The sequence below is a fragment of the Taudactylus pleione genome, unplaced genomic scaffold (genome assembly GCF_031769625.1).
Source record: "Taudactylus pleione unplaced genomic scaffold, aTauple2 ptg000032l, whole genome shotgun sequence".
Taxonomy (NCBI): Eukaryota; Metazoa; Chordata; class Amphibia; order Anura; family Myobatrachidae; genus Taudactylus; species Taudactylus pleione.
The window spans coordinates 45,923,386-46,211,743 of record NW_028284434.1 but is presented as its reverse complement, the minus strand read 5'-3'; positions in this window follow the sequence as shown (position 1 = coordinate 46,211,743).

Here is a 288,358-nt window from a genome sequence, read left to right as displayed (position 1 = left end):
AGTTTTTACCTGCGTTAAAGTATCGGGCGTGCTCCCGCTTATCCCTGTATTCAATATAAAATTAACGAAAATGAGAAACTCCGAAGTTGGATTTGGGTAAAGTTACGAATTTTTCCTTAAAAAAATTGTAAGTCCCCCCTAAAGTTGTAAAAACATGGGGGATTACTATGGGTACCCCCGTTTTAGCCTTTAATTGAAGGTCGGGGATTTAAATAGCCGCAGCAGGTGTTTTTTTCCCGACATTGAAGAAGTGATGCAGAAGAGCACTTAGGTTATTTTTTTCGTTTTTTTAAGTGGTCCCATCAAATTTGGGGTACATGAAAATGGGTACTAGCATATTTTTATGCCCCTAAAGTAAGTTTTAAAAAATTCTGCATTTGTGCACCTGCCGCTATAATTCTATTCTTCAAAACACCTGCCGCATACTTGCAGGATAGCCCTGAACCTATTTCCCTATTCTTGAACAATTTTTTCCCATTTTTTTTTTTTCACATCAATTTTTAAATACATTTTTTGGGGTGTCCCTATTTTTTTTTAAAACTTTTTTTGACACAGTTCTTTTTTAAATGTCATTCCCAGGGGTGCAGGCTATTTATTTTAAGCCTGCACCCCTAAACCCCAATTCTGCACTTTTTTTCGACACCTATTCAATGGTGAAAACTTATCCCCGTTTTTTATCAAAGACTTTTCAAAACTGCGATAAGTCTTTGAAATTGAATATGGTGTAAAAGTAAAACCTGCGATAATGATGTCATACCTCCGATATTAACGCAAAAACGATGTTATCGCACCCATATTGAATACCCCTGTAAATACGCACTTCCTGGAGATGATGTGTGCAGCGAGCAGGGCCGGCCCTAGGCCAAATTTTTTGGTAAGCGAGTAGTTTTTTTGGCGCCCCCCTATGCAGTGCCCGCGATAGCGGTCCCCCCTGTGCAGTGCCCCTTGTGCCCCCATTAGTAAGCTTATATAGTGCCCCCAGTAGTAGTCCCCCTATGCAGTGCCCCCAGTAGTAGTCCCCCCCATGCAGTGCCCCCTTTAGTGGTCCCCCCTTGTAGTGCCCCTAGTAGTAATCCCCCCTCTTATAGTGCCCCTAGTAGTCCCCCCTTGTAGTGCCCCCAGTGGAGGTTCCCCCCCATGTAGTGCCCCCAGTAGTAGTCCCCCCCAGTAGTAATCCTCCCTTCAAGTGCCCCCAGTAGTAGCCCCCCTTCAAGTGCCCCCAGTAGTAGCCCCCTTCTAGTGCCCCCAGTAGTAGCCCTCCTTCTAGTGCCCCCAGTAGTAGCCCCCCTTCTAGTGCCCCCAGTAGTAGTCCCCTTCTAGTGCCCCCAGTAGTAATCCCCCCTTCAAGTGCCCCAGTAGTAATCCTCCCTTCAAGTGCCCCCAGTAGTAATCCTCCCTTCAAGTCCCCCCAGTAGTAATCCTCCCTTCTAGTGCCACCAGTAGTAATCCCCCCTTCTAGTGCCCCCAGTAGTAATCCTCCCTTCTAGTGCCCCCATTAGTAATCCCCCCTTCAAGTGCCCCAGTAGTAATCCTCCCTTCTAGTGCCCCCAGTAGTAATCCCCCCTTGTAGCACCCCCAGTAGAGACACACGGAATAAAACAAAAAAAAGCACTTACCTGAACCCCCCGCTCCTGCTCCCGTCGCCGCTATCAGCTACTCCCGACCATTCTCCAGGGCCGCTTTGTGGGAGCAGCAGCAGCCGATGAGAGTCTGACAGACTCTCATCAGCTGCTGAAACAAACACATAGCTGCCGGCACCGGCGGCTGTGTGTTTAGCACTGTGTAGCGCTGACCGAACTCCGTCCGGTCAGCGCTACACGCGCGGTGCAGCTGTGTCACAGAGACACAGTCTGCACCGCGGTAAGCCTCTGATAAATCTGCATGGTTGCGGCCGCGGCGCCCTTCACTATGTAGCGCCTTATGCGGCCGCGTACCACGCGTAACTGTAGAACCGGCCCTGGCAGCGAGTGACAGGTGGGAGGTTTTATAGTCCTGCGTACGCTCACTGCCATCACTCTCTAGGACATAGAGGGCATCCTTACACTGCAAAGTGCGAACGCTTGATTCGCATACCTGGCCCCTTTTGCAAGCGAGCGGCCGCTGCGTAACGATCAGATCTGAATGAGCTCCCCAGTCTTAAGGCTCAGCTGTGTTAGAAAGCAGTGCACTCCTACACTGTCTCTTCACTGTGCATACAAGCTGAGAACTAGAACCCAGAGTCTGCAGGACGGTCCGACCTCCAACCTGATGTGCTCTTGCCTCTTGCACATGCAGCCATCTATTCTGTGTAGAGTGACATGGTGAGAGACAGAAGTCTCCTACTTTGCTATGAGAGATCCAGTTACAGTAATTACATGCTATATCGCTGTTCCAGCATCCTGCGCTGCTACTCGTTTGCAGCATACACTCACCGGCTGATGAGCTGTATAGAAGAACCTCGCTCTGCTCAAGCTTTGCCGCATAAGTCACCCATTCGTTTTACTATTCCCTTTTGTTAACTTAACTTAAGCCTAAACCTAGAAATAACACACTGACACATGTATATGGAATTAAAGAGGTCACAGCCAGTATTTATTAATCAAATTGAAATTTAGAAATGGGTGGCAGGAAGAAAGCAGTGCTCCGAGGCCACAGACCGATGGAAACCGATGATAAATAATAGGAGCGGATCCCCACCCCGCGCAGACTGACCTGAGGCAGTGCCATCCCCCCTTAATTGGTACAGCCTCGGCCCTTCCCTTGGACAGGGACCAGGTCCCCCTTTAGGGCGGTGACCAATTTGCCGCTCTCAAAGGAAAGATGCTACCACAGGCACTCCTGCGCTAACAATAGGCCGCCCAGGAGCACTGCTCCCCGCCAGGCTGCACCTCTAACTGTTAGGAGAAATCAAAGAGAAAATGCACAATCCAACAAAAACAAAAAAGCAATAAAAATATGGAAACAATTTAGCCCTAATCTAAGCTATGGTTTAACATTTACAATGTAATAACAATAGACTAATAAAACTAAAGTAAAAATATATGTCCATGATAACCAAGGTTTCACCGCTCCTGTCCTACGCTAGTGCCAAAGTGGTGTTTCCACATTTCCGTTCCTGAAAGCTGGCTAAAGCATAAAACGGAGTATAAAAATGTTATGAAATCAGACTGTTACAATAGGTGAGGCTAGAGTTAGGCACTGGGGGAGGGTCAGGTTTAGGCTGCTGGAGGGGATGGTTAGGGTTAGTCACTAAAAGGAGGATTATGGTTAGGCTACAGGATGGGAAAGTTAGGTTTAGACACTAGGGTGAGGGTTAGGGTTAATCTACTGGAGAGGAGGTTAGAGTCAAGCACTAGGGTTAGGGTTAAGGTTAGGGGTTAGCAATACTCACCTCCAGAAGCTCCGCTGGATCCTCCTAAAGTCCTCATCAACTGATCGCCATAAATGGAAGGCTCCGCTGGAGCCACCGAACCGGCTGTAGCGGGTAAGTCATCATTAGACCACCAGGGACGTTTTGGCAACATTCTAATCATGTTGACATTTCATCAGTGTTGACATGATGCATGTCAATGTCAACATGCCAAGCGTGTCGACCTGTTGCATGTTGATATTATGACCAAGTCGACAGTCTCATGAATGTCAACAAAATATGCCACACAATTACCACATTTATAAACCTAATGAAAGTACCACTCTGTAGCCATAAAAAATGCAAAGAGTGTTATTGCTTTTCTATATGCATCTAGGCTACCATAATGGTTGGTTTGTAAACATAATAGAGCAGGCTAGGTAGATGTAGCATTTTTAATGGCTGTAAGACTCCTTAGTCATGAAATATTACAAAGTTCAGTAGGTATGTAAGGCGCATATCCACTACACGATTCGCTCCATGAGTGATACCGTGTAGTCCTTAACGACATTGAGCATACACACTGAATTATATAATTCACAATATTGTTCAGTGCCGACACCCCCCCTCATCCCCGAAACTGCACAACCTGACGATATTGTCAGGTTGGACTGCAGGTTCGGGTGATGAGCGATGTTGTCTACGACCAGCGGAAGCGCATCGGTGGTCATTGACGGCATATCCAGGGTCTCCCCCGGTTACCGGCCTCCTGCCCTGCTCTAACGGGGAGAGCAGAGCTGGGAGTCGGTCCCTGTAATCAGCTGTGTGGTCTAAACAGACCGCTAGCTGATTACTGTAAAAAAAAAGGAAAAAAAAGAGTAAAAAAAAAATTTACTTACCTGACTCCAGGGACCGGTGATCGGGCCTCCGGTGATGACTCCCCTCCGCTCAGCTGGTCTCCCACAGTGCACTGCTGCCCGGTCATCAGGTGATCGGGCAGCAGTGCAGTATGGGAGATCACCTGACCGGAGGAATGGAGATCATCACCGGAGGCCTGGAGCATGCATGTAAGTGTAAGTAAGGGAGAGGGGGGGGAGGGGGGGTCGCGATCGCGGGGGGCGGGGCGTAGCAGCGGTCGGTGCATACCGGTCGGCGCATACGCGGGCACTTAATCACGGTATTTTTTGAGAAAATACCGTGATAAGGCTCCGAAGGGGATTAGCAGGGACAGAGCTTTATCGCAAGCTCTGTCCCTGCAAGGGATTTGTAGTAAATCCCTGTGATATTGCCTGAATTCGCAATGTGAATTCACTCTGTAATATCACACTACAATTTGCATTACCAATGCAGATTGTAGTAAATAGAGCCCATTATCTGGTTGGAAATTAGTGCTAAAAAAGATGGTTTCCAATGTTCAGGTGCTCAAAACACAATATCTATACTTATAATAAAGTTGTAATGGTTGTGTCTGTACATAGAATTTTTTTTTGAGAGACTGTATATGAACTACTGTATGGAGGAAAAAAAAAGAAAGAAACTGAGTTATGTATTATCTCAATGTGACATAAGGGAGAGGAGCAATAAAGGAAAAACCAGACGCTTGACACCCGGCGCGTGCAGTGTGCAGGTTCCTCAAGCCAAAAATGACTATTTGTAATTTTTTTTTGTGACAAATATACTTTTAGGGGCTGCTTATGAACTATGGAAACAAAAAAAAATATATTCGAATTTTCACAGGCTCCTCAAGTCCAAAATGACTATATGTATATAAATATACAGTATATACAATATATACATACACTACCGTTCAAAAGTTTAGGGTCACCCAGACAATTTCGTGTTTTACATGAAAACTGATTGTTATTTATCAAATGAGTTGCAAAATGAATAGAACATATAGTCAAGACATTGGCAAGGTTAGAAATAATGATTTTTATTTTAAATAATAATTTTGTCCTTCAAACTTTGCTTTCGTCAAAGAATGCTCCTTTTGCAGCAATTACAGCATTGCAGATCTTTGGCATTCTAGCTGTTAATTTGTTGAGGTAATCTGAAGAAATTTCACCCCATGCTTCCTGAAGAACCTTCCACAAGTTGGATTGGCTTGATGGGCACTTCTTGCGTACCATACGGTCAAGCTGCTCCCACAACAGCTCAATGGGGTTGAGATCTGGTGACTGCGCTGGCCACTCCATTACAGACAGAATTCCAGCTGCCTGCTTCTTCTCTAAATAGTTTTTGCATTATTTTGAGGTGTGCTTTAGGTCATTGTCCTGTTGGAGGAAATTGGCTCCAATCAAGTGCTGTCCACAGGGTACGGCATGGCGTTGCAAAATGGAGCAGTATCCTTCCTTATTCAAAATCCCTTTTACCTTGTACACATCTCCCACTTTACCAGCATCAAAGCAGCCCCAGACCATCACATTACCTCCACCATGCTTGACAGATGGCGTCAGGCACTCTTCCAGCATCTTTTCACTTGTTCTGCATCTCATAAATGTTATGTGTGATCCAAACACCTCAAACTTCGATTTGTCTGTCCATAACACTTTTTTCCAATCTTCCTCTGTCCAATGTCTGTGTTCTTTTGCCCATATTAATATTTTCCTTTTATTGGCCAGCCTAAGATTTGGCTTTTTCTTTGCCACTCTGCCTAGAAGGCCAGCATCCCGGAGTCGCCTCTTCACTGTAGATGCTGACACTGGCATTTTCGAAGTACCATTTAATGAAGCTGCCAGTTGAGGACTTGGGAGGCGTCTATTTCTCAAACTAGAGACTCTAATGTACTTGTTTTCTTGCACAGTTGTGCACCGGGGCCTCCCATTTCTCTTTCTACTCTGGTTAGAGGCTGTTTGTGCTGTTCTGTAAAGCGAGTAGTACACACCGTTGTAGGAAATGTTCAGATTCTTGACAATTTCTCACATGGAATAGCCTTCATTTCTAATAACAAGAATAGACTGTCGAGTTTTTCTGGCCATTTGGAGAGTATAATCGAACCCAGAAATGTGATGCTCCAAATACTCAACTAGCTCAAAGGAAGGCCAGTTTTATAGCCTCTCTAACGAGCAAACCCGTTTTCAGCTGTGCTAATATAATTGCACAAGGGTTTTCAAGGGCTTTCTAATAATCCATTAGTCTTCTAACGCGCTTAGCAAAAATAATGTACCATTAGAACAATGGAGTGATGGTTGCTGGAAATGGGCCTCTATACACCTAGATATTCCTTTAAAAATGAGATGTTTACAGCTAGTATAGTCATTTACCACATTAACAATGTAGAGAGTGTATTTCTGATTAATTTAATGTTATCTTCATTGAAAAAAACAGTGATTTTCTTTAAAAAATAAGGACATTTCTAAGTGACCCCTAACTTTTGAATGGTAGTGTATATTGCACACCCCAAATGCAAACAGTTATATATGCATGCATATATAAATACATAGATATATACTGTAAATATTGAGATCTATTTCGCAAGAAAATCCAACTATATATTGAGCACTAATCAGGCAGCTTATCTTGACTCATGAAGTTGCAGTATACATGTAAATCCAGCAGATGGCACACCAAGACAAATACTGCATATCATAGAGTCGCTGCTCATGTTACTTGCAACCTTTCAGTGTTACTGTAGGTTAAGTGGCTTGCTCCCAAATTAGTAGTTCCAAGCATCATTTTTGTATTAATCATTGAAGGAAAAATTGCAAATATTGTTTACATAGACATTTTGTGATCAATGTCTACAATATAAAATATCACAATATTAGATGCCACTACTGTCTTTGAAAAATTAGTTCCTCTGAGCAATAACGGACATCCATGCCAGCGAAGCTGGGGGCAAATGCTAGTCACAAATACAATAAAGGGATGTTCTCCAGATGTAGTAAATGTCAATAAAATAAAAGACAAAAAAAATATATGTATGAATGGTAAGTATGCAAATATGTCACTACTTCATATGTACTCGTATATCCACGTGTTGGTACTCTGGGCCTGATTCAGAGATGCATGCTATTGCCGCAGTTGCGATAGTCACAGAGGCGGTAATATGTTAATACTAATTTCAGCCTATTCCTTCTGTACTAGCGTGTGCTGGACTGTACAAGCCCACTTTCAGTACTCATGTCCAGTACAACTCTGCGGGTGTTTATGAACATTCCACCATCAGCACACTATGGCAGATGTCTCCATCTGAACCCTGACAATACTGTACATGGCCTCTGTGGCTGCGGCTCTGTGTTTGGCCTTGAGACTGCCATTTTTTGTGTTCACTTTAGGCCACCACCCTCCAATGGTTTTGCCTCGCTGGTTCAATGCCAGAACCTTCGTATGCAACAGCGGACTCCGCAGACAGTTAGGGGAACGCATGTGTCACAGAGGTTTCCAGGTCTCTTTGTAGATGCGCATTAGCAAGAAAATCACTCAACCGCACAAACATTGGCATTGTTTCCACCTCTGAATCAGGCTCTTTGTGTTTTGAGCACCTGGACATTGAAAACTATCTTTTTTATTTTACGTCATATATTAATGTTGGGTGTCACTTTATGGAAGCTGTGGTTCATTTGTTGCTGTTATTGAGCGTGCAATGGTAGGGGAATCGGTATGGAATCCTGGCTGCTGCATGGCCGGCAGTTAGATTCCCGGCAGCGGAAGCCCGACAGATCAGCAGAGCCTGGCAGCGGAAGCCCGACAGCGCTGGAAATCCCGATCGTCCCTACGGTAAGTATAAACTAACCTAACCCCTAACCCTCCTTAGGGGTGCCTAACCCTAACCTCCCCCCCAAGTGCCTAACCCTAATCCCGCCTCTAAGTGCCTAACCCCCCCCTTTCCCGCTGCCTAAACCTGAGTCCCCCGGGGGGGTGCCTAACCCTAACCTCCCCCCGGGGGTGCCTAACCCTAACCACCCCTTCCCCTAGCCTAACCCTCCCGGGGGGGTGCCTAACCCTAAGTCCCCCCCCGGGTGCCCTAAACCTAACCCTCCCCCCTGCGGCTGTCCACTCGCAGCGCCCGGCATCCCTTCGATCGGGATGCCGGGCGCCGGTCTCCCGGCATCAGGTAAATGACAGACGCCGGTCATTTATCCCACGCCGGGATAAAGCAGCCGGGAAGCCGGCTGTCGGTATTAAGGCAGCCAGTTTCCCGACTGCATACCATGGTAGGTTATTCCCTAAGTTAGTGCTTTCTTTCCTTAGTGCATCCTTGTGCCTTCTCTACCACAGGTAAATGACGCACATGCACCCAACCATCCACATGTTGTTAAAAGAAACGTGATTCATCTAACCACCTTATTTCATTGCTCTGTCATCCTGTTCTGACACTCACATAACCATTGTATGCACTTTTGGTGGTGGACATGGGTCAGCATGGGCACTCTGACCGGTCTGCGGCTACCCAGCCCAATATGCAGCAAGCTGCAACGCCATTTTTTTTTTGACACCTGTCTATCATATGCAGAAATAAAAGGAAAAGGCAGGTGCACACTCTAAGCACTAAGGAACTCATTCAGACCCGCTCGCAAGATGCGGCCGCTCGCTGGCCAAAAGCGCACTGCGTCGCGTAAGGACGTCCTCTATGCCTTAGAGAGCTACGGCAATGAGCACTCGCTAGTGTATAAAGATGCCCCCTTGCCACTCGCAACACACGTCATCTCCGGGAATTGTAGGTTTAATCGGTAACATCAAGAGCCATCGGAGATGCTCACAAGCACTGCGATCAGTGCGGCCTGAAATACATGCAGGTGACGTGTACAATGATGCTACTTTGCTAATTATGCACGCCCTTTAAACAGCATTTTGGCGGCCTGACACGACTGCGTTCGCATATCCACTCTCCCGTTCACAAGCACCTTCCCTTGTTACCACCCAAAAACGGCACTCAAAGTAGCGACCTGATAATGGCTTACGAGCTACCAAAATCAGATCGCAAATACTGGCTTGTGCACGCGCACTGCGAATTATACGCATGCGCAGATGGTCAAAAATCTCTCACAGCGAGCGAGTGCAACTTAGCGAGCGGGTCTGATTCAGGTCCTAAGAAATCTGATGAACAAAATATTTATAATCAACTCCAACAATTAACATGTTTTTTTTAAGTAAGGTTCTTAGTACATGTTTGGCCACCTACCAGGTCACGGTGAACCTCCTAAGGTGGGTCCCTAACATCCCTAATACTGACTTTTTAAATAATTTTATCTAGGACTTACCTTTAATAGAGTCCATTTAAATGTGTCTACTGCAATCTAAAGGACCATTTAAAATCATCCGGGGGCAGGTGGGAGGAGTGCTAGTCTAAGAGAAGGGGTCTCACCTTTATGTGTAACTTAAATACACACATACACAGAGGAAAAATAGGGGAGTGGGTGGGATGTACATCCTAATCTTCAACATAAAAAGAGGTGCTACCATGCTGAGACCTGTAGTTATAATGCAGAAAAAAAGGAAAATGCACCTTCTAGAAGATAATAGATATAATTTGAATGGTTGCTATCAGGGCCGAATTAAGGGGGGGCGGCAGGGGAGGTCGTCTCGGGCCCCCACCTCTAGAGCACGCATGGGGGGGTTCTGAGTAGCTAGAAAACCCCCCTGACGGACCAATTCCCACTGCTGCCATGGTCGGAGGGGGCGGAGCCAACATGACAAGCCCCGCCCCCAAATGACCCGCGAATAGCGGCATTATGGCGTGAGGGGGTGGAGCCTAAGGATGTGAGCAGCAACTGCATAAAAAGTAAGTGTGTATATGTACTGTTTTATTGTGTATATATGTGTTAATGTGTATATAATATGTGTTAGTGTGTGTGTATACTGCTTTGTGTGTATGTGTTAGTGTGTATGTATGTGTTTGTGTGTGTGTATACTGTATATGTGTGTATACTGTATATGTGTTAGTGTGTATGTATATGTTTATATGTGTGTATACTGTATATGTGTTAGTGTGTATGTATATGTTTATATGTGTGTGTATACTGTATATGTGTGTATATGTGTATGTATGTATGTATGTGTTTATGTGTGTGTATACTGTATATGTGTGTATATGTGTGTGTATGTATGTGTTTATGTGTGTATACTGTATATGTGTGTAACTGTATATATGTGTTTATGTGTGTGTATACTGTATATGTGTGTATCTATGTGTTTGTGTGTGTATACTGTATATGTGTGTGTATATGTGTTAGTGTGTATGTATGTGTTTGTGTGTATACTGTATATGTATGTATTATATATATAATATACGTTTGCTACATATATTATATATGTGTGTGTTTAATACACACGTGTATAAATAAATAAAAAATACATAAATAAATAAATATATATATATTGTATGTAAACCCCCCCCAGAAAATCCTGTATTTGCCCCTGCCCACACAGAGGTCCAGTGTCCCCTGTTCCCGGATGGGGGCTTAGCTGCCACTGATCTGTGTTCTCAATGCAACAGAACAGTCATCACTGCTGCATACAGCGCAGAGCGGCTCCTGAGTCCCCTCATCAGCATTACGTGACACATCCTATCCGTGACACTGATCACTGATGTCGGGCCTCAGTAGCCACTCTGCTCTCTATGCAGCAGCGCTGACTGTGCTGTTGCGTTCACAACACAGAGCCAGGAGGTAAGTAATCAGGGAGGATGGGGGTAGGCTTCGTGTGGCTTGGTGGGGGCCCCCACAACTTAGTTGCCCCAGGGCCCCCACAAGCCTTAATCCGGCCCTGGTTGCTATGGGCATCATCTCCACTTTTGGGGGTGTATGCCGAAACTCCCAAGAAGCAGATCAGCATTGCGTATCCTGCCTACTTTCCTAAGGCAGTCTGCGGTCTAGGGTCTTGATGACACGACTTGCTTTGAATCGCATAACTCTGGCCTCGCCCCTGCTGCATGATGCTGCAAATGGTGCCATTGTAGAGCAGGGCGATGATGATGTCGTTCATAGTGCTATGGCTCCTGCACCTCCCTCCTGGTCCTGTGATCTCCCAGAAGGGACCAATGAAAAGTCAGCAAGTGTGACTAAAACGGAGGCTTATAGCAAACTGAAGACTTGACAGAAGACCTTGTAAATTGATTTTATTTGTACGAAATCACACTGCACACCAGGCTTTATCCTCTATCAAGTGCACAGCAAGTGCAAATCTCATGGTAATCCTGCAAGAGGTCGGGTCAGCCTGGCAGAGCTTGTGCTGGACCTGGTCAGTACCGAACGTCAAGCAGATGTTCCATCTGGACAGCATTAAGGAAGAGATGGAGGACATGTCCTTTCACATGTAATCTAATTTCCAGCAGCATGTATTCTCGGATCACTTTGCATTTAACGCAGTGACATCTTTCTAACGCTTAAGTCACATGATGCACAAGCTTTAAATAACTCAAACCTTGTCCTGTTCTTTTCTAAAATTAACTAGGATCTAACTGAGAAAAACAGAACAGCTGTCATTTGACTGATTATAATATTTAGTACATGTGGAAAGAATAACTGTCTTTAAAAAACCTCCCCGCACAAGAATCCTGACAGTGGGTGTATTGACTTGTTTCAATGGTTATAAACCTGCCATGTGTAGGAAGATTGTAAGGTGTAACACTATCCATATATAACATAGGTCATGTGTGACAAGCTGTCACAGTGTAGAAGCTGCCACGGCACTTCCATATGTGATCTTGTGATGGCTATGCTATGTGACACTAGCAATGTGCGGTCATTGTGACTGCACAGAGAACTCAGCTGTATAATGGGCAGGTCTCTGGTCAGTGTATTATCTGGCACATATTGCCTGTGGCACTATCAAATAAGCACAAGTTAGAAAATCATCATTGTGTAGCTGTAAATCTGATACTTAATTGAGTTAGTTGGGGTCTGAATTATTTTTCCACGTCAATAAGCAGGACTTTCACAGGATCAAAGGAAGGCTGCTCATATAATGTGAACCCATGGACAATTGCTGCATTGTGCACATTAAAAAGTAATATTAGTAAATAATCAAATCGGAAATATCTGAGATTTTCGAGGTAACCCGAACGCATTTAGGTCATGTTCCCCGAATGGAGCAAACAGCATTCCGGAAACATGATGCCACAGCCCAGTGGCGTCCCTTCTCGCGGTGACACCCAGTGCGGGGAGGGATGTCAAGTGCATAGCAACATTGCCGCGCACCGCCGACAAGGGAGTGTGGCCTCGTGGAAGGGGCCGTGGCCTCGCGGCCGAAACCTGGCTTGTGACTATCACTGGGGTGGCGGAGGTGCGGGCAGTGCCAGCTCCCTCACTGTGACAGGAGCCGAGTGCTGCACTTAATGCTACAGTGCAGCACCCGGATTCTGTCACTGAGGGGGAGCCTGCACCTTGGTGTCACCCCTCGGCAAGTGACACCCGGGTGCAGCCCGCACCCCCCTAGTGACGCCACTGCCAAAGCCCCACATTATGTGGCCACACCTAATTTACTACAAAACTGGCTATAAACTAGTGGCGGGATAACAACCCTGGAATAGCACCCAAACAGTGCTATCAGTGGAAAAGGCAGCAGAATAGTTTTGATTGTATAGGAAGAGGCCTTAGGGGTGATTCAGAGACGGACGCAATGGCGATTTTACGCAGATCGAGCGATTGTTTGACATAGCGCATGCATATAAGCTGCACTGCCCATACACTGTCTTGTAATTCAGCAGTGAGACTTTTTTTTTGGTCCAAATATTTTTGAAAACGGACAAAAGTACAGAGCTCACTTCCTGCTTCTTCACTGCTGGAGGCAGATAATGGCAGCCAGAGCAGGCGAAGTCGGAGCTAGAGAAGACTCCCAACGGAAAGTGACCTCTGCTCTTCGTAACACCTGAGACACTTAGAGCTGTCATAGGTGTCTTGTGGCCACTGTGTGCTAATATGCAGGACTTGTTCTGCACGTGCACAGATTGTCCTGCGCTTGCACAGACCTACAGACATTGCATATGTACATATGTACGTGCACCATATCTCAATCAGGCCCAAAGTCCCTTTGGTTGAAACTCCAGTTCCTGACACATAATGGCCACATTAGTGAATGGATGGTGTTGGAGGAAGATCGGAGCATCCCTCTCCCATTTTAATGACTCCATAGTGACAAAGTAGCCAACGAGGTCAAGCTCCAAAAAGCCTATCTTGATATATAAAGCCAGATCCGTCCCCATTATATATAATGGGAACTACAGTTGCTAATAACTCTGATATCTCATGCATTAGGCTCTTTTTTAAATAGCTTTTTAGGTAAAGGAGGCTTAATAAATAGGTCCTTATGATAGAGGAGTGAAAACTGGAATGCTGGAGCCCCCATGTTAGTACAATCTGCAGCATACCTTACTAACTAATTACTGAACATTTTCTCATAAAATCCATCTCATTTTAGAGTGTGGCCAACCCATGGAGGGGGCATAATTAGCACTTAACAAAGTATAATCTGGTCTGGTGTGCTAATAGTGTACTCGGGGCCTGATTCAGACCCGCTCACGAGCGCAGGACGCTCGCAAGCGGGTCGATGGTGCCCTACTGCACATGCGCACGATGGAGGGAGCTCCGTCGTGCGCATGCGCGAGACCCGGCTAGCGACGGGGTAGCCGTCGCTCCGGGTCTCGCACCAAAGGGGGCGTGCTGTCGATGTTGATTGACAGCATGCCCCCTTTGGTGGGTGTGCCGAGGGCGTTGCTGCCAGACGGAGGCGTTCCCATGGGAACGCCTACCGTCTGAAGCCGGCCCCACTGACATCAGTAGTGATGTCAGTGGGAGTGATTTTAGCTCTGATAGAGCCAAAATCACTCCAGGGCTTGTGGCAGCGAGACCCTACCGCAGGGTCTCCGTCGCAAGCCTAATGGACGCTCGCTATAGCTGTGGGTGGTTACCCACAGCTATGCGAGCGTCCAAGAGGCCGCTCCATTTTCTGGTCAGAGCGTCCGGCTCTGAATCAGGCCCTCAGTTCTACGCAGTTCCTTATACTGCATGCTGTGGCTGCAGCTCTACTATAATCATGTTATATTAACTATTGTGATTTGATCCACTGTCCTGGGGAAGGGGCTTCTGGGCAATTGGAAACCCCCTCTGAGTTTGCCTATGGTACTATACAACAACCAATGAAATGTATTGCATTTGTTATCCTGGCCATATCAGGAGCCCAACTTCAAGTGAAAATAGCAAAACAGGAATCCTGTATACTGGGAACATTGAGACACTCTGGAAACCTATGGATGGCATAATCAAACATTACACCCAAAGGAGCAGCCTTTTTTACGGAAACAGCAGTGTGCACTATACTAAGTATTGCTTATGGGAATTACATTCCAGCCAACATTAACTCAACAGCCTCTTTTGTGCATGCAATTTTTCATTCTGAATTTACTGCTGGATCAGACTGTTGCTCATCACCAACCTGTTTCAAAGGAAGGAACAGATGTAAGATACAATGCCTCTATGTAGTGTGAGAACAGCAGAACAAGAGATATGTGTGTGAAAAAATAAGAATTGCCGTTTATATTAATGACTGAGGGACAGCGAATGCTCCTTTAGGCAAGAAAACACCACATCGTTATAATACAAGAACAGTGGGAGATACAGGTAGCCGGAGACTGAGTACAAAGGACAGTCCTCGCCTCTACGAGACAGCAAAAGGCAGCTCAGCACATCACTGGGAAGAATGTTAGCATTTGATAAATAAAAGATAATATGCCAACAGCTATTAAATAATCATGAAAATAATAATAACAATGCAAAATTATGTCATTAAACAAAATATTTAAACTAGAACAGAGGTTCATATTTCCCTTTTTAAACAGCATCTGTCACCTAGTATGTAACCAATATTCTCTTCAGCTTATTTACCAAAACCTCTAAAGATGATAATCAATTTTGGTTTATTATGAATGGGCAATGACAGTTGTTATTACTGCGCACAAGCTACAGTAGGATATGAACCACAGAACAATAACAGCCAATGTATGCAAGCACTTATATTGGCGAGGACCAAGTAAGGGGTGACTGGTGAAGGTGACCTGCGAGGACTGTTGCTACAGTAGATAGTATATGGTTTTTAACTCCACCATTAGTAGCAATGTGTATCACAACTGCTAACTGTAAAGGGCAATTTGGCTTATGAGCCAAACTACCTTTAAAATAAAGGCAACCAATCTTTTTGACTTTATGGTAAAAAAAAATGAATCAAACCCCAATTATTGATTCGTTGCATGCCCATAACTTTCTTCCCTGGCTCATATCAGCCAAAACCATGCTGTCTCAGTCACAGAGGCCCTGTTTAACTTTATACGGAGTTGAGGAGGCACTGCACCTACCATAGGCTGGTGCAAGGGTCTATGGTGTTCGCCATGGTGTGCCAATGGTGGAGTGTTTGGAACCACCGGTAGAGTTGCACCATCCACGGGCACTGAACGTGGGCGTCTCAGGGATTGTATTCTCTGGCGCTCGCTAGTACACAAGTGGAAGGCTTAAAGTAGCATTTGCATATTACCGCCCCTGTAACTCTGCAAAAAGTCACAGTAGTGGCTTCAATAGCGTGCATCTCTGGAGTTCAGCAGTCAGCCATGATCAACATGCTCAGGCTGCTCCTGCAATCAGAATTACCGCATCTGTAGGCAGTGCTGTGCATGCGCTGGGTTTACGGATGTAACAGCGCATGCACAGCACAGATTACAGCTGCGGTAAGTTAGAGCAGGCAGGGAAAACGATCTATTTCCCGAAAAGCTGTAATCGCAAAAATGACAGCTTTTCGGAATAGATAGTTATGGAGAGGAGGAATGATGAATTCCTTCGGAAATTAGGTAGAACTCCATGCGAGTTCTAAACCTAATTACCTCCAGAGAAAGTTTAGGTATGATGAATAGGCCCCTTAATCACCTCTCTCTCTCTAACTAATCCCTATCTCTCACTCTTCTCTCTCTCTCTTTCTCGCTCTCTCTCACTCTTCTCTCACTCTCTCTCACTCACTTCTCTCTCACTCTCCCTTGCTTGTGACTACACAGTAATTAGATTTGATTTCTTTGATAGGCTTTTATGCTATACGTAAATGCATAAGAAATATGTATTTTCACTAAAATCTAAATAAAAGACAAAACACTAACCCTATATGCAGGAAAGGTGGGTGTTGACATGCAAATGCCTTATCATTTTTGCCTTTCTTCATATTGAGCATATTCCCAAGAGGCCTAGGCAATCTGCTTTGTATACAGTCTTTGAAGCATAGCCCCAGGTAAATTTGAAAAGCTAAAATCCAAACTCTTATGGGGCTGTTTCATTTTCCTCAGCTGTCATAAGCACAAGATGTGCTTTCTCCAATGACATATTCTTTGAGCTATATGATGAGAACTCAGGACATCGGATCCTGCAGGAAGTGAGCAAAACTCACTACATACAAATTATAAAGGTATTAAGACAAACCAAAACATATATCTAATCTATTTCGTTGGCAGCCCAAGCCCAGGTACTTTGTACACAATGCCAACCTTAATGCGCCCCTGAAAATCCAGGGTGTAATTGTAAACACAAAAAATCACTTGATGATTAGCATTTTTAAGTGCATATTCTTTTTATGTTTTTATCATTGAATTGAAAAAGCAGATTATCATCATGTATCTTTTCGCCAGCATTGGAACATAACAGATTGTACGCATGGAAATGCATTTGCGTGGCGTAAATTTCCAATGTGCTGAAAATCTGACGTTGTGCACATGGTCAGAAGCTTTTCTTTCACATGTACCTCTGATCACCACCTTTTCCCTCAAATAACTCTCTTCCCAACATCTTTTCCCTCATATACCCCTCTGCCCACCAGCTTTTCTCTCTCATACTTCTCTGCCCACCAGATTTTCACTCATATGGCCCTCTGCCCACTAGCTTTTCCATTACATGCCTCTCTGCCCACCAGCTCTTGGCTCATATGCACATCTGTCTGACAGCTTTTTCCTCATATGTCTCTGCCCATCAGCTTTTCCTTTATATGCCACTCTTCCCACCAGATTTTCCCACTTGATTGGTTGCTATAGGCAACAACTCCACTTCTAAAAACTCACACTTTAAAATATATCCCCGAGTGTTATGAAAAGGGAAATAAGATACATAAAGACAATAAGGACAAGACAGCCTGCATACAAGGTATTTATAATTGATGGTGCACTTTTTTTCTAGTTTGCAATTGACTTTCTTCAGGGTCTATTGCTAAAGGTTGTGTGACTCGCAATGCTGAACTTGTGACATATTTAACAAGAACGCCACAATATTTTTGCAACATTTTGAAGATTAAAAGAAGTTCTCAAATAACGTTAGTATGGCCGTGGTGTAGGGATGGTACAGGAGCCCTTTTAACATTAAAAGTAACAAATCAATACAAGCTGTTCAACATGTCTATGAACATCATGCAGAGAGAAGAACCACTTTAAAAAAGAAATCCATTGGTTTTGTGCCCCAGTTTTAGTGTGTCCCCCTGTGTTTTGTCAGACTCTACTAATAAATATTACATAAATGATTTTACCAAGTGAAAAGAAACATATCCCCTAGTAGTTGAGATGACATTTTCTTTACAAGTAAAAGATTTCAAAAGTAGTCAGCCCTCTGATGCTTAAAATTAACTTGTCAACATGAATTAACATTTCTGAATCAATATTACCTATGCATTTGCTATTTGCATTGCATACGTTATAACCATCTTTCCATTCGTGTTTTGTATGTACAGTATCTGTTACTTTATTGAACAATCGTGTATGTCTGTGACATAAAGGACGTGAGAAGGAAGGGAGCATTATAAATAAAAGGCCAAACCAATTACTAGGGAGGTTCCACTGGAACCCAGGGCTCGATTCAGACTCGCTCGCTAGTTGCGTTCGCACGCAGCCAGCATATGCAAATCTGTCCACACCACAGCAAGGTAGTCGATCACACGGCAAGACATTACCACGCCCACTATGTCTTGGCGTGCGATCGCACTGTGTATGCAGACGCCCACCAGCCTGTCTTAAGACGCCCACTAATGCACGTCATCTCCAGTATGTGTTTGCAACCATCGGTAACATTGAGTACCATTGGAAGCGAACACAGTGCTAGTGGTCAACCATACCCTACCGCTAGCACTGCGAGCACTTCAGTGTCAAATTCAGCCATGTGACGTGTACTACGAGTCTTAATTATGCACGCCTCTGAAACGGCATGAAGACGCTCAGACACACCTGCGTTCGCACACCCCAAATCCCCCGTTTTCATCGACCAACCCCTGTCACCACCCACAAACGGCTTGCCCTGTCACTCATTCAGCCGGGCTGTCTATGCGCAGCGAGCAAACGCTTCCCGATTGCACAGAATGGTTCGTGCACGCAGGATCTATAGCTGCACAGTTCCCCAGCCACTACAGTATGTTACATAAATCTTACTTGTTTTCACTCACACCTCCATAGGATGGCATCTGAAACAATGACGAGTCCTTGTTGGGATATCCAGATATTTTGCTGTCCATAGAAATCTGCATTTTTTTACTCTCTGTTACCTCTGTCTATCTACCTGTCTGTCTGTCTGTCTATCTAGCTATCTATCTAATGCTGAGTAGACACTGGAAGATATATTGGTTGATCAATTAATTGGCCAATATATTGTGCTAGCATCGGCCAGTGTGTGCCAGCGATATTTCTGTGAACTACATAATTCACAGACATATGGTGTCAGCTTTGCTGCACAGCAGATGGCAGATATATCTACTCATCTTGCTGTGTATGGGTGGTCAGGCGACCTCCCATACACTTGCTGCACGGGCCGGCGGCGATTGACAGCTGAACTAGAAGGGCGCATGTCGATGCCCTCCCAGTTGTGACATCAGTCACGACAAATCAGGCAATCTGCATGCAGAACATATGTTCTGCACAGTCTGCAGATACACTGTATATCAGTTATTCATGTACTTGCCATATCTCTCATGAATCTCATATAATCTATCTATCTATCTATCTATCTATCTATCTATCTATCTATCTATGGGCCTGATTCAGTAAGGTTCGCTATTGCGATCGCAGAAGAAATTATGCACGCAGTCTCACTGCGAAAATATGCTAATGATTGCAATCGCAATGCTGTCGCAGCCTAACATAAGGACGCCCACTTCGCCTTACACTCATCCGTAATGCTTAGCAAGTCTGCAAAACAATCTGTAACATCGAGTACAATCGGAGCCTCACGCACACTTGTTCAAGGTCTGACCCTACTCAGAAATTGCTAACCTCATCACACGCAGTGAAAGCTCAAGCTGCGTATTGCAGTGGCTAATTTATGCATGCCCCGTAACGGCGTTCAAACTAGGGGTGTGCACCGGCCACTTTTTCGTGTTTTGTGTTTTGGTTTTGGATCTGGATCTTTCTTCGTGTTTTGGATCTGGATTGGTTTTGCCAAAACCACCCTTCCGTGTTTTGGGTTCTGGGTTTTGTGTTTTGGATCTGTATTTTTTTTTTAAGAAGCATAAAAACAGCTAAAATCACAGAATTTGTTGGTTTCTCTGCTCCTATGCTATTATTAACCTCAATAACCTTAATTTCCACTCATTTCCAGTCTATTCTGAACACCTCACACCTCACAATAGTGTTTTCATTTCCAAAAGGTTGCACCGAGGTAGCTGAATGACTATGCTAAGCGACATGAGTGGGCGGAACAAACACGTGACCCATCTAGGAGTGACACTGCAGTGGCAGACAGGATGGCAGTTAGAAAAACTAGGCCCCAAACTGTACATAATGCAAAGAAAAAAAAGAAGTGCAAGATGGAATTGTCCTTGGGCCCTCCCACCCACCCTTATGTTGTATAAACAGGACATGCACACTTTAACAAATCAATCATTTCAGCGCCAGGGTCTGCCACACAACTGTGGCTGAAATGATTGGTTCGTTTGGGCCCCCACAAAACAAGCTGGCAATTAATGTGTCCCTGCACAAACTGGCTCTACGGAGGCAAGATGTCATCCTCATCCTCCTCATCCACCGATTCCTCACCCTCTTCAGTGTGTACATCCTCATCCTCACAAAGTATTAACTCGTCCCCACTTGAATCCACCACCACAGGTCCCTCTGTACCTTCTGGAGGCTGGTCTCCCTGGAAGAGCTGATAATTCATTTTGATGAACATCATCTTCTCCACATTCTGTGGAAGCAACCTCCTACGCCTTTCGCTGACAAGGTTCCCGGCTGCACTAAACACTCTTTCGGAGTACACACTGGAGGGGGGGCAACTCAGGTAAAATAGAGCCAGCTTGTACAGGAGCCTCCAAATTGCCTCTTTTTCCTGCCAGTACAGGTATGGACTGTCTGACATGCCTACTTGGATGCTGTCACCGATGTAATCCTCCACCATTCTGTCAATGGTGACAGTATCATATGCAGTGACAGTAGACATGTCAGAAATTGTTGCCAGGTCCTTCAGTCCGGACCAGATGTCCAAACTTGGTCCTGCCTGCCCTGCATCACCGCCAGCGGGTTGCTTAGGATACCTAAGTTTTTTCCTGGCAGCCCCAGTTGCGGGAGAAAATGAAGAAGGAGCCGTTGACGTGTCACGTTCCGCTTCAGCTGATAGTGTGTTCACCAGCAGGTCTTTGCACCTCTGCAGGCTTGTGTCGGCCGGAAAGAGAGACACCACATAGGCTTTAAACCTAGGATCAAGCACGGTGGCCAAAATGTAGTGGTCTGATTTCAACAGATTGACCACCCTGGAATCCTGGCAAAGCGAATGAAGGGCTTCATCCACAAGTCCCACATGCCGAGCGGAATCGCTCCGTCTTAGCTCCTCCTTCACTTTCTCCAGCTGCTTCTGCAAAAGCCTGATGAGGGGAATGACCTGACTCAAGCTGGCTGTGTCTGAACTGACTTCACGTGTGGCAAGTTCGAAGGGCTGGAGAACCTTGCACAACACGGAAATCATTCTCCACTGCTCTTGAGTCAGGTGCATACCCCCTCCTTTGCCTATGTCATAGGTGGATGTATAGGCTTGTATGGCCTTTTGCTGCTCCTCCATCCTCTGAAGCATATAGAGGGTTGAGTTCCACCGCGTCACAACCTCTTGCTTCAGGTGATGGCGGGGCAGGTTCAAGAGTGTTTGCTGGCGCTCCAGTCTTTGGCACGCAGTCGCTGAATGGCGAAAGTGGCCAGAAATTTTTCGGGCCACCCAAAGCGTCTCCTGCACGCCCCGTCGCTTTTCAGAAAATTCTGCACCACCAAGTTTATTGTGTGAGCAAAACATGGGACGTGCTGGAATTTGCCCAGATGTAATGCCCGCACAATATTGGTGGCGTTGTCAGATATCACAAATCCCCAGGAGAGTCTAAGTGGGGTAAGCCACTGGGCGATGATTTCCCTCAGTTTCTCTAAGAGGTTGTCGGCGGTGTGCCTCTTACTGAAACCGGTGATACACAGCGTAGCCTGCCTTGTAACGAGCTGGCGTTTCTGAGATGCTGCTACTGGTGACGCTGCTGCTGTTGCTGCGTAAGGTGATACATCTACCCAGTGGGCTGTCACAGTCATATAGTCCTTAGTCTGCCCTGTTCCACTTGTCCACATGTCCGTGGTTAAGTGGACATTGTGTACAACGGCATTTTTCAGGACACTGAGGACACTTTTTCTGACGTTTCTGTACAGTCTCGGTATCGCCTGCCTAGTGAAGTGGAATCTAGACGGGATTTGGAACCGGGGACACACTACCTCCATCAATTGTCTAAATCCCACTGCACTAATGGCGGATACCGGACGCACGTCTAACACCAACATAGCAGTCAAGGCCTCAGTTATACGTTTTGCTTCAGGATGACTGCTGTCGTACTTCATCCTCCTCGCTAAGGACTGTTGGAGGGTCAATTGTTTAGTAAAAGTAGTGGTGTTCCTACTTCCTCTCTGGGATGATGAACGACTCCCAGCAGCAGCAACAGCAGCAGCGGCAGCAGTAGGCGTAGCAATGCAGGATCCTCCAGAGGAATCCCGGATAGGAGAGTCAGTCATGCCAGTGACATGGCCTGCAGGACTACTTCCGATCCTGACTAAGGAGGAAATTGACGAGGAGGGAGTTGACGGTGTGGTTTGCAGGCGCTTGGATACAACAGGACAACGGGATTTAGGTGTCCCTGGACTGCTTACGGTCTTAGCCAAAGTTTCTGAACTTGACAGTAACTTTTTATGAACGCGCTGCAGGTGCCGTATAAGGGAGGATGTTCCTAGGTGGTTGACGTCCCTACCCCTACTTATTTCACCTTTACATATGGTACATATGGCAAGACAGTTGTTGTCCGGATTTGGATAGAAATATTGCCAGACCAAAGAGGTGGAATGTTTGGTCTTCTGCCCAGGCATGACCGTGATGGGCTTTTTCATCCCACGGACAACAACTGTCTCCCCCGGAGCCTGATTTAAACAAACCACATCACCATCAGAATCCTCCTCGCCAACTTCCTCCTCAGCGCCAGCTACACCAGTATCCTCATCCTGTTGTACTTCAACAGTGACATCTTCAATTTGCATATCAGCAAGTGGACTGTGGGTGCTCCTTTCAGCACTTGCAGGGGGCGTGCAAATGGTGGAAAGAGCCACCTCTTCCCGTCCAGTGCTGGGAAGGTCAGGCATCGCAACCACCACCACACTTGGACTCTCCTTGGGGATTTGTGATATCTTCTTAGAAAGCACAGTTCTTCACTGTGCTTTTGCCAGCTTAACTCTTTTGATTTTTTTAGTGGGAGGAGGGCTTCCATCGTCATGTGAAGCTGAACCACTAATCATGAACATACTAGGGATCGACCTTAGCCGTTCCTTGCCACTCCGTGTCGTAAATGGCATATTGGCAAGTTTACGTTTCTCTTCAGCTGATTTAAATGTCTTTTTCAAGGTCATTTTCCTGAACTTTGCCATTTGGGATTGTATGTGCCCTCTACTATGACATTGGGCATCGGCCTTGGCAGACGACGTTGATGGCATGTTATCGTCTATGTCATGACTAGTGGCAGCAACTTCAGCACTAGGAGGAAGTGGTTCTTGATCTTTCTCTATTTTATTTTAATCGGAGAAAGTTTGGTCCTCCATTTATGTTATATCGATTTGATATATACGTGCGGCTAAACACAGAAAATAATTTTTTTTTTGGTTTGGACTGGAGTGTACTTTGGGGGTTACAGCACCCTTTAACGGTCAAGCCAGCCGGCCCTTTACTTATGACACAGGCGCACGCTTGGCACTACTTTGTTGATGCACATGCGGCTACTGCGCACACAATTCACAAACACAGAAAATAATTTTTTTTTGGTTTGGACTGGAGTGTACTTTCGGGGGTTACAGCACCCTTTAACGGTCAAGCCAGCCGGCCCTTTACTTATGACACAGGCGCACGCTTGGCACTACTTTGTTGATGCACGTGCGGCTACTGCGCACACAATTCACAAACACAGAAAATAATTTTTTTTTTGGTTTGGACTGGAGTGTACTTTCGGGGGTTACAGCACCCTTAACGGTCAAGCCAGCCGGCCCTTTACTTATGACACAGGCGCACGCTTGGCACTACTTTGTTGATGCACGTGCGGCTACTGCGCACACAATTCACAAACACAGAAAATAATTTTTTTTTTGGTTTGGACTGGAGTGTACTTTCGGGGGTTACAGCACCCTTAACGGTCAAGCCAGCCGGCCCTTTACTTATGACACAGGCGCACGCTTGGCACTACTTTGTTGATGCACGTGCGGCTACTGCGCACACAATTCACAAACACAGAAAATAATTTTTTTTTGGTTTGGACTGGAGTGTACTTTCGGGGGTTACAGCACCCTTAACGGTCAAGCCAGCCGGCCCTTTACTTATGACACAGGCGCACGCTTGGCACTACTTTGTTGATGCACGTGCGGCTACTGCGCACACAATTCACAAACACAGAAAATAATTTTTTTTTGGTTTGGACTGGAGTGTACTTTCGGTGGTTACAGCACCCTTAACGGTCAAGCCAGCCGGCCCTTTACTTATGACACAGGCGCACGCTTGGCACTACTTTGTTGATGCACGTGCGGCTACTGCACACACAATTCACAAACACAGAAAATAATTTTTTTTTTGGTTTGGACTGGAGTGTACTTTCGGGGGTTACAGCACCCTTAACGGTCAAGCCAGCCGGCCCTTTACTTATGACACAGGCGCACGCTTGGCACTACTTTGTTGATGCACGTGCGGCTACTGCGCACACAATTCACAAACACAGAAAATAATTTTTTTTTGGTTTGGACTGGAGTGTACTTTCGGGGGTTACAGCACCCTTAACGGTCAAGCCAGCCGGCCCTTTACTTATGACACAGGCGCACGCTTGGCACTACTTTGTTGATGCACGTGCGGCTACTGCGCACACAATTCACAAACACAGAAAATAATTTTTTTTTTGGTTTGGACTGGAGTGTACTTTCGGGGGTTACAGCACCCTTAACGGTCAAGCCAGCCGGCCCTTTACTTATGACACAGGCGCACGCTTGGCACTACTTTGTTGATGCACGTGCGGCTACTGCGCACACAATTCACAAACACAGAAAATAATTTTTTTTTTGGTTTGGACTGGAGTGTACTTTCGGGGGTTACAGCACCCTTAACGGTCAAGCCAGCCGGCCCTTTACTTATGACACAGGCGCACGCTTGGCACTACTTTGTTGATGCACGTGCGGCTACTGCGCACACAATTCACAAACACAGAAAATAATTTTTTTTTTGGTTTGGACTGGAGTGTACTTTCGGGGGTTACAGCACCCTTAACGGTCAAGCCAGCCGGCCCTTTACTTATGACACAGGCGCACGTTTGGCACTACTTTGTTGATGCACGTGCGGCTACTGCGCACACAATTCACAAACACAGAAAATAATTTTTTTTTTGGTTTGGACTGGAGTGTACTTTGGGGGTTACAGCACCCTTTAACGGTCAAGCCAGCCGGCCCTTTACTTATGACACAGGCGCACGCTTGGCACTACTTTGTTGATGCACGTGCGGCTACTGCGCACACAATTCACAAACACAGAAAATAATTTTTTTTTTGGTTTGGACTGGAGTGTACTTTCGGGGGTTACAGCACCCTTAACGGTCAAGCCAGCCGGCCCTTTACTTATGACACAGGCGCACGCTTGGCACTACTTTGTTGATGCACGTGCGGCTACTGCGCACACAATTCACAAACACAGAAAATATATTATATTTTTAGCACTTGGGGGGAGCACCCCTGATGGACAGAGCACCCCCTGGACAACACTACAGCACTCCTTTAGGACTGGGACACTGCACAGGACTTTGGAGTGGACACAGCCCCTATGGAGAACTGACTGCACAACACAGTCCAGCCAGCCCCTATGGACTTTGAAGTAGTGGACACAGCCCCTATTAACAACAGCAGCACAGCACAACACAGCCAGCCCCTATGGACTTTGAAGTAGTGGACAACAGCAGCACTACACTACACTACACTACACAGCCCTAACTCCCACCCTCCCTCTTCACTGTCCACAGCCGAGTGAGAAAATGGCGCCGACGCGGGTACCTTATATAGGATCCAAAACCCGCGAGACTCGGAAGGCGGGATGATGACGTTTTGCCTCGATTTCAGATCCGAGTCAGGCGGGAAAAGTCGAGCCTGACTCGGATCGGACTCGGATCGGGGGGGCTCGGGGGGTTCAGATTTCAGAAATCCGAACCCGCTCACCCCTAGTTCAAACATACTGAAACGCCTGTGTTTCGCCAACCACCCCACGTCACCATCCCCAAATGGTCACTACCTGTCAATCACTCTGCGATGGGTCTGCATAGACACTGCAATCGCAGTACCGATCGCAGTGGAGTCTTCGAGCACTCGCACTATGATTTATTTTTATTATTTATTTATTTATTAACAGTTTCTTATATAGCGCAGCATATTCCGTTGCGCTTTACAATTTTTGCTATGATGCATATGCTTGTGCAGAACGCAACAATCGTCTGCGCGCGTAATCGCAGTTGTGATCGATAATGAATCAGGCTCTATCTATCTATCTATCTATCTATCTATCTATCTATCTATCTATCTGTCTGTCTGTCTGTCTGTCTGTTTGTCTGTCTATCATCTCTATCTCTCATATCCAAGAATCCATCCATCCATTGGCTAGGGATCCAGTTTGTTGGATGATGCGTTGTTATTTAGTCTAGTTGTGTCCAGTGTAGGCTACAGACTTGGGGCTGAAGCGCAGTCCAAAATTCAAATAGGGGAGCCACACCAACTGCCAGTGAGTTCTGGCCGGTGATGTTTGGTAGTGTTTGTGGTGGCACTTGGTGTGCCTCCCCACCCGGCGCCAGTATCCCGTAAAAAACCCGGACAGACAATAGGCTATTTTTTTTGCATTAATGTTCATTATTCCTTTTCTGTAACACAGCAAACTACATTTGTCTTGATGATGTTACCTGTAAATAATGTATTTATCCTTTGCATATTGACAGTTTCATGTCAATCTGGACCTCCAAAAATAAGTTTTGTAAACAGCTGAAAAAACGTTGAAGTTACAGTATCATGGTGGGCTCTCTGGGCCTGATTCAGAGCCGGATGCTCTTTTAGATGACCACCCACAGCTTTTGCAAGCGGCCAGGTGATGGTCGCGACCATCGGGCTTGCAACGAGACCCTTGTGGTAGGGTCTCGTTCCCGCAAGCCCCAGTGAGCTTCCTGCTCTAATAGAGCAGAAAGCTCAACTACTGACATCACGGGTGATGTCAGTACGGCCGCCTTCAATCGGCAGGCATTCCTTCGGGCGAGCTGTCAATCAACATCGACAGCCGCCCCCTTTTTTTGCGAACCCCGGAGCGAGTGATTTCTCGCTCGCTCCGGGGCTTGCGCACGCGCGTGCACTGCCTGGCCATCGATCCGCTTGCGAGCGCATAGCGCTTGCGAGCGGGTCTGAATCGGGCCCTCAGTGAGCGAGATAAGGAGGACATTAATATGGCCAGTTTCAGTTTCAAAGCTACTTTGGTCTATTGAAATACTTTCCCTTGGAAGCCTAAAAAGTAAATTTTTCCTGACAATTTAAACAAATGCATTTCCACCGGCTTTGGTTAGCACTAAACGCTTTCACATTGTGTTTAGGGGCGTGCGAATTGATACACCATATCATCGGAACAGACAAGTGAGAATCACTGCTTGTATATCGAACTCCTTCTCCACAGACGGCTCATTGCTTTAACGCTTTTCCCGGGCTGATCTAATAGAAGGTGACACAATGCCGTCTGTGAATTTTATCTCTTCCAGTAAATCCAACAGCATGAAGCTGAGGCCTAGTAGACAGGCCTAGTAGAAAGGCCTCAGTCTGATTGTGTGTTTGACCTGTGATCTTCGTGCTAGTTCACTTCCATTATCCCAACCAATGTGTTGTTACATTGATGTGATTCTCTGTGAAGAGAATGGCTTTGTAGCTCAGAAACCAGATGGAGCTAGAGATTCTCCTGCTATAATTGTCAGATCACAGAGTACTCCGAATATTCACTGCGCTGAGAATCAAACACTAACATCAATTCAATTCTACTCTCTTCAAGATGACAGTGCAGAGCCTGAGCTGAATTGTCGGGTGATGGGAGAATGCATTGCAAAATACTGCATTAATACAGATGCTATGTTAATATGGTTCAAACTGTAAATGATAGAAGTCATCAACATTACATGAAGCCACAAAGCCAGGGGTACGGTTGGACTTATATCTGTATGAATTTTCATATTGTGTATACACCCCAAAAATGTGTATGTATAATACACCCCTATGCAGATTTAGTGTAAGACGCAACGGGTTGGGTATATGTTGACATGCATAATGTCAGCATGTTCTGAATATCGATATTCCGGATGTCAACACGTTCATAATGTCAAAGGATAACATGTCCACAATGTCGACACTGGCATAATGTTGACATTTTCAAAATGTCAACATTGTGAATGTCAACAATCACTTTGTCGACACTGACATTTTGTCCTAAAATTAGTCCTAACCCTCATTGCAGCCTATCCCTAACCTTCATTGCAGCCTATCACTAACCCTAATTGCAGCCTTTCCCGAACCCTAATTGCAGCCTATCCCGAACCCTAATTGCAGCCTATCCCTAACCCTAATTGAAGCCTATCACTAACCCTCATTGCAGCCAATCCATAACCCTAATTGCAGCCTATCCCTAACCCTAATTGCAGCCTATCCCTAACCCTAATTGCGCCCTTTCCCTAACCCTAATTGCAGCCTATCCCTAACCCTAATTGCAGCCTATCCCTAACCCTAATTGCAGCTGATCACTAACCCTCATTGCAGCCAATCCATAACCCTAACTGCAGCCTATCCCTAACCCTAATTGCAGCCTTTCACTAACTCTAATTGCAGCCTTTCCCGAACCCTAATTGCAGCCTATCCCTAACCCTAATTGCAGCCTATCCCTAACCCTAATTGCAGCCTTTCCCTAACCCTAATTGCAGCCTATCACTAACCCTAATTGCAGCCTTACCCTAACCCTAATTGCAGCCTTTCCCGAACCCTAATTGCAGCCTATCCCTAACCCTAATTGCAGCCTATCCCTAACCCTAATTGCAGCCTTTCCCTAACCCTAATTGCAGCCTATCCCTAACCCTAATTGCAGCCTATCACTAACCCTAATTGCAGCCTTTCCCTAACCCTAATTGCAGCCTTTCCCTAACCCTAATTGCAGCCTTTCCCGAATCCTAATTGCAGCCTTTCCCTAACCCTAATTGCAACCTATCACTAACCCTAAATGCAGCCTATCCTTAACCCTAATTGCAGCCTATCACTAACCCTAATTGCAGCCTAACCCTAACTGCAGTCTTTCCCAAACCCTAATTGCAGCCTATTCCTAACCCTAATTGCAGCCTATCACTAACCCTAATTGCAGCCTTACCCTAATTGCAGCCTATCCCTAACCCTAATTGCAGCCTATCACTAACCCTAATGGCAGCCTATCACTAACCCTAAATGCAGCCTATCACTAACCCTAATTGCAGCCTAACCCTAACTGCAGTCTTTCCCGAACCCTAATTGCAGCCTATTCCTAACCCTAATTGCAGCCTATCACTAACCCTAATTGCAGCCTTACCCTAATTGCAGCCTATCCCTAACCCTAATTGCAGCCTATCACTAACCCTAATGGCAGCCTATCACTAACCCTAATTGCAGCCTATCACTAACCCTAATTGCAGCCTATCACTAACCCTAATTGCAACCTATCACTAACCCTGATTGCAGCCTATCACTAACCCTAATTGCAGCATATCACTAACCCTTATTGCAGCCTATTCCTAACCCTAATTGCAGCCTATCACTAACCCTGATTGCAACCTATCACTAACCCTAATTGCAGCCTATCACTAACCCTAATTGCAGCCTTACCCTAATTGCAGCCTATCCCTAACCCTAATTGCAGCCTATCACTAACCCTGATTGCAGCCTATCACTAACCCTAATTGCAGCCTATCACTAACCCTGATTGCAGCCTATCACTAACCCTAATTTCAGCCTATCACTAACCCTAATTACAGCCTAACCCTAACTCTAATTGCAACCTATCACTAACCCTGATTGCAACCTATTGCTAACCCTAATTGCACCCTAACTCTAATTGCAGCATATCCTTAACTTTAATTGCAGTCTAACCCTAACGCAAACCCTAATTGTAGCCTAACCCTAATTGCATATGTCAACATTGTGACTATCAACATTCAACTTGAAAATGTCGGCATTACAGTATTTTAGTGTCAACATTGAGGATGGCGATATGTCATCTCGGAAACCTGAATGTCAATATTTGTGGGGGGAGGGAAGCAGAGGGCAAGCATTCACCAAGTACAGTAACAATGTGTACAGTGTAAGTAGGCCTGTACCCACATACTTTACAGCTATCGAGTGCTGTATCTACTGTGGGTGCAACAAGACCCAATGATGACAGTGGGGAGCGCTATAATCACTTCTGATTGGATGTTTGCAGATTCACCTCTGTAGATGACAGTACTTCAATAATTAGTGGGGTCGCTATATTATACTAAGTTGCAGCATTACGTAATTTATTTTGGCTTCGACAGAAGAGCATTTTTAAAGGGGAAAATGACAGATTTTTGTATTTTATAAAAATGTTTAAATTTGTGTTATGTATTTGTGGGATCGGTATGAAATACCAAAGCCGGATCCCCGAAGACTGAAGACCCCAACAGGGGTGGTAAGTATACTATTCCTACCCTTATCCCCCCTAACCCTCCCTCACCGGTGCCTAACCCTAACCTCCCCACCTAGTGCCTAATCCCCCACTTAGTGCCTAACCCTAACTTCCCCCAGTGGTTAATAATCCTAACCCCCCCTTCTCGCACCCCAAACCAAACCGTCACGGTGGGTGCCTAACCCCCCTCCCTGTGCCCCCGATAGTAATGAGGCCTGGGCCGGCTCTCTACGACTTTGAACGTTTGGGGGCAGGTGCATAGAACTCTACATGAGACTCTGAATAATTACATAGTTTACTGAACAGGTACTCGATCTAGCAAGAAATGTCGAGGGTAGTGTCTTGAACATCCAGATCCATCACATATAATTGTTAGGAAACCCTGCTCTAACCTCTGCAATTTAATTTTATCACAGCAATGGCTGAATACGGTACATAGCTAAGGATGAAAACATTCTATAACAATAACAAACTGTAATGACTACGGGGAGGGAGAAAATTACTTTTTAATTGCACTTACCCTATGAATTGTTTAGCTATGCTCCTCATAATTACTGCAGGAGAAAGTGCTCAGTGATCTCAGTAAGAATGACATCACTATCGGCAACAGCAATTATGTACTTTTGGCTGTGTCAACTCTTTGGATAACAGATAATGGATCCTATACAGTACTTTTATGTTTACATTATTATTTTTTTTAATCGTTAAATTAGATTTTTTTTTTTTCAACATAGTTACTTACTGGTATGTGCCACGCACATGCTATTACATGCTATGTGACACACATGTTTTTTTTCGTTGTTGTTATATAAGTAACTGACTAGAGAGAGAGGCTTGTGACAGCGAAGCCAAGAATTGCGACAGCGGGGGCTATAGGGAGTGGGAATTGGTATACTGAGTCATCTGAATGATCTCCGGTGTTTCTCATATCTGGTCCTCAGAGCAGTGCAGGTTTTCCTAATCTACTAGCAGCAGCACAAGTGTATCCATTGCTGACTGACATGCTTTAGTAGTGACACTGAATTAATTATTTAACGTGCAATTCTGTGAGGAGACCTGGAAAACATGCACTGATAGGTCCCCCAGGACCGGATATGAGAAATACCAGAAGGGTCGTAGTGTGTAGAACCACCCAGAGTGTCTGGGAAGCTCTCCTTTTTTCTGCTGCTACCAGCCCCGCCCCCTTGTGTGATGTAATGGGTTCGGAGGCGGGGCTGGCATAAAGCTGCAGTGAGCCCTGCTCCACTGCTGTATTCCAGACCAGTATATATAAACACTGGTAAAAAGAATATCTGGAAAGACATCATGCCATAGTGACTGCTTTAAAATAAAAAATTGCAGCTTAATATAGCTTACCAGTTAAGAATAAATCACTTAAGGTGCCCATACACGGTGCGATATAGCAGCCGATCCAACAGATTGGTACCGTGTATGGGCATGATATGAGGCAGAGCGCACTCCCGTGGGGTCGTACATCGCACCTCCAGATCTTACTGTAGGTTCATTTGATCTGGGGATGCGATATACGATCCTATGCATCGCTATGCGGGTGGGGGAGGGGGGTGCCAGAATATTGGGTTGTCTGCCACCCGATTACACCGTGTGTGGGGACCACCCGATATGTCAGCCGTCGGATCCCCCGTCGTGTCGCAAGGTGCATATCGTACCGTGTATGGGCAACTTTAGACTCAAAGTCACCTACTATACAGCACCTATTATAGAAATTAAGTATAACAAATTCTACAAACATACATAAAAGCGGCTAAACTTTACCATATGCATTTAAACAATTATAACAACTTATTCAGTTAAATTACATCAGTTACTTTGTATTTTGTTTCTCTATGTTAAAAATATTGAGGGGCCCATTTATCAGTGAGTTTTATCATATGCAACAAATTTTAAAACTGCTTGCGTATGATTTGATGCTCCAGCCAATCAGCTCCCAATTGTCATTTTTCAAACAGATGACAGTTAGGAACTGATTGGCTGGAGCATTATTATCATATGCAACAAGTTTTAAAACTTATTTTCAGGGACGAATCTGTAAAGGGTGCAGGATGTGTGGGGAACACGGGCCCCAGGGTCCAGGGGGCCCTGCACTGCACACCCTGCACCCATAGAATTACTTACCTCTCCAGAGTCCCACGTCGGCACGGGGGTCCAGCGCTGTAAAAATGTCTGGAAAATGGCCGCTGTGGCCATTTTCCCATCGTTTGCGCATGCGCAGTACAGGGAAGATGGCCGCCGCAGCCATTTTCCCGGTGACCAACGCATCCTGTATAGACTCTGGGCACACTCTAGTGCCCAGAGTCTTTAACTCCGGCACTGGCCGTGCACAGCTCAGTGCGCTGCCGGCCACCAGACAGAGAGGAGGGGGCCCGTGTCGGAGACTGAACACGGGCTCCCTCCTCTCTAGAAATGCCCCTACTTCTTTTGTATGATAAAACTCATTGGGCCCCTTAGTAACCTGCAGTCTAGGTTAGGTCACAGAACACATTGAAATCTTCTGATATTATCATTATACTTATACTCACAGGTGATGTTAATATGTCCAAAATCTGCAGTAAAAATATCTGTACAAATGGAGAATCTGAGGCCATGGCTTTTAAGCTGATTTATGATATAATCATTTCAGTGTTCATTAGGGGAATATGTGCGTTATAAAGATTAATGTCACCTCGGATTTCTGCGAACTGTATAAAGACACTTAGCCTGTGTTCATATGTCTTTATATGGTCATGGAACACCTATGACTTATATTTTACAGCAGGATGTGTATTATATTATTATAAAATGTAACCTTGAAGTAAATCAGGCCATCATGCACATTTGTGTGATGAGCTAATTGCAGCTGTGACACATGCACATCACATCTAATGTACACGCCATGAGAACAGAGGACTGGGAACGGGACAGGGGAGTGTAGTAAGTATAACAGGATGGGAGGGTGTGGGGAAAAGAGGGGGCGGGGACAGGGGTAGCTGAGGTGACCCGGGTCCATTTACATGTATGTACTAGTCCCATACAGTGGTGGCACCAGAGGTGGGGCTGCAGCGTAGTCTAAAATTCAAATAGGGGAGCCACACCAACTGCCAGTGAGTCCCAGCCAGTGATGTTTGGCAGTGTTTGGGGTGGCAGTTGGTGTGGCTTCCCTATTTGAATTTTGGACTGCGCTGCAGCCTCACCTCTGGAGCCGCCACAGGTCCCATATATAATTTAGGGGTGTATGGGTGGGATGCAGTCAGGAAGCCGACAGTCAAAATGCCGACCGCCGATAGGGAACTAATGATAGGCGTTGAAATCCAGACGCCTATTATTATATCTATGCCAGGAGCAGTGGCGTAAATTCATCCCAGATGCCCAGAGGCAAGTTATAATTTGGTTCCTCTCCCCCTAAAAAATTAAATATGGTGCAAATCTATCTCATAGTATATGGTTATCAGGGCTGGCTCTAGGGGTGTTTCGACCTGAGCGGTCGCACAGGGGCGCCACCCATAGAGGGTGCACCCCTCCCCAACATCCCGATTTCAGCGTCACATTGTCACATTACTGGCCCGCTCTTCCACCCGTGGGCCGAAGTGGCCTGCGGGTGGTTAAATCGGGAGGTTGGGGACCAACCACTGCCGCAGACCCCGGAGACTCTGAATGGATGCTGCGCGCATGTGTGCGGCATCCATTCAGTGACGGGAGAGGGCTGGGGGAAGCCCAGCTAGTGAGGATCCCCCCAGCCTGATGTTATTTGGAGGCGGACACGCCTCCTAATAATGTCATGTAGGGGGCATGACCTATGGTAATTAGGCCACACACCCCTTCAGTGAGGGCGCGCTGGAGGGGGCGGGCACAGGGTGCTCCGACCCCTGGAGCCGGCCCTGATGGTTATGGTAGCTTCTCAGGTGCCGGGAAGAGGTGCCATGTATTAGGCGGCTGTGACGGTACACTCCGTGTACATATTTGCAGTCCTAAGTGGTATGAGTATATTGTGGGCAATGGAGGAGGTGCCCCTTCAGTGCTGGCGCCCGGCGGCAGGCGCCTCCATTGTCTCTCATAGTTCTGTCCCTGGCCAGGAGCCCGATGCCCGGCATACCAAACGAAGGTAAGCTGGGTGGCGGGTACAGACAGCCGCTGGGGGGGAGGGAGAGACTCCCGGGGGGACAGGGTTAGGCACCCCCCTGGAGGGTTAGGCTACGTAAAGGGGGGTTAGGCACCCACAGGGGGAGGTTAGGGTTAGGCACCCCCCCGGGAGACTTAGGTTTAGGTTGCGGGGACGGGGGGGATAGGTTTAGGCACTTACAGGGAGGGTTAGGGTTAGGCACTAGGGAGGGAGGTTAGGGTTAGGCACCGCTAAGGGATGGTTAGGATTAGGGGGGGGGGGAGGGTTAGTTAAACTTACCTTTTTTAGCTGTCGGACTCTTCACTGCTGCCGGTCTTCCGGCATCGCCGGGCATAGGTTCGGCGGTCATTCATACCGATCCAGTATTAATGAAACAGAGATAAACCCTAAATCCGCTTCACCCTATTTCTCTAATTTTATTAATGTGCAGAGGTGACCAGGACTGGCTAAGGAAGTGGTAAAATCCTCTGACCACTGCCAGCCAGTATATCTATGCAATGAGTATCACTCAGCTACCCCAGCATACTATTCTTCTTACTGTAATGTGCAGTAATAAATGATTTTCAGTCCTTGCTTATTATGAATTGGTAAATAGACCCCTTAGGTGCTGCCCAATTTTTGAATAAAAAGTAGAAGAGGCTGAGAAAATGCTCAGAGGTAGTTAAATGACCAATGGATTTATAGTGATATCTACTGTAACATGGCGCTAATAAGTATTGAACAACCCGAAAAACTGTAGAGCCACAGATCTCAATGTGCGGCTCAGCATTTAGCCTCTGTGTTATACAATGGCACAGTTTATGTTAATTTTAATGCTGGGATCTCTTACCAACCATAAGCTCTGGAGAAGCATCATGCCTTGTCATCAGCATCATTTGTTATAATTAAATGCTCTGGCAAAGCTGGACGATCTGGGCAGCCCAGGAATGTGCATGCTTTCTTTCCAACCAAGTCCTCCGGGCTTCCTACAATTTAGAGATCCTCCTGTTGGCCAATGAGCCGGCAACGAGCAGCTGGGTGACAGGAATGGATGCAAAATCATAATTATCTGATGCGTTCACTCAGCATGTCCTGGAAGAATGTGGCTGTAGTGTATACAGGTAGTGATGGCATCCCTTCTTTTTTTACTATACGGGCACTTCTATTACAGTAAGGGAATCATCTCTCCATAAGGCAATACTAAGAACGAGGCTTATAATGCACATTATTTGCTGTGTAAATAATAAGATGTTTCCGCCGTGGTATACTGTACTGTACAAAGGAGGAGTAGGAGGATGGAGTTAAAAAAAAATCCTAAACAAAACAGAAACAAATTGAATGAAAAGACAAATCACACATGGGACCTATCTATCAAGCTCTCCGGCAGTTTCCACATGATTAAATCTAAATGAAATAACATGGCTCTAATGCAGGAGGACTCTCATGCGTTAATGTCAGAATCGGAGCACAATCCGATTGCAGGTTGCAGTTGCGCTATTTATCAAGCTCCAAAATTAGCTTGACTGTGACAGTTAATGCCGTCTACTTACGGAAAGAGCTCCCAGAGCGTGAAGAGGGATCCATGTACAGTAGATCCTTCAATGTTTGTCAATCATTTGAAATAATATCAACTTCATTCATTAAATGTTGTTCTCTACTTCTATTAAAACCTGCAATGCCACTAACAGCATTATACAGCAGGACGTGGGTCCACAATGATTCAATCCATTTACCTCAAACCTCACATGTCTTACCATGCCCATCCCCTTTCCGACCTCCCAGAGGGCCCCAGGTAAAATTTGGTGAGTATGACATAGAATGGTAGGGAGAATCCTACTGTATACTACCCGTATGGTCTATACAAAGAAATTACATATACATTCTCAGTTTGCGCTTTTTTGATTAAAGCAAGTTGATGTATGTGTGATACAGTACACCTGTCTCTATAGGAGCCAATGGATGTTGCAGTTTAGGAGGCTGCCACTATGTGGAGCCACAAAATGATTGAAAGACACAAACCAGCAACAGAACAGGGAATTATGGTTGGACATGTGCAGTAGAGTTGTAGAGATGCAGAGGAAAAAAGTAGCAGAGCAGAGTGAGGTGCTGCAGGTCTGAAGAGAGAGACAGGGCAAGCGTCAATGCAGAAGTAGTACAGAGTGACAAGTGCCACTAAATACCTTCTGATGATGCACTGGGGACTGCTGCAGAATGCAGAGAGTGAAGCTGAGATCCAGAAATACTGAGAACTGTTAAGTGCTTCTGAGATACTAAGTATTATTGAGAGATACTAAGAACCATTGAGAGATACTGAAAAACATTGAAAACCATAGAGAGATACTGAAAAACATTGAAAACTATTGAGAGCTATTGGAATATATTGAAACTATATTAAGAAGCATATTGAAAGTACTGTGTGCTTTCAAAACACTGAGCTAAAGATCTATATGTGCTGAAAGCATGATATATGCCTTGTTTGAGCTGCTATCTATTGAATCATTGACTGAATTTAACAGTTGAAAGTGAGGAAGCCATTTTGAGAGAGACTCTTAAGAGACTTTTGGACTGAGCTATTGATACTGTGAAGGGCTGAAGATAATTGTTCTATTGAAAGTGGAACTGTGTTTATTGTGCCTTGCATTGGAAAAATCAAAGCTATTGTTTCTCTGGAATCACAAAGCATTAGATACTAATTCTACTACTTTTGCTTATTGTGGATTACAAGTACATGCATGTTATAGGAGAGTGACCATCCAGCAACAGAGTATTCCAATGACAGAATTTTGTGCCCATTTTAATGTAAATGACAGATCAGTTCGAGGTTTTTGATAATTCTGCTGAGTAATAACCTGTTTTGCTATTACCCTATATCTGTGTTTTGCAAAGGTTATTGTGTATTTAGAGTATATTATAGTAAAACCATTGAGAAACTATATTTTCCTAGTCATAGGCAAAGAGGTGCTGCAAGAGTTAAGATAAAGAACTATTTCACTATAAAAGTCAGTTATTGCCTATCGCCTAATTGTCACTCTATTGCAAACTACTTTGTTATATTTGCTATATCCCTTTTGTGCTGCAATTTACTGTCATGTATATGGTGATTATTATTTTCATTATACAGTGACCCTCCTTAGACTCACGTTCTCATATCCACGTTTAGTAAATCTACTTGATTATTCTATTTATCAAAGCTATATTGTTAGTGTGTATGAGGCTAGCCTCTCTGCTGCAGCTTGAGGTAGTCAAAGCTTGTGGAGTCATTGTCATAAGAAGGAAGATCCCCTGGAGCTGCTATCTCAGCTCTAAGGTATCATGTCACCTAACTTATCTGTACCACATACGAACCTTGTTTTGTGTAGCAGAATCTTTATCACCACAGTCTTCCTGCATCAGCTCGACTGCAGCTTCACATAATTACTCTGTGCTATTGGCTGACCATGCTCCTTCCTGTCATGTGTGCATTGCCCTTGCTTACAGGAAGCACTCGCCTACCTGCAGAACTTATCCACCTGTCTGGAACTCCACATTGATGCCACATTGGCGGAACTCCAGTGCCAATGTGTCATCATACCTTCAATATTGATGGCACACAAGGCAACTGGAGTCAGGAAGGCAACGCATCTCCCGCAATACAATACTATGTGACAGTTTGAGTATTCTGATTCTGATTTTGTTCCAGCCCAGCTCACTATTAAACATAGTGCACACAGGGACACAAGGGAAGGATAAGAAAAACAGGCTGTCACTTTAGTCAGATTATACGAACATAATAAATCTACCTGGAGTGAGGTCTATTGAGACATCCTAATTTATTTATGCTTGAACATAGGTCTATTTTATTCTTTGTTTTTAATCACATAAATGTCAGCAAATTGCTGCAATGTATTTGGGGTATCTGGGAAAGATTTCTGGACTGCACACCCTAAATATATATATATATATATATATATATATATATATATATATATATATATATTAGGGGTGTGCACCGGCCACTTTTCGTGTTTTGTGTTTTGGTTTTGGATCTGGATCTTTCTTCGTGTATTGGATCTGGATTGGTTTTGCCAAAACCACCCTTCCGTGTTTTAGGTTCTGGGTTTTGTGTTTTGGATCTGTATTTTTTTGAAAAAAAGCATAAACACAGCTAAAATCACAGAATTTGTAGGTTTTTCTGCTCCTATGCTATTATTAACCTCAATAACCTTAATTTCCACTCATTTCCAGTCTATTCTGAACACCTCACACCTCACAATAGTGTTTTTATGTCCAAAAGGTTGCACTGAGGTAGCTGGATGACTATGCTAAGCGACACGAGTGGGCGGCACAAACACGTGACCCATCTAGGCGTGATACTGCAGTGGCAGACAGGATGGCAGTTTGAAAAACTAGGCCCCAAACTGTACATAATGCAAAGAAAAAAAAGAGGTGCAAGATGGAATTGTCCTTGGGCCCTCCCACCCACCCTTATGTTGTATAAACAGGACATGCACACTTTAACAAACCAATCATTTCAGCGCCAGGGTCTGCCACATGACTGTGGCTGAAATTATTGGTTCGTTTGGGCCCCCACAAAACAAGCTGGCAATTAATCTGTCCCTGCACAAACTGGCTCTACGGAGGCAAGATGTCATCCTCATCCTCCTCATCCACCGATTCCTCACCCTCTTCAGTGTGTACATCCTCATCCTCACAAAGTATTAACTCGTCCCCACTTGAATCCACCACCACAGGTCCCTCTGTACGTTCTGGAGGCTGGTCTCCCTGGAAGAGCTGATAATTCATTTTGATGAACATCATCTTCTCCACATTCTGTGGAAGCAACCTCCTACGCCTTTCGCTGACAAGGTTCCCGGCTGCACTAAACACTCTTTCGGAGTACACACTGGAGGGGGGGGCAACTCAGGTAAAATAGAGCCAGTTTGTACAGGGGCCTCCAAATTGCCTCTTTTTCCTGCCAGTACAGGTATGGACTGTCTGACATGCCTACTTGGATGCTGTCACCGATGTAATCCTCCACCATTCTGTCAATGGTGACAGTATCATATGCAGTGACAGTAGACATGTCAGAAATTGTTGCCAGGTCCTTCAGTCCGGACCAGAAGTCCAAACTTGGTCCTGCCTGTCCTGCATCACCGCCAGCGGGTTGCATAGGATACCTAAGTTTTTTCCTGGCAGCCCCAGTTGCGGGAGAAAATGAAGAAGGAGCAGTTGACGTGTCACGTTCCGCTTCAGCTGACAGTGTGTTCACCAGCAGGTCTTTGCACCTCTGCAGGCTTGTGTCGGCCAGAAAGAGAGACACCACATAGGCTTTAAACCTAGGATCGAGCACGGTGGCCAAAATGTAGTGGTCTGATTTCAACAGATTGACCACCCTGGAATCCTGGCAAAGCGAATGAAGGGCTTCATCCACAAGTCCCACAAGCCGAGCGGAATCGCTCCATCTTAGCTCCTCCTTCACTTTCTCCAGCTGTTTCTGCAAAAGCCTGATGAGGAGAATGACCTGACTCAAGCTGGCAGTGTCTGAACTGACTTCACGTGTGGCAAGTTCGAAGGGCTGGAGAACCTTGCACAACACGGAAATCATTCTCCACTGCGCTTGAGTCAGGTGCATACCCCCTCCTTTGCCTATGTCATAGGTGGATGTATAGGCTTGAATGGCCTTTTGCTGCTCCTCCATCCTCTGAAGCATATAGAGGGTTGAGTTCCACCGCGTCACAACCTCTTGCTTCAGGTGATGGCGGGGCAGGTTCAAGAGTGTTTGCTGGCGCTCCAGTCTTCGGCACGCAGTCGCTGAATGGCGAAAGTGTCCAGAAATTTTTCGGGCCACCCAAAGCGTCTCCTGCACGCCCCCGTCGCTTTTCAGAAAATTCTGCACCACCAAGTTTATTGTGTGAGCAAAACATGGGACGTGCTGGAATTTGCCCAGATGTAATGCCCACACAATATTGGTGGCATTGTCAGATATCACAAATCCCCAGGAGAGTCTAAGTGGGGTAAGCCACTGGGTGATGATTTCCCTCAGTTTCTCTAAGAGGTTGTCGGCGGTGTGCCTCTTACTGAAACCGGTGATACACAGCGTAGCCTGCCTTGGAACGAGCTGGTGTTTCTGAGATGCTGCGACTGGTGACGCTGCTGCTGTTGCTGCGTAAGGTGATACATCTACCCAGTGGGCTGTCACAGTCATATAGTCCTTAGTCTGCCCTGTTCCACTTGTCCACATGTCCGTGGTTAAGTGGACATTGGGTACAATGGCATTTTTCAGGACCCTGAGGGCACTTTTTCTGACGTTTCTGTACAGTCTTGGTATCGCCTGCCTAGTGAAGTGGAATCTAGACGGGATTTGGAACCGGGGACACACTACCTCCAGCAATTGTCTAAATCCCACTGCACTAATGGCGGATACCGGACGCACGTCTAACACCAACATAGCAGTCAAGGCCTCAGTTATACGTTTTGCTTCAGGATGACTGCTGTCGTACTTCATCCTCCTCGCTAAGGACTGTTGGAGGGTCAATTGTTTAGTAAAAGTAGTGGTGTTCCTACTTCCTCTCTGGGATGATGAACGACTCCCAGCAGCAGCAACAGCAGCAGCAGCAGCAGGAGGCGTAGCAATGCAGGATCCTCCGGAGGAATCCGGGATAGGAGAGTCAGTCATGCCAGTGACATGGCCTGCAGGACTACTTCCGATCCTGACTAAGGAGGAAATTGACGAGGAGGGAGTTGACGGTGTGGTTTGCAGGCACTTGGATACAACAGGACAACGGGATTTAGGTGTCCCTGGACTGCTTACGGTCTTAGCCAAAGTTTCTGAACTTATAACTTATTATGAACGCGCTGCAGGTGCCGTATAAGGGAGGATGTTCCTAGGTGGTTAACGTCCCTACCCCTACTTATTCCACCTTTACATAAGGTACATATGGCAAGACAGTTGTTGTCCGGATTTGGATAGAAATATTGCCAGACCAAAGAGGTGGAATGTTTGGTCTTCTGCCCAGGCATGACCGTGATGGGCTTTTTCATCCCACGGACAACAACTGTCTCCCCCGGAGCCTGATTTAAACAAACCACATCACCATCAGAATCCTCCTCGCCAACTTCCTCCTCAGCGCCAGCTACACCAGTATCCTCATCCTGTTGTACTTCAACAGTGACATCTTCAATTTGCATATCAGCAAGTGGACTGTGGGTGCTCCTTTCAGCACTTGCAGGGGGCGTGCAAATGGTGGAAAGAGCCACCTCTTCCCGTCCAGTGCTTGGAAGGTCAGGCATCGCAACCACCACCACACTTGGACTCTCCTTGGGGATTTGTGATATCTTCTTAGAAAGCACAGTTCTTCGCTGTGCTTTTGCCAGCTTAACTCTTTAGATTTTTTAGTGGGAGGAGGGCTTCCATCGTCATGAGAAGCTGAACCACTAGTCATGAACATACTAGGGATCGACCTTAGCCGTTCCTTGCCACTCCGTGTCGTAAATGGCATATTGGCAAGTTTACGTTTCTCTTCAGCTGATTTAAATGTTTTTTTCAAGGTCATTTTCCTCAACTTTGTCATTTGGGATTGTATGTGCCCTCTATTATGACATTGGGCATCGGCCTTGGCAGACGACGTTGATGGCATGTTATCGTCTATGTCATGACTAGTGGCAGCAGCTTCAGCACTAGGAGGAAGTGGTTCTTGATCTTTCTCTATTTTATTTTTATCGTAGAAAGTTTGGTCCTCCATTTATGTTATATCGATTTGATATATACGTGCGGCTAAACACAGAAAATATTTTTTTATTTTTGCTGGAGAGTAGTGCACTTTGTGGGTCACACCAGCCTTTAAGAAATGAGCCAGCCGGCTCTTTACTTATGGGACACAGGCGCACGCTTGGCGCTGCTCCTTTGTTGATGCACGTGCGGCTACTGCGCACACAATTCACAAACACAGAAAATAATTTTTTTTTTGGTTTGGACTGGAGTGTACTTTGGGGGTTACAGCACCCTTTAACGGTCAAGCCAGCCAGCCCTTTACTTATGACACAGGCGCACGCTTGGCACTACTTTGTTGATGCACGTGCGGCTACTGCGCACACAATTCACAAACACACAAAAAATATTATTTTTTTGGTTTGAACTGGAGTGTACTTTGGGGGTTACAGCACCCTTTAACGGTCAAGCCAGTCGGCCCTTTACTTATGACACAGGCGCACGCTTGGCACTACTTTGTTGATGCACGTGCGGCTACTGTGCACACAATTCACAAACACAGAAAATAATTTTTTTTTTGGTTTGGACTGGAGTGTACTTTGGGGGTTACAGCACCCTTTAACGGTCATGCCAGTCAGCCCTTTACTTATGACACAGGCGCACTCTTGGCACTACTTTGTTGATGCACGTGCGGCTACTGCACACACAATTCACAAACACAGAAAATATATATTTTTTTGGTTTGGACTGGAGTGTACTTTGGGGGTTACAGCACCCTTTAACGGTCAAGCCAGCGGGCCCTTTACTTATGACACAGGCGCACGCTTGGCACTACTTTGTTGATGCACGTGCGGCTACTGCGCACACAATTCACAAACACAGAAAATAATTTTTTTTTGGTTTGGACTGGAGTGTACTTTGGGGGTTACAGCACCCTTTAACGGTCAAGCCAGCCGGCCCTTTACTTATGACACAGGCACACGCTTGGCACTACTTTGTAGATGCACGTGCGGCTACTGCGCACACAATTCACAAACACAGAAAATAATTTTTTTTTTGGTTTGGACTGGAGTGTACTTTGGGAGTTACAGCACCCTTTAACGGTCAAGCCAGCCGGTCCTTTACTTATGACACAGGCGCACGCTTGGCACTACTTTGTTGATGCACGTGCAGCTACTGCGCACACAATTCACAAACACAGAAAATATATATTTTTTTGGTTTGGACTGGAGTGTACTTTGGGGGTTACAGCACCCTTTAACGGTCAAGCCAGCTGGCCCTTTACTTATGACACAGGCGCACGCTTGGCACTACTTTGTTGATGCACGTGCGGCTACTGTGCACACAATTCACAAACACAGAAAATATATTATTTTTTTAGCACTTGGGGGGAGCACCCCTCATGGACAGAGCACCCCCTTGACAACACTACAGCACCCCTTTAGGACTGGGACACTGCACAGGACTTTGGAGTGGACACAGGCCCTATGGAGAACTGACTGCACAACACAGTCCAGCCAGCCCCTATGGACTTTGAAGTAGTGGACACAGCCCCTATTAACAACAGCAGCACAGCACAACACAGCCAGCCCCTATGGACTTTGAAGTAGTGGACAACAGCAGCACTACACTACACTACACAGCCCAGCCCGCCCTAACTCCCACCCTCCCTCTTCACTGTCCACAGTCGAGTGAGAAAATGGCGCCGACGCGGGTACCTTATATAGGATCCAAAACCCGCGAGACTCGGAAGGCGGGATGATGACGTTTTGCCTCGATTTCAGATCCGAGTCAGGCGGGAAAAGTCGAGCCTGACTCGGATCGGACTCGGATCGGGGGGGCTCGGGGGGGTTCGGATTTCAGAAATCCGAACCCTCTCACCCCTAATATATATATATATATATATATATATATATATATATATATTGTCTGTTCCTGTATTTGGGGTATCTCCCTTAGACTATGCGTAGCTTTACCACGTGGATAATTCTGCAAGGTCAATGCATTAGCATCTTGCTAAAATATCCTAACATGCGAGAAGTACATTAGGCTCTTGGTAAAAATGACTTATTGGAATGTTGTTAGGATATACAGTAATATTGTAATAGTGGGTAAAAACCTCTAGAATAATAGCTCAGTTGACAAAATAGAACTTCCGCACTAAAGACAGCAACTAATTTGTCTGTAGCAATCTATTAGTCAAAGCGTTTACTGTGAGTGGACCAGTGACACCAAAACGAAATAGTAGAGTGGTTAAAACATTTTCAATGAGTTATTAGTAATAATCCTCATGAGTTAGCAGATGGAGCAGAGCAGGGGGTCAACATTCCATCACCAGACGACAAAGGAATTTTTTTATTTAGTTTTGCCATCAGAGCTGGCCTGTTAGCTTAGCTTCTTTTTATGTGTGTCTGAGAAATAGACCCCCAAGAGCTTAGACAAGCACACAGAGTTGTGTGCCCAGACATCCTTGGGTGAACCCACTGACTGTAAGCACCAGGCAGACAAGGATCCCGGCTGGGTACCTAGGGGCTGGGCGGCAAACAAGGTATGCGGTCCAATCCAGTGACGCTCGTCATCAGCTACCCCTCAGGAACAGGTGAGCAGTCTGTATCGGGAGTGGGTGCATATGTCACGCATACCCCTTATCAGGCCCAGTGCTGCCTATGCATGACAGAACCTAGCAGATGAGACAAACAGTTAGGGTTGGACATCAGAAACAGTTGGTTAGCAACCATTGAGGTTCCCGATCAAATGGAAATACTTTTTCCATTGAAATGCGGATTTTCGATGTTTTCCAGCCATCAGATGCAGGTTTCCGATGCTCAGCCAAAGGCTAAGCCTTCTATGCAGCAGCGGACACCCGGAAGTGATGTCTGCAGCTCAGTTTATGTGCGCATATGCGAAGAGCCAACAGCTTTTGCGCATGCACACATAGTAATCATCGATGGTTATACCATCTAATGTTATTGATGGGATGGCTGGTAATCATCGCATCACTTGATTTGATGTTGGAAGTTCGGCAATCATTCGATGCCAGGCTTCCGATATCCATCCCTACAAGCAGTATATTAAAGTTAAATAAAACCCTGGATTTAATATATTAGTATATTGTAGTACATTCATCCAATACTAGATTTTAAGATTTAGGTGGAGCTGGGATGTAGTCGGCATCCCTGCGTACACAATGCCAGCAGTCAGAATCCCGGGCTCCAGAATCCCGAGGACTGCAATCCCTGACAGTGAGTATTAGGGTTAGGGATAGGGTTAGGCACTAGGAGAGGGTTAGGGTTATGATGCGGGAACGGAGGGTTAGCATTAGGATGCTGGAGGGGAGGGTCAGGCTGCCGAAGGGGAAGGTTAGGGCCAGGCTGCGGAAGGGGCTGGTTAGGGAAAGTTAGAATACTTACCTGCATGCATCAGGATTTCCATCGTCAGGATTCCGCCACCAAAGTTCTTACCGCCGGAATTATCAGCACCGGGATCGCGTACCCAACCTATGTAGCTCTTTATCAGGAGTTCCGTGCAGAAGAGCTAATTATTTTGCAAACTTTACTAACATTATTGCAACCCAGAAAAACAAGTACAGAAGTCTTAGCTTCCTGCCTTATGCCATTAGTGGGGAAGAGAGACTAATGTGGTGCCCCAGCTACTGACTTTCCAAACTCACTTAATACAAGTTGTCTGAAAACTAGAAGCCTACAGCAAAAATTATTATCAAATTAGGAGGGATATCAATGAAAATTAAATGTGTAGTTCATTTTTAATTGGCTGCACAATAGCAGTTAAGCAGGAAAATTAGACCTCTTTCTGTAAAGCAAAATTTTTCTGTTTTATCCTGGGGTTTGAGGTCGTCAAGCTCATTTGCAGTAGATTTGTATGTGCATAGTGCAGAAGATTGTTCATGACTAAATAAACTTATATTGTGGACAATAAACACATACTGTATGTATCATTGATTTTCAGAGCTACAGTAGTTTTCTTTTCCTTTTGAGTAGAAGGTAATTTTCACAATTATTGCAGTATATTTGGAGTTGATTTAATTTCTTATGTCTGAGGTGAGATCACGTTTTCAGAGCTGCTGCAATACTGAGCGCAGGAAGACAACTGCATAAATTAATTTATTTTGTAGCACCTGATTTTTGCATTTCAAGTGAGAGTTTTAAATCCATTTATGGCTGTTATAAAAGGACATGCACATGAATTAATTTGCTTAAGGGCACTTTGGAGTTTAAATGTTGCTTAATTAAATTTATAGAGATTTTTCTTTGTAATGGCACATGTTACGTTATACTCTAAGTGCTTGTAAAATTCTATTGTAATTTTGTAAAACTGTAATTTCTCTGAATGCCGCCACAATTGTTGCTAACGCTTTGTCCATTTACATCTATTTGTTGTGAGACCGAGATTGTGATCTAGAGATGGAAAGGTAGAAACCTTCTGAAACCCTAAACCGTACTGGTAATTACAATGATTCAGTAGAGACAATCTCAAATTTACTCCCAATGCAGGAAACTAAGGGTGTGTCATGACACTTCCACGCCAATTCTTAAAGTGCACCACCACATTTCACAGTAGAGGAAGCTATTTTGTTGGCCAGAATCAATATTTATGTAAATATAATCTGTTAATCTATTAGGAACCAGTGACTCACCACTCTGAAAGGAGTGAGCTGCATTCCTGGTCCAATACCACAGAGCTCTTGCAAACATCTTCACAGTTAAGGGAACCATATTGTGATAAACATGTTATACTTGTACTTCAGGGTTGAGGTCCCAAGGTAGATGTGAAGGAGTAGAGATAACGTCCTTGGAAAAGCAGTGCTGGGTGACTTATGTCTTTTTTTGCTAGGTAAAGGAAAATTTCTTCACATACTGTACATGTGTATGATGAGTCACATATATCTGAAAATATGTCCAAATCAAAACACAGCAGCAGTTCTGTGTCGGGCATACAAATGAGTATACTTCCACCCAGTCATAGTACAGAGATGCTGCTTGACAGTTCTTTAAGAATAGGAAAGTTAAATTACCCTATTTGTAAATAGTGTAGAATGTACCCAGAATAGAATAGTATCTTCATAGTGTTGTTAATAAATTGCAAAAGTCACATTTACAAATAAAATGTTACTAAATACGAGTAACACCCCCCCCCCCAAATAAAAATGTACAGCTTTATAAATACACTGGGAATCCGCTTTCCTGCAGTGATTCAAATGAGAAAGACAAATCAGTCATCAGAATAGGGCTGTGACTTGACATAAAATAACCATGAATATTGGATGAAGTACTGTCGGTTGGGTGGATCATTACACAAACAGCCAATCAGAAGTGGGAAGATCGTGCTGCTGGTATCATTAGCATGTTAACAGACACTAACACCAGGCCCCATATATCCACAACAGATACACCTTTATAAGAAGTGTATTTAGGAATGCAAACAAGTCTCATTAGATTGCATCCCCAGGGGGCATGTTATGCTTACTTGTACATTCCCTTACTGCACACAGTCTGCTCAAGGCCTTGCATGAGCTGCCTCCTCAGGTTTAAGGCTGGGTATACATTAGATGACCTCCAATCTTGCCGATGGTCGGAGCTATTACCCTTCACCCCGGATAATGCAAGATTGCCGGTAGACATTAGAAGAATTAATGAACGATGGAACAATGTGTCGTTCCGCCATTCATTAAACTACACATCCCAGCATGCGATATTGTGCGATTGGCAGTGCAGAATGGCTAATCATATGATATTGTATGCGACTCGCGGGAGTGTGTAATCGTGGGTACACATTAGACGATGTGTCCGATATATCGTTCTGATCTGGCTCAAAGCGATATATTGGACGATATAATGTGTACCCAGCCTAATGTTCTGCAAGTCTAAGATACACCCAAATGTGAATACCACAGAACTGTACATGTGCCCATCTATGTCCACTGTGCCCAAAAATATATGTTATTTTTGTAGTGGAAACATGTATGTGAGTTAAGCTTCAGAAGAGATTGTGCATTTAGGAGACATACCCAGTGTAGCTGCAGAGCTTTATTAGAAATCACCTGATTTTTACACATCCTTGGAGACCGTGCAGCGAGTACCTACAGTATGCATGCGCTTGATGACAGATAGGCGCAACTAGGGAAATGCACTTTGCATCCATGTTTTGTACTTTCAGAAATTACCCTCAGTCCTATCATGCTCAGAAGAGCAGTGGAAGGTTCTCAAAAATGGATGGTCACATCTTGCCAAACCCCACCCCCTTACATTGGGGCCCCATATCAGCCGTGGAGTTTACTATATTTTATTTTCTGCCTTGTGCCACTATACTCTATACTTTTCTACACTTAAGGTGTGTATCCACTTGCAGATCTTGGAACGACAGTACGATTGCAACAATATAATCATACAGTCGTTCCTCTTCTCCTGTAGTGCCTACACTGAACGATATGCCATTCAGTGCAAGCACCGTCCCTCATCCTCGAACATGGCCAATCTGTCATTATCGGCAGATTGACCGACATGTTCAGGCGATGATTGATGTCGAGAACGACCAGCGGGAGCGCACATCACTGGTCGGTTTTCGATATTTTAATGCCTGATTTGTGCACGATTAATGAGCGGTTGAACAATAACGATGTCGTTATCGTTCAATCGCTGTTTAATCGGCAAGTGGATACGCAGCTTTAGAACCATGCAGTGACTGAGAGATCAAATTGTTGCAATATTTTAGTCCATCATGCTGTAAACATAAGTATCTTTATACCTTGGCATGTCGAGGGCTTCTGAGGACTGATACTATAACTATTTATTTTGAGAATATAAAATGAATTGTGCATGGTTTCTCTGACAGGCAGCTGTGTCTGTACTGTAGGTAATATCATTTCATTATTTTTCTTGCTAGAAGAATGCATTTCATACAGTGGATGTTGGGAGATTTCAATAATATTCCAGTCCGTCAAAGAAAAAATATATACACATATATATATGAAGTATACATTATCTATTTGAAAACGTCCAAACAGATAGAATCTTCTCTTTAGTCTTGAGTCTGGTGCTGTAGAGGAATACGTAGAGTAACAAAAGGCTGCTGCTTCTGCAATCCATTCCATTACTGTGGATTTCACCATGGGAGAATGCAGGCGGAGAGCAGAACTCTGCAGTCATGGTATTGCTTTTCTGTCAAAGAGCAACAGATTAAGAAGCTTGTTAAAAATTCATATAATAGGGACGAGAAAGATGGGGCACATAGGAATGAATATTTATAAAGCTCACAGCTTTTCAGAGCCACTCATTAGAAAACAGAGGAGCAAAAATGCAAAGGTGTCAAAATAGGACAATGCAACTGGATTTAGGGGCATATATATTAATTACCAGGTCCTAGACCCAATGATTATAATTTCTTATCGGCGCTGTTCAAGGCAATAAGAAATTAATGTTCGACCAAATGTATTAAGATACACCCGCAGGACAGGGGCTGCAAAAGTAGCCTGTTCATGAAATAAGAAGTGATCGCATTAGCAGTCCCTTCACTTCTCCTTCGGGAACCGTGCACGCTACTAAGTATGCGTGATCTGTTGACCATGCTTGCGCGAGTATAGAGTGCTGGAGAGGGATCCTAGGGATCCCTCTCCCTTTGACTCTTGTGAAAAGTAGCCTGTTCATGAAATGTGTAAGAAGGGATCACATTAGCAGTCCCTTCACTTCTCCTTCGGGAACCGTGCGCGCTACTAAGTATGCGTGATCTGCTGTCCATGCTTGCGTGAGTATAGAGTGCTGGAGAGGGATTCTATGGATCCCTCTCCCTTTGACTCTTGTGAAAAGTAGCCCATAGACTACAATGGCTAAACCCATCTTCAAATGGCGTTAGCTACCGGAGCCAAGCTCTGGAATGCATCACATTCTGGAGGTTGGTAAATTTGTCCAGAAAACAGCCCTGTCCATAGATTTTCTATGAGGGCTGATTTTGCGATCGAAAATGGGAGACTGTAGCAGATATCTCCAATATCTGCTGCAGTCCAACGCACATACATTCGAGGGATACTTATCATTTGCAGGTACCGCAAATAATAACTGACAAATAGGTCCCTTTCAGCACAGAAGTACCAGTGATTTCTAATCAGAGGGTCAGCGCAGATAAGGGCAGAGTAAACTGCTGCAACTTTCACTTTCCATAGTTGTGTAAGTAGAGTGAGCCGCCAGGTCCATTCCGTAACTACCAACAGAGGAAGGACAAAAATCACTGCCTGCTGTCAGCATCACTGGGCAGAATAAGGACAATCCAACTGTATGGAAAGTCAGGAAGTGATTGACAAAGAGCCCAGCCTATGGTCATTTTCATCTGTATGCGTTTTTCACACTAAAAATAAGAGCAAAGCAGCAGATATTATTTTACTATACAAGCTTGGAAGACCTTAGAGTTGCCTGTATTTATGAATAATGGAAGCATTTTTTTAAAATCAAAGTGTCACGTGTATATAACTTTAGAATAGAGATGTGCGCCGTCCTCTGTGTTTTGGTTTTGGACCTGTATTTAAAAAAAAAAAAAAAACAGCTAAAATGATGTCATTTTTACTGTAAGCATGCAATCCAAAACCCAAGATCGTTTTTTAAATGTAGTTCTGAACTGCAGCAAGATCCGAACCGGGACTAGGTTCGACTTGTTACCCCAAGTGATTCCGAACTCGGACTCGGTTCGACTCAGAACCCCTAAATTCGATTATTATCGGTTCTCTGAGAACCGGACCAGCACACGGGCGTATTTATAGTGGGGGCAGGGTGTGCGGTGCACATAGGCCCCTGGGTGCACACCCTGCACCCATATGCTCTAATGCTTACCTCTCTGTAGTCCCACATCGGGTGCCTCAAGAAACGCCGGAAAATGCGCGCCATGGCCATTTACTCCGCGTTTTGCGCATGTGCAGTATGAAATCACTGGCACAATGTCCGCCGCGCCATTTCCCCGGTGTTCTGTGTATGCGCAGTAATCACCGGGCACACTCTAGTGCCCGAAGTCTACTGCTGCTGACAGCAGCCGAGTGAGGAGGGGGCCCCGGATGGGGACTGGACATGGTCCCCCTCCTCTCCTCTCTTGATACACCGCTGCCCACACATCTCTACTTTAGACACAGGTGAAACAAAGAACACTACTTTCTATGTTGAATCTACTTGTGAACTACAGATAGTAAACTCCTTGAAAAAATATACATTATGAGCTTGATTTATAGTTGGACACAAGACCATTTGTTGAGCTTAAAAAATAAGCTTTTTCGAACTGCAGATGGAACATTGTTGCTGTATATACAGGTGGTTATCACTTAGACTTGCAGCCCTTTCTGCCGGGTGAGGTGAATTGGGGGAGGGCAAGGATAAATACAGAAGGGACACGTAGATGCAAGGCCCCCTTACAAATAGACTGACACATCTCCCGCTTTATCAGTAGTAACAGACTTTTAGATGCATGCAACTCAGAATATGAATGTGGAACTGTTAGTTTGCAGATGCAATTTTGCTCCTACGCAAGCTTCAGGCTCCTTATCTTTTGTTATGCCCTCTCACAGCTATGAGCCCTCAGTTATCTCTTAAAATGCTGGCACCATTGACCTGGTAAACAGGTTGTGCCTGATTCAGAGTTGCCCGTAAAGTAGCCACAATTGCAACTATTTTTGTCTTGGAAATGAATGCTGATCTGTCAGTATTCACAGTCGACCACACCTACTTGACTGCACTTGGTTGGGTATGAAATCCCGGCTGTCCGGATGCCGCTGTGCAGAATACAGACAGCAGCTTCCCGACAGCCAGAATCCCGACACCCATAGGGAAGATAGGTAAAAAAAAATTTAACCCCTACCCAAACCCCTACCCTACCCCTAACCCTGCCTCCCCGGTGCCTAACCTTAACCTCCCCGCCTAGTGCCTAAACCTAACCTCCCCTCCTCGCAACCTAACCTAACACTCCCTCCCCGGTGCCTAAACCTAACCTACCCCTCCCCGCACCCTAAACCTAACACCCCCCCCCCGGTGCCTAACCCTCCCCCTAGTGCCTAACCCTAACCTCCCCCTAACACCCTGATACTTACCTTCGGGATGCCAGCAGTCAGGATACTGGTGTCGGGATTCCGACCTCTTGGGATTTCGGCGCCGGTATTCAGACCGTCGGCATCCCGCATGCTGGGATGCCGACTACATCCCGGCTGCACCACCACCATCCCTCCACAAATGAAAACAGGTGTCATTACTATCAGCATGCATTTGCACCAGCCCTATCAGTCAGACAGATCTCTGCATGCTCTCACCTCTAAACAGCCAGCAATTTTTTCGACACGCCTATTGCAAATATTTCCTACGTGCAAACGCCCCATCGCTGTCCACTGACATTCATGCAGTTTCAAGCAGAAACACGACTGAGCTCCCTATGACTCTGAAATGCCGTATAATTTTTCTAAGTTGTGTATGCAGGTCCCGACGCAAGTGCAGTTTGATCGAAATGGCGAGATCCATACGCAGCCGTAATTGCGTGTCCAAGGCAGCATCTGGCCTGTTGTGATAAGAAAAATGCTGCACAGTACAAATTTTTTTTTGTGACAATGGATTAAATGATAGCACATTACATTGGAACTGTATTGTAATGACTAAATATACAATATGTAGCAATTAACACAAATGTACTGTAGTCGGAGCACACTGGTAAAGATCTAAAGCTCCTGTAAGGCCGCACTTTACACTAAGTAGTGTCACATGGTCAGCAATACTAGTGTACTCACAGTACATCAATTTACCTTCTAGATGCCTTTGGCTGATTACTGGAGACTTGTGCTCTCTCATTTACAGCATATAGCAGGGAAGATACAAAAACCGAAGTACATAAGTCACTTGACTTCTAAGAAGTATTTCTGAGCAGTCATAAAGAACTGAAGACAGTGCTTATCATTTCTTGAGTTGCACCATATGGCTTTCAAAATACCATTGCCAACATAGAGAGTTCTAAATACATGGCCACTCTTTGTTCCTATCCCATATGGTGCTGTCAGCTACATTGCTGATGTCATTGTAAGAAGCAGTGAGCAGCTACTTAATATCTGTTAATATTATCCAGAAGGGCCATATGGTGCTGTCAGAAACAATGTTACCCCCAGGGCAGGAAGTGCTTTCATATCACACTAAGGGGCTATTAATATGTTAAACCAACCCACGAATATCCTTATGCAATGCAATAAATTATTATGATGAGATGACAAAACATCTCCATAGTAGTTGCATCCTTCCAGCGGAACGTGCCATTCTGTTTTGTGCAATTTGTTAGAAAAATAATTGCTGACAGGACAAACTTTTAAAGGGATTTGAAGCCAGTATCTTTCAGGGAAAAATACACTATCAGTATTCAAAAGTTGAGGGTTGCATGGTAATTTCTTATTTACGTACAGTATGTGGTTACATGTAGAGTGAGCAGTGTTCGTCATGTTAACATTAAGGGCTATATTTACGAAGCGGCGGCTTTTGTAAACCACCACTTCTCGGTTGGTTGAAGCTTGAAAGTTTAAGGCGGCACTCACATTCAGTGTAAAGCACACCAGGGCCTTACACTAAATGTGAGTGCTGCTTTAAGTTATCAGCTCCAACCTTTATAATACTTACTATATGCTAAGCACCATTCATTTAAAGTTGTATGTCAACTAAGCAGACATATACTGTAGTGCAAACATCATTTACAATCATTGTGGATAACCTGCAAAATTATTTGCATATATGCAAATTATTTTGCTGCTTAACAATTATGCTTGTAAATGCTCAAATGTTTTTACTATTTGATTTCTTAATTGATACAGAAGGTTTAAACCAGTAGTGATTAGCATATAAGTACTGTGATATAGTCTCCCTGATCCTAATGTGTATGATATGATGGCCATAATCAAATTCTGCCCCTAATGTTTAACTGGTGTAATGACTACACCTCAGATGGTAGAAGTGTTACATGAGTCTTTGAAATAACAGGTGGGTGGAACTTTCCTTTGATGCAGTTACTCGGTACAGGACATCTCTTTGTAGTAAGTAGTAAAGTACACGTACAGTACAGATACAGTACTTTATAGTATATTTAATTTGTTTATAAAATAGAATAAAAAGGTGTCTTTAGAGAGTTACATGTTCAACCCAGTTCATTGTCTTCAAGATGCAATTATAGCTTTTGTCTAAACCACCCCTAGAGATTCCCCTTGTCACCCATGTACAGAATCATGAACAAAAACGCAGCATTTCGTCTTTATGATGGAAATATATTGACAGCTGTTTATTTGAAATGCTGTAAGAATATGAAAAGGCTATACAAATCAACAAGCTATGTCTACTCAGTACAATCTGGAAGTTTATTACAAAAATAATGAAATCCAAGGATACTTTTGTACTAATTGAGGTGACGGATTTCTATATAAACAAAACATATTGGACCTGATTCAGACCCGCTCGCAAGATGCGATCGCTCGCTCGCTGAGAGCGATTTTCGCCCATCTGCGCATGCGTAGAATTTGCAGTGCCTGTGCGCAAGCCATTCGTTACAATCTGATTTTGGTAGCTCGTAAGCCACTATCAGGTTGCTGCTTTGAGTGACAGATAGTGCCGTTTGTGAGTGGTAACAGGGGAAGGTGCATGTGAATGGGGGAGTGGTGTTGCGAACGCAGGCGTGTCTGCCCACCAAAATGCTGTTTAAAGGGCATGCATAATTAGCAAAGCAGTGTCATTGTACACGTCTCCTAGCCTAACCCTAACCTCCTGGGGGGTTGCCTAACCCTAAGTCCCCCCCCGGGAGCCCCTAAACCCCCCCCGCGGCTGTCCGTGCCCGGCTCCCCAGCTTACCTCCGATCGGTAAGCCGGGTATCGGGCTACCGGCGTAGGTCTAATGACATTAGACACTTGCTGGGATTAGGTTGTCGGAAAGCCGGCGGTCCCGACTGCTTACCATTTTATCCATTGCTTAGGATGGAGATATTAATGTTATCAGCATGGTCACCTTTATCCTAATTCACAGTCAGATTGGAGGAGATGTATTATGCTTCCCCTTTATCTCATCGCTAAGAGACATCCTGTATCGTCACTTAGCGTATAAAACAGATAGTTGTCAGAGAGGTGTTACAATAATTAACCCCGCCAGCGACCTCTGTCTTGGCTATGTCACGTCAGCCTAGTCCTGGCTATGTCACGTCAGTGGACGAGCAGCACATATGCAAAATCTCATTCTGGACCAACATCACATGTGCGAAGATGTCGGAGAGCGGCGGTGGGATTGGTAAGTAATGTTGTCAGATGGCGTTATGTGTTAAGGGACAAGCCACAAAAAGCTCCACCTTTTCGTTGCTTAGTAAGTGCCCCAAAATGCTTTCCTGCCAGAGCGTGCTATGGCTGCGGAGTTAATTACACAAGCCGAAGGAGTCGCTGGAAATATCTCTGATTTGTCCATAGTCTGCCTTTAAATACATTTTAGAGAATTAGTAATAACTACACAGAAAACAAGGGTTTAACTTTATCACCCCTTGATACATGTTACATGTACCCCACTGTGCCTAAATATATCTGAGTGAGCGGTTGCTCAATCCTGCTAGTTTCATCCAAAGTTACATCATACTTGCCAACTCTCCTGGAAGGTCTTGGATAGCCCAGATTTTTTTTTTTTTTTAGAAAAATATGGGTATGTGCGCTCTAATCCTCAGAACTTGGTAATATGAATAGGAGCAGCTAAATGGTCGGGTCACCACTTAACCCAGAAATCAACGTATAAATAGGTAAGCATAAAGCTAAGACCAACAAGCGCTCACAAACAATCAGCTAATTGATAATGTATATAATGAAATTGTGCATGTTATAGTTCCCCACATCAATCAATGAAAAACCATTGGTGAAATGAAAAGGATGTATAAAATGAGAATCACTGGTCATACAAAAGCATGGATTGGTATTTTAATAAAATATAGACAAAACAATCCAACTCCACATGGATTATATGGCTAAATGTAATGAACTAAGCAAAATAAAATGGAATAAGCTGTATCCACATAGATTCAACAATAAATAGAAATCACCTAAAATAAATTAATATAATGCAATCCACTGTCTTAGTGAAAAATGGTCTTGATTAGCACTCAATGTGCAATCTAGTATTCAATCTAGGTTCAATGAACAAACATATGCATAGGACACATGAGGAGGGGAAAGGGGGGTGGACAAGTAGGGATGGTACAGTCACTATGTATCAGTAGTATGGATGTATAGGATAATCTATACAATAGACAGGCAATTTGTAGTGGTAATCATGAACGAATCTTTGGATAAAAAAGATGGTCGACCATATAACTTAAAATTCAATACTGTAATGGTGTATTCCAATCGCTTGGCAAATGATTGTGGTGGTGAAAAAATTGTAGCAGAGTCTTATGAAAATAGTGATTGACCAAACACTTGAGAGTAAAAATAATGGTGGTGCATTTATCCTGATGCACCATATATTTGCCTTGTCCTGTATGCTGGGGTGAATCAAACAGTATAATGCACAAAACAATGTCAGTTTTAAAAGATTTTTTTTATGGGGGGGAGGGGGGCTCTCTTGCCCTGCTGACAAAGTTGCTCTGTTTCCCAGTTCCGCCCACTTCCCAACTGAAGGAGGTTGAATGACTTGATTGACATTGAATCTTGTCATCCTAAACCCGCCTTAACTTGTGGCTTTGAATAGCAAGGAGCAAAGTCCTGATGATGTATTACCCTGCCCCACACTGCAAAATGCAGAAAATTGTGACTTTATACAGTGGGGGCGGGGCTGTGATGCTGCTAATGTGTGCCCCCATTGGAATGGGTTGCCCCCTCTGGGACTCTCCACTGTGATTTAAACATTCATTTCCCACAAGGCCACGCCCACTATTTAACCGGCATGCACTACTATCCTCTCCGGGGCCTGCACCAGGTGTCACCATGGTGAGTGACGCCACTGCTCAGGAAGTAGAGATGAGGTCCGGTTCTCTGAGAACCGGACCCACCCAAACTTCCAGGCTGGGATCCGAGTCCGGCTCAGGTTTTCCCGCCTAACTCGGATCCCAAAACGAGACAAAATTTCATCATCCTGCTGTCGGATTCTCGCGGGTTTTGAATTGTATATAAGTCCCTCCCCGCGGTGATCGGCGCCATTTGCTTGTTGAGTCCTAGGCTGTCAGGGCTGTGCTTCACCCAAGGGGGGCTGTGTTGTCCAATACAGGGGTGTGCAGTGCTGGGCTGTGTTGTCCAATACAGGAGTGTGCTGTGCTGAGCTGTGTTGTCCAATACAGGGGTGTGCTGTTCTGGGCTGTGTTGTCCTATACAGGGGTGTGCTGTGCTGGGCTGTGTTGTCCACTACAGGGGTGTGCTGTGCTCTGTCCAGGGGGCTGTGTTATTTATCACTGCTTTGCTAATCCAGGGGTGTGCTGTTCTGTCCATCAAGGGGTGTGCTGTCCAGGATTGTGGTTTCCATCTAGTGTGCTGTCCATCCATGGGCTGTGAAAAAAAAAAAAAAAAGTAAAAGTTTTTTAAAAATGTAAACAATAATACGCTGTTGGTCAGTAATACCACAGTGTAATATTAAAATGTTACTCATACAAGTATTGTGACACTGTTGGTCAGTAATTCCTCAGTGGAATATATTCATAAAACATATTGTGACACTGTAAGTGGTAGCGCAGTGTATTTATAAAAAATATTGTAACACTGTAAGTGGTAGTGCACTGTAATATTCAACACGTATTGTGACACTCTAAGTGGTAGCGCAGTGTATTCATAAAAAATATTGTGACACTGTAAGTGGAAATGCAGTGTAATGTTCAACAAGTATTGTGACGCTAAGTGGTAGCATAGTGTGTTCATAAAAAATAATGTGACACTGTAAGTGGTAGCGCAGTGTATTCATAAAAAATATTGTGACACTGTAAGTCATAGTGCAGTGTATTCATAAAAAATATTGTGACACTAAGTGGTAGCACAGTGTATTATTCATAAAAAATATTGTGACACTAAGGGCACGATTCAATTCTACGTGATGTAAATAGCGCCGGGAGATAGCTCCCGGAGCTATTCAATTCATCGCGATGTTAGGTCGGGGAAGGCTCGTTCTCGCGCCTTAAACAGGGTTTTTAGGCATGATAACGGGCATTCCCCGACCTAACTTCCCGACGCGAGGATGTTTTCCAGGCGCGAAGGGCAGAAAACAGCCTCGCGCCGGGACTTTTGTTGGATTTCTTCTCTCATCCCCGGAGGGATGAGAGAAGAAATCATTAGTCGGACTTGGCAGCGCGGTGTATTGAATAGCTCCGGGAGCTCACTCCCAGCACTATTTACATCGCGCTGAATAGAATCATGCCCTAAGTGGAAACAGTGTAATATTCAACACATATTGTGACACTGAAATGCAAAGAAAAAGAAACTCTCAATTAGGCGCTAAAAAATCAAGGTAGCAGCTTTGAGGAGAGGTGTCAGATCTCCTATTAATTCTCAAGAAAAGAAGCAGCTAAAAATAGGATGACACAGCGCTTGTAATGCCAACAATGAATAATAAATGATTAATTATAAATCCAAGTATTTAATAAAAATATATAGATAAAAATAACACCATACATGTAAAAAGAAACAATGAGAGCAGTCCGTCAAATAACAGCTGGATTCAACACACAGTAAAACATAATGAAATAATACAATAATCAGTATGAAACCTGAGCAAAAAGATGGTCATAACCTGGAGTCCAGAGAGTGAATCTCCAAATCAAAGTCTCCTAATAAGCTTGGTATATGGGAGATGAGGAACATTAGTCCCAGGTTCCTATGACTGATGTATAACAGTGATTTGGTGAAGATAATGACAGTTCCAATAAAAGTCTATGAATGACCTGTGAATAGCTCACCCTCTGAGAGGAGTCCCGCGGCACGGAAAGAGCTGGAAAATGAGTGATGCAGGCTAATGGAATTCCCGTGCAGGGGAGCCTGTCCGTATCCAATGAAGATGCTCAGCGTGCGGCAAAGAGACTCCGGCAAAACCTCCAACTCACACAGCAAGTGAGTGTGGTTCAGTAGATGAGCTCAGCATGCTGACACACATCTTCAGCAATTCATCTGACTCACACAGCAAGTGAGTGTGGTTCAGTAGATGAGTTCAGCGTGCTGACACAGATCTTCAGCAATTCGTCTGACTCACACGGCAAGGGAGTGGCAGAGCGGATGGGCAATGAAAGCTGGATGTGCCCTCACAGGAGTCACGGTTGGTGGAAATGAAGCTGGGTGGCTGAATCCATGCTGATGAGAGAAAACTCCGACACGTGCAACAAGAAAGCAGCTGAGACTGACGCGTTTCCCCGTGGCTCCACCCACGGCTTCGTCAGAGGCTGATGCCGCTCTCTCAAAAGAAGCATGTAGATATAGGGCTTCTCATAAGATCAAATATTTCAGCTGATACTCTTCAATTGACTGATAGAAACAATGTAACTTTAAAGTGCAAAGAGCCCCACATATCAATTAACAGCAAAAGGGAATACCATCAACATCTTAAATGAATAGCAGGCAATCTATTATGTTGAAAAATATATAAATATACATGACATATATATAAATATACAAAAATGCTACTAAGAACCTATAAATATAGTATAAATAAATCATAAAACATAAAAATGTCAAATCTAAAATCTAAATCATATTCATGAGCAGATGTAGAGGAAAACTGAAAAAGAAACAAAAAAGGAACAGGATGAAAAGGATATTGATGATAATAATTTAAATAATGGAATTGAGTTCTAGATTCTCATTTAATCCTTCTGGGTGTAGGGAGTCAAGTTTAAACATTCACATAATCTCAAGTTTACATAATTTCTGGAATCTCGTCCCACCACGTATATTGGGGGGGATGGATTCCAATCCAATGAGCTTGAGGCATTTGGGATCTGCCCCATGTGCTTCGCAGAAGTGTCTGGACAAACTGTGTTTCTGGAACTTGTTTAAGATGTTCCGACGGTGTTCCATGAAACGTAGTTTAAGAGATCTGGTAGTGCGTCCAACATAAATGAGATTGCAATCACATCTCAGCATGTAAATAACATATCTTGAGTCGCAATTAATAAATGATTCAATCTCATATGGTTTATGGTCATTGACACATTGAACAAACTTTGTTTTATTCAGAACAAATTGACAGGTTGTACATTTCTTTTTGCCACATTTAAAAAAGCCCCTTTGGTTTATTAGTTAACCAATTTGTATTATTAGAACCAGATTCTTGTACAGGTCTAGGGGGAGGGGGGCTAGAAGAGTTTTGAGTGATCTATTCTTTTTGTGTATGACCAAATGTTTTTTTGGAATGAGTTTTCTTAGAATACTATCATGTTTCAAAATTTTATATTTTTTAATAATGATCCTCTTGATATCCAAAGAACAGTTATTAAATTTAGAAATAAAGGCTAGATCATACTTGGTCAGCCCTGGAAAGCCCTGGAAAGGAGATCATCAGGGTAACCCCTTGTTCTAAATGAGTTTAGGAGCAATGAGGCTTGGGTCTCAAAGATGTGTAATTGTGAACAGTTGCGTTTGAGTCTTAGCAACTGTCCCTTGGGGATATTGTTCTTCCATGCGAGGTAATGTGCACTAGAGTAGTGCAGATAAGAATTGGTATTAACCTCTTTCTGATAATTAGAACAAATGATATGAGACCCATCCATCTGGAGGGTCAGATCCAGAAAGGAGATGGTGTTTTGGTGATAAGTGTGAGTAAAGGAAAGATTAAATGTGTTGGAATTGAGAGACTTGACAAAGGAAAGAGCAGTGTTATAGTCCCCATCCCAAATAATAAACAGGTCGTCGATGTAACAGCCATAGAAGACCAGGTTTGCACCATATGCCCCACACGTGGTGTTCCGCAAAGGTCCCCATGTTGGCATAGCTGGGCATAAACCTGGTCCCCATGGCCGTCCCCATCGACTGAAGCTAAAACATGTCTTGGAATAAAAAATAATTGTGAGAAAGAATAAACCGAATGGAAGAAAGAAGGAATTCATTCATACAAGAAGGAAAGGAATTCATACACAAAAGGAATAGATCACTCAGAACTCTTCTAGCCCCCAGTTTTCTGAGACCAGTACAAGAATCTGGTTCTAATAATACAAATTGGCTAACTAATAAACCAAAGTTTTTTTTAAATGTGGCAAAACGAGATGTATCACCTGTCAATTTGTTCTGAATAAAACAAAGTTCGTTCAATGTGTCAATGACCATAAACCGTATGAGATTGAATCATCTATTAATTGCGACTCAAGATATGTTATTTACATGCTGAGATGTGATTGCAATCTCATTTATGTTGGACGCACTACCAGATCTCTTAAACTATGTTTCATGGAACACCGTCGGAACATCTTAAACAAGTTCCAGAAACACAGTTTGTCCAGACACTTCTGCAAAGCACATGGGGCAGATCCAAAATGCCTCAAGCTCATTGGATTGGAATCCATCCCCCCAATATACGTGGTGGGACGAGATTCCAGAAATTATTCAAACTTGAGGTGGATGTTTAAACTTGACTCCCTACACCCAGAAGGATTAAATGAGAGTCTAGAACTCAATTCCATTATTTAAATTATTATCATCAATATCCTTTTCATCCTGTTCCTTTTTTTGTTTCTTTTTCAGTTTTCCTCTACATCTGCTCATGAATATGATTTATATTTTAGATTTGACATTTTTATATGTTTTATGATTTATTTAACCTATATTTATAGGTTCTTAGTAGCATTTATGTATATTTTTATATATGTCATGTATATTTATATATATTTCAACATAATATATTGCCTTCTATTCATTTAAGACAGGAATGGGGAACATCAGGCCCAGGGGCCGTATAAGGCCCACGGAATCATTTGGTGTGGCCCTCTGAGCTTTTCTCTGCTAGCCTCATCTGGCTATCATGGTGCCTAGAATGGCACCCTGCAGCCAGAATCTATGCAGCAGTGCCGTCTGGAGCATCCTTAGGATACTTCAGATGGTCACACCGCTGCCCTTACAGCTCCCCGGAGCATCCTCATGATGCTCTAGCCATTGGTGTAATCACCGGCGATTGTGGCCCCACCCCATGTGGCATCACACGGAGGGGGCATGGCCTGCACCAGGCCCGCGAATAATGTTATATATATTAAAATGGCCCTCGGCAGAAAAAAGGTTCCCCACCCCTGATTTAAGATGTTGATGGTATTCCCTTTTGCTGTTAATTGATATGTGGGGCTTTTTGCACTTTAAAGTTACATTGTTTCTATCAGTCAATTGAAGACTATCAGCTGAAATCTTTGATCTAATAGGAAGCCTTATATCTACATGCTTCTTTTGAGAGAGCGGCATCAGCCTCTGACGAAGATGTGGGTGGAGCCACTGGGAAACGCGTCAAGCTCAGCTGCTCTCTCGTTGCACCTGTCAGAGTTTTCTCTCATCAGCATGGATTCAGCCACCCGGCTTCATTTCCACCAACCGTGTCTCCTGCGAGGGCACATCCAGCCTTCATTGCCCATCCGCTCTGCCACTCAATTGCCATGTGAGTCGGATAACTTGCTGAAGATCTGTGGCAGCATGCTGAGCTCATCTATGGAATCACACTCACTTGCTGTGTGAGTTGGAGGTTTTGCCGGAGTCTCTTGGCTGCACGATGAGCATCTTCATTGGATACGGACAGGCTCCCCTGCACAGGAATTCCATTAGCCTGCATCACTCATTTTCCAGCTCTTTTCATGCCATGGGACTCCTCTCAGAGGGTGAGCTATTCACAGGGCATTCAAAGACTTTTATTGGAACTGTCATTATCTTCACCAAATCATAGGAACCTGGGACTAATGTTCCTCATCTCCCATATACCAAGCTTATTAGGAGACTTTGATTTGGAGATTCACTCTCTGGACTCCAGTTTATGACCATCTTTTTGCTCAGGTTTCATACTGATTATTGTATAATTTCATTATGTGTTACTGTGTTTTGAATCTAGCTGCTATTTGACGGATTTCTCTCATTGTTTCTTTTTGCATGTATGGTTTTATTTTTATCTATATATTTTTATTAAATACTTGGATTTATGATTAATCATTTATTATTCATTGTTGACATTACAAGTGCTGTGTCATCCTATTTTTACATATTGTGACACTGTAAGTGGCAGCGCAGTGTATTCATAAAAAATATTGTGACACTGTAAGTGGAAATGCAGTGTAATATTCAACACATATTCTGACACTGTAAGTGGTAGCGCAGTGTATTCATAAAAAATATTGTGACACTGTAAGTGGTAGCGCAGTATATTCATAAAAAATATTGTGACACTGTAGGTCATTGATACTGTAGTGTAATATTTAAATTGGTACAAATTGATGAGTGTGTTGTACCCCACTTTGTTAGTGTTTGTTGATATGGAGAATGATCAGTTGAGAGGAGAGCAGAAACCACATACTAGTGCTGGAGCTGCTGCCAGTGCCACCAGTCATGACCATATTAGTCCATCTCATCTACTAAAGCTGGTGCCCAAGGGCATACAGGGCTTAAGTCAGGGCTTCTAAAATCAAAGATACAATCTTTTACAGTGGTAAAGAAAAAAAACATCAAAGGGAAAGTTAACTGCATAAAGACATAAGATTGGCAATGTGCCTTTCACCACACAAAGTGGCAAGGAAAGGCTAAGGCCTTGGCCTTTATTTATGACTGGTGGTTCTGCCTCTTATGATGATGTAAGCACAAGTGAACATGCTGACATAGAAATCAAGTGGAACTGCACCAGGATGAGGAGGATATTTGTGTAGCCGACGCTAATAAGGATGTTGATGATGAGGATGTTGTTGATGAGAATGTTGTTGATGAGGATGTTGTTTGTGTAAATCAGGCACCAGTGGAAGAAACAGTTGTTGCCCATAATAAGGAAAAGCCCATTGTAATGCTGGGCATACGACAAAAAAATCCATTCCTTATGTTTGGAATTATATCTATCCAAATCCGGACAACAATTGTCATGCAATATGTACCCTTTGCAAAACCAGAGTAAGTAGAGGTAGGGACCTTAACTACAGTATCTAGGAACCTCATCCCTGTTACATCATCTGCAGCCCTTCCATCAAAAAAGTTTTTGCAAAATTCAGAAACTTTGTCTAAAAAAGTAACAACAAGCAGTCCAGCATCAGCTAGCTCTATTCTCTCTGCTAGACCAAGGCAAATGCCATCTTTACAACAAACATCTTCATCAACAATATCCTCAATCATGAAGCAATTGGTTTGTTTGGGCCCCCACAAGACAAGCTACCAATGAGCAGCTGACATTGCTGACAATGATCTATATGTGCACAAACTGGCTTTACAGAGGCAAGATGTCACCGTCATCATCCGATTCCTCACCATCATCAGTGTGTACAACATCTTCACACAATATTAATTAGTCCCTACTGGAATCCACCATTACAGGTGCCTCTGTAATATTTAGATGCAGCTGGCAGTAAAGGTCTTCCTCGTAGAATTCGTAGTTCATTTTGATGGACATCATCTTTTCCACATTTTGAGGAAGTAGCCTCCTATGCTGAACACTGACAAGGTTCCCGACTGTGCTGAAAACTCTTTCTGAGTACACACTGGAGGGTGGGCAGCTCAAGTAAAGCAAAGCCAGTTTGTGCAAGGGCATCTAAATTGCCTTTTTTTCCTGCCAGTAGTCAAACGGATTGTCTGACATGCCTATTTGGATGCTACTATTAAAACTTTTAAAATAGTCCTCAACCATTCTTTGAATGGTTACTGTATCAAATGCAGTCATGGTAGAGGTCTAATTAATTGTAGGAAATTCTTTTAGACCCGACCAGATGTCAAACTTGGTTATGTTGACTCATCTCCATCAGCAGTGGATCTTTTGGGAAAGTTTTTTTTTTCTTGGCAGGTGCACTTGCTGGAGAAACTGCAGGAGAAGCCATCGCTGCATCATGTGCCACTTGAGCTAGCAATTTGCTTAAAAACAGCTCTTTGCATCTCTGTGTCCATTGGGAAGAAAGATACAATATTTGACTTAAACCTATGATCCAGCATGGTCGCCAAAATGTATTGATCTGATTGTAAGATTCTGACAACCCTCAGATCCTGGCAAAGTGAATAAAGTACTTGATCTACAAGTCCAACATAATTAGTGGCATCGCTTTGTTTCAGCTCCTCCTTCAGTTTCTCAAGCTGCTTTTCCAACAGTCTAATTAGGGAAATTACCTGACTCAAGCTTGCAGTGTCTGAACTCACTTCACAGGTGACTACTTCGAAGGGTTTTAGCATTTTGTACAACATGGAAAGTATTTTCCACTGAGTTTGAGTAGGGTACATTCCCTCTCCTCTTCCTATGTCATAGTATGCTGTGTAGCTTTGTATCTCTTTTTGCTGTTCCTCTATCCACTGAAGAATATAAAGGGTGGAGTTTCACGTTGTAACTACCTCTTGCTTCAGCTGGTGGCAGGGCAAATTCAACATTTCTTGCAGGTGCTGCAATCTTCAACATGTGCCTGGTAAATGGCGAAAATGTCAAAAAAAAATTTCTGCCACAGAGAGCATCTCCTGCACTGCCCTGTCATTTTTAAAAAAATTTGCACCACCAAGTTTATTGTGTGAGCAAAACATGGTACGTGTTGGAATTCACCCAGCTAAAATGCTCTCACAATATTGGTGGCGTTGTCAGAAATCACAAATCCTGAGGAAAGTCCAAGCAGGGTAAGCCATTTTGCAAGAAGTTGTCAGTGGTATGCCTCTTAGTGAAACCAGTGATACAGAGAGTAGCCTGCCTATGAGCTGCTGTTTCTTTGATACTACTGTCGGCACCACTGAAGGAAATACACCTACCCAGTGGGCTGTTACAGTCATGTAATCTTGCGTTTGCTGTTCCACTTGTCCACCTATCTGTTGTTAAGTGGACAGTGGCTACAACAGCAATTTGGAGGATACTAATTAAGTTTTTTTTAACGTCCCTGTACAGGCTGGATATTGCTTTTCTACTGAAGTGGATCTAGATGGGATCTGGCAGTGGGGACACAGGACCTCAATTAACTGTCTAAGACCCACTGCATTATAGGCGGATATTGGACGCACATCTAATACCAGCATAGATGTCATGGTATCGGTGATTCGCTGTGCAAGTGGATGACAGCTTTCATACTTGCTCCCCCTTGCAAAAGATTGTATAACAGTTAATTGTTTTTTTAAACTACTACTAGTAGTCTTCCTGGTCCCCTTTTGGGATGAAGATCCATGCCCAGCAGCAGCAGGCAAAGTGCTCAAGGATTCTTCTGGGGCAAGGACTGATGTGAATCATTTAAATATTTTTTGTAAATGCCTTCCCTCCAATCCAAAAATGAAATTTAATTTGCTACTAATCAATCTTCCTTTCCCTGCCTTCAACTACATACATACTCAAACTCCCTTAGGCATGTTGGAAGTTGAACTGCCACAGCTTCTGCAATCTTTGATGACAATGTCCAGAAATGTTTATGGCCACAGACAGCATCTCCTGCATGCCCCTGTAATTTTAAAAATGTATTCTGAACCACCAAGTTGATTTTGTGGGCAAAACATAGGACGTATTGTTCACCTATGCTCTCCCCTCCTCTCTCATAAATTTGCTTCAGAATCAAAAAATTTACTTAAACTTACTACTAATCAACCCTTCCTTTTCCTGCCTTCAACTACATACATACTCCAACTCCCTCAGGCCTCAGTCTTGATTCATTAAAAAAATAATTTTTTTCCTGATATGCCTTGTTTGAATATGAACTGCCACAGCCGCTGAAATCTTCTACATGCGGTTGCTGAATGCCAAAAATTTTTAGATTTTTTATGGTCACAGACAGCATCCCCTGTATGTACCTTTCATTTTTTTTTTTAAATTCTGAACCACCTAGTTGATTGGGTGGGCAATATATGGTAGATTTTCAAATTTACCCAGTTTTTTATTGCTCCCAACCCCAACTGGTTGTCCCAGGACCCTGGTGAATTGATGGGCTGTTATAAATAATGGCTCAGCTGAATAAATGTCTTCCTCCTTTGTATGTAGGTGAGTCTAAGCAACATAACTGGGTAATGTAGATTGTAGATGGTGGATGTCATGAGAGAGACCAGAAATATGAGCAGCAGCACAGAGCATCTTTCTGCCAGGATGTGTGCAATAAAGAGCAAATATGTTGAATACAAAATTAGTTGTTTATATTGGTCACATTACATACATATTGACATGTTACATACAGTGCATAAAGCAGGCTGAGGTAACCTGGGGCATGCCACCCATTGTTGACAAACAACTTCCAGTAGGCCCAGAAAACAGCACGGGTGTTTGGAATTGTAGTTCAGCTGAAGAGCTACAGGCTGCTTTCTGTAAACAGTAAGTTTTGGTCCCATTGTCCCTAACAACCTCCCTGAGCACAAAGTAAACATCTGTTTACAGTGTGTACTATTTAGCAGCACCTCCACAAGCAAGGCTATCGCATTTCTATTAGATGTATAAAAAAGCTCCTCCAAATCAAAAATGTCTTTCAGGAACTGAATAACTTGATCTTACAATGATCTTCCCTCATAAATTTTCTTAAGAACCAAAACAATAAAATAATAAATAAATTAAAAACTAATCAATCCTTCCGTCCTTTCCTCGTCTTCAGTCCATAAACATATTCCAACTCCCTCGGGCCTTTGACCTAGTTTTTGATTACTGAAAACATTCTTGGTTTTTAAACTTCCTATGGGGTTGTATAGTTTATTTAAATGCCATCCTGTCAATCACTGCAGTTCCACTCTGTGCCATGTTGGAAGCTGAACTGCCACATGTTAGTGCTGCCCACTGCTCTCACTTAGCTTAGTCAGTCAGCTAGCTCAATGCAACCTTTTGGCCTAAACTTGATGAATACAATATTGTGAGCTGGTCAAAAGGAAATGACTGGAATAAATGTTATTGAGGTTAATAATACTGTAGGAACAAAAACAGGCCCAAATTATGTGATTTCAGCTGTTTTTATGATTTTTTAGAAAAAATACAGATCCAAAACTAAAACAAGCAAGGGTGGTTTTGTAAAACCAAATCCAGATCCAAAACCTTGAAGGAGATACAGATCCAAAACCAAAACCAAAACACGGGGTCGGCGCGCATCACTGTCAGGAAGGTCTATTATTTTGGTGATTTTTATTCGATTTTTGTTTGATTTTACTACCAACTGTTAGTAAATCTGGAGATTCTGTAATCGTGTAAGTAGCAATGTCTGGTTAATTTTTGGCTTTGGTCGGGATCTGTTTATATTAATAGAGCAAAACCATAAAATCTACCAAATTCGACCTTTAGTAAATATACCCCCTAGTCTCTTTAATTGTTCCATTAAAATACAGTAAAATTATAGTACATATACAGATATGTCTTCATACATCAAGCCTGAATACGCCATGTAGCTTGAGCCACCAGGTCCCATGTGACTTTGCTAGCATCGGCCGTCTTTATTGAATTTTATTTGCCCGAAAATGTATTTTAGTAACGATGCAATGTAATAGGATGCACCAGGTCTGTGCTGATTAATTTGATATGTGACACTTGTATATCTGTGACTAAGGGCCAAATGTAATACGTTGTCTGTTTTGGTAAATTGCGAGTTTTGTGGTAAACTCACACTTTTCCACAACTCTCCAATGTAATAGGGTGTCACTTCAATAGAACTCGCATTTTATCAGGGTTACTAAAATTCGCCATTTTAAAAATCGCATCCAGATGTTTTCCCATTTAAAACAATCAACTCGCCCAATGTAATAGGGTGTCAGTTTCAAAGTCGCAAAAAAAAGTTTACTAAAACACACCAAATAATAGACCAGCTTCAGGATAGCGAGTATATCCTGAGCAGGTCAGAGTAAGACAGAAACATGCACATATCAATAAGATATGTGGATGTTTCTGTGTATACTTATGCAAAACATTTTTTATAGAAAAAAAAATGACATGCAGCCCCTCCCCAAAAGCATAACCAGCCCTGGGCTTCACAAAGTCTTTTCTGGTTCTAAAAATACAGGGTCCAAAATGCATAGGGGGCCCATGTATATTAAGAACCAGCATCGGGCTTTGCTGAGCCGGTCCTGGTTGTGGAAAAACAGGGGACAAAATGAGTAGGGGTCACTGTAATCTCCATAACCAGCACCAGACTTTTTCTAGTGGGGGGTAATGTCACAGCCAGGGAAAACCTTTCACCGGTTTCTCTGGCCAAAGCAATCCCCCTGACCGTTAGTCATCCCAGGCTGGGGATCCCTGGGGAGGTGGGGATCCCCCCAATAAAGAGGACTCCCTCTCCAGGGCACCCCAGGCCTAGGCTGATAGCCCGGGGCTATCCCCGGCACCCATCAATAGTGTAGTGTTGTGTAAAAATTAGAAGTTAAAGTATTGTCTTTAGCTGTGGTACTATACGTCCCAGCAAGCCTCCCCGCGCATGCTGGTACTTGGAGAACAACAAGTACCAGCATACGGGACATTACGGGTAGGCTGGTAAATGTAGTTCCACATTCAAAGAAATACTTAAAAAAACACAACACATACACACCGTCAGTAAAAGTTTATTATAACATACATGCACACTCACACTCACTAACACACATACTCACCTAGTATCCCTGATGCCATCATGTCCCCTTGTCCAGTAGGATTCCATAGGGGTACCTATAATAAAAAATCCATACTCACCTCTCCTGTACGTAGTTCAGGTCCTCTTCGTTCCATGTAGGCATCCAGCGGGTTAAAAAAACAAACCGAAAATTCACAAAACCATGCCGGACAGGAGGAAAGGTATGTATCCAATGATGTAACCACAAGGTTAACCTCAAGTAACCTTGTGGTTACATCATTGGATACAATGTTACGGTATAAAAAAAGCCACGGCTGCTACATTGTAGCACTTCATATACAAATTCAGAGACTTAAGCTGTGTACTCATTTAACGATGTGCACCCAGCCGACCCATCGTGCGACGAGACCCGGCTGGTGATCCTGGCATCGGCAAGTGCATACGCACTTGCCGATGTCGGGAGTGACATTGCTGCATTGGAGGCCATGCTGCATTCTGGGAGTGCGCATCATCAGTGACATTGAGTGACACTAGACGATGTTGCCGACATGTCGGACGACATATTGTATTAGGCATTAGTCGCACATAGATATACAAGTGTCACATATCAAATCAATCAGCACAGCCTCCTGGTGTGTCTTCACATTCCTACTAAGACGCATCTTCAGAAGAAAAAGACGCCCGGCGCTAGCACGCCATGAGGGGCTGTTTGGCACAACTCCAGCAAGAATGTGTGAGGACACATCTGCATGGCTCTGCTTAGAAAAATAATTAATTTACCTCAAGGGGTAACATTCATAGTACTGGCAGCTGTTCTATGCTTCAGCGGGCATTTTGTCAAGTTACAGTATTATAGATACTGTGTATGAATTTACAAACCATAAAACCTTCATATACTGTAAATGCTTTAAGTTAAGAAGGGCATGATTTTCATTATCACCCCGCCCATTGCATATATTATTCATAGCAAAACTGACAAATAATTAATTTGTCAGTTATTTTGAAATTTGACCAACTTCCAATGGATTCATGAATAGTGTTATGTATCATTCCAGACACGCCCCCCGGATAATCAGGCCACTCACAGTGAATAGAGAGCAAAGCAGCCAGTCAGCAAGGACCAACAATGTTACGTGTTTAGTATGGGGCCTATTTATTAATCAATTCTGCCCTTGAAATGTGAGGGAACTGCTGTTTCCGCATGTATAAGGAATACTTGCCGATATTCTGGATGCCCCCTCTGGAAGGTAGCAGCCAGGTCTGGACAGTGGGGGGCGTAGTGCAGTATAAGGGGGTGTGGTGGGGACAAGATGTGGCATTGGGGGTACAGAGGGGTGTGTGACTGCGCAATTGTGCCATCGTGCCCTGCCCCTGCTACAGAATGCTGAGATTACCAGCACTGTGAAGCAGAGGTGAGGCCATGATGGCGCGAATCTGCGCAAATCACGTCATCGCCCCCACTGCAAGGGTGTGTGTGTTAGGGTTTGGGGGGGTAGGAGGCCCTGGGGTATGCCAGCAGGTGATTTTCTGGAGACTCCCGGCTATTCAGGGTGAGCAGAGTAGTATTGTTTTAGGGCAAAAATAAGTATTCTTAAAGTGCACTAATATGGAAAGCAGGAGATATCTCTTGCATCCCGGCCGCCAGCCCTCGCATCAGTTTTCTATGGGGGATGGTATTTAGCAGGATCCGCAAAGTGAAGCTTATAAAATCTTGCATGCATGAGCTAACGCCATGTTTAGAAAGCGGTAGCCCGTTACCCTCATTTCACATATCAACATTTTGAGAAAGTCAACATGTTGCCTCTTGACATTTTAACAGTGTCGACCTCATAACTGTCAACATTGATGTGTCGACATTGTGGTGCCGACACTGCAAATGTCTGCCTATTGACTGCATCCCATCCGGTGGGCGGCAGAATATCCTGATGCCAATTGCATTCGTTTTTGCACAGTAGCCTGCCCATTGTCCGGACACGGAAGTAAAGTGATCGCATAATATGCCATCACTTTACTTCTACTGATCGCTGGGATGGACTCTCATCGGAGCCTGTGTCCCGGCGATTTAAATTAGTACCTGTTAACGAAAAAGTAATGAACCTTTGTTGTTTCATTTATTGGTGCTAACTGCATATTACTATAATAATTATGACCCTATAGCTTTAAAACTATCTTTTAGCCTCTCTGGTACTCTTTTTGAATGGATATTTCTAAGGAAAAATGTGTAAATGTTGCTATTTGTATTTGGGACTTATCAGTGCCCCGGTCTCTGGCTTTTCTAATCTCCATCCTCACTTCTGTTCTTTTTCCCCTTCACACACTGACATCTTACTTATATCCCTATAGTGACAAAAATGATAGCTTTAGAAATGATGCCTTCCAAGTTTGTTGCCATTGTGCCCTTGCAGGAATTGATGGCTTGTGAAAAGCTGAAATGGAAAGTATCCAGTTGTTGCTACAGTATTTTCCAAACAAATTTGCAGATTGCAACGTTGAAGCATGGTCCTTAGTTGTCACTGGCTGTGCTGTGTTATCTGCTGCTCCCAGGGATGAGATCAATCGCATGCTGCAAACCAGCTTCTGCAGAGCACCTCCAAGTGCACCTACAGTAGAGTTCCACCAAAGCCCATAGGTTTGCAAAGGAAGATAGCCACAGTACTGTTTGAGCAGCAGTTTTTCACAGGTGGGAGGGTGAAGTTGTTGTAGCAAAGACATTCCTTGCAATGTACACATGTGTCCTCGCTCATCTTTGCCGGCGCTGCGACTCACCGCGGCACGTATGCCATACTTGTGTGTGGCAAATCGCATGCCGCGATGCATGCGCATGTTTGCCACATCAGTGGCAAAGATGAGCGAGGACACATCTGTATAGAGAGAGCGCACTGGTGCATCTCATTCAGTACACCATAGTTTCCCAAACATCGCTATTACAGTCCATGTTTTAAGGATATCCATGCTTGAGTCCAGATGGTTAAATCAAATTGACTAAGATGCTAATTAAGTCACCTATGCTTAAACATGGATATCCTTAAAACCTGAACCATAATGGCATAGTTTGGGAACCTCTGTTGTACTGTATAAAAGTAAATAAATTCATATTTAAAAAACTGTCCATTCCATTTCCCTAAACCCTTATTTAGCCTCCCCAGTACCCTTTTGTGTAGTTATGTCAATGTAGTTGGTTGGTTAATACTAAGGAGAAAAAATAATTTAAGTTAAATGAGGATATCACTAATGTATTAATACTGTACTTGCTGTGTTTGTAAAGGCGGGCACGCCGAAACACTTTGGAAGAAACACCGATCACCACTAACGGACCACGGAAATAATAATGGGTAGTTTCACGATTGATTAGTTCAAACTGAACTTATCTTCAAACTGAACTAGTTGATATAGTTCACAGCTCTGGTAAAGATTAGTCCATCAGAAACTAAAACAAGTGGGAGGAGTTAGACACAGTGAGAGAGAGCACAGCAGCTCCATTAGGCATGAGTCAGTACTGCTAAACCACCACAGGTGGCAATGCTGTGTTCAGACATTGTGAGGACTCTGTGGAGCTCATTGAACTAGACTGTCATGATGACTCATGAGTCATTCTCCTGGCATCTAGTTCAGTAGTTCGTTTAGGCCAGTGGATCATGTCGTTCAAAAGTCACATGATACATTCCCCATCAGCTCTCAAGTCACAGTGCTGAGTGTTGCATGCTATATATATATATATATATATATATATATATGTATATATATAAATATATATATATATATATATATATATATACTGTAGTTCTGTTTATTCATAGGGTGATATGTATCAAACCTTCTAGAGAGATCAAGTAGAAAAGTTGTGTATAGCAACCAATCAGCTTCTGTCATTTTACAGACTGTGCTAAATAAATGATAAAAATGGCATGTACAACCCCTACACTAGCAGACCCATTATCTTCCTATATACTTAAAAATTTAATTTTTTTATATTTTTGAGAGGAAAACAGAAATTACATTATAATACCAGCTGGGTATCATAATGTTGTAATGATGATGGGCCTATTTTTGTGTGGAGGCCTGTAGCTGTAGCCCCATCCATCCATTTTGAATCTAGCTCTGATGTACAGTTAATGACATTAATGGGTGCAATTGAAAAAAATAAGATTGGGGTAAAGGTAAAGGTTTTTTTTTCTAATTACTGTGTTTTAAAAGCAAAAAAAATGACATGTCACAAAATTCTGAATTTGGGTCTTTCTCAAAAAATAATTAACATTGCAGAGCTAAACATGTCACTACTAGTTTGTTGTATAAGTGATTTCTGTTTTAAAATATTAAAAGATTAGACATATTAAACATATCTGATCATTTGAACAAGACTCATCTCATTCAATGAGCTAGTAGTAGTAGAAATGCCTACTGCATGTGTAATAGACTAGTTCTGTTTCCAATCACTTCTCCCAGCAGTGTTTCAGAGCCAGTGATATAATGACCTAAATTAACTACATGAACTGATCATTTGAACTAATCTTTTGCGTGAACTAGATCATAATGTACTAATCACCAAAATGAACTAGATTTCCCATCACTACACGGAACGAAAACAATGACATGCGGCAATCTGCGCTTGAGTCACGAAACACATGACCGGGACTCGGAGAAAGTCTGCCGAGGGACACTGACAAGTGGCATTTATGTCACTTTACCTGTGACCGGCATTACAGACTATCAGAGAGACACAACAGAAGCTGAATCATATAGAGAACCACACTGAGTACAGAAATCGGGTACAGTGATAACAAAAGAAAGAGTAACATAGCACATCAATAAAGAGCTGGCTAAAGACAAATTTCACTGGATAGTGGGTTACATGTGAAGAACTGGAGAAGGAACAGTGGGCGGGACATTGCCACTGTATAACAACACAAGGATCCCTCTGGCTGGAATAAGATCCTACAGATACATAGTAATACACCTTTTACACCGACTGAAAAATCCCAGGTTGATGCAAGTGAATGCACATCAACCCAGGATTTTAGTCAGTGTAAACGGATCAACCCAGGGATCTGACCCAGCTAGCTTGCAGGGTTGAGCACGGGTCATTCCAGTCTCACCCTGCAATGTGAATGGCGTGGCCCAGGTCATGATGACCCGGGTTGCGCCACATGCTGCCTGATTGGCCAGCTTCAGTGGCACTTGGAGATGACATCATCTCCAAGTGTCCACTGCAGGGCCGACCAGAGTGGAGCAGCACACCCCACCCGCCATTCCTGCCTCCAGACCGCTGCGAAGTAAGGTAAGTAGGTCGCGGAGGGGGAGGGAGGGGAAGAAGCGCTGCTCACCTGTGCCGGAGTGCCGGGTCAGTGCTGACCCAGGTCCGGTGTGAACGGTGCCGACCCAGGCATAGCTTGGGTCGGCGCCACAGTGTAAAAGGAGGGCTGTCCCGGGTCTGGTCCGGGTTGGAAATGTGTTCCAAATCCCGGGTCAGACTCGGGACTTTGGTGTAAAAGTGGTATAACAAACCTAAGTACATCACAGGCACCCTATTAACATGCTCCAGAAAAACACTGACATTGACACACTGCACCTTTGTACTAATACGATACATAGAGTACAAATATTGACAGTCACAATACTATAAATACTCAATATTTTTTATGTTAACTACGAGAGCGCTGTGACTCTAAATGAGGTAGATAATAGTATGCTGCGCTGTGTATATCTAAGCAACTCAGTGTAGTTTGATTTAGAGAAGCTATTAGGATGACTAAGCACTAAGTATTATTGTTAGTTAATTCCTATTGATCTATGTTAAAAATAGTAAATAAAATAAAATAAGTAAAATAATTAAAAAAATGCTTTTTAAAAAAAAATAAACGCTTTTGAAAAAAAATCCAATTATATATATATATATATATATATATATATAATATTATATAATATAATATATGGATGGATGGGTGGTCTCTTTTTATATGAATTACTTGTATAGGTATATTGAATATGCTATGATAAACTTGAATAGAATGATGAATATTTTTTAACATTTTTAATATTTTTTGTATTTATCAATATTTAAAAAATTTCCACTATGCCGCAAATTTTTTTTTCCTATATGCGACTAAAGAATCTCCTCTATGCTGCTAAAGAATTTCCCTCATGTGGTTATATTATTCTTTATATGCTGCTAAATAATTTCTTATTTTGTTAAAGTACTTTTAATTCTTTATCTCTTATATATTTTCTATCTCGTATTTATTATTTTTTATTAATGATCTTTTATTGTCTAGTTCTTTGAACTACGTGTATAGTATATTTAATTATGTTTTATATAAAATGTGACATGCAGTCTGTATTATGAGAAAATAACTGTGCAGAACAAAGTTCCCCTATAAATATTATGAGTATATATTCTCTATGGCAAAATGGTGATTTTCTTAGTTGGGGACAGTTCCCTTTAAACAACAAAATGGAATTGGAATGAACTTTAAAAGAGACTACAAAAAAATGGTGTCTCACTGACTATTATTTAGATGGGAAGAGCGGATTGCATGGTCGTTTGCAAAACTTGAAAAAGGTATCATTTTATAAAAGAATATAATATATGATGCTAATATGCAAAGGCAAAGTGGATTATTACTAGTAGAAATGATTGACTGTATTATGTAAATTAGTATATGCAAAGTGTCTAGCGCTATAAAGAGGGCTTGAGGCCCAGCCTAGCCACAACCACTGACAAAGTCCTTGTTGATGAAATGCGTTAGGGGCGTGGCCTGGTGACATCACGATGCCATGACACCGCCGTGATCTGTATGAGGTCTGAGTGAGGGGACTGGAGCCGGGTCGCAAGCACTGCTAATCACTGACACACGCTAGTTAAATCCGGCTGTGAACATCTAAGCAGCCAGCGCTACTCTTGGGCTCTGTGGACTCCTATGATGATGTTATCTGTATGCTGATTACTGGAAACTTAGATGTAAGTCTTTTATGTGTGCTGTAATTAAAAATAATTTTATCATACTGACTGTGGTGCGTACCATTCTTCTCCTTCTTTTGACCATATATATATATATATATATATATATATATATATATTAATAAAAAATAAATAAATGAATTAATAAAAACAGTATGCACCAGCAAGACAAGCAGGGAGGGGGAGGGTATTAGGATAGGTAAAAAGAGAGGCTCCCATGTTTAAAACTTTTAAAAACATTGTTAGAGCAGGAGGTGAAATAATATTCAATATCCGGATGATTAGGAGGGATCGAGATATTTTAGCTACTGTCCCTGACTGCCCCTACCTGTGGGTTACTCTGGGACTCTTGCAGCATGCAAACTTCTCCTTCTTTGCTGTCCGGAATACTCCACAGGGATCTGACTGGAGCATGCCACAGCGGCTGGTGATGACGTCACTTGCCGGTGGCTTACTGTTCTCACGGTCCTGCTTGGTGTTGCACACTGCTCTGCTCTGTCTTCCAATGTTTCACATCCTTCAAGATGCTTTGTCAAGGATATTTTCTTAATTAATGGGTGTTGTTTAAATAGCAAGCTTCATTGAAATTAAAAATGGTGGCCAGAACAGGAAGTGACCTATATTTGGCGGTAACCATATGTTCCTATTAGACACATAATTAAGGTCTCTTAGAAATGGATAGGGTAAAATAGAAAAGTAGGCAATGAAGGAAAAAAAGGGGGTAGGGAAGGATAGGAATAAAAACTGGCTTGACTTTTAACATACACACATATATATATATATATATGTATATATATATAAAATTAAAAATTATAAAAATATAAAATAAATATAAAAATAAGTTTAATTTTTTTTTTTAAATAATAAAATAAAAGGTTTGAAAATTATAAGATTTGTTGTGTGTGTATTACATGATTATAAAAAAGCTTTGAGCTCAATATCAATATTTAGTCCTTGCAGTTCTAAGGTTTTCACTTGGTAGATCCATCTTGTTTCATTATGTTTTAAAGCTGTTACCAAATCTTCTCCTCTCCAATTAGGCGTGATTTTTTGGACTCCTATGAATTTCAGACCGGATTTCTTTACTATGCTTCTCTGCAAAATGGGCTGATACACTATGAGTTTGGAGTCCTCTTTTGATGTTGTAGAGATGCTCTGCCACACGAGTTCTGATTTTCCTTTTTGTTTCGCCTATATATTTTTTTCTGCAAGCGCATTCTAATAGGTAGACAGCACCTTCCGTGTTGCATGTTATATTGAATTCTTCATGTGTAATTTTTTTGATTTAAAGCATGGGATTGGTTGAGTATTTGCTTTCTGATTTTTACATCCAGGACAGTTAAGACAATAGTATAATCCTTTTCTTTCTCTTTGGACTTTTTCTTTTTGTGGGGGGATATAACTTTGTGTTAAACGTTATTTAAGATTTTTCGCTTTCCAATAAATCACTTTTGGTTTTGTGTGAATTCCCTTTTTTCATTCTTCATCTAGTAATAATACGTGCCAATGTGTATTCAGGATTTTCTCTATTTCTATAAAGTTGTTATTATATTGGGTAATGAATGAAACTTCATCCTCCATTCTTAATGGTTTAGGTGTTTTGTAGGTTATGAGGTCATTTATATCAAGTTTTATCACTTTGCTTAACTGATCTTGTAGGTATTCTTCTCTATAACATTTTTGTATGAATTTATTCTTCATTTATTCTTCATTTCATTGCTTTGTTCTTCAAAAATGGAATTTTCTGTGCATTTTCTTTTTAATCAATGGAATTGGCCTCTGGGTATAATTGTTATCCTCTGTTTGTGGTGATTGCTGTTGCATGCCAACATATTGTTCCCATTAACCTTTTTTATATGGGATCTTGTGTTGATTTTTCTATTTTTTATATATACCTCTAGATCCAAGAATACAACCATTTCTGCACTATTGTTAGTTGTGAATTCAAGATTCAAGTTGTTATTATTCATGCGTGTCATAAAATCTTTAAATTCTTCATTTGTACCCTTCCAAATAAAAAAGATGTCATCTATATAATGGTGCCAGCTGACGATTTTCGTGATATATTCATTATTGTTCCAGATTTTGCAGTCCTCCCACCATGCCACGAACAAATTTGCAAAACTTGGTGCAAAAGGTGTGCCCATAGCGGTGCCATGTTTCTTTAGATAAAATTCTCCTCCATACAAGAAATATTTATGTGTCAGGATAAAATCTATATTGGCCATAAAGAAAATTAATCTGACTGTTTGAAATGTCCACAAGAAAGATACCAAGCGCTTAAAAGAAGCAAGGGGATCAGACAGTAATGCAGCAGAAATTAAGGTAATTGTCAACCTTATTAAACAAATAAGCAAAGAGAAAACTGCACTTTAAAGTCTGTGCTGGGACACCTTAAGCATAAAGGTAATATAAAAATTAATTTATTAATAAATAAGCTGAGAATCAGCCCAAGGTAACACATAGATACATAAATAAGAGTTGACTCTCAATAAAAATGCCACAAAACGTAACATATACAAACATACAATCAATATTGAAATTAGTACCACAGGTTAAGGTAAGTATTTAGCCAATTAGGATATATAGTTGAACACTGACAAGTGATAGGATAGTATTCCCAGAGATCCTGTTAGAGTCAGTTTAAATAGTATTAATATTCAGTCAAAATAAAAATTCGACTGTCTAGAACAATCGCATAGGTAACAAAATGTCCCTATTAGGGAACTCAAAAAGACAGTCTTATAACTTATACCAGCTCCAGAGGGGAAATATATGGTCTGGAGTAATTCTGACTCCCCAAAATATATATGACAGTCTCGTAACTTGTACCAACTCTGGGGGGGAGATGTTTGGTCAGAGGTAATTCTGACTCCCACGAAAAAAAGCGATATATCGAAGGTGGTAAGTCTCTGTAAGTATATAGAGAAATCTTTTATGCACAGTCAATGTAATGATATAGATATTACCTTACACCAAGCCGGGTCACTGCGGGGAACAGGGAGCAGCCCCAGGTGGTTCTCACCCACTAAGCATCAGCTGGAGCCATACCCAGATCACAGCAACTATAGGTGAATAGGTGGTCTGCAGCTTTTATTGTAAGGCAGAGAGACAAATCCTTTTCCTAGCCCCTTCGCTCACCAGGGCACTGTATATGAAAACCAGTTGCAGTATGAATCAGCTGCAGCGATCCGGCTGCTGAGCGTCTCAGGGAACCAGCGTGGATATGAGATGGAGCAGTCAGCAGCTTGGAACACAGAGAGGCACTGAGGTGAGGTTGGCTCTCGTCTCAAGGTGATTAAGAGTGAGCGGGTAGGTACACGATCGGCTTTCCAAATGGCAAATGAATGGAGCAGACGCTGACTCCAGGTAAACTCCGGTAATTCCAAGGGAAACAGCAATGCATTTCGGCTACTGCTGTAGCCTTTTTCAAGCCAGGATGTTTCCCTATGTCCATTACAGGCTTAAATATCATCAAAGCAGGGTTGATTGGTCAGTCAATTAATCCTGATTTTAATTTAATCCACACTGGTATATTGGACACACCAAATAAACGTCTCACAGTTAGAGAGGCTAAATATAGTTGAAATCTGTTACCAACATTAAATCTATAAAAAATTCATATTAACACATAAATATAAATAATATAACTAATATAAAATAAACCAAAGCAATATATCAATGTATATAGCAAGAATAATAATGAATAGAAAAGTTAAAATGTAAAATGTAATGAATGCATTAATAAATATATAAATTAATAATCCAAAATGGATAGCACATGATCATTATTAAACCAACTAATTAGTCTAATGTCCCAGCACAAAATATGACCGCAATGTCAGGATATACATATTAATATTTACACATAATTAATAAATATTATTAATTAGCCACATAGATAGCAGTATTAATACCAATATTACTAATAGCACTAGAAAGTGCTTTCAATAGGAGTTAACAGTATAGGTATAGCAATAATAGGTACCGATGTCAACAATAATCTATGAGAACCATTTCTATATATTTCCAAATGCTAGAGTTCCCATAAAAGGCAATAAGTGGAGAACACCAATATGTTCTAACCCCATGACCCTCAAATACGCAGGATTGTTCTGATGGACCTCAGAAAAGTGTCTGGATACACTATTTGTCGCCAGACCTTTCTGGACATTGAGTCTGTGTTCACGAAAACGTTCTTTAAGTGTCCTAGTTGTACGGCTCACATACTGTGTGGGACAATTACAGCTAAGTACATAAACAACATAGGAAGTTTCACAGTTTATAAAACTATTAATCTTCCGTTTGGTTTGATAAAAAATGGTGGGCTGCTTCACATCCTGCCTCATGATCTATTGCCGTGTATAATGATTTTATATCACTTGTGCAGAGTGTAGTCATCTTGCCATTCTGTATTGTTCATCACCTGTAGTACACTCATCATGTTTTTTTAGATAGCTTTTCTGTTTTCCTACTAAGTCTTAGAAAATTATCAATATATTTTGACAAGTTCCCTGTTATTGATCCAATCCCTGATACTATCAGTTGTCCTGGTGTTTTTTTTTCATCTTTATGGACTTTAGGCAGGTGATAGAATGTCGGGATCCGTGGGTGTTCTATTTGAAAAAAATCATGTTCTCTCTTTGTGAGTATACCCATCTGTAAACCTTCTTTTAATTGTATAGTTAAGGTCTTCTTGAACTCTTCTGTCGGATCCTGTTTTAGTTTAATGTAGGTTTCTTTGTCACTCAATAATTTTAACACTTCCTCCTCATATTTTTCTTTATCTTATCAGAATTACAGCAGGTCTGACCTATCTCAGAAATGACAAGTCTTGTCGCACACAGTGAGTACTCAAGCTGCGTATGCCGTCTCAGTGGCTAATTTATGCATGCCCAGGAAACGGCATTCAAATGGACAGACACGCCTTTGTTTCTCTGACCACTCCCCTGTCACCACCTACAAACACTTATGTCCTGTCACTCACTCTGCAATGGCTTTGTATCTGTGTACGTGATTGCAGTGCGATTGCAATATTGGCCTGTGCACGCGCACTGTGTTGCATACATATGCGCAGTACACATCAATGGCCGATCTGCGTATGTTGTTGCAATTGCGATCTGTAATGAATCAGAATTGTTTTTTACATGAGTACATGGTATGTGGACATGGGGTCTGATTCAGCAGCGATCGCAGCTGCGATTTGCATGGAATGTATGAAAGTATGCTAATGCTTACCAAAGCTCAGCCATCCAATGTAAATCTTCTGCCTAAACATCGGTACCATCGATGTGCATCGGACTGTAACGCAGCATTTTACAACAGGTCTGACCAGCTGCAGACACTGCAAGTCTCCCCACACGCAGAGGGCTCTCATGCTGCGTATGCAATCGCAGTGTCTAATTTATAAACACCCATGAAAAGTCGTTCAAACAGACACGCCCGCGTCTTTCTGACCACTCCCAAACGCTGGCATCCTGTTACTCACTTTGTGATGGATTTCTCTGTGCATCTGTAATTGCAATGTGATCACAGTGCTCACACAGTGTGGCTTATACGCATGCGCAATGGCAAACAATCACTCGTTGTGCGTCCGTAATTGCATTTGCGTTCACTACTGAATCAGGCGCATGGCTTGTAAAGGATCGCATGCTGTACAAGAGAGTATATAGGGCTTCATTCAGAGGCGGCCATACGGTCTACGACCGCACGGCCGCCTCGATGTTTGTCCAGTGCGCATGCGCACGATGGAGCCGGCTCCTTCGTGCGCATGCGTGAGACCCGCTACGACCGACAGCGCCGGTCGTAGCGGGTCGCTTTCCAAAGGGGGCGAGCTGTCGATGTTGATTGACAGCTCGCCCCGTTTAGAAGGCGGGCCGGGGGGGTGGAAGCCCAAACGGAGGCGTTCCCATGGGAACGCCTACCGTTTGGGGGAGGCCCCACTGACATCACTAGTGATGTCAGTGGAGAGTTTCTGGCTCTGGCAGAGCCAGAAGCTCTCCGGGGCTTACGACAAGTGAGACCCTACCCTAGGGTCTCGACGTAAGCCCCGATGGTCGCGATGGTCTATGACCATCGCGACCATCACCCTAGCGGTCGTTAGAGCTGTGGGTTTAAACCCACAGCCTAACGACCGAAACACAGGCGGCCGGTCAGGATGCAAGCGGCGCCCAGTTTCTGAGCGACCGCTTGCATTGTCCGACCGTCTCTGAATGAGGGCCATAGAGTGTACAGCGTTACACAAAAGAAAATAAGATGTTTAAAATCAGTTCTGTTCTGATAAATAATTTCTTGAACAATATACTGTATAACTTAACTGAACCAATATATTATACAGTGTCAGCACTCTCTGAATCAATACATCGTTTATTATTTCAAGAATTTATAGACACATTTCTTTCTATTCCTTAAAGGAATAAGTTACAAACTCAGCACATTATCCATACAGCTTTAGTGCACATTTTACAGTTAGTAATTTGATGTAGTAAAAAGTAAAAACATCACCGTAGAGTGGTGTACTAGGCCTGTAGTAGTAATCCGTGCAATTGATTAATCGCGTAATTATTTTCATTTAAACATTTCCTCCTTTTTTAACTTTCCCAGTTCAACATTTTTGTAAATGGATTGCTAGCATGGTTCATATACTGTACTAGCTGTTGTTCGCTGCTTTAACCACAAAGAAATCGCTTCTGCCAAGAATTATTTATTTGCAGTGTTCTATTTGCATTGCTTTGCATAGGGGCCACGTCACAAAAGTGGCCCATGTGACCAGCAGCGTTATACAGACTGGTAGCATCAGCGCTATCACCCACCACTCACACCAATGTCACTATGTGCCCTGTGCACACACTGCTATGTACCCTATTACAGAGCCATAACTAGACTTTTTGGTGCCTGTGCCAGAAAGAGCATTGGCGCCCCCCATTCTTCAAATAGGGACATAACGCACCCAAAAAAGGGGAATGGGTAAGGGACAGGGAAGAGATAGGTGCGGCCAGGAGATGCTGGGGATGAAATAAGAGGAAGCTACAAGTTAGAATGATAATAAACAGGAAATTGACAGGCCCAAACAGCGCCCCCTGCCCTGCGGTGCCCTGTGCCATGGCACAGGCCGCACTACCCTAGTTACTGCCCTGCCCTATTGTGTTTGTCCTGTAGGTATATTAGTGAACGCGGGCCCAAAGCACCTCTTCCCCACCCCTTACTGGCTGCGTGCATGGTGCCACATCTATCTTTTACATTGATGATGTCAATAATGATTGCTTTTGTTATTGCTCAGTTTTAATTTAATGGATCTAGATGAAACAAAGTGCAGGTTATTTCTAGGAGCAAGGGTTGAAGTGGGCCGCAATGGGGTGGAACTGCGTTTCGTCACCTCTATTTGCTCCTCCGGCCCACCTGAACCCGGTGATGCAGGGAGGCTCCATTTGCCAGGCACCCACTGAGATTTTGTTACTAGCGGGTGCCCGGCTCCTTCCCCACAGCACCAGCTGCAGCTGGAGGCTGGGCTCACTCCTGAGTTCCTGTTTGCAGCTCCCACAGTGTGCACTATGGGAGAGACGTCATGATGTCTCTTCCGTAGTGCCGAGAAGCTACCTGACGGACCAACGCAGACGCAGGTGTGGGGCTTAAGGTAAGAATACGTTTTTTTTTTTGTGTGTGGGGCATTACTACAGGGGGCATTACTACAAGGGGAATTACTTCTAAAGGGTGCATTACCATTGGGGGCATTACTGCAGGGGCATTACTTCTAAAGGGGGCATTACTATTGGGGACATTGCCACAGGGGTACTACTACAGGGGCATTACTGCAGGGGACATTTTTATTGGGGGCATTACTACAGGTGTCTTTACTTCTACAGGGGGCATTACTTCTACAGAGGGCATTACTACTGGGGGCATTACAACTGGGGGTATTACTACAGGGGCATTACTACTGGGGACATTTCATAGGGGCACTGCATAAGGGGCACCACTCCTGGGCCACTGCATAAGGGGCACCACTCCTCGGGGCACGGCATAAGGTATGCTACCACGGTGGGAACTGCATAAGAAGCACTACTACTGGGGGCACTACATAAGGGATGCTACCACTGTGGGCACTGCATAAGAGGCACTACTACTGGGGGCACTGCATAAGGGACATCACTTCTGCGGCCACTGCATTAGGGGCACCACTACTGTGGGCTCTGCATAAGGGGTACCACTACTGCGGGCTCTGCATAAGGGGCACTACTACTGTGGGCACTGCATAAAAGGCACTACTACTGGGAGTACTGCATAAGGGGCACCACTACAGTGGGCATTGCATAAGGGGCACTACTGCTCTGGGCATTATTTGTAAGGGGTACTACTACTGTGGGCATTGTATAAGGGGCACTAATACTGTGGGCAATATGTGTATTAGGGGTACTGCTACTGTGGGCATTGTGTAAAAGGGACACTGCTGTGTGTCATAACATGAATAAGGGACACTACTATGTGATGGAATGTAAATCAGGGGCACTATGTGCAATGTAATGTGATTAAGATTGTGCTACTCTGTGGTGTAATTTGAATTGGCAATACTATTGTGTGACCACGCATCTTTCTTTCAAGACCACGCCCCTTTTTTCTATGTGCGCCTACGGTGTGCGCTGTCCCTTTGTTGAAAGAGTGCCGAAGGGAGGAGGGGGGTGAGTTCCACCACTTTTCTAGGACCACTTTAAGCACTGTTGGAGTTTGCACTACAAAATGATGCAGTTTTCATGAAAATTGGCTGAGTAATTTTTGCGCCAACTTGGAACAAACAGACAACGTTCTTATAATATTATTATAGATATGTAGATTTGATCCTCTCAGTTAGCCCCATGGTAAGCTCCACAAAGAAGGCTGCTATCTGATATTTTACTAACAGAGTATGTTGGAAGTTGTAGTAGGAAGTTGCTGTGAATATATACATCTTCCTTTACATTCTATATTTGTACCTTAATTGTATGTGGATATCAGGATGAATAGTGAGGACACTGTAACAGACTGGTAATGCTGTTTGTCGGATTCTGTCGTCTAATCAAAGTAAACATTTCATTTAGCTGGGGGTATTGTTGTACCCTTTTACTTAAGGAGATTTTCTATTATAACTTTTTGAAATGTTCCTTCAAAAGTAAACTGTAATGTAGGATCTAGCTTTATACAGTACTTTTAAATAGCTGCCGTTGCTTTTTCACTACATTTATGAGGCTGGTCATTCCGGCGACTGTAATTGCACAGTACTATATTATTCTTACACTGCCCATTATTTTCCCTATTATTAATTCCTACAAGTCAATTACACACAAGAAATGTTTTTCAAGGATTCTCACAAAAAGGGGACACTGAGATGTCATACCTGTCTGAGACTCGTGATTCAGTTTCCAGAGGGAAAATGGAGAGAATGGGAATTTACACTCTTCAGTATTAACTAGGGGTGAGCGGGTTCGGATTTCTGAAATCCGAACCCCCCCGAGCCCCCCCGATCCGAGGCCGATTCTGAGTCAGGCTCGAGTTTTCCCGCCTGACTCGGATCTGAAATCGAGGCAAAACTTCATCATCCCGCCTTCCGGGTCTCGCGGGTTTTGGATCCTATATAAGGTACCCGCGTCGGCGCCATTTTCTCACTCGGCTGTGGACAGTGAAGAGGGAGGGTGGGAGTTAGGGCTGGCTGGGCTGTGTAGTGTAGTGTAGTGTAGTGCAGAGTAGTGTTGTGCTGTGCTGTGCTGCGCTGTGCTGCTGTTGTCCATAGGGGCTGTGTCCACTCCAAAGTCCTGTGCAGTGTCCCAGTCCTAAAGGGGTGCTGTAGTGTTGTCCAGGCGGTGCTCTGTCCATCAGGGGTGCTCCCCCCAAGTGCTAAAAAAATATATATTTTTTCTGTGTTTGTGAATTGTGTGCACAGTAGCCGCACGTGCATCAACAAAGTAGTGCCAAGCGTGCGCCTGTAAATAAAATAGCTGATAAATGGTGCGCACTAAGGAAATAAAATCTGCTAGCAGCCAATATACAACGGGATGTACATCCACAACCCAAAAAGACATGCAAAAAAGAAAGTTATGTATATATGATTCTGCGCTTCTTATTTCTACATGTAAACCAATATTCCAAAGGAAGTCCTTCTTTACCAGTTAATCCACTTAATAGGTGAAGAGTTTCCACTGTTCTTTATATCCTAGGATCTGTAACAATAATAGTATCTCCCAATATTGGGTGGATACAAGAACAGAAAAAAGAAAATAGTGCAAAACCTTATGGTAAAGGTAAATTTAATAGAAAAATTTGCACTTACAGGAGCGTACGCCTGTGTCATAAGTAAAGGGCTGGCTGGCTTGACCGTTAAAGGGTGCTGTAACCCCCAAAGTACACTCCAAACCAAATAAAAAAATATTTTCTGTGTTTGTGAATTGTGTGCGCAGTAGCCGCACGTGCATCAACAAAGTAGTGCCAAGCGTGCGCCTGTGTCATAAGTAAAGGGCCGGCTGGCTTGACCGTTAAAGTGTGCTGTAACCCCCAAAGTACACTCCAAACCAAATAAAAAAATATTTTCTGTGTTTGTGAATTGTGTGCGCAGTAGCCGCACGTGCATCAACAAAGTAGTGCCAAGTAAAGGGCCGGCTGGCTTGACCGTTAAAGGGTGCTGTAACCCCCAAAGTACACTCCAAACCAAATAAAAAAATATTTTCTGTGTTTGTGAATTGTGTGCGCAGTAGCCGCACGTGCATCAACAAAGTAGTGCCAAGCGTGCGCCTGTGTCATAAGTAAAGGGCCAGCTGGCTTGACCGTTAAAGGGTGCTGTAACCCTCAAAGTACACTCCAAACAAAATAAAAAAATATTTTCTGTGTTTGTGAATTGTGTGCGCAGTAGCCGCACGTGCATCAACAAAGTAGTGCCAAGCGTGCGCCTGCGTCATTAGTAAAGGGCCAGCTGGCTTGACCGTTAAAGGATGCTGTAACCCCCAAAGTACACTCCAAACAAAATAAAAAAATATTTTCTGTGTTTGTGAATTGTGTGCGCAGTAGCCGCACGTGCATCAACAAAGTAGTGCCAAGCGTGCGCCTGTGTCATAAGTAAAGGGCCGGCTGGCTTGACCGTTAAAGGGTGCTGTAACCCCCAAAGTACACTCCAAACCAAATAAAAAAATATTTTCTGTGTTTGTGAATTGTGTGTGCAGTAGCCGCACGTGCATCAACAAAGTAGTGCCAAGTAAAGGGCCGGCTGGCTTGACCGTTAAAGGGTGCTGTAACCCCCAAAGTACACTCCAAACCAAATAAAAAAATATTTTCTGTGTTTGTGAATTGTGTGCGCAGTAGCCGCACGTGCATCAACAAAGTAGTGCCAAGCGTGCGCCTGTGTCATAAGTAAAGGGCCGGCTGGCTTGACCGTTAAAGGGTGCTGTAACCCTCAAAGTACACTCCAAACAAAATAAAAAAATATTTTCTGTGTTTGTGAATTGTGTGCGCAGTAGCCGCACGTGCATCAACAAAGTAGTGCCAAGCGTGCGCCTGTGTCATAAGTAAAGGGCCAGCTGGCTTGACCGTTAAAGGATGCTGTAACCCCCAAAGTACACTCCAAACAAAATAAAAAAATATTTTCTGTGTTTGTGAATTGTGTGCGCAGTAGCCGCACGTGCATCAACAAAGTAGTGCCAAGCGTGTGCCTGTGTCATAAGTAAAGGGCCGGCTGGCTTGACAGTTAAAGGGTGCTGTAACCCCCAAAGTACACTCCAAACAAAATAAAAAAATATTTTCTGTGTTTGTGAATTGTGTGCACAGTGGCTGCATGTGCATCAACAAAGGAGCAGCGCCAAGCGTGCGCCTGTGTCCCATAAGTAAAGAGCCGGCTGGCTCATTTCTTAAAGGATGGTGTAACCTACAAAGTGCACTACTCTCCAGCAAAAATAAAAAAATATTTTCTGTGTTTGTGTGCGCCTTAGCCGCACGTATATATCAATATAACATAAATGGAGGACCAAACTTTCTCCGATAAAAATAAAATAGGGAAAGATCAAGAACCACTTCCTCCTAGTGCTGTTGCTGCTGCTGGGAGTTGTTCATCATCCCAGAGAGGAAGTAGGAACACCACTACTTTTACTAAACAATTGACCCTCCAACAGTCCCTAGCAATGAGGATGAAGTACGACAGCAGTCATCCTGAAGCAAAACGTATAACTGAGGCCTTGACTTGTTATGTTGGTGTTAGACGTGCGTCCGGTATCCTCAATTAGTGCAGTGGGATTTAGACAATTGATGGAGGTAGTGTATCCCCGGTTCCAAATCCCGTCTAGATTCCACCTGCATCCTCAAAGCAGCAGCGACAAGCGTGCGTCTGTCTGTCTGTGGTGTAACCCTCAAAGTGCGCTCCACAAACAATAAAAAAATTCTTCTTTTTTTTTCTCTTTGTGAATTGTGTGGGCTGTAGCTGCACTTGCATCCTCAAAGCAGCAGCGACAAGCGTGCGTCTATCTGTTAAAGGGTGGTGTAACCCTCAAAGTGCGCTCCACAAGCAATAAAAAAATTCTTCTTTTTTTTCTGTCTTTGTGAATTGTGTGGGCTGTAGCCGCACTTGCATCCTCAAAGCAGCAGCGACAAGCGTGCGTCTGTCTGTTAAAGGGTGGTGTAACCCTCAAAGTGCTCCAAAAAATAAAAAACTATTTTTTTTATGTGTTTGTGACTTGTGTGCGATGTAGCCGCACGTGCATCAACACAGTAGCAGCGCCAAGTGTGCGCCTGTGTCATAAGTCAAGGGCTGGTTTGGACACCTGGTGCGGACTGAAGGACGTGCCAACAATTTCTGACAAGTCTACTGTCACTGCATATGATACTGTCCTCAAAGCAGCAGCGACAAGCGTGCATCTGTCTGTTAAAGGGTGGTGACACCATCAAAGTGTGCTCCACAAACAATAAAAATATTCTTCTTTTTTTTTCTGTCTTTGTGAAATGTGTGGGCTATAGCCGCACCTGCATCCTTAAAGCAGCAGCGACAAGCATGTGTCTGTCTGTTAAAGGGTGGTGTAACCCTCAAAGTGCGCTCCACAAACAATAAAAAAATTATTCTTTTTTTTCTGTCTTTGTGAAATGTGTGGGCTGTAACCACACCTGCATCCTTAAAGCAGCAGCGACAAGCGTGCGTCTGTCTGTTAAAGGGTGGTGACACCCTCATAGTGTGCTCCACAAACAATAAAAATATTCTTCTTTTTTTTTCTGTCTTTGTGAAATGTGTGGACTGTAGCCGCACCTGCATCCTTAAAGCAGCAGCGACAAGCATGCGTCTGTCTGTTAAAGGGTGGTGTAGGCCTCAAAGTGCGCTCCACAAACAATAAAAAAATTATTCTTTTTTTTTTCTGTCTTTGTGAATTGTGTGGGCTGTAGCCGCACCTGCATCCTCAAAGCAGCAGCGACAAGCGTGCGTCTGTCTGTTAAAGGGTGGTGTAACCCTCAAAGTGCGCTCCACAAACAGTAAAAAAATTCTTTTTTTTTCTGTCTTTGTGAATTGTGTGGGCTGTACCCGCACTTGCATCCTCAAAGCAGCAGCGACAAGCGTGCGTCTGTCTGTTAAAGGGTGGTGTAACCCTCAAAGTGCGCTCCACAAACTGTAAAAAAATTCTTCTTTTTTTTTCTGTCTTTGTGAAATGTGTGGGCTGTAGCCGCACCTGCATCCTTAAAGCAGCAGCGACAAGCGTGCGTCTGTCTGTTAAAGGGTGGTGAAACCCTCAAAGTGCGCTCCACAAACAATAAAAAAATTCTTCTTTTTTCTGTCTTTGTGAATTGTGTGGGCTGTAGCCGCACTTGCATCCTCAAAGCAGCAGTGACAAGCGTGCGTCTGTCTGTTAAAGGGTGGTGTAACCCTCAAAGTGCGCTCCACAAACAATAAAAAAATTCGTCTTTTTTTTTTGTCTTTGTGAATTGTGTGGGCTGTAGCCGCACCTGCATCCTTAAAGCAGCAGCGACAAGCGTGCGTCTGTCTGTTAAAGGGTGGTGTAACCCTCAAAGTGCGCTCCACAAACAATAAAAAAATTCTTCTTTTTTTTTCTGTCTTTGTGAAATGTGTGGGCTGTAGCCGCACCTGCATCCTTAAAGCAGCAGTGACAAGCGTGCGTCTGTCTGTTAAAGGGTGGTGTAACCCTCAAAGTGAGCTCCACAAACAATAAAAAAATTATTTTTTTTCCTGTCTTTGTGAATTGTGTGGGCTGTAGCCGCACCTGCATCCTCAAAGCAGCAGCGACAAGCGTGTGTCTGTCTGTTAAAGGATTACATCTGTGCCAGCACCCAAGTAGGCATGTCAGACAGTCCGTACATGTACTGGCAGGAAAAAGAGGCAATTTGGAGGCCCCTGTACAAAGTGGCTCTATTTTACCTGAGTTGCCCCCCCCTCCAGTGTGCACTCCGAAAGAGTGTTTAGTGCAGCCGGGAACCTTGTCAGCAAAAGGCGTAGGAGGTTGCTTCCACAAAATGTGGAGAAGATGATGTTCATAAAAAGGAATTATCAACTTTTCCAGGGAGACCAGCCTCCAGAACGTACAGAGGGATTCCAGCGGGGACGAATTAATACTCTGTGAGGATGAGGATGTGCACAACACTGAAGAGGGTGAGGAATCGGTGAATGAGGAGGATGAGGACGACATCTTGCCTCCGTAGAGCCAGTTTGTGCAGGGACAGATTAATTGCCAGCTTGTTTTGTGGGGGCCAAAACGAACCAATCATTTCAGCCACAGTCGTGTGGCAGACCCTGGCGCTGAAATGATTGGTTTGTTAAAGTGTGCATGTCCTGTTTATACAACATAAGGGTGGGTGGGAGGGCCCAAGGACAATTCCATCTTACACCTCTTTTTTTTCTTTGCATTATGTACTGTTTGGGGCCTAGTTTTTCAAACTGCCATCCTGTCTGCCACTGCAGTGCCACTCCTAGATGGGCCACGTGTTTGTGCCGCCCACTCGTGTCGCTTAGCATAGTCATCCATCTACCTCGGTGCAACCTTTTGGACATAAAAACACTTTTGTGAGGTGTGAGGTGTTCAGAATAGACTGGAAATGAGTGGAAATTAAGGTTTTTGAGGTTAATAATAGCATAGGAGCAGAAAAATCAACACATTCTGTGATTTTAGCTGTTTTTATGCTTTTTTTAAAAAAAAATACAGATCCAAAACACAAAACCCAGAACCCAAAACACCGAAGGGTGGTTTTGGCAAAACCAATCCAGATCCAAAACACGAAGAAAGATCCAGATACAAAACCAAAACACGAAAAGTGGCCGGTGCACACCCCTAGTATTAACAACACATTATCTAACTAGGTAGGGGTGTTACTCTTAATCTTGGAAAGTAAGGGGCATGAGTGGGAACCAATGAGAAGAAGAGTCAGACCCTAGTTGTTAATCCCAAATAAAGATCTCAAAAGGTTCTCTTACCTTGTAATACATGCTGAGGTTTTAAACATGGCACTGTCTCCAACTATAGTTCCCTCTTCTTCAGTCATCTGCATCCCTCTTCTTACATCATGAAATTGTTGTGAAAATTACTCCAAGAAGCTATTCGTGGTGTAACTTTTAGAAACACTTTAATTAGTAGGTGATCACATGGAGTGAATCTCCCTTTAGCAGTACAGAATATTCTGTGAATGATCCTAAAAAAATTGTACAGGTTATATAAGAGTTCCCGCTGGGTGCAATTTGCATGCTCAGATGGCCATCATGCATATGCATTACACAGCCTGAGGTGTAGCCCGGAGCAAGCAGGGGCACTGAGTGGGAATGGGGGTGGGCAGGGGCACCATGAGGGAAGTGATCGGTTACTAATTACCAGGACTTGTTGGAGAAGCCCAATGGGGGCCCAGGTTCGATGCTGCCACCCTCCCTCTTGCCTCTCAGCAGCCACTGAGCAGCAGCAATGTGCACTCTCCTATGCCTTTGCTGGGGTACACTGATTGCGCCCTTCCCTGGATTTGCCCCTGGCTGAGAAGCTCATAGTGCCCCTCTGTTCAGTGCTCAGAACTGCAAAATACTTTTTTTCTATTTTTTTCTAAGGGGGTGTGGCCACAACTCCCATGATTAGGCCACAGTCCATGAAAATACCAGGACCTGGCTCAGCTCTCTATGGGCCTGGGGGTGGGTACTGAGGGGCCTGGGTTAGCTGCTAACGGGAACATTGTTCCCCTTTGCAGTATTGCTAAGGAGGACAAATGCATAGTGTTTTCTCTTTTTTACTGGTAGGGGACATGTCCTGTGTCTGCCATATTTGGTCATTCCCTCCCCAGTACCTGGGCTCCATTCAGCTAACAATGGCCCCAGAAGCAAACACATACTATGGTGCCCCCTGAAGTGTGTCTGGGGAGAGAGCAGGTTCTAATGGGTGAAACAATACTCTGCAGGTGTTCAGTGTGTAGCCTGAGGGGCCAACCCAGGGGCAGTACTTGAGCATGAGGCTGTGCTTGGGCTGAAGAGTTAAATTGTGCAGTATGTGGAAGAGGGTGCAGTACTTGGAGGGGGTGCAGTGTTGTGGGAGCAGTGTTGAGGCATTATATAGAGTGGGGCAGTGTTGTGGCAATGGGGCATATTTATCACAAACTAGATATGGATGGGATGTGATAAATTTGCGGACAAAATCGCAATGCGATATTTGAAAACATCGTAAGGATGTATCGAATATTGAATGCAGGGACTGAGCTTGCAAAAAAGCTCTGTCCCTGCGAATCCTCTCCACACACTTCTCAGGGTATTTTTGTGAAAAATGTGACTGCCCCCCTCCCCTGTGATATCCCCATTAGCTAACACTTACCTGCACGATGATCAGTAATTTGGTGATCTCTGTGACTCTGCTCAGCTGAACGCCGGCCTCCTGCTCCATGACCTCGATCAGCTGCTCTGTGCTGTGACCCAGCATCTCAGTTTACAGCACATAGAAGCTGTCCGGGGGTCACGGAGCTGGAGCCCAGAGATCACCTGACTGGAGTCACAGAGGAGCTCACCGAAAACCAATCCCTGATGCAGGTAAGTGTTATTTATTTATTTTTTCAATTAAAATTTTTTTTGTTCTTTGTAATTAGCCTGTGATCTATCAGACACACATGGCTGACTACAGATGCTTGCTCCGGGCATGGGCGCCGAGAGGGGGGGGGGGGGGGCCCGGGTCCGATGCCACCCCCCCTTCACAGTAGCCCAGCACACAGTGGGCTTCATTCAGAGCCGCTCGTAAGCAGCCGCTCGTTCGTTCCGAGCGATGGTCGCACATCTGCGCATGCATACGGGTTGTAATACTCATGCGCGAACCAGTCAGTGCGGCCGAAAATCGTGTGCTCGCAAAATAGCGAATGCCTGCTAATTTGAGTGACAGAGTGAGGCGTTTGTGGGTGGTAAGCTGAAGGTGCATGAAAACGGGGAGTGGAAATCAGAACGCAGGCGTGCCTAAAGGTCAAAACGGGCGTTTTAAGGGTGTGCATAATTAACAAAGCAGCGTCATCGACCACGTGAGTTGGGTGTCTTTTAGCCAGAACTGCTCGCATGATTGCGGTATAAAAAACCAACCACAAGAATAGCGAGCAGTTCATACGCTGTTCGATGTACTCGATTAATCTAATAAATAGCGGACATAACGTATGATGCGAGCGGCCAGGGGGCGTATTTTTCAAAATAACGATCGCATGTTTTGTTCGCTCGTTCAGACATGGAGGTGTCAACAGACCGCAAAGAGCGAACGGTTAATTTAAATAGCCACCCCCTTTTTCTGAACGAGCGAGCGCAAATAGCGTCCGGCTCTGAATCAGACCCAGAGTGTGCTGAGCTGCAGCCACAGCAATCTCCTATGCCTGTGGGGGGGAGCGATCACACTGATCACGCCCCCCCTGGCTTTGTGCCGGGCTGAGGGGGTTCCGAGCGCTCCCCTCGTCAGCGCGCAGCGCCAAAAATCTTTTATATTTCCCTAAAGGGGGCGTGGCAATGCCTCCTGCGATTAGGCCACACCACCTGTTACCCAGGCCCGCTGCTGCTCTTGGCGGGCCTGGCTCCAGGCTCTGCAGGGAAGGCTGAGCTGGAGTATGTGAATATGGGGGGAACCCTGCACAATGCCATCTCCAGATAGCGTTATTATCTTCCCTTTCAGAACCCGATTCAAGGTTCTTACACTCACATACATAAGCCCTCACCCAATCCTCTCCCATTTACATCTCTGACCTCATCTCCCTTCACACTCCTGCTAAGCCCACATCGCTCAGCAAATTCATGTAGCCTCTCCTGTCAAGTTATTACTTCCTCCTACTCCGGCCTCCATGATTTTGCCCATGCTGCTCCCCACCTCTGGAACTCTCTCCCTAGCAGACTCTCCACAATTCTTCAAATGGGCTCTCAAGACCCTCTACTTCATAAAGGCCTTCCAGCTCTCATCCTAACCCGCTGCTCCATGCTCCTTCCTTACTGTCTACCCCATCTGTGTCACCCCTGTCTGGCTGCCCCTCCCCTTTAGATTGTTAGCTCACACGAGTAGAGCCCTCTTAACTCATATGCTTCTCCTTCCCTTACTCATACGATTGTCCACTGCTAACTACTTACAATGGCACTTAAAGTAACACCTGGTTGCTACAGTAACACCCTGCTGTTTATTTGAGTATTATGATCGGTAATGCAGCAATGTTTATAAACCATGTCTTTCTACTGGATTGTATTGTACTGTAAGTCACTGGTTTCTTATTAGCTCATTTGTTTATGTACTTTGTAAGGTGAAACCCTCGTGGTGCCATATAAACACAGGATAATAATAATTATTATTATCGCAGGGCTCCCTCCCGGTATTTTTTAACAATTTCTTTTAGTAAATCTGAAAAAGCTCACATCTGCCAATACAAGTAAGGGGCAGTGGCGTAACTAGGGCAGGGTGAGTGGAGCACGTGCCCTGGGTGCCATGGCAAGCCCTGCAGAGGGGGGCGCCACCGGCCAGGGCATTGTACCCGCGCGAACTCCCCCCCACCACCATTGTGTCCTGAGTCTGCTTTTTAACAAACAGGCAAGTGTGCCTGCTAGCTTGCTACTGGCTTGGCTGCCTGTAGGGGGAGCTGCAGCGGAGGCTCGCAGCCCCTCCTAGGCAGACTTCCTACCAAGTTCTATCTCCTTCTCCTGACTAGAGCTGCCGTCTGCGCCGGATGAGGAGTGATTCTTCCCTCCCCGGCGCTCTCCATCGCCGCTGCCCACTCACCACAGGTAAGTTCTCAGGGGTAGGAGGATGTATTGGATGGCTAAACTGCCGCAGGGGGGGAGATTGGATGGCTAAACTGCCGCGGGAGGGGAGGGTGGAGTTCATTTTTTATGTGGGGGGCTGCTGGCTGCATTAGTGTGTGTATGTGTAAGTGTGTCTCTCTGTATAGGCTTTCAGTGTGTGTGTAAGGGTGTCTGTATAGGCTTTGTGTGTGTGTAATTGTCTGTCTGTATAGGCTTTTAGTGTGTGTGTGTGTGTCTGTATAGGCTTACAGTGTGTGTGTGTGTGTGTGTCTGTATAGGTTTTCAGTGTGTGTGTAAGTGAGTGTCTGTATAGGCTTTGTGTGTGTGTATAAGTGTGTGTCTGTATAGGCTTTGTGTGTGTGTATAAGTGTGTGTCTGTATAGGCTTTCTCCAATCTTAAATTTGCCCTGGGCTCCGAAGACCCTAGTTAAGCCACTGGTAAGGGGCATCTGTCTACTAACTAAAATAATGCAAATTTAAGGGCTTGTATTAGTTTTTTTATGAGATCTGCTTCAAAAGTCCTTTACTAGATGTAAGTGATACTAAAATAACGTGAAAAAGGTGTGAAAAACACGTTTTCACATAATTTTAGTAAAAATCATATTGATAAATACTGTTTGCCGTGAGACTTTTCCTGACCCCTTTGGTTTGTGAGTCCTGGAGTGGCAACACTACCAGCCATGAAGTCCCATTATAACAGGCAGAACACCTAGAGGAAAATTTACTAAAATTGGAGTTCTATTAAGAAGTGATGTTGCCCATAGCAACCAATCAGATTCTACTTCTCATTTATCTAGCACCTTCTAGAAGATAATACCTGGAATCTGATTGGTTGCTATGGGCAATATCACTTCTTAATAGAACTCCCATCTTAGCAAATTTACCCCCTAAAATGCACACCTGCACGTTATACCAAGAAATCTGATAATAACCTTTAATTAATTGTAAAGACATCACAGATTATAATTTAAAACTGGACTTTTTCTTGATGCATCATCGTCCAAATGAGAAGTGAAATGCTCATAAAAAAATAATCCACCTCAAATATTGTTGGAAACCCCCTTCAACTCTCAGACCCAGGCTTAACTCTTGGCTGTGTTAGAAAGTAGTTCGCTCCTGCACTCTCTTTACTGTGCATACATGCTAGGCACTAGGACCCAGAGTCTGCAGGGAGGTCCAACCTCCAACCTGATGTGCACTTGCACATGTAACTGCAGCCATCTTTTCTGTGTAGAGTGGACATGGTGGGAGACAGAAGTCTCCTAATTAGCTCCTATGAGAGACCTGGTTAATTACATGCTATAACACTGTTCCAGCATCCTTCACTGTTACTTACAATACACTGTAAGTCACTGGTTTCTTGTTAGCTCATTTGTTAGTGTACTTTGTAAGGTGGAACCCTTGTGGCTCCATATGAATACAGGATAATAATAATAATAATAATAATAATAATAATAATAATAATAATAATAATAATAATAATAATAATCACGGGGCTCCTTCCCAGGATTTTTTCACAATTTCTTTTAGTAAATCTAAAACAGATCAAATTTCCTATTAGTATGGGAAATGCAATCTGCTTTCTAAAAAAAATGTAATTTAAGGGCCTGGAGGGGGGAATCCTGGATGCACTAAATATAATCCAATAAAACAGAACACAGGTAATAACATGAAGAGGAGAATAACAGGGCAAGACATCGCAGTGGCAAATGCAGGAATTCTAGCGGGGGGTTTCCAAATGCTTGATTTTAGAGCGAGTGTGGCCAGTCCATGAAGAGGACAGAATTAGTACTTAACCAGCTTTGATAAGCAACATACAAAGTGCATTGTGTATCATAATTCCAGCATATACAGGACCAGTGATCACAGTAATAAGCCATTAGATGCGCCAGTAAGCCATCCTGCCTGAGCTGAATGTATTTATTTTAGATATGGCACCATTCCAGACTACTGGAGCAAGTCCGGGAGCCTGGAGGAGCAGCAGAAGAACCTAGCATTGCCCTAGACATATATCTTCATATTGGGCTCTATAGCAGTGCATCCCTAACAGTGCATGTTTTCCAGATCTCCTAGTTGGTGAACAGGTTATTTATGACTGGATGATACATGTTAAAAGATGCACAGGTGGTGCTAATTATTTCATTTGAGATACCAAGAAGAACATGAAGCACTAGTCAAATTCTATTATATTACTATTTCTATTGTGGTCATGGTGTAGGCTAGGGAGGGGGGTTTCCAGGTAGACAGAAACCCCCCTGCGTTTGCCTATGCATCATGTCAATATGAAGGCAACAGGGGAGGAGAGGTGCTCACTACTCACCATGCCGCCAGTTCCAGTGCAGGAGGAGTAGAAGTCTGGGCTGGCCTGTGTGCAGAAAGAGCTGTCACCGTAAGGCAGCAAAGTGTGGCCAGTTGAGCACAGTACTGGTCATGCTCCCGCCAGCACCACACCATTTGTGTACCAATCCGCCTGGGAACAATCCCGGTGGTCTATTTCAAACTGGAAAAGAAAGCTGACATCTCTACCAATCAACCTAAAGTTGGCGCCCCGGCCGGTGCCTGGAGAAATAACTGCACTTGGTCCACCCAAGCTACACCTTTGTACAGTACACAGCAGACCGATGTCAGCAGACCGATGCTGCCAGCAACAGAGCAGAGGATGCCACGTTGTTGGACCTCGCCAGAGAGGTATATTATGTTAAATAATGGTGGTATATTCATTAGTATCACTGTTGATAAATGAAGCCCTGTATATCTGACAAATGCCGATTCACAGTACTTCAGACAAAACTTAAACAAGTGCTAAATATCATAAAACATTGAATGTAAGGCCAACTAAAACGTATTGCTTTTCCCACCAGGGCTTGCAAACATCGATCGCATGGCAATAAAGTGTTCTCAATTGCAAAATATAGAGAAGACCCATGAACAGAACTCTGGGATTCCTCATGGAAACAAGCGGTGGTAAATTACACCACGGAGGACGATGTGCACCTTTTCTATTGATTATGTCTCTCTCGGTAAAACAAAATATTAAGCTTCCATGCTTCCAATATAAAAATTGCTGCTTCTCAACCTAGTCAAACTGTGATCGTCCTCATGTGGAACTAATTGTAATTGTGGAATCCGCCTTTTCCATTTCACAATCTTCACTTTCACTTGTTTGTTTAGATTTTCTCAATTTTTTTTTTTTTAAGTTTGTTTAACAGTTCACCTTGTGCTAATATCCAGGCCAGCAAAATTCACTTAAAGAAACCCCAGAGGATACAGTAAGAACAAGCAGAGAGTACAGTTTATTATAACATTGCACTGTAGGGAAGCAGCAGACTGCAAAACTGGTTGGAATTATCTTTGGAACACGATTGGTCACTGAGGGTCATTTAGGAAGCTGAGCTACACAAGCCGTGGCTTCTTTTTGGAGCATTATCTCAGTTTATACTTTATACACGAGAGTCTATGACTCTAAGATGGTATCAGCTACAGATCTGCCAACTATTTCTTATTCCTCTGAAGATGAACTATACAGATCAGGGAATTCCTGTCTGAGGGCTGCTAGCAGGGTGTGCTACGGGGAGATTTTATGTTGTGGGGAGAATGTTTAAATGGGGTAGTGCATGAAAGGCATTCCTGACTTATTGGGTGACTTCAAAGGTAATTTCTCTTCACAAAACAACCTGGAACGGCAGCCTGCAGCCTATAGCTGCCCCCTGATGCCTACATTCACTTTAAAAAAAAAAAAGGCTTTATTGGATTCTGACAGGAATAAACCTAGTGTTATTTTGTTATGTTATGGAATTTAGACTGTAAGCTACAATGCTGTCCCTGAAAACAAGATGTGATATCATCATGCTGAGGGGCGGGTTCACCAGCACAAGGAAGTACAGCAATGCCCAGTATGTTTTTAGGACTGTCCGGGTGGTTGTAGAAGCTGCAGGGTGCATGCCCAGGTGGCATTGTAGCTTACAGTCTATATTCCCTAACATGCAAGAATGTGTGTGCACATGTACACATGAACGCACATACAAATGAACACGTTGTTTTTTGTTGGAATCCAATAAAGCCTTTTTTATAAGCATGCATATGGAGACATTTTAGGGCAATTAGCCAGTAGGCTTAATAGCAGGGTTCATGTCTGGCCAATGAGTCCATCACCTGGACGAAGGTGTCATGCAGCATGTGCAGCATTAAATACTGTAATGCGATTCAGCAAGGGGCATCCATCTCCTTAATTAACGGGGTGGTCAAAAGTGATAGTAGGTAATACTTGAGGTAAGGACAGTTTTATTATTGGAGGCATACACATTCTCATCTGGGTAAGGACTGATCTCACAAAGGGGGAAATCTACAAAGTATGGGGATAAATAAAGTGGAGAGTGATGAATGTAACCTCCCCCTCCCAGCACCCTAAACCTAACCCTGCTCCCTTAGGGGTCTATTTTTAAGCTTTGTTAGGAGATAAAGTGAACGGTGATAAAGTACCAGCCAATCAGCTCCTAACTGCAATTTCACAGGCTGTGTTTGAAAAATGGCAGTTAGGAGCTGATTGGCTGGTACCTTATCGCCGTTCACTTTATCTCCTAACACAGCTTAGTAAATAGACCCCTTAGTGCCTAACCCTAACCCTCCCCCTAGTGCCTAACCCTAACCCCGCACCCTATCCCTCCCCCTACCCCGCTATTTACCTTCTGTGTCCCGACTGTCGGGATGCCAGCGCTGGTATTGTGATAGGCGTTGGGATTCTGGCACCGGTAATATCAGCATCGGCATTGCGGCCGCCGGGATACTGACTGTATCCCTATATACTGTTTGGTATATATAACATTGTGTACTGTAAATAGAAGCCTATCAAGACAAGATCCACCTGGGCATGCATGACATAGGAGTGTTAAAGGGTTAATAATTTAAAAAACAATACCTGATTTGTATAGATATGACTAAAATCAAATTGAAAATATTTCTCACACTCACTATTAACCATCAAGTAGTGCCACCACTAAGGTATAGTTCAAGAGGATGTCTCCATCTCCTTGTCTTATCCAAAAATGCAAACTTTTTAAATCAGTTATTGTAAACAAAATAATAACTTAATTAAATGTAGTACTATAAAAACCAAGACAATCTGGTACATTAATTATTATAAATGCAAAGACAGAATGCTTTTACATTTTATTTAGTAATACAAAACATCACAATGGTGACTCTATGAGGTCTGAGAAAAAACTTGCAATGCTGGCAGGACGTGATGTGCTATTCTGGAATGGAAACTTGCATCGATATTTGGAATTTAATTCTCCCTTTTTTTTTGCATGTATACATATGAAACACGATTACTTTCTATTGAGAGATACATCATCCTCCTAAGTTCCTATTGGGGGGGGCATGGATATATCATTGACACATGTTACTGACTGTACATAGTTACATAAAGTAGTTGGCTACACAATTATAGGTCTTCTCAAACATTAATTATTGAATGCATTGCTTTTCATTAATGTTTCCCACAAATATTATATAACAAACTTGGTTTGACCCAAGTACAATTCTTTAAGTCTGAATTTCAAATGAGTTTTAGCCAATCTTTTGGGATCTGTGGGGTATTTACAGTAACTGGGCAATATAAAATGAGTACATAATCAGGGTAAGGCGATAGAAAGCAGTCCCATGAAGTATATCTGTTTATTTAATCAAACCACATTGTTTGCTTACACATAGTGATTATTGAAAATCATTTTTACTGAAGTAAATTCATTTATTATTATACAGTAGATCAGTATTATTTTCGGCTAAAATCATGACAGATTCTCAATTATTTCTATTCATTACGGCATACATATTCACTAAAGATAAATTAAATTATTCATTTAATTTCTTAATAAATTGAGCATTGCATGATTTGGAATTCTAAAATCAGTGCAAGAAGCAGAAACATGCCAAGCTCTGAAATGTGATATCCTAGCACCCTATCAGTCAAGGATATCCCTGGATACATCGCAAATTGCATTTTAGGACTTTCTCTATTGAATGATGAAATGTGCCACTGTTGGACTTGCTATGTTTACCTCACCACAACACTGGAGCCTGTGGCTGCCATTTTATAATGGATTTTTCTTCTTCACTACTATAGGGAATCACATTTAGGAGGCTAACGGGGAGATGTATCAAGCCTTTGAGAGAGATAAAATGGAGAAGTGGCCCAAAGCAACCAATCAGCTTCTGTCATTTATCTAGCAGAGTGTGCAAAATGACAGTTAGAATCTGATTGGTCGCTTTGGGCAACTACTCCACCTTATTTCTCTCTAAGGCTGGATACATTCCACCCTAGGAGAAAGTACTCTTTGTGTTGATTGTTTCAGTAGAATCTTCAGTCACAATTTAAATCAGTGGTGGAATGGGCTGTATCACGGAAATACAAAGATCAGCAAACACAATATTCCAGTTCTGCTTTTGAGGCACAAACCTGGTTTGTATTTGTGAATATATTTCTCGATTGCGTTGAACACTCAATGCTAAATTCCTCGAGAGGAATATGATAAATTTCACACCAAATACAGAATGAGGCAAATATATGCCAAGCATACAGCTTTATGAAAGTTCTTTCCAGAGGTATAACTAGGGTTTTTGGCACCCAGGGCAAATTGACAAAATGGCGCCCCATAAAAAAAATTGGTGTTCACATCGGACCTGGGACAGGGCAGGGCACTGAGGTGCGGGTAGGACTTCCCTGTGCGCGCTGAAGGCGCATGCAGTCCAGAAAAGGGTGTGTTGCTGCTTAGAGAGGAGGTGTGTCCTCGTGACACATCACTAATGTATTACTATTGGGGGCACTATATCTATATATAGATATTTATAGTAACTAGGGATGTGCGCCGGACCATTTTTGCCGGATTTGGATTTGGTTTTAACTCGTCGCCCGGCTTTGGATTTGGATTTGCCAAACTGCAATGACTGGCTTTGGATTCATATTTTTTACAAAAATTTACAAAAAAAGCTAAAATCACATAAATTGTTTTTTTTTCCTCCTAGAGTATTATTAACCTCGATAACATTAATTTCCAGTCAATTTAGACCACCTCACAGCTTATAATATTGTTTTCACTATTATTGGCCAAAGGTTGCAGTGAGCTGACTGGTTGCTAAGCGACAGAGCAGCGGCACAGACGCCACAGTTTAAAGCACATCTATGACACATTGCCACACAGCGGTGGCGGAAATGAAAAGTAGTGCACCCACCCAGTGGGGTACGGCCAGCAGAATCACAGTACTTGTTTACAAAGTGGGCTACCACCCTAGGACTCACAGTGCACAATCTTATTCACATTACGCTGCACATAGTGTACCTGATTTACATTACACCATAAAGTAGGGTCTATTATATATGTTACGGCACACAGTAGTGCCCCTTTTACACAATGACCACAATAGTACCCCTTTTACACAATGCCCACAGTAGTGACCCTTTTACACACTGACCACAGTAGTGACCCTTATACACAAAGCCCACAGTAGTAATGCCCCTTATACAATGCACACAGCAATAGTGTTCCTTACACGGTGCCCCCAGCAGTGGTGTCCCTTACACAATGCCCCCAGCAGTGGTGCCCCCTATGCAGTGCCCTTAGTAGTAGGGCCCCCTATGCAGTGCCCCCAGTAGTAATGCATCTTGTAGTAGTGCCCCCAATAGTTATGCCCCATGTAGTAATGTCCCCAGTGGTAGTGCCCTTAGTAGTATGCCCCCATTAGCAGTGCCCCCAGTAGCAGTGCCTCATTACTATGCCCCCAGTAGTACTTCCCCCAGTAGCATGCCCCCATTAGTAGTGCCCCTAGTATGCCCCCATCAGCAGTGCTCCAAGTAGTATGCCCCCATTAGCAGTGCACCCAGTAGTATGCCCCCATTAATAGTGTCCCCAGTAGTATGCCCCCCAGTAGCAGTGCTCCCAGTAGCAGTGCCCTCATTAGTAGTGCCCCCCAGTAGTATGCCCCCCCATTAGTAGTGCCCCTAGTATGCTCCCATTAGTATGCCCCCCATTAGCAGTGCCCCCATTAGCAGTGCCTCCAGTAGTGTGCCCCCATTAGCAGTGGTGCCCCAAGTAGTATGACCCCAGGAGCGCCCCCTCACACACACACAAATTAATTTTTTTTTTACCTGAATCCCCGCTCCTGCCGCCATCCGCTCTGCTCTGCTCTATTATGCGCTGCAGAGGGAGCCGAAAGACGGAGCTTATGAGTGAGCTCCAACCGGCTCCCTCCGTGCAGCAGCCAATGAGTGTCTGTGTGACTATCATTGGCTGCTATTACAAACACACAGCTGGCGCTGGCAGCTGTGTGTTTGTTTCTGTGTAGGGCAGACCGCTATCACTGCGTTCTGCCCTACACTAGTAACCCTGATGTCAGATTCTCTCGCGAGGATCCGACATCAGGAGGCCACCGTTCGGCCTCGAAGGGGGATCCGAGTGAGGCGGGGAACACCCGAACGCTGTTCGGGTGGACTTGGACCCCCAAAGTTCGGAGCGTAACGGATTGAACAGAATCCAAATCGCTCATCTCTAATAGTAAAGTTTACTTACAGTAGGTTATATTATGAGTTTTCATATGTTAGGGTAGTGTACCCAAAGAATCCACATAAAATACATTGAAAAAGCCAGTGCCACATAAAAAACATTGAAAAATCCAGATCCATTTTAAATTATATGTACTTCAATATAATGCCCCAATTCACATTATGCCACACAGTGCCCAAAATTCACATGCCACACAATAGTGCCCCCAATTCAAATTATGCCATACAGTAGCATAATCTTACTCACATTACACTGCACATATTGTGTACCTTATTCACATTACAACACACAGTAGTGCCCCTTATACACAATGCCAACAGTAGTGCACCTTATACACAATGCCTAGTATGGCCCCTTATACACATACTGCCGACAGTAGCAGTGCCCCATATGCAATGCCCACGCTAGTAGTTCCCCCTATATAATGCCCACAGCAGTAGTGCCCCCTCTACAATGCCCAAAGTAGTAGTGCCCATATACAATGCCCACAGTAGTAGTGCCCCCTATACAATGCCCACAGTAACAGTGCCCGCTATACAATGCCCACAGTAGTAATGCCCCTTACACATAAAAACACACAGACACACACAGCACTGTACTTACCTGAATCCCCACTCCCGCGTTCGCCACCGTCCGACAGCTCCGCGTGCTTGGCTCGGTGGATGAGACGTCATGACGTCTCTCCCGAGAGCAGCAGCCATCTCAATAATCCACATCCAGGCTGCTGCATGGTATGACGCGCCCGCCAGCCCTCCCTCTGGTCCCTTTAGACCCATGATTTGGCCTCCCATCCTGCAGCTGCTTGTGAGGCATCAAACTTACATGGCTCACCCGTGGCCCATCTCTTCCTGCCATTGGCCGTGCGACACCTACAACCCCACCTCCACCTCAAAGACCCTATATATTGGCCACTGCGGTCAAGGATAGACATGACACAGTGTGAGTGTGTGTGCCACCGCCGCTGACTACACTGCTCTGGCCAGCTCTTTTGGACTGCTGCGGAGCTCAGGGAATGTGCCCTGCTTTCCCCGCCCTGGAGACGCCTTTGGTTCTCTCCAGCATTCAATCTGATACCAGAATTCAGCAAGTAATCCTTTCTACTGGCACCAGATAAGACTGATGAATGAGATGTGCCTGATAACTTTCCCTTTATTATAATGTTAATGATATTTACATGCTTTTGGGTGATTTAAACGCTAAAAGGTTCTAATGCATCCGCAGGGCTATTTTAACAGAGACATGAATTCAAATAATGTCTTGTTTTAATGGGCCTGATTCAGAGATGATGGTTTTGGTGTTGAGCGATTATTTTTGTACTGCACATTCGTTTGAGTTGCACTTTACACTGCACCAAGTTTAATTACCAATGGCATTCGCAGTGAGGACTTGGACGCAGAGGTAACAGGGGGGAGTGGCTTCTCAAACAAAAAATGGCAGCTGCTCAATCAATCTAGCAGCACTAATCAGGTGCATGAAAGGGGGGGTCATACTAAGTAGAAAAAGGAGGGGTGTTTAACCCCCTGTTGTTCCTCAGCACACTGAATAGTACCTGCAACAATATATGAAAACTATATGGTCATAGAAATCAGAGATAATAGTTGCATGCATTTGCAAATACATGGGAAGCTGCTAGGCCATGTCACGGCTTCTCTGTCACTAGCAGTCCCTAACACTAAGGGGTTCACATCCGGGGCGCAGCGCACCCCGAAAAATGTCCAGCCTAGGACCCCCCCAGGGCATCACACGAAAAATGGAAAAAGAGTGGTAATAAATTACCAACCAATCAGCTCCTGTCATTTTTTAAACACTGTAAACTGACAGATAGGAGCTGAGTGGCTGGTAGTTTATCACTCTCCACTTTATCCCTATCTAAGGCATAGTGCATCCACCCTTTCAAGTGTAACCTCACCACGTCAGAGTAAGCTGTATCTTATGTCTTGTTTGTGGTCATACCAGCAAGTGAAGGGGTTAGAACATCCCCATCCCACCTTCCCCAACCACCATCCCCTCCTCCCCTTATCGTCCTATTTTAACCATCATCTTCAAAATGGCTCCCTCTCCTTATGCTGAGCTGAAAGTACAGGAAAGCTTGCTCAATATTCTCCACTAAGTACATTGATGCAAACACCCCTTTACATTCTTTCATGCTGCCATAATTTTTCTGGCTCTCTTTCCTTCCTGTTTGCAGGTGATCTTGCATTGATCAAGTTCTATTTTATTTTATTTGCTTGCTTGAGAAAATAAATAAAGATTTCCATAGTGGGTACCGCCATTTCTCTACACTTACAGCCCCACATGCTGGCTACACTCACTCACAAGACAGTCTTCAGTAGTGGAGGAAGGGGGAGGAGCACCGTAGTATGCGCCTCCTCCGGGCACTGCAGCTCCACCTCTTTGGGTATATTTGCTAAAGGTCAATTTTGGTCGATTTGTGGTCGATTTTGTATTTCAGGGTCTAAATCATACATTTACTAACATGTTTTTTGACATCATTTTTAAACAATGGCCCTGATTCAGAGCCGTTCGTTAGAGGCAGTACGCTCGTTGCGTTCCGATGTTGAGTAACCGCGCATGCGTCGGTGTTACACTGCGCATGTGCGCACGTCAGATTGCGAGGTTTTTTTTGTCTCGTTCGTCAAATAGCGTACAGGAAGTGACATGTCAAATGTGATTGACAGAACAGGCCGTTTTTGGGCGTTGACGGGGGTGGAGATGGAAAAAAGCAGGCGTGGCGAGGCGTTTTTGGGGCGTACATACATTAACAAATGCGAACGTCAAATGTGTTCGTACCAACTCATACGTCACTGGATGATCCTCTTTCCCTTCAAAATGCTCGCACAGCTTAGGGGCTGGATAACTCGACCACAGTGGCGATGGCCTTCTCCTCCGTCCCGGCACTCCACGATGTTGCATCGATTAATCACGGCTTGTCAGAAACTCAATTAGTGTTGGATTGAAAACCGGCTTGGTATGTGTTTGGAAAGCTGTTTTTTTGGATAGCACAAAACCGAACGCAGGTGGAAATCATAGCTGCTAATGTCAGGATTACACAATCAATTAGCGTACATTTGTGGGGGTGTATTTTGGCCGCAATGTGTTCGTTTTTGGACTATTGTAACAATAATGTCATCATGTTTAGGTTTGGTCCCTCATTTTGTGTTTGCAAGGTGTTTTTTCCTCCTTAGGTAATGTTTTAAACGTTCCTTAACGAGCACTTTTTTTTCAATGTGTAATTTTTTAGTTTGAACGTTGTTGGCTTGTGGGCCCGGATTAAAAGTAACCCATTTTTTCAATAATGTCAGAATACAAAGTCGTACATTTCTGGTAAATTTATTGGTATCCACCCAAAAAAAAATTCACATATTGAACTCCAACATTTTGGGCAGTGTTCCATAATATTTATTAATTGTGCAAACAATAATTTTTGGGTAAACGTAAATGCAAAAATTAAAAACAATTCACAAGAAAGGAGAGGGAAGTTATGGCCAGAAAGGAATATGAGGCAAGCACAGAAGGAGTGTGGGAAAAGTAGCCAATGGTGTCACCGTTTTTTCGCCCGTTTGGCTGGGGGAGGGAGGGCGCCAGACCGGGTCCGGGATGTCATCGGGCTGGCCTGTCCAGAGGCAGATGTTGTGGCCTCTGGACTAGGCACAGGGCTAGGCACATTTGGAGGATTGGCTGATGTTGTGCCAGAGGTGGAGGATCCTGATGTTCCGGCAGGAAGGGAGGTCGGCTCCACCATGTGCTGGCGAACGAGCTGCTCCAGGGCAGTGGCGATGCGGATGTTGGCCCTGGTATTTTCCGCCAGGGCCTGACCAATGGTCACGTTGGCCGCAGCATTTTGCTCCAGGGCCTCAGCCACCCGTACCAGACTGGCGTCCATCCTCTGCAGAATCTCCGTATGGAAATCCGATTTAAAATTGAGTTCTGTGAGGAGGGACACTGCCTGCGAGGGGGATTGCCCTGGACTGGCTTCTGCAGGGTCCTCAGCCGGATGTACTGGTTCCTCCCCTGCAGAGCCAGCAGAAATTCTGCGGCCAAGGCTCCCCTCTGGAGCAGACTCATCCGCCTGTGTCTCTGTTGGAAAAATGAGAAAAGACTCACATTAGAATCTACATATTGGCACAATAACATTTCACAGTTGGTGATATCACAACATTTACCTGGGACAACATGAGGAGCCGCAAAGTCTGGCATGTCCGTATCCATGTTGGACACGCCAAACACCTCCACAGGCTGCACACACCCCTGTGCCAGCTCTTCTAAATCCGTCAACTCCAATGACATAGGGGTGGGACCTCCACCTGTCCCCCTTGCATGCCTAGCCCTGTCTGCCATTTTTTGTTTCAGGCGATATTTGAAGTCTTGCCATCTGTGGATTAAATTGGAACCATTACTTTTTATTTGATTTGGTTTTTGGTTTTAGGGTGGTCATGTGTTTACTTACCGCCATTTGACATCCCGGGCTAGACGGACATAATCACCAACCCTATTGACATCCACGGCTACCTCTTCCCACATTCTCCACTTCTGGCTTGCACTCATATTCCTATCTGCCTGTGGCAGGATGTCCACACACTTCTGAATCAAAACCTCCATCTCCTTTCTTGTGAATTGTGGCTGCCTTTTCTTTTTGGCAGCTTTGCCCGGAATACTGGGCCCAGCAGCCTCTTCTATGTCATCCTCCTCACCTATTTGGGTAAATTTGCAGAATTATCAACTTCACAACTTGCACAATATTATGTTTATAATTAATCATTGAGTCAAAATGCATGAAATACTTACCGCCTGACTGTTGTCCATTGTTTCCCTGGTCTGTAGCCATGTGTGATGTTCAAACTAGAAATACACCAGAATTGTGTTTTTGTCTCGTGACGTATTTATACATGCGTCCTTATTTTGCGGCCGCATCATTGATTGTGCGTTCCTCTGATCTTTCCTTAATTTGTGCGGGAAACGAAACACTATTTATGGCTTGGGGCGTCTCGACTCGAGGTGGCGTTTATTGAATGTTGGAGGTTACGTTGGTTGGAGTTGATTGTTGGCTGGTTTCGGAGATTGCGTTTTTTGTGTTTTTTTTTTTTTTCGGTTTTTCTTTGTTTCCCGTTCTTTTTTTTTACATTTTTAATTTTTGGGTCGTTTCCAGTTTTGGTAAGTTTGGGGAAGTATAACTTTGGGTCAATTTGTCTCTCATTCTGGTGTTGATTTTTCTAATAAGTTTTTCCCGTCATTTCATCTCTCTTAGGTTTTATTTTGGCTCTGCCCCAAAGACATTTTGGTCCGGTTTCTTATATATTAGCTCTTGGTAAGTTCATGTGTTAAACTGTTTAGGAAATGTTCTTGTTTGTCTGTGCGCAACTTTGGTTGGCCTTCCAAATGTAACGGTTTTTTTTGCAAATTCGAACTCTGTGTTTTTTGAACATTATTTATGCGGCGTTATTGTGCCTTGTATTTGCGAACTAATTAGCGCATTTTTACTACTTCTTATTGTGCCATGTATTTGCGAACTAATTAGCGCATTTTTACTACTTCCTATTGTGCCATGTATTTGCAAACTAAATAGCGCATTTTTACTACTTCCTATTGTGCCATGTATTTGCAAACTAATTAGCGCATTTTTACTACTTCCTATTGTGCCATGTATTTGCGAACTAATTAGCGCATTTTTACTACTTCCTATTGTGCCATGTATTTGCAAACTTATTAGCGCATTTTTACTACTTCCTATTGTGCCATGTATTTGCGAACTAATTAGCGCATTTTTACTACTTCCTATTGTGCCATGTATTTGCAAAATAATTAGCGCATTTTTACTACTTCCTATTGTGCCTTATATTTGCGAACTAATTAGCGCATTTTTACTACTTCTTATTGTGCCATGTATTTGCGAACTAATTAGCGCATTTTTACTACTTCCTATTGTGCCATGTATTTGCAAACTAATTAGCGCATTTTTACTACTTCCTATTGTGCGTTGTATTTGCGAACTAATTAGCGCATTTTTACTACTTCCTATTGTGCCTTGTATTTGCGAACTAATTAGCGCATTTTTACTACTTCCTATTGTGCCTTGTATTTGCGAACTAATTAGCAAAATTTTTACTACTTCCTATTGTGCCTTGTATTTGCGAAATAATTAGCGCTTTGTGAAATGTGTAGTCATCCCTTAAAAATGTTTTTTTTTGCCTGGAGCATTGGTTGCTTACATTTGGCCTCAATTTGACGTAGTGTGCGCAACGTCGTTTTGCTCTTTGCCCAAATGTGTGTGTGTCCCCTTTTATGTTTTATCTTGCTTAAATTTGTGATAATGATATGGCCAGCATAAAATGATGTATATTTTTGATGTTATTATTTGCAGTTACAACATATCATGACAATACCCCGGCATGTAAGCATCAATGGATGGTATTTTCAAGCAAAGTTACATGTATTTTTATTGGGTGGGGTAAAAAGGCTGACATTCCAATGTTGTCATTTCAGGTTGATATGGGTCTGATTGTTCTGGCCCTGCTCCCGGAAGCCGACCAACCTCAATCTCGTCCCAGGCGTAGGCATCGTAGGCGTGCAAGGCCCCAGATATTTCGAACACGCGTCACCCTTTTTGGATTGCCAGATGATGAGGTTTTAAGACGATACCATCTTCCTCCAAAAATCATCATAGACACTCTCTCATTAATAGAGAGTGATCTTGAGCGGCAAATTGACAGTCCTACAGCAATTCCACCACTTACGCAATTTATGGCGGTGTTACATTTCTGTGCCTCAGGATCGTTCCAAACAACGATGGGAATAGTGGCGGGCATCTCACAATCCTCCTTTTCCCGGATCCTGAGGGCAGTGATGGAGGCACTTTTCAAGCACCTCCATCATTTTATTAAAATGCCTTTGGATATGGGTGCCCTTAGTGTGGCCAAGGCCAATTTTTACCAAATAGCTGGCTTCCCACACATCATAGGGGTTGTGGATGGTACTCACATACCACTTCAGCCTCCAGCACGGCTGGAGGCAATATTTAGAAACCGGAAACACTATCACTCCCTCAATGTAATGGTGGTATGTGATGCCTCCCTCCAGATCCGGTCCCTGAATGCAAAATTACCAGTAAGTGCACATGACTCCTTCGTCATCCGGCAATCAGGGATATGGCACAAATTAACCAACCTACAAGCTGGTGATGCGTGGCTTCTGGGTAAGTGGAGACCTTTAGTACATAACAATGTTAAGCTTCATACAGAGTGAGCCTGATGTTGACTTTTCGTTTTCACAGGAGACAGTGGCTACCCTTGCACGCCCTGGCTGCTCACTCCTTATTTGGCTCCCACACCAGGGCCACAAAGTGAGTATAATTCCGCACTTACAGCCACCAGGCAAGTGGTGGAGCACTGTATCGGCCTTTTAAAAGGGCGATTCAGATGCCTCCACCGCTCTGGTGGCGAACTCATGTATTTGCCGGATATGGTTTCGAAAATTGTGGTCCTGTGTGGGATATTTCACAACATCGCCATAAGGAGTGGGGTCCCAATGCAGCCAGAGGATGCCTTACCTGAGGATGGCCCCCCCGAGGTTGGTCGGAGGTCAGTATGTGGGGGGGCCATATGTGATGATGTGGTGGCCAGATTTTTTAGGTAATTATTTGAAAAAAAACAGTGTTGATACCTAATGTGGTTGGGTTTGTTTGAGAACATCTAATTTTTGGCTAATTTTTTTCTCCCTCTTCTGTTTTTTTACATAATCTTTGGCACTCCAACGATGACTACTTCCTGCTACCCTTACAAAACCTGTATGTGGATATTTTGTGGATATATTCTGGAACCCTTATTGCCACGCCATATATGTGGAATCATGTTGGCATGGTCCTTCGTTAACCAGTTCTTGTTTTTTTTTTGTGATGTTGTTTTTTTGGTATGTGTTGTATTTGCGATTATCACTGTGTGTTTTGTTTGTGAGTGACCACTTTGATTTTTCAGTTATGTTGCTAATAAATGTTTTGAGAGTGAAATGTTGTCCCTTTTTTGGAACGTTACCACCAAGTGTAACCAGGTTCACACACATTACATTTGACTAAGGGTTAATCCAGTACTGACGCCATTTGAGCAAAAAAATTTTCTTTATTCAGGGTCCAAACCAACACCAAAAGGAAGCCTGTACAATCCTTTTGCTTCGTAATATTGCCCTAAGCTGCTTGCACACCAACTAGGAACCTGTATAATGTAGAAATATCTAATTGTGACTACACCAAAAAAGGGAAATCAGATTTGTACTGTTAGGTGTTTCTTGTGGCTGTTTGACATAAAAATACAACACACACTCTTATTGACAAAAATGTGAAATCCTTGCAGGAACACTCTACTTATGTCAGGGTAAACAATATGTGGTTTTGAAAAAACGAATGAGCCAGAACGTAACTTCAAACAAAACAATTTATTTACAGAATGGGCAAAAAAAACCCAACTACTCCCTAAGGAGGACCGACATATGGTCAAGGACCACCAGCACCCCGATGATATTGCTGTGCATCTGGGCCACACAGGCGGATATATTGGCCTGAAGCCTCTGTTCCTCTGTGGGTGAGAAAAGTGTGGGGATTAATACAACAATAGTGAAACCACATTAAAAAAAATAAAAAATAAAAAAACAACAAAAAACATTTTAATAAAACTGCATTAAAACTCATCACACTAAAATGGTGTAGGGCAAAAATACAAGGCCTATGTCCAAATTCCGACCAGTGTGCTATGTGTATGTTGAAAACAGCAGTAACAGGTTACGGCAATCGCCCAAAACCACTTAATTTTGGAAAATAAACACAAAAAATAAAAAAATAAAAAAGAATACATACAAACAGTTTGTGACGATAAAAAACTGCAAAAAAAAACATACCGGAAGACCCAACGCCAGCTACAGAAGGCCCTCCATCGTCCTCCTCGGAGGTGGGTCCATTCCCCAAAGATCGGGGCGGTGTAATGACCGACTCCGGGGAGGGGGTCATTCTAAGAGGGGTGGTTGGAGGAGAGGGGGAATTGGGACGGAGGGGAAGGAGTCCAGAAAAATCTGGCTGAGGGTGTAGGAAGGCTGGGGAGGAGTGGGGAATAGGGGAAGGAGTGGAGTTGGAGTGTTGGCTGGGGGTGGGGGAGAGTGGCCGTGATCGTTGTCTGGCGGGACGCTGACGGCGTAGTCTTCGCTGGGCCCCTAAAAGATGGGAAACAAATTGGGGTTAGTTCCAACACAAATCCGCGCACAAAAACAATTTCAAATGCACCCCCAAAAACAAAAAAAAATTGATATGAGGAGAATGAATAAATATGAAAGACAGGGAAAACATGGCCATGCAGTTAGGGCCAAAAAGACAAACATGAAAACCACAATCCATTAAACTTACTTTCAGCGATCTGCATGCGAAAGCATGCCAGCAAGCGGGGCGTCCGCCGTTGCAGGTCCGACCACCTGCGCTCCAGCTGCCCGATATGGCGGCGTGAGCCGAAGGAGCGCAGGCGGGCCCGAACCTCCGCATATGCGGATCGCTTCTCGCGGTTGGTGATGGGTGGAGGCTGGCTGGTGATCCGCCTATCCATCACCTCCGTAAGCACCAGCAGCTCGCGCCTGGTGAATGCGGAGGCTCTCATGATGGCAATGGAGTTTTTCATAAAAATCATTTTTGATAAAGTGCTCCCAATTTTTATGATTGGCTAATGTATTTAGGAAATTAACAGGAGCAATTCTATTGGTTAGTGTATGAGTCATGTGTTCGACAGGGCCAGAAATCTGTGGAGACTTATGATAGGCTTAATGCAGTGACATGCGTAAGCAAATTTACATAAAGAAATGAACTCCAGGAAATATGCGGGTATCAAAACAAATAGACCAATTATTTAATAGGGGCTAACATGTATTTTGACAATTAAAAGCGAATGTTTAAGCCGTACGTATTCTGCGGGTAAACACAAACACGGACATAAATAAAGTTTATTGCATTGTGTAAAAAAAAAAAAAAAACAATTAAGCTAATTGATATATTGATTGGCATGTTACGATTGAGGGAGGTAGGCAGAATAAACGAGCAGTTAATCGAAATGTCACAGTCCAACTTCCGGGTAGTACTAGTGCGTGCGTTCCCTTCAAACCACTTCGGGGATGTACGCTCGCTATTTGGCACGCTCGTTAGTTAGAGGAGGGGTCGCCTGAGTTTGGGGAGGATGTTTTGATGCAGACGAAAATACGAGCGTGTGCCTGAATTTAAATATTTTTTTACGTTCGCCCAACGTACGAACGGCCACTTGCGTCCGGGTCTGAATGAGGGCCAATGTCAAAAAATCATCTGTTAGTAAATGTATGATTCAGGGTTTACTGAAAGTTGATCTGGGTAGATATTTGTTTGATTTTTGGTCGATGTTGGGTTGATTTTTGGACAATTTTCGGTCAGTTTCATGTTTCAGGGTCTAAATCACACATTAACTTACAAATTATTTAAATGTGTGATTTAGACCCTGAAACACAAAACTGACCAAAAATCTACCCAACATCAACCAAAAATTTACCAAAATTAACTTTTAGTAAATATACCCCTTGGTCTTAATACAAATTCCACTGGTTGCGTACGGGATGGTAGCTGCGACGGGATTTGTGTCCACCTCTTAATCAGGCCCATTATCTCAAGGACAGTCAGAAGCAAAGTGTCAATACAAACATATACAAAAAAAGTTTTTTGGAATGTTATATCATAGTGACACCATTAACCATATCATTTTTCATGTGACTTAAAATATATTAATTATGTAAAAAAAAAAACAGCTTCTTTCCTTTTATTATTTGCATAAACACATATCTCCCTCAAGCACTCAGTAGTTTTTCTTACAGCATTCTTAGACCATGGGGTTTGGATACTTCTGTTTGTGTATATGCCCGATATTTAAAAGGGCAGTGCTTTTACTAGCTGTGTCTTGTTTTTATATGTCGGGCATAAACACGATACAAGTGTCCGGTTTTAGAACCCAACACTTCATAAATAAACCCTTAAGGGTCAATTAGTAGAGAGGTTCCATTGGAACTTCGTACGCTAACACAATGCAGCTCATCCAGCAGGAAAACTTTGCTCATTTTTGCTTGTAGCTTAGAGAGGTGCGAGCAAAAAACGAGATAGGTTTTCCTAACATAGTAACCTGTAATAACCTGCTGTGTGCGCAGATAGAATTTCGCACTAAGCTGAATCCCAACCCAAATGTTTCCTATTGAGATATTCACAAAAATTATTCAAATCAGAAAATTTGAAAATTGTACCATCTTCAGTTCAGTTATGTGGTGTTAGATAAGAGTGCTCTTCTGTTTCTCCAGGTTACTTCTGATCAGCAGCCACCAGTATTGTGTAAATGGCCATAGGCTGCCTCTCTAAGGATAAGAGACAGAGGGCCTGATTCAGAGCCGGACGCTCTTCTGAATCAGGGCCCTCCTACCTGTTATTGGAGCGGCCTCCTGGCCGCTCGCATAGCTGTGGGTAACCACCCACAGCTTATGCGAGCGGCCCAAAAAAATTGTCGCGATGGTCAAGACCATCGCGACCATCGGGCTTGCTACGAGACCCTGCGGTAGGGTCTCGCTGCCGCAAGCCCAGGAGAGCTTTTGGCTCTATCAGAGCCAAAAGCACTCCCACTGACATCACTAGTGATGTCAGTGGGGCCGGCCCCAGACGGTAGGTGTTCCCATGGGAACGCTTCCGTATGGGCAGCCACGCCCCCAGCACACCCACCAAAGGGGGCGTGCTGTCACTCACCATCGACAGCACGCCCCCTTTGGTGCAAGACCCATAGCGACGGCTTGGCCGTCGCTATTCGGGTCTCTCGCATGCGCACGACGGAGCTCCCTCCGTCGTGCGCACTAGGGCACCATCGACCTGCTGGCGAGCGCTCAGCGCTCACGAGCGGGTCCGAATCAGGCCCTGAGTGCGGGCTGCCCTACAAACAAGTTCACTCACATAACTTGATTTGGATCCGATACATCTACTTCACCATGAGCAGAGACGGACTGGGGCTGTTTTTCAGCCCCGACATCCCTCTGTGTGTATGAATTGTTGGCGCGTGGATGAAAAAGGGACCATGGCCACACCTCAAGGGGTCATTGTGAGTCACGGGGATGGGGCATTGCGGCACGACTGTGTCTCTCTGCATGCAGGCCGAGCACTAGGAGGCAGAGCTGCCCGGCCAGGCGCTCGGGCTGGACCGACCCATCAGTCCATCGGCCCTTCTGGCATTTGACAGTGCGACCCTGCCCCATAGAGTTCGCTGTTGCAACCCAAGTTGCCGCAGGCCGTACGAGGGTGCAGAACCGCTGGTTTTATCAGTTTTGTCTTAAAAATATCTTATGTGGTACAAAACAGAGGGGCCCGTACATTGGTATGTGATACTGTATGTGTACAATCACAGGTGGGAAAACGCACCTAACACAGAAACATCTGATAACAACTATATAAGCCCAGCACTGTACCATGTTTTTCACATGACAAATCAATGCCATTTGTACTCCCTAGTGAAAAAGATGAATAATTCCCTTCTATAGAACAGGATTTATCATACCGCAATCACGTAGAACATTGGGAAGCTTTTATTTTGATAAGATAAATACTTGACACTCAGATCTGTGATGGTCAACCATTATTTAGTATTGCTGGGGCCATCTGCTGCAGGAATCCACTTGCTTGGTATAAAGCTTACCGCTGCAAAATTGTACTGCTGCCACGGCTGCTGACAAAGTAGCTGTCTTTTACCCCGTCCTGTATTTACAATCTGCTTATGTTAAGTAAGGATTGATGCAGGCACTGCCATCTGTGAAGATTTGCTGTCTACAGCCCTTGCAAAGCTCTTATCCTAAATATGTCACACAAACAGCTTTGGTACAAAAATCAGGATTTATTCTAACTTAACTGTGTTTTGTTGTTGGCTTACATGAATATTTATACTTAGGTAAAACACAATTATTGACTTATTTTATATTAATATTTTTTCCAATTCTTCATTGATGTTTTGCCAGACTCAGATGTCTAGTGTTAATTATAATGATATTAGAGGTCACAGATGACTTGAACAATGATGCAAAATTGCAAATGCGTGAGGCCACATGCCAAGTGCTTTTATACAAGCAGCGTAGACCCACATGACAGGCCACCTGTTTCATAGGTGAGTGACTGTTATGATGTGCAGTCAAGGGTGACACCGTAAGAAGTGTATTGTGAGTGTTTGCTTGGAACCACAGGGCCTGATTCAGCATGGATCGCAATTGCAATCGCGTACGCAGATCGGTCGATTGTTGCATACTGCGTACTTGCGCGCCGATAGCACTGCGATTATGCACGCAGGCAGGAATCCATTGCTGCATGAGTGACAGGCCATGAGCGTTTGGAAGTGGTGACAGGGGAATGGTTGCAGAAACGCCGGCATGCCTGTCCGTTTGAACGCCGTTGCATGGGCGAGCATAAATTAGCCACTGTGATTGCCTACGCAGCTTGAGTACTCACTGCCTGCGACGAGCCTGGCAATTTCTGAGACAGATCAGACCCGCTGTAATTGTGCGTGACGGGCCGATGTTCTCTGATGTTACCGATGCATACGCAGGATTGCGAGGTGTTATGGATGTGAGAGAGCAGCAGTGGGTGTCTCTATGCTGGCTGAGTGGTGGCAAACATTAGCATATTTTCACAGCTGCATTGTCTGCGATTACGCAATTATAATCCGCTCTGAATCAGGCCCACAGTCTTTAAAAGACTTTGGGCCAAAAGCTGAGCTTTGGTTTAAAGTTACTAGTTTGAATCTCTTATACCCCCTTCATTTGTTGAGCACTAAAAAGTTTGAAGGGACAGTGGAACTGATTCAGACCCGGTCGCAAGCGCTGAGCGCTCGCAACCGGGTCGATGTTTGCCCACTGGGCATGCGCATGACGGAGCCGGCTCCGTCGTGCGCATGCGCGAGACCCGGCTAGCGACGGGTGCTCCGTCGCTCCGGGTCTCGCACCAAAGGGGGCGAGCTGTCGTTGGTGATTGACAGATTTGGTAGTCGGGCAGGGGGAGTGGCTGGCCAAACTGAGGTGTTCCCGAAGGAATGCCTGCCGTTTGGGGGCGGCCCCACTGACATCACCAGTGATGTCAGTGGGAGAGCTTCCGGCTCTATTAGACCACAGGGGTCTCGTCGCAAGCCCGATGGTCGCGATGGTCTTGAGCGCTGAGCGCTCGCAACCGGGGCAATGGTGGTCCACAGTGCATGCGCACGACGGAGCCCGCGTTCCGTTGTGTGCATGCGCGAGACCCTGCTAGCGACGGGCAATCCGTCGCTCCGGGTCTCACACCAAAGGGGGCGAGTTGTTGATGTTGAGTGACAGCTCGCCCCCTTTGGTGAGCGGGCCGGGTGGGTGGCTGTCCAAACGGAGGCGTTCCCGAAGGACCGCTTGCCGTTTGGGGGCTGCTCAACTGACATCACGAGTGATGTCAGTGGAGAGCTTCCGGCTCTGTTAGAGCTGAAAGCTTTCTGGGGCTTGCGATGAACGAGACCCTACCACAAGGGTCTCATCACAAGCCCGATGGTCGCGATGATCTTGACCATCGTGACCATCATCATGGCCGCTCGCTATAGCTGTGGGTGGTCACCCACAGCTTTGCTTGCGGCCAGGAGGCCGCTCCAAAAATAAAAATAAAACGCCCTGATTCAGAGCGAGCGCTCTTTCAGAGCGTCCGGCTCTGAATCAGGGCCCAAGTACCTTACGTCCTTTTCGACAACAAGTTGTTTTGTCCAGACAATATACTGTATATAATATATCAATTGATTCCAGACATGCACTTCTATTCACAAATGGTACAGTCTTTATATATGCACACCCGACTCCTGATAGTTACAAACCACACCATCCGCTTAGATAAATAATAGTCACTGGGGGAGACTAGCTGGCCATATTGATTTAGGGTCGAATTCATTAAAGATCGCTATTGTGATCGCAGCTGCGATTACGCACGCAGTCCCACTGTGAAAATATGCTAATGAATGCTATCGCTATGCCGTTGCAGCCTAACATAAGGACGCCCACTTTACCTCACAAACATCCCTAATACTTTCAAAGACTGCAAAACCCGCAGTAACATCGAGTACCATCGGAGCCTCGCTAAGACTTGGACTTGCACAAGGTCTGACGTTACTCAGGAATTGCTATCCTCATCACACGAAGCGATTGCCCAAGCTGCGTATGGCATCGCACTGGCTAATTTATGCATGCCCGAGTAATGGCTATCAAATGCACTGGCACACCTGGGTTTTGACGACCAACCCCCCCCCCCCGTCACCACCCCGAATTTCTCATTTCCTCTCAGTCTCTCTGCGATGGGTCTGCGTTGTCACTGTGATCGCAGTTTGATTGCAGTGGAGCCTTCGCTCACTTGCACTATGATGCGTAAGCATGCACAGTTCACAACAATTGGCCATCTGCGTGTGTAATCGCAGTTGCGATCAGTAATGGATCAAGCCCTTAGACTAGTGTGCAATTGGGGTTTAAAGAGGTCTTCTGCGAATCACTCTATATGTTACATATTTCAGTGATCGTACTCACGGATCGGGAGAGGGGGTGCTTACAGTCACGCCAGGCAAATTCTCTATCCTTGTTCAACTTATACGGCTATGACTAAGATAGCAACAAGTTCATGTAGTCAGCAGCCGGAATAAATGGTGGGCAGTAGTCTAGTCTCCAATACCACTAAACAGATGGAAGCACTGGGCCTGATTCAGACCTGCTCGCAAGCGCTTGAGCCGCACTGCGGCCACACTGCGCGTGCGCAAGCCCCGGAGCGAGAGAGAAAATCTCTCGCTCCATGGCTCACTATAAAAGGGGCGGCTGTCGATGTTGATCGACAGCTCGCCCCATTTTGTAGGCGTGGCGGCGGGGTGGCTTCACAAATGGAGGTATTCCCATGCGCACGCCTGCCGTTTGTGGGCGGCCCCACTGACATCACCAGTGATGTCAGTGGGAGAGCTTCCGGTTCTGTTAGAGCCAGAAGCTCTCTGGGGCTTGCGGCCACGAGACCCTACCACAAGGGTCTCGTCACAAGCCCCGATGGTCGCAATGGTCTTGACCATCGCGACCATCATCCTGGCCGCTCGCAATAGCTGTGGGTGGCCACCCACAGCTATGCGAGCAGCCAGGAGGCCGCACAAAAGAAAAAAAAAAACGCCCTGATTTAGAGCGAGCGCTTTTTTAGAGCGTTCGGCTCTGAATCAGGGCCACTGTGCACAGATCAGTCTAGCCTAATGCTAGACTTCTAGGCACCCTATGCAAAACTTCTGCATGCGCCCCCGCCCCCCCCGTACTCATTTAGCCCCTCATGTGAAAATTACTTTGAACAGGTGGAGTGGCGGATAAGTTTTGTGTTAAAAAATAAAAAAAATTATATATATAAATATATATAAATAAATAAATAAATAAAAAACAAAACTGATCCGCCATTCCACCTGTGCAAAGTAATTTTCACATGAGGGGCTAAATGAGTACGAAGAGGGGGTGCCTCTTACGCAATTCCCCCAGTAGTAATAACGCCCCCTGTAGTAATGTCCCCAGTAATGCCCCTAAAAGTAATGCGCCCTGTAGTAGTGGCCCCAGTAGTAATAATGCCCCCTGTAGTAATGCCCCTAAAAGTATTGCCTCTGCAGTAGTACCCCCTGCAGTGCCACCAGTAGTAATACCCCCTGTAGTGCCCACAGTTGTAATGCCCTTGTAGTGCCACCAGTAGTAATGCCTTTTGAAGTGCCAACAGTAGTAAGGCCCCCTGCAGTGCGTGCCCCCAGTAGTAAGGCCCCTTGAAGTGCCCCCAGTAGTAAGGCCCCCTGCAGTGCATGCCCCGAGTAGTAAGGCCTCCTGCAGTGTGTGCCCCCAGGAGTAAGGCCCCCTGCAGTGCATACCCCCAGTTGTAAGGCCCCCTGCAGTGAGTGCCCCCAGTAGTTAGGCCCCCTGCAGTGCGTGTCCCAAGTAGTAAGGCCCCCTGCAGTGCGTGCCCCCAGTAGTAAGACCCCTTGAAGTGCCCCCAGTAGTAAGGCCCCCTGCAGTGCATGCCCCCAGTAGTAAGGCCCTCTGCAGTGCGTGCCCCCAGTAGCAAGACCCCCTGCAGTGCATCCCCCAGTAGTAAGGCCCCCTGTAGTAGTGCCCCTTGTAGTAATAATGCCCCCTGTAGTAATGCCCCTAAAAGTAGTGCCCCCAGTAGTAAGGCACCCTGCAGTGCCCCCAGTAGTAATGATCCCTGCAGTGCCCCCAGTTGTAATGCCCTTGCAGTGCCCCCAGTAGTAATGCCTTTTGAAGTACCCCCAGTAGTAAGGTCCCCTGCAGTGCGTGCCCCCAGTAGTAATGCCCCTTGAAGTGCCCCCAGTAGGAAGGCCCCCTGCATTGCGTGCCCCGAGTAGTAAGGCCACCTGCAGTGCATGCCCCCAGTAGTAAGGCCCCCTGCAGTGCGTGCCCCCAGTAGTAAGGCCCCCTGCAGTGCTTGCCCCCAGTAGTAAGGCCCCCTGCAGTGTGTGCCCCCAGTAGTAAGGCCCCCTGCAGTGCGTGCCTCAAGTTGTAAGGACCCCTGCAGTGCGTGCCCCGAGTAGTAAGACCCCTGCAGTGCATGCCGCCAGAAGTAAGTCCCCCTGCAGTGCGTGCCCCCAGTAGTAAGGCCCCCTGCAGTGCATTCCCCCAGTAGTAAGACCCCTTGAAGTGCCCCCAGTAGTAAGGCCCCCTGCAGTGCGTGCCCCCAGTAGTAAGGCCCCCTGCAGTGCATGCCCCCAGTAGTAAGGCCCCCTGCAGTGCATGCCCCAAGTAGTAAGGCCCCCTGCAGTGCGTGCCCCAGTAGTAAGGCCCCCTGCAGTGTGTGCCCCCAGTAGTAAGGACCCCTGCAGTGCATGCCCCAAGTAGTAAGGCCCCCTGCAGTGCAAGCCCCCAGAAGTAAGGCCCCCTGCAGTGCGTGCCCCCAGTAGTAAGGCCCCCTGCAGTGCGTGCCCCAAGTAGTAAGGCCCCCTGCAGGGCATGCCCCCAGTAGTAAGACCCCTTGAAGTGCCCCCAGTAGTAAGGCCGCCTGCAGTGCATGCCCCCAGTAGTAAGGCCCCCTGCAGTGCATGCCCCAAGTAGTAAGGCTCCCTGCAGTGCGTGCCCCAGTAGTAAGGCCCCCTGCAGTGTGTGCCCCCAGTAGTAAGGACCTCTGCAGTGCATGCCCCAAGTAGTAAGGCCCCCTGCAGTGCGTGCCCCCAGTAGTAAGGCCCCCTGCAGTGTGTGCCCCCAGTAGTAAGGACCCCTGCCGTGCATGCCCCAAGTAGTAAGGCCCCCTGCAGTGCATGCCCCCAGAAGTAAGGCTCCCTGCAGTGCGTGCCCCCAGTAGTAAGGCCCCCTGCAGTGCGTGCCCCAAGTAGTAAGGCCCCCTACAGTGCATTCCCCCAGTAGTAAGACCCCTTGAAGTGCCCCCAGTAGTAAGGCCCCCTGCAGTGCGTGTCCCCAGTAGTAAGGCCCCCTGCAGTGCATGCCCCCAGTAGTAAGGCCCCCTGCAGTGCATGCCCCAAGTAGTAAGGCCCCCTGCAGTGCGTGCCCCCACTAGTAAGGCCACCTGCAGTGTGTGCCCCCAGTAGTAAGGACCCCTGCCGTGCATGCCCCAAGTAGTAAGGCCCGCTGCAGTGCATGCCCCCAGAAGTAAGGCCCCCTGCAGTGCGTGCCCCCAGTAGTAAGGCCCTCTGCAGTGCGTGCCCCCAGTAGCAAGGCCCCCTGCAGTGCATGCCCCCAGTAGTAAGGCCCCCTGTAGTAGTGCCCCTTGTAGTAATAATGCCCCCTGTAGTAATGCCCCTAAAAGTAGTGCCCCCAGTAGTAAGGCACCCTGCAGTGCCCCTAGTAGTAATGATCCCTGTAGTGCCCCCAGTTGTAATGCCCTTGCAGTGCCCCCAGTAGTAATGCCTTTTGAAGTACCCCCAGTAATAAGGTCCCCTGCAGTGCGTGCCCCCAGTAGTAATGCCCCTTGAAGTGCCCCCAGTAGGAAGGCCCCCTGCATTGCGTGCCCCGAGTAGTAAGGCCACCTGCAGTGCATGCCCCCAGTAGTAAGGCCCCCTGCAGTGCGTGCCCCCAGTAGTAAGGCCCCCTGCAGTGCTTGCCCCCAGTAGTAAGGCCCCCTGCAGTGTGTGCCCCCAGTAGTAAGGCCCACTGCAGTGCGTGCCCCCAGAAGTAAGGCCCCCTGCAGTGCGTGCCCCCAGTAGTAAGGCCCCCTGCAGTGCATTCCCCCAGTAGTAAGACCCCTTGAAGTGCCCCCAGTAGTAAGGCCCCCTGCAGTGCGTGCCCCCAGTAGTAAGGCCCCCTGCAGTGCATGCCCCCAGTAGTAAGGCCCACTGCAGTGCATGCCCCAAGTAGTAAGGCCCCCTGCAGTGCGTGCCCCAGTAGTAAGGCCCCCTGCAGTGTGTGCCCCCAGTAGTACGGACCCCTGCCGTGCATGCCCCAAGTAGTAAAGCCCACTGCAGTGCATGCCCCCAGAAGTAAGGCCCCCTGCAGTGCGAGCCCCAGTAGTAAGGCCCCCTGCAGTGCATGCCCCAAGTAGTAAGGCCCCCTGCAGTGCCTTCCCCCAGTAGTAAGACCCCTTGAAGTGCCCCCAGTAGTAAGGCCCCCTGCAGTGCGTGCCCCCAGTAGTAAGGCCCCCTGCAGTGCATGCCCCCAGTAGTAAGGCCCCCTGCAGTGCATGCCCCAAGTAGTAAGGCCCCCTGCAGTGCATGCCCCCAGAAGTAAGGCCCCCTGCAGTGCGTGCCCCCAGTAGTAAGGCCCCCTGCAGTGCGTACCCCAAGTAGTAAGGCCCCCTGCAGGGCATGCCCCCAGTAGTAAGACCCCTTGAAGTGCCCCCAGTAGTAAGGCCGCCTGCAGTGCATGCCCCCAGTAGTAAGGCCCCCTGCAGTGCATGCCCCAAGTAGTAAGGCTCCCTGCAGTGCGTGCCCCAGTAGTAAGGCCCCCTGCAGTGTGTGCCCCCAGTAGTAAGGACCCCTGCAGTGCATGCCCCAAGTAGTAAGGCCCCCTGCAGTGCGTGCCCCCAGTAGTAAGGCCCCCTGCAGTGTGTGCCCCCAGTAGTAAGGACCCCTGCCGTGCATGCCCCAAGTAGTAAGGCCCCCTGCAGTGCATGCCCCCAGAAGTAAGGCTCCCTGCAGTGCGTGCCCCCAGTAGTAAGGCCCCCTGCAGTGCGTGCCCCAAGTAGTAAGGCCCCCTGCAGTGCATTCCCCCAGTAGTAAGACCCCTTGAAGTGCCCCCAGTAGTAAGGCCCCCTGCAGTGCGTGCCCCCAGTAGTAAGGCCCCCTGCAGTGCATGTCCCCCAGTAGTAAGGCCCCCTGCAGTGCATGCCCCAAGTAGTAAGGCCCCCTGCAGTGCGTGCCCCCAGTAGTAAGGACCCCTGCCGTGCATGCCCCAATTAGTAAGGCCCCCTGCAGTGCGTGCCCCCAGTAGTAATGCCCCTTGAAGTGCTCACAGTAGCAAGGCCCCCTGCAGTGCGTGCCCCCAGTAGTAAGGCCCCTGGAAGTGCCCCCAATAGTAAGGCCCCTGGAAGTGCCCCCAGTAGTAAGGCCCCCTGCAGTGCGTGCCCCCAGTAGTAAGGGCCCCTGCAGTGCATGCCCCCAGTAGTAAGGCCCCCTGCAGTGCATGCCCCAAGTAGTAAGGCCCCCTGCAGTGCGTGCCCCCAGTAGTAAGGCCCCCTGCAGTGTGTGCCCCCAGTAATAAGGACCCCTGCCGTGCATGCCCCAAGTAGTAAGGCCCCCTGCAGTGTATGCCCCCAGAAGTAAGGCCCCCTGCAGTGCGTGCCCCCAGTAGTAAGACCCCTGCATTGCATGCCCCGAGTAGTAAGGCCGCCTGCAGTGCATGCCCCCAGTAGTAAGGCCCCCTGCAGTGTGTGCCCCCAGTAGTAAGGCCCCCGCAGTGTTCGCCCCCAGTAGTAAGGGCCCCTGCAGTGTGTGCCCCCAGTAGTAAGGACCCCTGCCGTGCATGCCCCAAGTAGTAAGGCCCCCTGCAGTGCATGCCCCCAGAAGTAAGGCCCCCTGCAGTGCGTGCCCCCTGTAGTAAGTCCCCCTGCAGTACATGTCCCCACTAGTAAGGCCCCCTGCAGTGCGTGCCCCCAGTAGTAAGGCCCCTTGAAGAGCCCCCAGTAGTAAGGCCACCTGCAGTGCATGCCCCAAGTAGCAAGGCCCCCTGCAGTGTGTGCCCACCAGTAGTAAGGCCCCCTGTAGTGCGTGCTCCCAGTAGTAAGGCCCCCTGCAGTGCGTGCCCCCAATAGTAAGGCCCCCACACACACACACACACACATGAAAAAAAAAAAACAACACTTACCTTAAACCCCGCTTCAGTGCCTGCTGCCGTCCGTCCTCAGCGCCCGCTCCTCGGAATTATGAGAGTAACGTCATGAGTAACGTGCACTGCGGGACCCGGAAGACGGAGCTCGGGAGTGTGTTCCATCCTCCAGAGGGAACGGGAGGGTGGTTAGGGAAGGAGCCAGTTGCCAGCTGGTAACACAATCTCAGCAGGCACCCGGCAAATGGGGGGGGCGGTGATTGGAGGGCCTGGCGCCCTCTAGTGGCCGGCGCCCCCAGGAAGCTGCCTAAGCTTGGCCGGCGCCCCTAGGAAGCTGCCTAAGCTTGCCTAGTGGAAGCGCCGGTCCTGAATGCATTTCGAAACCATGTTGTGATTTTTCTCAAAGGCAAGTGACACCAATTATTATTATTCAAGGATGCTGAGTGAATCCAGCTGTCCTGTGAACTTCAGTCATCTGATGTGCTGCAGATGGTCTAATTCTGAGGCTCTTGTAGGCTCCGCAACATTGAGAGAGGTGTGTGATGTTGTGTAGAGTCATGAGTTAAGACTATGGGGCCTATTCATCATACAATAAGTGGCCCGTTAACCATGCGGAAATGCTAGTTTCCGCATATTTAGGTTACCAGGCCATTCATCATCAGGGGTCCGAATAGGGCCACCTGATATTCCAGCAAACAACAAAATCTTCAGACGGCACTTGTTCTTGGAGTCCTGCGTCTTCCTATTGGAAGAGGTAAGTAACGTGGCTACTTCTGTAGCTGCGCTATTAATCGCGGAGACAGCTGCTTTTCAGAGCAGCTGTCCACGCACCTGGGCAATGATGAATTATCTGCCCCCTATAATGAATAGTGCCCTGAGTGTATAGCCAAGGTGGGAAGCTGCCAATCTGCCTTGTGTATTATCCGGGTGGTGTAAGGATGTGTCAGACTTGAGTGATAGTGTTGCTTATGTCTGGTTGGCACTCGATATGCAAGACATAGGAGGATGGGGGCTTGTGAATGGCTGTTTGTGAGTGCACTGCTGACACTGAGCCTGATACAGCAAGGATCGCAGTTGCTAATACGCACGCAACCGGCTGATTGTTGCGTTCTGTGCATGTGTATGCATCACAGTGCGTGTGCGTGAACCGGCCACTACAATCAGGACTGTGATCGCAGTGACTATGCAGACCCATCGCAGAGTGATTGACAGGGAATGCCGTTTGTGGGTGATCACCAGGGGTGGTCGGCGAAATGCAGGCGTGCCAGTGCGTTTCAACACCGTTGCAGGGGCGTGCTTAAATGATCCACTGTGATGTCATACGCAGCCTGAGGCCTCATAGCGTGCAATGAAGTTAGCAATTTTCTGAGTAAGGTCAGAGCTTGTGCAAGTGCGCGTGAGGCTGCGATGGTACTCGATTTTACCGATGATTTTGCAGTCTTGCTAAACATTACGGATGTGTGTAAGGTAAGATGGGTGTCCTTATGTTGTGCTGCGATGGCATAGCGATCACAATGGATTAGCATACTATCGCAGTTGAACTGTGTGCGTAATCCATACTTGCCAACTCTCCCTCATTGTCAGGGAGACTCCCTGAAATAGTAGCAATCTCCCAATCTCCCTCATTTCATCCTTACCCCCATTATGAAGCTGTTATATTATAAAACAGAGATAAATACATTCAAATGGGATCATTAGTGTCATTTCCTTGCATTGGTTATTATAAGGCACAGTGATCCCTATGAATTTCTGAAAAGTATTAGTGTGTATTCATCAACAAACAGATCCTACTAACTGCTTTTGGGCTGGTTTACATTTGGATGTAAGTCAGGTTTAGGACACACCTCTCAGATTTATCAGTACACGCCCACTGTAACACGCGCTCATAGGTGCTGCTTTCACAATCTCCCTGAAATGCTTTTTCAAAAGTAGGCAAGTATGGCGTAATCGCTATTGCATTCACAGTTGCGATCTATAATGAATCAGACCAACTCCTAGGTGCTTTGCGTACACAAGATGAGGCGTTGTTAGTGCTGTATTAGAAAAGCTTTTGAAACTGAATTATCACCAAGTAGTGATTGTGAACAAGTAAATCAAATATAGAAAAATATAGGTGAACATTTATGTGATGTATACCTGGTGCCACATGCGTCCATCTTGAGATCTGTACACCTCAGCATATAGGGGTAAATATGCTATTTTTACGTGCAACATTTTTAATATCAGTTATGCCTGACCAACTCTGCTGAAGGTCATCCGTGTTATCTAAGGAGAAATCTGTTACACTGGGAGTGATGTATCAAGCAACGCATTATGGATGTGATACATCCCGCCACTTACAGCATGTATACCGCCATTAATAACCTTGGTATGCATGTACAAATGTGATTAAAATCACAAAGGACAGCTCATCTGAAAAGAGCTGTCCTTTGAAAAAAAAGTCTTCTGGATTTAAGACCCGGGAATCCCTCTGTGCATGCGGAATGCAGTCAGGATACCGGTCGGCGCTATCCTGCTCGCCAATATCCCGACACTTACATCCCGACATGGGACTAAAGATAGGCATTGAAATCCCGATGCCTATCAATAGCCAAACAAAGGTATGCCGGGTGTCTTAGCGTCTTGCTGCGGGGAAGGGGGGGCAGTGGCGGGCTGGGCCGGGGGGCAGGGTGCCATCTGCCCCCCAGGCTGGTACAATTCTAGTATTTCAGGGCCGGCAGGCACTGGCAGACAGCACAGGATGCGATGCTCTGGCTCCCGTGCTGCTGCCCAGAGAGAGATCCGATTCAGGTAACAGAGACTAAAATAAAATTGCTGCCCCCATATCAGGCTACAAAAATATGGCCGCTGTCGACCAATGGGGAGCCAGGTTTCCCTACCCACAATTCCAAGTGGCTGGAGAATGTGAAAGGGGGCGTGGCCTATCGGGGGAGTGGGAAGAGCCGAAGAGGAGCTGAACGAAAAAATACATTTTTTAATCATACCCATAGAGGAGAGAGGGCAGAGATGAGGAGTGCCTGCTTCATGTCTTCTACACCCATACCAGGTAAGTGGAGGGTGGAGTGGGGCATATAAATGTAGTGTAACAGTGATATAAACGTTTCGTTGTTTTGTTATTTAAAATAAGTGTGTGCTGACTAAGTGTGACTGTATGTGTGAGTGTGCTGACTAGGTGTGACTGTATGTGTGTGTGTGCTAAGTGTGACTTTGTGTGTGTGTGTGCTGACTAAGTGTGACTGTGTGTGTGTGCTGACTAAGTGTGACTGTGTGTGTGCTGACTAAGTGTGACTGTGTGTGTGTGTTGACTAAGTGTGACTGTATGTGTATGTGTGCTAACTAAGTGTGACTGTGTGTGTGTACTGACTAAGTGTGACTGTATGTGTGTGTGTGCTGACTAAGTGTGACTGTGTGTGTATGTGTGTGCTGACTAAGTGTGACTGTGTGTGTGTGTGTGCTAAGTGTGACTGTGTGTGTGCTGACTAAGTGTGACTGTATGTGTGTGTGCCATACTTGCCGACAATCAGCTCCAGCCTTCCGGGAGGGAGCTGATTGTTGGCTAATAGCGGGGGGCGGGGGCCGGCCATTGGGGACGGAGCGGCTATTTTGTGTCACTGGGGGCAGAGCCGGGGGCGGGGCTGCACGATTGCGTCATCGTGACTCCGCCCCCTCTTCACAATGCCGTGATTTTCGGCATTGTGAAGCAGGGGGCGGGGCCATGATGACGCGATTCTGCGCGAATCGCGTCACCGCGCCCCCCCCGCTGCAGGTATTTCTGTCTTTTTCAGGGGGGAGGTGGGGAGGGTCGGAGACTTCCGGGAGGCTTGCCTGCCTTTCCGGGGGGCCGGGGGCGGCACTCGAAAATCGGGAGGCTCCCAGCCAAATCGGGAGGGTAGGCAAGCCTGGTGTGTGTGAAAGTGTGACTGTGTGTGTGCTGACTAAGTGTGACTGTGTGTGTGTACTGACTAAGTGTGACTCTATGTGTGTGTGTGCTGACTAAGTGTGACTGTGTGTGTATGTGTGTGCTGACTAAGTGTGACTGTGTGTGTGTGTGCTAAGTGTGACTGTGTGTGTGCTGACTAAGTGTGACTGTATGTGTGTGTGCCATACTTGCCGACAATCAGCTCCAGCCTTCCGGGAGGGAGCTGATTGTCGACTAATAGCGGGGGGCGGGGCCGGCCATTGGGGGCGGAGCGGCCATTTTGTGTCACTGGGGGCGGAGCCGGGGGCGGGGCTGCATGATTGCGTCATCGTGGCACCGCCCCCTCTTCACAATGCTGTGATTTTCGGCATTGTGAAGCAGGGGGCGGGGCCATGATGACGCAATTCAGCGTGAATCGCGTCACCGCGCCCCCCCGCTGCAGGTATTTCTGTCTTTTTCAGGGGGAGGGTCGGAGACTTCCGGGAGGCTTGCCTGCCTTTCCGGGGGGCCGGGGGCGGCACCCGAAAATCGGGAGGCTCCCAGCCAAATCGGGAGGGTAGGCAAACCTGGTGTGTGTGAAAGTGTGACTGTGTGTGTGCTGACTAAGTGTGACTGTATGTGTGTGCTGATTAAGTGTGACTGTGTGTGTGCTGACTAAGTGTGACTGTATGTGTGTGTGTGAAAGTGTGACTGTGTGTGTATGTGTCTGCTGACTAAGTGTGACTGTGTGTGTGTGTGTGTGTGCTAAGTGTGACTGTATGTGTGTGTGTGTTAAGTGTGACTGTATGTGTGTGCTGACTAAGTGTGACTGTATGTGTGTGTGCTGACTAAGTGTGACACTATGTGTGTGGGCTGACTAAGTGTGACTGTGTGTGTGCTGACTAAGTGTGACTGTATGTGTGTGTGTGCTGACTAGGTGTGACTGTATGTATGTGTGCTGACTAAGTGTGACTGTGTGTGTGTGTGTGTGCTGACTAAGTGTGATTGTATGTGTGTGTGTGTGTGCTGACTAAGTGTGACTGTGTGTGTGTGTTGACTAAGTGTGACTGTATATGTGTGTGTGCTGACTAAGTGTGACTGTGTGTGTGTGTACTAAGTGTGACTGTATGTGTGTGCGTGCTGACGAAGTGTGACTGTGTGTGTGTGTGTGTGCTGACTAGGTGTGACTATGTGTGTGTCTGTGTGTGCTAAGTGTGACTTTGTGTGTGTGTGCTGACTAAGTGTGACTGTGTGTGTGTGCTGACTAAGTGTGACTGTGTGTGTGCTGACTAAGTGTGACTGTGTATGTGTGCTGACTAAGTGTGACTGTGTGTGTGTGTACTGACTAAGTGTGACTGTATGTGTGTGTGCTGACTAAGTGTGACTGTGTGTGTATGTGTGTGCTGACTAAGTGTGACTGTGTGTGTGCTAAGTGTGACTGTGTGTGCTGACTAAGTGTGACTGTATGTGTGTGCCATACTTGCCGACAATCAGCTCCAGCCTTCCGGGAGGGAGCTGATTGTCGGCTAATAGCGGGGGCGGGGCCGGCCATTGGAGGCGGAGCGGCCATTTTGTGTCACACTGAGGGCGGAGCTGCACGATTGCGTCATCGTGACTTCGCCCCCTCTTCACAATTTTTGGCAGTGTGAAGCAGGGGGCGGGGCCACGATGACGCGATTCTGCACGAATCGCGTCACCGCGCCCCCCCGCTGCAGGTATTTCTGTCTTTTTCAGGGGGGAGGTGGGGAGGGTTGGAGACCTCCGGGAGGCTTGCCTGCCTTTCCGGGGGGCCGGGGGCGGCACCCGAAAATCGGGAGGCTCCCAGCCTAATCGGGAGGGTAGGCAAGCCTGGTGTGTGTGAAAGTGTGACTGTGTGTGTGCTGACTAAGTGTGACTGTATGTGTATGTGCTGACTAAGTGTGACACTATGTGTGTGTGCTGACTAAGTGTGACTGTGTGTGTGTGCTAAGTGTGACTGTGTGTGTGCTGACTAAGTGTGACTGTATGTGTGTGTGTGCTGACTAGGTGTGACTGTATGTATGTGTGCTGACTAAGTGTGACTGTGTGTGTGTGTGCTGACTAAGTGTGATTGTATGTGTGTGTGTGTGTGTGTGTGTGTGCTGACTAAGTGTGACTGTGTGTGTGTGCTAAGTGTGACTGTATGTGTGTGTGTGCTGACTAAGTATGACTGCATGTGTGTGTGCTAAGTGTGACTGTATGTGTGTGTGTGCTGACTAAGTGTGACTGTGTGTGTGCTAACTAAGTGTCACTGAATGTGTGTGTGTGCTGACTAAGTGTGAGTAAGGCCCCCTGCAGTGCGTGCCCCCAGTAGTAAGGCCCCCTGCAGTGCATGCCCCCAGTAGTAAGGCCCCCTGCAGTGCATGCCCCAAGTAGTAAGGCCCCCTGCAGTGCATGCCCCCAGAAGTAAGGCCCCCTGCAGTGCGTGCCCCAGTAGTAAGGCCCCCTGCAGTGTGTGCCCCAAGTAGTAAGGCCCCCTGCAGGGCATGCCTCCAGTAGTAAGACCCCTTGAAGTGCACCCAGTAGTAAGGCCCCCTGCAGTGCATGCCCCCAGTAGTAAGGCCCCCTGCAGTGTGTGCCCCCAGTAGTAAGGCCCCCTGCAGTGTGTGCCCCCAGTAGTAAGGACCCCTGCCGTGCATGCCCCAAGTAGTAAGGCCCCCTGCAGTGCATGCCCCCAGAAGTAAGGCCCCCTGCATTGCGTGCCCCCTGTAGTAAGGCCCCCTGCAGTACGTGTCCCCACTAGTAAGGCCCCCTGCAGTGCGTGCCCCCAGTAGTAAGGCCCCTTGAAGAGCCCCCAATAGTAAGGCCACCTGCAGTGCATGCCCCAAGTAGCAAGGCCCCCTGCAGTGTGTGCCCACCAGTAGTAAGGCCCCCTGTAGTGCGTGCTCCCAGTAGTAAGGCCCCCTGCAGTGCGTGCCCCCAATAGTAAGGCCCCCCCACACACACACATGAAAAACAAAAAACAACACTTACCTTAAACCCCGCTTCAGTGCCTGCTGCCGTCCGTCCTCAGCGCCCGCTCCTCGGAATTATGAGAGTAACGTCATGAGTAACGTGCACTGCGGGACCCGGAAGACGGAGCTCGAGAGTATGTTCCATCCTCCAGAGGGAACGGGAGGGTGGTTAGGGAAGGAGCCAGTTGCCAGCTGGTAACACAATCTCAGCAGGCACCCGGCAAATGGGGGGGGCGGTGATTGGAGGGCCTGGCGCCCTCTAGTGGCCGGCGCCCCCAGGAAGCTGCCTAAGCTTGGCCGGCGCCCCTAGGAAGCTGCCTAAGCTTGCCTAGTGGAAGCGCCGGTCCTGAATGCATTTCGAAACCAAGTGTGATTGTATGTGTGTGTGTGTGCTGACTAAGTGTGACTGTGTGTGTGTGTTGTCTAAGTGTGACTGTATATGTGTGTGTGCTGACTAAGTGTGACTGTGTGTGTGTGTACTGACTAAGTATGACTGTATGTGTGTGCGTGCTGACGAAGTGTGACTGTGTGTGTGTGTGTGTGCTGACTAGGTGTGACTGTATGTGTGTGTCTGTGTGTGCTAAGTGTGACTTTGTGTGTGTGTGCTGACTAAGTGTGACTGTGTGTGTGTGCTGACTAAGTGTAACTGTGTGTGTGCTGACTAAGTGTGACTGTGTGTGTGTGTTGACTAAGTGTGACTGTATGTGTGTGTATGTGTGCTGACTAAGTGTGACTGTGTGTGTGTGTACTGACTAAGTGTGACTGTATGTGTGTGTGCTGACTAAGTGTGACTGTGTGTGTATGTGTGTGCTGACTAAGTGTGACTGTGTGTGTGCAAAGTGTGACTGTGTGTGCTGACTAAGTGTGTCTGTATGTGTGTGCCATACTTGCCGACAATCAGCTCCAGCCTTCCGGGAGGGAGCTGATTGTCGGCTAATAGCGGGGGCGGGGCCGGCCATTGGAGGCGGAGCGGCCATTTTGTGTCACACTGAGGGCGGAGCCGGGGCGGGGCTGCACGATTGCGTCATCGTGACTTCGCCCCCTCTTCACAATTTTTGGCAGTGTGAAGCAGGGGGCGGGGCCACGATGACGCGATTCTGCACGAATCGCGTCACCGCGCCCCCCCGCTGCAGGTATTTCTGTCTTTTTCAGGGGGGAGGTGGGGAGGGTTGGAGACCTCCGGGAGGCTTGCCTGCCTTTCCGGGGGGCCGGGGGCGGCACCCGAAAATCGGGAGGCTCCCAGCCTAATCGGGAGGGTAGGCAAGCCTGGTGTGTGAAAGTGTGACTGTGTGTGTGCTGACTAAGTGTGACTGTATGTGTATGTGCTGACTAAGTGTGACACTATGTGTGTGTGCTGACTAAGTGTGACTGTGTGAGTGTGCTAAGTGTGACTGTGTGTGTGCTGACTAAGTGTGACTGTATGTGTGTGTGTGCTGACTAGGTGTGACTGTATGTGTGTGTGTGCTGACTAGGTGTGACTGTATGTATGTGTGCTGACTAAGTGTGACTGTGTGTGTGTGTGCTGACTAAGTGTGATTGTATGTGTGTGTGTGTGTGTGCTGACTAAGTGTGACTGTGTGTGTGTGCTAAGTGTGACTGTATGTGTGTGTGTGCTGACTAAGTATGACTGCATGTGTGTGTGCTAAGTGTGACTGTATGTGTGTGTGTGCTGACTAAGTGTGACTGTGTGTGTGCTGACTAAGTGTCACTGAATGTGTGTGTGTGCTGAGTAAGTGTGAGTAAGGCCCCCTGCAGTGCGTGCCCCCAGTAGTAAGGCCCCCTGCAGTGCATGCCCCCAGTAGTAAGGCCCCCTGCAGTGCATGCCCCAAGTAGTAAGGCCCCCTGCAGTGCATGCCCCCAGAAGTAAGGCCCCCTGCAGTGCGTGCCCCAGTAGTAAGGCCCCCTGCAGTGTGTGCCCCAAGTAGTAAGGCCCCCTGCAGGGCATGCCTCCAGTAGTAAGACCCCTTGAAGTGCACCCAGTAGTAAGGCCCCCTGCAGTGCATGCCCCCAGTAGTAAGGCCCCCTGCAGTGTGTGCCCCAAGTAGTAAGGCCCCCTGCAGTGCGTGCCCCCAGTAGTAAGGCCCCCTGCAGTGTGTGCCCCCAGTAGTAAGGACCCCTGCCGTGCATGCCCCAAGTAGTAAGGCCCCCTGCAGTGCATGCCCCCAGAAGTAAGGCCCCCTGCAGTGCGTGCCCCCTGTAGTAAGGCCCCCTGCAGTACGTGTCCCCACTAGTAAGGCCCCCTGCAGTGCGTGCCCCCAGTAGTAAGGCCCCTTGAAGAGCCCCCAGTAGTAAGGCCACCTGCAGTGCATGCCCCAAGTAGCAAGGCCCCCTGCAGTGTGTGCCCACCAGTAGTAAGGCCCCCTGTAGTGCGTGCTCCCAGTAGTAAGGCCCCCTGCAGTGCGTGCCCCCAATAGTAAGGCCCCCCCACACACACACATGAAAAAAAAAAAACAACACTTACCTTAAACCCCGCTTCAGTGCCTGCTGCCGTTCGTCCTCAGCGCCCGCTCCTCGGAATTATGAGAGTAACGTCATGAGTAACGTGCACTGCGGGACCCGGAAGACGGAGCTCGAGAGTGTGTTCCATCCTCCAGAGGGAACGGGAGGGTGGTTAGGGAAGGAGCCAGTTGCCAGCTGGTAACACAATCTCAGCAGGCACCCGGCAAATGGGGGGGGCGGTGATTGGAGGGCCTGGCGCCCTCTAGTGGCCGGCGCCCCCAGGAAGCTGCCTAAGCTTGGCCGGCGCCCCTAGGAAGCTGCCTAAGCTTGCCTAGTGGAAGCGCCGGTCCTGAATGCATTTCGAAACCATGTTGTGATTTTTCTCAAAGGCAAGTGACACCAATTATTATTATTCAAGGATGCTGAGTGAATCCAGCTGTCCTGTGAACTTCAGTCATCTGATGTGCTGCAGATGCTCTAATTCTGAGGCTCTTGTAGGCTCCGCAACATTGAGAGAGGTGTGTGATGTTGTGTAGAGTCATGAGTTAAGACTATGGGGCCTATTCATCATACGATAAGTGGCCCGTTAACCATGCGGAAATGCTAGTTTCCGCATATTTAGGTTACCAGGCCATTCATCATCAGGGGTCCGAATAGGGCCACCTGATATTCCAGCAAACAACGAAATCTTCAGACGGCACTTGTTCTTGGAGTCCTGCGTCTTCCTATCGGAAGAGGTAAGTAACGTGGCTACTTCTGTAGCTGCGCTATTAATCGCGGAGACAGCTGCTTTTCAGAGCAGCTGTCCACGCACCTGGGCAATGATGAATTATCTGCCCCCTATAATGAATAGTGCCCTGAGTGTATAGCCAAGGTGGGAAGCTGCCAATCTGCCTTGTGTATTATCTGGGTGGTGTAAGGATGTGTCAGACTTGAGTGATAGTGTTGCTTATGTCTGGTTGGCACTCGAGATGCAAGACATAGGAGGATGGGGGCTTGTGAATGGCTGTTTGTGAGTGCACTGCTGACACTGAGCCTGATACAGCAAGGATCGCAGTTGCTAATACACACGCAACCGGCTGATTGTTGCGTTCTGTGCATGTGTATGCATCACAGTGCGTGTGCGTGAACCGGCCACTACGATCAGGACTGTGATCGCAGTGACTATGCAGACCCATCGCAGAGTAATTGACAGGGAATGCCGTTTGTGGGTGATCACCAGGGGTGGTCGGCGAAACGCAGGCGTGCCAGTGCGTTTCAACACCGTTGCAGGGGCGTGCTTAAATGATCCACTGTGATGTCATACGCAGCCTGAGGCCTCATAGCGTGCAATGAAGTTAGCAATTTTCTGAGTAAGGTCAGAGCTTGTGCAAGTGCGCGTGAGGCTGCGATGGTACTCGACTTTACCGATGATTTCGCAGTCTTGCTAAACATTACAGATGTGTGTAAGGTAAGATGGGCGTCCTTATGTTGTGCTGCGATGGCATAGCGATCACAATGGATTAGCATACTATCGCAGTTGAACTGTGTGCGTAATAATCGCTATTGCATTCACAGTTGCGATCTATAATGAATCAGACCAACTCCTAGGTGCTTTGCGTACACAAGATGAGGCGTTGTTAGTGTTGTATTAGAAAAGCTTTTGAAACTGAATTATCACCAAGTAGTGATTGTGAACAAGTAAATCAAATATAGAAAAATATAGGTGAACATTTATGTGATGTATACCTGGTGCCACATGCGTCCATCTTGAGATCTGTACACCTCAGCATATAGGGGTAAATATGCTATTTTTACGTGCAACATTTTTAATATCAGTTATGCCTGACCAACTCTGCTGAAGGTCATCCGTGTTATCTAAGGAGAAATCTGTTACACTGGGAGTGATGTATCAAGCAACGCATTATGGATGTGATACATCCCGCCACTTACAGCATGTATACCGCCATTAATAACCTTGGTATGCATGTACAAATGTGATTAAAATCACAAAGGACAGCTCATCTGAAAAGAGCTGTCCTTTGAAAAAAAAGTCTTCTGGATTTAAGACCCGGGAATCCCTCTGTGCATGCGGAATGCAGTCAGGATACCGGTCGGCGCTATCCTGCTCGCCAATATCCCGACACTTACATCCCGACATGGGACTAAAGATAGGCATTGAAATCCCGATGCCTATCAATAGCCAAACAAAGGTATGCCGGGTGTCTTAGCGTCTTGCTGCGGGGAAGGGGGGGCAGTGGCGGGCTGGGCCGGGGGGCAGGGTGCCATCTGCCCCCCAGGCTGGTACAATTCTAGTATTTCAGGGCCGGCAGGCACTGGCAGACAGCACAGGATGCGATGCTCTGGCTCCCGTGCTGCTGCCCAGAGAGAGATCCGATTCAGGTAACAGAGACTAAAATAAAATTGCTGCCCCCATATCAGGCTACAAAAATATGGCCGCTGTCGACCAATGGGGAGCCAGGTTTCCCTACCCACAATTCCAAGTGGCTGGAGAATGTGAAAGGGGGCGTGGCCTATCGGGGGAGTGGGAAGAGCCGAAGAGGAGCTGAACGAAAAAATACATTTTTTAATCATACCCATAGAGGAGAGAGGGCAGAGATGCGGAGTGCCTGCTTCATGTCTTCTACACCCATACCAGGTAAGTGGAGGGTGGAGTGGGGCATATAAATGTAGTGTAACAGTGATATAAACGTTTCGTTGTTTTGTTATTTAAAATAAGTGTGTGCTGACTAAGTGTGACTGTATGTGTGAGTGTGCTGACTAGGTGTGACTGTATGTGTGTGTGTGCTAAGTGTGACTTTGTGTGTGTGTGTGCTGACTAAGTGTGACTGTGTGTGTGTGCTGACTAAGTGTGACTGTGTGTGTGCTGACTAAGTGTGACTGTATGTGTGTGTGTGAAAGTGTGTGTATGTGTCTGCTGACTAAGTGTGACTGTGTGTGTGTGTGTGCTAAGTGTGACTGTATGTGTGTGTGTGTTAAGTGTGACTGTATGTGTGTGCTGACTAAGTGTGAATGTATGTGTGTGTGCTGACTAAGTGTGACACTGTGTGTGGGCTGACTAAGTGTGACTGTGTGTGTGCTAAGTGTGACTGTATGTGTGTGTGTGCTGACTAGGTGTGACTGTATGTATGTGTGCTGACTAAGTGTGACTGTGTGTGTGTGTGTGTGCTGACTAAGTGTGATTGTATGTGTGTGTGTGTGCTGACTAAGTGTGACTGTGTGTGTGTGTTGACTAAGTGTGACTGTATATGTGTGTGTACTGACTAAGTGTGACTGTATGTGTGTGCGTGCTGACGAAGTGTGACTGTGTGTGTGTGTGTGTGTGTGTGTGTGTGCTGACTAGGTGTGACTGTATGTGTGTGTCTGTGTGTGCTAAGTGTGACTTTGTGTGTGTGTGCTGACTAAGTGTGACTGTGTGTGTGCTGACTAAGTGTGACTGTATGTGTGTGTGTGAAAGTGTGTGTATGTGTCTGCTGACTAAGTGTGACTGTGTGTGTGTGTGTGCTAAGTGTGACTGTATGTGTGTGTGTGTTAAGTGTGACTGTATGTGTGTGCTGACTAAGTGTGAATGTATGTGTGTGTGCTGACTAAGTGTGACACTGTGTGTGGGCTGACTAAGTGTGACTGTGTGTGTGCTGACTAAGTGTGACTGTATGTGTGTGTGTGCTGACTAGGTGTGACTGTATGTATGTGTGCTGACTAAGTGTGACTGTGTGTGTGTGTGTGTGCTGACTAAGTGTGATTGTATGTGTGTGTGTGTGCTGACTAAGTGTGACTGTGTGTGTGTGTTGACTAAGTGTGACTGTATATGTGTGTGTGCTGACTAAGTGTGACTGTGTGTGTGTGTACTGACTAAGTGTGACTGTATGTGTGTGCGTGCTGACGAAGTGTGACTTTGTGTGTGTGTGTGTGCTGACTAGGTGTGACTGTATGTGTGTGTCTGTGTGTGCTAAGTGTGACTTTGTGTGTGTGTGCTGACTAAGTGTGACTGTGTGTGTGTGCTGACTAAGTGTGACTGTGTGTGTGCTGACTAAGTGTGACTGTGTGTGTGTTGACTAAGTGTGACTGTATGTGTGTGTATGTGTGCTGACTAAGTGTGACTGTGTGTGTGTGTACTGACTAAGTGTGACTGTATGTGTGTGTGTGCTGACTAAGTGTGACTGTGTGTGTATGTGTGTGCTGACTAAGTGTGACTGTGTGTGTGCTAAGTGTGACTGTGTGTGCTGACTAAGTGTGACTGTATGTGTGTGCCATACTTGCCGACAATCAGCTCCAGCCTTCCGGGTGGGAGCTGATTGTCGGCTAATAGTGGGGGCGGGGCCGTCCATTGGAGGCGGAGCGGCCATTTTGTGTCACACTGATGGCGGAGCCGGGGCGGGGCTGCACGATTGCGTCATCGTGACTTCGCCCCCTCTTCACAATTTTTGGCAGTGTGAAGCAGGGGGCGGGGCCACGATGACGCGATTCTGCACGAATCGCGTCACCGCGCCCCCCTGCTGCAGGTATTTCTGTCTTTTTCAGGGGGGAGGTGGGGAGGGTCGGAGACTTCCGGGAGGCTTGCCTGCCTTTCCGGGGGGCCGGGGGCGGCACCCGAAAATCGGGAGGCTCCCAGCCAAATCGGGAGGGTAGGCAAGCCTGGTGTGTGTGAAAGTGTGACTGTGTGTGTGCTGACTAAGTGTGACTGTGTTTGTGTGTGTGCTAAGTGTGACTGTATGTGTGTGTGTGTTAAGTGTGACTGTATGTGTGTGGTGACTAAGTGTGACTGTATGTGTGTGTGCTGACTAAGTGTGACACTATGTGTGTGTGCTGACTAAGTGTGACTGTGTGTGTGTGCTAAGAGTGACTGTGTGTGTGCTGACTAAGTGTGACTGTATGTGTGTGTGTGCTGACTAGGTGTGACTGTATGTATGTGTGCTGACTAAGTGTGACTGTGTGTGCTGACTAAGTGTGATTGTATGTGTGTGTGTGTGTGCTGACTAAGTGTGACTGTGTGTGTGTGCTAAGTGTGACTGTATGTGTGTGTGTGCTGACTAAGTATGACTGCATGTGTGTGTGCTAAGTGTGACTGTATGTGTGTGTGTGCTGACTAAGTGTGACTGTGTGTGTGCTGACTAAGTGTCACTGTATGTGTGTGTGTGCTGACTAAGTGTGACTGTATGTGTGTGTGCTAAGTGTGACTGTGTGTGTGCGGACTAGGTGTGACTGTATGTGTGTGTGTGCTGACTAAGTGTGACTGTATGTGTGTGTGTGCTAAGTGTGACTGTATGTGTGTGTGTGCTGACTAAGTGTGACTGTATGTTTGTGTGCTGACTAAGTGTGACTGTGTGTGTGTGATGACTAAATGTGATTGTGTGTGTGAGTGTGTGTATATATGTATACATATATATATAAACATATATATATATAGCTGCAGCTTCCGAGCGAGCAGTACGTGGCTTATCCCTGGAGGATGAGGAGCGGCTGTCGGTGTTTGCCAGGTATACTTACATTAAACCAAGTGGTAAACAGCCCACTCAGTGTGATACACGGTACGAATGTTACATGTCTGCAGACAGGATTGTCTGTCTATGTTTTTATGACTAAAACTTTTATGCACTATGGAGCGCCCCCTTTGTTCTATATATTAACAGATTATATATATATATATATATAACATTTCGTCAGTTGTCGATTGGATCATACATTAAATTTTTTGGGTCCTTCTTAAGGACAACAACACGTCAGGTGTTGATTGGATCATACACATAAATTATTTTGATCCTTCAAAAAGATAATATTTCGGCAGTGCTATACTGGATGACATACAATTTGGATATATATACCCCTGAAGAAGTCCTAGCAGATGAAACGCATTGGGTTGTGATTCTTTAATATGTCAGAAGGGAGAAACCTGCCGTGAAGTTTTACCCTATAAGGGGAGATAGCAGGACAACTAAATGTTATCTTCCACTGCTTAATCTTAAACTGTGTAAGCAATTTTATGGATTTATTTTTATGTCATTTGGACAGTTAATTGTTTTAATAAATATATTATTTACAATACCTAATAGTAGGCCATTGGGCCATCTCCTGGGTATTTTTTCGGTGAGTGGGTCTTTTTTAGAAAAATTATCATTAGGAGCTTAATGAATCTACTATCAGCCGTGTTTGAAGGTTTTTAAACTGAAGAGGTCTATATAAAAGGATGATTTTGGACAACAATTCCTATATAAAAAAGAAGTTTATCCAAAAGGACTAAAACTGGACATTATTTTATAAATTGACTATTTACATCTGGATATTCATTGTGCCCTCTAAGTATTGTTTGTTGTATCTAATATGTAAGCATAGGCCTGGATACACACAGGCACATAACAGAAATAAGCAAATAAACATAAAAGTAAATGTCCCAGCAATCCTTCTGCTTAACAGTCAACAGTTACAATATCTATGTACTTTCCAGGTCCTGGCACCCTAATGCTAAACACCACCCCTGGCCTATCGCCTGGCCAGCTTGTCCAACATCAGGAGCAATGATCAACAGGTGTGTGAGAGTTTTAAACCCTTCCTATGCTGCTGACTTCCTGCTGGCTATGGGTGACAAGGAGTTCCATATCTCCACTTTGAGCTGTGCAGTCCAGAAAACCCGAAATTCCAAACTTATTTTGCAGCTGCAGAATGTGCCAGTTTTGTTTTCCTCTCCCTTGGAGGGAGCTGATCCCACCAGAATGTGGGCAATTCAGGTGAGAGAGAACCCTTCTCACCACAATATATATATATATATATATATATATATATGTAGAAAAAAGGGGGGGGTAGCACTCACCAGTCTTCTTAAAAACATTTCTTTATTCTATATATATATTGATACGGACACGTTCAGCATGATGCTCACAGTGTAACTTTTGTTTTAACTAGAGGATGTGTGGATCCAGTTCTCAGAGAACCGACAACAACTAAATTTAGGGGTTCCGAGTCGAACAGAGTTCAGAATCACTTTGGAGTAACAAGTCAAACCGGTTCAGAACTTGGATTTAAAAGCCGAATTCGGGTTTTGGCTTGCATGCTAACAGGTCAAAATGACGTCATTTTAGCTGTTTTGTTTTTTTTAAATTAAGAAATACAGATCCAAAACCAAAACCAAACCAAAACATGTGAGGGTGGTTTTGCAAAACCAAAACATGGGGGTCGGCGCATATCTCTAGTTTAACAGACTACTTATTTTTCAGGATGTATCACAACTTCCACATAAACAAACATCTCTTTCTTGGTTATCCCTGGCACCAATCTAAAATTATCCAATTGACTATAAGACTGGCCAGCTGGTTCAGAGTCGATCACCCTGCCCACAGGAACCAGTACCTTTTTAAAGGCTAATCCAGATATTCACAAACTCCGCCATTACATTCCATGTTTTAAAGATATCCATGCTTGAGCACAGGTGCTTTAATTAACACCTCATTCAATTTGATTTAACCATCTGTACTCAAGCATGGATATCCTTAAAACCTGTACTGTTATGGCGTAGTTTGGGAACCCCTGGGCTAATCTATGCCCCAACTCTATCCATATTGCCTGGTTTTAAAACCTATGTTATTTCTTATGCTACCTGCTTCCCTATATAAGGCTGATAAACCCAGGTGCTCTATTTGGCTTGTCTGGCTGCACTCTGGCAGTGATGAGAGCTGAATCTCCTCCATACAGATGAGGTAAGTCATTCACTCTGCCCAGGCTTGCCTACCCTCCCGATTTGGTCGGGAGCCTCCCGAATATCGGGTGCCGCTCCCGACCCCCCGGAAAGGCAGGCAAGACTCCCGGCTGCCGCCTGCCCCCCCCGTCTACCTACTAGAAGCCCCCGCAGCGGGGGGCCCGATGACACGATTCCCGATAACACGATAGCGTCATCGTGGCTCCGCCCCCTGCTTTACAATGCCTATATTTTCGGCATTGTGAGGAGGGTCAGGGCCACGATGACGCCGTGCGACCCCACCCCCCCGCCCCCAAATCAGACCCATTGCCTGGCCACGCCCCCGTTGTATGCAGGCATTCATCTCCCTTCCGGAAGGAGGGATCTGAATGTCGGCAAGTATGACTCTGCCACGTATCCCTCTCCCTAGCGTCACCCTACCAGGTGGTGTGGACTCAATGGGGAGCGCAAACTCTTATGACAAATGCAACTCCAATGGTGGGAGGACTGCGCATGACTCATATGGCAGAATGGGTCCTGCGTCGTTGCATGCAGTGCCCTCTAAGCCATGGCCTAATAGATAGGCTGTGGCTGTTTGGGGGCAGGGAGGTGTGGTACCGGGCAGCGTTCCTGAAAACAGGGCATGATGCCCCCGGTTTCTGGGATTGGCAAGGCCAGTGTCTGCGTCTTCCGACACAGATTTGCTGGCCTTGTGATGTGAGACAGCCTTTCTGATAACCTGAGGCCATTGCTCAGATGGCCACTGTTCTCACCTGTGATCCATTTCTGCATCCTTGGACGCAGCAGTGGATCACACAAGTATGCAGGAGGATCCTACTAACACAAGACACCACCTGCAACGCTACCATATTTACACACTACGTCCATCTCTGAACCAGGCCCTTTGTCTCCACAGCACCAAAGCTCAATGTTCTGACGTGGCCCAGTCAAAGCCCAGATGCTAATCTCATTGACAATCTGTGGACTGATTGCTGTTCACCAACTGTCCCAAACCACATGGATGGGGCTCAAGTAGTATTTTAAAGAAGAATATATACAACTACAGGCATTGCTGTTTTCAGATGTGCAAAGCCGGGAGAAACCAAATAGCATCACAGCATTAATTGCAATTTAATTTTCTTTTGACATTTCATAGTATCTTGTGCTCATCACTGCTACAAGTTACCAAATAAATCCATTTTGCTTCAAAGATGTAAAAAAAAACTAAAATGTGACAAAATGTCATAGGGGTGAATACTATTTTATGGGCACTGTAATTTATTTTGTATGACTTTTTATTTAAAGTCAGCCGTGTTGAAGAACATCCCGTTCCCTGTGGATAGTAACACTTGCCAAATCCTTTCTGTACAGCTGTTGCGTAGTGATGGACAGTAGGCAGTTAAACACCATCCGTGTCCCCACAGTTGTGTCATTGTACAGAGCAGCAATAATAACAATTTAAAACAAATATGGAAATGTTGCCACCTTTAGAGCCCTTTGTGTTGCCTTTTATCTCCTGCAAAGCATCGGATAATGCAGGCTGACACATTACTCATAATGAAATCTCCTTATTTTGAATTCCTTTTCACACAACTTGGCGAGAAAGGTTTAAAAATTAATTTTCTATTGGCATACTGGCTGCGTGTTGAGAAACTGAGGCCTCTTATAAGGTCCTGCTGAGACTGGCGGGCATGAATAAGCAATTAGCGGCAGTTCTGGTGCAACTAAAAGAAGCATCTGAGTGTGAAATACAAAATGCTGAAGATTCCGGTGAGTTTAGCTTTCCCCAAGAGTACAGGAGAGGAATATGGGTTAACTCTTGCGTGACCAGCGGGGTCACATGACTCCCTTACTGGCCAGGTTTACGATATTACATTGGAACTGGGGAGTGCATTTTTTCTGCATTACATTTCTAGACACCTGTATGTTAACGATGCCAATGTCAACCCGGTCTATTTTAACATATTGTTGCTGGCTAGTGAGTTTGGTTTATATGTTTCTGATTTATAGATGGAGAAGTTACTGGTGCATCATGCACAGAATGTTTTTGCACACAGTTTATTTTGCAATCAACTTGGAATTCCTAAGCTATTAATTACTTAGAATTGTCCACATTAATTTTATATTCGGTGTTCCATTCACCGCAAAAACATTTGTCGCAATTTTAATTTTTTTGGATGGCTGAAATAGATGAGTCTGTCAAGTTTGTGGAAGGAGGTTTTGACAAAATGTCCTTGCATTTTTCTTCAATTGCTAGGAGTAAATCTGTCCCATCCATAGTGCCCCCCCAGATTCATACTCGTCTGGATGGCACAAATATAAATTCTATGCTAAATATTTTATTCTAAGAGTCTATTTTTATAGGTTTTTTTAAATGTGAACTTCTCTGACATGTGATAATTTTTTTGGGGTGTTGTGAGAAAAATATGTTCTTTTATGAGCTACTAGCTGGAGTACCCGGTGTTGCCCCGAATTGTTGGTTGTTTACACATCATCCTCCAACCAACCTCTCCTTAGGCAGGCCTCACGAAAATTGTGACAAACTTCCCCATCCACAGTCCTAAGGTCTTCGAATGAAGTAGCACCTGTAATTTTGTAAAGCAAACGTCACAGATAGAAGCATTAAAAATTTGTCGGCTGTACAGTGTAAATACAGCCAAGAGCTTCTGTTGCACTGATACCAGGATGACCATCTACAGCGACTCCCTGTTTTCTGCTCATAAAAACTTTTCGAGAAGCATTCCATGTGTAATATTTTGGCAGCTCACAGTACAGCAGGGTCCTTGCAAAGTCATCAGTTTGACATAGTTCGAAGAAAGAAGTCAATGTTGTTGCGGAATTTGGTATAGTCAGAGAGCTGAGAATGCTGGCAAAGCCTGCTAAACCTCTCTTTGATAATAAACATTAAGATCATAACAAAACATGACAACACAAAACACTTGCTCTGAGGCCCTACCCATATGCCGTGAGGCCCCACAATAAGCGTCCAGCAAAAATTTAGTTTTTTAATTAATTAAAAATTAACAGTAATTAATTTCAATTTACATTTTTTTTAGTTGCTTCCGCCGTGTTTTAATATACTCGTATGTAAAATTTCACGATCTTCGCTTGTAAACTGTGGATTTGTATAGAAAGACAGAAGGACAAATTTTCGCTTTTATATAGTAGAGAAGATAGAAAAGAAAAAATAGTAGATAAGCTAAATCCTTTTCTAATTCCGGACCTGACCTGTAGAGGGCAAATGCTATGTAAAAATTTTGTTTTTTAATTAATTAAAAATTAACAGTATTTAATTTCGATTTAAAATTTTTTTAGTTGCCTCTGTCGTGTTTTAATACGCTCGTATGTAAAATTTGCTTGTAAAGTGTGGATTTGTATAGAAGTACAGAAGGACAATTTTCACTTTTATATAGTAGATTAGTGATCCCGTTGAACTTGATGCCCCTACAGTATTATAAGCTGCAAAAACTGTGGATCTTCAGTGCTTCCGACTTGTCAGTATTTCACGGTGCTCAACTATGTTTTGGCCTTTGACAACAATCCTATACGCAATCTGCTCCTACTATAACTAGGCAATTTTGCAGATGCTCTGGCATTTATGCAGATTGGAAAGTATAAAAGTATCACCTATAAGTAAACTGTGCAAGTATAAACAAGGCACACTCCGGGACTGGGATCCTTCACTGCGCGCGGCGCCAGAAAATAAGGCCCCGCGGGCCGAACACCCGTTTTTTTTAAAACCAGGGGTGCCGGAGGTGCAGGCTGCCCCCGGGGACCAGCCTGTTTGAAGTGCTGGCTCCCTCACTGTGCTAGGAGCTGAGTGCTGCACGTAATTCAGCACCCGACTCCTGTCACTGAGGGGGAGCCAGCACTTTGGTGTCACCCCTCGGCTGGTGACACCCGGTGCGGCCTGCACCCACCTTGTGATGCCTGTGCCTCTTAAACAGCTTATAAAGCCCATGTAAATACACCCAGAGTCTACTGTGCATGGGCAGGCATTCAGGAAAATGGAGCGGTGGCCATTTTCCTGGTGATTTTTCTACTGCGCATGCACAGATCGCCAGTAAAATAGCCTACGCTACATTTTACTGGTGATTTGTGAAGCACTGCTACTGGCACCTTGGGACTATGGAGAGGTAAGTATTAAAAAACTTGGTTGCAGGGTGTGGCCTGGGGGCCTGTGCAGGGGTGCTGTGAGCGAGAAGGACGGGTACTAGTTACCCAAGCCTGGGCTTGTTGGATGGGTCTGGCAGGGGTCCAGTCAGGGCCCAATCCAGGTTCTAAGGGGGACATTGTCCCCCATCGCAGAGTTGCTGTGGCCATCCGTGTGGCCGCAGGCGCCTATTTGCGACTATCAGCACCCCCTTCACAGCGGGAAACTTTTCTTTTGAGGAGGCGGGGCTATACCGCGCCAGGATTTGGCCATGCCCTCTCTCAGTACCTAGGCCCATGGCAGATCCAGGCGCCTCTGGGCCTGTGTGCACCGCACACCCTGTCCATTATAGACATACAGTACCACTGGAGGAAGATATAGCAAACCTTCTAAAAAGCCCAATTGGAGGTGTTGCCTATAAGCAATTAAGCAGATTCTAGCTATCATTTTATAGAATGTACTAGATAAATAATATCTATAATGGCAACACCTTCACTTGGCCTTTTTAGAAGGTTTGCGAGATCTACCCGATAGAAGAAAATAACATTGACCTGCTGACTACTCAGATCAACAAGTCCAAACTCTTGCACTCCTGTGATGCCAATATCTGGGACGGCACCTGCATGTGTTATGTAGATGTGATTGCACAAACCTAATGTCATGGTATAGCATTTATGTACAATACTGTGCAAAAGTTTTAGGCAGGTGTGGAAAAATGCTGCAAAGTAAGAATACTTTACAAAATAGAAGTGTTAATACTAATAGTTTATATTTTTGTCAATTAACAAAATGCAAAGTGAATTAACAGAAGAGAAATCAAAGTCAAATCAATACTTGGTGTGACCACCCTTTGCCTTCTAAACAGCATAAATTCTTCTAGGTACACTCGCACAAAGTCAGGGATTTTGTAGGAATATTGGCCCTCATTCAGAGCCGTTCGCTATTTGCGGTCGTTCGTTCAAAAACAAGGGGTGGCTATTCAAATGATCCGTTCGCAAATTGCAGTCTGTTCACGCCTCTAAGTCTGAACGAGCGAGCAAAACATACGCTCGTTTATTTGTTAAAAACGCCCCCTGGCCGCTCGCACCATACGTCATGTCCGCTATTTATTAGATTAATCGAGTACATCGACCAGCGTATGAACTGCTCGCTATTCTTGTGGTTGGTGTTTGCTACCACAAATTTGGTAGCAAAATAACCCAGTGACGTGGTCAATGACGCTGCTGTATTAATTATGCACACCCATAATACGCCCGTTTTGACCTTTAAGCACGCCTGCGTTCGGATCTCCACTCCCCATTTTCAAGCACCTTCCCCTGTTACCACCCACATACGCCTCATTCTGTCACTCAAAATAGCAGGCACTCGCTATATAGCGTACAAACGATTTTTGGCCGCACTGACTGGTTCGCGCATGCGTACTAAAAACCGTACGCATGCGCAGATGTGCAAACATCGCTCGGAACGAGCGTACTGCCGCTAACGAGCGGCTCTGAATGAGGGCCATAGTCAGGTGTATGATTAACTAATCATACCAAACAGGTGATAATGATCATCATTTTCATATGTAGGTTGAAACACAGTCATTAACTGAAACAGAAACAGCTGTGTAGGAGGCTTCAAACTTGGTGAGGAACAGCCAAACTCTGCTACAAAAGTGAGGTTGTGGAAGACAGTTTCATGTCACAGGTCATACACCACATAAAGACTGAGCACAGTGACAAGACACAAGGTAGTTATACTGCATCAGCAAGGTCTCTCCCAAGCAAAGATTTCAAAGCAAACTGAGGTTTCAAGATATGCTGTTCAAGCTCATTTGAATTAGCACAAAGAAACAAATGACTTTGAGGACCGTAGACGCAGTGGTTGGCCAAAGAAACTTAGTGCATCAGATGAAAGACACATCATGCTTACTTCTCTTAGAAATCGGAAGCTGTCCAGCAGTGCCACCAGCTCAGACCTGTCAGAAACCAGTAGGACACAGGTGCACCTATCTACTGTTCAGAGAAGTCTGGCCAGAACTGGTCTTCATGGAAGAATTGTGGGCAAAAAGCCATACATTCGACGTGGAAACAAGACCAAGCAACTCAACTATGCAGAAAACATAGGAACTGGGTTGCAGAAAATGTCAGCGAGTGCTCTGGAATGATGAGTCCAAATTTGAAATATTTGGCTGTAACAGAAGTCAGTTTGTTCGCTGAAGGGCTGGAGAGCGGTACAATAATGTCTGCAAGCAACAGTAAAGCATGGTGGAGGTTCCGTGCAAGTTTGGGGCTGCATTTCAGCAAATGGAGTTGGGGATTTGGTCAGGATTAATGGAGTCCTCAATGCTGAGAAATACAAGCAGGTACTTATCCATCATGAAATAGTATCAGGCTATTAATAGCAAAGTTAATCTGCAGCAGGACAACGACCTCAAACATACAGCCAATATCATTAAGAACTATCTTCAGCGTAGAAGAAGAACAAGGAGTCCTGGAAGTGATGATATGGCTCCCATAGAGCCCTGATCTCAACAACATAGAGTCTGTCTGGGATCACATGAAGAGACAGAAGAAGTTGAGCAAGCCTACATCAGAAGATTTATGGTTAGTTCTGCAAGATGTTTGGAACAACCTCTTTGCCAAGTTCTACAAAAATGTTGTGCAAGTGTATCTAGAAGAATTTAAGCTGTTTTGAAGGCAAGGGTGGTCACACCAAATATTGATTAGAATTAAATTTCTCTTCTGTTCATTCACTTTGCATTTTGTTAATTGATAAAAAAATAACTATTAACACTTCTATTCTTGAAAGTATTCTCACTTTGCAGCATTTTTTCAACACCTGTCTAAAACTTTTGCACAGTAATGTATATGCAGTTCCAGTCCGCCCCATTGTTAATTTGGCCCTGGCTGTGCAAGGTCTTGAGAAACAATATTGTACATCATTAATCTACTGTATGCAGTAATCATGGACAAAGATAGCAGGCAATCGAAGAGTTAAAATGGAAAAGGTTTTATCAAAGCCCTGCAGGTATCATAAAAATAAATAGTGAGAACTGGATGTAGTTAAGATACCTACAGCCGGCATCCCAGATGACGACTTCCCAGCCAGAAGACCAGCGCCGGGAATACCAACAGTAGCGGACATCCCTACGCCGAAATTCCTATAGCCGGGATGCCGACCGCAAGTATAGCGGGGGTTGTTGGGTTTTAGCCACGGGGGGAGGGTTAGGATTAGGTGTCACGGCGGTGTTAGGGTTAGGCTAGGGAAGGGGGAGGTTAAGGTTAGGCACTCCCGGGGTGGGTTTAGGCACGAAGGGGGGAGCGTTAGGATTAGGCACTAACGGGGAGGGTTAGGGTGGGGGGGTTAGTGTTAGGATACAGAAAAGGAGGGTTAGAGGGTTACTATACTTACCGCACCATTGTTGGGATCCTGAGAATTGGGGTGCCACTGTCGGAATATTGACAGCAGGCATCTCGAGTGCCGGGATTTCATACCGATTCCAGTGAGAACTACTGGAACATAATATGGTACCCAAGCGATACACATTACATTAGTTTACCTAGCAATCTGTATGTTTCATAACTGCCTCAATGAGCTACACTCTGCTCCATGAACACTAAAGTCTCCAGTGCTCTCCAATAGTGTAAGCAAATAAATTACTGTATAAATAAATATAGTTATTCTTCATTGCCATCCAATGTTTGCTGTGCTTTATAACACACCAGAACAAAATAGTAAAGTATAATGTATTGGAAGCCAATACAAGAGTGAGTAGGTTAAGAACAGGTTAAATAGAGAGATATATGGGTGAGTGCTCTCAGTTTGTTGCATCAGACCTTAAAATGATGGCATTAGTAGAGCATGTTTTCCTTTTACGCAGCACATTGAATGGTGTATTTAACTCCATTTTTCTATTATTCCTTTATTCACTTGTCAACCCCTGGGGCACTGATCAATAAGGCGTCCGCTTCAGTGTATTGCCCTTCTGTGTGACCTGCCAGCAGTGCTGCAGGAAAGGGCTCAGCGAGTCGGTAACCGCTGAATTTCTTATCACACTTTATTTCCTTTACTAAGAGGGAGGATTTGCAAAGGAACTCAATAAATCATGAGCTGGAGAGAAAGAGAGAATCCTCAGCGTTATCACCCAGATCAGCCATCTCCAGGCCTCTAATTACTGCAAGCTGCTCCTATACAAGGACTTCTGAAGAGATGCAAACAGATATGGCGCCACACTTCACGGGTTCTGTGTCTTCCTGGTGCCATTGTGCAAGGTGTTAACCTTTTTCTTCATTTTCTTCTATTGCTGAAGTGCTACCTAATACATGGGAACGCTGCATCTATGATAGCTATTGGTTGACAATTTAAATTGGGGCCTACATTATTTTCACTGCATTAATCATCAAAACTGTATTGATCAATAAAACACGTATCTACTAGTTCTGTATTGATTGCATTCAAATTGTATTGATGCTCGTGGTGCTGTGCTGCTTGTGTATTTAATAGTTTTCACTAATTGATTGATTAGTTAATTAAATATTTAATGGTGGAATGTAAATGGTTAAGCCATGCAATACGACTATAAACATTGAAAGTACGGCAGCGCGCACTAAAAACTGATGTCTGGAGATAAAAAAATAGAAACATATATAAACCGAGGCACCGTGTGCAAAAGGCAGCAGAAATCCTGGGATCCATAGGTAGCCATCAGAGCCTAAGGGGTAAATTTACTAACGTGCGATATGGTGTTTTCCAGTGATAAATCCATGAGTTTGCAACTTGGGGATTTACCATACATGCCTACTCTCCCGGGAGTCGCGGAAGGCTCCCAATTTTTCGGGTAACCCCCAGCAACCCCTAAAGAGTATTCATATCTCCAGCATCCCGCCCACCTCCTAGTGAAGTGGGCAGGATGGGGGAGATTTTAGGACAAATTTGCGGGTCCGTTCGCATCATTTAGCCCCGCCCCCTCCTCGCGGACCTGCGAATTACGGGCTTTCTAGCAAAGGGGGTGGGGCCTAATAACAGCTGACTCCTTTCCCCGCCCCCGAAACTGGAATGACCGGGCTGCTCCCGGAAAAGAAGTAGAAAAGGTCGGTAAGTATGCTTCACACTGCATATCACCATCGGACCAAACATTGTGTGAATAACATTGATATCAATGCAAATCACAGATTCACTAAGATTTGTGATTTGTCAACACGAGCACACTCGCACCCAAATCGCTACGCAATGCACAAAATGAATAGACGACCAAATCAGTGGCATGTTTGCTTGTGGAAAGCATTTCAAGTAGGACAAGCTCAATCATGATGCTTATAAAAGATGCCCAACTCAGCAGCAGCACTGCGTGTGATTTCAACCATGGCTGAACAGGCTTTTCTGTCATGTGTAATTTCATGTGGATTGCACCAGCTGGCTGAAAGGGCCCAGGAGCAAGAAGCAGAACAGAGAAACTGGCAGGTAGAGGTGCCACAGATCCTGCGCAGGTATAGATTCTTCCATGGCTGTCATCCATGGAAATGCTGCATATCATTTTAATCAGCATAAGCTGCTTGTGCGTTATATTCACATCGCTGTGCAAATAAGACGCATCTGAAGGTATAAAGTTGCACGAAAAGACGCTTGGCGTTACCTAGTCACGCAGTATGCCATGCCACAGCAGCGTTCGCACCATGCAATCCCATGGATCGCGGGAGCAAACAAGACACACGCACCCAGTCACGGGCACGTGTCTGGTGGCATGCGTGCGGCGGCAAAGGTTTAGCAGGACACGTCTGTATAATTACTTCTATTAGAAGTAAGAAGAGTCTGAAGAATGTGATGAGGAAATAGGATTCGGTGTGTTTGATTAGCACCTGCGGCAGATAAAATAATACAATATCTTTATGTTTTATAAATAAAAGGAGCAATCATAGTCAGCCTTCTACTTGTGTACCAACATGTGCACGCCCTGATGTGCCCACTTTTACTGGCGGTGCACAGTGTTATTCTGCCAGTGGTTCTGCATACTCCACCATCATGGCCTATAGCAGTACAGTGTCTCCATCAGAACATGGCCTCTGTGGAAGCAGTTGTGCACCTGAGAACGCAGCCCGCTTGCAGAGACACTTCCTAAACACTCCTACAACAAGCCCATGAGATGGATTGTTTTGCTCTCACTTCAGGCCACCTCCCTGACACCGCCCAGGAACGTCCATAGTACAGATGTGTCCTATTGCATCTTTGCCGCTCGCACTGCTTATGCACTCATGCATCGCGCCATGCGATTAGCCGCGGCACCATTCAATCCTATGGTGTTGTGGGTGCGAACGCAGCACGCCTACCCTTTCACAGGTGTGCGATTCGCGCCATGCATGGTGTGATTTGCCGCACAAGTGGCAAAGATGCAAGAGGACATATCTGTATTACTTTGTCACGTCTATTACCTGCGGCTCCATACGCAAGAGTAACGCATGCACCGCTGGGGTTTTCAGAACAATTTGCGCATGCACAGTAGTAAATAATTACTCAACTACGCAAACATCGCATTGCATGCAGTTAGCGTCCACCTCTTAATGAGGCCCTCAATCTGCATTTTGGTCCACTTTATATTCTCTTTACCTCAGTGCTTATTTATTAGGGGTGTGCACCGGACACTTTTCGTGTTTTGTGTTTTGGTTTTGGATCTGGATCTTTCTTCGTGTTTTGGATCTGGATTGGTTTTGCCAAAACCACCCTTCCGTGTTTTGGGTTCTGGGTTTTGTGTTTTGGATCTGGATTTTTTCTTAAAAAATAAAAAAAACCCGCTAAAATCACATAAATGGGCCTTTTTTTGTTCCTACGCTATTAATAACCCCAATAACATTAATTTCCACTCATTTCCACTCTATTCTGAACACCTCACACCTCACAATATTGTTTTTAGGCCAAAAGGTTGTACCGAGGAAGCTGGATGACTATGCTAAGCGACACAAGGGGGCGGCACAAACACGTGGCCCATCTAGGAGTGGCACTGCAGTGGCAGACAGGAAGCCAATCAGCGTTATGGTGCCCATTTGCATGTAGCACGAACCCGGGAGATCCGTGCTACATGCATCTGTGTGATTGGCACAGAGCAATGACAGGTCCGTGAGACCCGTCTGTGCTGCTGTGGTAAAAAAAAAAAAAAAAACCTGTGTAAAAAAAGAAAAAAATGGCGTGCACCCCCCCAAAAAAGAGCAACCAGCCCCGGGCATTAGTAACCCAGTGCTGGGTGTGCTTAAATACAGGGGACAAACGACGTAGGGGTCCCCTGTACTTAAGCACAACCAGCACCGGGCTAGTCAGAACCAGCGCTGGTTGCCAAAATACGGGGGACAAACGACGTAGGGGTCCCCTGTATTCTGCGCAACCAGCTCTGGGCTCTGATCCGGTCCTGGTTCTGGAAATATAGGGGACAAAAAATGAGTAGGGTTCCCCTGTATGTTCCAGAACCAGCACTGGACTTTTTCTAGCGGGGGGCTGATGCCACAGCCAGGGGAGCCCTTTCACCGGGCCCCCCAGCCGCAGCATCAACCCTGACCGCTAGTCAGCCCAGGCCGGGGATCCCTGGAGAGCTGGGGACCCCCCCAATAAAGGGGTCACCCTCTCCAGGGCACCCCAGGCCCAGGCTGATAGCCCGGGGCTATCCCCGCCACCCCTGGTGGCGGTGGGTGGCGGGTTGATTGTGTGGTGTGGTGTAAATAAAGAATATCAAACATTGTCTTTACAAGTAGAACTGCAAGTCCCAGCTAGCCTGCCCCGCATGCTGGTACTTGGAGAACCACAAGTACCAGCATGCAGGGCATTAAGGGCCCACTAGTACCTGTAGTTCACCTGTAAAAAAAATGTTTAAAAAAACACAGGACACACACACCGTGACAGTATAAGTTTATTAAACATACATACACACACACACATGTACACATACTCACCTATGTAACCTGTAGCATCGGTCCACTTGTCCGGTAAAGTATCCCTAGGGGACCTGTGAAAAAAAACATACTCACCATCTCCTATACGAGGTTCTGTCCTCTTCGTTCCAAAGTAGGCATCCCCGGACTTGGCAAAAAAAAAAAACGAAAACGCGATCCACGAACTTAGTACCGTTCTATAGAACGGTACTTCCCGAATGAGAGCTTAGCGACGGGGTATCACCATGGAAACCCCGCTGCTAAGCGTTCATTGGCTGAGAGAGGTCATCTCCCGTCTCTCAGCCAATGAACGGCTCCCTCCATTGTAGTCAATGGTGGGAACCGCAGGGTAAACTTTAATAACCTTGCGGCTCCCAGCATTGACTACAATGGAGGGAGCCGTTCATTGGCTGAGAGAGACGGGAGATGGCCTCTCTCAGCCAATGAACGCTTAGCAGCGGGGTTTCCATGGTGATACCCCGCCGCTAAGCTCTCATTCGGGAAGTACCGTTCTATAGAACGGTACTAAGTTCGTGGATCGCGTTTTCGTTTTTTTTTTTTTGCCAAGTCCGGGGATGCCTACTTTGGAACGAAGAGGACAGAACCTCGCATAGGAGATGGTGAGTATGTTTTTTTTCACAGGTCCCCTATGGATACTTTACCGGACAAGTGGACCGATGCTACAGGGTTACATAGGTGAGTATGTGTACATGTGTGTGTGTGTGTGTGTGTGTATGTATGTTTAATAAACTTATACTGTCACGGTGTGTGTGTCCTGTGTTTTTTTTAAACATTTTTTTACAGGTGAACTACAGGTACTAGTGGGCCCTTAATGCCCTGCATGCTGGTACTTGTGGTTCTCCAAGTACCAGCATGCGGGGCAGGCTTGCTGGGACTTGCAGTTCTACTTGTAAAGACAATGTTTGATATTCTTTATTTACACCACACCACACAATCAACCCGCCACCCACCGCCACCAGGGGTGGCGGGGATAGCCCCGGGCTATCAGCCTGGGCCTGGGGTGCCCTGGAGAGGGTGACCCCTTTATTGGGGGGGTCCCCAGCTCTCCAGGGATCCCCGGCCTGGGCTGACTAGCGGTCAGGGCTGATGCTGCGGCTGGGGGGCCCGGTGAAAGGGCTCCCCTGGCTGTGGCATCAGCCCCCCGCTAGAAAAAGTCCAGTGCTGGTTCTGGAACATACAGGGGAACCCTACTCATTTTTTTCCCCTGTATTTCCAGAACCAGGACCGGATCAGAGCCCAGAGCTGGTTGCGCAGAATACGGGGGACCCCTACGTCATTTGTCCCCCGTATTTTGGCAACCAGCTCTGGTTCTGACTAGCCCGGTGCTGGTTGTGTTTAAGTACAGGGGACCCCTATGTCGTTTGTCCCCTGTATTTAAGCACACCCAGCACTGGGTCACTAATGCCCGGGGCTGGTTGCTCTTTTTTTGGGGGGGAGGACGCCATTTTTTTCTCTTTTTACACAGGTTTTTTTTTTTTTATTTACCACAGCAGCACAGACGGGTCTCACGGACCCGTTAGTGCTCTGTGTCAATGACACAGATGCAAGTAGCACGGATCTCCTGGTCCGTGCGTGCATCTGTGTCATTGAAATACACAGCAGCACAGACGGGTCTCACTGACCCATCTGTGCTCTGTGTCACTGTCAATCACACAGATGCATGTAGCACGGATCTCACGAGTCCGTGCTACATGCAAATGAGCACCATAATGCTGATTGGCTGAGAGCCGTGACAGACGGCTCTGTCAGCCAATCAGCACTTTGCCCATTAAAGGCAAAGGCATTTTTTTTTAAATGGCCGCTCGAGGCAAAACCTCGAGATCCGACAGCAGATCTCGAGGTTTTGCCTCGGGAGAGGGATCCGGGGCAGACAGGGAGATCCGAGCTTGGGCTCGGATCGCCCCGGATCCCCGAAGTTCGGGTGGGTTCGGTTCTCAGGGAACCGAACCCGCTCATCCCTATTATTTATTATTTAATTTGTTTTAATTTACTCTAAAATAAAATAAAATTTTGTAGAAAACAAACGTCACTAAAAACAATCATTAATATTAGCCCTAAATTAAAGATGGCCTTGTTCCTGCTGAAATCATAAGATGGAGCGTACTCTTGCCATTGCAAACAGAATTCATTAACCATGTGTGTTGCATCTTAATCATGCATGCAAGAAACAACCTGGCATTTGGGTGATGTATGGTCTTATATCACAGGATTTAGTTTGACATTATACATACAGGGCTGCTTGGATCATATATCACACAATTTGCCATATCATAAAAACACAAACAGACAGCCCAATCTATATCTGTGTTAATACTGCTGTATATTCATGAGGCTCAGTATCGTCACCCTCTGTAGCACAGCACATCAGTTGAGCGAGGGTATTGCCTTGCACACACGTCAAACATATGCAAAACAGCACACGGTCGGAAACATTGGAGAAATGTAAATGGGTCAGTTAAGCTGTAGGTATTTTGTCACTTCTAGCTTTCCGTATTCTTGGCACTAAAACACTTCTGCTCATAGTTCTGCCTTCACTGAGGTAAATATTCTTCCCTGGTCCTAAAATCCATCAGATATCCAGAGAACGGTCCATAATGTGAGCCTGATTCAGAGATAGACGCAGAGCCGGTTATGCAATTGAGCGATTATCGGTGGTCTGTGCATGCATCAAGGCAGATTACCATCGGTGGTCACAGCGTCTATTTTCCAGCAGTGTGATTGTCAGTCAGGGAGCGTTTGCGGGGGTGTCAGCAAAAACGCAGCTCTATCACGACCATTTTTGGGGGGCGTGTCGCAGACTGCGACTGCGATCCAATGCGCAGAAAGCTTGGCTCCAGCATCTCAGCTCCGGTGGCCATACTCTGTGGCCTGTGGGCATCTCAATACAAATATAGGCGCCAGCAGCATTTGCATATTTCCACGCATCCGCTGCATACACAGACGCATCAACGGCGGCATTCGTGTACATCTCTGTATCAGGACCTGTGTTTCTGCTCTGTCTCCATCTACAGTACTCAACTTTGATTCAAATAAAGTCAGGCTGGCTTTGAGATGCACGCATCTAGCACTTTTTAGCATACTGCACATGCATTGCAAGCTGCATACACAAGTTTCTGTATACACATCTTTGCTGCAACTGAAAGAGGTGGTGGGCTGTGCCATCGCTTAATTGCGCACAACTCAGAATACTGATATATAGTTGCATTAGCGCTCTGTATGCATTCTGGGCCTGTTTCAGAGATGGTTGGTAATGCAGCCACGCTCACTGCAGCTCGCAACAGCGGTTGCAATAATATGCAAATGGTAATGTCAGCTTTTTGTGCGTGACGGTCTGATGGGGTGTACGAGTGTTGAGATGCCCATTTTCAGGCTGTGTGGTCTGTGCATTTGCAATGCTGATTGTAAACACTACAACATCGACACAACATCGGTCACACCATTGGCATTCGCATTAGCCTAGAGTCTACTCTAGCTACTCTCCTCTAATCCAACTAAACATCACCTCTGAAGCTGTGGATATGCAATTGGGAACACAGCAGCAGATACGCCTATGACACTCCCATTACATGCTCATGAAACGGACCCTTTTTGCGATCACTTTAGGTCACCTCCCAGTCTCCACCCTAAAACGATCACTAACCCTTTCTCAAGTGTTAGCTATGCTATGCAAAATTAGGAACGCCATTGCAAATGGGTTAATGAGCACGCAGTAAGGATTTCTTGGACTTTTTTAACAAAATATACACAAACTGCATCCATCTGTGAACCAGGCCCCCTGTTCCCTGCAGTAGCGCTGAATTGTGTTTGCGTTGGGCACAACTCAAAATTGGCCGTAAATCCAGATTTTGTGTTACATGATAGGAAGAATCATATACGAAAGTGGGGGAAAAAAAGTAAATGGTGGAAACGTCATGGTAAAGTTCATCTGACTATAGTGTTAACACAACCCCAACAGTATTTTGGACTTCCCCAATTGGATCTTGGTTTTGGCTTCTGGATATCTAAAGGTTTACTGAATGCTACAGTATATTGGTAAACTTCATAAAACCTTTTAGGTGGTTTACCGATATTTGATCTTGATAGAAAACCTTTCTGTGATTGAATTTTCACACTGGTAGCTTCCGTTTACGATATATCTCCAGCTGCTGGCATGTACAGTGACACATACTCTTTCTGCATATACATTTCCAGCTTTTCTGAGATTTTTGTTGGTTCTTTGAAGATTTAAAAAGTTTTTTGGCACTTGGATTCCACAATCTGTAGCCTTTACTTTAATGGCAATAGCCAAGCAGTATGCACTTTTCAGATTTCCACCTTGCGTCTTTTTTCCTTTGGTATGTGTGCGCAGGCTGTGTATCCAAAAGTTCTGAGATGCTTTACTCTTGGTTATCTCTTTGACCACGCTTCAATAGGTGTTATGTTCTTTAGTACAACTGTAGGAGAACAGATCTTCAGATAGACTGCTGTGAATACGGCTTCTGCCCAAAAATTGTTTGTCTAGGCCTGCATCCTTTAACATGCATCTCACTTTCTCCACTATTATATGGATTGCTGGTTCAAGGAGTATAGGCAATGGTCTGTTGATACCCTATTCCATTTCTTCTTAAGAATTGTTCCACCTCTTTATTTAGATATTTGCCACCATTATCAGATCTTAGTCACAAATAATCTGTATCCACTCACAGACTTTACTTCCATTGGACCACACACATCTGAATATACTATCTGAAGTGGCTTTGTGGCAGTATTTTTAAATTTTGGAAAAGGCTTATGACTTTGTTTTCCTATTATTCATCTCTGACAAACAGGTTTCTCTGTGCCACTCACTGACATTCCTGTGACCATCCCATTTTATAGCTTCTGAACACTGTCATATCCGAGGTGACCAAATCTTCTATGCCAGAGTTCAGTTCTCATCAACACATAACAGTGCTGTGTATCAATGATGTTTAATTGCTGACATCTGGTGCCTGTAGTTATGATGGTCCCTCTTCTGTTTTTACAATGCACTTTCCTTTAAATAAGTGAACTCTGTGACCTCTCTGTTTTAGGATACTGATGGCTATAATATTTGTTCCCATGTTGTTATAGTGATAGGGTAACATTTGGTTAAAGTTTTAACCATTCATCATTACAGCTGAAATGCCTTGTTGTACCTGAATTGATATACCAGCAATCTTTTTTGTGGTTGTCTGTGTCACTCTTACACACTGGTTAGATGGCACTGTGCATGCACACTAGTTTAGTCGATGGCCATCTTTGTTACGGAATGAAGCATCCTCTCAGGAACCAACATGGAGTCTGTGCAGTAGCACACTCCATCCTCAACACTATAGCTACAGGAAGCTGCAGAGTGACTAGTTGGAGCCAGTGGGGACTCCGAGGGGGATACTCTAGAGGAGATGTTTTAAGCCTTGGACAGAGATGAAAGTGGACTAGTTACCAAAAGTAACCAAACAACTACTAACTGTAATTTCAAAGACTGCGCTAGATAAATGATAGAAGCTGATTGGTTGCTTGAGGAAACTTCACCACTTTATCTCTCTCCAAGGCTTGATACATCTCCCCCCTCCCCTGTGACACAGCTTTGTTCAGCGATCCACTGTACCAATGTGCCATTCAGAGAGAGCCTGAGATTTTACATAGAGAAAACCCACTTAAATTGGTGAGAAAACCATGGGGAAAATGTAGTCACAATTATGATGTAAGAGACTGACCAATCAATGTGCATCATGGTACAGTGGGGAAGAAGTACACAATAATACTGTGAGACAAGCGAGAGGAGGGAGGCTCTGATAACTCTGAAGCTAGAGAGAGAATAAAGGTGGGTACACACCAGGCAGATCTCTCTGCTGAACCACAGTCGCACCGACAAATCGGCTAATAAGGTAAGCTATACACAATTACTGATCGGCCGTAGACGTATCGGCGCTGACATAACAAATGGGTGGGCATTTGAATTTGCCTGCCTAGTTGAGATGTCAATCACCGGTGGTCCCTGCAGCATGTGTACGGGTATTGGCGGGTCCCCATACACACCAGCAGATGACCGATATATCTTTCATTATATTGGCCATCTGCTGTGCCGCAGGGCTGATCTGATATGGCTGTGAATGAAGTCATTCACAGACATATCGGGTGTACACACCCGCCGATGTACTATGAATATATTCAATGGAACGGCCCATATATCCACTAGTGTGTACCCTGCTTTAGACAGAGTGACAATCCCGAGCAATGAGTGTTAGCCCTGGGGACAACTATGGTGTGAAGTAACTGTAATTATGAAACCAAGAACCGTGCAGAGGAAAGTATGTAAAAAAAGTGACACATAATTTAATCAGAGAGATGCTTTGTTAACCAGGTAGAAACAGGTAGCTGGATAACACAGAGTTATTGGTAGGTACAGGTTGTAAGAAGCTCCCCGTTGCAGCCAGGAGCTTTAGGGTTATGCTAGGTGTTGTGGTGCACCAGGTATGTGCACACTGCAAGTGCTTATACACAGTGGTGGTAGTGGAATGGTTAATGGTTAATATACACTGTGCAAGTTGGGCATACTGTATGGGTCTTTGATGTATTTGTGTGATAAAGTGGGTACAAACTGTATTCAGCAGTTGCAGAGCAAAAATTCATCTTCATTGCATATGAAACTCGTCATATGGGTGAATATAGGCTAATTTTGGGTGCATTATTTTTAGGTGGAACGTACACCCATGTTGCACTTCACCCAGCATTATCTCCTTATTATCTAAGCCTACCTGGGCCATTCTTTACCACTGTAGGTGCGCACGTGCAAAGAGTTGAGAAAAAAATCCACCCTCCATGCGACAACCAATCAGCCCTGTGCCAATGACAGAGGAAATATCTGAGCAATAGAACATTTTGGACAGCAGGTCGATGTTATATTCATACATTTCTTCAATAAATCCGGTTCTCCCATACTACAGTGAATACTAGACCCAATTAGCCAACACTCTCCCACATATCATTACTTATTAAATTGGTCACGTCAAGCTGCAATAGTTGAAAAGAACAGCTGATACTGTAAGTTTTGTTTCCATATATCCTTTATTACACTGACTTTTTCCTGGCGTTCTGTTTGTCTGTGGCTCAGTCTCGCTGTCATGGTTTCATTCACTTAAGTTGCCAACACTGTAATGCCTATTAACTTAAAAAGGTTTATCTAATGTAACAGACACCGTTCGCTCGCTGCTCACTCACTTGTCACTTTGGTCTGCAGTAATGATGAATCTGTTCACAGAAAAGAGAACCGCTTTTTGCTCCCTGCACACAGACACAATTTTAATACGGTTATACTATGAAAGATGCCTGCTTGACAAGACAATTGCTATTCCAATTCAGAGATCTTATATTTCTTTCTGTCTTTACACTTTATGCGTAAACTGTAAGTAGTATAAAACGATTTCTAGAACAAGTCATTGTGTCACCCAGTTTTCTAGCAAAGATCTTTAATGAAATGTTTCTGTAGGAGATGATGCTCACACGGAACTGTGCCTGGAAGAGCAATATGGACCTGTTGCTGGGTAGGATGGAAACCGGGAGTCTGTACTGTTACATGGCTTGGATAAAAAAAATGCATATATTCGCTTGAATTCTTAGTAGTGTGCCCTCCCCTATCTATACGTGCCCTCCCCTATGTATACATGTCCTGCCCTATGTATACATGCCCTCCCCTATGAATACGTGCCCTCCCCTATGTATACATGCCCTCCCCTATGTATACGTGTCCTGCCCTATGTATACGTGTCCTCTCGTATGTATACATGTCCTGCCCTATATATACGTGCCCTCCCCTATGAATACGTGCCCTCCCCTATGTATATGTGTCCTGCCCTATGTATACCTGCCCTGCCCTATGTATACGTGCCCTCCCCTATGTATATGTGCACTCCCCTATGTATACGTGCCCTGCCCTATGTATACCTGCCCTCCCGTTTACGTGCCCTGCCCTATATATACGTGCCCTGCCCTATGTATACGTGCCCTCCCCTATGTATACCTGCCCTCCCCTATGTATACCTGCCCTGCCCTATGTATACATGCCCCCCTATGTATACCTGCCCACCCCTATGTATATGTGCCCTCCCCTATGTATACGTGCCCTGCCCTATGTATACGTGCCCTCCCCTATTTATACGTGCCCTCCCCTATGTATACGTGTCCTGCCCTATGTATACGTGTCCTCCCGTATGTATACATGTCCTGCCCTATATATACGTGCCCTCCCCTATGTATACCTGCCCTGCCCTATGTATACATGCCCTCCCCTATGTATATGTGCACTCCTCTATGTATACGTGCCCTGCCCTATGTATACCTGCCCTCCCCTATGTTTACGTGCCCTGCCCTATATATACGTGCCCTGCCCTATGTATACGTGCCCTCCCCTATGTATACCTGCCCTCCCCTATGTATACCTGCCCTGCCCTATGTATACATGCCCCCCTATGTATACCTGCCCTCCCCTATGTATATGTGCCCTCCCCTATGTATATGTGCCCTGCCCTATGTATACGTGCCCTCCCCTATGTATACGTGCCCTCCCCTATGTATACCTGTCTTCCCCTATGTATACGTGCCCTCCCCTTTGTATACCTGCCCTTCCCTATGTATACCTGTCCTCCCCTATGTATACGTGCCCTGCCCTATGTATATGTGCCCTCCCCTATGTATACGTGCCCTCCCCTATGTATACGTGCCCTCCGCTATGTATATGCAAATTCACTACTAGTTATCATCATTAGTGCCCACTTGTACCAGTCCTTACTTGATGCAAAAGATAAATGGTATTTGCGCTTATGTCCAACCAGAGCCTGATTTAGACCTCATGGGGCCCTAGGCAAGATACCAGTTTTGGGGACCCCCTCTTTAGCACTATATTTTAATTTCTGATTCCTGCCCCTGTACAGCACTCTGAAGAAAAGGTCCACTGCGGCGTTGAAATGTTGGCTATGTATGTATGGGTTGGGTATGGGATGCTGGCGCTCAGAATCCCGACGCCGGCATCCTGACAAGGTTAGTATACCGATACCTGCCGGTATCCTAACCCTGCCCCTAACCCTCCCTCCCTTCAGCCTAAACATAACCCTCCCCCTCACAGCCTAACCCAAACCTTACACCCCCAGCAGCCTAACCCTAACCCCTCACAGCACAGACCTCCTCTTTCCTCACATCCCTGACCCATCTCAGCACAGACCTCCCCTCATAACACAGGCCCGCTCTTTCCTCACATCACTGACCCCTCTCCCGTCCCAGCACATACCCCCCCTACCCTTGCATCACTGACTACATTTTCTTTGCATCACTGATCCCATCTCTGCACAGACCCCCCCTTCATCTCATAGCACAGACCCCCTATTTCCTCACATCACTGACCCCTCTTAGCACAGTACCACCCCTCCACCCTTTCAGGACAGACCCCCATCCTCTCACATCACTGACCCCTCTCAGCACACAGTAATGCCCTTATAACAAATTATGCCACACAGTAATGCCCCTATAACACATTATGCCACACTGTAATGCCCCTTACAACACATGCCACACAGTAATGCCCCTTACACATTATGCCCCTTATTTCACAAGCCATGCAGTAATGCCCTTTATAACACATTATGCCACACTAAGTGATACCCCTAATAGCACATTGTGCCACACAGTAATGCTCCTTACACATTATGCCACACAGTAATGCCCATTACATCCCACCCTGAAATATCTACTTCACCAATCCTCCTCTCTGCTCCTGCCAGTCTGTCACCTCAGCTTAAGACAGGTTGCAGTTTCTACAGTATATCCGTGAAGAACCAGATTATTGGGAACATACTGTAGCTTATAACATGTAAACTGCATGTATCAAGTTAGTGCCCCTTATACAGTGCCCCCTGTAGTAGTCCCCGTGTAGTTGTGCCCATTATGCAATGCCCCCTTTACTAGTGCCCCTTATGCAATCCCTCCTGTAGTAGTGCCCCTTATGCAATGCCTCCTGTAGTAGTGCCCCTCATGCAATGCCCCGTTGTAGTGCCTCTTATGCAATGCCCCCTGTAGTAGTGCCCCTTATGCAATGCTTCCTGTAGCAGTGCCCACTGTAGTACTGCCCATTATGCAATGCCCCCTGTAGCAGCATCCCTTATGCAATGCCACCTGTAGCAGTGCCCATTATGCAATGCCACCTGTAGCAATGCCCATTATTCAATCCCCCTGTAGCAGCACCCCTTATGCAATGGCCCCTGTAGCAGTGCCCCTTATGCAATGCCCCCTGTAACAGCGCCCCTTAAACAATGCCCCCTATAGCAGTGCCTCTTAAGCAATGTCCCCTGTAGCAGTGTCCCTTATGCAATACCTCCTGTTGTAGTGCCCCTTATGCAATGCCCCCTGTAGTAGTGCCCCTTATGCAATGCTTCCTGTAGCAGTGCCCCCTGTAGTACTGCCCATTATGCAATGTCCCCTGTAGCAGCATCCCTTATGCATTATGCAATGCCACCTGTAGCAGTGCTCATTATTCAATGCCCCCTGTAGCAGCACCGCCTATGCAATGCCCCCTGTAGCAGTGCCCTTTATGCAATTCAACCTGTAGCAGTGCCCCTTATGAAATGCCCCCTGTAACAGCGCCCCTTAAACAATGCCCCCTATAGCAGTGTCTCTTAAGCAATGTCCCCTGTAGCAGTGCCCCTTATGCAATAAACCCTGTTGTAGTGCCCCTTATGCAATGCCCCCTGTAGCAGTGCCCATTATGCAATGCCCCCTGTAGCAGTGCCCCTTAGGCAATGCTTCCTGTAGCAGTGCCCACTGTAGTAATGCCCACTATGCAATGCCCCCTGTAGCAGCATCCCTTATGCAATGCCACCTGTAGCAGTGCCCATTTTGCAATGCCACCTGTAGCAGTGCCCATTATTCAATGCCCACTGTAGCAGTGCCCCTTATGCAATGCCCCCTGTAACAGCACCCCTTAAACAATGCCCCCTATAGCAGTATCTCTTAAGCAATGTCCCCTGTAGCAGTGCCCTTATGCAATAACCCCTGTTGTAGTGCCCCTTATGCAATACCCCCTGTAGTAGTGCCCCTTATGCAATGCTTCCAGTAGCAGTGCCCCCTGTAGTACTGCCCATTATGCAATGCCCCCTGTAGCAGCACCCCTTATGCAATGCCCCCTATAGCAGTGCCTCTTAAGCAATGTCCCTGTAGCAGTGCCCCTTATGCAATACCCCCTGTAGCAGTGCCCCTTATGCAATGCCCCCTGTAGCAGTGCCCATTATGCAATGCCCCCTGTAGCAGTGCCGGTTATTCATTGCCCCCTGTTATAGTGCCAATTATGCAATGCCCCCTTTAGTACAGCCCCTTATGCAGGGCCCTCTGTAGTGTTGCCTATATGCAGTGCCCCCTGCAGTTGTGCCCATATGCAGTGCCCCTGTAGTTGTGCCCATATGCAATGCCCCTGTAGTTGAGCCCATATGCATTGCCCCATGTAGTTGTGCCCATATGCAATGCCCCCTGTAGTTGAGCCCATATGCATTGCCCCCTGTAGTTGAGCCCATATGCATTGCCCCTGTAGTTGTGCCTATTTTCAGTGCCCACTGTAGCTATGCCTCTTAAAGTAGTACCCCTGTAGTTGTGCCCCTGAAAGTAGTGCCCCTTAAAGTAGTGCCCCCGCCCAGTACTTACCTGACTCCACGCGGCTGTTGTCTGCTGCCGTGCTGACTGGATCTAACTTGATACAGCAGACACGGCCGCGCAGGCTCCTCATGTCGCGGGTGACACATGACATCACCCGCACAGAGCATCACTGGGGACACTGGCCTCTGAAGCAATCAGAGGCTTCCTTAGCCTCCTATCACTTCAGAGGCCAGCGTTCACCGGCCCTGTCCTGAAACTCCACCTCCTCCTCTCCCCACCTGGTAGGGGCAGGGCTCTGGACGTGCTGCTGCTGCTGTGTCTCCTATCACTGGCCGGTGCCAGCAGCAGGTTCTCTCCAGGGCCGGATTCTGGGGGGGCCCGGCTACGGGCCCCTTGGGACCTGCCGGACCCTAGACGTCCGCCCACCTGTAGGTTGCCTAAATCCGGCCCTGCGTACAACCCTGCATACTGTAGCTCACAGTTATGCCGACATGGCCTGACTGAACATGTGTATGATTACACGCCATGTTAGAGCCCAGTTATGCTTCTTCAGTTGCAAGTATAGATGTTATTGAAAAGAGTACAACTCTGCATCCCCTGTAATCATATGTGCCTTAGAAACTACACTATGTAGACAAAAGTGATTGGACACTGACAGCAAATAGATTAATGAGATTTTGTTGACGTCAGTACAGGTTGAGTCTCCCATATCCAAATTTTCCGAAATACAGAATTTTTTTAGCATGACTGAGATAGTGACACCTTTGCTTTTTGATGGTTCAATGTACAGTACACAAACTTTGTTTAAGGCACAAAATTATTAAAAATATTCTATAAAATTACATTCAGGCTGTGTGTATAAGGTGTTATTGAAACATAAATGAATTTGATGTATATACACAAAATTTGTTTGAGCCACAAAATTATTGAATATATTGTATAAAATTATGGTATGCAAATATTCCAAAATACGGAATTTTCCAATATCCAAAATAGCCCTGGTCCCAAGCATTTTGGATATGGGAGACTCAACCTGTACTTTAAGTTTATAGGTCCACCACGTGCAGTGATTACTGCAGACACCCTTCTTGGCAAACTGTCCACAAGATCCTGGACAACAGCATGTCGGTATGTTTTGCCATTCCGCCTTAAGGGCCTGATTCAGAGCCGCTCGCTCTGACAGAGCGCTCGCTCTGAATCAGGGCCAGGTTTTTCTTTATTTTGGAGCGGCCTCTTGGCCGCTCGCATAGCTGTGGGTTACCACCCACAGCTATTGCGAGTGGCCAGGATGATGGTCGCGATGGTTAAGACCATCGCGACCATCAGGCTTGCGACGAGACCCTTGTGGTAGGGTCTCACCCATCGCAAGCCCCAGAGAGCTTTCAGCTCTAAGAGCCGGAAGCTCTCCACTGACATCACTTGTGATGTCAGTGGGGCCGCCCCCAAATGGCAGGCGTTCTCAGGTGAATGCCTCCGTTTGGGCAGCCACCCCCCCAGGCCCGCCCACCAAACGGGGCGAGCTGTCACTCAACATCGACAGCTTGCCCCCTTTGGTGCTAGATCCGGAGCGACGGAGTGCCCGACGCTAGCCGTGTCTCGCGCATGCGCAAGACGGAACCGGCTCCATCGTGCGCATGCGCTGTGGGCCAACATTGACCCGGTTGTGAGTGCTCAGCGCTTGCAACCGGGTCTGAATCAGGCCCTAAGTACAGTAACCAACTATGACACTGAAGAAAGTCAAGTCGGCCTAGAACACACCCGTTGCTCCAATTCATCCCAGAGGTTCTCAGTGCAATACGCAGCACTGGCAAAAAAAAAGTAAAGAGTTTGCAAAAGGACTATACAGTATAAAGGAGCAGGAAAAAAACGTGCACAAATCATTCCTACCCTAACGGCTGACCGATCTCCTCCAGTTATTTACGGAGAGATATTTCAAAGTTGCGTAAATTGTTTTGCTGTTTTAAATCTTTTCTTGGGACCCATATACTTAATGGAAGAGTGTGAAACATACTTGCCTACTTAGAATTTCTCCTCCCTGGGAAAAGCAGGTGGGAGGAGTTTGGGGGCGGCAGAAATGGCGTAATTAAGCCCCTCATATAATCGCATCATTAGGACCTGCCCCCAACTCATGGACCCGCCGATCGCTGCTAATAGTCTCCCCATTCTGCCTACTTCACTAGTAGGCCCTCTCCTCTTCGGCAGCACAGTCGACACTGGCTTTGTGCCAGAGTCTACTGCACATGTGCAGCTCCCTGGGAACCTGGCGCCTGCACCCTTTTTCCAGGGACATCACTACTGCGCCATTTTCACAGTGATTAAAGTCAGAAAAATCAGCCAATGCCGGACTCCAGAGAGGTAAGTATACTAATTACATGGTGGCCCAGGGGCCTGTGTGCAGCACACACCTTCAGCCATTATAGATACGCCACAGGGGTGTGCTGTGTTGCTCATCAAGGGATTTGCTGTTCTGGGCTGTGTTATCCAATCCAAGATCTGGACTCTGAGCTGACCAGTCCGTCCGGACTACCAAATACATGTATACCAGTCCAGCATCACCCTAGAAACATGACAGGTGACATTTGTTTCCGTAGAATGGGCCTGATTCACTACGGATCGCTAAATATGCTAATGTCTGCAACCGCTCAGCCAGCTTAGAGACGCCCATTATCGCTTTCTCACATCCATAATACCTAGCAGTCCTGTGTATACATCGGTAACATCGAGTAACATCGGCCCTTCACGCAGAATTACAGCAAGTCTGACTTGTCTCAGAAATTGCAACTGTCACACGTGTTGAGCACTCAAGCTGCTTATGCCGTTGCAGAGGCTAATTTATGCACGCCAAGTAAACGGTGTTCAAACGGACAGGTGCGCCTACGTTTTTCCCACCACTACCCCGTCATCACCCGCAAAACGCTGACATCCCATCCCTTGATCTGCAATGGTTTTGTATCTGCGTAAGTGATCACAGCGCCTGATTCAGAGCCGGACGCTCTTGAAGAGCGCTCGGTCTGAATCAGGGCGTTTTGTTTTTGTTGCGGCCTCCTGGCCGCTCGCTAAGCTGTGGGTGACCACCAACAGCTTTTGCGAGCGGCCAGGTGATGGTCTCGACCATCGCGGCTTGCGATGAGACCCTTGTGGTATGGTCTCGTCCATCGCAAGCCCCAGGGCGCTTCCTGCTCTAACAGAGCAGGAAGCTCTCCACTGACATCACTGGTGATGTCAGTGGTGCCTCCCACAAATGGCAGGCGTTCCTTCGGGAACGCCTCCGTTTGTGTAGCTACCCCCCTCCCCGCCTACAAAACGGGGCGAGCTGTCAATCAACATCGACAGCTGCCCCATTTGTAGTGAGCCCCAGAGAGAGAGAATTTCTCTCTCACTCTGGGACTTGCGCGGCGCGTACCGCGCATGCGCAGTACCCCAATATTGACCCGCTTGCAAGCGCTATGCACTCGTGAGTGGGTCTGAATCAGGCCCACAGTGTGATCACAATGCCAATTCACGCATGCGCACTGCTGCGATTGCGATCCATAATGAATCAGTCCCTATGTTTGTTCAGAACCTACACAGATGGGTAGCTAAAAATTTCCATGTAACATTCTAAAGAACATATTTATGTTTAGAATGGCTACACATATCTCTATTACATCTGACATTCCATGCACAAATGAGGGTAGAAAGATTTAGAACCAGGCTCAAGACCTCCACTCCAAGCTGATTCTCACGGGCTTCTCCCACCAGCCAGAAGGGTATCTTCAGGTTATGTCAGACATTGCCCCTACTATGAGGTCATGACATGCAGTGCAGGGAGAAACAGCATAATTGGCAAGCCGTCTAACGTCCCTGTAGGAGAAGACACTACAAGAATACCTGTAAAGGAATAACAGCACTAGCCGCATCAGGTACTTCGATTTGTGACTGTCATTTTCGACTTACCATGATCATCTTTGCTTTGAATAAATAAGTCAATTGTTAGCTTTTCAGGTGAGTCCTTCGGTACACTGCTGTATGACATAACCATCAAAAGCATACTGGACAGCAACATTAATCATGGAGTCAAGAGAGCCAGAGTTGCCGAGATTATTAAATTTGGGTCGTTTTCACTTTGCTGCTCGGAGAAAACACATTTATGTCAGATTTAAGGGATTTGCATTAATAATGCAGCACGCAGCACTGGCAAAAAAAAGTAAAGAGTTTGCAAAAGGACTATACAGAATAAAGGAGCAGAAAAAAACCGTGCACAAATCATTCCTACCCTAACGGCTGACCGATCTCCTCCAGTTATTTACGGAGAGATATTTCAAAGTTGCGTAAATTGTTTTGCTGTTTTAAATCTTTTTTTGGGACCTTTATACTTAAAGGAAGAGTGTGAAACATACTTGCCTACTTAGAATTTCTCCTCCCTGGGAAAAGCAGGTGGGAGGAGTTTGGGGGCAGCAGAAATGGCGTAATTAAGCCCCTCATATAATCGCATCATTAGGACCTGCCCCCAACTCATGGACCCACCGATCGCTGCTAATAGTCTCCCCATTCTGCCTACTTCACTAGTAGGCCATCTCCTCTTCGGCAGCGCAGTCGACACTGGCTTTGTGCCAGAGTCTACTGCACATGTGCAGCTCCCTGGGAACCTGGCGCCTGCGCCCTTTTTCCAGGGACATCACTACTGCGCCATTTTCACAGTGATTAAAGTCAGAAAAATCAGCCAATGCCGGACTCCAGAGAGGTAAGTATACTAATTGCATGGTGGCCCAGGGGCCTGTGTGCAGCACACACCCTGCAGCCATTATAGATACGCCACAGGGGTGTGCTGTGTTGCTCATCAAGGGGTCTGCTGTGCTGGGCTGTGTTGTCCAATCCAGGCAGGGTGTGCAGTGCTCTGTCCAGGGAACTGTGTAATTATTATTTTTCCTCATCCAGGGGTGCGCTGTGCTGTCCATCAAGGGGTGTGCTGTCCAGCCAGTGTGCTGTCCGGCCACGGGCTGTCAAATGAAAAAATTACTAAAAAAAAAAAAAAAAAGAATAAGAAATGAAAGTTAAAAATATTTTTTTGTGCTGTACCCCACACTATGACACTGTATGTTGCCCCCCCCTCCAGTGTATCCAAAGCATTATGACACTGTTGGCCATATTGTGAGTGGTGCTGTGGGTTCATCATACTGCAGTGTAACATTTATAAAGTATTGTGAGTGATGCTGTTGGTCAGTAATACCACAGTGTAATATTATTCATACAAGTATTGTGACATTGTTAGTCAGTAATACTGCAGTGTAATATATTCATACAAGTATTTTGACACTAAGTGGAACCGCATTGTAATATTCATACACGTATTGTGACACTGTAAGTGGAACCACACTGGAATACAGTCATGATGATACTAGTCCGTCTACGTCATCTACTAAAGCCGATGCCCAAGGGCATACGGGGCTTAAGTCAGGACATCTAAAATCAAAGAAGCAATCTTTTACATTGGTAAAGAATAAACATCAAAGGGAAAATTAGCTGCAGAAAGACTTAAAATTGACAATATACTTTCACCACATGAAGTGGCAAGGAAAGGCTAAGGCCTTGGCCTTTATTTATGACTGGTGGTTCTGCCTCTTATGATGATATAAGCCCTTCACCCTGTAGATGTTTAAAAAAAATTAAAATCGTTAAGGCACAGGAACCAACTGTGTGCTCAGAAATGTCACAAATCCCTGAGCTGAGGAGAGTCTAAGTGTGTCTGCAGGTGCCATGTGTGAGCCTGACCTTTCCAAAACTGTACTTGAAGAGGAGCCTCCTTCCACTACTTGTGCGTCCTCTGCAAATGTGGGGATGAGCAGCACAAGTCAACATGCTGACATAGAAATCAAGGATGCTTCTGTGGAACTGCATCAGGATGAGGAGAAAAGAATTAAAGTGTGTATCCCAGTGCGCTGTAGCAGCCACCAGATCAAAAACCTGAAACGTTGTCCCCACAACCTTGAACCACTAATATCCCACAAAAGAAGGTGATGATATCTAATGGCGCTCTATAGTGATGATGAAAGCTATAAAAAAGATATGAAAAGTCTTGTAACCAAGAAATCATTATCTTGTCATAATTTCTTACGATTCAATATATAAACGTCCTTTGAATATAGAAGACCAAACTTTCAGATGCTTTATATTTCCTCTGTGGTTTCACTGATGACCCAAGCATCAAAGGATAGCAATGTAGAGGTGTATCTCAAAGAAAATAGGAGAAAGGCAGAACATACCATAATCTCCTTTAATCAAATAATGTACACATAAAACAAATACAAAGACAGAAATCAGAAATCCCTCATGGTGGCAGGGCCGGATTAAGGCAAACATGGGCCTGGAGCTGAAAATGTTCAAGGGCCTATACTGAGAAGGGGAGGAACTGTTATCGGTGCTGTGTGGGTGTGGTCAGAGTCACCTTGGTGTGTACATCCCCTACACTACAAACACAATGTATCCCTAACTACATATAAATAGAAAAATTTAATTTTTTTTGTGGGGGGATGGGGGGGGACTAGAAAAACTATTTAAATACTTAAAATTTATGGCCAGTTAGGCATCTGGTAATCATGCTGTCATGTTGATGGGCCTATTTTTATGTGGAGGCCTGGAGCTGTAGCTCTATCCGCCCCATTGTTAATCTGGCCCTGCATGGTGGTAAAAAAACGTAATTACCGGATGTGCTTTCAGAACTTTTGGGAATAAGTTCTGGATAAGCATGGTAGAAGAAACAAAGGGTCCTTCTTATTGTCTCTGCTGGTACCAGTCACAATGGAGTCAGAACTGCTGATCAGACAGGTCCCTTAGAAATAGCCATCTGAAAGTTTGGTCTTCTATCTTCAAAGGATGTTTATATATTGAATCATAAGAAATTGTGACAAGAAAAGGATTTCTTGGTTATAAGACTTTTCATATCTTTTTTAGTCTTCATCACTATAGAGCGCCGTTAGATATCATCACCTTCTTTTGTAGGATGAGGAGGATATTTGTGAAACTGACACTAATAAGGATGTTGATGGTGAGGATGTTGTTTGTGTAAATCAGACACCAGTGGAAGAAACAGTTGTTGCCCAGGATAAGGAAAAGCCCCTAGTCTTGCCTGGGCATAAGACAAAAAAATCCACTTCTTATGTGTGGAATCATTTCTACCCAAATCCGGATAATTGTCAAGACATCTGTACCCATTATAAAGCCGGTTTTGGTTTTGAATCTGACTCATTATTCCCATATTCTCCTATGTTTTACCTCTGCGGTATGGTCCCAGCTAGCGCTGATGTCCTCTCGCACTGTAACTGCACATCACTCCCGGATGACGCAGAGGTACAGACAGCACAGAGGGTGTAATGGTTAGAATTACTGCCTCACAGCACTGAGCTTGTGGGTTTGATTCCCACTACGGCCCTAACTGTGTTGAGTTTGTATATTCTCCCTGTGCTTGTGTGCATTTCCTCCAGGTGCTCCGGTTTTCTCCCACACTCCAAAAATATACTGGTATAACAAAAATTAATCCTAGTGTATGTGAGCATGTGGTAGGGAATATAGATTGTAAGCTCCACTGGGGCAGGGACTGATGTGAATGGCCAAATATTCTCTGTAAAGTGCTGCGGGAATATGTGTGTGCTATATAAATAGCTGGTAATTAATAATAATAAATAAATAGGTACGCCTGCACTGCACATTGCATCCAGCTGGTCTGTCCACACTGTTACTGCTCTGTGCTCTCAGTGTGTTTACTCAGCATGCTAGCACTCAAGCTGCACACCTGACTTCCCTCCAAAACTCAGTATGGGTGCAGCCATGTTGGATTCAGTCACCTGACTTTCCTCCACCACTCATAGTACTGCTCCCAGACCAGCTGATCGCAGCATCCAATTCCTGGGGATCCACCTCTATAAATTCCATTTCCTGACTGGCCTCCATTGCCAGTACAACGTCAATTCTGCTGAAGTTACAGCTCTGTGCTGAGCTCTCAGGTACTCTGTATCTGAATGGTCTTAGCCGATATCTCCAATCATTGGTCCCAGACGATATCTCCAACCATCGGTCATCATTATCATCATCGGTTCCAAACCGATTTCAGTTCAACAATTCTTCAATATTGGTCTCAGGGCCTGATTCTGACCCATTCGTAATGCTGTGTTCACACGCAGCCTGCCGATGTTTGAAATCTGTGCATGCGTACAAGATGCAGTGCGCAAACCAGTCACTGCGATTGTAAAGCAAACGCACCCAGTACGTAGACACTCCACAAGCATGAGTGACAGGACTTGTCATTTTTGGGTGGTGACAGGGGGTGGTCGATGGTAACGGGGGTGCGGTGGTGTGAACGCAGACACGCCTGTGCATTAGAACGCTATTTCAGGGGTGTGCATTATTAAGATGCATCATCAGCATACACGTCACATGGCTGAATTAAACACAGCAGCACTCGCAGTGCTTGTGGTAGGGTATGGTCAGCCACAAGTGGTGTGTATGGTTCCGATCTCAGCCGATGTTACCAATTGTTTCATACACTTCCTGGAGATGATGAATGTTACTAAGGGAAAGTGGGCGTCTTGTGTCAGGTTGGTGGGCATCTAATTTCATACCGCGATCGCACGGCAAAACATAGTGGGCGTGCTAATGTCTTGTTAGCGATCATGGGATTTGCATACTTTGGCTGCACAGACAACTGCGTGCGAACGCAGCCTTGCGACCGGGTCTGAATCAAGGTCTCAAACCGATCAAGTTTATCAATTCTTCAACATCGGATTCAAATCCATCAAGTTCGTCAAATAATCAACATTGGCCTCAAACCGATCCAGCTCTCAATCCAGCATCATCGTTCCCAATCCGAATCTGCTCATTCATTCAGTATTATCACCTTCAGTTCTCATCCCAACCTGCTGTTTAATAAAGACATTCTATTTCTGTCTTCGCCTTCGGGCCCATCTCCTCACATCATTACATGAGGAGGTCCTGAAGTTCCTTCACGCATCTCCTTCACCCTCCCATGCCTGTTCCTAACCAAACCAACCCTCAGGTATGACAAGGGGGTAATGAGCATTTATCTAGCACATGTATTTTTTAGGGACTAAATTGGTTGGAGGTTCCTTGCCAGGATTTTACCTAGAGCTCAGTTGGGTCTTCATCTTGTTCTGGCTGTGCATACTCATCAGCAGAAGAACCTCCCATAGGGTTAGTCAGGGGGGTAACTAGGTATTTGAATTCTCCATAGCAAAGTTTGTAATATACATTGATAATGCTGTGCAATCACCTTGGTAATTGTGGCAGGCTCACAGGTCTGACATTTGGCAATATAATTCTGCATATCAGACGCTACAGGCGCTGAGTATCAGCATGTCTGTAAGTGCTATATGGCTGCTTGCTGCTTACCATTGAAGGAGGATGCTACTTACACAGTACGCACTGCTTTTATTAGTAATTGTCAGACATTGGAGTCTGCCACATTTAAAAAACCAAATACTGTAGCTATATCTGTAGATAATACACAATGGTTACCATGTAAACCACCTGGTTTTCACCGTTGTGGAAAAACAAGATGTACTATGTGTCAACATACTCCTAAAAAAACTGGAAAGATAAATATTAATGAGAGTGATATATATACCATAACTAATTTTCTAAATTGTGACTCAACTTATGTTATCTATTTAATAACCTGTGGATGCGGCCTTAATTATGTAGGTCGCACCATAAGACCGCTTAAAAGATGTTTTATGGAACACCGAACAAGGCCACCACAAGGCCACCACACATAGTTTATCTTTACATTATCTTAAGGTGCACAATAGCGATCCAAAATCACTCACTATTGTTGGTATTGAACAAGTCCAATTGACCCAAAGAGGTGGAGACAGATATAAACACTTATGTCACCAAGGGGTCTTTTGGATGTTCAAATTGAACTCTTTATACCCCAAAGGACTCAATGAGTCAATACAACTGAATCCCTTTTTATGAATGGTGTCATTTAGATAGGAAGTTAGGGTCCCCAGCACCTATCTATATATCCAGACACCTATTTACATCTATGTAGAAGGATTGATGGTGATTAATTTTCATCTGTCAATATAGTTGGATTATTACTGTGTTATTGTTTTTTTTTTTTTAATGCACATTCCTATTGTGTTCATTGTCCAGAGGATGATATTGGTGCATCTGCTGGAGTTGTGTAGCCCTACTGATATGTATGGGCTATACAACTTCAGCTTAATGTAAATTATATACGGTTAACTTATTAGATTTGCTCATTTGATGGGTTTCGATTAGTCTTTAGATTATTAGATATAGAAGTCATGCAGATTCTCTGCCTATTATACAATACTTAGCCTATATGACATAAGAGAATTAATGGATTGTAAACACCCTAAACTACGAGTTTAGAGACTGGGTGTAATCCGAACCCATCAATTGTATGATTGTATATACATATTATGAATGGAATATCCAGATGAACTATACCATCATGTGGTTTTGCTTTCACTTTAAGTCTGCGTGATATACACGCTGTAGGTTAATCATTATGCACATGGCGCTGTTTATACAATGTGACTGATTGAATTGGACATGGTATTCATTAAGATTTCCTGCTTATTGTGCATTACTTACCTTATATTATACAACGGAATCGATATACTATAAATATTCTAAACTATGAGACTGTGTATAATTAAAATGTATAGTTTGTATAATTGTATACACATATTGAGAACGGAGCATCTTGATCACGTGATTTTGTTTTCATTCTGCGTTTGCACGATATATACGCTGCAGGCTAAGTGCCACACACATGGTTTTGTTTACACCATGTGATTACCAAGATCACGGACATGACGTGATATTGATCACATGATAGTCAGACGGCTTATACGCCCCTGACCACGATACAGATAAAAAACGTCATATAATGACGAGCTGAATCCGGTCACGTGATCTCTAGACATGTGACAGATATATACATCACGTGACCTGAGAATAGCGATATGAATAAAGTATTTAATTTCTTTATCTGCATATGTTTTTTAAGTCTGAAGTATCTAATTGAATAATGTATGTATACTTTTAAAGCTAAGACCTAAAGGTTGCCTGTTCTGGTATACGGCTGGATTGATTAAGTAAATCATTTAAGGCACAGCTGTTGCTGGTTAACATTAAGATAGAGGTATTTAAACCCCTCACTTCTGAAGGAAGGACTTGCTATTGAGGTAGCTGTGAGCACCACACAGCAAAACGCGTCTAGCACCTGATCAACTACGTTTGCCCCAATTGGGAACTCCATTGTTGACCTCCGGACCGGCATTACTTCTCTGAAATTCCAGCGATTGCTCCATTACCACCTAATCGGGACATTTACCCAGTGGAATGTGTTTGCTGCTCTATAAGCTGGTAACTATATTGCTGGACATTAATCCGGATTACCAATAAGGATCAGTGACTAACACTTTACCCTGATTATTGTATTTGGATTTTACTATCCCCCCCCCTTTTTTATTGGGACTTATTTTTAACTTTGATGTCTTTTGTGATTTTTTATTGCATTTATATGTTGTCCAATGTGCACTATTAAATGGTACTTTTCAATCCAAGCTGTATACCTTATAAGATTGACATTATCATTGCATATTATTATTACATATATCTTATTTTTATTTAATGATTATTATATTATGCTACCTATGTTTTATATGGTTTTTGATCCATAATTATTCTATCAGATCTATGAGATTAGACATCTAGCGCAGGTTCTTCCATTTCTTCAGACATTGGAGTCTGCCACATTTACCACGGTGACTGGACAACATTAATTAGGGGTTGTGTTATGATGATTTATTTACAAGTGATTGATAGATAGAGGTTGTTTTCTGGGAGGTAACTAAGTGGCAGCAAAACCGCGGGCATGTCGAGACCAATTCGGGACATGTATCTGCCTACATCTGCAATCCCGTATGCAGAAAATATATCGCCAGCGCCTCAGGTCATGCGGCCATTCTATGCAACCATAGTGTTAATCAGATGGTCAATTAACAAAGTATCTGCCTATTTGTACTCACTTGCTTGGATCAATACATTTCCAGGCGGCTCTTGGTGTTGGGTATGGGTTCCGGCAGTCGGGATGCCGCCACTCGTAGGTAAGTATAGTACCACTAATCCTGACCCCTACCCTAACCCTCCCTCCCCGGTGCCTAAACCTAACCTCCACCCTAATGCCTAAATCTAACCTCCCCCTCCCCACACCCTAACCCTCCCTCCCCTGTGCCTAAACCTAACCTCCCCAACCCCTAACCCTCCCTCTCCGGTGCCTAAACCTAACCTCCCCCTCCCTGCACCCTAAACCTAACCCTCCCCCGTTAGTGCCTAACCCTAACCCTCCCACTAGTGCCTAACCCTAAAGCTAACCTTCCCCTAACCCCCGATACTTACCTTCAGGATGCCGGTGGTCGGAATACTGGAGCGAGTCGGGATTCTGGCAGCAGTATTTAGACCATTGGCATCCCGCTCGCCAGGATGCTGACTGCATCCCAGCTGTTGCATTATCATATTTTTGCGTGGCAGCTGCGTATGGGATTGCAGCTGCTAATGCATTAATGTACACATCTGAATCAGGCCCACTGCTCCCAGGTAGAAATAATGGAAAGTAAGCATTGTAAATGCAGCATCAACATCATTTGAAGTAGGCATCATTGATCTCTCTAGTTTACATGTCATTGGTACACGCAGCATTCATGGTGTACTCTAGATGGGCCAAGAAGACAACAAGCAGCATAAACACTGTGATAACTGATTGGTCTAATTCCTGCTGATACTGAGATCATTGTGCAGCCAAACACAAGGCTGAACAGACCACCAATGCTTAAATAGCACCGTACGTACAGTATGCAGTCTAAGCAGGGAAAATAGCAGCAATAATTTGCAGTTCAGTTAAGGCCATTAACCCACGCTGTCCCTGTGAAACCAAAACACTAATTTGATGCTAATTGGTGCTAATTACTCTAAAACATATTAGCAATTAGTGTTGCATTTGCACTAGTCAGTGAACAAATAGAAGACAGGATGTCCCTCACGTTGAACTTTTTAAATACTGGGGAATTAATATTTTCATAAACAGATTAAGTTCAGGCAGCCATCGCAAATCATCTCTCATGTCTGATGCAGTTGTTAACTTCTTGCTCATATTTGCAAAATCAAATAGTGGCGTAACGAGGAGGAATCGGTCAGTGTCACTTGTATTATTGTAACAACTGGTGGAGGAACAGCTGCACGGTAAAGAGATTGGGACTGATAAGGAAAATGTGTCTAGCCGGGAATGACATAGTTAACAGGACAGGGGTAGCTTACAATAATTATGAAGCAATGATTACTGTAGTATTTGCATGTGATAAGAGGGGCTAAGACTAGCAGTCAGCAATGAGAAGAGAGTTAAAGAAGAAGAGTGCAGAAAGGGAGAGGACCCATTGATAAATAGGAAGACTGAACATTATAGTGACAGTCTGGGTAAGGTAAGAAGTGTAAGGTAAGGGCAGGAAGTGAGAGACAGTAATACAGGGATAGATGATAGTGTTTCTAAGGCAAATAGCGGCTGTCGATCATAAGAAGGAGACAGAGAACTTAAAGGAAAGGGAAATATAATACTGTAGATGTATGATTTATAATAGGGGGAGTGATTAATAAGAGAAAACTGTGAAGATAATGAGTAGCAGAGGAAGTAACAGAAGTCTCTGGTAGCTGGAAAGAGACCATGATCACAACTGGATTTCAGAGGACCACCGGTGGTCACATCTTGAATCACATGACTATCCATTCTTGTCTAGGAGACAGTGTTACAAGAGGGACATGTTCCAGAATTCAACTGACTGGATAGTTATGTTTTTGTTTTATTTTATTATTAAAAGTCCGGGACAGTGCTCTCTCATGCAAGTGATGGAAAAAAGAATACAAACACTAAAAGCGCACTTATGGACAAGGTACATCAAGGCATCTCTTTATCCTGGAACCATAAGGTCCCTTAGGGTGCTATGGTCTTCAGTCCCCCCTTTGTCGCATGGCTTGGATGGTCCCTTTTTCCTGAGATCCAATGAGACTTTAGCCAAGGACTAGAAACTTTGCCTGAAGGGAGGATGTTGCAGGTTCAGGGAGATGGGAGCTTCAGGGCCTTACCACTCATCCTAGATCTGAGGGACTGCTGAACATAGGATCCCATGCTCCCCGTAATCTGTAAAATTATACACTATAAAAGTAGTGCAGTGTCAAACAGTGGAGAAAAAAAAATAAGTGCCATGAAAAATACTGCCCCAGACTTTCAGCTGGCAATATCAAAAATGGAGCTCCCATCCAACAGGCCAATGCCACTGAAGTGATAGGCAAATAAAAAAAGTGAGACAAAAGTGTTATGTGCCATTCTTCATCACAACTTGACAACTCCCAAGTGATTTTTAGGCACCAATAGGTCACTACGCCGGTGGCTTCATCCTGGTCTTTCTTGTTAGAGGCCTTCTGCCCAGAAAACCAAGCAGACTATCCATTATGGACAGGCAACGCCATACCCATCTAGGACAAAACTACACTTGATCTTAGCCAGAAATCTGCACAGTTATGTTGAGCTACCCACATTTAATATGATGTAAATCCAACATGTTGCATAACACCTAGTAAATCCTGATCAGGTGGAAAGAACACACTACAGTATATTTCACTCACTAGATAGTAAAAGGTTAGGAGAACTTTGATCATTGAGATTCTGGTAGGTTTCTGAGACAACCTAGGTAACGTTGTTGGGCACAGAGCCCAGTGCCCATAATTGATCTGCAAATTGAAAGTTTAGCAACTTCAGATGCGATGTATCAGCAAATAAGGATTTTATTCAAAGAACTAATTAATATTAAAGGATTTTGTTTTTATTAAATTTAATTAAAGAAAATTGAAATACGTGCCTCAGTAGACAGAGATTTACATTTAAGATAAGCATGACATTTGCCAATATGATAAGTTAAGTTGTTAAAATAGCAGAGCACAAGCTTGATTACTTCATTATTCATGTAATCATTCTGCATGTACAGTATATTTTTTAATAGAAACTTGAAGGGGTCTATTTATAGAGATTTAAAAATGTGAGGCTTCGCAGGGTTTCACCCACATTTTGAAAAATGTTAGGATGCTATACAAGAATAGAGTTACCTGCTACAAGTGCCTCTGAAATCTGTGCCCCTCTGCCTAAGTACTGCAGAATAAAATATACAGTACAGCAATATGTAGTTTCTATGATGCACAACACCAGTGATTCCCAACCTTGGTCCTCAAGACACACTAATAAGGGGTCTATTTACTAAGCAGTGTTAGGAGACAGATTGAAAAGTGATAAGAAAGTGATAAGGTGCCAGCCAATCAGCTCCCAACTGTCATTTTTCAAACACAGCCTGTGAGATGACAGTTGGGAGCTGATTGGCTGGCACCTTATTACTTTCTTATCACTTTTCACTCTGTCTCCTAACACTGCTTAGTAAATAGACCCCTAACAGTCCTGGTTTTAGTGATATCCATGCTAAAGCACAGATGGTTAAATTAGAATAACTGAGGTACTAATTAAGTCACCTGTGCTCAAGTATGGCAAACCTTAAAACCTGGACTGTTAGTGTGCCTTGCGGACCGTGGTTAGGAACCCCTGCACAACACGGATCCTGAGGAAAAGACACTGCGAGGTTTTGGAACATTAATAACCATCTATATAAATACATTTTATAAAGTCCGTGTGGTGCCGCCTCATCCTTTTACTCAATTTTCACAAGTAGTAATTTTTTTAGCATGGCTGTCCGGCAAGTTGTAGGACTATAATCTTACAAAATTGTTGACTTTGTACAAGTGTACTTAAAAGAATTGATGCTGGTTTGAAGGCACAGGGTGGTCACACCAAATATTGATTTAATTTAGATTTATCTTCTGTTCATTCTCTTTGCATTTTGTTAATTGATAAAAATAAACCATTAACACTTCTATTTTTTTGAAAGCATTCTTACTTTGCAGCATGTCTTCCACACCTGCCTAAAACTTTTGCACAGTACTGTATATATATATATATTATGAATTCCTAATAACCTTTATACTCAAAATGTCGCTATTTTAGCATAACCTGTGGCACAATAAATAATTGCTCTCCAGCCCAACTGTGGTTCCAAAACACAAAAGTTATTATTCACAAAAAAAGCATTTAGTTACATGCTGTGATCTAAATACAATTAGCTCAAAGAAGCAAGTAAATACAGAAGGTACAAACCGATATAAATGCTAGCGCTCTGGAATCCAGTACTCAGCCATCAATCCTGAAGCCTGCAGTCATCTTGTAAGGGAATATGACTCCCTTACAGTTCACAGAGCCATAGCCTATATAACACATGGATCACATATACAACAATAGAGACGAGCTGGCATGATTTCATTGGTTCTTGCTCCTTGTCATTCTGTTCATTGGTTAGTTCATATGGTGTCATCAGAGCTATGGATCAGCTTTCCAACTGCTTCTTTGTGTAGGTTTCCCTCAGAATAACTAATAAAGAAACACTACATACAGAGAAACATTCTAACCTATAATTCATATCTTGCAAATGCCTGCTGCGATCTCCTTGCCGATAGAACCGAAGACCTGCAAATAAACAGTGCATCAGTTTGATACTAAACATGACATGTTCACAGTGTTCTATACCTTTAATATCAAATACATGCATTTCATATCATAACCAATATCTTTAATATGAACCATAATGTGCAGGAACCTTTTATGAATGTAAATATATATATGTTTGTGGTCGCTAATGTGCGTCTGCATATTAAACTAAGGAAATGTTCGTGAAGGTGTATATACCTCACTAAGATCACGCGCGTCCACGTGAATGTATATACAATTATCAATGTGTTTATTTACAATTATATGTAAGTATGTGTTGTGTGTCTACCCACAGCGCAAAGGGTGCACAATGTGTAGGGGTCGTGTACAGCGCAAACTAGCGCTGTATGCGTGAATGCATAAAAGCGTTTGCATCTATGTATGTGAGGATGTCCGTGAGCGTCCATGTGTGCGCATGTGGTTACACATACAAGTGTTTATGTAATTCAGTGTATTTGTGATGGATTAATATATAAATATATATTATCCATTTCTGACATATTTTAACATCCAAGCATTGCCTGGACCAATTCTAAGGTGTAAATTTAAGTTTATCTCTAAACAGGGGGGGGAGAGAGACCCACAGCTGCTTGCAGGTGCCACATAGTCTGGTCAAGTAATTAAAATGTAGATGTTCGTTTCTATGGACCAAAACAGCATTGAACAATAGATATACAACTGCTAATGATTTGCAGGTCCATGACAGTAATTCATAACTTTACATTTAGACCACTTCCTTTGAGCATACTAGTCTCTGTGTACATTTTTATTAATTTGTTACGGACACAAATACACATTTGTGCTGCAATCAGACTGAGCTGAAGCAGAGCATCGTCCAACTTGCTCTTCAACAGACCATCAACGACCAGATCGTCCAATAATAATTTGCACGATGAACATAACCAGTTATTTGATTTCGACAATATATATATATATATATATATATATACTGTGCAATGCTTGGCACTCTGACTTAGAAAAAAACGCGATCCTGGGTGCCTTCCCACACATGATGTCCAAATAGATAGTGCTGAAGGAGCGGCCCTCCCAGTATAACATAAGCTCAATCAGAGGGTCCCAGACCACATGGTGAGATCAACATTTTAAATTTTTATACAAATTTTTCATCAGGAACAGGTTGTATATATATTAGGGATGTGCGCCCTTGTTTTGGTTTTGGATCTGTATCTACTCGTGTTTTGGATCTGGATTTGGTTTTGCCAAAATAAATGTTTTTAATATTCAAGAGGCCTGAGGGAATTGGAGTATGTATGTAGTTGAAGACAGGGAAAGGAAGATTTGATTAGTAGTAAAATTAATTTAATTTTTTGATTCCGAAGCAAATTTATGAAGGAGGGGAGGCATTTCCAAAAAATATTTAAATCATTCACATCAGTCCTTGCCCCAGAAGAATCATTGAGTGCTATGCCTGCATCTGCTGCTGGGAGTGGATTTTCATCCCAGAAGAGGACCAGGAAGACCACTACTAGTACTTTAAAAAACAATTGACTGTTAAACAATCCTTTGCAAGGGGGAGCAAGTTTAACAGCAGTCATCCAGTTGCATAGCGTATCACTGACGACATAACATCTATGCTGGTATTAGATGTGCGTCCAATATCTGCCAATAATGCAGTGGGTTTTAGACAGTTTAATTGAGGTCCTATGTCCCCGCTACCAAATCACATCAAGATTCCACTTCACTAGAAAAGCAATTCCCAACCTGTACAGGGACATTAAAAAAAAACTTATTAGTTGCCTCCAAAATGCCATTGTACCCACTGTCCACTTACCCACAGATATGTGGACAAGCTCAACAGAGCAAATGCAAGATTTAAGATATAAGGTTTAAGTCATACGTTGTGTCTCTCTTCCCAATGGACACAGATCTGAAGAGATGCAAAGAGCTGTTGGTAAGCAAATTGTTAGCTCAAGTGGCACGTGATGCAGAATTGGCATCTCCTTCAGTTTCTCCAGCAAGTGCATCTGCTGAGAAAATAACTAAACTTTCCCAAAAGATCCACTGGTGAAGCAGATGAGTCAACACAAAACACAAGATGACATAACAGGGAGGACATTCCTAGATGGTTAAGGTTCCTACCTCTACTTACTCTGGCTTTACAAAGGGTACAGATGACTTGACAATTGTTGTCCGGATTTGGGTATAAAGACTTTTCCTTATCATGGGCAATAACTGTATCTTCCACTGGTGCCTGATTTACACAAACAACATCCTCATCAACATCATCCTTATTAGCATCAGCTACACAAATATCCTGCTCATCCTGGTGCACTTCCACAAAGCATCCTCACTTGTGCTTACATAATCATAGTAGACAGAACCACCAGTCATAAATAAAGGCCAAGGCCTTAGCCTTTCCTTGCCACTTCACGTGGTGAAAGACATATTGACAATTTTATGTCTTTCTGCAGCTAACTTTCCCTTTGATGTTTTTTCTTTACCACTGTAAAAGATTGGTTCTTGATTTTATATGCCCTAACTTAAGCTCTGTATGCCCTTGGGCATTGGCTTTAGTAGATGATGTAGAGGGACTAGTACTGTCATGACTGGTGGTACTGCCAGCAGTACGTGAGCAATTCACAAACTGCGCCAGTGTGGGAGAGGTCTCTGGACAGAAGGAAAGGAGATAAAAGGCATCAGTTAAGAAGCGAGACAAACCCTGTTGGACCACCATCTAATTGGAGGCTTGGGTGGAGGCCCTGATAAAGGATAGGAAGAGAAAATACACCATACCTAAAGGAGCTCATACATCTCCAGCCCTGATTCCCTGTTGAGCCGATCCTATATGACCCGCTGATCGGCAATCCAATCCACGGAGCAGCAGCCATCGATGATCAGCGATCCACCGACAGATCAGGGAAATTCACCATGTAAAAAATCCCTGATTTGCTGATTCCGACCATTTTCAGGTCAGGATCCCAATTCCCCGACCCTGCCAGCGTCAAAATGGGCAATTGCACCAATCACAGATGTATGAGCCCCTTAAGCTCCACTAAGGCAAAGCTGATGTATCTGAATAAATTTGTCTGAAGACCCTGTGCTGCCCATAATAATACGATATAATAATAATAATATACTGTCAATAATAATAGGAGAAATAGAAGTCTGATGTTAGTTTGTCTATATCATATGGAGTATTAGGTCTCCCCAATTAACACCATTTACATCCATTATCACACTTTGATATAGAAGTGAATGGTGAATGGATGTGATAGGGTACGGTACCCTGTAGGATTTGCACTGCTGTGTATATTCCTGCTGTGCAATAGACGGCTGTATCTTCACATAAGCAGACAACATAATTTGATTGTCTCAATGTTAGATGTGATGCTGTTTTCAACAGAGCTGCTGGGTAATTTAATTTGAACTGCAGTATGCAAAAGGAATAAAAAGGATTACAGGGGAAACACACACAGTGTGATCCCCCAAACAAATCAGGAATTTTACAAGAATGTCTTGTACAAGTGAAACTTAGAGGAAAAAAAAAGGTAAAATGTCAGCGCTGATCTCCTGAAAAGACCCACGTCATCTTCTGCCACAGTGCCCCTAGTGTCAGAAGGTATGTTTACATGCTCTAACTCAGACTGCATCGTCTGTAATATCACAGCTATAATATATGGTATTGCATGTTAACACATTCTTTTCTAGGAAAAACAAAAACATACTGTAAATAAGTGGGAAAAAAGGTTAAGGGGGAGATGTACTAAGCTTTGGAGAGGGCTAAAGTGAAGAGAGCTCAAGTACCAACCAATCAGCTCCTAACTGTCACTTTACAGGCTGTGTTTGAAAAATGACAGGAGCTGAATGGTTGGTACTTTAATCTCTCTCCACTTTATCTCTCTCCAAAGCTTAGTACAGCTCCCCATAAGACAAATAAATGATTAAGGTGAAGATACACAATGACACAGACACACAGACGTTTTATATACAGTGTACACTTTATAATGACCCAAAACATATATCAAACCTCCAATAAAGTGCAAATATGTAAGTCACAGGAAACAATAAAAGGTGTATCTCATGGGTTGAATTAAGTTGGCGAAAATATTTTTTTCCCCTGCTCCGTATATAATACTCATAAATTAAAAAGCATCTCTGCCTGTATATGACCTAAGTACAGACACATTCTCTGTATTTCTTGCTGCCTGTCTCTCACTGCAGTCTGCCCTCATGACGCCTGTCACTCACAGCGTGTCATTCCCATAAGCCAGCATCATCCCAATTAGTGAGCAGGTACACGCAACCACTGTAAGAGAGACAAAGCGCCGCTCCTGGCAGAAACCTGCACGTTTAACTCGTACTGCAACCATTGAAAAACCCTTCAGGATAGGAAGCATTAGCAGGCTGCTTATTTATACATATACTACCAAATTAGGACATGTGCCCAAGTCTGCCCTGTGGTTGTCAAGTGTCACAAACTAATGGCACCATAGTTGTTGTTGACTGCAGTTATTTATTGCATTACCTCAGCCTAGATGCAAATATTGTACTATACAAAGACAATTTTAGAAGTTTTAAACTTCTCTCCTACATGTTACTTATAATGCTGTCACTACAATGGGGGTTTTGATTGCATATTTGATATTTATACATTACTCGGGCATATGCATAAAAAATGTTTGCAGGAAATTCCCAGAAAACACCCATTTTCGGGGCTACCTGCAAATACTCCGGCAAGAGCAGGTCACTGTATCCCACTTACTTCCTAATGAAATGAATGGGATTGGTGAATTGCAGGTCACATATGTGAGAAGCGGTGCAGGCATATGCAGGATATATGCAGGGTCTCCAGAGCTAAGAGGACCACGTCTATGTTCCGCTGTGGCACTCTAACTCAGTGACAAGATGGCGCCGCGCATGCACAGAAGACCAAACAGTGGCCATCTTGCTAAAGTGAAACAATGCACATATGGAACAATAGTGCACTCCACATTTCAACATTAACATCATGTAGCATGGGGCAGAGCCTAATAATGCAAACTGCCCTGCCCCGCCATCTGCATGTCCCCCCGGGTACTGTTTAAAACAAAAAGTATGTACAGTAAGGGGTAAATTTACTAAGAATCGAGATAGGTTGAGTTTTTTTTTTTAATCTTGATTTGCTTCGCCTAAACTCGGCTTTGTTTGGTTTTTTTGGTTTTGGAAATTTACTAAGAAGCGAGTTTAGCTGAAAGTGAGTTTTCCGATGGTGAAGCAAATTGAGATTTGTCTCCGGAGTTACAAGTGAAGATGTGATTACTGACCCGAGATTGCAGTGTTTTCTCACTGCAAATCTCGCCCGAGCTAGCAGCCTGCACATATCAGTGACATATGTGCTGGCTGCCTGTGTTGTACCTGTAAAAAACTTTTTTTTATAAAAATAACGTGAGGTTCCCCCCCCAAAACACTAACCTGCCCCGGATTTGGCAGCATGTCCTGGTACCTAAAATTATGGGGAACAAAATGAATAGGGATTGTCCATAAATTAGGTACCAGCCGCTCATTGGCTAAGTCCAAGTGAGTCACAGCCAATGAACTGCCGCTAATGGAAGCCGCCGCTGATTGGCTGGTGGCCGGGAGACTGATCTCATTAGCAAGATTGTAACAGCATGCTGATACATGCTGTTACAGTGTGTCAACCCACAGAATTGGATATCTGCGGAGAACGTTGCAGGACATAAGGGTGACATAAGGGCTTTTTCTTTCAGGTTTTTCGCTCGGATACTTTACGTTGACAAGGGGACGTGAACATCTGGCAGCAGGTAAGTCTGTGTGTGTATGTATGTGTGTAATAAAACTTTAATTTCATGGTGTGTGTAGTGTTTTTTTACTCATTTCTTTACAGGTGAACTACAGGTGCCAACAGGTCCTTAATGCCACGCATGCTGGTACTTGTGGTTCTCCAAATACCAGCATGCAGGGTAGGCTTGCTGGCACCTGTAGTTCGCCTGGAAAAACAATGTTGATTTTTCTAATTTTACACAACACCGACACTATCAACCCACCACCCACTGCCCAGGGGTGGTGGGGATAGCCCCGGGCTATCAGCCTAGGCCAGGGGTGCCCTGGAGAGGGGTACCCCTTGATTGGAGTACTCAACTCCCCAGGGATCCCTGACCTAGGCTGACTAGTGGTCAGGACTGATGCTGCAGCTGTGGCATCAGCCCCCCGCTAGTAAGGGTCCAGGACTGGTTTTAAATATAGGGGTACTCTTACGCAATTTTTTTGCCCCTATAATTAAAAGCAGCCCTGTCCCTGCTGCCTGGTGCTGGTACCTAATTTACGGACGAACCCTATTCATTTTGTTCCCTGTAATTTTTGGTACCAGGACAGGCTACCAAGCCCAGGGCTGGTTAGTGTTTTGGGGGGGGACCTCACGTAATTTTTTCAACAAAATTTAAATAAAACTAATAAGAAAAATAAAAAAGATTTCTGCATGTTTCTGCAGAACTCGCTGATCAGGAGGTGATTGTTTAAAACATCAATTTGGCAGCGAGTTTGCAGGCATCTCTCCAGAGATTGTAATACCGATTCTTAGTAAATTTGCGTGATGTAATTTTTTGGGCGAAAAGTACTTCCGAGTTTGGCCGATGGTGAGAAGATTCGAGTTTGCAAACTCGCCCGAGTTTTAAGAGTGAGATGAATGAACTCTCACAAACAAACCCGAGTTGCCTTTAGTAAATTTGCGAGATGAAAAACATGCCTAAAAACACCCGAGATTGTCATCTCGACCAAACTCGATTCTTAGTAAATTTACCCCTAAGTATAAATAAAAGGTACATTCCTTCACTTGTAGGGCCAGTAAGTGATGGATGCTGGTGTAGAGAACCGGGGCCGGAGGCAGCAAGGAATATGTAACTATGCCTCTAATATGTTGCTGTTACACCACCTCAGCTCTCTGCTTCTGCTACAGGAACAAGAAGGGATGTTGTACATCCCACGCTTCGCAATACTCCCCTTACCCAATACCATAGTGCTGAGGCTTGGGCTGTATCTTGCCAGCTCTGGTGGGTGCACAGTAACATAAAGCATGATTCTGGGTGACTATAAAACATGCACAAACTCATTTACAAAGGGTTATTAGTTGAGTTTGGTGTTGGAGGATACCCAAGCAGCTAAGGACTGCCAAGGGTTGCTGGGCCCAGTAATGCACAAGTTTAAAACATAAGTCTTAATTATCTAACTAGTTATTACCCCACACTCATTGTACCGGATGTATTGAATGAGCACTAGTGCTTTCAGTGATTGCTTTCTCTGATAGGCGGCAATTTTACTTGCAGGCCTGACCTCCCTGGAGAATTCAGCCCCATGCTGAAAAGTTTAGGGCTGGCTTTGACTATGGCAGAAGGTCCCTACTCTGTGGGTTTCTTTTCGATAATGTCCCCAGTCTAGCCTAGCATAGCATAGCCTAGTGCTGGTTGTGGCTTTTTAGCGGATTGACCCCCAGTTGTTTGACCCCAAGATCCTGGCCATACAAGCCAAGGTTATGATCAATAATGCATGTAGGACACGTAAAGGGAATGGGGGTGTACACACTTTTTATTTTCTTAAATTTATTTATTTAACAATTTTTGTTTATTAAAAGGAAAAATAAATTAAACTTGGAAGAGCTCCAGCATTGCTTAGGTTCATATTGCACACGCAAAGCGCCACCACACTGGCATCAATAACCAAACACAAAATGAACCACCTTTATAAATACAATACTTTGAAACGCGTTGGTGAGGGAGTCTAGAGTATGCAGAAGATGCAGGTCTATAATATGCCTCATAATGGAGCTGCTTCCTGTGATACTGTATACTGTAATAACTTGTGTCTTAATTTCTTGATATACAGGCTATCAGTTGAGGTTCAGTAGGCACCCACGCACCAATGGGGGTGGTTTTACATATTTTATTTTTGATATTTTTATTCAGTTCTATTTATTATAAGATTGGTGATAATAAAGGGTACTGCACCATAGAAATCCTATTGTTCATGTTTTTCATACCCCTGAATGATGCATGCGATTAGATTCTAATATCTATGGTGGAAAAAGAAGAGGTTATCAGCATTATTCCATAAGCCTGGTCTACAAAACCTTCTAGTAAGAAGTATACAGGATCTTTGCACAAAGGGTGTCTGCCCATATATTTATCCTTTTTCCGAGGTCTGGCTAGAGGAAGTTGTTTTCCTCAGATTCGGAGTTTACTAGAAATGGAGATCTTTGCATGTTTGTTTCTGTACAGTGAAGCATCAGACTTTATCTTTTATTTCTAGAAGAAGAAAAGTTGTACAACTTTAAAGGACCTGTGTGTAACTCCTGGAGGCTTAAAGGAATATAACCACTATTACAGTTCAAGATGTATTAGTCTCCCGATATTCAGGTAAACTGCTCATCAGATAGTTTCTGCAAATAAATAATAATGCAATATTTTTTTGCTGATTGAAGCAAATAATTTGGATAACCAAACTGCAGTAGATTCACATTTAAACCAGTAGCGTGGAGATTAAAGTGTGCGGCGCTCAAGGTTAATGCTGTGTTGACCCTTTTCTTCTTCCAATGATGTACAATTTTGATGGGGCCTCTCCAAATCTCATGAGGCCACCAAAGAAGGTCGTATGTCATCTGGTTCCCTCTTCCACAGCTTTCTTTAGCCACAGTTCAATATTTTAGTGACCGAGGAGGCCGTGCTTCACTGTTAGATAGTGATCAAGTGTCCTCATGCTACACATAGTGAAAGCGATATCACAGAGTTACCTATACCCATACGTCATCATGGCACCCTGGTGACATGCAGGAAGTTAAGTAAGGTGATACCTGGTGTCTCCTGCATAAATGAAGATGATCTCTGCCAGAGCCTCTAGTGTATTTACATGCCATAACTAATATCTGAATGTCTATTATCTCCGAGTCAGTGGTATTCCATATCAACAGATGCTATAAAAAAAAAATCAAAAAGTATCAACTTTTTAAATGTGTGACTTTTGTAGCTTATTTTTTTTTTCAAACAAGTTTCCCATACATGTTTTTGCTAGAGTCCAAAACACAAATCCATATCTTCTATATTTGGCATCACTGTTAATGGTTTGACTTCATAGAATAAAATTTAGGGGAAAAGCATAATATGAGATATGCTCAAATAGAAAGTGCAAATAGGAAAAATATGTTGCCTGTTTAACCAAGGCAAATATCAAATTAAATCAAATTAAATCTATAATAAAAATATTGTGTCTTTTTGAGGTATAAATCTGGCATGGACCTCTTGCATTAAAACAGTGAAGTGGTACAGGAACCTAGGGTATCACCAGGGATACCTGTATGTGAAGGGGGATAGTGACCTACCTTTCCAACTTACCTAAAAGCTGCATAGATTTTGTTAGAAGATATCAGGCTCTCAAAGACATAATTGTAACAAAAATCATTCTGTCTTCATTTAAATACTTGGGCAGCTCTGGTGTATATCATCATTCAACGAAACGTCTTACTTTTATTTGCTGGTTTAATCATTGTATTGAACTCTGCCAAGTTATTTGATTAATGGTCAGTAGATCAGTTTGCTATTTGTGGCCAGTGTGCTTTACATATTTTATTTTTTCTAACCCAGTAAAGTCAGCATATAATTAACAAGATAGAGAAAGTGTTGTCCTTTTCAGCACCTTGGACAACAGCTGCAGTCATGATTTGATTCACAGGTCGGTTCATTAATTTACTTATGTCCACTGTTATCTTTTTTTTTCCCCTTTTGTCATTGATCAATAAAGCAGACTAACAACCTTGGTGAATTATTCTAACCACGTTGTTACATGCTGAATATTAGGTTATGACAAGGTCATTTGCTTAATCGAACTCATCATTTACATTCTAAAACACAACTATGTAATTTCACAGCATTCTTACTGGTTCAATGTCACAATAATGTAACAGAAATATATACCTGACCACAGTTTAATTTACCATGTTATTTCACCAGCAAATATTGGGTAACTGTAACACCTGTTAAAAATATCTGCAACGGGATGTAGTTACGATCCCGGCGTTTGGGATGCTGGTGCTTAGAATATGCTTAGAATACCAGTGCCAGAATCCCACCAGCAGTCGTAATCTTGGCGTCGCCATCCCGACCACCAGCATCCCGACAGTAAGTATTAGGGTTAGGGAGTGGGTCAGGTTTAGGGTTAGGGTTAGAGTGAGGCTGCAAGGGGGAAGATTAAGGTTTGGCTGCAAGGGTAGAGGGTTAGGGTTAGGCTGCAGGGGGGGAGGCTTAGAGTTAGGGGTTAGAACACTTACCAAGTTGGGTCAGGGTTCTGACTGTCGGGATACCGCTGTCGGTATTCTGACCACCAGAATCCTGACCGCTGGGATCCCACACCCAATCCTCAGCCTCAGGAACATATAAAAGTCACAAATTAAGTTTTCTTTTAAAAAAATTTGCTCATCTACTCAGTAATCTACTGCAGTTTTCCACTTTAAAATGTGTAAAATTGTTAAAAAAAGGTCACTTTTAATTTAATTTTGAATTGTTAAAAAAAGGTCCGGTCATGTGCCTGCTGTGAAGCTGGCATCCGTATTTAATGCTGAAACTCTTGGTGGTAGAGTGAAAAGGTGAGTGATGATAATGTGTCCCAACATGTTTCAGCTTGCTTAGCCTTCCTCTGGGGTTGTGGACCAGAACAACAAGGAAGTCGGCGGATGAAGAAGACGCCGTGGCCAGCAGTGTGACAGGACCCTGGTATGGAGAGACAGACAGCGCAGGGACTATCAGGTAAGTCTCCGTAGTGGCAGGGGCACCCGGTGACAGGCTCTCTCAAGGCCCAAACCAGCGAATTCCCCTCCCTAGACAGTAGCACCCGCATGACCTCCGGGATCCAGGTGTCAGGGCTCAGCCGGGGATCGGCGCCCGCTTACCGCACCGCCGGCTTCCCCTCTCATCCTGGGTGGTTGGTCGGCCTGCGCGATGGCGGGGGAGAAGCTGAGTATTCTCCCCGCATGCTGTGGCTTCCTGGAGGGCTGGTGTCCGGCATCGCAAATCCGGACATGGGCGCCGCCATGACAGTCGGCCCATGTGACTGGACCCTTCTCCCTGATAGGTCCGTTTTCAGCTGATGCTGTGCACCTGTCTAAGGACTCCCCTGGGTATAAAACTGTTCCACAGGTTATGGGAAATGGCTTGAACAACGGTTGTCTCCTAGCGTGCTTTAGTGAGTTCCCGGTCCAGGTTCCTATTCACCCGTACAGCAGCAGTGTTACCACCTTTACCTGTGTGCCTATACATCTCTGGTGAATACCCGTGCAGCAGTGTTACCACCTTTACCTGTGTGCCTATACATCTCTGGTGAATACCCGTGCAGCAGTGTTACCACCTTTACCTGTGTGCCTATACATCTCTGGTGAATACCCGTGCAGCAGTGTTACCACCTTTACCTGTGTGCCTTTACGTCTTTGGTGAATACCCGTGCAGCAGTGTTACCATCCCCACCTGTGTGCCTTACGTCTCCAGTGAACATCAGTGCTACAACGTATACCACCTCTACCCGTGTGCCTTCTATCTCTGGTGACGTCTCAAGTAACCGTGAGTTGCTTCCCACTTGAAATCCTTATTGACATTTGATCCTCGTGTCAAGGTGTTTTCTATACAGTGTTCTAAGGGACTGTTTGGTGCCTAAGCAGGCATATCCTCGCTGGGCCATGGGTGTAGTGTCTCTATCCCTGCAGGGCTTGGGTACCTGGTCAAAGGACCGCGACCTGCTCACGTGGTGCAGCTAAGCCCATATCCCAATTGGGGGGGTCACTGGCGAACACCATCCTGTGGGTTAGACTCCGCACCTTTGCCCAGGTCTCGCCAACACTCAAGACCTGTGGATGAGGAGAACGTACATCCAGGCCCCTCGTCTCCGCTTCTTTCACCAACTTAGGCCCACCACGTCCCCTTCTCCAGTCTCTGGCGTGACAGTTTGTTCAGGCCCAATGAAGGCTGCAGGATCCCAAGGTACTGGGTCACTGCAAGAGTTGACCTCTCGGATGGACAACCAGGAGGCGCAACAACAACAAGTGGCTCAGTATTTACAGGAGCTCTCGAGGCAACTGGTTTCGATTCAAACCACGTTGGCTTCGATTCTCCCGGTTCCCCCGTCTGCGGTCCCTGTACCTTCTCCATCAGTCCCTCCACCAGTGGTTCCTACTCCCAAACCCCGACTACAGCTTGCCACTCCAGAAAGGTTTGATGGCGATCCCAGGCGGTGCCGCGGGTTCATCAACCAATGTGAAATCCAATTCGAATGTCTTCCCCAGAACTTTCCCACGTCTCGGGCAAAAGTAGCATATGTGATTTCATTATTAACAGGAGCAGCGTTAGACTGGGTCTCCCCTTTATGGGAACGGGCCGACCCCATCGTATCTACCTATGAGGAATTCGTTTCCGCATTTAAGAGAATTTTTGACGAGCCAGGCCGTTCTGCATCTGCATCTTCTGACCTTCTATGAGTGCGTCAGGGCACACGGTCCGTGGGGCAGTATGTAGTCCAATTTCAGACCCTGGCATCAGAATTAAAATGGAACGAGGAAGCTCTTAAAGCGTCCTTCCTTCATGGACTCTCTGAGAGGATGAAGGATGAGCTTGCCTCCAGAGATTTGCCAGAATCTTTCACTGACGTTATCTCTCTCTGTATCAAAATTGACCTTCGCCACCGGGAAAGATGGCTAGTAGGGGAAGAGGTGAACGTCTACCAGTCCGTTCTTCTGCGGTTAGTCCGCCTATACCCACCCTAGCTAGTGAAGAGGCACCGATGCAGGTCAACAGAACCAAACTCACCCCGGCAGAGCGCAATAGACGCTTCCAAAATAAATTGTGTATCTATTGCGCTGCAACTAACCACATTCTGAAAAATTGTCCTTTACTTGCGGGAAATGCGAAACCCTGACTGAAGTAGGGAGCATTCAGTTGGGGGTTATTCTCAAGCCATCCCAATTATCTGAGAGTCTTTTAGTAGTGTCGCTTTCCCATAAGTCCAGGACAAGAAAGGTTCACGCTTTAATTGATTCTGGAGCCGCTGGTAATTTTATTGCAGAGAGATTGATTCACACCTTGGGTGTTCCAGTCGTTTCCCTACCTAATAAATTGTTACTGTCTGGTCTAGATGGTAAAACTCTGGTGGGGCTACCCATTTCTTCATTCTCTCATCCTGTGTCTGTTCAAATTGGGTGCCTACATCATGAAATGCTGGAATTTTTTGTGTTACCCGAATCCTCCTATGAGCTGGTATTGGGGCTGCCCTGGTTGAGAAAACACAATCCTGTCTTCGACTGGGATGCTATGCAAATCCTATCCTGGGGTTCACAGTGTTTCCAAGATTGTTTGACCAAGGTCGTTCCAGTATGTAACCAAGCGACGGTTTCCAACCCGGCTAAGAAGTCCCTTCGACCAGAGTCTTCTAAACATTCCCCCCAGCCGGGGTTGCCCGAGGCTTATCAAGACTTTACTGATGTATTTTGTGAACAAGCCGCAGATAAACTTCCTCCGCATCGACCTTGGGATTGTGCCATCGATTTGCTTCCCGGAAAAAGTCCTCCACGTGGCCGTGTTTACCCTTTGTCCGTGCCTGAGACCACGGCCAAAGGAAGAATACATTAAGGAAAACCTTGCTAAAGGATTCATTCGACCTTCTTCTTCTCCTGCAGGGGCAGGTTTCTTTTTTGTAGGGAAAAAGGATGGTGGACTCCGCCCCTGTATAGACTATCGAGGATTAAATCAAATCACCATAAAGAATCGGTACCCTCTACCTTTAATTTCAGAACTTTTTGACAAGGTTCAAGGGGCTCAGGTTTTCACCAAGCTGGATCAACGTGGTGCATATAATCTGATTCAAATTAAAACCGGGGACGAGTGGAAGACCGCGTTCAATACCAGAGACGGACACTTCGAGTACCTCGTAATGCCCTTCGGTCTTTGTAATGCACCAGCAATTTTTCAAGGTTACATCAACGAGATCTTCCGGGATATTCTTCATAAATTTGTTGTGATTTATCTCGATGACATTTTAATCTTTTCCAGAGATATACAGAGCCATCGTCTTCATGTACGGGAAGTATTGTTCCGCCTTCGCACTCATCACCTCTTTGGGAAACTTTCCAAATGTATGTTTAACCAAACTTCAGTACCTTTTTTAGGACATATTATCTCTGGGGGGAGTCTCCAGATGGATCCTGATAAACTAAAAGCAATCTCTGAATGGCCCCTGCCTACTTCTTTAAAAGGTACTCAGCGTTTCCTAGGATTCGCAAACTATTATAGGAGGTTTATTCCACACTTTTCTACGCTGGTAACACCCATTACCTCCCTCACAAGGAAAGGAGCCAATCCTTCTAAATGGTCTGTTCCAGCAGTATAAGCCTTTTAAAACCTAAAAGGTGCCTTTTCTCGAGCTCCCATTCTCTGTCAGCCTCAAATAGACAAACCATTCATTGTGGAGGTGGACGCATCCTCCGTTGGAGTAGGCGCAGTATTATCTCAGTCTGCTGAAGATGGGAAGATGCATCCCTGTGGATTTTTCTCCCGTAAATTTTCCCCTGCTGAGAGGAATTATATTATAGGTGACCAAGAACTTCTAGCCAAGCGCCTAGCCTTAGAGGAATGGCGGTATCTTCTGGAAGGGGCCAAATTTCCTGTCACGATTATTACAGACCATAAGAATCTGATCTATCTGCAAACTGCACACCGGTTGAATGCCAGGCAGGCACGATGGTCACTTTTTTTCTCTAGGTTTGATTTAAAACTCCAGTTTCGTCCTGGTGTGTTGAACAAGAAGGCCGATGCTTTGTCTCGCTCCTTTATGACTAACTTGGAGGAGGAGGAGTGTTCTCAAGTTCGTTCCATTTTTGACCCAATTGTATTTGCTCCTACTCAAGTAGTGTCCTTGCCACCTGGGAAAATTTTTGTACCTCCTAATTTACGTAAAGAATTGCTGATTTGGGCTCATGCATCCTTGTTCGCAGGTCACACTGGAATCACCAAGACCTACCAGTTCTTACTTCGATCTTACTGGTGGCCGACCATGAAGAAGGATGTCATGGAGTTTGTCCGCTCCTGTATCAAATGCGCCCAACATAAAACTCCGCGTAGACAGATGTTTGGTCCTCTTCGTCCCTTGTCTATCCCAACTGCTCCATGGACCCACATCTCAATGGATTTTATTTCTGAATTACCTCGGTGCAAGGGGCATAACACGGTATGGGTGGTCGTGGATCGCTTTTCTAAAATGGCACATTTTATCCCGCTCATTGGCCTTCCTTCTGCTCCTCAATTAGCAAAAATTTTTATTCGAGACATCTTCAGATTACACGGTCTCCCCAGGGAAATAGTCTCTGATCGAGGTGTTCAGTTTACAGCTAAATTCTGGAGAGCCCTGTGTAATACCTGTGGAATCAAACTGAACTTTTCCTCTGCCTACCACCCACAGTCGAATGGTCAAACGGAAAGGGTCAATCAAGAGCTAGAGACCTTCATTAGGCTCTTTGTGTCATCTTCCCAGGATGATTGGGTGGACCTCCTGCCATGGGCAGAGTTTTCTCATAATTTTAAATTCCATTCTTCCTCTAAATCCACTCCTTTTTTTATGGTTTTTGGTAGACATCCACGAGTTCCAGATTTCCAGAAACTTCCATCTATAGATGTTCCGGCTGTGAATCAAGAGATTCAATCCTTTTCAGTTTTATGGAATAAAATTCACCTATCTCTAAAGCAATCTTCTAGGAATTACAAGAAATTTGCGGACAGGAGACGTTTGGCGGTTCCACTGTTGAGAGTCGGGGACAGGGTCTGGTTATCTTCTAAAAATATTCGCTTAAGAGTCCCGTCCATGAAACTCGCTCCACGTTTTATTGGTCCATATCGTATCCTTAAGATAATCAGTCCAGTAACTTATAAATTGGAACTTCCTCCTCAAATGAAGATTTCAAATACTTTTCACGTTTCTCTCTTACGACCCCTGGTCCTCAATCGTTTTCAGAATTGTTCCCCTAAATTGCCTCAAGTCAAGACATTACAAGGCACTGAATTTGAGGTGGAGAAGATCTTGGATTCCCGGCACAGATTCAACACCCTTCAATATCTCATCGATTGGAAGGGCTACGGCCCCGAGGAAAGGGCCTGGATCAGAGCCTCTGATGTACACGCTTCGCGACTAATCCAGAGTTTTCATAGGAGATTTCCAGATAAGCCTGATGGGTGTTCAGTGCCCACCCTTAAAGGAGGGGGTACTGTCAGGGCTCAGCCGGGGATCGGCGCCCGCTTACCGCACCGCCGGCTTCCCCTCTCATCCTGGGTGGTCGGTCGGCCTGCGCGACGGCGGGGGAGAAGCTGAGTATTCTCCCCGCATGCTGTGGCTTCCTGGAGGGCTGGTGTCCGGCATCGCAAATCCGGACATGGGCGCCGCCATGACAGTCGGCCCATGTGACTGGACCCTTCTCCCTGATAGGTCCGTTTTCAGCTGATGCTGTGCACCTAAGGGCTCCCCTGGGTATAAAACTGTTCCACAGGTTATGGGAAATTGCCTGAACAACGGTTGTCTCCTAGCCTGCTTTAGTGAGTTCCCGGTCCAGGTTCCTATTCACCCGTACAGCAGCAGTGTTACCACCTTTACCTGTGTGCCTATACATCTCTGGTGAATACCCGTGCAGCAGTGTTACCACCTTTACCTGTGTGCCTATACATCTCTGGTGAATACCCGTGCAGCAGTGTTACCACCTTTACCTGTGTGCCTTTACGTCTTTGGTGAATACCCGTGCAGCAGTGTACCCACCTTTACCTGTGTGCCTATACGTCTCTGGTGAATACCTGTGCAGCAGTGTTACCATCCCCACCTGTGTGCCTTACGTCTCCAGTGAACATCAGTGCTACAACATATACCACCTCTACCCGTGTGCCTTCTATCTCTGGTGACGTCTCAAGTAACCGTGAGTTGCTTGCCACTTGAAATCCTTATTGACATTTGATCCTCGTGTCAAGGTGTTTTCTATACAGTGTTCTAAGGGACTGTTTGGTGCCTAAGCAGGCATATCCTCGCTGGGCCACGGGTGTAGTGTCTCTATCCCTGCAGGGCTTGGGTACCTGGTCAAAGGACCGCGACCTGCTCACGGGGTGCAGCTAAGCCCATATCCCAATTTGGGGGGTCACTGGTGAACACCATCCTGTGGGTTAGACTCCGCACCTTTGCCCTGGTCTCGCCAACACTCAAGACCTGTGGATGAGGAGAACATACATCCAGGCCCCTCGTCTCCGCTTCTTTCCCCAACTTAGGCCCACCATGTCCCCTTCTCCAGTCTCAGGCGTGACACCAGGGACATCTCTCAACAAGACAGACTCGAGTGCCTTTTAATATGGAAAGGTAACAGTCCAGAGCTCCTGATACAGCACTGTGCCAGTCCACTAATACCCACCAGCATGATATCTGTACCTGCACCACACGGATCGTCACATGGACTAACTGCTTATCACTATCAGCGGGACACCGCTGCAACTAGTGCAGACCAATAGACTTTTGCAATAACATCAGCACCACCACTACTATCATTTGTTCTTACGGACACCTTGAAGTAACGAAAGGACGCTAAGACATTTTCAGTCACCTGACCAAGTTGGTCCAACCGTCCAAGGACCAACCTAGGGATAGTGGTCACCAACTGTATCCATTGACGATATTATTTATATTCATATTGATTGTATTGTCCATATTGTTTATATTATGTTCCATATTGTTTTATGATGCAGTAGGGGATATTGATGACCATCTAGATCCTTGATCTGTTTCGTTAATATATTAATTTTTGTATTGTTTATTTATGACGACATAGTAAAATATTTTAAATATCACTATTTCCTCTTCTCTGTTGCACAGTCAGATCCTCCTCTTTATATGTATATCATTGATTATTTCCATAGAGACCGTGCTAAACCTACATACTAAACGCACACAATACATCAAGGGTGAGCACGGTAATTCTTCTTTTTTCCCCTTCTCCAGTTGATACGAGAGGAAAGGCAACCTCTTTTTTTTACCAGCAGCACACCCAAGCAACCTCAAACCTCAAACCCCGTCCACAGGGTCGGATTAAGGGCAGGGCGACAGGGGCGGTCGTCCAGGGGCCCCCACACATAGGGGGTCCCACACACTGCCCCCGACCCCTGGCCACATGCCCGGCGAAAAGGCTGATCGCGATCTACTGGAAGCTCGTGGAGCTCCCGCCCATAGATCGCGATCAACTAAGGTAAGTGGGAACGTTGGCCTCTGAATACTGATCGCTTCAGAGGCCATCGTTCCCAGTGATGCATTGCGCGGGTGATGTCATGACGTCACCCGCGCACCGCAGAGGAGATAGCCTGCGCGCCTCTACTGGATCCAGTTAGATCCAGCAGACAGCGGCAGCAGCAGTAACGGTGATGGCGCGGGACTCGGGAGCCTTGACAGCGTGGAGCGAAGACGGGTAAGTTTTTTTTAACAGGGGTGTGGGAGGGGAGGGAGAGCTACTAGGGGCACTACTTTATGGGGCACATCTACAGGGGGCATTTAAGAAGAGGCACAACTACTGGGGCATTGCAAGGGGCACAACTACTGGGGGTATTTAAGAAGAAGCACAACTACTGGGGGCATTGCAGGGGGCACAACTACTGGGGCTATTTAAGAAGAGGAACAACTACTGGGGGCATTGCAAGGGGCACAACTACTAGGGGCATTGCAAGGGGCACAACTACTGGGGGTATTTAAGAAGAGGCACAACTACTGGGGGCATTGCAAGGGGCACAACTACTGGAAGCATTGGAGTAGGTGCTCAACTACAAAGGGCATAAAAGAAGGGGCACAAATACTGGGGGCATTAGAGGAAAGGCACAAATACTTGGGGCATTGCAGAAGGGGCACAATTACTGGGGGCATTGAAGGGACATAACTACAGGGGGCATTGCAGAAGGGGCACAACTACAGGGGGCATTGGACATCAGGCAGATAGACGTGTGTGTGTGTGTATATTATATATATATATATATATAAAACTTATTGATGGGGCCCCCACACGTTTGTTGCCCAGGGGCCCCCACAGCCCTTAATACGGCCCTGCCCGTCCAGTGCGCAAGGGACCCAACACAATATGATTATTCCTCCAATTGGACCTTTACGCCCAGCGAAATACTGCCACTGTTTGCTGTTTTTCTCTTCACTTCAGAATTCCCTGCAGACTGGCCATACCCCGCTGGCACAATTCAGTAAAAGGAGGTGGGGGCGCTATGACATGCTCTTTCTCCGGACGCCATGGTTCCACGTTACTCCTCTGTATGCCATATTAGAACATATGAACACAATCTTACTATACCCTTCCAATCCGGTAAGTGCAAAATGCATGAAACATTTTATACAAATGAAGTTGTTTACACCCAACTCTACATCAGCTCTATAAAGCTTACAAGCATCGAGCGCCAAAGGTAAAAATAGACAGGTGCCAAAAGCATACTTGTGTCATTAAGTAAGAAAACATTTACAAAATGATTCATGTGATGCAATACATTATTTTCCTAATATAAACTGTGACATCACTAATCACCATAAAAATAATGATATCTAAGGATACATTGCACTTACATCCCTGCTTACCATATGTAAGGATATTTGTACATATTTATATTAAAGATGTGCGGGTCCGGTTCTCAGTGAACCGACAACAACCAAATTTAGATCTTGCTGCGGTTCGGAACTCAGATTTAAAAAACTAACTCGGGTTTTGGATTGCATGCTAACAGGTCAAAGTGACGTCATTGTAGCTGTTTTTTTTTTTTTAACACAGATCCAAAACCAAAACACGTGAGGGTGGTTTTGCAAAACAAAACCAAAACATGAATCCGGATCCAAAACTAAATCACAGGGGTTGGTGCACATCTCTAATTTATATACATTGTTGTGGCTTGCTATTATATATGTCTGTGCGTATTTATGTCTATGTTTGTATGTATGATGTTCTGTTAATTTATATGCTCTGTAATGAGCATGCATTGATCCAATTACTGTACATTTGGTGTACAGTATAATAACCATGGTAAATCTGATGGCAGCATATTTTTGTGCCTCAGTTTATCTCCACTCTGCTGCTTGCTCGTAGTGGGGAGATTTAGCAGCACAAGAGGCTCCACGTGATATTTATCCTCATGTCAATCTCAATCCTTTCTTACAGCTCAGTGCTCCGTAGCGGAATCCTGCGCTTCTCACCCTGATCTTTTTTAATTGGCAGTTGTTTTATGGCCCGCAGTATTCCTAGGAGCACTGACTTCACTCAGGACTCAGTCAAACATTCCATCTGATTTGTAATTGTTATCTCACTGGTTTGTATGGCTGCAGAGAGTCACAGCAGATGTTGAGGGAACATGTGTTTAAGAAGTATCTGTAATTGCGCAGTGCTACTCTGCAAATAACGATTCTCCGAGCCGGAGCTAGAATTAGCGTATTTCTGGTCTTGACAAGGTGATTGAATTGTGCGGAACAACATGTTAAAATGCTGTTTTCTTCAGGGTCCCTACCCTGGGGAATTACTTGGCTTGTTTTCTCAATAGCTCTCTAAGCCGCTGAGAATGAAATCCGATAGAACAAATAAGGATGGGTTCTTCAGACAAGCTGGGATTCTAAACTAGAGCGGCTTACTGTCCCACATTGTGAAGCAGGATTTCAGAAAATATTACATCTCATATTGTGTCAGCAATAGATGAGACAAAAGCTTTATGGTGCTGAGGAAGCGAGGTAAGGGGGAGTTATAACAAGGGTGACCAAAGGGAATAAAGCCAGTTAATGCTACAGAACACTAAAACAAAAATACAGGTTGCTTAATAAAAAAAGAGCAGCATGTAAGTGCCAATAATATATATGTACAAATTTTAGGAGCTTATTAGACCTCCGGTTTTTCAAATAAGAGTATACTCAGGAGAGTTCTATCCAGTGCACTCTGCTGACTCCTGGGTAGATTTGCTATTGCCTGCATGGCAGTTTGCTGTAACATGTAGAGTAAGCTTAGAGTGAGCATAGAGCTGCTTGATAGCTCAGCTTGGTAGGCCAGTCAGACTGACTGAAGTGTTAGCTTCCCAGCCACCTTCATCTACATATTATGCCTCTGTTGATGTGTGAGCTGTGGAGAAAGCCTGCACAGGCAGGGTAGCGTGCTAAATAAAACACTCTCTCCCAGGTGAACAGGGTTCTCTCTATAGTTCCTTACTACATATTGTAGAAATCACTACCTTGTAAGGTAAACACTACAGAGAGAAGACCTCAGGGTCTATTTAAGAACCTTTGCGTATTGGCCACCGGAAATATCATTATATATTTAGCAGCATATTTCGGTGATGAGCAGTGGCTTTTTGGAGGTATTTATGAAAAATCTCTTGCCAGGAGGGCGGCCCAGATAAGTACCTGTCTCAGAGACAATTGAATAGTAAAATGGTAGTTTTGGCTGTAACTGTACTGCTGGGTTCTGCCCCCCGTTACCTACTGCACATGCAGCCACTCTACAGTACAGTAGGCCATATAGGAACCTGAAAATCCTTTTCTGGCAAAAGAGCAGCCTGTTAGCTTCAATGGCTAATGCTGTATACACACAGAACAGCTTGAACAACCGTAGATATCGTTGATAGATTTCCCTCCAACTTTCTGTAGTGCAGGTCAAACAATTTTGGTTGTACACACTGATAGATATCTATGATAGATTTTGGTTGTACACACTGATAGATATCTATGATAGATTTTGGTTGTACACACTGATAGATATCTATAATAGATTTAGGTTGTACACACTGATAGATATCTATGATAGATATTTCAGTGAAGCTATCTTTATACAGGCAAATCTTTACAAAATCGTCCAAGTTAGCCTGCATGCATGAAAGACCATAGATATCGATATCGTTCATGCCGGAACGCGCATCGTTGGTCATTGTCAGGTTGGTGACTGCAAAATAGTGAACGATATGAACGATAATGATATGAACGATATCATTCAAATCGCTCATAAAAGTCGTACTGTGTGAACGCACCATAACGCCATCTGCAGATAGTCTTGTCTACCTGGGCCAAGCTCCAAATCGTTAAGCCTTTTGGAGCTTGGTAAATTACTGCAGCTTGCCATTAATAAATAGCCCCGATACTAATAATTGCCTTTATCATGTAGAAATAGTCATATTTGATCAAATAGGCTTCCTGGCAAGAGGTCTGCTTAAAGGACACAGCAGTAAGCCTAAAATGGCCGACAAAAGATGCTAGTGGCATGTAGTGAGATAGATGATCAGCATGGTTGGCAAATGTTCCTACTGTAGATGAACGAACAGTAAAAAATGTGTCAAATAGTTGTCTGTCAGTAAGAACAATGTAGAGTTAAAAAAGAGGTATGAGCCTTTGACATTAATCAGTTTCACATATTGTACAGTACATTAGCAAGCAATCATCTCAGCTGTGTCTGGAAAGGGTTAGGGTCCCCCTATTGTCTGTCAGAGCATGTATTATCATGAGGTAGGAGAATACCAGTAAAGCATTTACCACGCTGGGGCTTGATTGAAGCAGTAAAAAAGAAATTTCCTTTATTGGATAACATTAACACAAAGAGCCATACGAAGTCCTTGCTATACATCCTTGTGCCATTTTATTTCTCCATATCCCAGGCCATATAAATTAGAATGTAAGGTGCATAGGGTAGCTTCACTGTGTGACTATGGGTTAAATCTATTAGCAGTACATGTACTGTACCATTGCCATAGTGATGCTACTGTTTTTTGGTACGAAGCAGGAAGCAATAGCATTTAGGTGTATTAACAAGTCACCCACCGGAGTGGGGTAGAGAAAACAACCCCCCAAGACGATCTTAGCAAGTACATCAGCCTAGTGCTTTTTGTCGCTCAGCAAGCACCCCATAACGATTTGCAGCAATAGTGGGTAAGGACAGTGAGTGCCGACGCTACCATTAAGCAGCTTTAGGCAGCTCCCTAGAGGTGTCGACCGCTAGAGGGCGCCACTGAGTCAGCCTACCACAAGCATGAAGAGTGTCTCCGTTCGAGACATCCTTCATCTATATCATGTTGCTGGAAACTGCTGGTGTTAGCAGGTGCAGTCACTGCTCTCCCCTGCTCTCAGTCTCGCTAGTAAAATAGGGGTCTATTATCAAGCAGTGATAAGTGTGAACAGTTGCCTAGGGTGCCTTAAAACCATGCACCGGCCCTGAGGACGGAGGCATTATTTACACAAGCTGAAGTCCCCCCTGGAGAAATCTCGAAAATGGGGTTATCAGCGCTTGATACATGCACCTCTTAGTTCCTTGTATGCAACATAAACAATAGGGAGTATTATGTGCACATTTCTCCTGTGTGGTACATAGCAATGCATACTCTTCAGCAGTGAGCTTGTATTTGTATAAAAAAAAAACAATCTTGTTTATCTGGCTCCATCTATGTGTTAGGAAACTCTCAGTAAATCCTGGGTACGGTGCTGACACAGTATGTCATGTTGTTAGATAGAATGCAACCAGATAATCCCTTCTGCTGTTAGTGTCTATGTCAGAAAGAAACACTAATAATCAGGTTTATGTTTACGTGGCATATTTTCTATTATTTCTCATGCTTTAATAAACTATTAAATTATGTTTTTGAAAAATGTGCATCCAAAGCAAGCATCCATTTTTCCCTTTATATCTGTAATACAGTTCATCCTTATGTTGTTCGGATAATGGTCATTAGCAGGGTGTTAACAAAGCAGACCTGCTGCTCAAATAGGCCCTCAAATGTGATATTATGGATCAGTGGGGATACTGTGTCACACTGGCAGGTGTATGTCATGAGACTCTGCTTATGGGTTTGTGTTTATGGGAGGCCCTGGCTTAGGGAAGGTTTAAGTGTGTAATGTCTGTAGTTTTCTACTAATAGGTGACACCAGCTATGATGCCACTTCCGGTTGTGCGGTCCAGCTGGAATGATGAATGTTTGCACGTTTTCCAGTATAACTAGAGACGCCTGTGAGGCCACTCTGTGCTCTGTGCCTCTCGTGATTCTTGCTGCTAAGCTGCCTGGTAAGCCATCCTGATGGTGGTTCTCTGGAACCCAAACGTCGTCTGACTGTGGCTCTGGTATGATTTTTGCTAAATAAATAAGCTTTTGTGAAGTGATTTGCTTTAGGAGAGGCCCTCCTTCCTGATATGGGAACAGACTGTGTATATTATGGCTGCCTAATAGGTAACCATTAACACCCCTTTATTTGCATCTAATTTTACATGACAGTATATATAGAGTATACATATGTATAAATCATTTATATATGTATCTATTAGTGATGTGCACGGACCCCCGTGTTTTGGATTTTAAAAAACGATAAAAATCGATAAAAATCAGCTAAAATGTCCCTAACCTGAGTTTTTAAATCCGAGTTCCGAACCAGCAACAGATCCGAACCAGGTCTCGGTTCGAACCGAGTCACAGAAGTTATTCCGAACCTGGAACCAGTTTTACTCGGAACCCTTAAATTTGGGTGTGTTCGGATTTCAGAAATCCGGACCCACACATCTCTAGTATCTATCTATCTATCTATCTATCTATCTATCTATCTATCTATCTATCTATCTATCTATCTATCTATCTATCTATCTATCTATCTATTTCATTTAATCGCTGTATATTGCAGATAGTAAGTGCCCAGGTGGCTTGGAACATCTATATGGCTAAGCAAACAAGATGCAAATATAAACTAATAAACAAATGTGGAGCCTTCCCCTAGCCCAATAGAGCATGCAGCATACTGGATTTGTGTAAAACACATATTCAATGCTTTGTATTTTGACTTTTTAAACAGTGTTGCAGCAGTTTTGTAATTGCAATGAATAACTGAGTGTTAGAGACGTTATCATCCAATCTGCCAAAGGCTGCAAACATCATCATCATCAATGTACAACTTACACCAGGGTGTTAGCACTTGCAAATCAAGTCCCTCCAGCTCTAGGCAAACCCGGTCACATAGTTCACAACCACATGCCAACACCACCACGCCCTTACTGTACTTCATCTGCATGCCCACTGCCCATGTCACCAAAACTCTTGTCCCAGCCACCTAGTCATACACAGTTGCAAGTCAATATTATTTAAAAATTAGGTAACAGGGCCAATATTATTTTTATCTTAATTGGGGCATCCTAATTAATTAATAATTGAGGCATGTGCAATATAATTGGTGCCTCCATAATTAATAAGAAAAGTTGTCCCAAATTAACAGAAAATTGAATACTGGCCCCATTATTTAATTTATAAATACAGTACTATTAATCCTTTAATTTAAAATAAATTATATTGTCTGCATAATAATATTTTTAATTATTTAATATTCATTTACCCTCAATTATAAATAAATTAACTGAAAATTAATTAACTGAAAAATGGTTTCAATGTTTCACACCGTTATTACTTAGCCTTTCCTCTTCATGAGGGTTACAGTTTTTGATACAAGCACAGAAAATAATACAATGTTTCAGGGGTTATTTCTCAGGTACAGATGGATCACACAGAATGATTGAGTTATTTTCTGTTACTGCATAAAAAACACTCACCACTGCTAATGGCATGCACACCTGTGTGACCAGGGTAAGAGACCCCACCCCATGACAAGTTCTGACAAGCCCTCATTACCTCATACATTACCTGTTACCTCATTACGATGTCACAGACATGTCTAATGCAGGGTATAAAGTAGGGAGCCCAAAGCCCAACCAGCAGTCTTATCTTGCCAAGACATAAACATGGCTCAACTAAGAAGAAGACATGCCAGCAGAAGAAGACGTGCCAGGAGAAACAAACATGCCAGTGAACCTAGACACACCCAAAGAAGACGAATACACAGAAGGGCACCAAAAGCAACAAGTCACAGAAGAGGTAAGTCATCATGTAATCCAATATAGTGTGTGGTTATTGAAGTCTACGTACTGTATGCCGGTGATAGAAATACTGTTAGTTTGGGGGAAGAATTATGATTACTGGTAACAAATTCACTAAAATTCAGAAAACCTAATTTGACAAAATAGCTCCTTGACAAATACCCCAGCCCCCTCTCACTTGTGTAGACTGTATAAGTGCTAAAGCTTTAGAAACTAATAAGTTCTTCAAATATATATATAGTTATATAGTATTAAAAAGTAAGTCTCTAATTTGCTCTGGTTTTACATTGTAGCAGGCTACAGACCCCGACGTCGTCATCACGCAGAATGATGGATGCGGTTACTGCGGACTTCTCCCTGCTGACTGACTCTTCTGCAAAAATATACAAAAAAGAAAATCACTAAGTTTCTCAGCAGGACAATAATGGCATATACTCTTCAGCATAATCTTCCGCATAATCTTCGGCATTAAAAAAAAAAAGAAAATAATGTAACAAAAATAAAAATAAACAAACTTCGGCACAACTTGGTCTCCTCTGCTCTGTTATGTATTATAGTGTTTATGGTGCTTTGTTTCACCAAAGCATTTTCTGGATTCCCCAGTGTGGCAAAGTGTTAGATACAGAAGGTTATTTTATGTCTCAAGTTTTCAGGTTACCTGACATTTACCAAATCTATCATTTAATGCTACTAACTGTCTGTCTCCGACAGGCAGGGGGTAGTGATAAATACTCTCAGATAGCAGGGTGTCTGGAAAGGAACAAATGTGATAGAAGGTGGGTACACAATTTGGGTTACTAGGTAAGTAATTTGGGCTACTAGGTAAGTAAATTTAGAAGTTGGGCAAATGGGTACATAAAAAATAAAATACATAAAATAAAGATGACAAAATAAAAGACGCTGTGAGCACCTGTGCTCTATCCAAGGGGTTGGGTATGAAATCCGGCTGAAATGCCGACACCGGAAGCCCGACTATGCATAATCCCGACTGAGCAGATAAGTCACCTAAGTCTTAACCCTCACCCTCCCTTAGTCGTGCCTAACCCTAAAACCCCCAGGGTGGTGCCTAAACCCAAGTCCCCCCGGGGGGTGCCTAAGCCTAACCTTCCCCCCCCGGACACCTAAACCTACCCCTCCCGGGGGGGGGGGGAGGGAGTGGTTCCCGTCCGTCGGTATATTGACTGTATCCCGTATCCAAGCTACCATGTTAGCAATTGTAATTTCAATACAACAGACACTCTTTTTTTCTTTTTTATTGTTGCTATTTTGTATGCTACATTTATATACAATTGTGTCAATGTAGCCCAATATTGCTTTAATCAGCAAACTTTTTATAGAAGTTGGTTTCTTACCTGATTTTATGGGATATGTATTAATGAATAAATGTTTTTCATGATTTATACAAATACACCAGTGGAGAATTGTGTTTTATATTTTCTAGTGGTTGTGTGAGGTGGGCAATTGCCTCTAAATTATTCTGCAGCAGGTGTGTTATTTTTGTATTAGCTTAGATGTAGAAAAAGCGCTCAGAATATATTGGATTCATTAGCAACGACAATACAAGCAAGCTGAATAAATCTAAGCAGGTTATATTACATATGCAGCTAGTTGAATCTATATACTTCATATCGGCTGATGTCAGCCCTCACTTTTCAGACAGTTAAACTTAGCTAAAATAACGACACAGAGGTAACAATTGTCGGGGAAAAAGCACCAGCTTTATTGAAAATGTTATGTTAATTTTAATTAAAATATGGTGGTGAAGAAAGAACGTCCCTACTCATAGCATCACTATCTGCCAAATCAACACCCCAGGTCTAGATGGGAGGCCTTCAGCCAATCCATCAAACTGCCCTAAGGTATACAACTTCTCTCCCAATGACACAAAGACATAAGGCCAATTTGGACAGATAGTGCCTCTGACCCCTATAGCAGTGATTCCCAACCTCGGCCCTCAAGGCACACTAACAGTCCTGGTTTTGGTGATATCCATGCTAAAGCACAGCTGGTTTAATCAAAATAACTGAGGTACTAATTAAGTTGCCTGTGTTCAAGTATGGCTATCCTTAAAACCTGGACTGTTAGTGTGCCTTGAGGACCGTGGTTGGGAACCCCTGCCCTATAGGGTAGAAATTAGCCTAACCTGTATATTGGCAGGAAGAGCACTTCAAGAACTATAGCAGGATGGTCAGTGCAGCCGTTCTCTCTAGCAGAATACAAACTGACAAAAACTAGGGAAGAAGGGTGGCAAGAAGAACAAGAATATTCCACACAGGATACACCTAGGGGCAGATTAGCCACGGGACTTACCGCATGGCTGCAGCTCCCTGGTTTGACGCTCAGAGCTATTCAGTTACTTACCAATTTCCATGGGCATTATGAAAACGGAGGGCACTTATGTGTGCAGGACGGACCTTAATCCCCTAGGCTAGAGGACTGATGAACATGTGTTGATAGCCAATGGTAGGAGTATAGGTGGGCTTAGGGGAGGAGTTTAGCTTCCATAGGCCATCTTCACACAGGGAGCTGCCTCTTTCAGCATTTTCCCTCCCAATGTTTCCATTTTTGATGTCGCCTTTTTCTTTTGCGCAAAGGTGGGAAAGAACTGCGTCCAAGGGGGTCAGCGAGCTGATTAATAGGTCACTTCCAATGATATACTTTTTGGGTGATTGGCCTTACTGGAATCAGCGGCTTTGGTTGGCTAACTGGGCTTTGATGGAAGGAATGTGTCTGACCTATATACTTGCTCTGAAGGGGCATATGGCCCTGCAAGTTGTTGTAGCCATCTGATTTAGTAGACATTGCTGCTGTTTTTTTCAGTCGCCACCATAGTACAGTTATTATAATTGATATTTAAATAAAAAGGCAGACCAGTTTTTAACGCCACATTTGTGTCTGTGTTTTTATTTAGATAAGGTTTATTGTTATATGTATAAGGTTGTGTTCATATGTAATTTGCCGCTAGGACATTTAAGCCCGAAGCTAATGCGTGTAAACTCATAGTTTTCAGGTTAAGTGCCCGGAGCTATTGTGTTATCCACCAATGATAAACCCCAGACCAAACCTCGGGAGTAGAAATGAAAAATACACATTACTGTAAGTGCACCCTCTTGAACTTACCTCACAGGGTAGTGGCAGTAATTGAATAGCTGGAGCTGCAGCAGCGCATGAAAGCTCCAGAGCTAAATGAATCTGCCCCCTAGCCTCATCACACCCCAACTCCACCCCTTTTACATTTAACCAATCACAAGCAAGGTGAATCTAACTACAAAACAACCATTTACCCCATGACTCTCAAATCATTCAATTGTCTTAGTTATGTCAGCTGACCCAGCCTACTGGGTTTAGACAACTGCCAAGCATATTATATGCCTTCTGTCACTCATTTAACACATCAAAAAGAAATAAAACAATATAAGCTTTAATATTAGTAAATGCAAATTGTAAACATAATCAATAAATATAATACAGACAGAAGACAGTAGGTTCTTGTTCCTTTAATAGACCATGTAGCTGACCACATAAGAAGTGCATAATGTCCCAGATAAGATGTGTAAAACTTCAGTGTCTAGTGCCAGGACAAAATTGGCTGCCTGACTCCCGTACCCAGATGCCCTCTTCTGTTTGAATGCACAAGACTTTTCCCTGTCTGTTCCTGGGGCCGGTGATCGGCAATGTTAGTTGTCAAAGTTTACTGAATGTAGGTAAACTAGTGTATATGGATGGCAGGCCTCATCAGGGATAAAAGGTGTCAGTGATATCTCCTGTTACCTATACAATGAATAGTCCCATGACTTAATTCCTTCAAAAGTAGGTAAAAAATAATATTAAGAAATGATGAATGGGCCCCCCTATGTGATGTCTGTCACATGTGGTTTGCATTTGTTTTATTGTACCATATTAGTTAAATAGAAGATACAGAAAATAAATAAAATGATTGGTTAAATACACTTCACAAGAATTGTAAAAAAAAAAAAAAGGTACTGTAATGCATTGGTAGTATGTAATTATAATGAGAGGCATTGGCAGGGACCTTTATTGCCTTCAGGTACTGCAATCTGGCACTGTGATCACAGTATTATTCTATTCTGTTAAATATAGAATGCAATGCATGTAAACAAGGGCGAGAAAAGGGTGAGAGTGGGCCCAGGCTTATCCAAGGGTTCCAATGGGGACCTGGGCCAGCTATTGAGGGGGCAAATGCTCCATTATTGCTGTATTTTTCAAATAATATTTTAATCTAAGCTTCACCTTGGCCCACTGTATGTGTCGATGGCCATTCACACAGTGCCCAAACTCATTCAGGGCCTGAACACTTGGACAGCCACATCAAAATTCTATATGAAGTATGGAATCAGCATTTACAAGCTACAATACTAGATACACAGGACTGTGCAGTGACCTCTAATGGGAGCAGATCAATGGGTCCAGAGGCACCATCTTTCCGACTATAACTTTAGAAAGATGGAGCCTGCACAGGAACCCCCGTCTCCTCCACATACACTAACTTTCCAAATATATATCTGGTAAGATGGAGCCGCTAAAAACAAGTGTACAGGAGCCTGCAGCATGGTGTGTATGGGAGGGGTGAGTTGTGGCACACAGGCCCCATTTCTCTTATCATGCTCCTAGATCCATACATGTATTTGCACAACCAGTTGGCTGTTGGCTTGGAATAAGCACTTTGTATGCTTGCTGATGGGTGGAATGAACTCTGGTGGAGCGGGATTGTCCTTACTACTTCAGGCTAGATGGATGACCACCATTTAGAAGGTTAAACTGGCCAAACATCTAATGATTATCTTTCCAAGCAGCCAACTAGCCATATCTTGTAATGTATGGGAGCAAACAACAATCGTCCATTCCCAAAAGCCAGAAAATGGATGTAATTTAGACACGATAATTGAGTCAAACAGATATAACCAACTGTTCTTGTCTGTTCTCCGGCAATTGGGAGTAAACGGTCGATTGTTGTATTGCATACATTACCAGATTTTGTTACAAGCAGCCAACTAGTTGGCTGGTTGGAAAGATAATCTGTAGAAGTGTGTCTGTACTGTACATGTACTGTACTGTAATTTGCCAGGATGCTGCAACCATAAATAAACATGAAGAATCAGCTACTATAGTTCATGTAAGGCAGGGATGGGAAACCTCAGGCCCGGGGACCGTAAACGGCCCGCGGAATCATTTGGACTGGCCCTCTGAGCTTTTTTCTGCTAGTCTCATCTGGATAGCAGAGTGCCTAGAATGGTACCCTGCAGCCAGAATCTATGCAGAATCTATGCAGCAGTGCTGCCTGGAACGGTCACACCGCTGCCCTTACAGCTCCCCGGAGCATCCTCAGGATGCTCCAGGCATTGCTGTATTCACCGGCGATTGTGGCCCCGCCCCGTGTGACATCACACAGAGGGGGCGTGGCCTGCAACGGGCCCGTGAATAATGTTATGTATATCAAAATAGCCCTTTGCAGAAAAAAGGTTCCACGCCCCTGATGTAAGCCTGATTTTAATTATCATATATATACAAGTAGTGAGCCTAAATAATATACTGTATATTCAGTCATGTTAGATATTCAGGGCTTCATAAAACAGAAGAAATATCAGGTTTTACAGGCAATTGTTTGGGAAAAGACTTGAGGGCTGATGCAGAATTAGTTAACAAAAAACAATAAAACAAAAAATAGAGGCATAGAGCAAAGAAATGGAGCATTTCCATAGATACAGTATGTGTAGCTGTACAGTGCTAGACATACTTTTCTGCATCGGCAGCACATGTATCTGATTTATGACAAGTCACCATCAGCGTGCGTTTTCACCAGCCCTAGAGCAGGTGCAAAATATACTCCTCCTAACCGGTGTATATATGTGCACTAGTGGTAGTCTGTATGAGCTTCATTAGGAGGGAGAGGAAGGTTTTGGTGCTTTCTTTTGCCTCAAGGTGTTATCTTGTATGGAAATTTCTTCAAGCGGATACAGTATCTTGAAATATGTGGGAGAAAAAGTACAACAATAATATATATATCGTAAATGGTGTTCAAATGACCTAAACTAAATATATATACTGACCATTGATTGGTAATAAACAGGTGTTGGACAAACTTGCATTATTTACCTAGGGAAGTTTCTGGGGCAACGTTGCTTTCTCTGTTACTCTGTAGTCCTCTTATTTCATAAAGATTTTAGAGGAAGACAAGATATGGTGCCACCATTGTGCAGATCAATTTGAAACCATTGAGTCACGTTTCATAAACAGTATACAATATACTCACCCTTAAAGGGATGTAAATGTGCCTTTGACATTTATTTAATAACCCCATGTCCGCTGATATTAGAATACTCCAAAAAAAGAAATTAGGATATATAATTTTGAGTATTATATTAGGCTCTGCTATATCAGGACTTGGGAATCTGCACTATCGCAGTCCTGATGCTAGTGTAGTGCCAGTTGGAGTGGTAAAGTCATTGCCTCTGACCTAGTCCGAGCCAAGCAAGGATACCTATAGGGGTCCCTGAGAGCCTGATAGTTGCTATGGGGGCATTTAATCTCTTTCCAAGTTTTGATACATCTCCCCCAATGTGAGCTAATGCCTTTTCCTATTATTTTACTAGATACACCCAGATTTTCAGCAGTAAGGACAAGCGCTAACATCAACTTTCATTTTGCATTGTATAAGACAATCTAAAACATAAACAATAATGAGTCGGTCTCCCTAACGTAATAGAAAGTACATCACTAAGTTCCGACGGCATTATACAAAACCTTCACACAGATGAATATGGCGAGGGTGTACACTTGTCACTATGTAAACTTGTAAATCTATAGTGCAAATAAAGGTGCAGAACATTGCTTGGCAAAATAAATATATTGTCTCCACTGGTTTTGGTTTTAGCTCTTCACAGTGTTAAGTCGCTTAGATAAATGGTGCCAATTGTAAGAAAAGCAAAGGTTGTAATTTTATCACAGCGTGAGCTGCATAGCGGGTGTTACAGGAGCATGATCTGTGGAAAGACAGTCATAATATTTTATATACAGCATGGACAATTTCACACAGCTTCCATGCAAAATGTTGATATGTGTGTCAGAGGTGTAACTATGGTCTTTGGCGCCCAGGGCAAGATGAACAAAGGCGTCCCCCCATACCAACTGTATGTGCACACCAAAATCGCGTACGCCAAAAAATGGGCGTGGCCACTGAAAAATGGGGGATGTCAACATTACACACCACTGTTTTCGTCACTCTGGGAACATTCCTTTCCATTCCATATGCGCCTTACCTATGTGGTGGTTTCTCACAATGGGGAACCTCTGAAGAAATGTACCCTCCCTGGACAGATGGCATCTACAGTCGGTATTCACTATTCATGTAGGATATCATGGTCCGGAAGGTGCTTGTTTGTGTAGGAATATTACCAAGGTCATCATCATACAACAGTGGATCAACCAGACTCATGCTGCCTGTGCCACTTCATTTCCCCCTGTATCTCTCAGCCACACCATCATCTCCTCTCTGCGTCATCTCTCAGCCACACCATCATCTCCTCTCTGCGTCATCTCTCAGCCACACCATCATCTCCATGCATCGTCTCTCAGCCACACCATCATCTCCTCCCTGTGTCTCAGCCACACCATTATCTCCTCCCTGCATCATCTCTCAGCCACACCGTTATCCCCTCCCTGTGTCTTCTCTCACCCACTCCATCATCTCCTCTCTGCATTGTCTCTCAGCCACACCATCATCTCCTCCCTGCCTCATCTCTCAGCCACCATCATCTATCCCTGAATCATCTCTCAGCCACACCATCATCTCCTCCATGTCTCATTCACACCATAATCTCCTCCCTGCATCATCTCTCAGACACACCATTATCTCCTCTCTGCATCATCTCTCATCCACACCGTCATCCCCTCCCTGCGTCATCTCTCAGCCACACCATCATCTCCTCCCTGTGTCATCTCTCAGCCACACCATCATCTCCGCTCTGCATCATCTGTCAGCCACCACATCTCCTCCCTGAGTCATCTGTCAGCCACATCATCATCTCCTCTCTGCGTTTTAGCCACACCATCATCTCCTCCCTGCGTTGTCTCAGCCACACCATAATCTCCCCCTGCGTCTCTCAGCCACACCATCATCTCCTCCCTGCGTCATCTCTCAGCCACACCATCATCTCCTCCCCTTGCATCTCTAAGCCAAACCATCATCTCCCCCTTGCATCTCTCAGCCACACCATGATGTTCTGCCTGCATCTCTCACCATCCTAAACAGACAGATATAACAAAGATATCTTTATCAGGCGCAATAAGAAAAATATATATATATAAAAAATATTTTAAATTAATTGCGATCAATATGGCAGCTCCCAATATGAGTCCTGGAGACACTCATTAATTAGCTAACATGTAAAAACACAGAAGGGTGCGCTACAATTGTTATGAGTTCATTTAAATAACATGATTATAACACATATATTGTACATAATCCAATAAAAATGGCTGAATATAAAAGTTAAGTGTCCACTCTGCCTTTTAAAGTTCCGATATAGGAAAGACTCCACTTTATACAAGGTAAGTATCCAGATCAACAGGGAACCGACAATACATCAGCAAGCTCATTAGGTGGTATACATGCTCAACCTCCTAACCGTACAGTCACCTCCCTGCAGTATAGATCACAGTCCTCAGCTCCGGAACCGGAACGCTGGCAGCGGGAGGGTGCAAACCTAGGTGAATTACGCTCCCCGTGAGCAGTCAAAAGGCATCCACTTGATGAAGTATTAGAGCAGCGTCGATGGGAGCAACACGTCATCGGCCAGTTTTAGGAGAAGGAGATATAGCTTGATGTAGAAATATGCCGTAGTATGGTATTAGGTCCAGAGCAGGATTTAGACCTCATGGGGCCCTAGGCAAAATACTAATTTTGGGGCTCCCTCAAACAATCCATAGCACTATGGGCCATATCAAATTAGCCCCGAACACTGTTCGGGCGCTAATTGATCCCTGCGATCGTCGAAAAATGGGGATTTGATTATCCACCATTTTCAACGATATTTTTTTCCTCCCTATCCTATTATTTTGGGCAAAATAATAGGATAGTTCACCCGTTAACACATAGGAGCTGCGATAAGATCGCGAACCTATGTGTTCTCGCCCTTTTTGGGTGAAAAAACAGCACTTATCGTGGATTATTTTTCGGGACACATCAGGTCCACGAAAAAAAACCCTGATAGGTGCCACTGTCAGGCCGACTTCGGGGCTAATTGGATAGCCCCGAGCGAGCTAATTAGCCACGGTAATTTACAGCGGCTAATTGGATATGGCCCTATATGTGAGTTCCTGATTCATGCCCTTACATCATATTTTTGTTTTTCTTCCTTATATTCAACTTTTTAAAGCTTTAAACATTATGGACATCAAAACAGTAAAATGGAAAATGAAAACACAGTGCAAAAATAATGTGCAAATACAATATCTAACTATATCTCAATGGGAATGATCCATTTCCTATAAATTTATATATATACAGTATAATGTCCACCAGGTCTGGCACTCCCAATAACACAACCAACTTGCCGAGGTGCCCTCACATAGATAGTACAGAAATCCGGAGGTGCGGCACTCTCATAGAAAAATATTAACAACACTCATGTCATGAGTGTTGTTAATATTTTTCTATGAGAGTGCTGCACCTCCGGATTTCTATATATACAGTATATATATATATATATAAAATATATTGACATTTTAAAAACTGCATATATCCAGTAGGCGTCACTAGGTCAAGTCTTGACCTATATACAATGGGAGATAGTGTCAATAGCGCAGTCTTTCTATATAAATATGCAAGACAGTCCCCTTTATCTCAATATGGTATTGCTTCTGGATATGGGGTTTTCTTCCATTTCACATATACTGGATGGAACTCACCATGCGAACTTTAACTGGCATTCACTAAGTAATTTCTTTCATACTTTCTTATTCTTTGGAGTACATCATACTTCTAGGAGTCACTAGACACACTCACACTCAGTCTTCGGCACGCAGTCGCTGAATGGCGAAAGTGGCCAGAAATTTTTCGGGCCACCCAAAGCGTCTCCTGCACGCCCCTGTCGCTTTTCAGAAAATTCTGCACCACCAAGTTTATTTTTTGAGCAAAACATGGGACGTGCTGGAATTTGCCCAGATGTAATGCCCGCACAATATTGGTGGCGTTGTCAGATATCACAAATCCCCAGGAGTTTCTAAGTGGGGTAAGCCACTGGGCGATGATTTCCCTCAGTTTCTCTAAGAGGTTGTCGGCGGTGTGCCTCTTACTGAAACCGGTGATACACAGCGTAGCCTGCCTTGGAACGAACTGGCGTTTCTGAGATGCTGCTACTGGTGACGCTGCTGCTGCTGCGTAAGGTGATACATCTACCCAGTGGGCTGTCACAGTCATATAGTCCTTAGTCTGCCCTGTTCCACTTGTCCACATGTCCGTGGTTAAGTGGACATTGGGTACAACCGCATTTTTCAGGACACTGAGGACACTTTTTCTGACATTTCTGTACAGTCTCGGTATCGCCTGCCTAGTGAAGTGGAATCTAGACGGGATTTGGAACCGGGGACACACTACCTCCATCAATTGTCTAAATCCCACTGCACTAATGGCGGATACCGGACGCACGTCTAACACCAACATAGCAGTCAAGGCCTCAGTTATACATTTTGCTTCAGGATGACAGCTGTCGTACTTCATCCTCCTCGCTAAGGACTGTTGGAGCTTCAATTGTTTAGTAAAAGTAGTGGTGTTCCTACTTCCTCTCTGGGATGATGAATGACTCACAGCAACAGCAGCAGCAGGAGGCGTAGCAATGCAGGATCCTCTGGAGGAATCCCGGATAGGAGAGTCAGTCATGCCAGTGACATGGCCTGCAGGACTACTTCCGATCATGACTAAGGAGGAAATTGACGAGGAGGGAGTTGATGGTGTGGTTTGCAGGCGCTTGGATACAACAGGACAACGGGATTTTGGTGTCCCTGGACTGCTTACGGTCTTAGCCAAAGTTTCTGAACTTGACAGTAACTTTTTATGAATGCGCTGCAGGTGCCGTATAAGGGAGGATGTTCCTAGGTGGTTAACGTCCCTACCCCTACTTATTTCACCTTTACATATGGTACATATGGCAAGACAGTTGTTCTCCGGATTTGGATAGAAATATTGCCAGACCAAAGAGGTGGAATGTTTGGTCTTCTGCCCAGGCATGACCGTGATGGACTTTTTCATCCCAGGGACAACAATTGTCTCCCCCGGAGCCTGATTTAAACAAACCACATCACCATCAGAATCCTCCTCGCCAACTTCCTCCTCAGCGCCAGCTACACCAGTATCCTCATCCTGTTGTACTTCAACAGTGACATCTTCAATTTGCATATCAGCAAGTGGACTGTGGGTGCTCCTTTCAGCATTTGCAGGGGGCGTGCAAATGGTGGAAAGAGCCACCTCTTCCCGTCCAGTGCTGGGAAGGTCAGGCATCGCAACCACCACCACATATGTGATATCTTCTTAGAACGCACAGTTCTTCGCTGTGCTTTTGCCAGCTTAACTCATTTGATTTTTTTAGTGGGAGGAGGGCCTCCATCATCATGTGAAGCTGAACCACTAGTCATGAACATAGGGAAAGACCTTAGCCATTCCTTGCCACTCCGTGTCGTAAATGGCATATTGGCAAGTTTACGTTTCTCTTCAGATGATTTAAATGTTTTTTTCAAGGTCATTTTCCTGAACTTTGTCATTTGGGATTGTATGTGCCCTCTACTATGACATAGGGCATCTGCCTTGGCAGACGACGTTGATGGCATGTTATCGTCTATGTCATGACTAGTGGCAGCAGCTTCAGCACTAGGAGGAAGTGGTTCTTGATCTTTCCCTATTTTATTTTTATCGGAGAAAGTTTGGTCCTCCATTTATGTTATATTGATATATAAGTGCAGCTAAGGCGCACACAAACACAGAAAATAAATTTTTATTTTTGTTGGAGACTAGTGCACTTTGTGGGTTACACCACCCTTTAGGAAATGAGCCAGCCAGCCCTTTACTTATGGGACACAGGTGCACGCTTGGCGCTGCTCCTTTGTTGATGCATGTGCAGCCACAGTACACACAATTCACAAACACAGAAACATTTTTTTTATTTTGTTTGGAGTGCCCTTTGGGGGTTACAGCACCCTTTAACGGACAAGCCAGCCGGCCTTTTACATATGGGACACAGGTGCATGCTTGGCGCTGCTCCTTTGTTGATGCATGTGCAGCCACAGTGCACACAATTCACAAACACAGAAACATTTTTTTTATTTTGTTTGGAGTGCCCTTTAGGGGTTACAGGACCCTTTAGCGGTCAATCCAGCCGGCCCTTTATTTATGGGACACAGGCGCACGCTTGGCACTACTTTGTTGATGCTCGTGCGGCTACTGCGCACACAATTCACAAACACAGAAAAAATATATATTTTTTTTGCACTTGGGGGGAGCACCCCTGATGGACAGAGCACCCCCTGGACAACACTACAGCACCCCTTTAGGACTGGGACACTGCACAGGACTTTGGAGTGGACACAGCCCCTATGGACAACTGACTGCACAACACAGTCCAGCCAGCCCCTATGGACTTTGAAGGAGTGGACACAGCCCCTATGGACAACAGCAGCACAGCACAACACTACACTGCACTACACTACACAGCCCAGCCAGCCCTAACTCCCACCCTCCCTCTTCACTGTCCACAGCCGAGTGAGAAAATGGCGCCGACGCGGGTACCTTATATAGGATCCAAAACCCGCGAGACCCGGAAGGCGGGATGATGATGTTTTGCCTCGATTTCAGATCCGAGTCAGGCGGGAAAAGTCGAGCCTGACTTTGATCGGTGGAGCTCAGTGGGGTTCGGATTTCTGAAATATATACACATAGTCGTGTGGTCCAGCTCTCCTGAATGAGCATCTAAGTGGCAGGGTGCCCTCACATGTTACTCACAAATACAGACAGATGATGCAGCACTCCATGCGCTTAATGGATTTTATTAAGCGCAAGGAGTGCTGCACCATCCGTCTGTATATATATATATATATATATATATATACACACACACACACACACACATATATATATTAGGGGTGTGCACCGGCCACTTTTTGTGTTTTGGTTTTGGATCTGGATCTTTCTTCGTGTTTTGGATCTGGATTGGTTTTGCCAAAACCACACCTCCGTGTTTTGGGTTCTGGGTTTTGTGTTTTGGATCTGTATTTTTTTGAAAAAAAACATAGAAACAGCTAAAATCACAGAATTTGTGGGTTTTTCTGCTCCTATGCTATTATTAACTCCAATAACATTAATTTCCACTCATTTCCAGTCTATTCTGAACAACTCACACCTCACAATATTGTTTTTAGTCCAAAAGGTTGCACCGAGGTAGCTGGATGACTATGCTAAGCGACACGAGTGGGCAGCACAAACACGTGGCCCATCTAGGAGTGACACTGCAGTGGCAGACAGGATGGCAGTTTGAAAAACTAGGCCCCAAACAGTACATAATGCAAAGAAAAAAAAGAGGTGCAAGATAGAATTGTCCTTGGGCTCTCCCACCCACCCTTATGTTGTATAAACAGGACATGCACACTTTAACAAACCAATCATTTCAGCACCAGGGTCTGCCACACGGCTGTGGCTGAAATGATTGGTTCGTTTGGGCCCCCCACAAAACAAGCTGGCAATTAATCTGTCCCTGCACAAACTGGCTCTATGGAGGCAAGTGTCGTCCTCATCCTCCTCATCTTCACCATCTTCACTGTTGTGTACATCCTCATCCTCACAGAGTATTAATTCGTCCCCGCTGGAATCCACCACCACAGGTCCCTCTGTACGTTCTGGAGGCTGGTCTCCCTGGAAGAGTTGATAATTCATTTTTATGAACATCATCTTCTCCACATTTTGTGGAAGCAACCTCTTACGCCTTTCGCTGACAAGGTTCCCGGCTGCACTAAACACTCTTTCGGAGTACACACTGGAGGGGGGGGCAACTCAGGTAAAATAGAGCCAGTTTGTACAGGGGCCTCCAAATTGCCTCTTTTTCCTGCCAGTACAGACTGTCTGACATGCCTACTTGGATGCTGTCACCAATGTAATCCTCCACCATTCTGTCAGTGGTGACAGTATCATATGCAGGGACAGTAGACATGTCAGAAATTGTTGGCACGTCCTTCAGTCTGGACCAGATCCCCAAACCGGCCCTTGACTTATGACAGAGGCGCACGCTTGCCGCTGCTACTGTGTTGATGCACGTGCGGCTACAGCGCACACAAGTCACAAACACAGAAAAACAATTGTTTTTTATTTTTTGGAGCACTTTGGGGTTACACCACCCTTTAACAGACTTATGGGACACAGGCCCACGCTTGGCGCTGCTCCTTTGTTGATGCACGTGCGGCTACTGCGCATACATTTCACACACAAACAGAAAAAAAAAGAAAAATTGTTTATTTTTTATGGAGCACACTTTGAGGGTTACACCACCCTTTAACAGACTTATGGGATACAGGCGCACACTTGGCGCTGCTCCTTTGTTGGGGTGCACTTTGGGGGTTACACCACCCTTTAAGAGCTGAGCCAGCCAGCCCTTTACTTATGGGAAACAGGCGCACGCTTGGCGCTGCTCCTTTGTTAATGCACGTGCAACCGCAGTGCACACAATTCACAAACACAGAAAATAATTTTTTATTTTGTTTGGAGTGCACTTTGGGGGTTACAGCACCCTTTAACGGACAAGCCAGCCGGCCCTTGATTTATGACGCAGGCACACGTTTGGTGTTACTTTGTTGATGCATGTGCGGCTGCTGCGCACACAATTCACAAACACAGAAAAAAAAAAAAATTTTTTTTGGAGTGCACTTTGGGGGAGCACCCCTGATTGACAGATCGCCCCCTGGACAACACTACAGCACCCCTTTTAGGACTACAGCCTTTATGGGACACTGCACAACACAGCCCAGTCAGCCCCTATGGACTGAGTGGACACAGCCCCTATGGACAACAGCAGCACAACAGCCCAGCCAGCCCTAGCTCCCACCCTCCCTCTTCACTGTCCACAGCCGGAGTGAGAAATGGCGCAGACGTGGTGACCTTTTATAGAATCCAAAATCTGCGAGATCCGGAAGGCGTGATGATGACGTTTTGCCTCGATTTCAGTTCCGAGTCAGGCAGGAAAACCCGAGCCGGACTCGGTTCCCAGCTTGGATCGGGGGGGGGGCTCGGATCTCAGAAATCCGGACCCGCTCATCCCTAATATGTATATATATATATATATATTTACACATACATATATATATATATATATACACACATACATATATATATATATATATATATATATAAATTAGGGGTGAGCGGGTTCGGTTCTACTCGGTTCCGTTCGGTTTTAAAAACCGAATCTTATTGGCTATCCAAAACTCGTGACAGCTGATAGCCAATAAGATTCGGTTTTTAAATCCGAACGGAACCGAGTAGAACCGAACCCGCTCACCCCTAATATAAATACATATATATATATATATATATATACACATGCATATATACATACATATACATACACACATATATATATATATATATATACATATATATATATATTATATAGTGTGTGCATATGGCAGATCATCAGGTAATTAATACAGGTCCCTACCTGCCCGGCCTTGGCTGCTGCTGGTGGGCGGCGGAGGGCCTGGAAGGCTGGCAAGGTGGCTGCTGGGGCGGGTCACGGTGGGGCTACAGTAGCTGGATGAGGATGGATCAGCTGGGAGGGACAAGTCGGCGGGTCCCCGGTGTGTTGCCCTGTGCAGTGTGCACACACGCACACCCTTCCCTCATGCCGCCCGCCCGCAGGCTGGCAGCCATGTACACACAGGCTTTCACCGACACCCGCGCCGGACTCTCAGGGGGTGGAGGCAGGACCGCATGACATCATGACGTCACGCGATACTCGTGCAGTGCTCCTCTGGGAGCACTGTGATCGGGGGATTTCTTCAGGCAAAGGGGTCCATCCACGGGCCCCTTGTGTCTTGCCGGGCCCTAGGCGAGCGCCTAGAATGGTTAGCGGGAAATCCGGCCCTGATTAAGTCTACAATGGGCAAATAAATCTCAGTCAGTCTCTGGAGTCTCAGCAGTAATGGACACACCTGCAAAGGTTCCTTAACGCATTTCTGTGTTGTAAACATATAACGGTTTCATCCCACTGCCAGCGCTCCGGGTCCAGAGCTGAGGACTGTGATCTATACTGCGGTGAGGTGACTGTACAGTGGGGAGGTTGAGCATGTATACCAGCTAATGAGCTTGCTGATGTATGGTTGGTTCCCTGTTGATCAGGATACTTACCTTGTATAAAGTGGAGTCTTTCCTATATCGGAAATTTAAAAGGCAGAGTGGACACTTAACTTTTACATTCAGCCATTTTTATTGGATTATGTACAATATATGTGTTATAAATAAACTCGTAACAATTGTAGCGCTCCCTTCTGTGTTTTTATATCTCTCACCATCCCCCTTCACTCTGTCTCTCAGTCTCCTCCTCCCTTCATTCTGTGTCAAAGAGCCTCCCCGTTAATTCTGTGTCTCTCTATGTCCCCCTTCATTCTGTCTCTCCGTGTCTCCCCTCCCTTATTTCTCTCTCTCTCTCTGTTTCCCCCCACCCCTGGTAATTGCCAGCCGCCCTCACCACTGCCTTCTGTCTGGATGAGCCCAAACAGTGAGGATAGGCAGGTGCTGGGGCTCTTCTTCTCACCTGGACATGGGTCTTGCTTGGCGGTGCAATGGCGAGTCTGTGGCGGGCGTTACTGGGAGCTGTGTTATTCCCCCACGTATATCACTGTACAGTCCCCTCCCCCCTATATAATAATAATAACAACATATATCAGTGTGTGCTGATATATGTGTTATTCCCCCTCCAATATCACTGTACAGTCCACACTCCCCTATATAATAATAATACCACATAACAGTGTGTGCTGGGAGCTGTGTTATTCCTCCTCATATATCACTGTACAGTCCCCTCCCCCTATATAATAATAATAATAATAATAATAATAATAATAATAACAACACATCTCAGTGTGTGCTGGGAGCTGTGTTATTCCCCCTAATATATCACTGTACAGTCCCTTCCCCCTATATAATAATAATGCCACATATCAGTGTGTGCTGGGAGCTGTGTTATTCCCCTCATATATCACTGTACTGTCCACACCCCCTATATAATAATAATACCTCCACATATCAATGTGTGCTGGGAGCTGTATTATTCCTCTTCATATATCACTGTACAGTCCCCTCCCCCCTATATAATAATAATAACACATCTCAGTGTGTGCTGGGAGCTGTGTTATTCCCCCTAACATATTACTGTACATTCCCTTCCCCCTATATAATAATAATGCCACATATCAGTGTGTGCTGGGAGCTGTGTTATTCCCCCTCATATATCACTGTACCGTCGACACCCCCCTATATAATAATAATACCACATATCAGTGTGTGCTGGAAGCTGTGTTATTCCTCCTCATATATCACTGAACAGTCCCCACCCCACATATAATAATAATAATATCATCACATAGTGTGTGCTAGGAGCTGTGTTATTCCCCCTCATATATCAATGTACAGTCTCCTCCCCCCTATATAATTATAATATATACAGAACAAATTACCTGGCTCCCGCTGTGTCAGGATTGTCTATGATTAAATGGCAGCAATAGCTCCTGTGGCCCCGCCCCCTCTGCTCTGTGACTCACAGACTACAACAAGATGGCTGGCGGTCTCCGTGCATGAGGACATCATTAGGCTGCATACACACATCTATAGCTATATAAAATGGAAGCTGCTGAAATCAATTTGGCAATACACTTCAGGTGCATGAAAAGGAAGGGTCATAATAAACAGAGGATATCTAGGGTATACTCCCCTTTCTGTTTTTTATGTTTAGTATGACCCCCTCCTTTTCATGCACCTGAAGAGTATTGCCATATTGATTTCAGCAGCTTCCATTTTATGTTTGCTGTTTTGAAAGGCATGAATGAGCCGGCATTTGGAGGGCATGCTGGCTGTTGTAGTGCTAGTTGGAGTTCCCAGGGGTGACTCCCAGGTAAGCTGGCTCTCAATTTGGATGAATTTCTGTATGTGTCTTTATCATGAGGCCTTACAATAGACAATTACATGTCCCAGAGTGGGCACTATTATCATGCAGAGTAGGAACTGCCAGTATCAGAGAAGCCGTGAAGTGGCCTGGCAGCTTACCATGTAGTTCTAAATGCATACAACAAATATCTCAAAATTTCTATTACCATATAGTTTTCATGTATTGTTGCAGGTACAATTTAGTGTGCTGGAGGATATCTAGGGGATACTCCCCTTTCTGTTTTCTGTCTACACCTATAGATATATCTGTCCAATCTGACCGGTGGGTAGGAAAATCTGGTCTATTTTCCAGTGTTTGGGAGGAAATTTCTATTGTTGTCTGCTCCCATATATTACCAGATTTTCCTTCCCACCAGACAGATTGGACAGATATATCTTTAGGTATGTATGCAGCCTTACACTGTGTGTCTGTTACCAAGGCCGGAGCTAGGTTGTTCGGAACCCCCTGCAAACTTTAATATTGTGCCCCCATAGAGTCAGTATTCACTATTTTTTAATGCAGGAGTAAATGTCTCCATTGGTAAAGTGTTGGACTACAATGTCAGTGGCAAATGCAGGATTTCTAGAGGGGGGTTTCCAAAAACTTTATTTTAGAGCGAGTGTGGCCAGTACATGAAGAGGGCATAATTAGCACTTATTCAGCTTTAATATTTTACATACAAAGTATATTGTGTTGCATAATTCCAGCATATACAGGACCAGCGATCACAGTATGCCATTAGATGCGGCAGTAGGTCCATCCTGTTTGAACAGGATGTTTTTTTCAGATGTGGGCACCATTCCTGAGCGTTGGAGCAAGTCCAGGAGTCTGAGGGAGCAGCAGAAGAACTTAGCACTGCTCTGGACATATATGTACATATCGGTCTCCTTATGTACTGGATAGTGTATTATTTTACAGTATTAATTATTAACCCTATTGATGGTATATAGCAGTGCACCCCTAATAGTGCATGTTTTCCACATCTCCTAGTTGGTGCACAGGTTTATTTATTACTGGCTGACACATTTTAAAAGATCCACAGTTGGTGCTAATCATTTCATTTGTGATACTGAGAAGAACATGCAGCACTAGTAACATTCTATTATATTACTATTTCTATTGTGATCATGGTGTGTGCTGGGGAGGGGGGTTTCCAGGCAGATGGAACCCCCCGCCCCTGCCTTTGCCTATGAATGTGTGGGATGATAGGTTTGAATCCCAGGTATGACTGTATTTTAAATTAAGGAGACTGTGAAGTACTTTCATAGAGTTAAAATTCACAGTCTTTCATTATAGTAGCAAATGGCTTGATTGGTAAGGTGACAGATTGCAAATCATGAGGCGCAAAGGTCAAATGACTGTGTTTTTAGATTAATAAGAATGTGAAGTAGCTTCATATAGTTACAATAGATGTCACAGGCTTTCCCTGTAGCAGCAAATGGGTCCATTGGTAAGGTGCCTGCTTGCAAAGTATGATGTGCTAAGTTTGAATCCTAGGTGTGACTATTTTAAGTTTAAGGAGAATGTGAAGTAGCTTGATATAGTTAGAATTCATAGACCTTCCTTGAGGTAACAGATGGCTCCATTGGTAAGCTGTCTGACCGCAAAACATGAGGTGACAGGTTTGAGTCCCAACTATGGGTTAAATCGGGTGGGGAATCTTCTTTTTCTGCTGAGGGCCATTTTGATGTATAAATAAAAAAAATTATGTGACTCAAACAGAAGGCGCTCATACAAAGTGTTAAATTCGTAAATACCATTTAATATATTCCTTCCTATAAACCTCTAAGATTCACCTGCCTAGAACCTCTAAGACAAAACCCTGCCTAAAAACCTCTAAGACAAAACCCTGCCTATACCTTCTAAAACCACAAGATGTCGCTATTTTGATTATACCATTAATGAAATACCGAGACAGTTGAATAGCGGTCCGAAGCGCTAAAGATTATTATTCAGGTAAAAGTACAGATGTTACAACGCTATGATCTAATAATGAGCGCAAATAAATTGTACAAACATTAGGTCATAAGGTACAGTTAAAATACATGAAATGGTTATTAAAGATCAAAATGCAATGAGCAATATGAGAAAGAGAGAGAGAGAGAGAAAGAGACATATTAAAATACAATGAGAGATATATCAATGTCTGCTGAGAGCACATGTTCAAGATGGCTGGTGATGGAGTGTGTGTGAGGGGGGGGTTGGGAATGCTTCCTGCCCTATTGTCCAAACCGCATGGTCTACAAACAAACTCCATTATGAAGCTACCTCATTGAAATCTCCCATAATGCCATAGTTAGTTAAATATGCAAGCTGAATATCATATGCCAACACATCAGGCAAACACTGCACCATTTAATATTCCAACATGTACCACACAAGCTGATTCCAATATACAACAATACCATCCTACTACAGACCTCATCCAGTAGTCACTAGACCGTGGGGAGGGGGAAGGGCCGAAGCACATGTTTTTCCTTTGTTTGCAAGCCTCATGATCCCTAGGCAAACTCCATCCTGCACCAAGCTGCAACTCCGCAAATCATCCATCAATGACCACAACCACAACAAAGACAATATACCTATCTGACTCACACAACACCACACGGCAACCACCCACAACCATTCAAAGCTGCCATCAATTCAACCTCCACGATACAACACGTGACACCACCCTATGATCACATTCATGAGTATACAGCACACACAAAGCCCATCTCTCCCAAGCAGAGATACCGTTCAAGCACACGGCAGGGCCCAAACACAGAACACATGGCAGGGCCCAAACACAGAACACATGGCAGGGCCCAAACACAGAACACATGGCAGGGCCCAAACACAGAACACATGGCAGGGCCCAAACACAGAACACATGGCAGGGCCCAAACACAGAACACATCAGAGGATCTCAATCAACCAGCATCAATCATTCACAAATATCACAACAATTCCACAATCAATCCCTTTCCTGCATGCTGACAACAGACCACTGTACCCTACAGTGCAGATGAAAAGCACAGACCAGACAACACATCATCCACTGCATGCCAACACAGACCCATGAATATCCTTAGAAAACTACAAACCACACACCATGCTAAGCTAATAACAGAATAACACCAAAAAGCCACAGACACCCAAATAGGCTAAATATTGCACAATTTATACTTAGCTACAACAACCCAGGGGAACTGAGATCCATATTCTTCCATTGTCTGGTCAGGGAGTGTACCTCTCTCTTCCTTCTAAAATTTGCAAGTGCCTCTGCTAAACTGTGTTTTCTCAGGATGTGCATGCTATGTTCCCGCCCCCTTTTACCTGTGAGGTCATCAGAAAGGGGGTATCCTTTTGGTTATCTGAAACTACTGTTAATTAGATTCTACTCTCAGCTAGCTAGCTCTATTGATTAGACTGGAATAACCAGTCCTTTGGAGAAAAATGTAAATAGGCCTACACCATGTTATTGTCTTTTGGTAAAGGTTAGAATTCTGTTACAGGGCATTTATTGGACAATTCCAAATGGATACAAAAGGTCTCCAATCTCCTTTTGTATCCCCCAACATGCAAATCTAAGCTGCTATGGAAAACAACATTTCAAATAGATATTCTCTCTAACATTCATATTTCATAGCCGCATGTTCTGATCTTCATATTGATGTCACCGGAATGCTGTGGAAATAAAGTAGATCAGAACGGTTCCAAACACAGTTCAATTATCATTTACTAAGCCATAGTTACAGAAAACATCTCTTTACACAGTATACTGACATCGCGTTTAAACCAAGAAATAATTATCCTTTTTGCGTTACGGGACCATTGCTTTTAAATGTATGTATGCGGGGAAAACAGCACTGAATTGCATTGTGTGTCTGATTGCAAACAGATTCTGTCTTCGCCAATTATCCGGTTTTGACAGTCCACCCTTTGATAGCCAATCAGGCGCTATCACAACCTGTTCTGAATCTGTTTAGCCATGCATGAGAATATACCGTTCAATGTTATTATGGTATGACACAGTGTGGTCATTTGAACCTTTCAGATAATGCGTCTCCCCAGGAGGGACATAAAACTGCCCTTATACGCACACCGCGGATCCTTAAGGGATCATGGGAAAGATGTGGGGATGCACCTATCCTATAAGTGGAGCCTTGGAAGGGGTTGGGACTGCATTACCTAAGATGACTTAAAACAACATAAACGTTATATCCATGCATGACCACTCAAACTCAGGCTACATTATTATACACTACATATTGGACCGGCACTCCCCTGGATTGGTATAGCACTCCTCCTTTCGACTCCTCTCCATCAATGTCGACATCAGCTCCCATTGTCTGTATCAGTACCCCATCACCGAAACCAGGAATCCCCGAGCAACCCAGGATTGTGAAAACTCTGAAAAAGAATACAAAAATGAACACAGCAGACTGGTCCATTGCTGCAACACAGATCTGCAATTTCTTTAGCTCAGATAGCTCGCAGTCACCTTTTAATCTTCCCGGCACAAGCTCGCGATCGACAGGTCCATGCTATCGGCCTCGTCTCCGCCTTGCATCTCCCCCGGTAGATTAATCCTCCCTGTATTTGGTGGAATGGACTCTGGCATCTTAGTAGTCGGCCACCCTTTGAGGATGTAGAATTTTGTTAACACATCGGATATGGTTCTATCCCCCAATCAATCAGGCAATCTGAACACAAGAAATTATTAGATCAAATTAATTTTTCTCCAGGTTTAACATCATTACAGTTTGCTTCAGGCATGTTAGTAAATAACACTTCAATTCCTGTTGTTCTTACACATTGTCATGAGAACCTGCACAGTAATCATAATATTTTCACATGAGGCTACCTGGCAAACAGTATCTCAACGGGAGACAGACAGGTGGTCTGGGATGATCTTGATACTAGTACCTATCACCTTACACATGTTGTAAAGATATTACTTGTGAAATGAGTATCCCTTCCATCACTAATTCTAAGGATACTGTATTGATACAAAATTCCTGCAATAAAAAAATTCTGTTATAAATGTCTATGGTTCTATTGTTTCCTTGTCCCCTGATGTATGTGGGGATAACACCACTGGTCTTTGGCAGCCTTGCGTCCTGTATGTGAAAGATAAAGCACAACAGTTTAATATCATTTAAACATAACAGTTCTATAAAGCTTTGACAAACAATACTGGGTTAGTCCCTGGGACCCTGAGGTTTCGTGTCTATGTGCAGTGTACCTCTCCCTTATATGGAAGCAAGAGGGCACTGGTAGTTGGGGTATGGGAGGGAGAAAGTAAACAATAGTTAAGCTACATTACTCTGGATCTCTTACATTTTTATGGGTTTTCACATTGACTGTACCTACACCCCCATCCGCATATGACGGTGGTGGTGCGCGTGAACCATCTGTATTACCTTCCACAACGCTACCGTGCCGCACGTGCGCGCTATTTCGCAGCTCGCACGCATTGCAATTCAGCACTGCGGGTTTTATTCTATGGTAATGTGCTCATGACGCTAGTTTGCGTCGTTTGCACATTGTTAAGCCACGCATCCCCTTCATGCTGCCATATTTTTTTAAACATTCAAAATACTTAATCTTTTTCTCTCGGGATCGCACCATACTGATGTGATCCTGGACATTATCTAACACATTTTTATCAAAACTACCAAGTCTGGGAAACGGTCTAACACTCTTTCTCATCATATTCCTCCATTAGCAGCACATCATTGCCTAACATTTCTACTGTTTGCGTGGCTCCCATTCTGAGACAACTCCTACGCTTTTCAATAAAGATTTAAGCCGGTGAAAGACAATCAAGATACTTTCACTTACCTACGGACGTTATTTCTAGATGCGCCACGCTCACCTACGGACGTTATTTCTAGATGCGCCACGCTCACCTACGGACGTTATTTCTAGATGCGCCACGCTCACCTACGGACGTTATTTCTAGATGCGCCACGCTCACCTGTTCTCTCTCAGCTCACAATCACACCTAGTGCGGCTCAACTATAATGCTCAAATATTATTGAACATTGCAGTCACACTGAGAGCCGGTCCCTAACAAAAATAACAAACCATACACCTGCTCTGTGTACTGAACGGTAAAGCTGCTTACCGAGCGACTAGGCTAACCCTTGCACCTAGCCCTTAAGGATCATATGATACCCTTAACTGTCCAACGCATACTCACTGTTACACACTATTTCTCTGCGCAGAAAATAAACGTTTAACCCAGATATTGGTAGATAGAAAAAAAAATGTAAACCTTAATGGCTTTGTTCAAACATGTGGCAGCAGAACCGGAAGTGCGTATACGCTTATTGTGCGACCGGCCGCATACACAATTATGCGACTACCACACAAGCGTATAATGACTTTTTAACTGCGTACGCAAAAATGCATCTCAGCCGCATACTCAATACTGCGGCACCCCTCTAAACGTAAGGTTCTATCAACAAAGGAAAAAGAAACTTTTTCCTTTCTTGTCCCTGGATTCTGATCAGCGCTTCCTCTACACAATAACCGGCAGTACGCTCTCAGCAACACTGTGGTAATGAGAGACTAATGCGTCTCTCAAAAGGCGCCTCCACCCTTTTGCTGAGAGAGGACTGACCGATTGTTATCGTGTATCAGATAGTGTGATAAACCGAAGCGAGCCCCCACTGTTAAATTTGTAAATAAACCTTTTAATATATTCATTCCTATAAACCTCTAAGATTCACCTGCCTAGAACCTCTAAGACAAAACCCTGCCTAAAAACCTCTAAGACAAAACCTGCCTGTACCTTCTAAAACCACAAGATGTCGCTATTTTGATTATACCATTAATGAAATACCGAGACAGTTGAATAGCGGTCCGAAGCGCTAAAGATTATTATTCAGGTAAAAGTACAGATGTTACAACGCTATGATCTAATAATGAGCGCAAATAAATTGTACAATCATTAGGTCATAAGGCACAGTTAAAAAACATGAAATGGTTATTAAAGATCAAAATACAATGAGCAATATGAGAAAGAGAGAAAGAGAGAGAGAGAGAGAGAGAGAGAGAGAGAGAGAAAGAGACATATTAAAATACAATGAGAGATATATCAATGTCTTCTGAGAGCACATGTTCAAGATGGCTGGTGATGGAGTGTGTGTGAGGGGGGGGGTTGGGAATGCTTCCTGCCCTATTGTCCAAACCGCATGGTCTACAAACAAACTCCATTATGAAGCTACCTCATTGAAATCTCCCATAATGCCATAGTTAGTTAAATATGCAAGCTGAATATCATATGCCAACACATCAGGCAAACACTGCACCATTTAATATTCCAACATGTACCACACAAGCTGATTCCAATATACAACAATACCATCCTACTACAGACCTCATCCAGTAGTCACTAGACCGTGGGGAGGGGGAAGGGCCAAAGCACATGTTTTTCCTTTGTTTGCAAGCCTCATGATCCCTAGGCAAACTCCATCCTGCACCAAGCTGCAACTCCGCAAATCATCCATCAATGACCACAACCACAACAAAGACAATATACCTATCTGACTCACACAACACCACACGGCAACCACCCACGACCATTCAAAGCTGCCATCAATTCAACCTCCACGATACAACACGTGACACCACCCTATGATCACATTCATGAGTATACAGCACACACAAAGCCCATCTCTCCCAAGCAGAGATACCGTTCAAGCACACGGCAGGGCCCAAACACAGAACACATGGCAGGGCCCAAACACAGAACACATGGCAGGGCCCAAACACAGAACACATGGCAGGGCCCAAACACAGAACACATCAGAGGATCTCAATCAACCAGCATCAATCATTCACAAATATCACAACAATTCCACAATCAATCCCTTTCCTGCATGCTGACAACAGACCACTGTACCCTACAGTGCAGATGAAAAGCACAGACCAGACAACACATCATCCACTGCATGCCAACACAGACCCATGAATATCCTTAGAAAACTACAAACCACACACCATGCTAAGCTAATAACAGAATAACACCAAAAAGCCACAGACACCCAAATAGGCTAAATATTGCACAATTTATACTTAGCTACAACAACCAAGGGGAACTGAGATCCATATTCTTCCGTTGTCTGGTCAGGGAGTGTACCTCTCTCTTCCTTCTAAAATTTGCAAGTGCCTCTGCTAAACTGTGTTTTCTCAGGATGTGCATGCTATGTTCCCGCCCCCTTTTACCTGTGAGGTCATCAGAAAGGGAGTATCCTTTTGGTTATCTGAAACTACTGTTAATTAGATTCTACTCTCAGCTAGCTAGCTCTATTGATTAGACTGGAATAACCAGTCCTTTGGAGAAAAATGTAAATAGGCCTACACCATGTTATTGTCTTTTGGTAAAGGTTAGAATTCTGTTACAGGGCATTTATTGGACAATTCCAAATGGATACAAAAGGTCTCCAATCTCCTTTTGTATCCCCCAACATGCAAATCTAAGCTGCTATGGAAAACAACATTTCAAATAGATATTCTCTCTAACATTCATATTTCATAGCCGCATGTTCTGATCTTCATATTGATGTCACCGGAATGCTGTGGAAATAAGGTAGATCAGAACGGTTCCAAACACAGTTCAATTATCATTTACTAAGCCATAGTTACAGAAAACATCTCTTTACACAGTATACTGACATCGCGTTTAAACCAAGTAATAATTATCCTTTTTGCGTTACGGGACCATTGCTTTTAAATGTATGTATGCGGGGAAAACAGCACTGAATTGCATTGTGCGTCTGATTGCAAACAGATTCTGTCTTCGCCAATTATCCGGTTTTGACAAAAGGATGATGGTGTTAATCACTGAAAAATGTGATATAACAGGATTACTTTCCTTGAGAATAAAATAATGTCCATGATGTAAGCCTGGAGAGGTTCTTCTCTTCTTTATTCTCCAATATGTGCGTGATATCATAAAAAAAAAAAAAGGAACAAATATGGATGTCATGCACATATTGGAGAATAAAGAAAAGAAGAACCACTCCAGGCTTACATCACAGACACTATTTTATTCTCAAGGAAAGTAATCCTTTTATATCACATTTTTCAGTGATTAACACCATCATCCTTTGTATGAGCGCCTTCTGTTTGAGTCGCATAGTTTTTTAAATTTATTTATCCGTTGTGAAATGTTGGTGATATTTAGTTTGAATCACTGTAGTCAGCTTTTTGCATGTGCCATTCACTAAGGATTCACCATTTTTATCTTGATATATATAACATTTGTGGGCCCGGTGCAGGTAACGCCCCTTTCGTGTGATGTCACAAGGGGACGGGACCATAATCACTTTTGGTTATAGCAATGCCTGCAGCATTGATGGGGGGGGTTAGGTTTAGGGCACCCCGGAGGGATTTAGGATTAGGCAGCCCCCTGGGGAGGGTTAGAGTTAGGCTAGGGGAAGGGGGGGGTTAGGTTTAGGCACTAGGGGGGCAGGTTAGGCACCCCCCAGAGGGTTAGGTTTATGGTGCGGGGAGGGTGGGTTGGGTTTAGGCACTTACGAGGGAAGGTTAGGCACTAGGGGGGAGATTAGGGTTAGGGGGGTTAGAAATACTTAACTTACCTCCGCTGTTGGGATCTTGTGCATCGGGCTGCCGGCGTCAGGATTTGAACCACCAGGCTGACGCCCGGTGGTCAAACATACCCATTTCGCAGTGGGCGTCTATTGACTCTAGAAGTCTCAAGCGGCACCATATTTTCACATCATTGCTCTGTTTTTGGTAGAGATGAGCAGGTCCGGTTCTCAGAGAACTGAACCCACCTGAACATTGCTATTCCAAGTCGGATGCAAGACCGGCTCGGGTTTTCCAGCATGACTCAGATCTCAAAATGAGGTAAAATGTCATCCTCATGCTGTCAGATTCTCGCGGGCTTTGGATTATATAAAGGTCCCCACGATCGGCGCCATTTCCACTCCAGCTTTGGAGAGAGAAGCTAGCCGATGTGTAGTTGCTGTCAGTCACTCAGTGTGTGTGTCCAGTCAGGGTCTTGGGCTGAAGGCTGCTGCAGTGTTGTCCATGAAGGGGTGCTGTGTTGTCCGGGGGGGTGCTCTGTCACTTAGGGGTGCTCTTCCCCAGTGTAAGACAAAATAAAAGTGCTTTTTTTTGTGTGTGTGTGCAAATTAGCTACACTATTATTGTTTGGTGACACTGCCGGCCAGACCACAGATTATTGTCCACGTATTTGTGATTTGCAGGTGGTCTGTCCACACTTGGCAGGGTTGCTGTGTTGTCCATATAGAAGGGGTGCTGTCTGTGTTGTTCATCAAGGGGCTGCTGCCTCATTCAGGGATGTTCTTCCCCCAGTGTTAAACAAAATATTGTTCCTGACACTGCCGATCAGACCGTAGTGTAAGTTTGTTGATATGGAGGACGATCAAATAACAGTAGAGCAGGAACCACATACCAGTCTTGCAGCTGCTGCTAGCAGTCATGATGATGATGCAAGGCCGTCAACTTCATCTACGAAGGCCAATGCCCAGGGGCTTAAGTCAGGGCATTTAAAATCAAACCAGCAATTTATTACAGTGTTAAAGAAAAAAAAAAGCTAAGTTAGCTGCAGAGAAACAAAAAATTGGCAATATGCCATTTACTACACAAAGTGGCAAGGAAAGGATAAGGCCTGGGCCTTTATTTATGACTGGTGGTTCTGCATCTTTTGATGATGTAAGTCCTTCTCCCTCTAGAAGTGTCAAAAAAATTAAAATCGCTAAGGCACATGAACCAACTGTGTGCTCAAAAAAGTCACATATCCAAGTGTGTCCACGGTTGCCATGTGTGAGTCTGACACTTCTAATACTGTACTTGAAGATCCTCATTCCACCATTTGTGTGCCCTCTGCAAATGTGGGGATGAGCAGCACAAATCAACATGCTGACGTAGAAATCGAGGATGCTTCTGTGAAACTGCACCAGGAGGATATTTCTGTAGTTGGCGCTAAGAAAGGATGATGAGGATGTTGATGGCGAGGATGTTTTGTGTAAATCAGACAACAGTTGATGCCCATGTTATGAAAATGCCCATTGTCATTCCGGGGCAAATGACAAAAAAATCCACATCTCATGTGTGGAATTATTTCCACCCAAATCTGGACAACAGTTGTTGAGCCATCTGTAACATTTGCCAAACAAGAGTGAGTAGTGGTAGGGACCTTAACCATCTAGAAACCTCCTCCCTGTTATGTCACTTGCAGTGCATTCATCAAATTCCAAAGTATTTGCAAAATTTAGAAACTTTGGCTAAAAATCTAACAATCAGTCCAGCGTCACCTAGCTGTTGCCTTCTCTCTGTTAGATCCAAGCGCCTGCAATCTCCACCACCAACATCTGCATCATCAACATCCTCAATCATGATCGGATATAGTCCTTCTGCATCCAATTTCATAAGCATGACTGACTCCTCTCCTATCCGTGTTTCCTCAGAAGGATTTTTGAGTGCTACGCCTGTTGCTCCTGATGCTGCTGGGGGTGGATCTTCATCCCAGAAAGGGACCAAGAAGACTACTACTAGTAGTAATTTAAAAAAACAATTCATTATTAAACAATCCTTTGATAGAGGAAGTAAGTATAACACCTGTCACCCAGTTGCACAGCAGATCACTGACACCATGACGGCTGTGCTAGTATTAGATGGTGAAATAATAGAAAATCAGCATGATAGTGTGGAGCAAGTAAAAAAGGAGGATGAGGGGAAAATTTGTGTCCTATCCGACGCTAATGAGGATGGTGATGATGAGGATGTTTGTGCAAATCAGCCACTAGTGGCAGCAGTTCTTGCTCGTGATAAAAAGAAAGCCAGAAAAGCCACGTCTTGGGTGTGGAATTATTTTAATCTAAATTCTGACAACAGTTGTGAAGGCATCTGTTCCATTTGTAAAGTTAAAGTTAGCAGAGGAAGGGACGTTAACCATCTAGGCACCTCCTCCCTGTTCATGCGAGTTCAAGCAATTTATTTAACAAAATTATAATAATTTGTAAATTAATAACAAGCAGTCCAGTATCAGCTACCAGCAGTTTGGACCAGCACATGCAATCTCCACCACCAACACCCTCATCATCAACCTCCTCCTTAATAATTGAAGGTAGTCCTTTTAAAAAATGTTTTGTGAGGGCCCAAACAAACCAAGGACTTCAGTCACAAAAGTGTCAGACCTAGTGGCTAAAGTGCTTGGTTTGTTAAACTGTACATGTCCTTTTTAATATCCCATAAGAGTGGGTGGGAGGGACAATTCCATCTTGCACCTCTTTCCTTTACATTTGGCACACTTTTGGGCATTGCCGACTGATATTATTAGTTTCTTAAACTACCATCCTGTCTGCCACTGCTGTGTGGCAATGTTTCATAGATGTCCTATATTTTTTTAATCTGCCGTGCATTTGTGCCGCTGCTCTGTTGCTTACTTTAGCCAGCCAGGTCGCTGCAGCCTTTGGCCTATATTGGTGAAAAATAGTGAAATCAATATTGTGAGCTGTGAGGTGGTTACAAATGCCTGGAAATGCCTGAAAATTTATTGTTATTAAGGATAATATTACTGTAGGAACAAAAACAGGCCCAAATTATGTGGTTTTAGCTGTTTTTATATAATTTTTTGGAAAAAAATACAGCGCCGCAAGGGTGGTTTTGTAAAAACAAATACAGATCCAAAACCTTAATGGAGATACAGATTAAAAACCAAAATGAAAACACAGGGGTTGGCGCACATCCCTAGTTTTTGGAGGCAGCAGTGATACATACAGTGTACAACGCTGAATCAGTCCCCAAGCATATAGATAGGTCTATCTATATGCAACAGATGCATTTGTTTTCTGTGTACACAGGGCCTGATTCAGTTTGGATCGCAGTTGCTAATACGCACTCAATCGGCCGATTGTTGCGTACTGCACATGCGTATGCATCGCAGTGCGAATGCTCAAACTGGCCACTGCGATCGGGACTGCAATCGCAGTGACTATGCAGACCCATCGCAGAGTGATTGAGAGGATGTGCTATTTGGGGGTGGTGACGGGGAGAGGGTTGTCATTGAAACTAAGGAGTGCCAGTGTGTTTGAACGCCGTTGCAGGGGCGTGCATAAATTATCCACTGCGATGCCCTACGCAGCCTGAGGCCTCATAACATGCGATGAAGTTAGCATATCCTGAGTAAGTTCTGACCTTGTGCAAGTGTGCGTGAGGCTGCGTTGGTACTCTATTTTACCAATGGTTTTGCAGTCTTGCTGAACATTTCCGATGTGTGTAAGGTAAAGTGGGCATCCTTATGTTATGCTGCGGCAGCATGGTAATCGCAATGGATTAGCATACTATTGCAGTGAACTGCGTACGTAATCGCAATCGCAGTTGCGATCGGTAGTGAATCAGGCCCTCAATGTGGGAGCACATGTGGGCAATCTTGTCCAGCTGTGCATCAGGCCCATATTGATTACCTCCCAACTATGCTGATTTCGTTGGGAAAGTACTGATTTCAGTGAATTGTCCTACAATCCCATGATCTGGACGTGTGGTAAGATGGGAGGTAGTTTCATAACAACACCACGTGTTCCAATGTACACAATGTTTCCATTTCAAACCTTCAAAAGTAATTTTACATCCACATGCAAAAGAGAGAATTTCCTTTTCTTGTATAAAATATTGAAATGATATCCTAAGGACAATCATGGAACATTTATGAGGTTGTTCACAGATCCTCCCCATACAAAAAGGACTTTTAAACGTCTCTGGAGAAACACTGTTCCTTCTAAGCTGATCAGTCTGGAAATTATATTGCTACAAACTGTACTTGCTGGGAAGAGTCTATCATACGCCCGATGCACCCCTTCAGAGGGGAGTCCTCTCTAAGTTAACTTTTCTGGATTTAAATATCCAGATCACTCAGCTTACAGGGAACCTTGTTAACAAATAAAGCCAGGGAGATCCCTCTCTCCAATGATTTGTTTTAAGTTATAAATTAGACTAAGCCGAGAAACATTTTGGAGCCTATTTATGATTAAATATATGCGGCCTATTCCCAGAAAACAGCCGTTTTCAGAGGATACCCGCAAATACCCCAGATGTACTAAGGAGAGATCACAGCAGATATCTTCTATATCTGCTACGGTCCCTCCATTTTCGCAACCCCCCCATAGGTTTCTATTGATGTTGAGAAGCTGTCTGAAGATGCTGTTAGCCGCTGTAGCCTGTGAGCTAGACTTCACACACCCCAAAAGGCCACCACACATGCATGGTCAGCAGAGCAGTAATTAGATTTTTTGGTGCCCTGTGCCAGAAAGAGCATTGGTGCCCCCCTAATTTTTCAAAGGGACATAATGCACCCCAAAAAGGGCCATGGCTTCATGGGGAAGGGCCAGGGAAGAGATAGGAGAGGCCTGGAGATGCTGGGGATGAAATAAGAGGAAACTACAAGTGAGAATGATAATAAACAGAAATTTGACAGGCCCAAACAGCGCCCCTGACCTGTGTTGCCCTGTGCGATGGCACCGGCCGCACTACCCTAGCTACGGCCCTGATGGTCAGTTTACCGCACATGCACAGGAGTCCCGATAGAGGAGAGAAAAGACCACAGTTCCGGTCACTTTACTCCGATCACATCGGAGGGACAAGCTTCTTTCGGAGCCCTTGTCCCTGCATGTGCTATTGGATACATTCTGGCGATATAATCACATACTGCAATACGATTTTGTGAGCTAGTATAGTGCCCAGTTTGCATTAATAAGATCATTAATAAGTGGGAACATTTAGGAGAATTACCCGGGCCCGGGCTTCCTGAGGGGCCCGGCGGGGGCCCGGGTCCGGCGATGCCCCCCCCTCACAGCAGCCCAGCACACAGCGTGTGCTGAGCTGCATTTGGAGACTGCATGTGGCTGCTGAGCAGCAGCCACAGCAGTCTCCTATGCCTGTGCGGGGGAGCGATCACACTGATCGCGCCCCCCCTGGCTTTGCGCTGGGCTGAGGGGGCTCAGAGCGCCCTCTCTCTCCAGCGCGCGGCGCTGCAAATCTTTTTTTTTTTTTTTCCTCTCGGCAAGGGGGCGTGGCCACGCCTCCCCTATTAGGCCACGCCCCCTATTACCGGGGGCCCCCACGGCTCTTGGCGGGCCTGTATGCACTGGATGTGCCATCCAAGGCTATTGGCCCAAAACCAAGAACTATTTTAGAAGAAAATTTAGAAAGTTGGAATTAATGAAGAGACTAATAATAAAGAGGTTGTAAGTAGGATATTTTCTATGTTTCCACCAGGTGAACTTTCACCAGGAAAACTTTGTTCAGTGGGTTCTAAAATCCAGAATGTGGGTGGCTTGTATGTTGTGTGCAATATGTATGTGCATGAAACTTTAAAGTGGCAGTGGCTAGGACAACATGTAGGCAATCCGAGCAGCTAAACATTAGCAACAGCCCCGGGTAGTGACACATGGACCCTATCCATCTGATGCTTGGAAATTGTGATGTCAACCGTAATCCTATCAGAAATAGAGTTCATACATCACAGATGATATTTAAGGATATATAATTTTCAAAAATTGGAAGATATTAACTTACCAGTGTAATTTTTCTTAGCCATGTTATCTTAAGTGCTCACCTATGCCTTCTGCATATGAGATACAGTATGAAGTGTGACCAGATGCCAACAGTTTTGTTGGAAAAGGGAGTTGATGGATTACTTTTTCCGTTTCACGTCGTGTTTATGAATGATCTTTTTGAATCCAAAAATAGTGCTTTTTAGGAACAACATGTTTTCTGTATACGTATTCGGCGGCACAACTATATGTTGGCATGTAATTAGAGTGCACAATTAGGAGGCAATGCATTATCATAACATCAGCATTGCTGGGACAGAACAGGCTTAGCAGACATTTTCTAATTGCTGAGAGGTAGCTAAAGGCAACGGTGATATGTTTTTGAGGTCTTAGCAACAGGATTTTTATGACAGGTTTTCCCTATCTCTCTTAAAGTTTGACAGCTCGTTGACACTATGTTATTTCTGGGCATTCACCTCCCCTAAGACTTCAATTCAAGTTCCCTGGTCTAGTAGTGAGGAGGGCGTCTTAAGATCAATACTAGGTTTTATTTGCAAAGTGTACTTGTCAAAAAAATTCTTGCTTTGGATTAAGGGAGGGGAGAGACTCTTGGAGTTCCTGCTGCTTTGAGGAAGAAATAGAACTTAATTCAAAGCTTGGATTCCATTGCATAATGGGCAGGAAAAAAAAAGAAAAACGAGAAGCAAAATATCATTAAATCTGCTTGGTGGCTGGTCTGCATAATTCATCTAAATGGCATGAAATATGAATGTTACTAAGAAGTAGCTGTCAGGAGTGAAAAAAGAAATTGCAGTGTTGTTTAGGGCACCAGAGCAGGACTGTAGTTTATTCTGTAATTGTCAAGACATGGGAGGTCGTCCTGATCCCATTTCAGAACCTAGATCAATCTATGATGTTTTTGTTAGGTTATTTTCTCCTGCAAGCAGACTTCCACCTGCTGTACTACTGTATGTATGTGTGTGCTGGAACCTGGTGTTTTTGCTTTTTTAATCACACATGCAGGATTTGTACATCTTTGTCATTAGCAATACTTTATTTTAGCTAGGAAGCAGAGTTGACCGTGCGCCTTTGTGCAGAGTGTATCTTGTGTGCATTTGCGCTGCGCATGCTCTGGAAATGTGCTCATATTAAGGCAGTGGGCGGGATACGGGTGGATGCCCCACTGTTCCGGGAGTCCGTAGAGACTCCACCAAACTAAGAAGACTCCTGGACATTCCAGGAGAGTGTGTAAGTACAGTGCTAATGTGCACTGATGATAATGATGACTAGTAGCAGACCATGTGTATGCAATATATAGGGGGTGGGCGCAGATATCCAAGCTCCAGAATTTGAAGCATTCCGAACTTTGGCCCTGGCAGCTAACACCGTCTAAAGATGGCTTTAGCCCCTTTAGCCTATGGGCTATATTTCACAGAAATTACCGGGAGAAAGTTCTCTTGGAAGCCTACCCGGCAGTGGCTGCCGCACATGCGTGGTCAAACCCGATAACTAGTAAATAAATATGCCCCTTATGCTTTCTACAGATACCTGTGCATACAATAGATTCAAACAGAAATAACTGACATGAATGAAACACATCTCCTTTGTCCACGTAATTTACACACTTATTTAATAATGAAATGCTGTGTCCATGAGGCGGTACTGTCATGACAATACTATGGAAAAATGACTGTCACATTGCGTGACAAAGGACCAAGATAAGGAGAATTTGGATTTTTACTCATTAGTATAATTCAATTCAAAATTTATCAATTACATGATAAGAGGTGTCGGGTCCTGGGGATGTTGATATTCACTATGTCTGCAGTGAGTATGTCAACCTCACAATGCTGGCGCTGGAATCCTGACATGGCAGTGGCGGAACTTGTGAGTGGTGGGCCCAGGTGCAAACATTTGCTTTGGGCGCCCTACTCCAAGTGCAAAGTGCAGTGGGTGACAGAGAGAGGTAGAGGGTGACAGGGAGAGGCAAGAGGTAGACAAAGAGAGGCAAGAAGGTGACAAGGAAAAGCAGCGGGTGACAGGGAGAGATAACAGGCAGTGGGTGACAGGGAGAGGAAAGAGGCAGTGGGTGACAGGGAGAGGGTGATAGGGAGAGGTGACAGGGAGAAGCAGTGGGTTACAGGGAGAGGTGACAGGGAGAAGCAGTGGGAGAGGGTGAGAGGGTGACAGGGACAGTTGACAGGCAATGGGTGAAAGGGAGTGGGGATAGGCAGAGGGTGACAGGGAGAGAGTGATAGGTAGAGGTGACAGGCAGTAGTGAGGGAAAAGCAGTGGGTGAGAGGGAGAGGATGACAAGGAGAGGGAGGGGCAGTGGGTGACAAGGAGAGGGTGATAGGAAGAGGTGACAAGCAGTGGGTGAGAGGGTGATGGGGAGAGAGTTACAGGAAGAGTGGTGAGGCAGTGGGTGACAGGGAGATGCAGTGGGTACCCCCCACTATTATGCTACACTGTAGTGCCCCCCACATTATGCTACACTGTAGTGCCCCCCACATTATGCTACACTGTAGTGCCCCCCACATTATGCTACACTGTAGTGCCCCCCACATTATGCTACACTGTAGTGCCCCCCACATTATGCTACACTGTAGTGCCCCCACATTATGCCACCTGTAGTACCCACACATTATGCCACCTGTAGTGCCCACACATTATGCTACACTGTAGTCCCCACACATTATGCCACCTGTAGTTCCTACACATTATGCCACCTGTAGTGCCCACACAAATATGCTACACTGTAGTCTCCACACATTATGCCACCTGTAGTGCCCACACAGTGTACGCAGCAGCAGCATCCACAGGCAGCCAGCAGAGCAGCGGTTACAGCCTCACAATGAGTAACTCCCATGAGGCTGCGCTGCTGCTGGGTCAGAGGAGCATGTGATGGGCACCTCCAATCAGAGCTCAGCACATGCTCCACTGACCCCACTGCAGTGACTACTGGGACTTAATAGCCAGTAGTGCACTGCAGTGCTGAGCCCGTGCTTGTAGCTGCCGGCCGGGTCAATCACAGCCTGATGACTGCCCAGCTAGCAGCTGCATCGCCCACAGCTTAGCGAGCGGCCAGGAGAACGTTTTCTTTTTTTAAAAAAGCGGCCGCCCTGATTCAGAGCGAGCGCTCGCTTTTTGAGAGCGCCTCTGAATCAGGCCCTTTGTACATTTCAGTTACATTCAACAGTATGTAAATCATTGTCCTTACCCAATATCTGACCACTCATGTTCTGGGAATAACCACATTCCCTCTTCTCCAATGTCATTTCAACCATAGTAGTTTTCTCTTTTGAATTTCCACTCTCTAGTGTATTACACTTCTCATCTATATCTCTTGCACCGTACTCCCATTGGACATGATCCCATACCCCAGGGACTTTCTGAAAAGTATAGGAATCTGTTATCACAAATCTACTGACTGCTGAGGCTGATTTAAAAGTTTTACATTTGGTGCCCACTTATCCTCTCAATATATCTTCAGCTACTGTGACTCTCATTAAGAACACTCAGAACGGTCTAGCCTGTCTCCTGACTACACATATCATCACACAGCTCCATCAGCCACCCAACGTGGCCTCAGTTAAAGAAGAGTAGGTCAGTAATTGGTCTCTCTGTCTACCTACAATAAGTGTCTTTATACACATGTTTCTCATAGAAGTTTCTCGGATCTTCCCAATCTCTCAGATTATAGAAAACTAGTTTCAGATTTAGGGGTCTATTTACTAAGCCTTTGGATTGAGTTAAAGTGAATGAAGATAAAGTCCCAACCAATCAGCTCCTAACTGCCATGTCACAGGCTGTGTATAGTGACTCCTCTAGGGTTGTCTGAGTTCTATTTCATTTCTATCCCTTGATCCCGCCAGGACTCTATAAACACGACAAAGACACCAGCACAAATTCAAAAATCTCAGTGGTCCTTTCCTACCATATTAGATTCTAGGTAATATATTAATATGTTATAGTAATCGTGGTGGGAGGTGCACCCAGGAATAAAATTACATGAAAACAAAAAGGAAAGAAGATTAAGTATTCCTATTTTGGGCACACACGGACCTCAAGATGATGTTATTAATATTGTACCATTAATTTGGGATCTTAATAATACCTAAAATGTAACTTTTATTGATCATTTAAAATGTTCAGCAAAATATTTATGAAAAACAAGGACATAAATACACAATATGATAAATGAAAACTGATTATAAAATAAATATGATGCTATCAAGACTTTTGGGATAGATTCTGGCCCTCATTCAGACCCGGTCGTTAGATGGAAGCGGTCTCTCTGAATGAGGGCGACCGCTTGCATCTTGAAGTGTGACCTCCTGGTCGCTAACTAAGCTGTGGGATACCACCCTGTTTGAGAGGATACCCTAAGGTTGGGTCTCGGCAAGCGCAAGCCCCAGGAAGCTTTCTGCTCTGATCGAGCAGGAAGCTCCCCACTGACATCATGGCTGATGTCAGTGGGGCCGCCCCAAACGGCAAGCGTTCTGTCGGGAACACCTCCGTTTGGCCGGCCACTCCCCCTGCCCGCCTCCCAAATGGGGCGAGCTGTCATTCAACATCGACAACTCGCCCCCTTTGGTGCGAGACCCATAGCGACGGAGCGCCTGTCGCTAGCCGGGTCCTCGCGCATGTGCACGTCGGAGCCATCTGGCTCCAACGTGCGCATGCCCAGTGGATAAACATCGACTCAGTTGCGAGCGCTCAGCGCTTGCGACAGGGTCTGAATGAGATCCTCTATCTCCTAATGGTTCTGATACAATTCTCACATAGTATCAGTATATAGGCTTGTGTTCTGCCGCTTAAAATGTAATATTGTCCTATAGAGGGTCCTCTTATCAGGATTAAATGTCAAGCGGAAGTAGTTTCTGTGATCATTATGCTTATTAATTCATGTTTTCATTCATTAGATAAGAGTCCACTAATGGCAATGTTGTAATTTATGAGTCCAGATATTGGCGACTAACTATATTCTAAGAATGTCACCAAGGATACTGTGATCCTTTTGTGTGTGGAAATGCTTAAATGTCTTATATAACCCTTTGATTACAAGGTTTAAACCGCTGTTCAGTTGCATAGGATAAGTTCTGTTAGTTTATATCCAGCTCTAATGCAAGATATTCTATTACCTACTGGTAATAGAGAAACATTCTGGATATCCTATTTTTCTTTCATCCACTAGGAGACACTGGAGGTGCTTACGCTGGGGTATAGAGGCATGGATAGCTGGAGCTGGCACTTTAAAATTTAGAAGTGTGAAGCTCCTCCCCCTCTATGCCCCACCAGCCCTCAGTTTAGAAAATGTGCCCTTGGAGCTGGTCACAACCTGCTGTGCTCCAGCAAGCCACAGAATTTATTTCTTTTATTTCATATATATTTTATTTTTAGTTTTTCTTTCTTATTTTAAGCATCTTATACATAATTTTTCTTAGTACCTTTCGCCACCTCTCCAAAGGTGGGGTCCGGGTTACTGGCACCCTGTTAACCTCCTGGGTTACAGGAAGGAGTGTGCAGTGCTTAACCAAAAGCATCTGACATCTCCTTAATGCCGCACACAGCACACACACCACAGCTGCCTTCATGTGAGTGCTGTTCAGAGGAGCCATCCGGAGAGGGAGCACAGTGAGTATGAATCACATGCATATCCCCCGTCTCCTGTGCCGCGGCCAGCGCTGGCTTCAGAGAGCGCGATATCGCTGCTCATTAATTACACTATCTCCCCTCTCCCCGCTGATGAGCGCGGCTAGCGGCTCCTACTCAGCGGGGCTTGCACAGAAGGGAGATGATCCTGCAGGCAGGGGCAGCCATTTTCCGATCCTTAGGGCATAAAGAAAGGGGGCGGAGCCTAACAGCGCGGGCTCCCTGTCTCAATAGAGCGGGCTCCCTGTCTAGATAATGCGGCAGCGGCTGTGTGCACAGCGTGGCTGCTGTGTTTAACCTGTTTTAAAGACTGCATCTCTCCAGTACAGGTCGTATGCAGTATATACAGAAGGCTGATTACATCCCTGACAAGAGGTTGTGAGTAACACTGGGGTGTTTGGCAGGGAATCTAATCTGTGGGAAAGAGTGGGGAGTGCCTCTTCCTCTGTGTCCCAAACCAGCCTTCTGTTTTTTCTTTACTTCTGTATATACTCTGTCCCTCTGTGTCTGGGTGACTGTGTGTATCCATGTCAAACAGAATAAAAGCAGCTAAAAAGATGTTTGTCTGTTCTAAGTGTAACAACAAACTATCCAAGCCGCATGCTGCTGGGTCCACGTTATGTGATGCTTGTATAGCAATAGATCCAACTATGGCTATTACTGCCTCACCGGCTCCCCCATGGGCTGCTGACATGGTAGGAGTAATGACGGATTTAACGTCTGAGTTAGCTGAGGCACGTAAGTCTCAACCTCCATGGGTGGCGGGGCTAACCAAGTCTCTAGACACCCTGGTACAGGTTATGGGTACAGTGGTGCCTGCACCCTCCACCTCCTACCAAAGACCGACACAAAAGCGTACTCTGTCGACTGTTCTCCAGAAGAATTCCTTGCTACGGAGGAAACAGAAGAAGGGGAATTGGAGGAAGCGTTACAGGACGCTTCCCCTCAAGAATTAGAGTGCACTTCTTCCGTGGTGGAATCTCTAATTTTGGCGGTCAGAAAAATTCTGAATCTACCTGAGGATGTAATACCTGCATCCCAGGAGTGTGAATTATTTCATGAACAACCAAAGAGCTCTGCGGTTCTTCCGTTTTCACAGCAACTTCAACAGCAGCTCTCAGTGGCCTGGAAGCAACCGGAAAAATGGTTCCTAATTCCGCGCCGGTTTCCGTCTAGCTATCCTTTTCCATCATCCATGATGGAAAAGTGGTAAACACCACCTCCAGTAAATGCGTCAGTCTCCCGTCTCTCTAAGAAAACAGCACTCCCAGTACCGGGAGCTACAGTACTAAAAGATCCTTCGGATCGTAAGTTGAAGACAACGCTAAAATCAATTTATACTGCAGCGGGTGCTCAACTTAGACCCACTCTTGTTACCGCTTTGGTTAACAAGGCAGTGGTCAGCTGGGCTGACCAGTTGATTACCGGTTTGGACTCTGGTACCTCCAGAGCAGAGTTACGTCTACTAGCAGAACACATCCGTGAGTCTGCAGTTTACCTGAAGCTTCGAAAGATATTAGTCAGATTAGTGCTCGCATATCTGCTTCTGCTATTTTCGGGCCGCAGAGCCCTCTGGTTGCGCGCTTGGCAAGCGGACGCAGAATCCAAGCGTGCGGTGGAGGGTTTACCTTTCACTGGCTATATGCTGTTTTGCCCGGAACTGGACAAATGGATATCCCAGGCCACGGGGGGTAAGTCTTACTTCCTCCCGTTGGTTGCTCCAGCTCCCAGAAGATCTTACAATGGACCTTCGGTTCATTCCTTTCGTGCGCCACATTCCTTTCGTGGTAGAGCCAGAGGTGCTCCCACGCAACATAGAGGTGGCAGAGGTAGAGGTCGTCCACACCCTGTTGCACGTAGACCAGAGCCTAAACCAGTGGAAAAGCAGGTGGCATGACGGTCTTCCGTCCCACCTGGGACCTCCTGCAGTGGGAGCCCGCCTGCAAAACTTTCAACAGGTATGGAACCAGACCTCTACAGAACCGTGGATCCGCAGGCTAATTTCCCTGGGGTACCGAATAGACTTCGAAGTCCCCCCTCCACCTCTGTTCTTCACCACAAGTCTGCCAATGCCTGCAAGCAAGGCCAAGGTTTTACAGGAGGCTATCCAGTCTCTAGTAGTATCATCTGTACTAGTTCTGGTTCCGGAGCATCAGAGAGGTTTGGGGTTTTACTCGAACCTGTTTGTAGTACCAAAACCAGATGGCTCGGTCAGGCCCATCTTAAACCTCAAGTCTTTGAACCTGTATCTGAAGATTTATCGCTTCAAAATGGAGTCTCTGCAGTCAGTCATAGCGAGCTTGGAACCAGGAAAGTTCCTATTATCCCTGGATATCAAGGATGCCTATCTCCATGTCCCCATTTGGGAACCTCACCAGGCTTTTCTGCGTTTCGCCATATTGAAGGATCATTATCAGTTTCGGGCATTGCCATTTGGGTTATCCTCGGCTCCCCACGTCTTCACCAAACTCATGTCAGTCATGATCGCTCTCCTTTGGTCATCAGGAGTGAACATAATCCCTTATTTGGATGACCTGTTACTCAAGGCTCCATCGGTATCTCTTCTATTAAATCAGGCCTTACTGACATATCAGACCCTAATCCAACACGGCTGGATAATCAACTTCAATAAATCAAATCTCAATCCATCCCAGAAACTTCAGTTTCTGGGCATGATCTTGGATACGGCCTCACAACGGGTTTTTCTTTCAATAGACAAGGCCCGGGATATCTGGTTGTTAGTTCAGCTGGTCCTCAGAACAAGGATGGTGTCCCTGCTTCTTTGTCTGCGTCTCTTGGGGAAGATGGTAGCAGCTTTCGAGGCACTACAGTTCGGCCGGTTCCACTCCAGGGTGTTTCAGCTGGACCTGCTAGCACAGGGGTCAGGGTCTCATCTGCTTCTTCATTGACAGATCCGTCTGAGCCCGGTTACCAGAGTGGCCCTTCTTTGATGGACACAATCTAACAATCTGTTAGCGGGCAGAAGATTCGGAATGTGGGACTGGATCATTGTAACAACGGATGCCAGCCTTCGGGGATGGGGAGCAGTAGTCCTCGATTATCACTTTCAGGGTCGATGGTCCCCTCTAGAACAGAAGTGGCCCATAAATGTGTTGGAACTCAGAGCGATTTACAATGCTCTGATAGAGGCAACAGACTTTCTAAAGGCTCGTCCGGTAAGAGTTCAGTCCGACAACGCGACCGGTTGTCCCGGTTTCTGCTTTTCCTTCAGACGGGTCTGGATTCTGGTCTTCGGCTGGGAACTCTAAAGGTGCAGGTTTCTGCCCTCTCCATTTTCTTTCAAAGAAAATTGGCCATCATTCCTGAGGTGCAGATGTTTCTTCAAGGGGTCTTGCGCGTGCAGCCTCCTTTTATACCTCCGATAGCTCCCTGGGACCTAAACTTAGTGCTTCTGTTTCTTCAGTCGCCCAAGTTTGAACCTTTGGAGGAGGTCGATCTTAAGTACTAGTCTTGGAAGACTGTCCTCCTCCTGGCTCTCGCTTCGGCTCGTAGAGTTTCAGAATTGGGTGCTCTGTCCTGTAAGCCACCATACCTTGTGTTTCATGCTGATCGGGCGGAACTCCGGACGGTAGCCACCTTCCTTCCCAAGGTTGTGTCGGCTTTCCATATCAATCAGCCTATTGTGGTACCGTCGTTGCTGGAGGACTCTGGTGGGTCTTCTACCTTGGATGTGGTTAGGGCTCTCCGCATTTATGTTGCCAAGACAGCATCCCTCCGTAAGTCTCAGTCGCTTTTTGTCCTCCTATGATGCTGTTCGGAGCGGTTGGCCGGTGTCTAAGCAGACTTTGGCACGTTGGATCCGGCTGACTATTCATCAGGCTTATGATAGTGCTGACCGTTGGCCTCCTTCGTTCATTTCGGCTCATTCCACACGTTCTGTGGGTGCATCATGGGCGGCCGGTAGAGGAGCCTCCACGTCACAGTTGTGCCGTGCGGCTACTTGGTCTTCAGCTCACACGTTTGTCAGGTTTTACAAATTTGATACGTTTGCTACTTCGGCATCCCGTTTTGGCTGCCTTGTTCTGCAGGCGCTGCAGAGCGCTCCCGCCCGTGGGGAAAACTTTGGGACATCCCCAGCGTAAGCACCTCCAGTGCCCCCTAGTGGATGAAAGAGAAAATGGGATTTTGGTACCTACTGGTAAATCCTTTTCTCTGATTCCACAGGGGACACTGGACGCCCACCTCTGCGCTCTATGCCTGCCTGTTTGGTTTTGTTCTGTATGTTGTATGATTTAGTTATTGTGTGTTCTTCTCTCCTTTCACTCCGCTTGTTCTCCACCTCCTCTCGGTCTTCATTTTCTAAACTGAGGGCTGGTGGGGCATAGAGGGGGAGGAGATTCACACTTCTAAATTTTAAAGTGCCAGCTCCAGCTATCCACGACTCTATACCCCAGCGTAAGCACCTCCAGTGTCCCCTGTGGAATCAGAGAAAAGGATTTACCGGTAGGTACCAAAATCCCATTTATAGCAACTGTTGCTTTATATCCAAAACGGGCTCATTTGTGAATGGTAACATAATTTCATCTAGTGGCTATATATCTCTCACACACATTGTAACAATCTCCATGTGCAATCTGAGTGACACCACCGTAATATGGCAATAGATAGGCTCCTCTATTAAATAGTCCACTCTAATATATTATATTATTATGCCAAATCAGCAATATTTAATGGAAAAAGAGGGACTCTAGATATTAAGCTTCTGTTATTATAGCGGTTGCATTCTGTCTAAACAGAGGCTCACTCAATTAAGCGGTAACATTATTCAGTACTACTGACGTGTCTCACACACACTTTAGACAGCATTGTGAATGTAACGATTGACAGTCTAGCATACATACACCATTCACCAGTCACAACAGATAAGTATTTCCATTTGTGGACAGTATTATCAGTGTAATGTCACAGTTAGCCAGTATAGGTGTTAATACATGTAGCATAAATGTTGAGCAATCCCGTCAGGACTCTCAATTCCCTCCACCGCATACACAGTGCCTGATTCGGAGCCAGACGCTCTGAAAGAGTGCTCGCTCTGAATCAGGGCGTTTTTGTTTTTTTTTGGTGCGGCCTCCGGGCCGCTCGCATAGCTGTGGGTGACCACCAAACAGCTATTGCGAGCGGCCAGGTGATGGTCGCAATGGTCTCGACGTGACCTTTGTGGTAGGGTATCATTCCCGCAAGCCCCAGTGAGCTTCTGGCTCTTAATAGAGCTGGAAGCTCACCACTGACATCACTCGTGATGCCAGTGGGGCCGCCCCCAAAACGGCAGGCGTTCCGTTGCGAACGCCTCCGTTTGGCCAGCCACCCCCCCTGCCCGCCACCAAAACGGTGCGAGCTGTCGACAGCCGGCCCTTTTGGTGTGAGCGACGGAGTGCCCTTCGCTAGCCGGGTCTCGCGCATGCGCACGTCGGAGCCGGCTCCGGCGTGCACATGCGCAGTGGCCAAACATCAACCCGCTCGCGAGCACTATGCGCTCGCGAGCAGGGCTGAATCGGGCCCACAGTACGTTATGCTGCATATATCACACTAATGCTTAGCCTAAAGGGCATTACACTGTTTTAAGCCACACACTGATTCATTTATTTGCACCTCTAGACCAAAAAGAATCAAGGAGTGATACATCTAATATTTATGTGGGTTTAAAGGATAATACACTTAAAATACCCTCTTTAATTATATTTCCCTGTGAAGTGATAGCCTTTCATTTAATTCACAATGCTGGCAAATCGATGACTGTCTCGGCCTTTTCATTCTTCAGTTAATGGTGAAATAGTCTAAAGTAATAGTTACTCTTTAACAGATAATTCCCTGTGTTTGCCTTGTATGGAATATTTGCTCTGGTCTCCATGGAAACCCACTACGTCATCAACCTCATTCAATCCTATGACATAAACAAAGCATAATTCCATTATAGAGAGTAACTTTTGCTACAGGTCCTACAAAGACACATCAAGGATACAAGGTCATACAGCCACAGAAATATTTCATAAAGGCCCTTTCAGCTGTCAGATGAAGTGTATTATCAATATATCAATAAGTGCTTTTCACAGCTGTGAATGGACACTGAAGTATACAGTATCTCTGCTGCATTTATTTTTCATTAATGTTGTTTTCCAAGGTTTAACATAGTGTTCTTCCTGTATCATTCCTCACACTACATCTAAATGGTATATACTGTATATTATATACAGTAACTTAGATTTACTCTACAGTAGAGATGTGCAGTTCGGTTCCCAAGAAATCCGAATCCACCCGAATTTTGTGAATCTAGACCGATCCGAGTCGCGGTTCTAATCTCCTGGGGAGGTCTGGACAGGTCCAAATCGCGGTTCTGATCTTCCAGTGGTTCAGAATTCAGATTTTAAATCGGAATTTTGGGGTTTGGATTGCAAAAAAGACATAATTTTAGCTGTTTTTAAAAACTTATCATTTAGAAAAAAATGTGCCCAAAAGTAACTACAGGTATTCCATCTCCCACACTATGGCCCGTATTCAATTAGTTTCGTGTACGCGATAAAGTTTCGCCTGCCGGAGTTTTTAGCTACATATTTTAGCCGCGGAAACTTATAGTGCGCTTACCAGCGATTCGCCTGAGTCAATTCCAAAGGACGCGAAAATGGAGACACGTGAAGTCAGAACAGGTGAAAAGTGGTGTCAGAATCGGGGAAATCAGCCTGAACCCCCTAAAAAGATGTGGAAACATTGGGGATCAATGTAGTAGTGGCCGATTAGTCCTAATGAGACAGTTTGGGGTTCTTAAGTTCCCACATTTGTCTCAAATTATCGTCTTTGTACAAGTGATGAAGAATGGCATAAAGCTGTATTTTTAAGAGAAAATTAGTAGTGCAGTCAAATTTGGGGTACATGAAAATGGGTGCAAGCATATTTAAAAGTTGCTAAAGTAAAATTATAAGAAACATAAAAAACGCAGCTTCAGCAAACACCTGCAAACAAAAAAACGTCTCACTCATACTTGCAGACCCCTCAAAAGACTATTTCACTGCTTTTTATGTTTGTACCTCCACTTTGAACTTTTTCTCCCCCCATTTTCAATGTGCTTTTTTGGGGTGTTCCTCACTTATTTTTAGTTTTTTTTTTTTATGCAGTTATCCTTTGGGGGGCTGTTCCAAGGGTGCTGAGTGGTTTCCCCACCTTTGCACCCCTAAATAGCGATTTTGCACTTTTTTCTCCACCTATTCAAAGGCGAGTCATTTTTGCCTATTACATTGCATTGCGTTTTTGCGTACATGAAAAGTGTTTGCAATTGAATACAGAGATAAGCTTCCGCCTGGCAAAAAGTCGCAATGGGCAATACTTTTTCGCGTATCTCGGCTTTTCACTCTGAATTGAATACGGCCCTAAGTCTTTGCTGAAGGCTGACATGTTTAAAAATCTGTTTAGGTGAAAGGGTAGGAAAGAAAGGTAGATATGCAGATGAAAGTACATCACACTTTTTAAAAGTTGCTCCATCCAGATTATTACATCTCAAGCACACGATAACTTATAGATCATAAGAGATCTATGGGGGGTGATTCAACATCGGACGGAATTGCAAAGCTGCACGCGCACAGAATTTGCATTGCGTCCTTGCTAATATGCAAATTCAGCAGGAGGTGTAGGACACCCTCTGCTGTATTTGCGATCCCAGCACTGAGACCGAGGTGACAGGCTGGGATCACCATCCGCAGTCGATGGTCGCGATGGTGGACGGCGCCGGGCCACAGTTTACTCAGGCTGGCCGGCTTGTGAGGTCAGGAAGCTGCGTCCGTTGACGAAGTCCCTCGCCTTGCCACTCCCTGAACACGGGGCGAACACGCCTCTGTTTCCGGGAATGCAGGCCGCCTCCTGCCCCCGCACCGCCCCTTGAATGCTCTGCCTGCAATCAGGCAGAGGCATTGAAGGGGCTGCGTGCGATTATGCAGGACCCGTTCTGCACACACATGTGCAGATTCCCGATAGTTGGGAATCTGCGTTCAGCATTGCACTTGCGTGTAATGCTGAATCAGCCCCTATGAATGGTGATCGCCAAGATAGAAAATGTCCTATAGCCTTAATATAACAAAATAATATCCCAGAGGCCTCTGAGTGATACTGGCTGGCAGTGGTAAGCATAGGTGGAATAGATGTCAGAAGAGCTGCCTTCTCAGTGCTAGTGGGAAAACTTTAATGCACCGAAGGTCTGGCTTCCTAAATGGTTCAGTTCTCCAAAACTACACTTAATTTAATTAAAATTACTATCATTTATAAATAGGACTGCAACCCTACTTAAACAAGAATGTCTAGTAGAATCCAGAACAGATATAAGAAGTAGAGATGTGCGCCGACCCCCGAGTTTTGGTTTTAGATCTGTATCTCCTCTGGTTTTGGATCTGGATTGTTTTTTTGGCTTTGGTTTTAGATTTGTATTTTTTCTAAAACAATCATAAAAACAGCTAAAATCACATAAAATAGGCTTGTTTTTGTTCCTACAGTATTATTAACCTCAATAACATTTATTTTCACTCGTTTCCTGTCAATTTGACCACCTCACTATATTGTTTTCATCCAGTATAGGCCCAGAATTTGCACCAAGCTAGCTGGCTGACTAAGCTAAGCAGCAGCAGCAGTGGGCGGCACAAACACGTGGCAGTTCAACTTCCAACATGGCACATCAGGAAACAAATGTTTTTATTATTCAAGAAGCCTGAGGGAGTTGGAGTATGTATGTAGTTGAAGACAGGGACAGGAAGGGTTGATTGGTAGTAAATTTAATTTAATTTTTTGATTCCGAAGTAAATTTATGAGGGAGAAGGGGAGGCATTTCTAAAAAATATTTTACTCATTCACATCAGTCCTTGCCCCAGAAGATTCCTTGAGCACCATACCTGCTGCTGGGAGTGGATTTTCATCCCAGAAGGGGATCAGGAAGACTTCTAGCAGTGCTTACCAAAACAATTGACTGTTAAATAATCCTTTGCAAAGATTCCACTTGAAAAGCATTTTCCAACCTGTACAGGGACATTAAAAAAAAACATAGTTAATGGCCTCCAAACTGCCATTGTACCCACTGTCCACCAACACAGACATGTGGACAAGCAGAACAGAGCAAATGAAAGATTTCAGATTTAAGGTCTTACGTTGTCTTTCTTGACAATCCTGCACCTGTTTCTGCTGCTAAGAGAGGATTTTCATCCCAGAAGGGGACCAGGAAGAGTGCTTTCCAAAACAGTTGACTGTTAACCACTTGCCTGGCATGGTCGTATCAGATACGACAGCACCAGGCTGGGCTTTCCCTGACATGGTCGTATCTGATACGACCAGTCAGAAATGCCCACTAGGCGGCTGTGGGAAGCTAATCTTCCCGCAGCCGCCTACATCAGAGGAACCTTCTGGTCCCTCTACAAGAATGGCTGCCTCTCCAGCGAGTCCCGATCACTGCTGGCAACAGTGATCGGACACCGCCGTCAGCCCCCCTCCCATAGAAGCAGCAGTGCTGCTGCTGTGACCCGATCACTGTGGCCAGCAGTGATCGGGCAGCCATCTCCACCCCCTTCAGTAAAAAGCCATAGCGGCGGCTCTGGTAGCCGCTGCTGCTGCTATCTATCCGGGCCGCCAGCGGGACACCCTCCCGCTGCGGCTCCGGAACTACAGTGATCACATAGTGATCACTGTGTAGGAGCGCAGCAGCAGCGGCTCTGGTAGCCGCCGCCGCTGCTCTGTATCCGGGCCGCCAGCGGGAGACGCTCCCGCTGCGGCTGCGGCACTTACAGTGATCACCTAGTGATCACTGTGTAGGAGCGCAGCAGCAGCGGCTCTGGTAGCCACCGCCGCTGCTCTGTATCCGGGCCGCCAGTGGGAGACGCTCCCGCTGCGGCTCCGGCACTTACAGTGATCACCTAGTGATCACTGGCCCTGATTCAGAGCCGGACGCTCTGACCAGAGCGCTCTCTCTGAATCAGGGCCCACCTCAATAATTATGGAGCGTCCTCCTGGATGCTCGTATAGCTGTGGGTCTTGACCATCGCGACCATCGCCACTGCGAGCCGAAGCCTGCGGTTGAGTTTCTCAACCGCAAGGCCCGCAGTGATTTTGGCTCTATCAGAGCCAAAATCACTCCCACTGACATCACTAGTGATGTCAGTGGGGCCGGCTTCTGACGGTAGGCGTTCCCTTGGGAACGCCCCCGTCTGGGAGGCACGCCCACCAAAGGGGGCGTGCCGTCAATCAACATCGACAGCACGCCCCCTTTGATCAAACACAACGAGCGAAGGAAAGTCCTTTGCTCGTCGCGTCTCGCGCATGCGCACGACGGAGCTCCCTCCGTCATGCGCATGTGCAGTGCACACCATCGACCCACTTGCGAGCGGACAGCCGCTCGCGAGTGGGTCTGAATCAGGCCCTCTGTGTAGGAGCGCAGCAGCGGCGGCTCTGGTAGCCGTGTGTGTGTGTGTGTATGTATTTATATATATATATATATGTGTGTGTATATATATATATAATATGTGTATATATATATATAATATGTGTGTGTGTATATATATATATATATATATATAATATGTGTGTGTATATATATATATATATATATATATCGATCGATGGATATCGCAGAGCCTCTGATTAGGGATGACAACTGACCATCGATGGTTTGCAAACCATCGATGGTCTGACTGCAAACAAGTGGTTTGCCATTGCTGGTGGCCATCAATGTAGCACCATCAATGGCAAACCTCAATCGATGTTTAGGAAACATCGGCAGTTGTGGTGTACACAGTTCTCCTCGACCAATCGCAAAACAATTGATGGCTTCTAACGATGGTTGAACCATCTATGGTACAGCCGTCAATGGCCATCACTACAGTATAATATAAAAGTTTATATTTTTATGGTGTACTGTGTTTTAAAAATTTTTTTTTTTCAAATAAAATAGTGATGGATAAGTTTAAAATTATGTTCGTGACCTAATTCAATCATAAAAGAAACCGACAATTTTGGAGCGGTTTTTGGAAAAAGAATTTGTCAGTTAAGTGGTTAAATAATTATTTTCAAAGATCCCACTCAAAACTTTTGCCCAACCTGTACAGGGACATTAAAAAAAAAGAAAGTTACTAAGTGGCCTTCAAACTGCCGTTGTACCCACTGTCCACTTAACCAGCACAGATATGTGGCAAGTAGAAAAGAGCAAATGCAAGATTTCACATTTAAGGTTTAAGTCTTACGTTGTGTCCTTCTTGAGAATCCTTGAGCACCATGCCTGCTGCTGGGAGTGGACACAGAGATGTAGCGCTCAAGTGGCATGTGATGCAGCGATGGCTTCTTCAGTTTCTCCAGCAAGTGCATCTGCTGAGAAAAAACGAAACTTTCAGAAAACCCACTGGTGATGCAGTTGAGTCAAAACAACCAAGTTTTGACATCTGATTGAGTCAGAAGAATTGCCTACAATTAACAACACCTCTAGCGTGACTCCATCTGATATGGTCACCATTTAAAGAATGGTTGCGGACTATTTAAAAAAATTTAATGAGAGCATTAAAATAAGCATGTCAGACAGTCCGTTTGACTATTGACAGAAAAAAAGGTAATTTGGAGGCCCTTGCACAAACTGGCTTTGCTTTACTTGAGCTGCCCACCCCCCAGTGTGTACTCAGAAAGAGTTTTCAGCACAGCCGGGAACCTTGTCAGTGATCGGCCTGAGACTACTTCCCCAAAATGTGGAAAAGATGATGTCCATCAAAATGAACTACAAATTCTATGAGAAAGACCTTTACCATCAGTTACGTGCAAAAATTACAGAGGCACCTTTAATGGTGGATTCCAGTGGGGACAATTAATATTGTGTGACGAAGATGATGTATACATCACCCCAGATTCTACCAGCACCCAAGCCTATATCGTCATCCCATCCTGTGTTGTGTATAAATTACAGCAGCGCTCCCTGTTAAATTGAGGATTCATTGTCTACTTTAGTTGATGTGAGCTCCATTTTAGTCCATATTACCACACCCCCTACACATCTTCTGACCTGGGCTACAGGAGGAGCAGCTGCACTCTGGAATACGGTTGCATGGAGTTGTCCCTCTGACTCGCTGAAATTCAGGTAGAGGGGGCCACAATTTTTTTACGAATACACTGCCTTTTCCACTTACAGTGTGACAAGGGGCCTGATTCAGAGCCGTTCGCTATTTGCGGTCGTTCGTTCAAAAACAAGGGGTGGCTATTCAAATGATTCGTTCGCAAATTGCAGTCTGTTCACACCTCTAAGACTGAACGAGCGAGCAAAACATACGCTCGGTTATTTGTTAAAAACGCCCCCTGGCCGCTCGCACCATACGTCATGTCCGCTATTTATTAGATTAATCGAGTACATCGACCAGCGTATGAACTGCTCGCTATTCTTGTGGTTGGTTTTTGCTACCACAATCTTGCGAGCAGTTCTGGCTATAAAATAACCCAGTGACGTGGTCAATGACGCTGCTGTATTAATTATGCACACCCATAAAACGCCTGTTTTGACCTTTAAGCACGCCTGCGTTCGGATCTCCACTCCCCATTTTCAAGCACCTTCCCCTGTTACCACCCACATACGCCTCATTCTGTCACTCAAAATAGCAGGCATTCGCTATATTGCGAGCACATGAATTTCGGCCGCACTGACTGGTTCGCGCATGCGTATAACGTTCCGTACGCATGCGCAGATGTGCGAACATCGCTCGGAACGAGCGTACTGCCGCTAGCGAGTGGCTCTGAATGAGGGCCAATATTTTTTACGGATACACTGCGTTTTCCACTAACAGTGGGCCTGATTCAGACCCAGTCGCAGCCCCTGCCCTAGATGGACACTGCAGCCCCTGCCCTAGATGGACACTGCAGCCCTTGCCCTTGATGGACACAGCAGCCCCTTGATTAATGACACAGGCAGCACACTTGGCGCAGCTACATTGTTGATAAAGTGCGGCTAACGCACACACACAGAATTTTTTTTTTTATCATTTTTGGGGGGTTTTTTTACACTTGGGGGGAGCACCACTGATCTAAGCAGCAGCCCCTTGATAAACGGCACAGGCAGCACCCCTGCACAGCTACGTTGCTGATAAGTGTGGCTAACACGGTCACACACACACAAAAAAAAAAAAAAACACCTATAATATAATATTAATATATTTTTTTTTTGCACTTGGGGGCGAGCACCCCTGAGCAAGGCAACAGCCTCTTAATTAATGACACAGGCAGCATGCTTTGCGCAGCTACGTTGTTAAGTGCGGCTAACGCGCAAACACACAGAAAATAAAACACTGTTTTTTTTCACACTGGGGATGAAGAGCACCCCTGATGGACAGAGCAAACCCTGGACAACACAGCAGCACCCCTTTATGGACTGCAGTGACACAGGAGCCCCTGAAGCCCCCCTCTTCTGTCTGCAGCACAGCTCCTATAGACAACACAGCCCCTATGGACAACAACAGCAGCCAGCCCCTATGGACAACAACAGCAGCCAGCCCCTATGCACAGCAACAGCACAGTCACTATGGACAACAACAGCACAGCCCCTCCCTAGCTTCCTCTTCACTCTCCACAGCTGGAATGAAAATGGCGGCGAGCACGTGATCCTTCATAGGATCCAAAACCCCGCGAGAATCCGACAGCGGGATGATGACGTTTTGCCTCACTTTGGGATCCGAGTCAGGCGGGAAAACCCGAGCCGAACTCGGATCTCGCCTCGGATCTGCAGGTTCGGGTGGGCCTGGTTCTCTGAGAACCGGACCCACTCATCTCTGATAAGAAGTATAATCCTGAAGCAGAAGGGGAAAAAAAGCTAGGGGACAGTTTGCAACGCCCAACTTGTTCTTGATAAAATAACTAACTTACTGACATACCAGGTGTTGGTGACAGCTGTAGTGTAAGCAGTGGCCTAACTGCAATGGGTGCAGGTGTGCCATGCATACCGGCCCCTGAGTCACCCTCTGACTATACATACTTTACATCCTTCGCTGCTCAGTGCCTTATAGAGAAGGTGAGCGGAATCAACAGAAAGGATTGGTGAAGGTAGAATGATACAGTACTAATATCTTCTATGCATACAGTATAGACAGTGATCTATAATCATGGTTCACAGAAATACAGTAAACATTACATGACCCACCAGAATTTGATTCTTTCTGACAGCATAGCATCATTTGTCTAGTAAAGTTATTTTGGATTATCTTGCTGTTCTGTAACAGCACTTTCAAGTCAGGTACATTTATTACGAGTGCTACGTGCCTAATAGATGTTTGCTTATGTACTGTTGTAGTAAGGATTGTGGGTCTCATTAGCAAAGATGCGTCAATTTTGCACGTACAAAAATGTGCTCACTTTTCTGCTAGGCTTGCTAATTTTTATACTTTGGCCTGCCTACTCTCACTCTGTGATTCAAAATTTCCACTCTGTCTCTGCTGCCACAAAGCTTCTATAACTTGCTTCTTCTTTTTGATCTCTTCCAATGGACTTTATCTCCCACCTATAGAAATTATACTTCTATGGCCTTGATGTATCCTTGGCTTTTTGCAATCCAACTATGACCTCCTTACCTTTAGTCCTCACCAAACTGTGACCTGCCTATCCTCAAATAAGTACAAAGGTCCTCAATGAACCATTCAGACCCACGTCCTTGTGTACCTCCAGATGACATGCCCTTACGCGGCTACTGACCAGCTTCATTAACCTTCCAATGCACCCGACCCAATGCAATACCACCTTGCGAGCCTGTTCAAAAGTACCACGGTACGATTTCTGACCAAACCACTCCCACCTCCAGCCAGCACTCAACTAGCGTTTGCAAGTCATGCTTAATAGCGCTTTCAGGATGCAGCCTGGGATCGGCCTTTACACACCGCTGAACTGGTGTCTTTAGGCTCCAAGGCGTTCAGGCGCCAGTTGTAGTGATGAGTTATCACTGAGTATTCTCCCCGGGGCCTGCTAGGGCTTCCATGTGAGCGACCTGGTTCCTGTGTTAGCAGGCATGGGTGCAGCCATGTTGGTTCATCTCACCTGATCAGTCTCCTCCAATGGTAGCCCTGCGGTCTCCCAGCTGATCTCATGATCCAATGTCCAGCTGCCTAAGGGTATTTAGGTCTGACTCCTGGAACAGTAAGTTGCTGATCAACTTTGCTGTTCCTGTGATTACTATGCTCTCTGGTGTTTTCCAAGAAGAAACTACAGTCTGTTGTTGCAGCCCTCAAGGCTGACCACCGTTGCTACTTATATTAGCTTCCATGCTAAATCCCTTCAGCTTTCACAGAACTCTAGTGCGCTTGTAAAACCCTGTGATTTAGTGTGCTGCTGAACTCTCTAATCACTTCCCTGTGTTCCTGTGGTGCCAGCTTTCATGCTAATTGCTAGTTAGCTTACAGCTGAGGCTCTAGCTATTCCCAGTACATACCTGTGTCTATTTCCTTTGTGTTTCTCTGTGCAAATCAGCTTTTGGACCTCTTAACAATTCCCAGTACATTCTCAAGTTCATTCCCAGTGTTCAACTATTCAGTTTATCACTAGTGTTCAAGCATTCTCAAGTTCATCATCAGTGTTCAAGCATTCTCAAGTTCATCATTGGTGTTCATGCATTCTCAAGTTCTTCACCAGTCTTCAAGTATTTACTTTTTCTCAAGTGTTCAAGTATTCCATTCATCCCTGCACATCCAGTAAGTCTTTGGAGCGTCTTAGTGTACTCAGTCCCTGTGCTTCAGTCCAAACTTTTCCATTGTGTTATTCCTAGTGTTCCCTGTGAGATATAGATATATATATATATATATTTATATATTTAGTCTAAGGCCCCCCTAGAGGGGGCCTTAGACTAAAAAGGAGAGACGCAGTGTCTGAGACAGGTCAGACTTGACTTAGCGGTTGCATGACTGCCTGATGTGCGCCAATGCTACCAATGTTTACGCTGTTGCACATCATCAGATTGATATGAGAAGGTATCAGTGGGCGTCCCTATGCTCGGCTAAGCTGTGGAGACATTAGCATATTTTAGCAATTGTGATCTGGGAGATATCTCAGTTGCGATTGCATTTGCATAAATCTTGGAATCAGGCCCTCAGCCTGTTTCCAGTGTGTGATGATTTGTAAACCTGTAAAACACATGCAGTTCAAGCCAAACTGCAGGGTAAAACTAGATACAGTAGGAAACTAGAGGGTTTAATAATGACACCTCCTTTCCTTTTGGGCATTTGTATAAGTATCCCAACCCCCCCTACTCCACCCGCCCTACCATCCACATTTTCCTCAGCACCACAAAATGAAACAATTACACACAACAACCTCATCTCTCCCACACCACTAAATAAAACCTCACACAGCCCATCACTACCTCCTTATCTCTCTGGCACTGCAAACCACATCACACAGACCTCCACCCACCCCATTTCTAGTTCTCTCCAGCTACACTACATACTGTACCATTTGTGTAGTACTGAAGGGACCCAGCGCCTCCCCAGGATGGGTGCCACTACAAGAAGTAACAGGCAGCTGTGCCGCCCCTTTGGTCTTGTGCCCTGGATGGTGGCACCAGTTGCACCGCCCTCAGTACACACCTGCATTTACTTAGAGTTTATATACTGCTGCACTATTGCCCCAAATGCTGTGCTTTTTATATGATATTAAACTAATGTACATATATTATAAGATGAAAAAGAGAAAAGCATCTAAAAATTACTCAATATCTCCCCAAAAAACGCAGCCCAGTAAACTGCATAAAAGTGATTGGTAACTGTGGATAATGCTGCTGACAGCTTCAATAAATTTATCACACCATTGTGAGTTCTATCCAGCCTTTTCTTTGTGATGATAATGAGGTTTTCATTTACGTGGCAACAGACTTGTGAAAACATAGCACCACTGTTTGTTTTAATGTGAATTATTCTCATTTAATATAAGCAGCTCAGACGTCACATTTCAACATTACTGAAAGTTCTATTCCAGAACTCCCCCGTTGAGGGCTCGGGAACGCAAGGCCGGCGCGAGTCAGTCTGCGGGTTTGACGGACATCCATTAATCACTGCGTGTCAAGAGAAGGGACACAGGGGCCCTGTCTGTGATTATTTCCTGTCGTTTTTGGTAATACAATTTACTGTGGTTTTTTTTCCTCTCTTTTAAAAGCACTTTAGATTATGATATATACATTTTTTATTGCTTGCTGCTCGTGTTTGAACCTTGATTAGACTGGGACTGACCTCAATTTCATACGCATCACTCACATCACAGAACAGAACAAGCTCTCTTCAGCAGAAGCAGATGTTAATCTGCTGGAGGTTACTAGAGGATTCTTCAAAGTTGTTATATTTTAATTGTTTGCAATACTGTTTTTTAAAAATCAAACAGCTATACACCATTTTCTGCAAATGCAAGGTTAGTGCAGATTATAAGGTAGGGCATTCTAACATTTTATTTTTTTATTTTCTCTTTGTAATTGACTTGTGAATATTAATAAATGGATATATAAAAGTGTTCTTGCAAAAGAGCTTTACCTATTTTCTATGACACTACTAATAGATCTGCTGTCAGAGCACCGTTTAGTACATTACATTGCTTCTCCTGTCTTCTCCATAATCTCTTTCTCTCCTTCCAGAGATCTTTCACTTACGTTTTATAATTTACTATCAGTGCAACAACGGGATGGTATGGCACAGTGGGCAGTGTGATGTTTATAAAGTGGGGCAAGACATTTAAACAACAATTAATGAATATAAATAATATAGCTCTCAATAAAATAAAACCATAATGTTGACGATAATATATTAATAAAATTAATATTGTCCCATTAAAGTAGTATCAGTGTTGCCCCCTTAAGCAATATATAATGATTGCCCTCATTATAACTGTATTGTCATTCATACTGTACTTCATCTTCTGGTTGGCCTGATAGATATGGTGGTTTTATCATAGATTTGTGACATTGTTTCCCCTGTGGTTTTGACAGAAATGCCGGTATTTTGGCCATTTGGAAACAGTCAGGTATCACCATTTGGTTTGAGACTAGGGATAAAGGCCCTCATTCAGAGCCGCTCGTTAGCGGCAGTACGCTCGTTCCGAGCGATGTTTGCACATCTGCGCATGCGTACGGTTTTTAGTACGCATGCGCGAACCAGTCAGTGCGGCCAAAAATCGTTGGTACGCAATATAGCGAGTGCCTGCTATTTTGAATGACAGAATGAGGCGTATGTGGGTGGTAACAGGGGAAGGTGCTTGAAAATGGGGAGTGGAGATCCGAACGCAGGCGTGCTTAAAGGTCAAAACGGGCGTTTTATGGGTGTGTATATTTAAAACAGCAGCGTCATTGTTCACGTCACTGGGTTATTTTATAGCCAGAACTGCTCGCAAATTTGTGGTAGCAAACACCAACCACAAGAATAGCGAGCAGTTCATACGCTGGTCGATGTACTCGATTAATCTAATAAATAGCGGACATGACGTAGGATGCGAGCGGCCAGGGGGCGTTTTTAACAAATAAACGAGCGTATGTTTTGCTCGCTCGTTAAAACTTAGAGGTGTGAACAGACTACAATGTGCGTACGGATCATTTGAATAGCCACCCCTTGTTTTTAAACGAACGACCGCAAATAGCGAACGGCTCTGAATGAGGGCCAAAATTTACTAAGAATTGTGCTTAGTGTCAGTTTGAAATTGCTGGTAATAGCCGGAACGTTTTACGATACAGATCTCAAATTTACTAAGAATCGCGTTTAACTTGCGTATAGTTTTCGATGGTTAATTAAATGGGTTTTAGGTGAATTGTTGGATTTGCGCGTTCAAGCGAAAAAAGACCAATACGCTTGTAATTCCAACATGTTTTCACAAATATCCCTATTGCTCCTGGGTCCTTTCCAGGGGTATAACTAGGGGTTTTGGCACCCAGGGCAAGTTGAAAAATGTTCCCCCCCAAATTAATATGACCTGGGCCTATTGCCCAGGGTCACTTACAGGAGCACGGGCCTAACGCCCACCCATCAGTGCTACAGGCCTGATTACCTCTACACAGAGCCGTAACTAGACTTTTTGGTGCCCTTTGCCAGAGAGAGCATTGGCTCCCCCCCCCCATTTTTTAAATAGGGACATAAGATAGTGGACCTGAAAAAGGGCTGTGGCCTCATGGGGAAGGGCCAGGGAAGAGATACGGGAGGCAAGGAGATGCTGGGGATAAAAGAAGAGGAAGCTACAAGTGAAACTGATAGTAAACCGGAAAATTAACAGGCCCAAACAGCGCCCCTTGCCCAGCGGTGCTCTGTTCCATTGCCCTGGTCGCACTACCCTAGTTACGGCACTGCCTCTACAGGCCTAGAGCCCAACAACCTGGAGGTCTAGGAAGGGATTCATGATGCAAAGGCCTCATAGAGGGCCAACCTGTCCGGTGGGAGAGGCTGCAGTGGGGAGCTTCATTAGATCTTTTACTTTCCCGCCATTGCAGCACTCTCCAGTCCTCAGCCACATTCTTCTGCCGCTGGCCCAATTGGCACTGCTAGAGCTCTTCTCTCTTGACCCTGGCGTCTTCTGGCCTCTGGGTGATGTCCTTCACCCAGCGCAAAATTGGCTCTTGCGCTTAGTGGCATTTGACGTCAGACACCGTGGGCAGGGCAAGCCATGACATGACTCGCCGCTACTGCTTTCTATTGGCTGCCGGCGCCAAATTCAAATGGCTGCCGGTCTGCGACCCGATCACAGCTCGTGTCCGGTGCCATATGTTATCCACCATTGCCCCTTGACCGGCGTTGGAAACAGACACACTGTCCCAACGCCTGTCACTGCTGTGTCCCTCTGGGGACACATCTCACCGAGCTGCAGGACTTCTGGCGCCGGGAACACACACTTGATTTCAGTGCTTTCTGCTACAGTGTGGAGCATACTGTATCTCCGCACTGTATATTGCCCTGGCCGGCGGCGCCCTCCTTTGCCAGGCCTGTCATGGCACCCAGGGCACGTGCCCTGCTTGCCCGTTCTTGTTACGCCACTGGTCCTTTCATTCAGATGGTGGAATCCAACAGTGAAGCAGCTGCATTTGTCTCCTTTTATAAGCATCATGATTAAGGCAAGACAAATAGAAATTCCACATCCAAACATGCTACTGATTTGACTATCTATTTATATAGCAGTTTGAGATGTGATTTAGATGCGATTTCAAGAACATGATTGTTAGTAAATTGTATTTATGTTAATGTTAAGGGTTCAAGGTTTGGTCCAATGTGCAGTGGGTCGATTTGGTGTGTATGGTCATGTTTGAGGTACGACTTTGGCTTTAGCAAATCCTCGATTTGCAAAATCGCCAAAATACACCAAATTGACCAAACATGATTCTTAGTAAATTGACCTCTTACGGGTATATTTACTAAGGGTCGATTTTAATAGATTTTGAGCAATTTAAAATTGATCAAATCTATCAAAATCAATCAACATCGATATTGTGTTTCTGGGGCTAAATCACATATCTATTAAATAGACAATTTTTCATTTTATTTTTTTAAGTATTAGTAAATGTGTGATTTACCCCAGAAACACAACCTCAGTGTTGATCGATTTTGATTGATTTTAAATCGATCAAAATGGATTAAAATTTATGTTTAGTAAATATACCCCCTACTGCCCAAATTGCTGAATGGTAAATCTTGCGGTTTGGAGGTCAAACCCACAGGCGGCATGCAGCAGTTTCAAATCCGAGGCCTAAGAACTGTAAATAAACAATGGGAGGTTCCTTAGCAGTGATTGTGGATGAGTGATTGAAGCCTGTTTCTTTTTGATGTATCGACAAATTGATCAATCAATTGATGACGACAAACTAGCACATCATGAACACAATTTAAATTGGTGTCACCACCCCACAACCCAATTTGGACAGATAAATAGAAAAGAGAGAGAACTACACATAGCGATAAGATCTATTGTGATGGGAACAAACGGCCAGAAATCAGTGAAAAATAATCCACTGTATTTCATGTAGTGAATTCTATATTTTCTTTTTTTTATAATAAATAATACTCTCCTCTCCTAATGAAGATGGAGGGCTGGGGGTTAGTTGACATAATTTGCATTGAATTGCATCATCATGGCACCATGTCCCCCTCCACACCACCTGCGGGGCTCTCCAGAAGGGGGTTATTCAGAAGTTATCAAGTATGAAGTTGCGATGCTCGGCCCTGCATTGTACCTTCTTGTAGTGCCCTAATATTCATAGCTGTAGTTATTTATATAACATTCTTTATTGTAATTTTAAGTCTTGTTTTGTCATTTGCACTCTGTACTCCTCTGTGGGCTATGTGTGCATCTTTACAAATAAATAACAATGATACTATTACTGTATATAGGAGAATTTGCTATCGCAAAAATTGAAGGAACATCAACATATAAAATAAAAAACCACAGTGTTGGATAATCCTAAAGGATTATGGTGGTGAAATAATTTATTGCAGGGACGTGCAGTCAGGGGAGGCAGAGCCTCACCTGTCATACTCCTGAGATTTTATATAAAAATGATTAGAGTAATATAAAGAAGATATTTATAACTTATAAACATCTTCTTTGTTTATTGTAATCATTTTGATAGTTAACACTCACCAGCTTTGTGGAGCTCCCTGGGACTGCAGGCAGGCGACAGATCAGTCAGCAACAGCTCAGTCTAGCTTCTGTATAGTCAGACACTGCTTGCAGAGCTGGGGGCAGGGCCACACCATGGGCAGTAAGCTGCACCGAAAGAGCTAGTAGAGGCATGCCTCTGAGTATGACGGGTGTGCCTTGAGCACTGGTGGACATCTTGGATGTGTCATGTGACCAGGAAGTACACTGCAGTGTATAAAGATTGGAGCTCAGTCAGCAGAAGCAAGAAAAGAGATGCAGGTAGGGTAATCAATGGACCCTGAAGCTTAGTGTAGTGAGGGGAGAGTTACAGTGAATAGGGGGTGAGATTGGCTCCCAGCACTCGGACCCATCTCTGTGTGCCTCCCCAGCCATTGACCTCACCACATGTAATTGATTTATTGGGGTATATTTACTGACCAGAGGGGTTGTCAAAGTCGCCAGTCATCGGTGCCTTTGACCAATAGATTTAAAACAGCAATAGAAATAAATATTAAATCAGGTTTTTTTAGCATTGATTTATATTGTTGGTTTAAATCCATCAATCAAATTTGCAGATGATTTGCAAATTTGCTGCTGTTTTATTGATTGCCTCTGCACAGTTTTGAAAAATGTATACTGGGTAATTTACAACTACTGCTATACTAAGAGCAATTTATCTAAAGGAAGTTAGGAATGTATTGTGAATCTGTGTTGGCCTCTCCCCTTCTCACAAATTGTTTATCTAAAGGGGGGTATCCACTAGACGATAAAGTTGAACGATTGAACAATAATGATATACATCGTTTGAACATCGTGCAGTAATTGTTTCTAGCGATGTACGATGCGCGCTCCCGCTGGTCGTTTGATCGTCTCCTCCATCGACTGAACATGCAAGTCAATTACACTTGATTGCTTACAAATCGTTTACACATCGTTTACACATCGTTCACGCTGAACGATGAAACGATGAACCACTGTCTGCCCACTATAGCTGAAAGCTCTCAATCACAGATTAAAACATAGTTTATTGTTAGATCTTTTGCAAATCTTTTACAATTTGTTCAGAGTGCAAGATCATATTTCAAGGGAAAATCGTTAAGAGGTTGAACAGGGATAAAATCGTCTAGTGGATGCCCCCCATTAGACTTTATTGCATCCCAATTTAGTGTGTGTTTGAGCTTTCGGGGTGGGGTCCCAATCAGTGAGCACAGAGACGCATGTTTGTAACTTTAGATATTACTGCTCACTCAGGCTGCATAGCCGGTGGCTGCCATAGTCTGTGTTAAGATTCAAAGTGTTAGATTATAAGTGTAAATACAATTTGATAACTAAGTCAGAGTTACGCTGGAATTAAACTGGAGGAAAACTGAGGGAAAAGAAACTCAAAACCAGACCACTTTCTAAACAACAACAAGCAACATAACTTATGTGAATTAACAAAATCAACATCTTCTGCTGTATGCATATCCAGGCAACTACTTACTGCACTCACTGCTTGGACACTGCAAGTGCTCCCCTGTCTGTGTACTGCTCTTGTTGATTGATCTTTGTTGATCAGAACACTTTGGACTGGATCAGCTCGGGTACATTGTAATTTTGTCCTCATTCAATTTGTATTGCCTTTGCCAATTGTGTCACATCTATCCACTTTAATCATTTGTTTATAAACTAATTCATGCCCCCACTACTCACAAACCTCTCCTTTATATATCACTTTTGGAGCTGCGCTCATACATTAGCAGCACTGTTCTTTACATGTATTTTTGAACATTTAACAACTTTAATCCACACTGTCTCTATATCTCACAGCCTACACTCCAGTTTACATCTCAATTATTACCTTGTCCACAGCATGAACACCCTTACTTCACACAACCCCCATATTCTATGTCCACATAATCCTCTACCTTATCCATCCCTCTCCTCCCCCTCTTGTCTCCTCCACTTGCTGTTCCCCCTCTTTTCTCTCATCAGTCTGCTTCCAACCCTCTGCTTCTTTCCCCCACTTTTCCTGTCCCTCCACTCTCAACCACCTCTCTCCATGGCCTTGTTACCCCACCACTAAGCCCCATTCCCTCCTGGTTCTGTCTGTCACCTCCAGGGCTGCCAAGAGAAATTCTGGGCCCAGGTACTGCAACATCCTGTGGGACCACATCATGTATGGCTGCACCCATGTGAGTGGGTCTAGATGTGAGATGCACCCACTCACAGGAGCATGGCATAGCACCCAGCAGCTGGGACTAAAGTAATCACTACTGTATTAGGATGGCGGGACAGTCCCATAATAGCTGCATTTCTTGTCAGGCTGTATATAGACGCTAAAATGTAACACACAACAATTAAAGTGCTACTACTTTACTTTGTACATCTCTCATGTAAATAACACAAACAATCTATTTTCTATCATAGAGATAGATGTATGAAGGACTTAATTTTTACATAACATCAGGTCATCTTATACACACACATTCCGCAGCACATATCCTAACCCACTGCTCCATGCTCCTTCCTCACTATCTACCCCTCTTTGTCGCCCCTGTCTGTCTGCCCTTCCCCGTTAGAATGTAAGCTCTCACGAGCAGGGCCCTCATCCTTCATGTGCTTCTCCTCCCCCTACTTATAGTATCATTTACTCCTAACTCCCCACAATGGCACCTAACACCTGGTTGCTCATGTCCTGCTGCTTGTGTTTTGCAGCTGAGTTTATAACCTTGTCCTTGTCCTGCATTGTTTTGTATTACTATTAACTGTTTTTCTTGTGTGCTCATTTATGTACTGTGTAAGGCGCTGCGGAACCTTTGTGGCGCCATATAAATAAAGGATAATAATAATAATGACTGGAGGCTTTGACAACCTGCTTGTTGGTAGATATTAGAGATGTGCACTAACCCTCGTGTTTTGGTTTTAGTTTTGGATCTGGATTCATCTTTGTGTTTTTCTGGGGTTTTTTTGCAAAGCCACCCTCAAGTGTTTTGGTTTTGGATCTGGATTTTTTTTTTTCAAATGCTAAAAAGTTTTTAAAAACCGCTAAAATCATGTAATTTTTGCAACCCAAAACCAGAAAAACGGATTTAAAATCTGAACTCTAAAACCGCTGAAATATCAGAACTGCGACTCGGATTTATCCAAATCTCCTCAGTAGATTAGAAACGCAACTCGATCTGTCCGGATTCACGTAATTCGGTTGTATTCAGATTTCTGAAGAGCTGAGCCACAAACCTCTAGTAAATATGCCCCATAGTATTTTTGTTTTGTAAAAATGTAATCTTAATACAGATATGCCCAGCTACATCCTTGCCACTGGTGAGGCAAATCGAGCAATGCTTGGCATGAGATGCGCGCCCATGAGCAGATAAATGCACTATGATTGCACCTACGCCTCCATAGGAATGCATGGTGCAATCACAGTGCGCGCCGTAGCGTACCGTATGCAGGCACATGGAATTGTGATGCGTGGACACGTTTGGGACACGATCAGCCACACTATAAAAGGGGGCATCTGTAAGTGACACTGGGAGGGATGCATGATACATCACAGGCGGGATGCGATGCATCCCACCACCCTTCGCATGCATGCCGACGCTAGCCACACCAGTATGTATGACGAGCACTGCAAAGGACCGCTCTCTCGGTAAGAGCGTCTCTTTGCGATGGAGGGACTTCCGGGTGGTGCTGGGTGGGATCCGATTGAATCCCTCTCACAGCACTCTCCTGATAGAAGCCCCTAGGCTTCTATGGGTAACGACATCTGGAAGATGGCGTAACCCACTGCAGCCAAGCCCCAGATTGCATTGCATTCCGGGGCTTGGTGCGTATGAGAAATGCGGTTAAACATTTTGGGGATTTATCGCATTTCTCAGTTTGCTGCATCCGCCCAATACTATATAAATAAGTTCCCTTAGTCACCAGACTCACTTGCAAATGTCAAACACATTTGGGGCTTTTTTTTTTTTTGCGTCAAGATTCCTACAAACATCAATAAATCCTATGTAATAGAATTCTATGGTTTCTCACTGCAATGACCCCAAAGCTGCATTATATGCACACTCTGGTCATTTGAGGTTGACAGCAGTTTCCTTTATATTATATAGTGCACATTGCTGGCACTATAACAGAGCCATTCTTCAACCGCTGTGCTATCTATTTGGCACCAGTAGCATAAAGGTTAAAATATTTCTTGGAATGTATTCTCCTACTTGTCTTTTTTCATATAATATGACTTGCGGACCCTGACAAGATGAGACTCTGGAAAATCTAGAAATGTGATGTCTGATAACCAGCATGATAGGATAATTTGCCCAAGGTCATGAGAAGCCGCTAGACAAACTCAGTCCTCTGCCTGCAAAGTCGATGTACTTTCCTGCAGACGTCCTCTTGTCCCCTCGAGCTTCGGCAACTATTACAGTGTTATAATGTTATTACTACCGTGTTATAATTCTTGCCAACAAGGAGGTGTATCAAACAGGAGAACATTGACTGAGTTGATTTGATTGGCGAGGGCCTACAGGGACTGAGAGCAGAATCTCGCCACCTGACAGATGCCTGTAATACTGTAGACATCACACAGCAAGATAATCCAGCATCTAATAACTTTAATGCAATTCTGCATTTCCACCGAGCTTGTCGTGTCACCTTCCCTCCCCGCTGTCCTGATCCAGCCTGCAGGAAAGTCTGTGCTCTGAGAAATGCTGCTTAACCCATGCATGTACAGTGCACCTCTATAGAATCTCATGTTCCTGTCACCGTATACTGTATTATAGAACATGCTATGTACTGTATATGTATATTCAACTATTCATAGAAGTTACCGATTTCTCTTTTTATTGCCATTTAGTCTATTGAGCAGTATTCCTGTTATACTGCTTTAATGGGTAGTTTCTGTTTAAAACAATATTGAAACTTGATTTTTTATTCACATCCTATAATACACAGATTTGAGTATTATTTCTATTTGCTATGGGTGCGTAACTAGTATTCTCATTTGTATCCTAACTCCTTTTCACATGGAGGGTAGACTGTGTAGCTTTTCTCTCCTTTGTCTACACAAAAGTGTTTCATTTACTTAGACAAAGATGTATGTCCTTGAAAGAAAGTTCATGATTCAGAGATTTATGCTAATGTAATCTCAACTGCTAATTTCTCTTACAGATCGCAATTGCTAAAATGTACTAATGCCTTCCAAAGCTTAGCTGAGCATAGGGACGCCCACTGCTATCTTCTCATGCCCGTCCGGGGACGTACAATAGCATAAACATCGGGAACATCAACACAAATTGGGCAGTCACAAAGCTTGTAAGTGAAGTCTGACCTGTCTCGAACACCGCAGGTCTCCTGACATGCAGAGAGCTCTCATGATGCGAAGGAGATCGCAATAGCCAATTTATGCATGCCCATGAAACGTAGTTTAAACGGAACTGCCACGCCTACGTTTGCCTAGCCACCCACCATTACCACCCCCAAATGCTGACTTCCTGTCACTCACTTTGCAAGTGAGTCCTCTGTGCGAGTTTGATCGCAGTACAATCCAGGGGCAGAACTATGGGAGACAATGGAGGTGCCTTCTGCCAGGCTCCAGCTCTGAAGGGGCACCTCCTCCATTGTTCACAACATATTCAGCCCACATAGGGCAGTAACTCATACTTGCCAACTCTCCCTCATTTTCAGGGGGACTCCCTGAAATAGCAGCAATCTCCCTGTCTCCCTGAAGAGTCTACCAATCTCCCTCATTTCACCTTACCCCTATTATGACACTGTTATATAAAAGAAAAAACAGAGATATATACATTCGAATGGGATCATTAGTATAATTTCCCTGCATTGGTTATAGGGCACAATGATCCCTATGGTTACATGCATTTTCTGAGAAGTATCAGTGTGTTTTCATCAACACATAGATCTTACTGACTACTTTGGGGCTCATTTACATTTGGATGTAAGTCAGTTTTACGACACACCTCTCAGATGTAGCAGTACACGCCCACTTTACCGCTGCGCTCATTGGTGTTACTTTCACAATCTCCCTGAAATGCATTTTCAAAAGTAGGCAAGTATGCAGTAACTATGTACCCGGATTGTACCGTCATGGCCGCCCAATACATGGCACCCCTTCCCGGCACCTGAGAAGCCACCATACACTAGTGGAGAGCTCCATGTCAGACCATCAGCTGCTGCCTTCGTCTACCTATAGCCTGTCTGCATGCGAATTGCTACATTACAGTGTCAGCGGAATGTGATTTTGGCACCAAATTATAACTTGCCTCCCGGCGTCTGGGATGAACTTAAGCCACTGGACAATCGCTGCGCATATGCAGTGAGGCATTCGTGCATGTGCACTGTCTACCAAGTGCCCGATCTGCATTAATAGCTTGCATTTATCAATGTGCAGGATAAGCGTCTGAGAGAGCGTCTGAGAAAGCCCTTACTCTGCGAAGGGTTAGAAGCAAAGTGATAGCTGCCGCTATCACTTTGCTTTCGGTTATGGACCTGGCAGGCCTAATGCACATTCGCCAGTACGGGCCAGGTGTTTTGTGGGGATTACTTCGAAAAATATGTGCCTAAAGGTTTATCTATTCCCTTAATCTTTAATATAAATTACTAGGGGAGACATGGAGGAGATGCTAAGTGCTGTCATTTTAGTTGTGAGCTTGAGTAGGTGACCTAACTGGTATGAAGAGTAACAGATGGCTTTATTTAAGCCTGATGACAATTAAACCTCTAGGCTTGCGGGGAAGGATTCCCTGTTTCTGTGGCAATGCTATGTTGCTTTAGGTTTAGCTGTTGAGGGTTGATCACTGACTAATTTATGGAACCAATTAAGGGTGCTGTTTTAGTTGTCAGGTTCACCTATTACTGGGCTTCATTTTCTTGACCTTCTCCCACCCTTCCCCCGCTTTTTGTATAAAAGATACAGGGGATCTGTCGCGCTCTGGGCCTGATTAAGACCTGCTTGCAAGCGCTATGCACTCACGAGCGGGTCGATGTTTGGCCACTGCGCATGTGCACGCCAGAGCCGGCTCTGACATACGCATGCACGAGACCCGGCTAGCGACGGGCGCTCCGTCGCTACGGGTCTCGCACCAAAGCGGGGCAGCTGTCGATTTTGATTGACAGCTTGCCCCGTTTTGGAGACGGGCAGGGGGGGGTGGCTGGCCAAACGGAGGCGTTCCTGAAGGAACGCCTGCCGTTTGGGGGCGGCCCCACTGACATCACGAGTGATGTCAGTGGGTGAGCTTCCTGCTCTAATAGAGCTGAAAGCTCACTGGGGCTTGCGGGGCTGTGCTGATACTAGCTTACCCTGTCTCTTTCCTTCTGGTGGATGTGGAGGAGGTTAGGGGTGGTTCGGCATGGCTCTTGCTGTCTGCTCTCCTGGTGCGTCTGGGCTTTGGCGGGCCGCGATCAATTACGTCACTCCCGGCGGTGGATAGAATGTAGCAGCTATGTGCTTCAGTCCCCTTCAAGTCTCCAACGCTTTTCGTGCTCTCCAGGCACTTTTATAAGGATGACTTTTGCAGTAGGGAGACTTCCCTTTTATTTAAACTTTATTGAAACAAGTTAAAAAAATGGATATTGTCATCGGAAGTTGTATAAATGAACGGTAACCACGTTTCTGGTGGCCATTAAGGGGATTTTTTTACTTTTATTAGTATAAAAATTATTTTGGTTACTCAAAAGTGAATAGAAATTGATAAATAGGGAAATTGATAAACAGGTGCCACTTAATAAGAGGGAAATAAAAAGGATAAAACATATATAAAAAATGATATTTAAAAAAGTGAAATATAGAATAAAAAAATATATGTATAAAAATATAGAAAATATTAAATATCAGAAAAAAAAAGCTTGTGAAAACAATAAAAAAGAAAGATGGACTTAAGGTAGAAGTGATGTATTTGTTTATAGGAAGACATTTTATTCTATTTTGATATTAAGTTCAGTTGGTTGTAAAGTTTGTAGCTCGAAGATACATGTAGTTTCATTCTTTCTTCTTCAGGGTCCATATAGATCCACAGGGATACCATGGGGAATATTTAGATTGGAGACCAGGCACCATACAGTTAAAGCTTCAGCTCCCAGGATGCCTCTGGTCCTCCTCCATATATAACCCACCCCTAGCCATAGGACTTCAGCTGTTCGTTCGGTGCGGCAGGATCAAGAAGCACCTTTGTAACGGGACTGCTCTGGCAGTCCTAAGCTTTTATTTTATGTTTTATTTTATGTTTTTGGGTTGGCAGTACTAAGCACCTGAATTTTAGACACATATACTGCGACTCCATCTACCTCCACCGGGCCACAACACCAGTAATTGGGCCGGTGATTTTGGCGGGTCACGGCTAAGTTTGCTAGCAGCAATGCTGCGACCTGGACTGCAACCGGATGTACGGAGATGTCAGGTAAGGCGATTCCTCGCTTACGGGGAATTGCACCTGGCAGTCCTTGCTTCTGGTGTCAGAGACGCACCAGAAACTGCTGCTGTCAGGGCCCGGGATTGTCCACATCCTCACTACACTACCGGGGCCTTATCTTCTGACACCGGGGATCGGCAGCAGGCGATTCTGCTGCCACGAGGCCAGTGTACCCGGCTGCTTAACGCAGCTTAGGGGAGGTAAGTGCTCCCCCGGCAGCTCTTCCCCTGACCCAAACACAGTCCCTCGAAGGGTTTCACACGTCTGAGTTGCTTTGCCTACCCTCCACGTGTATATGAGTCACTCACGGACCACGCTCAGTGCACCCTGTAGCTGTTGGTCTCAGGAGGGTTTGGGTCAGTCTCCCTGTATACCTCTCTCTTGGTTAAGGTATATAGTGCTCTATATCCGACCATTCCTTTGTGTTTGTGTAGTTGATTTAGACTAGAGTTGATTGTAATTTTATTACATGTGCATTGTATGTGACAGTTTGCTAGCTGCTGTAGTGACACTGTCTTTTACTTCTGTCTGTCAGTTATAACTATCATTGTTTTTCTCTCCATCCTCTTGGGGTGGAGGTTTTTCTCTGAGTACTTCACATTCGCTAAGATTTTGTGAAGTCTGTCACATAACATTGCAATTTTTGCCTTTATTTTAACATGTCAAAAGATAAAGGAATACAGGATTGGGAGCCCTCTGTGCTGGTTTCATGTAAATCATGTATGGCCAGTCTGCTCAACATATGAATTCTTACGCATCATCAGAGGATTCAGATGATGCACAAGGTTCCTCTTCAGGGTCGTGCTCAGGGGAGGAGGACCATCCGTCCACAGTGGATGTTCCTTCTTTGTTGAAGGTGGTTAAATCAGTTCTAGACATTCTGGATGATGAACCAGCTTATAGTAAGAAGGCTCCAGTGTTTAATCACCACCGGAAGGTGGTCAAATAGAATGTTTCCTGTATCTGAACAGCTCACTGGATGAGGCATGGGGTAACCCTGACAAATGTTTTTATGTGAATAATAGCATAACATCATTGTATCCCTTCCTGCGTTCTGTATGTACTAAGCGGGAGGTACCTCCTACTGTGGATGCTCACGTGACGCATTTAATCATATATTCCATCGGCATACTCCCTGAAGGATTTCATGGATAAAAAGATTGAAGCATGTCTTAAAATGATCTTTTCATGATATGGAGCTGTTATTCATCCAGCTATGGGTGGAGCCTGGGTAGCCAAAGCTGTTGAAGAATGGATGAGAGCATTGGAAAATTCTCTACCAAATGCTACCAGAAAACAGATGTTGTATATCTCTCATATACGGGAAGCAGCTTTCTATCTGGGAGGAGCTACTGTAGATGCTGGAATTTTAGCTTCAAAAGCATCAGCAGCTTCAATAGTGTCACGAAGGGCCCTTTGGTTAAGATCCTGGAAAGCTGATACAGGATCTAAGAAGGCGCTGGAAGTTTTACCTTTCTATGGAAAAGTACTTTTTGGAGCAGAGTTGGATAAAATAATAGCTACTCTGGCAGCTTCAAAGTCTACGGCAACTATAAAGTCTAGGCAGGTTTCTTTTCGGTCCTCCAATCTCAGGGACGAGCAAGGGAACAGCCTTCCTCCTAGACGATTTATTTTCGCAAAATATCAGGATGACAAACTAAGAGGTCTGGCCCGGCAAGACTTCCAGCTTCTAAGCTGGACGACAAGCCCTCTGCCTGATGGGGCGGGCCTCCTCCTGTGGGATCCCAGGGTGGGAGGCCGACTTCTTCAGTTTGCGGATTGTTGGTGTCAAACAACTACAGATGCTTGGGTCCAAGAAGTGGTCTCTTAGGGGTATACCTTCACTTTCAAGAGGCATCCTCCCCAGAAGTTTTATTTGCACAGATCCTACAGCAGATGCAGTAAAGGCTTTGGTTCTCAGGAAGCCATTCACTCCCTGCTGCAGGCTTGGGTAATAATCTTGGTGATTTGTGTTGCAACAAGGAAAAGGTTATTATTCCAATCTATTTCTGGTTCAGAAACTGAATGGAGCTTATTGCCCTATACTAACTCTAAAAACCCTCAACAGGTTTATCCATGTACCCAAGTTTTGTATGAAAACACTCCGATCAATTATTTTGGGAATGGAGCTGGGGGATTACATGGTTTCCTTGGACATTCAGAATGCATATCTGCATGTTCCTATTAAACCATCCCACAAGCAATTTTAACGGTTTGCTGTACTTCAGCAACATTACCAATTTCAGGCTCTACCCTTTGGCCTATCTACATCTCCCTGGGTATTTACAAAAATAATGGCAGTCATGACGGCCTATCTCAGGCATCAGGGAGTCAGAATTCTGCCATATCTGGATGACCTTCTGATAATGGTACAGACTCCGGTTGTTTTACAAAACCATCTTCAACTGACCATAGCCTGCTTACAAAAGCACGGCTCTATCATCAATTGGAAGAAATCATCACTTTCTTCAACATAGCAGATGGTACATTTGGGAACTCTTATGGATTCTTGGGCACAGACAGTGTTTCTGTCAGAGGACAAGATTGTGGCCCTATCATTGCGAATACGCAAGCTAATGGTATCCATTCTGTTAGCGATGTAGGTCCTGGGATCAAAGGTATCCACTTTCAACATGGTGGGGTATGCCCAGTTCCATTCCAGGCCTCTGCAAAGAGGTTAAAGTCCCAGAGGATCATTCGTACTCCAGAGGTTTGTCACTCCCTCCTGTGGTGGCTAAGAAAGGATCATCTGAACAAAGGGCATCCGGTCCAGATCCTGTCCGACAATGCAACAATAGTGGCCTACCTCAATCATCAGGGAGGCTCAAGAAGTTATGCAGCCATGAAAGAAGTGACAGGGGTTCTGATTTGGGCAGAATGTCATCTTCCAGCCCTCTCGGCAATATTCATACTGGGAGAACTCAATTGGGAAGCAGACTTCCTAAGTCACCAGGTCCTACATGCCGGACAGTGGTCTTTCCATCCAGGAGTGATTCAACTCCTGGCAAACAAATGGGGTCTACGAGAGATCTCATGGCGTTACGTCACAACCACAAGGTCCCCAGGTACAGGTCCAGAGACCCATCAGCAACCTTCGTAGACACACTGGCAGTAAGATGGGACTTCAAGCTGGCGTATCTCTTTCCTCCGATCTCCCTCCTCCCAAGAGTTCTGAGGAAATTCAAGCAGGAAGGTGGAACAGTAATACTGGTGGCTTGGGTTCACCGACATACAGAATCTGTCAAGAGACAGTCCATATCCTCTTCCTCTATGGCAGGATCTGGCAGAGTTTGGCATTCTTTTGTTCAATGGTGTTCCCACAGAAAGTATGATCCTAAGGTGTTTAGGACCAGGATACTGGCTTTTCTCCAGGCAGTTTTAGACTATGGCCTCCGCCTGGCTACTTTGAGAGTGCAGGTTTCAGATGTTAGAATTTTCTTCCAAGGAGTTCTGTGAGTTCAGCCTCCTTTTGTTCCCCCAGTAGCACCATGGGATTTGTCTTTGGTTCTTAAGGGGTTACAAGGTCCCCCATTTGAACCTCCAGACTCTGTAGATTTGAAGTGGTTGACAGCGAAGACACTTTTTTTCTTCATGCTATTTCCTCTGCTTGCAGTCTCTGATTTGGCAGCGCTTTCTTAACGCTCTCCATTTTTTATTTTTCACCAGGATAAAGCTGTTCTTCGTACAAGGGAGGGTTACCTTCCTATGGTAGTGTCCCATTTTCATGTAAATGAAGAAATTATAGTTCCAGTTTTTCAGGCTCCAGATCTTTCTGTAGGATGAAGCCTCCCTGGATGTAGTTCATGCTCTCCATATCTATGTGGAGCGCACAAACTCTGTTAGAAAATCAGATGGTCTTTTGTATTATATGGCTTTCACAAACGAGGGTGGCCAGCTAATAAGCAGACTCTGGCAAGATGGTAACAATATTGGATCATAACCTCTATGTACCCCTGCCTGTACCTTCTAAAATCCTTCCTATAAACCTCTAAGGATGACGCTAATTTGCGTACGCAGTCACACCATAAATAAAGACTTAGACATAGAACCTGTGGTTCCAAAGCACAAGTGATATTCAGGTAAAAGTTCAGACAGTTACACGCAATTGATCAAGACACAATTTAGGCGCAAAAGTAAATCTTACAGACCACAAGTACAGTATACGTACGCAGGCGTTTCTGGACCCAGAGATAGACTTCAGCAAGAGACCCCTCGTCATTCAGCATTCAGCACAAAGACTCCCAAATAGTGTCCGTGCACCCATACTTATACCCCCCAAGTATAAACAAGACAAAAGGTATGTCTTTTGCTGATGTCATTGGTTCTCAGAGGTGAAGCATCTGTTACAGTGCATCTAACAGGCTGGTTTAAACAGACTTTCCCTGCCTCTAACAGCTAGGGGTCTTCCTCCTCACGCCTTCTTCAGCATCCTAACAGTTGAATCTAAAATATAAATTTTGGTTGCTTGTAGGTTCTGCGGTCCATAACTCGAGAATGCATAATGCGATAGCACCGGGAAACTGTGGAAAGAGTACGCATCAGAACAACTCCAAGAATGATGTGTTTATCTTGTATAATTCCTTAGTTAACAAATATCTTTATTTCTTAGCATTTAAACTAACTGAACCTTCTTGAATCAAACACTTTAAAGTTTATTGAACCTTATGTATGAATATGAAATGTGTGGGTATTCAGGGTTTGGTATAAAGACATATTTAATGTGTGTATGAAAATGCATTTGTCTCTAACTGAGTGAACATTTTAGCAGTGTGGCATGCTGGGTTAGATAGTTCTACATGTCCTGTCAGCAGCCCCCCCCCACCTTTCCTGTGTTCGAAGGGAAAATACCTCTGTCGGTCTCTTGTGTGAAAATGCAAACTACAAGAGACATTCTAGCCAGACCACCCATAGTGAGCAAACACTGTGCAGGAAACTTATGTACACAAGCCAGTTGTCACCTGGCCACTTGCTTATCAATACTATAAAGCCATTTCTGGAATATATCCTTTATAATATGTAAAGTAATGAAATAGGCTTTTAGTGAATCACTGTAACATATGATAATGGTCACAGATGCATTCATATGATGCTAATGGTATTATCGCCACATGTACTAAAATGTGAGTTTATCTAAAATGGCGCTTAGGCAGCCATTTCGCAAAATGGCGTCTTGCGGCCAGTCGCAAGATGGTGTCGCTGCGATTAAATTTTAAACTGAACTTGTCTCAGCCAATTATTCAGCTTCGACAGTCCACACTTTGATAGCAAACAACATGCTATCACAATCAGCTATTAAAATTTAATTTAGGCTTACATTTACATATTATTTAGTGTTATTATGGGATGGCACAAGGTGGTTCTTAATCCATCAATAATGTGTCTCTAGGTGGGGACATAAAACTACTATTATACGCACACCGCGGATCTTGGAAGATCATGTGAAAGGTGTGGGGATGCACCAGTCTTATAACAGCAGTCTTGAAGGGGAATTGAGACTTTACATTGTCTGAGGTGTTCTATAAATAACATTTCAACAATATCTTCTATGCATGTCTAAATATTATACATTTAAATGATGGTACTTCCTAGCTCAGGGTTGTAATGCAGTTCTGTGTCTACCTCGGTATTCATACTGGCCACCATCATAATTTCATTCTTTAGTTTTACTCTGTTTTTACATTTTCCACACTTCAACACAATAGGAACACACCGGACGCATATGCCAATTACTATGATGATAATCAGTATAAGGATCAAGAATTTGCCTATGCTGGCGATCACTTCCTGGACCCATTCCCCTAGACCTGAGAACCATTTCACTGGGTTCAGCCATGACACCCATCCTTCTATCTTTCCCCCTGCTTCAGCCACTGATGCGTTATGGTTCTTACAAAATTCCCACTTTAGCTGCAGAATCTCATCCATCTTCTGGTCTATCACCTCCTTAGGGTCGCTGGTATCATTGGTAACTTAGGTGCAACATTATACTCCAAATTGGGTGGCTAACGCTACGCAATACACTCCAGTAACAGCAGTTAAATAATTCAACACTAGTCTGTGTGGCACTAGTTCTTTCTTGTACGCTTGCAATTCTCTCCCTGTGTACCTGAATGTGTCATCGTACATCTCGGTGATATTATCTATTAATTTAGCAAGTTCCTGGATATATCTAAAATTTAATGTACCCCTAGCAATTCTGGTGGGATCCAGGGCGACTAAAACTTGGAAGCCAGTTGTCTCACTGATTAACTGAGCGGCTTTATGCATATCACCAGGTATCATATTTCTCTTGCCTCTGTGTTCATATTGTGTGTGAAGATATGGTGACGGTGTGTTGTTTATTTATACCCAGCATTTCAACATGTGTGAGGGTCATAACTTTTGGAAGTATTTTTCCCAAATACCATTACAATTACAATACTAAAATTGGTCAGAAACTCCCCTGATTGGCATTGCACTTCTCCTCCTGACTCCACTCCATCAGCTCCGCCATCAGCTCATATCTCCTTTATCGGTCCCCCATCACAGACGCTGAGTATCCCCAAACAGATCATCATGACAAAAACTCTGGAAAGAAAAAGAACTAGGATGACCACAGCAGACCACTCCATTGCTGGAAGCACTGATCTACACATTTCTTTAGCTCAGATATCTCACCGTCACCTTTTTAATTCTTCCGGCACAAGCCCGCAATCGACGGGTCCATGTTATCGGCCTTGTGTCTGCCTTGTATCTCCACCAGTTGGTTAACCTCCCTATAGTGAGTGGAATGGACCCACGTATCTTCCCCGGCCACCCTTTAAGGATGCTGTATCGTCAGATACGGACCTTTCCACTGATTAGTCAAACGACCTGAGCTAAAAAATTTTGGATCATAACAAATTCCTCCAGATTTGACATCATGACAGTTTGCATTAGACATGTTAGTTATTAACACTTTCAATTTCGGTTATTCTCATTCATCTTTGTGAGACCCTGCACAGTAACCTCATTATCAATTTTTCACATGAGGCTGCCTGTTTGGACAGTATCTCAAAGGGGGGGGGCAAATAAAGGAAAAGACAGTCTGGGATAATCTTAGTGTTGTTACCCATCATCTTACACATATTCTTGAAAACATCACCTGTAAAATAAGTCCCCCTATCATTTTTAATAATTCTATGGATATAGTATCTGCATACAGGTTCCTGCAATTAAATTTTGTTATTAATAGCTACTGCTCTAAATAATGCCTGTGCCACTGGGTTGGATAATATTCCAAGTAGTTGACCTTAGCCTGGCATGGCTGCCGTTTATCCTTAGCAACCTTGTGTCCTATGAGTGGGAGATAAAGCACAACCGTTTAATATCATTTAAACATGACCTAAAATACAACAATAAATCGTCCACATTTTTCATTAGAACAAATCCATTGATAGGTTGAAAAGATTGTAAACAGTCATATAAGGCCTGGGAGAAGATACTGGGGTTACCTATGAACCCATGGGAAACTCGTGTTCCTGTGTGGTGTTCTTCACTTTGCAGTACTTACTTATGTGTCCCACTTGGTGACAGTTAAAACATAATTTTGAACGGGGTGGATGAAAAGATTGTTGTGGGATTTGAGCAAGAGGGAAAGGTGGTGGGTATGGGGTAAGGATAGGGAGGGCAAGGATATTGTGGGGGATATGAGTATGGGACCTGTGGTTGTGTATGATATGTGGGGTAAGGATGTGTTTGCTGTGGTGTGGGATTGGTGAGGACGTGTAATTGTTCAGGTGCAGGTGTGTCGGTTGGCTGTGATGTTATTGTCATTCCTTCCAGAGCTTGTATACTGACAGCCATTAGTTTCTTGCTCTGGGCTTCTCTCTTTTTGGAGATGTTTTTATCTTGTTCTATGGCAGACTCTATGAGGTTATCTATTGTAAGTCCCCTCCAGCCAGGTTGTGAGGTCTGAACCCGAATCTTTAAATCGTCTTTCAGACCGTCCATGAGTACCGTGACTATCATTCCCCTGTGGTGAGTGCTATCTTTAATATCTTCTATCCCAGTGTACTGGGTGATAGCCTGCAGAGCCCGATCACAATAGTCTCCTGCAGTCTCACTCTCCTTTTGCTTAATTGTGAAAATTTTGTTCCAGTTAACTACTACTGGAAAATATATACCCAATTGAGTCACAATGTGGGAAATGTTACCTTGGTACTCTTGGTCTGTTAAGGGAACGTCGCCATCCAATACACAATCCGTGATAAATTTTGTCACGTCGGTATTGCGTGGTAGACAGGCCCTTAACACTATACGCCAATCTTTATTAGTGGGCTCACGAGAACTACCCAAATTTCTCAAAAATCTTTGACATTTGGCTAATTCCTTTTTTGGATCAGGGAAATCATTTATGATGGAATTTAGTTCTGCCCTTGTCCATGGACAATGCATTACTACTTCCCTAGTGGGCACTACACCGTTTGCGTCTGCATATCCATTCGGAACAGTTATTGTCCGAATGGGATGCAGACAGGCAGCGTTGCTACCTCTGACCTGGTTACCTGGCTGGGGGTTTAATCTGCTGCTGCTACGTATGGTATTAACAACTTCCTCTATGGGTGCAGAGTGTGTTAGCACTTCCCTTGCTGTTACCGATGGAGATGGCGGCACCACCCGTGATTGTGGTGATGCAGCATCTATCATTTGCACAGCATTGGAAATGGCAGACATTACAATAGGCTCATCATCCGTATCATGAACATTTTCTTTATAATTGTTTGAGAGGGTACAAGTTGCTTGTTACATTTTTATGGGTATTTTTGGTAACTGTACTTACACCTCCATCCACATAGGGCGGGGGAGGTGCGTGTGAACTGCTGGCAATACTCTCCACGACGCTACCTCGCCACACATGCGCGCCAATTTGCGGCTCGCCCGTACTGCAACTCAGCGTCGCAGATGTATTTTCTGGCAATGCGCTCGCAACGCTGGTTTGCATCGTTTGCACATTTTTAAGCCAAGCATCCCCTTCATGCTGCCATAGTTTTAAACATTCAAAATACTTAATCTTTTTCTCTCTGGATCGCATCATACTGATGTGATCCTGAACATTGTCTAACACATTTTTATCAAAACTACCAATTCTGGGAAACGGTCTAACACTCTTTCTCGTCATATTAAACCATAAATCACAATACCTTATTGCATAAGTACCGTACTTAGTATGCATAATACGACGGGCTGATCCAATCAGAGCCTCCATTAGCAGCACATCATTGCCTAACATCTCTACTGTTTGCGTGGCTCCCATTCTGAGACAACTCCTATGCTTTTCAATAAAAATTTAAACTGGTGAAAGACAATCAAGATACTTTCACTTACGTACGAACAAATATTTTAGATGCGCCCCGCTCACCTACGGACGAAATTTCTAGATGCGCCCGCTCACCTACGGAAGAAATTTCTAGATGCGCCCCGCTCACCTATTATCTCTCAGCTCACAATCACACCTAGTGCGACTCAACTACAATGCTCAAATATTATTGAACACTGCAGTCACACTGAGAGCCGGTCCCTAACAAAAATAACAAACCATACACCTGCTCTGTGTACTGAACGGTAAGCTGCTTACCGAGCGGCTAGACTAACCCTTGCACCTAGCCTTTAAGGATCATACGATACCCTTAACTGTCCAACACATACTCACTGTTACACACTTTTTCCTGTGCAGAAAAATACACGTTAACCCAGATATTGATAATAAAAAATAAATAAAAATGTAAACCTCAATGGCTTTGTTCAAACATGTGGCAGCACAACAGGAAGTACGTATACGCTATTGTGCAACCAGGCGCATACACAATAATGCGACTACCACACAACAGTATAATGGCTTTTTAACTG